Here is a 273,647-nt window from a genome sequence, read left to right on the forward strand (position 1 = left end):
CAGTGCCGATCAAAGTAAACAAAGTTTAAAAAACTGAACTCTTATTAAAATCAAATACCCGGTATCTAATTGGATTAAAATCTTGAATTGTGAAAAAATTGCAATAAGGGTACTTTTCTCATGGGCACATTCATTTCATTCAATATTATTACAATTATAACAATATTATTTCTATTAATTCTTCTCCTAAAATGAGCTCTATCAATGGCGTAATCCATCCATTTACCTCAAGTTTCCTATCCTCGTATTAAACTAACACTAGAGTGTGAACAATGTTGTAAAACTAACTTTTTTATTGAAAACATTGCCTGTTTTGCATTCACCTTGTTTTCATATCACTAAGACTTAACTCTACGTTTTAATAAAAATTCTTCAGTTCCCCAGCTTAATCGTATTATTTGTTTCGGGTTACTTCATTGAACTCTTTTATACACTCAGGCTTTCATATTGTCAAATCAACGACTCTCATTCAATGTCCACATTTTTTGGGTGTTTCTCTTTTTTTCCGTATTATAATTTTACATTTGTACTGTACTTTTTGACAATCCATTATGAAATGATCGTTTTATATAAATGATTAATTTATTTCTGGGCATGCTCACTGTTTTGTAGAATAAACACCTTTTTAAGGACATCATGTCTTAAAATACCAGTGATATATATTGGATCTCTTTACTATAACTTTTTTCAACACATACTCACTATTTTGTATAGTCAGTACCTCCAAAAGGATTTTGTTTCTAAAAATAACGATGATAAGCGACCTCTCTACGGACCCCTTTCTACTAATAGTGACGTCATCATCAATAGACCGATCTCTATAATGGCATAATATGTAGCAGTTATATATATGAAGAAAAGATGTAGAATTTAGAAAATAATCGTAGATAAATGAACTTCAAGGAAGAAAACATTACAAGACATTAGTTAGGAAATAAGGTACTGTGGTTTCATCAATATTCGTTGAATACCAATTTTCGTTGATTTCGTTGTTAAGTTTATCCTTGAAATTAAAATAAATATTCATTGAACTGCAATTTCTACTCATATTTTGTATTGATAAGGTCATTGGCCACAAATTTACCTATCCTTGAAACTGTGATTTTCACATTATCCACGAAAATTGATACCCTTGAATATTAATGAAACCACAGTATCAATTTTGGATGTATACCGGGATATAAATACAGGTTGGACACATGATCTAATCCCATAAAGCCAGGCTGATTTTATGCAGGAACAACATCGGATTACGCAAATAGTTTATAATTATATAAGGGAAAACATTTGCAAGTGTAAATATTTAGATATGACTAGTCTTGTAATTCGTATGAGCATTGCAAATATTTATGCTATTTTAATCATGCAATATATAGAACTGTTTTAGCAAGAGGTTGAGCTTTAGCCAGTATGTGTTAAATTCCGATTTGATAGAGGCAGGGTCTTACTATGATTTAACTGTTCAGTCATTGACTAAGAGTTCATTCTCAACTAAATCTGAACTTCTCGTAATGAAGGGCAACTATCGGAAACAAAGAATTCAAATTTTTTTTAAAGAGTATGGATTAGTAGTCGTCATGCATTTACATGACGTGATCATCGAAATTATAAAGGAAACTAAAAAATATCAAGGGTACATGTATATATGTACGTACTTCTTGTCAATATTAAGACCTCCGTGTATATATACTTAATAGAAAATCAGTGTGCTCAAACACAAAATAAAACATTATGTAATGGTCATTGAACCCCTTCTTTGTTTGACTAATTATGTTAATACGTAAAGCTAAGTAAACTGGTTGGTTACATTTGGTAGCCTATTGTTGGCCCAGGTGTCGAATTCACATTCACAGATGGTTATTTTAGAGAGCAATTTTGTACCTGCCAGTTAGGTGCCGAGTTAGGGTTAGGCATATACATGATATAAATGCAAAAAGGTACCCGGTATTAAGAGACGTTTCTTGTGGACTGACTGATTATACATTCAAAGCTCAAAAATGTCAAAATAAAGCATGTACTCTACATGTTGAGAAAACAATTAACTTGCACTAACTTGCACAAAATGCATTATGAAGCACACATGAATACATGTGAACCGTTATTCAAAAGCCTTCTACCGAGCCTGAATGAGACTGAATTTTTTAATCGTTTGAATCCCCCCCCTCCCCAATCATTTTCTACTTGTTAATTAACTTGCGTTCAAGGGATATAAGGAATCTTGATGTCCAATAAACTTGCAGGAGTTATCTATCTTGACGTGGAAACCTTACTTGTTCATAAAATCAATGTTAAACTCAAGCAACAAATTACGGTAAATGAAGAGAAAAGGCGATATCCTTTTTGTTATGATCGAAGCCACATTTTCTGAGATTGCACGTGTTGTCGAGTCAAACTGACAGTCAACGACATACGTATACGCCTTCGCTAGGAGAGAGAGAGAGAGAGAGAGAGAGAGAGAGAGAGAGAGAGAGAGAGAGAGAGAGAGAGAGAGTACATGATTGTTTAAGACTTATGTACCCTTGTTAGCTTTGAGCAAGAAAATGAGATAGAGAAAGGTGGGGTTGTGTTTTTTTAACTTAAGAAAGAAAGAATGAAAATAAGAAAGAAAATAAGAAAGAAAGAAAAAAGAAAGAAAGAAAAGAAAGAAAGAAAGAAAATATACATGTATATAAGTGAATTTCTTCCGCCGCATCCGCACACCTATTCTCAAATGGTTTTAATTCCAAATAAACAAATATGACATAAAAACATTTTATTTAAATAAAGACAATACAAATGTCCTTATCATTTTGATTATGCCTAGTCTATCTAAATAAAGGTTATTTGCAGGATCTTTAAAATTAGAGTGTTTATCTTCAGATAACTAGTGCGATATTAGCAGCATTTAAATCTAACGGGCCTATCGGCGCAGCCGTTGTAGTGTGTCCCCATTGTTATCATATAGAAACAACCCCCAGGAGAGCAGGATGATCCCCCTTATGAATGGAAACAGAGCAACACTCGGGGAGAAGCGTGAAAATAAGATCTGGTTGTCCCCAACACCCGTGGCGTTGTTAGGGGATCGCCATATCTGACGCGGAAATGAAACTGTGTGATCTCAAGTGGCCGATAGTGCAAAAAAAACTATGTTTTTTTAAGTGTAAACTAAATTCTACGGCCTTATTACATGCATGACTTTTGTAAGCTTTGTAATAGATCTAAATGCAGCGTCTCCTAAAGAAAAACAAGAAGAGTTTAGAAATGTTGGATACTTTCCGTTCACGCATCTCTGAAATGTCATCCATTACATGTAACATCCATTAATTGGTATTGAATTTGAATAACTATTTTGTGGGGGGGGGGGGGGCCGGGGCGGGGGGGGGGGTCCGAAGGATAATTTGTTTGCCTGGAGGAGGGGGGTCTCCAGAAAAAATTACACATAAAAAATTCATGTGTGTGAATTACCGAAAAATAGGCCTCAGCCCCCCCCCCCCCCCCCCCCCATCCCGTTAGATCCACATGTTGATATATTATTCATTTTGCAAAAATCGATGAAAGAGGGATTCTCATATGAAATTTCCAAATTGTAAATGTTTAAAATTTGTGCAAAATCGCTTGAAGGAGATCGGGTGTAAGGTGTAACAATACTTTTTATTATCAGATGCAATCCTTTTTTTTTCACTGTTCCAAATCTCAAATTTATTTTATAATGCAGAACAAATTTCACGTGTTGTGGGGTCTATTTTTCCGATATATTATGAACATTTTTCTATAAATCTTCTGTAGATTGTTTGTTATAATATACTGCGTTCACGTGCACTGAACGCTTTGCTAGAAACGTAACCTGGCCATCACTGCTAATTTGATTGTTAAAATTCAAACATGCATTGATACAGTACAAAGAAATAATTATTCAAAGGCCGCTTGACTCATGAACTGATTATTAATTAAAACAAGTTTAATTGTCTGATTTTGTAATAGTGTTTGGTTCGGCGCCATCAATGAACATGCTTAGTGAACTAGTTTCCAATGTTTTCGTATATCAATAATTTAACAATAACACATAAATGGTAAAAATGTTTTAATTATTTTTTTTTTTTTATAAAATGAACAGAACAACATTTCATATCTAGTCCTGATACGTCAAATGTGATTTCAGAATATGCTTTTACAGTTGTACATGTAGTTTACATTTAATATCAACCCATGATCACATAAATAAAAATTATTTTGGAAAATCATTCCATAAAATTCTTTGGCAGAATTTTTTTTTTAAAAATGAGTTACTTTTTGATAAATTCTTTAAAATTTTATACAGTTATCTTGGTTTGTTAATTTTATTTATTTTAATTTTTTTGGGATGGGGGTTGCTTTTTGATTGTTTGTTTTAGTTCTTGAAGATATGTTTAGAGTTAAATTTGATCATGTATCGGAAAGTAATGGTCAAAGTTGAGAAATTTTTGGCTTTGATTTTCTTTTTCACTATCTTACATTATGTAATTTTTATTCAATATTTAGATTTAGATCTTTCTTTTTTTTTTCGTTTAACAAGACTGAGTGACGTGTAGAAACAAAAGACCTGTAAAAAATGTTAATATCTGGGTGAATCATGCAAACTGAACACGTTTTTATATCCTTAACCTCTGCTATGATTTAAATTAATAATCTATTTATTTTTTTTCGCGCCATTAATTGATGTCTCCTACATCGCGCTGTATATTTTTCTTACCGGTAGCGGACAAAAAAAATCATTTAAGAGGGATTTAAATAATGCATGAAATTCTGATAAGATCTCAGACAGCGCTGCAGAAGATTGACAAACCTGCCAACGTGGTTGTTTAAATTCATCCCGAATTTCATTGTATTCATATCTTGAAAATCACCTCGGGTGATTGGAATAGGTACTTTTTTTATCTCCAAGGCGGACCTGATTTTTTAAACGTTGCCCCTCCGTGTTGTGTATTTGACAACTTAAACTTTGTTGCTTCTATAGCAGAACAAGTGTGTAAATACGTTGTTTTTCTAATTGGATTTAAGTGGTTTAACTAAGAATAATTCAAATTCTTAAGACTTGTTCATGTAAAGTCGTAGTTCAATACAAAGCGAGATATTTTTTTGTTCAGTAGGATAGTACTCAGTACTTTGCGTATTTGTATGTGGATTGAATATATAAGGTGCGAAGCATGGAGACCAATGCTGAAAAATTGGAAAACGAGGAAAGGGTTGACATGTTTACAACCCCTCATGAACATGAGCTCAAAGTGAAGGTAGGAGAGAGAGAGAGAGAGAGAGAGAGAGAGAGAGAGAGAGAGAGAGAGAGAGAGAGAGAGAGAGAGAATGTGTGTGTGTGTGTGTGTGTGTGTGTGTGTGTGTGTGTGTGTGTGTGTGTGTGTGTGTGTGTGTGTCTTTGTACCTTAAGAGAATCAGATCATTTACTGACTCCAAAATTAAAGAAACGCCACTACTAATATATCACATTATGTTATTTGAATTTATAACGACATTGGAGGTAAAATAGAATAGTTTTCTTTAATGCAAAAGATAATGTGTAAATACTGTCAAATAAGTCCACGTAAATCAACGTTTTATTTTCTTCTGGCATTTGATTTTCTTGTATGCATACAGCACTTTTTTAGAAAAAAAGGATTTTTTCTCTGTTAGTTATTTATCTATATATACATGAACATCATTTCTGCAAATCTAATTGGATGATTTTCTGCGAAAAAATGTTAAGTTATTCTATGCAAATTTGCTAAATTGGTAATTAAAAGGTCGTTTTAATGATGTGATAATACTTCAAAAAGTTTAAGAGTAAGTTCGCTGGTTGTTATACATAATGTAACCCAATGAAGAGTCAAGAAAAAAAATCAATTAATCACGTCATAAGGTATCAAAAGCCTCAATGTTTCTTCTTTTTTTTTAAATCTCAATTAAGTCTATTTACTGATAATATGGATTGAAATCATTTTGTAAATCATCTGTGCAAATAAAACTAATTTGCTTGTATTAACAAGCATTGCTACATTATCATTAAGATCTACGAGACGGCTATATTGTATAAATGTTCTACATGTACAAGTAAAATCGTTAATTTACTGTCAGTGCCAACTATGTAAACTGTTTAATTCATCTAGTAGGTTATCAAAAATAGATTAAACAACCGTGTCATCCAAACACGAAATATATCCATATCTTGATAAATTGTAACCCGAAACCAGTATTTTTTCTCAAATGATGATGGTAACAAAAGAGGTATCGTTTTGGTATACATGCATGTACTAAACAAGTTAGTCGTTTGTTCGTTGCCAATAGAAATTCTAAACCGAACTCTTGGAGTGCCAAAGGTCAAATCCATGCCAATTTCAAAGACACTGGCATATTGCTATTTGTAATAAAAAGTACAGAAGGTTATTTATACGCCAAATTGTCTGTAGATTAATGAATTGATAAAATGATACACAATTGGTTATTAGCTGTGATGTTTAAATTTTCAACTTAATCAGAGCTCGATCTATTTTTTTGTAGTAGTCTGCATAGTATAGGTTCTATCAAAATTATGTCTTTGAATTACTAAACAAGGTATACGCCAAAAATTGTGAAATACTTCTTTTAACCTGTGTAGCGACGCGAAATGTAATGACAACTTTAAATGTAATAAACTCCCACTGATACATTTTTAGTTACAACATATTGCGACGATATCAACGCAAAACGTAATAACGCAAACTGTGATAAATTAAAACTACCACTATTACATATTTTTTTCTTCTCATTTTTGTGTTGATATTGTCGCAAATGTATTGACGCAAAATGTAACCATGCTCATTTATTTCATTTTGCGCTGTTACATGTATAATTACAGTTTGCGTTGCTATAGACCTATATCATATAAATATATCTCGTACGTTGCATACGCATGAATGTAGAGGGATGTCAAGGATCTCCGGAACCCCTTTTTTTGTAAATTTTAAACTTATCCACACACTCCCCACCCTCATCCCCATCATTTGGAAATTTTCTGGATCCGCGCATATAGATATTTTATAGTAAAGACTTGTGTTAGATTTACAAGGACTCAGTATTTTTACTTCCTGGTTAAAGTTCAGATAAAAAAAGGAAACTTTTATTGAATTCTGTCGACGTGGGGAACAAAATATATTGATATTCTGTCATCTTTATCTATCTCCTGAAATACCTCTACAAATACACTAGTCCCGTGTTTGTGCTAAATGTTCAAAATTAGTGTTTTATGGCAACGGAAACCAATATAAAATAAAGCCTTGAAACTTTGGTTTACATGTATTTTCATATTTGGTCATTTTTTTTTTTGAGTTAGATCTTTGTGTAAGTATTTTTTCATAACTATGATCGGGTTTAATGTGAAGAGCTTGGTATAACGATATAGATACATATAAATATATATATATATATATATATATATATATACTCAAATCTAAACGCTTAGTTATATAATTTATATGGAATTTTACTTGGCTAAACAATAGTTTATAGCTAAACTAAAAAAAAAAAACTAAGGTAGATCTGAAATTTGCTGAATACCAGCCACCTTAAAAATGTCTGTAAAGTCATTTTGCATTTCATATTTTGTGTTTGGTTCATCTATTATATGCATTATTTGTATAATTGTCACCCATGTAAATGAATACCGCAACGGCAAATGACGTATTGAAGAATCGCATATTCATACCTTTTTAATGTTGTTCTGTCAAATAATTGATGATAAAGCATACGGTCTATAAAATGAACTACACTATATTGTCCATTATTACTGCTAGTGTAAATGACTGGAGTGGATAACCCTGATGAACTGAAAGCAAACGTTGTCAAGAGAGATCCATACAATTCCCTCCCCGCGCGCCAAACGTTCCATTAAAAGACCTTTAATTCGACAATCAGTGTCGCACCATTAGACCATAGGGTTGAATCTCAAGTTCATATAAATAAAATTCAGTCCATTTATATTTACATATTACGGCAAAAATAAGGTTTTAAAGATGTAAATACCCGCTGTAAATTTGATTTATATGTACTTAACAAAGAAAAAATATACCCCCTGGGTTAAAATGCGCTAAACGCTCCATGGCCCAATTTGTCAATTGCAGAACATTCCCGCATCTCTTATTTATGATTCCTCTGGATAGCTTGCTAGTAATCAATTTTTGATTTGTTTGTCTGTGAAAAAACATTTAAACCCAGACTTGTCGAGGAATTTTGTTTATTTCGTTGATTGTTTTGCAATTATGTACCGAACAAATAAACAAGTACTTAAATCAACGTATAGATGATGAAGGACAGCGGTACATGTAGAATCATATTCACATAACATTTGCAAGGTAAATATATCAATATTTTCAGACTGGTTTTTCAGTGTTTGATGACCAACTCATCTTAGAGATATATTATAATCCTGTTGTTGTTTTTTTTTTTAATTCTTAAGCCCCTCGTCTCAATCAAGACGAGTCGTAGATGTTTAATAAGAAAAAGTGACGTAATATTTGCATGGAAGAAATTTTTTGAATCTATAAAACTGATTTTTAAGGATTGAAGACACTTGATTGTCTCACGGACATAGTATTCTTTCCCTAAGCCTCTCGTCTCAATGCTCCCCCCCCCTACAGTTTTTTGTCGACTCTATTTATCAATATTGGGCTTTAGATTTGACAACACTGGTACTCGGGCCTAAGGTATCAACGGGTATCTACCTTATACCTCTCACCTTTACAGGTATCAGAGCATTTGTTGAAGAATCGCATCGAAATGCCTGTCTTTCTTTTTGTAACATAACTCAATCGTCAAAGTTCTGTTTTCTAGAGTCTATGAATTAAATAAAGTGAGATATTTGTTTTTTCTTAAGTGTGTATACGCCCAGCATACTTAATAAGATCCCGATTCCCTTTTATCAACGAGGATTTAACATTGATAAATTTGTCTTTGTGTAAAATTGTTTCAATTTGGTACTCAACTTGATTAATTGATGTCGCTAAAATATTTTTCTCTCTTTTTTTTGTCCGAGAGAAAGAGCAAGATTTAAAAGATATAAAAAAGTAGAGACACTATTTAGTTCTCATAAAAACCAACACAGTTTAAGTTATTGTAAATAATACAAATAAACTGTTTACTTGTAAATGAACTAAATGTTAAGAAAAATTGTTGGATACCAACACAAATTTTTTTAAACAAAAGCTTTAAATGAAAAATAAATAACGATGAGAGAGAGAGAGAGAGAGAGAGAGAGAGAGAGAGAGAGAGATCATGTAAATGAGAAAGAGATGATGTACATGTAAATGACTGACAGAACAAAAATAAAAATTTCGTTGGATAGCAACTCGGTTCACATTTCTCAATGCACACAAATACGTAACACATAACGTCACACAATGTAGAACATACTTCTGACTAAGCTAGGTCAATTGGTTGGATTTAAAAACCCCAAGTTTACTTAATTCATTGAAATACAAACAGAGCGCGATCAATACAAACACATACATAATATAGAGCATCATAATTAGGAAAAGCTTTCCCGAACATTACATTCAAGCGTCATAATGACAGCGAGTGTCGTCTGCCCAGTTCCAGAATTTGGTCAGACATCATGGAGATGAGTGGTTGGATATGATACATGTTTCATTCGTTTTGTTTGTAGGAACTTAGAAGTGTCTTTGTGGATCCACCAAAAGATATGGAGTCCTCCCAATCTAAGACAACCAAAGAGAAGATCCAGGCTGGTTTTCAAGGGGTAGGATTTATTATAATAATTGATATTGGATTTAGATGAATAGATAATTTGCTTAAATGCTTAAAAATCCCCTTTTTTAAAATTTTCAGATATCAGTTATAAATACATTTATATTTTCATTGAATTGACCAAAACAAAATTATAATTGATATTTGGGATATCAGGGGAAAAAAAGAAGATGTTAATGGAGAAATTGTAAACATATAAAAAAAAACTTGTTTGTGAAATGTTTTATTTTACGTTCTTACAAAGATCAGACTACATGTATATCAGACTATAAAGATGGATACAATTTTGGTCAGATGAGCCAGTAATCAATTTTGAAAAAAAAATTGTATATTAGTTATGAATAAAAGAAACCTTTAGTTAACATTTAAAATAAACAAAAATGAGCTCTTTTCGCACACGTTTAAAATAAAATGATTTCTTCTACAAAACATTAGATAATTTTTACTAAAATGAAAATTATATATTTGTTTCACTAACATTCAATAGGTAAAGAATAACTCCAGACGACTAGTAAAATTCGTCAAAAGTAAAATTCGAAGGAAGGAAAAAGAGACCATCGTTCAAGACATTCAGATCAAGCCGGAAGATGACGACGAGACATGGGCGAGACGATCTGTGGGCAGCGCCGCCTCCCGGTCAAGCATAGAATCAAAATTGTCGTCTGCCTCTTCCAAAAAAGAGGATGATAATATTTTGAGTGACATGGATTGTGATGACGTAGAAGAATGAAAATCGCGTGGTGCTTGATTTCTGAAAACGGGATTTTTATGCGAATTGGTGCTGCTAAGTGCAATTACGAAAAATGCAAACAATGTTTTAACTCATCAAGAAAATGGAGTTTTTAGATTAGAGATACTAAATGCGTTAGTAATTTAGAAATTGAACACCTGCCCTCTCTCTAGTCATCGAGTGAGTGCAAAAAACCCATATCCAGCTATAACTATAAAAATTGGTTCCACGTGAATATTTTTAACGTACACCTAAACTAAAATCGATTTGTGAGAGATTTTGAATCCAAAGAAATGCTAAAACATAGATAAGCTTTGGATTTGTAATTATATTACAATATGTAGGAATCCCATATCACCTTAACAAAATGATATGAATTATCCCGTGACCCCTAAACGAAATCAATATGTTACATTTACTCTGGACTCCAATTTTGAATTTTTCTGACACTGATGCTGTTAGCTGTTACAAGCCTAGTAAAGTTGATTTTTTGTTTTTGTAAAATGATAAAAAAGTGAATATGAAGACTATTGTGAAAAGGAGGTGTTTCTTTTTTTCATTTTAATTTCTTAAATTAATTAGGAGGGCTGAAAGGTGGTAGCCATTTTTAGGTTACATGTGTGAAATATGTTCATGTATATTTACTTTCTTTAGACGAAAAGCTCTATATTAAGATATAAGGAAATGTTAAAATATTTAGATTTGTTATTTACTAAATGATCATGATACTTTACGGCCAAAAACAACACAGGCGCGTCGGAACCGGGGGAGGGGGAGGGGCTCTTAGCCTCCTTCCGGTTTTTTGGTATAAGATTTAAGATTTGCATAACTGGAACTGTAACCAGAATCCCTTTTTTTGAGGGTCAAGATATTTTGAATAGTCGAGCACACCCCCACCCCCACCCCCCCCCCCCACCCCCCCAATTTAAGGAAAATCTGATGGTTAATTTAGTGACCACCCAGCCTCCTTAAGTTTACTATGAAAATAATAAATATTTTAATAACAGAATTAACAGGCTAATGAATATTCATGCCATGTTTGTAAATACTACCACTAGATCTGAGTGTTATACAATTGTCCTCGTGTACCATATGTAAAAATTTAAGGCGTTGAGAGCATAAACGAATTGAACTTAGTGTAAATCATAATTATAGGATTCAACGAAGTTGTTTGTTATTGTTGAATGTTATACATGTTGTAATTATCAATTATTAATTTAATTTGATTGATTTATGTGTGCTGTGTACATAAACAATTTGCATGCTTATATAGAATCGGGGCTGTTATAGGCTACCTTTAGATTATTCTGCTACGAAATTCATGTGTAAATATTCATGATATTTATGATTTATGTTTAATTATAGTATGTGTGTATTGTTATTCTAATATTCATTTAATAAATCAACTGCTTTGTTACATTTAAGATACACATGTTTACGTGTGAATATTCTGTATCAAGTTACGATTTGTTGTGGATTAAATTTATTTGTGGTCATTTGGAGACATACCTCAAACAATAAAGAAAATGAACGATTTTTATGTAAATATGACTTTCACCCTCTAAGATAAGAAAAAAAAAGGAAAATTATAATTATCTGTTTGGTTAATTCGACTGAGATTATTTTTAAAATCGAATGTCTGAAAAATTGTCCAGGAAACCCCAGAAATATTTCAGAACGTTTGCGGGGGGGGGGGGGATATTTTCGGCTATAATACTATATATTTGTAACTGTAAGAAATTCCAAGAAGGGGGGGGGGGGGGGGGCGGACTACCTCGATCCTCTCTAGATCTGCGCATGGATCGTGTGCTTTCGTATAGCTGTTGCCAAAAGTTACACAAGTTACCTCATGAAACATGATGTCATGCATTACTTGCATGTACCTGCAAAGTTTAGAGTAAGTTTTAAAAAAGCAGGCAGGTTTGGTTTCACACCAAAATAATAAAGAGAGAGAGAGAGAGTGTGTTTTTTTTCGGGGAGCAGCAATTGTAGCGCGCACACTGCCGCCTGGCGTCATAATGCAGCATTAAATTCATGCAACTTGTATTCGTCTTTATTCATAGTGCCTTATGGTTTGCGTGTTTGAATTCACGTTTGTAACAGATATAGAAGAAAGAATTTAAACGAATAAGAAGAGAATGTTGCAACATAGAAATAAGCAAACTGTAAAGGATCAATGAGAATCAAAGTGAAATTAGATAAGCATGAATATGAAAACAATTAAGTGACATGCAAGTGTAAATGTACTGAAGAATAAAGAAGTAAGCATAATAAGAATAAAAGCAAGATACATATAATTTTGGCGGTAATTCCCTTCCATAATTTTCTGCTTAAGTAACAAGATAGAAGGAATAATAAAATAATTTTTAACGTTTTTAAATTGTTCGAATCAGATTTTCTTATTTTAAACATGTTCCTACCATTATGCGTTTGATTTTAATGCATCCTCTCTTCTATTCAACAAGGTAAATGTTGTTGTTTCGCAATGCAGAAGAAAGTGCTGTTGCTATTAAAATAATAACTGTTGTCAGAGGTGCAGACACAATTACTATAGTCCGTAAGTCCCCACGACAGCCGTCTACTGTCCTTAGGGGAAATCGATTTGGTTTAGAACTTCATTAGCCTTCCCTGGTTTGAGGGCTCGATGGTCGTGGCCATTTTTAGACTGTATATATCTCCTTTAGAAGAAGAGCTTAATATAAACATATAGAAAATTCTTTAATTTAAAAGATTAAGTATATGGTAGTTTTCTTTACTAAATAAAATCTTAACAAATTATGTCTTAAAATTTTAGAGAGATCTAATCTTACAGTTAATTCTTTGACCATGCAGCCTCCGTAAGTCTTGCAGCACAGATGTCATCACCTTGGTTTCTATGAGGTACTAAGTTATTGTAAACGCAAAATTATGAGAAAACCAGAGCTATTAATCATACAATGTACATTTTGATTCAATGTTTTATAAATAAGATACTATATATAACAGCTCCATAAACGCCCCATCCCTCGCTCATTTTTTTGTCGATTCTCTTCTACGGCCAATTCTATTTTTGTCAGGAACATTTGAAAACCTTTTAGTAACCTGTGTCATGAGTTGGCATGTATATAGACTACCAGTCTTATAGCAAGAATGACAGTATCTCGATACTAGCGCTAGCCGTTAAATATTAAAGCACACAGTAAATTGATTTTGTACGTTATGATTATGAATGAGCAAATCAGTGCAAGGGGAGTAACTCTTAAACCTTTCTGTCCATTGTATTAGACCACCTTTCACAAAGATTCCGTAATATGTTTCCTTACATAGAACTTAAGATATGGCTAAGTTATAACTTAGGAAGTTCCTCAGACTGTCATAGCTGTTTCACAAAATTTTCTTAGCGAAACGCAGTTGACTTATCTTAAGATACATGTACACTGTGAATCACTTTCATATCATATTCAATTTGTTAATTCTAAACCAATACCGATCATATATTTTTTTTTTCAATGTAAACTTTATAATATAAATAAATGTAAAAACTCATTCCCTAATTCACCTAGTAGAATTTTAGAAAAAAAAAAGGAAAATGTGTAAATGGGATGTCAGTGGTGTAGTGTCGATGTGCATGTGCTGAAATTTTGTATAATATTTACCTGTTTTAAAGTCAAGATATAACTTAGGATATTTACAGAATAAGACTGGAATACTGGAATATAAAATCGCAAACACCGATTTTTCATCATTTTTAATAATAGTTTACATCTGTTTGAAAAAAAATCCGCGAGATGTGCTTCTTGCGATTTCATGCGGATACCAATTCCTCGCGTTTAATTAGGAATTTACAGTAGTGAAACGGGTAAGTAATGAACATAGGAAAAATTTCTCTCCTCAGATACAACTTAGTCCTAAGTATGGTTTGTGAAACTGGAATACTGCTATAACTAACCAAACATGTGTAATTTATATATTCCGATATATAAGTAAATACATGTAACGATGGGTACATAAGATAAGCTGATTTATTGTTAAAATAAATGTATATATATAGGATTATTGCCTGTTTACATTTCCCAAATTTGACAATTTGCGCAATCTCAAAATATCGTATGATTTTTTTTCGGGAGGAGGGATGGGATATTTATTTAAGCAATAGGAAATTAACTTAAAAATTCGAAGGTTTGTTGAAAAATTAAAAAGGCTAACCAAGTTATTATCATACCAGAAATTTATATGCATAAGGGCATTAAATTACATTGCTTTAGAAGGTTTTATCTAATCATTAATTGCATGTATCTTACTCTAGGGTACAATGTAATCCTCGATTTATAATTGTTTTGGCATGTTATAATTGAATCAGCGATCTGTTTTTGAATTATTTGTAGTTACTTTGTGTATACTATCAATTGAGCTGAAATTGAAAAACATGCCTTCAGGTTACCGCTTGCACTTCAAATAAATGTATTATTTCTGCTCAATTTGAAATCAATCCAACCCCTAAACAAGGTGTTTTTTTCTGATGTTTAAAATCATGCTTTCACCATCATGTGGGAAACACAGGACGTCATGGTCAGATATTTTACACCAATAAGCCCAGCTTTCAAATCAAATCAATTATGAAAATTTGATTGAGAATATATCAAGATACCGGCCGAATGAGAGAGAGAGAGAGAGAGAGAGAGAGAGAGAGAGAGAGAGAGAGATGTGGTATGCACTTTCGTATTCAAATATTGACGATGCATTCTAGATTTGATTTACAAATCAGAAAGTTAAAAAAATATTTCAAAGAACATTAAAATAATTTTTTAAATATTTTTCATGATACTAGTGGGATACGCTAAACATATGTGATGCTGATTGTTTTGCGCCCAGTGTGTTTCCTGTTTTTCTCTCATGCAAAGGTAAAGAAATAAAGATATAAGTATTTGACCGGAGTATGACCTATCCCTTACAGTCATAATTTTAATTTTATGTTCTATGCTGTAGTTAGTCTCTCTCTCTCTCTCTCTTTCTCTCTCTGTCTTATGTATTTTTTATTATTTTTTTAATAACAAAAACATGTTCCTCCAAGAAGCAAAATGAACCTTAAAATGGAAAAAAAACTTGAGGTTTTATATGTTTGTGTGTGTCTGTACATCAAGTAAATAAATAAATACTTGAAACACCCTGTATCCTCAAAATAACTTAACGCCTCATTTTACAGAATGGACATTGAAATACGTGTACATGTATAACTTTCTGGTCCGTTTCTTACCCCCAGAAAAACAAAATCATTAAAGTTTGAAAGTTAACCTCGAAACTAGCCATTGTAATATGTATTGATTCCACGTTAAAGTGCCCTGAACGGAGATTCCTTTCTCTTTTAATGGGGAAATAAGTTACAGGTGCCCTGGCTCTGTGTTAAATCAGGGAAGCGGGTATCCTTTGTCCGACTTGTAGGGGGACAATACAATCATGTTTATTGCCCAGGCATTGTTATATGTAATATCTGTTTAACGTGCCGGTTAACTTTGAGGAGTTTCTATACCCTTATTTCTGTATGTTTCTGTCTGTGTTTTATTTGTGTAAATGTACAGTCTGTTAAAAAGAACCTGTAATTTTCCAAAACAATAGATCTATACAATAGACTTTTGTAATAACATATTTTCTGCATTCGTATTCATGTGCCTATATACATGTATAAAAGCTATTGAAGCACGAAGAAGATTGTCTTACACTTTTTATGGAAGTTTATAAATAGCATTTTAAAAAGATAAATTAATTACACTTTTAGGTGTATACGAGTGTCTTATGTATTTCCGCAGAAATTAGATATAAAAATATAGAATAATATTTTGATAACAAATAAAGTTAAATATGTGAATTTTAAGTTTCATTCAAAATATTTTGAAATCAACTTTTTCAATATCACCTTAGGTAAAACTGCTTTAATCTGTTAGATCAACTCATACTCTGTAGAAATCATGTGACTCACTCAAAGTTTTACTCGATGTCATCTGTCACCTAATCTAATACTGCTACATGTAATTTTAATTGTTTCGAATTCGTTTAAATTTTATGTCATTGATTTTAAGGTCACCTGAGTACACTCAGGTGACCTATTGCTATCCGTTTTCGTCCGTCGTCGTGCGTCGTACGTCGTGCGTCGTGGGTTAACAATTTTACATTTTTTTTAACTTCTTCTAAAAAACTACAAGGCTAATTGTTACCATTTTTGGTGTGAGGCATCTCTGTGGTAAGAGGAATCTAAATTGTGAAATTCATGGCTCTACCACCCCCGTGGCACCACAGGTGGGGCCAAATATGCAAAAAGGCAAAATTTTCAAAAATCTCCTTCTCTACTCACATACATGTGAGGAAATAACTGGTTGCATGGTTATGATGTCCATGAAGCCCTCTATCAAAATTGTGAAATTCATGGCCCTGGGTCATGGGTTCTGCCTCTAGGGTGGGGCCAATATTGCCATTTAGTAAAAATGTATTAAATCTTAGAAAATCTTCCTCTCTACTCCCATATATATTTGTTAAAATCTAAATTTATGATTATGATGTTCATGAAGCCCTCTACCAAAATTGTGAAATTCATGACCCCTGTGTCAATGGTTTAGGCTGTAGGGTGGGGCCAATATGTCCATATAGTAAAAATGTATTAAATCTTAAAAAATCTTCTTCTTTACTCCCACACATGTGGGCAAAAAAAACTGAATACATTGTTATGATGTCCACCAGCTCCTCTACCTAAATTGTGAAATTCATGGCCCCTGGGTCAGAGGTTCAGGACATGGAGGGAGGGGGGGCAATATGGCAATATATTGTTAAGGCATATTCTGTTTTAAAATCTTCTTCTCTATTATCTCACATCTGTATGAAAAACTGACTTCATTATTATGATTACCAGGAAGTCCTCTACTAAAAATTTTAATATTCCATGTCCCTAGCTGGAGTATGGGTTTTGACTCTAGGGCAGGGCCAAAATTGATGTATGGGTGTTAATGCATATAATGTTTAAAAATTATCTTCTTTACTTCCACACACCTGAAAGGAAAACTGAATTCGTGATTTTGTAGACCAGATCTTTAAGTTTTTCGCCAAAATTATAGGTGTCATAGTTCTTTTGGAAGATTTCAGGCAGGGAAGTGGTCGTCATTACAAATTTATAATTGTTCTGCTCCAGAATGAAACCTACATGTAATTATATGCATATATGAGACTCCTTGACAAGTTTGTGTATGGGTTATATACTACTCAGGTGACCGTTAAGGCCTATAGGCCTCTTGTTTTTTCTCCTGTTACTCAGGCTAACGCTAATAAATAATGAATTTTGAACTCGCTTCTCGTTTCTTTTTAGAAAGTTGCCCCTGAAATCGATATCTTTCCGGTCATTAATAAATGTTCTGTTTGTCCATTTGTCTGTCTGTCCTTCTTTAAGTATAATTTCTTTATTCTTTTCCGCATTAATTTCAAAGTTGATGGACGGATACCTGTACCTAAACAAAGACCTAAACAGAGACTTGCTAACGAGTCTCATTTTCGTCGCGATTTTATCAACAGTTGCTATGGAGTCACCAGTTTTTACGTTATTTTATGTGTCGAAGGATCAGAGGTCCAGAATGGTAGGGGGGTACGACCGTATTGCTTATGTAATATCCTCAGATTTAAAGTTCTTAGATATCGTGAAATGCAGGTGTTATCTTCATTAATTTCATTTCCAGAATTTATTTACAACGTTTCTGTACAAATTGATGGTCGCCGGATTCAGCTCAAAATTTATTTTTAAAAAAAATTAAAAAAGAAAGAATTAAAGTCTACAATCTCTAATTTCTCCGGGTAATACTAGTACAGGTGTATAAGTATATTCTTCACTGAATTATTCTTCCTGGATAATATGTCAAATTTCGAAAGCACTTATAAGAGGTATTGCTTCTGTAAAAAGAGTGTGTAAAATTTGAATTTGAAAGTACTGGGCGAGTTCGATCAATAACTAGAGTTAAACCACGGTAGTAAGGAACACTTATGGTGTGCATGTCTGTGATCGAACGCACATTGGTCGATGTCTGGTTAAAAAAAAATGAGAAAGATGTTAATTCCTACTTATAATTTTACTGTTCATGAAAAAGGACGGACAATACCTTGTAAACACATTAAATCATATGTGTGCACGCTAAAATTTAACACATTGCATGTTGTGCTGATTAAAAAAAGCAATTTTTGGAGGTTTTGCTTTCCGCCGCCATCTTTAAACCACCTGACCAGAGACAGACCAGAGACTCTCCGTTGGTTGGACCACGGTTTCATTTTAGTCGGACTAAAGTGAGTTCGATCTCATTCTAGTCGGACTACGGCGACCGTGGTTTGTGATCGAACTCGCTCACTATCTTCTCTATTGACAGGAATACTGCTTTGTAAATCAAGAAATTTCGTTTTTTGAGTTATGTCAACAAAAGAGGAGAAGTTTTAGAAGAGAAATATTACGTAATCAGTCCAACTGTATTAAATTCTTAAGTTCTTTTTACGATTTTCTTAGTACCCTATCACCTCTAAAAAAGGGGCTTGTTTTTAAGTGTTAACCATAGTTTATTATTTGTTTTTCAAACACTATTGAGAATAGTGCACGCGGATTTCAAATTTGTTCGAAAGAGCCGTTGGCGATGATCAACTAGCTAAAGATGTGGACGCAATGAGAACAAAATTTAAATCTCTTTGCCTGTCGATTTGCTGAGGTAGAACGTAAAATGTCGTTTCAGTGGCCTCAATGTCCCTTATTCTCCACGGTTCACTGAATTTCAACGACGCGCGGCCTGTCGCAAATATAGAAAAACGAATAGGTAAGTGCACATGTTGTTTTTCAAAGATATTTTGATGAATTGTAATTGTCATTCATTCATTAAAAATGCTTAAGCGGAGTGCACAAAGAATGGGGGCGAGGACATGAGGAAATGGTAAGTCGCACCTGTATTTAGCTTACGTATAATTGGAGGTGTACAAACGGGCAGTGATCTAGTCAGCACTTCTTTGTTTACTAGTATTTGTTTACCTTTCTCACGATCGACAGAAGTTAATGTATTAAAATTTCTCTCTCTCTCTCTCTCTCTCTCTCTCTCTCTCTCTCTCTCTCTCTCTCTTTCTCTCTCTCTCTCCTTCAGGTAAGACAAAAGGGTGAATAGAGTAGATGTTTTTAAAAGAGTCTCAACATTTTCTGAACAAGCATTACCAGTTGTAATATATACCGGCCTGTGTGATACACTATACTATGCAGTTTGTTGTAATTCTATTCACTTGTATCTTACATAGATTTGCTTTTAAAATATAGTTTTATTGGTTTGTAAATGTCGCCTCTCCCTGTATCCCTGCAATACTAAATACAATGCCGTGTCTCTGCAAAACAAAATATGCATTTCATTTACGTTAAAACACAAAACGTACATGTATGTTGATGAATGATCAAAATGGCAAGGGAGAGTTAATTTTTAATAAAAAAAAGAGTCACGTACCTAAACCCAGGTATAGTAAGTACATGCATGTAATTGGATATCGATATACCCTTACAGATGTATTACTGAAACAGTATTACTGATTCAGGTAGATAGTAAAATTTGTCGATGTAATTACATTGTACTGCTTTATAATATCTCGTGAACGTTAGTGTGGGTATGGGCTTGCTGGGCATAGCTCTCCTTTTCTCCTGAGAAAGACAAAATGCTACCATATGTTAGAAATAGACATTTTAAATGTAGACATATTCGCGAGGAGATACATGATTGTATATTCGCGAAATCATGTAGCACTGGAGTAAGAGTTGGTTTGTTGACCGAACATACAAGATTCTGCTTTGAAATACGGGACGGATAAACAAACTCACCTGCCATTAGTATTAGAACCATTTTAACAAGAGCTTGGACTTTGGGTAGTTTTGTCAAACAGCATTGTGATGTAGGCCTGTCTATTTCATTGCTGGCCAATTAGCTATGGCTCTTTTAAATCAACAAGATTTGTCTGGCTTTTGAGCTAAGACTACACAATCGGTGCATATTTCACTTGAAACCAGCGTCATATTTAACATGTTTTGACGCAAGAAAAAGATGGTTACATCCTACCGAAAGTCCAAGGTCTTATAAAAATGGTTCTAATACATGTAGTATGAAATAAAGGGCACACGAGACGTTCCTTAATTTTAAATAACTTTGATAGATTATTTTGTCTTTTTTTTTTTTACATTAAAACCCATAAATGCCCATAACATTCAGGGTTTATCGCCAGGCTATTTTTGGATTTAAAATATTTTAAATTTTCTTTATAATAGCAGGAAAAATGCACCTGAACGCTCATTAACAAAGGCATAGTATACGATTCCATTTGAAACTATTATATCAAATAGAAAAGGTGCTATATTACATGAAAATGTAATAGTTATTATGCAATTTAGTAGTTGAAATCTTCACATTGAGGGGATGAAAAAAAAAGAATATGATGCAGGATGGGTCGCGATAAATTTACTAACCTCACAGGCCGAGTTTATAACTGTTTATCATATGATAATAAAGATTATTCTTAATCAATTCCAAGTACATAAAACCATTTTAACAACAGCTTGGACTTTGGGTAGTTGTATCAAACGACAATGTGACGTAGGCCTGTCTATTTCATTGCTGACCACTCAGTCATGGTTCTTTGAAATCAATAGGTTTTGTCTTGCCACGCAATTTGTGTACATTTCATTTGAAACCAGCCTCATCTTAGTTAACTTGTCTTGACATAAAAAATATAAAGTTACGTCGTACGAAACTCCAAGCTCTTGTTCAAATGGTTCTACATCTACAGGTAAAACTATGATTTTATGTGTTTTCTGTTGCAAAGTATATCAATTTTTCGTTACAACCACATTTACATTCAGAGTATAGCAGATTATTTTGTCAGTTTTGTTTAAAGCTGGTTTCATTTTCAAAAAAAAAATGAAAAAAAAAGAGTTTTCATTTACTGCCTTTAAAAGATTGTTACCGATGTTATAACTAGACCTATCAAGGAAGCTAAAAACTTGAACTTAAAAAAGAAACGTACATCATTTAAACGGTATATTTTTCGTTTAATTTATTTTATCGGTTTAGTCATGACCTCAACCGAATCAAGATACTGTATAATTATGTAGGATGTGGTTGAATGGAGTACACAGGTAACAATTGTAACTGTGTTTGTTTTCTTTTTTAATACCAGGCCTACATAAGAATACCATTTTAAGATAAAGAAAAACTGATCATGAATGAGGACGGAAACTCGGTACAACTACGTCAGGTTAAACTGGTCGTGGAAAACGACAGCTCCGATTCCAACTACCACAGCCAGCCCGGAAGTACTCAGACCATGGTCCCGGAACCGGATATGAAGTTTGGAAAAGACAATCCCGCATTTGTTCCGGATACCGATGCTGTAGAAAAACGAGAAAACGTGATTATTTTTGTCAAATATTTAAAATGATGTTGCAAAAAACAATATTTGAAGAGCTTGATTGCCTTTCTATATTGCTTAAGAATAATACATATCATTCTTATTAATAAAGATATATCGTCTAATGCGTTGAAGATCTTATGGTTGGAAAATAAATTGCAAGAAATATAAAACAGCATAGAATAAAACATTGTATGCCGTACGAACGAAACGATGACAATAACTATTTTTCCCCCTTTTTAACACTACAACGTTTCAAAAAAAGAGTTTGATGGAGGGGGGGGGGGGGGTATCACAAATGCATGTAAAATATAGTTTTAATTCAGTTCTAACTTTTTAGCTTTTTTTGCTCAACAGGGTAAGGTGAAGAAAGATCTCGTTGAAGAAGACGACTTTGAGTCTTCAGATGAAGAACATGAAGACGACTCCCATAAATACGGCAATGCGTGGTCACGTGGTATCAAGCGACTACAAACCGGAATATTTGGTGCCTTCAAAAAATACAATGAAATGGTCTGGACCTGCATATATGTGTGTCTCTTGACTCTGTTCATGGCTTACTTCATCGCCTCTATGCTGTATCGTTTTGGGGACGAAGGCTCGATTCGGCTCCTTGTTATGACAATATTGCTTGCAATGTTTATTACATACTTTGCGATGCATTCCTTTTTTGGCGACAGGATAACGTTTTATTATTACTGGAGCATGATTGACCGAGACACGCGCGACAAGATAGCTCGATGGTAAGCTTTCTCACACATGCAGTTAATTTTCACCTTTGAAGTACATGTACGTTGCCTGGCATATTCGTCACCAACTTTCCAAAAGCCATTACTCAGCCTCAAGTTTGAGTTTTGAACTCAAAATTTATCACTTTAATTTTACAAATTTTAGTTGAGGACTAAGTGAGGAATTCGAAAATTTTGATGACACGGCAGGCCCGAGTTCTTTTTGTGCATTTTTGTTTTGCTGTTTTTTTTATTTTTTTTTTCGGGGAAGGGGGTGATTGTGGGTCGGTGGGTTATATTTTTATGTGTACCTTCTTGTTTTGTTTTTTTAAGTTGTTTTTATAGGTCGGAGGAGGCTATTTTACGAGTAACTCTTCGAACGCACTGTAAATCATTGTTTAGGTTGACTAGTTCATGCTTAGAAAATTAAGTTAGCATAATAAATAATTGCATATCTATTCTCATCATAATTGACAATGTACAACCAAAACTCAAAACTTAAACATGCTCTAACAACGGTGTCCAAAGCGGGATGTTGGATAAATGAACATTCCTACCCGTCTGTAATCTTTTTGATGTACTAAATCTAACATACTTCGGTAATTCAAGGTCTCTTGCTAAAATCTCTCAGCAAATTTTTTCAGAAGAAAAAATGTAAATGCACTTAGATATGTGTACGTTTATGTACATGTATATATGAAACATTTGAATTTAAAAAAAATAGTTAATATACTCTTGTATTTCTTATATAATTCCACCTTCATTGGCATCTTTCGTCACTCTTGTATTTCTAAATTCTACCTTTTTGGACAACTTTTGTCACGTGATAAATGATATTTTTGTTGAATTTTATGGTTGTATTCTCTTTGCTTACTTATATAGGTTCCACATCATCTGTTGCATCCTGTTAGCCCTTGGAGCGTTCATCTACGTCATCATAGAGATAGCACTAAAAACCCCAAGTAACCTCATCTCTCTGTCTGGGATGGTGTTCTTTATTCTGTTATTTTACATCTTCTCCTACAATCCCGCCAGGGTAAGTTATCTATTCACCAAATCAAAAATACCATATACAGTAAAACACGCTTATAACGAAATGTCACGGACGACCTGTTTTGCTTCGTTATACAAACTTAAGTCGTTACATCCGCCAAGTTTACAACATTTAATTTGTTTTAGGCGTCAAATCATTTTCAGCGTGTTCGCTATATCTTTGTTTTACTGTATTCACGATTTTAAATGCATATGTGGCATTGTAATTAAAACAGAATTCCATACATGAAATACACTGTACATTATATTTTGAATGACGTCACATCAATCAATTAATAAAAGAGAAAAAAAAATTGCCAAATTTAAAAATGTGGAAGTCTGATTTTAGTCAGATCAAAACACCAGTTAACAATATTAATCTATAATTGATAATCGATAACAAGTAGAGTTTTTTTTTCATTTGTCGTTTTTTAGCTTATTAAGGTTATTACTAATTGATATGAAATCAAATAAGAAATTAAAAAAAAATATTATGTTTTTCTGTGGGCCGAAATAAATATAAAGCTTATTATACTGAGAATATTTCAGAGCTTATTGTGAAGAAATTTGTAAAAAAAAAAAAAAAAAAAAAAAAAAAAAAAATGCATTTCTTTCTTTTATTTGCTTAGGTCTTGATATCAAAGTTCAGTGGTGTCGGAAGCAAATATTGAAGGGGGGGGGGGGGGGGGGGGGCTAGACTTATCAAAACTCTTGAACAAGCAAAAAATTAAATAAAAAAGGGTTATGGTTATGTCTAGCTTTGCAAAAAAGGGGGTGGGGGAGCTACGCGTGCTCTACACTCTTGATGTGCGGGGGTGATTTTTTTTCTCAGTTAAAAGGTAAATTTGGGGACCTACGTGCCGAGGAATATTTCCAACAAATCAATTTTGCTTCAATTTTTTTTTTAATTTCATATATCAAATAACCTTTTCAACACACAACATATGGGTCTGTGCTCTGATGATGAAGAAAAAAGAAAATACCCCAAAATTCCCATTTTCTTCATTATTTTTTTTCACTTTTAAATGAATGAATTGGTTATTTATTTGGTGATTTATCAGGTGAATTGGCGGCCCGTGTTCTGGGGTCTGGCCCTACAGTTCTACTTCGCCTTGGCCATCCTCCGCTGGGACCCGGGGTACCGCGCCTTCCGGTGGCTGGGGGACAGAGTCTCCGAGTTCCTTGCCTATACGGACGAGGGGTCAAAGTTCGTGTTCGGGCCTGGGTACGAAGAGCATTTTTTTGCTTTCAAGGTAAGACACTATTGACGCCTTTTGACACTTTATTTTTTTTCTTCAGAGCATTGTTGCAACCGATAATGAAATAAAACCACCATTGGAATAAATTAGTTCAATAGTGGTTGGGTGTATTTTATTAGAAGAATCAAATTCAACCGCTATAATTGAAATACAACCGATACTGAATCAAAATTGGTTGCAACAGAGCATTCATGGCATGGAGGGATACTAGTTAAAGAAAAACTTATTCTTTATGTTCTTTTTCTTATCAAATCTTTTTTTCTTTATAGATATATATTTTTTTTTATTTGTGTAAGAAGGAAGATGCATCGGTCGGGTCGAGGAGGGTTTCGCAGGGGCGCGCTGCCAAATGAATCTTGCCCATTTGTTCGAAGAATATCGATTGAGTAACAAAACGGGACACAAGCGGAATATTTAGAAATCATAGATTAAAAGAAGTAAATCTTTGCTAGTTCATATAATGTTCACACCCCCCCCCCCCTCCCCGGCGAACCATTCATGACTAGTTGACCAAAACCCACCCACACTCCTGTGAAATGTAAACAGCGTAAATTTTACAGGGATCAACCGATTGAATCTTCGTCTTGACGACTTTTTCTATGGTAATAAAAACGATCAGAAGCAGATAGCATAGACCATTAAACTGTTAAAGGGGGTGGTATTTACCTGAGCATTCCAAGTTTTATTGTTTCTTTTGAGGTACTGTTAGTACATGTGTTACATAAGAGCCCATAAAAATGGACACGAAATTTAACACAACCTTAAGAGACAATTATGTATTGGGCAGTGTGTACTCTTTAATTATCAATATATCTATAATAATTACGTCATATATAAGACTCTTAACGCTGCCCGTGTTATCATTGCACGTTTCACTTCAGGCAAGCGTCAAATAAACTTGATTTGATATTGATATACTGTAACATGCGCAGATTCTGACTTTTTCTAAAAAGAGGGTTTTCAAGGGGGATATTTTTTTCCGGGGGGATGAGGGAGGGAGGTTCTGAGGCCTGTTTCTTTTTAAAATTACTTTGTGAATTTGATAATTGATACTCTTGTGGGGTTGAGGGTATAACATGTTACATTGTAGAAATTGCACTTTAATGAATATTCAGTTTTGTGGATCAACTTAACAACGATATCCTCGAAAATTGGTCTTCAACGAATTTTGAGAAAACCACATTACGTTATTTGAATAGCCGAAGACTGCAAGAATAACCACCACATTAGAAGAATCGTGATCATTTTAACCTTTTTGTTGTTTATTATTTTTTCTAGCTTAACATTCTGACCGTCGAAATGTTTGTCAGTTCTTCTATCACAGTGCTGTACATCCCTTGTTGTATCAAAGTGCTGTACAACTCTTGTTGTATCACAGTGTTTTACATCCCTTGTTGTATCAAAGTGCTGTACAACTCTTGTTGTATCACAGTGTTTTACATCCCTTGTTGTATCAAAGTGTTGTACATCCCTTGTTGTATCACAGTGTTGTACATCCCTTGTTGTATCAAAGTGTTGTACATCCCTTGTTGTATCAAAGTGTTGTACATCCCTTGTTGTATCAAAGTGTTGTACATCCCTTGTTGTATCAAAGTGCTGTACATCCCTTGTTGTATCAAAGTGCTGTACATCCCTTGTTGTATCAAAGTGTTGTACATCCCTTGTTGTATCAAAGTGTTGTACATCTCTTGTTGTATCAAAGTGTTGTACATCCCTTGTTGTATCAAAGTGCTGTACATCCCTTGTTGTATCACAGTGCTGTACATCCCTTGTTGTATCAAAGTGCTGTACATCCCTTGTTGTATCACAGTGCTGTACATCCCTTGTTGTATCACAGTGTTTTACATCCCTTGTTGTATCAAAGTGTTGTACATCTCTTGTTGTATCAAAGTGCTGTACAACTCTTGTTGTATCACAGTGTTGTACATCCCTTGTTGTATCACAGTGCTGTGCAACTCTTGTTGTATCACAGTGTTGTACATCCCTTGTTGTATCACAGTGTTGTACAACTCTTGTTGTATCACAGTGCTGTACATCCCTTGTTGTATCACAGTGTTGTAATCCCTTGTTGTATCACAGTGTTTTACATCCCTTGTTGTATCAGTGTTGTACATCCCTTGTTGTATTACAGTGTTGTACATCCATTGTTATATCAAAGTGCTGTACATCCCTTGTTGTATCACAGTGTTGTACAACCCTTGTTGTATGATTTATTCCAGGTTCTAACCGTCATCGTGTTCTTCAGCTCCTTCATCTCTGTGCTGTACTACCTCGGTGTCATGCAGTTCCTGATCCGTAACATCGCGCGGTTCATGGCCGCCGTGATGGGAACGTCACCAGCGGAGTCACTGAACGCCGCCGGAAATATCTTCATTGGTCAGGTATGACGTCATGTTACTGTGGTGATGAAATTGTAATATGGTGTATGTTGACATCACGTTTTATACAAATTCAGAAAACTTTTACAGAAATTCAAAGTTTTTTTATTTAATGCCATTGGAAATACAAGTACTAGTGTTAAAATAACATCAATTTTTTAAGTATTTATAGTGGTAAGTTCACATCCATTTACATAAAATATGTTTCGTTTTGTCTAAGACAAAACCTGTCATTTTTTTACTTAGTATATACAGTGAAACATTCAGCCACCAAATCTATACATTTATATGGATTTGCTGTCAGCAAAAATTAATTTGGCAAAATCTTTTAGTCACTGAATTTAGCAGATGACAAAACGCCATTTCAAAGCTCAAGTTGTTTGGATAGTGTTTGATTCATTGTGTAATAGTCATCATTCTGATTTTGTTAATTTTACCATTCCACCAAATTTTACATGGTTATACAAAAACTTAATATATAAAGTTTTGGTTACATTTTAAATGCTTTGAGAGTTTTTTTTAAGTAATTATGTGGGTATTTTTATTTGCAGAGTGAGGCGCCTCTTTTGATCCGCCCCTTCATTTCTAAGATGACGAGATCAGAACTTCACGCCATCTGTACAGGCGGGTTCGCAACCATTGCCGGAAGTGTCATGGCAGCATACATATTATACAAGGTACAGCAACACACACATCAGATCAATAATTCTCAGCAACGATGAATGCAACATACTTTTTTGAAAATAATCTATTTCATTTTGGGGGTTTTTGGCATTCACTTGGAAAACTTGTTTATAATTATAACACAAGTACCAATGGCGGCATACAATACATACACTACATGCGATTCAAAATCTTATACTTTTTTATGTTGTATTTCAAAAAATTTTATGTAGTATATGAGTAATATTTTAATAGGGAGTGTTTTCTCATTAAAATGAATGAACCGCTTAAAGATTCATTTACATTATTCATTAAATATTTTAACCCTTGACTAGGTCCCCGCTAACCATCTGTTGTCTGCTTCTGTTATGTCCGCCCCGGCCGCTCTGGCGATGTCAAAACTATTTTACCCTGAGACCCGGAAGTCGAGGACCGGAAAAGAAGTGTACAATCTGGCATCCGGGTAAGACAACTGCACATTTTTTTTTAATACAAATTCTCCTCCATTAAAAAGATGGTTTTTTTTATATTTTAATACATGTGTTTAAAAATATTCTTAAAACGAAGTTTATTGTCGACCCTTCAAACATCATCCGTTTGTAAACAGCATTTAAAAAAAAAAATATGGTCGTGGTAACAAATAAAACTGATTATAAGCCATACAGTGAGTTGAATACTTTTCTTCAGCCAAGAAAGAAATATCATCGAGGCGGCCTCCAAAGGGGCTTCCCAGTCAATATCACTTATCGCCAACATTGCTGTTAACCTCATTGCCTTCATCGCTCTCATCGAGTTCCTAAACCAGACCCTAATCTGGTTCGGAAACCGAATCGGTCTGGAAAAACCGGGCGAGGAACTTTCATTCCAGGTATGAAATGTAACCTCTATCGAATCCTTTAAGATTTTTATGTTTTATTATCACATCTTATTTACTTTCATAACTGTAGACAGGGACGTATAATTATACTAGTATATACATCACTGCTGTAGATATACAGAGCTTGTTGACTATTTTGTCAAAGTAAGATAATTAAATTTCATCTTTGTTTGTAACAAAAAAAGATCGCGGATTTTATCGACTATTTGATTAATGTTTTAAGATATTTTCCATGGAAAGTATTTTCTTCCTCTAAACAGAGAATTTTCCTGATAAAACTTAAATAAATTCATAGACATATACAGATTTTTCTATGCCTTTACGCATATATCAGTAAACATCATCCCAAAATATTTACCTTGGTTACAGTTTCTCTGTTCGTACGTGTTTTATCCCGTGGCTTTTCTGATGGGGGTAGCAGAGGAGGACTGCTTTGAGGTGGCCAAGCTGATTGGAGACAAAACGTTCATCAACGAGTTCTACGCATACACCCGGCTGTCCGTATACATCAAAAACAGAGAAAACCTCACGTGGTACGGTCATGTGTCATTTTAAAAAAAAATCTGAGGCGTGTTCAGAAGAGCGAGTGCTTGTGAGCGTTTGCCGTTGCGAGCAGCCGTTCTGATGAATACGCCATTGATCTTTTAATAATCAGTATTCCATTATGAAATTATAAATCATTAAAGCTTTTGTTTCTCTTTGTGGACTGTAGGTATGAGTTGCTCCCAACACAGAATTCATCATTTACGGGAGACTGGCATTTTTCAGGGAACGATATTATGTATGATGATTTTAACCATACCTTAGTCGGTGGAGTCCTTCAGGTAACTATTGTCCGTTCAATATGTTTTTATTATTACAATGTTGTATTATGTTATTGTATCTATATATGTCCTTCAAACTCATATCTTTCGTTTTAATATATATGATTTCCTATAATTTCTAATAAAAATTAATGTATCTTTAGCTGTAGGATTTTTAACTTAATTAAGTTTGGTATTCAATATGAAATAAACCGCTAATATTTAAAAAAGAATAACCGACACAAAACATGAAAAATGTAAACAATGCAAACAAACAAACTATTGAAGTATAATGATTACATGTTAACTTGTTTGTCGTTTATTTTCAGGTATATATATTTAGATGTAAAACGGGTCAGAAATTTTTCATTTTATTTTTTCTGTACTTAACAGGACCGATCAGTTGTGATATCCACCTATGCCCTGTGTGGTTTCTCCAACATCAGCTCCATAGGGATCATGCTGGGAGCTTTAGGCGCAATGGCGCCACGCCGCCAAACGGCGCTCGCACAGGTTGTCGTCAGAGCAATGATTGCTGGGAATGTTGCTTGTTTCATGACGGCCTGTATTGCTGGACTTCTATACGAATCCAAATAGAGACTGCCAAAAGCCTGTACAATGCGTGCATGTAGAGACTGTCAAAGGCTGCTTAAGCATGTACCACTCATGTTAATTGAAATTTTAAGACTTTCCGGAAGAGTTTGAAAAAAAAAATCATATGTAGTGTCCTCATTTATACGAAATGAAGTCACTTTCCAACGATTTAAGTATCGACAAGACATCATCGACTGTCATTTCTTTGATGTAACCAAGGGCATATTATTGAATTTGAACAATGAATTCATTTACTTGTACATGTAGGCATATTACTAACTCTTATATAGAGATGTCATTTAAATCATTGATGTTTTTTCCGCTTGTTTGAAAGGACCGAGAAGTTTCGATTGGCCATAATTTTTCAGGAAAAATCATTTTAATGACGATGGAAAGAGGGAGAGGAGTAACGAATAGACTTTTTACAACCACATGTACCTCTCCCCTATCTTTATTTCATTGTCAATGTACTTGTAAAAATATTGATAGTCCCGTCAAACAAAATCATGTCGTTATATTTTTTCTTTTATTTGTGTATTCGGAACGTAGATAGGTCTGTGTAGTTCAGGGCATCATATTTCGTTTGAGTATAATTATTTATACTTTTTTTTTATTTCTGTATTTGCAGTTTTTTTTTTATCGAAAGTATACAAATTACATTGTTTATTTTTAAATATTTTTCATAGAACGGTTTTTAATTCGGTGCTTAGCTTGGATATGGTTAATTTTTTTTAAGATCGACAGATATCTTGATTTTGTACTAACTTTTGACAGAACGTAAAATGACTTGTGAAAAATGTGTTTTTTTTAATCAAACATTGAAAACAAAGTTACGCAATTACGATTAGTTTTTATGAATTTTTTTATATGCAATAAATTGTGTTTCATTGTTAAATTTGATGAATTGAAGAGTTTATATTAGTTATTTTTAGTTGCATGTACTGTATATGTACTGTACATGTATATTTTTTATATTATACCTACAAAGAACATGTAAAATGAATATATTTTTTTAAATTTTATGAAATAAAGATAATAAAAACAGTCTTTTTGGCGATGAGGAAGGTGTCAAAGGAATAATTCTGTTTGCTGTATGGAGGATCCATGTCCTATTTTCAGTAAAAACCGAAGCCATTTATAAGAAGTTTGAATTTTTTAGACGAAGTGGGCTGATCCTTACCCCCCCCCCCCCCTTCTCCAGATCCTCACAATGGGAGCCTCACACCATCAATACAATTCCATCTTCATTAGAATGTATTATTTTAAGCAGGTGTCCACCAAATGAAAATTAAGTTTAAAACACTGTGCCGGATTAATATGCAAGTGGCATTTTTGCACCCCCCCCCCCCCCCCACACACACACACACACACGCACACACACACACTTGCAAAAACATGAAACTCATCACACTTGACTTTTCACAAGTAAGTCGCTACACTATTTTCTAAGGGTCACGAAGAAAAAATTGAGCAAACTGTCTGCTCTCATTAGACTACGGTGGATATTATTCGTAAATTTATTTTGATTAGCTATAATAAATTTCATTTTCCTTGAACTCCACTACAACAGACCACGTGACTCACAAGCTATACACACATGATTCTCACTTAATGAAATTAAATCTTTGAATAAAAGCAATTATTTGTTGACCAATTATTCATTGATGATTCGTATTTGTAAAGCTGACACCAAATTTAGTTATATGCATAAGTAATGGTCCATGGAAGTGTACTTGTTGGAAGAAAAATCACTGCCTTTCCCTTTACGTGTATGTATATTACAAGCATCCATAATGATTGTACTTCATTTTCAGCCAATGCTGTTGTTATTTGAAGATCAAATGACGAAACAACCACTGACTAGACCACAATTTTTAATTATAATATTAAAGATTTATAAATGATTTTAAAATTTTTCAAACGAAAAGGCTCCATCTCTTTGATTGTTTTTATATACAATGTAATATTGCATTGCATATACATAAAAAGATAATGCATAATTAGCAAACCTTGTTGACGCAGTGATGTTAATACTTAAAATGAAAATAAATATCTATGATTAAGAAACTATTTAAGACATTACATAAGACTCTGGCTATTTATTGAGTATTCAATGAAATATTTAAAATTTGACTATTGAAGCATCGCAAACAAAATACCTTTGGCAAAAATCGAGCCCATTTCCTTTTAAAAGAAAGCACCGCCATTGACAAGCCAAGCCCAAGCATAGATATTTTATTTAAAAATTACACTTGCACAAATTCTTGACGTAATCACGTTTGTTTTTTATTTGGAAATAACGGTCAATTTAAAATATCCATCACTTTGAAAGTACATGTATATTGATATATTCATATTTGTAAAAATCGATTACATGAAATATATATTTGAGCGTATTTTTTTTTGATTTTGTTTAACATTATAATCTGCTAACGAATATAAAAAAAATATTCTCGAGGGAATATCTTACTTAAAACTATTTATCTTTTATGTATTCAGAAACCAAAAAAAAATCACAATAAGTTTTATTTTTAATGCCTATCAGTCAACTTTGATCAAGCCTTTTGGAGGCAATTAATAAAATATACATAGTCTAGATTATTATTTGACGACACTGTTCTAAAAGTAGAGTCGACTTAACAAAATATGTGAAACACACATCAAAACTACATAGAAAACTGGATTTTAACTGTTTGTGTTCAAATAGAAACAAGCAAACAAACAAACAAATAAAAATAAAAAGTCGAGTCCTATCTTCCTGTTTCATTTCATATATATATATATATATATATATATATATATATATATATATATATATATATATATATATATATATATAATCCAAAATGAGTGAAAGATGATATCATACAGTATAAATAATCAAAAAGAAAAAGAAAACTAGACACTTGTTGCAAAAGCAACAAAAAGGTCTTCCGTTTTGATATACATGTATCAATTTAACTGTAAGACATTGCTTCTCTGACATAGAAAAAGAAGTGGATATGATAATTATTGTGAATGATATATCCAGACGTTACTTACATGTAAAACAACGAGAATGAAAAAGAAATCAATTTTTGAAGTACTTTCTGTGACGACCGGAAGCAACGCCGATCTAAACAAAAATGTTAACTTTTTGTACAATCACAAGTTAATCCTTCCTCAGAGTTTGGTTGTTCACGTCTCTGCCAAATCTAAGATCTCTTTGAAACAATAGTTTTTGTCTCGGGACCGGAAACAGACAAACGGAAGTGATTAATAAAAACAAAAACTGGTATTTCTCGTACAATTGCTTAGCGTACATCACTGTTTATCAGGCTAGATGAAACACCCAATAAAATCAGTTAAATTTGTTAAAAACAGGATTTGTTTGAACCCTTCCGGTAAGAACCGGTTCTTAAAGTTGACAGAATTAAACCCATTAAACACATCCCCAATCAAATTTCTATTAATCTAGAGAGCTTCGTGTCTGAATCACTTACAGTGACAAAAATCTCGCGGACATCAAATTTGTAAACATGAAAGTTACACAGATATATTTCAGATTTCTCACCGGAAGTAAAATTTATTTGCTAATTTAACATTATATAGATGACATATGTAAGATTATATACAGATATTTTCTTTTTATGTAAAATGAATAATATTTGAAAAAAAACCAAATTTTTGAAGTGCTTCCGGTGACGACCGGAAGTTACGCCGAACAATATAATATAGTGTAAACACATGTACATACATACTTCTATCATCCCACAAAGTTTGATTATTCAAGTCGTCACCGTTTTTAAGATCTCTAGGAATCAGGTGTTTTTTGTTTCGGGACAGGAAACGGACAAACGGAAGTGTTTGATGAAAATGAAAGTTAGTATTTCTTAACCATTACACAACAGGACTTTATTGGCTATCAATTTGTCTTACATTGTCAAACAAAAACAGTTAAACTCTTAACCAACTTGAATTGTTTGAACTCTTCGGGTGTGGACCGGAAGTGACGGTTGACAAAATAAAAACGGTTAAACACATCTTCTATCAAATGTCTATCATCCCTGTAAGTTTCGTGTCTTGATCACTTACAGTTTCTGAGATCTCGCTGTAATAATAGTTGTTTTAAAAAGAGTACCTGAGATATTTGAGATATCTCACCGGAAGTACTTTTTTTTGGTTAATTAATCATCGGATAGATGACATATGAAAGCGCTTATACTTATATTTCAATTTTGTGTTAAAGAAATAAAATGCGTAAAAACATAATTTTTGAAGTGCTTCCGGTGACGACCGGAAGTTACGACGACCAAAACAAAATAGTTTAAACACATCTACAACAATAGGTCTATCATCCCTTAAAGTTTGGAGGTTCAAGTCTTTATCGTTTCTGAGATCTCATTGTCTATAGCTTTTTGTCGCGGGACAGGAAACGGACGACAGGAAGTGAATTTTGAAAAAATGAAAAAAAAACTCCTCTAGATTTTGTCGTTCCCTATCAGTCCTAAAAATTTCAAGAAAATCCATCCATGCATCTCTGAGAAATCGGGTTAAACTTTTAAAAAACTTGATTTGTTTGAACTCTTCCTGTGTGGACCGGAAGTGACGGTCGACAAAATAAAAACGGTTAAACACATCTTCTATCAAATATCTATCATCCCTGTAAGTTTCGTGTCTTGCTCACTTACAGTTTCTGAGATCTCGGGGTTCAAACATTTATTCTAAAAAAGGCTTCATGAGATATTTGAGATATCTCACCGGAAGTAGAATTTTTATGTTTATTAATCATCGGATAGATGACATATGTAAGCATATATACTTATACTTCAATTCTCCGAGAAATACATTAAATGCGTAAAAGCATAATTTTTGAAGAGCTTCCGGTGACGACCGGAAGTTACGACGAAGAAAACAAAATAGTTTAAACACATCTACAACTATAGGTCTATCATCCCTCAAAGTTTGGAGGTTCAAGTCTTTATCGTTTCTGAGATCTCATTGTCCATAGCTTTTTGTCGCGGGACAGGAAACGGACGACAGGAAGTGAATTTTGAAAAAATGAAAAAAACACCTAGAGATATTATCATTTTCTATCATTCCTGAAATTTTCAAGAAAATCTATCAAGCCATCTCTGAGAAATCTTGTGGACAAAAAACGGACAAAAAAAAAAAATAATAATAATAATGAATATAATATATATAAGTTTTGTGTCTTGATCTATCATAGTTCTGAGATCTTATTTATTCTTTGTTTTTAAAAAAGAAGGCTATCTGAGATATATGAGATGTCTCACCGGAAGTAGAACTTTTTTTTACCATGTGTAGATGACTTTTTGTATTTCTATAGCTAAAATGTTACTTCAATGCTAAATAACCAAAATATTTTTAAAAATATCAAAATTGGGTGTACTTCCTGTGAAGACCGGAAGTTACGCCGGATGAAATAAAATAGTGTTAACCCGTGTCCATACATAGGTCTATAATGCTACAAAGTTTGGTTGTTGAAGCCGTTACCGTTTTTGAGATCTCGTCGATATAAGGTTTTTTGTCTCGGGACAGGAAACGGACAAACGGAAGTGCTTAATGAAATTTAAATTTTTTCTATCTTGTTACTTTCCTATTTTACATTATTATTCAACGAAGTAGCTAAAACTATCAAATTAAAACAGTTTAACGGATAAACAGTTTGATTTGTTTGAACTCTTCCGCTGTGGACCGGAAGTGACGGAAGACAAAATGAAACTGTTTAAACACATCTACAATCAAATGTCTATGTTTAGTAAAAGTTTCGTGTCTTGATCACGTACAGTACCTGAGAACTTGCGGGTACAAAATATGTTTTAAAAAAGCTTCCTGAGATAATCGAGATATCTCACCGGAAGTAGAATTTTTTTGTTTATTCAACATTGTATAGATGTCATATGTAAGGATCTATAGTAATATCTTTATTCTATGGAAAATAAATTAAATACGTAAAAACAAAAAAATTTGAAGAGCTTCCGGTGACGACCGGAAGTTACGCCGAACAAAACAAAAATGTTTAAACACATCTACAAGTATAGGTCTATCATCCCTCAAAGTTTGGATGTTCAAATCTTTATCGTTTCTGAGATCTCGATGTGACAAGCTTTTTGTCGCGGGACAGGAAACGGACGACAGGAAATGAATTTTCAAAAAATGAAAAAATCGCCTAGAGATATGATCATTTTCTATCAATCCTGAAAATTTCAAGTAAATCTATCCAGCCATCTTTGAGATATCTTGTGGACAAAAACTGGGAAAAAAATAATAATAATAATAATAATAATAAAAAACATTACAATCACTAGAAGGTCTTCCGTTGTAACGGAAGACCTTAATGAACAGCTCCAATGTTTCTATTCACTAGCGCTTTCTGGATTTACATCCTTCTTCAGGTGAATGTACATAAGATTTGGTTGCTTCCAAAATACAAATCTTAACAATCACAATCCAACCTGAAGTTTCTTACGCTATCGATCACATTATTGATTTAATGTATTTTTTTTACAAACTCGGTACAGAAAGATAGTGCTAAAAGGTTATCTTTAAACTTGTCACTAAAGTATTAGTGAATAGAAACTTTGAAACTGTTCATTTTCTTTTTCTTTTTTGATTATATATATATATATATATATATATATATATATATATATATATATATATATATATATATATATATATATGTGTGTGTGTGTGTGTGTGTGTGTGTGTGTGTGTGTGTGTGTGTGTGTGTGTTGAAAAGATTTACAGTATTTCACAAAATCGATAACGTCTGTATTTGTTTGTGAATGTGTTTACAAGTCTTTTTAAATGTAGTGGAAAAGGCAACCAATAAAGAGTGATAAATAAAGGAATAAGGAAAATGAAAAAATGCCCAGTGCTATTTCATAGGTACTTTTTTCTCCTATAAATAATAAAAAATTGTTGATAAAATGGAAAATAACCTTGAAAAAGTCGAGCAAAATGTCCTTGTAATAAGATTTTCGACTTTGGACTAACATTTCATCTCTTTCTCTTTCCAAACGTTGTATCATTTGTAAATGTGCTTCAAGTTTGTTACATTCATTCAGTATAAAAATGGACTCTCTAAACTCTGCTAAAGCTTTCCATAGGTTTATTATGTTTTCTATTTCATCCATTTGCCTTTTCAACATTTCGATTTTCTCTTGTTTGATTTCCTTATTGCTTTCAAATTTTTCAACTTTTTTATGCGCTTCTTTATCACTTTGTGTTGTAACATTGTTTGCATCTTTGTCATAATGAAGAGTAAATGCTCGTTGCTCAATCGACAAAACTTTATGTTCTTTGGATTCATCTGATAGATGGTCTTTAGCACAGGCCTCACATAGGTTAACATGGCAGTAAACACAATAGCTTGGAGGTACAGGTGTTCCACAGGGGTCACACCGTAAAACATCCTGGGCACTTAACCTAGGGTCCATGATCCTACAAATATTTAGAAAAAAGACACAGTAGAATACTCATTATAATTTTTTTTTTTTTTTTTGGGGGGGGGGGGGGGGAGCTAGCACCTACTTTCAATTTGCTTCCGATGCTTCTGTTTTACAGCCTTTTGTAAACTGACATTGATGCCCTATATCATTATATATAGCTCATGGGCTTTCATAAAAGGTAGGAAATTCATACAAGGAATGTTTACACATCAGAAACTTTAAAATTCCTTTAATATAAGAAATTATTAATTATCTACTTTTCAATTCTCAAGATAACATTTTTTTTTAATTCTTTAATGGATACTAGTAACTGCGTATTCTTAAATCAAAAGAGGCCAAGTTAGTCGCCCAGGGTTTAGATTAAAAAAATTTAACACACATTTGCAGAATTCATAAAATACTCATTTCAAACTCCAGCATGGTTTCCATTTAGGCTGTAGAAAATGAATTTACATGTTTATTTGAACTAGGATTTTGTATTCTAAATCTAAAACATATATAAACATACTTGCCCCGATTTATAATTTCCACAAATTTTACATCTGTTTTGGCCACATTAATAGTCCAGTCCTATTATTCTATATCTACTTCTCTTTACACAATTATTATTGAGAGGCGAAATTCCTCCAAAACTAATGCAAGATTTGGTTGCTTCCAGAATACAAATCTTAACAATTACAATCCAACCTGAAGTTTCTTACGCTATCGATCACATTATTGATTTAATGTATTTTCTTTACAAACTCGGTACAGACAGATAGTGCTTAAAGGTTATCTTAAAACTTGTCACTAAAGTACTAGTAACTTCTGCTCTCATTCGGCCCAAATGCATTTAGATATTGTGTCTGAATAGGTCCATTTGCAAATGCTGAACATTGCGTTTTAATAATAAAAGCCACCATGCTGTCACACTTTATAACCTGAACAACAGGTGTGAATTGTGTTTTATATGATTAAGGTTTACTTTTACCTCACACCCTTCCTATTTCAAAGAAAGGGGTATTTGTTATAGTGTGTTTATTAATTGATATTTTAATCATTTAATATTTATTCGTTTGATGAGATATCGGCGCTTCTGATTGGTTGAAAACTTTCTTTGATACCTGCAACCATTAAATTTTTGCCGGATCTACTTTTCTCAACTGTTCTGGTCTAACACTATTTATAGAACGGGTATTTCCAAGATAAACACTGTCAACAAAATGTAAAGTTGTGTCTGTTTTATTGTCAGCAAAGAAAATGCAACCTCTTGAATATAAAAACTTGAAAGTTTAACTTTCAAAAATGAGCAAAACACATTATTTGATTCACGAAATAGAAAATTAAGCGTCTTCTTACGATTTCGTCTGCTTGGGATCAATCAACATTTACAGCGAGGCTGGCTATATTCCTTTTCCTGGAATAATATAACGAACATATAGGCCTATAAACTTTCACGGTAACACTGTTGTTCGGTAATGATAAGTTTTAAATTTACACACGTACATGATCGGTCATCGGAAATAGCGTCGTAAAGTAAAGCTATGAGTAATGCATCAACTCCGTCTGCGCATTCCAAGCGCCAGATATACCATTTAAGTACATCACTGGCTATCTAGTTACCACAACGTTTACAAAAGTCGCTTATACATACTATTCTTTGTCGACATATCAGTTATTTTCGTCCACAATCGCCTTTCCTTGGATGGTTATGTCCAGTTGCATATTCCAGCGATCTCACATGAAAACTAGTTTTAATACGAGTTTTTCTGCACAGTGAATAATAACACAAACTATCGCATGTATTTTCCTTTCGTTTTCAATTCAGCCGGTTCAGATTTTAACTCACCATTTGTGTTTGATCCATTAAATTCAGCTCAATAGCTCTGCATCAGCTGAAGGCGCATCCGTTTTGAATATTGTTGCTGTTGTTGTTTTGTATTCATACGCGCCGCTTCATTTACATTATTTACATTTTTGATCAATGACACTTCACATTTTTTTATTTGAAAATGTTTTATTAAATGATAAGAAATGAAGATAATAATTTTTCTATTGATCGACATATCAAAGAAAAAATTGACCGGAAAACTTTTTCATCAACGCGCTACGCGCATTGATGAAGTTTTCCGGTCAATTTTTTCTTTGATACGTCGATCAATAGAAAAATCGTTATCTTCATTTCTTGAATCATAATGATTCCTTTCGGTGCTGTTGAAAGTATTGAATTGTTGGGATGTTGTTAAAATTATTTCAACATATGCTAAACATAAGCTCCTTATTTTGGATCGCGTTTCTGTTAAATATACGATCCTGAAATCAGTTTTAATGCAAAATCGCTAATGCATTGATCTGTTGAAAATTTGTTTCAGACAGTGTTTTAATTATCGACATATCTTAGTCAATTGTCAAAATCACGTGAAATTGTTCCTTACTAAAATCTCACTAAAGCAAAGAGAAATCAAAGTACTGGGGTACTGACGAGAATTTATTTTATTGATTATTATTTGTTTTTTAATCAAAGATAGGTTAATTTGCATGCAAGTAGTTCCTTAGCTGTATTTTAATAATTGCGCAACTTTTTCCTATTATGAATTCTTGGGCTTTTCCTGCAAGAATTCAAGCTATAAACGGAAAACACCATATTGATCATGTTGTATAATATTTACGGTTATTCACCCCTGAATGTTGTTTTATCAAGAATTTCTTGAAACTTGTATCATTTGAAATTTGTCAAGAAAACGTACTTTAAGAAAACAAAGAAAAAGGGGGTGGTCAGTATTCATCCCTCTGAGTTGTAGTGCATTTAATTTGACCTTTTTGAACTTAAAATGCAAATTCAGCCGATTGGCATTTGTTGCCATTATTTTTAATTAAACAAATTATTTCATCAAATATTGTTTTCAGCTATTCGCTTCGATCGTATGGATTAGAGATTCCAAAAAAAAGAAAAAAATCCGATTTCTCTCATTTAAGTCTTAAAAAAACACCTTTCACGCTAAAAAAAAAAGGTCCTACAAAACCTTCCTTGTTTTTTGAATGTGAATAGGTTTTCTTTACGAATATTTTAACCATAATATTTCTCTACTGATTAAATGAATTAAACCATACTCATTCTAATTATGATTATAACGTGCGATGTGAAAGCAAAACGTGACGAGTGAGGTACCTTAAGGAGGCTGGATGGTCAACAAATTAACCATCAGTTAAGGAAGTTGACGACAGAAAAAATGAAGTCATCACGTTTATCATAAACCCAGATTCCGTGGCATCTTTTATTTCAAGTTCACAGAGAAATATCGAGTCTACGTTAGAATGGACGAAACAATTGTAAATTGATAAAACGTCGTCGATATAGATGAATGTTTAATTAAAGGTCACAGAGAGTAATTTCTCTTCTTTTCTTTTTTCATTTACAAGTCTTGAATAAATTCTGCTTCCTATGAATATAGAAATAGGTCTGCTAACACTGGAGCGCAACTGGTACATATACCATAGAGTGTTGGGAGACCTGATTACATAGATGTTGTCAATCAAAAACACAAGCATTTTTTGTTTAATATCATCTTCAGAGAGAGTACTTTGTACGCAATAGGAATGGTTTTTTACAAAATAGTTTTGCTAAGTTATATATAATGAACGTTGACAAGGTAAGTAAATTTACGTGATTCATTTTCAATCAAAAAGCAGCTATCAATAATGTCCAAAAAGCCTTGACTTTAATTTATTGTGGGGAAACGTTGTAAAAAGTGTAGAAAAGTCGTAAGTTTTGATTTGGTAAGATTTGTGATATTAAATCATCCTTGGAATTTTTCCATGTATGCTTTATATCCCTGATTAGGAGCGTATATAATGACTTTAAAACGACGATACACAAATACTATATACAAAATAACATCAATATGATTTTGAATATAAGCAATGAATGCCTTTTTTGGATGTTGTTGGTAATGCGGGGTATTCAATTTCTCTGCATTGCCTTGGTTGTGTTAGGATCGACGAAATCCAAACAAGTATTCCTTTTAAAGGAATGATCGGATATAATGATATATTGATAGCTAGAAGCAATCAACATGATCAGTTTGATGTAAAATAATTTTTAAAAAGTACTGTATTTTTACAAAATATAGAATATTTTGATTCTGTACACCATAATTTCATCATTACAAACCGTCAACAAATTTAAATTTTTAAAAAAAAATTGGGGAAAGCCGTTCTTAAATTCGTGGTCTAGTTTTATATTTTTAACGTAATTTTTAAATGTTAATGTATCTTCTTCTTCTTCAGAATACTGAGTAGGGCTCCTCAAAGAGCATTGACACGTATACAAAGAATTAAAGAGTTGTATTAGAATAATTAAATACGACTGAAAAACATTGAATGCCATCATAATTTACAATTGAGGTCACATTGTAACGTAACCTTGTTTATAAATCAAGCCGTCCTCTTAGCTACTATTATGCAACATCAATAGATCGAGGTCAGTTCATGGAGCATCTTCTTATGATTGAGGTCAGTTCATCGAGGTCAACTGCATTACTGAATGAATCTTTCGATCGAAATTCTTACACGTGAGACAAAATGTGCATTTTTGAATTAACAGATCGAACTGTATTCTATGTACGTTTGCATCTCTTAAGGTAAATGAATTGAAATAAAACTGAGTAAAATGTTTTATAAATACTAAACCAAACTTCAAGTTTTTATAAGAACTACTTATGCAAGCGGAATGTGTGCGCACGTGGAAGCAGTTGCCGGATGCCTCATATGGACACAACAGTGATCGGCCGAAGCCGATCACAAAAAATAGGCATTCAATACTTAGATAATTATAAATACAAATAATATAAGCCATAGAGAAGATTTTTACTAAATTTGTTCTTTGCACAATTGTATTTATTGATTAAACTTCTTGGTGTATTGACAACTCCAGTTAATTCAGATAATATTCAAAGCCTTGTAAACCCCTCAGCATATTAGTATGGACTGGTGGTTTGTTCTTCCTCAAATAAGCCTTCAGTTGTACTTGGTATTCCTTCTCCATATTGTCGTTTAGCTAAACTTGCATCGGTTGTTGATGGCGGAGGAGGACGTCTATCCTGCCGTTTAGCTAAACTTGCCTCGGTTGTAGATGGCGGAGGAGGACGTCTGTCCTGCCGTTTAGCTAAACTAGCCTCGGTGGTAGATGGTGGTGGGGGACGTCTGTCCTGCCGTTTAGCTAGACTTGCCTCGGTTGTTGATGGCGGAGGAGGACGTCTGTCCTGCCGTTTAGCTAGACTTGCTTCGGTTGTTGATGGCGGTGGGGGACGTCTGTCTTGCCGTTTAGCTAGACTTGCCTCGGTTGTTGATGGTGGAGGAGGACGTCTGTCCTGCCGTTTAGCTAAACTTGCCTCGGTGGTAGATGGCGGTGGGGGACGTCTGTCTTGCCGTTTAGCTAGACTTGCCTCGGTTGTTGATGGCGGTGGGGGACGTCTGTCTTGCCGTTTAGCTAAACTTGCCTCGGTTGTTGATGGCGGAGGAGGACGTCTGTCCTGCCGTTTAGCTAGACTTGCCTCGGTTGTTGATGGCGGAGGTGGACGTCTGTTTCCCCTTTTAGCTAGACTTGCCTCGGTTGTTGATGGCGGAGGGGGACGTCTGTCTTGCCGTTTAGCTAGACTTGCCTCGGTTGTTGATGGCGGAGATGGACGTCTGTCCTGCCGTTTAGCTAGACTTGCCTCGGTTGTTGATGGCGGTGGAGGATTCCCTTCTCCTTCACCTCCTCTTTGCCGTTTAGCAAACGCTGCATCTTCAAATTCTAAAAGACAAATGATGAGATTTAATGCATAAAGTTTTACACCTGGGTGTCCGTTTTAGTTCACCTGAAGCGATGGTTCAAGTGAGATTTTTCTGTTGTCCAGCGTCCGTCTGTCCGTCTATTAACTTTTCAAATTTTTGACTTCTTCTAAAACAACTCAGCCAAATTAAACTAACTTAGTCCAAAACATCCTTGTGAGAAAAGAATTTCAAATTGTAAAAATGAAAGTCTTAAGCCTTTTAAAGGGGGGTAATTGCGAAAAAGTGAGTATAGTGTGTGTGTCTTAAATTCGTGACCTGGGATCAACGCTGGGGCCCCGGGCGGTTCAAAGTTTAACACAGAAAATGTTTAAAAATCTTCTTTTCAAGAAACTCTGCATAAGAAATAAATGCCATTATTTACACAAAAGCTTGCTTATATAGTGAAATTTCTAAATGTAAAATTCGTGAACCCTGGACTTAAACTGAGGCTCCTAATCGGGTTCAAATTTGAGATAAAATTACATATGAAAAATGTTTATAAATCAATTCTCAAGAACCACTGCACCAGAAACGTCAATACTAATACAAAAGCTTGTACGAATATATATAGGAAAGATTCTAAATTGCAAAAATCGTAACACCCAGACAAAAATTTGGGCCCCAGGCTATGTTCAAAGTTTAACATAACTAGAAAACATATCTAACAATTTTCTTCTCATAAAGTACAATGCAACAGTTTGGAATATTACTATGCCTACATCTTTGGTTATTGAAGATTCTAAATTATAAAATCGTGACCCCTGGACTAGTACTGGGGCACAAAGAGGCAAATAGAAATGTAAAGGAAACATTTTTAAAAATCTTCTTATCGAGAACTGCAATGTTACATTTTGTGAGATTACTATGCAAGTATCCTCGGATTGTGTAGATTCTAAATTATAAAAGCCGTGACCCCCAGATCAACACTGGGGACCAAGAATGGGTTCAAAGTTAAACATTCAAGCATATAGAGAAAGTGTTTAAAAATCTTCTTTACAAGAACTACAATGGTACAGTTTGTGAGATAATTATTGAAACATTCTCAAATTGTGAAGATTCTGAATTGTGAAAGCCGTTACCCCTAGACTTATACCGATGCCCCAAGCGGGGTTCAAAGTTAAACATAGAAATATATAGGGAACATGTTTGAACACCTTCTTCTTAAGAACTACAGTGCATCAGTTTGTGGGAATACTATACAAGCATCCATGGCTATTGTAGATTCTAAATCGGTAAAACTTAACAAAGAGGTAAATAGGAAAAACGATTTGAAATCTTCTTCACGAGAAATACAATGCTACAATTTGTGGGATTACAATGCATGCATCTTTGATAATGTAGATTAAATATTTTTAAAATACTGACCCCTGAAATTGTCAAAAATACACAGAACCTAAGCGATGGTTCAAATTTTAACAAAGAAGTATATATGGAAAATGTTCAAAAATTTTCTCGAGATCTACAGTGCTTCAATTTGTCACATTACCACTTAATCTTCAAATAATGTAGATTCTAAATTATGAAAGCCATGACCCTTGATCTAATACTTAAGCCCCAGAAGGGATTCCACGTTTAATATAGAAATAGCATATGCTATTGATGTTCTGGTTAACGATGTGGCCCATGGGCCTCTTGTTTTAATTTATTTGCAAATTGTTCAAAATGCTTTCAATCCCTTTTAATCCCTTTTAAGAACAGTTTCTGATAGATGTCACAGTAGTTAAGGTACATGTATTATGGGTGCTGTAGATTCCTAATTAAACGCGAGAAAGTAATATAAATTTCGCTTTTATTTTCAGTTTTAAATAATAGGAAATGATAACGAAAATATGCAGTTTTATATTCTCGCGATTTGCTACAAAACAGCGGAACGTGGAACTATGTACTCGCATAGGATATAGTTTTTACAGTATTAAATGATATAAAATAATATTTTAGTAAACAGGTCGGGGAAACCATATTCTGTGACGTCGAAATAAATTTACATACTAAATTAGGCACACACGTAATCGACAAACTGACCAATCAAGTGAATGACATTCCTATTTTGAAATGCATCATGGGTTACTACAAAAAATACTACGTTTAAAAAACGCTACTTTTTCTGATTGCTTTTGGAAAGGCATATTTAATTTCTCAAGCATTTTGTACTCTTAAAACAATATTTTCATCATCATCTACTATTTCCATGCTCACATTTACAAACACTCATTCTACAATGGTAAAAATTTGAGTTCATTAACTGCATTGTATAAGTCTATTTGTTGACAAAATCCTTACTGCCAGCCGCTGATGTTTTAGTGAGGACAGATTTCACGTGATTTCATGGCCCTAAGCATTCGACTCGGGGGTGTTCGTACATTGTCAGGCATTCAAAAGACCTCACGTGGCCATTTAAAGCTTAAGTGTAAATGGTTACGAAATGCGTGTTTGGTGCGTACTCTTGATATTAATCCATGTATTCTTTTGACAGTACTTACAGTTAGTGTATGCATCTACTCGGACTTATAGTATTCCATTAGAGCGAGTATATACAAAGATGACACATACTACTTATATATGCATATACAAATGTACAATGATCAATGTACATGAGTATTAATTAATATTAATGTGTTAAATAAATGTCATACAAAAATAAACATGTATCAAAATGAATTCAGTTTTAAGTTCTAGTCAACAAATAGCACTACAACAGCGAAAAACACAAAATTTACGAAAATCAAATACTGGAATATGATTTGTGAAGACTTTATGAGAGGTATTTCAACGTACTATTCAACATAGAAAATCAGCAATGTTTGTTAATGTGAGCATGAAGAATCTTAATGTGTACCTAATCTTTGCATTTTTTACAAAAAAAATTGAAGTTTTTTATGAATTGACTTTCCCGCAGTCATTTGAAATTAAGTCGTAAATAAGTCTAAACCACGTGTTTGTTGTAAAAACGTAAACGTGTAGTAAATCACGTGTTGCTTTTTATTCACTGATTGGACAGATGTTCGCGGTACGCATCGCTCTGCGCAAAGACAACTATATCCATATAAGGTAGTTTCCCCGACCTGAAAAGGACATAATTCTTTAAGGACACATGATGAATTTGAATAAATATATCAAGATAATGTATGAAAATTTTACCTCTTTTCAGCAATTCCCAGCTTTGTCTGTCAATCTGTTTGAGTAAAAAAGACCAAATTTTTTAATAGATTAGGTACTTTGCATTTCGAAGATAAGTTATAAAATATTTTTTGGTTGTTTGATGTGTTCTTTATGAGGGTGAAGGGGTTTTGGGGGGTTTTTTGCCGGTTTTTTTTTAGTTTTTGTTTTCTGGTTTTATAGTGCTTTTTTTTGTTTTGATATTGTTTCCAAAAGAGTAACATATTCTTAGCAATTTTGTTTAAAGACTAATTTGTTTCTTGATGCATATTGTTAAAAATTCATTTTTATGCGCAACTTCAAAAACAAAATACATCTACATTTTTTGTTCTAACAAGTTATTTTATTACATTCATGATGCTAATATTCAAATTGCCTATTGTTTTATATTAAGGTTTAAGGCAAGATTCAAAAAACAAGTTATAAGTCCAACCTAATGGAGTCGGGATCATAATATGAATACCCAATATATCAGTTTTACTTCATAACTAGAAGCCAAATGATTGCATTTTAATCTTGCAAAAGTAAATTTTCGGAAACAGGTACTGACAAACACTATAATTAAACATTACTTTCGTGACACCAAGAATGATAGTTCAAATTGAGAGGACATAATGGAGGCATGGCGAATTATTTATTTTTTAATTGTGCCTTTTACTAATTATCAATTTTATAAGTCACAGACTCATTTATAATTTAAAATAAAAAAATTAAATTAAAAATAATATTAAAAATAAAACTAAAATAAGTAATCGTTAAAACTCTAGATCTATACTAATGGAACAATTTAAGTATGCTGGATTGTCAACACATTACCAACTCAAGTCAGATTCAACCAAAAAAATTAATTTGATATTCTTTTAACCATATATGATAATTGTTTAGTAAGTAATAATCCAAATATTTTTAAAAGACTTAAAATTTGAATATTTTTTTTCCCAATACATGTATATTTATACAAAGCTCTTCATCCATAGGATATACATCTTGTCAAAAAAGTTACGTTACTTATTTAAATAGAACAAATAGTTTGACTGTTTACAAATTATCGATTCAATCTACCTAAAGTTTTTTATAGCTTGTCTATCCATAAAAACTTTCATTTAATAATGATAACTATTGAATATGCATTGAAACTTGCAGTACTATCTATATCTTTATACAAGTTTGAAAGGAGATGAAAACTTTAAAATGGCCCGACAATTTGAATCCTCTTAAGAAGGCGGGGTGGTCAATAAATTAACCATTAGATCTGTCTAAAGTTTAAACATATACATGAAATATTTTTTTTATCTCGAAAGTATCATTTATTTAAGAAAAAATCATACATTTTACCATTTAAATTCGGGTATTTTCATATAATTTGAAATAGTGCCTCTTTTCTTAGGGAGATCAATACATTATAAAAATGGACACGACCATCGAAACCACTTAAGTTCTTATTTATGAATATAATTAAAACTCACCCTGTAAGCGTTGCAAAGCAGTAATTGGGCCACCACGATTGAAACAAATAAAGTCTTCATCTTTATTTCTTGTCGTATCTAAATCTGTGCAGCAACTACGGCTAAGAGTCCCCGTTTTATACGTTTTATATGTGAGCGAAGTGGTTTCAGGCGATGGAGTGTTGTATATTTGGTCAGTGTATAATTAAAGGGATTGAGAGATATTTTAAGTAAGACTATTTTGATAATGTTCCCACATAAACAAACAAAAGTACATGAAATAATCATAGTACACTGTGTGATATAGAACAAGAAAACTTAAAAAAAAATAACTTACCCAACATAGCTCACCTGAGCGTAATATCTTTTGAATAACTGGTACTTTTATACATAAGATACGATGATATATATGAAAACAAATATTACATTTTACAATTTTTAGTGTCTCGGGGGGGGGGGGGCTTACTCTTCATTTGCCAAATATGAAATCGTTTCACTCTTTCACATATGATCTCAGTTACTTACTCTTCATTTACCAAATATGAAATCGTTTCACTCTTTCACATATGATCTCAGTTAGTAGAGCGCCAACAATTATAGTCTTCAAAACATCATCCAAAGGCCCCCCAAAATATACCCTATTTTATGCTTAAAAAGCTAGATCCGCGCATTCTTATCCTTTCGGTTGAGGTGAGTTAAAGCTATCACACAGTAAATTAAGAATATCTAAAGTTTGAGAATTTCATAATCCGATCACCATCCTTTTCTGTTTACCTCGTCTGAAAATTAAAAAAAAAACTAATACTTATCTTGCTTTGTAAACTTGTTTGCCTCTGGGTTGTACTGTATGGTTGTATGGATTAATCATTTTCACTAGGGGAAATTTGCAGGTAAATTTGTTGAAAATGTAAGAGGATTAATTAATTTTGAAAAAAGAGAGAAGAGCATCTGTTTTTAATTTAAGATTTCTCATGGATTTAATTAATTCAAAAGCAATATTTCTTACAGGGACGATCAGAATTCAAATGAGTAGGAATCAAATTCAATATACTCGAGGGTTATGATAATGGAAGTAAAGTGCATATATTAAACTCTTTAAAAGTTTAATTGTCCAATTGAATAGTGCACTTAATTTTCATTTCTTTGCGTTTAAGTTTGAGGTCCAGAGCTGCGCTATCCAGGAAACATAAAAAGAAAACACATGTCTAAAAAAACCGCTTTGTTTATATACGTTATCATACATTAAGATGAATTTATGATAACATTTATTCAGTTCTCAAAAGCATCTAATTATTCATTAATTATTATTAATAGTTAAGATTTAACTGTAGGGAATTCAGACAAAAATCTCGAACTAGGGGAAGGGGGTGGGTATTCGTTTTGCAAGATGGTTAAATGTTCGAACAAAATTCATTTTATTTCATATTAGTTTGACAATAGAATTTTTTTTAACAAAAAAATAATATGTTATAATAAAACCCAGTCGATTTTAGTCGTGAGATTATCTTAGTGGTAAAAATATTGAGTTGAATTTGAATTTTTATAATTTTTAAAATTTAAAAGTTATTATTGCAAATACCGGCCACTAATACAGGTTACTTGAGCGAAATCTTTGGATTCCGTATCACGATAGGCACTGGCCACAATGACTGTCATTTTTAAAGTCAACTAATTGCTTTTACTTGAAATTCTGTAGCGGCATCTGGTGTGGTATCAATTAAAGTAAGAATTTATTTTAAAAAAGCAAAAATATTGGGGGTTTTGCAAATTATAATGAATTAGCTAATTAATTATTGAATGAAGCGTAGCTTTTGTTCTTTCTCTTCTTTATGCACATCTTGTATTTTTCGAATGTGTTATGTTTGATTATGTTTAATTTGGGACTTTTGACCATCTTGATTGTTTGATTTTTAACTTTTGCTTGAAGTGTTTCGACATTTTTGTTTAATTTTTTAAGTATTTTAATACTCACGCTCCAAAGAAGAGATAATGTTGAGAAAATAATCGTTTATATTTCATTTGTTTGTTAATGTCTTGGTGCGTTATAGCGTTCGATGTGTAGGGAAAAAAACAAGGCAGGTTTATTTTGTATTACTAAGATTGGGTTCGTTATCGGGTTTTGGCTGTTTAACTGTTTGGGTTGATTCTGGGTACAAAGGATGTATTAAATGATAATGTGCATGACAGTGCATTGTTTTTACAAATTTTTACCGGCGACTACTTAATGGACTTGGTGAAATTAAAGGATATAAAATAAAGAGTTGGTTTTTTTAAACTCATTTTGTATTTAATTTCGATGTTAACTGTAAAATTGGAGTTTCCTCTGTTCTTTTATCTCCTGTCAAATATAACATGTCATATATTATCATTAAACTAAACAAGGGAAAATCCCGAAGAAAATATGGTACATGCATTATGAGTAAAGTTTGTATTCAATCTAGAAAAAGAATAAATACTTTGAATTTCCTATGTTCTTTTACATCTTATTAAATTAAAGCATTTCGTCTAGTTCATAGATGGATGTATGCTTCGAAGATTTCATAAAATAGTACAAACCGGTAGGGGACGTGAAATGCTTATGCAATACTCTCAGAATGCCTGATATATTTATCAACATCAGAGTTAAAGTATCACAAGAGAGCATGTGCTCACAGATACATTTAACTTGTGTGATCAAAATGATCAACATCGATGTTTAGTTTTTTTAATTGGTTTAAAATATCATATAAATATCTACCCTGTATTTCCTGATTGAATTACTAACTTACTACAAGATGTACATTTTACATGTATGAATTAAATTTTATTTCCTTGTTTTTAAACAAATTAGATTGTTATTTTTTTTATTTATTTTTTTTTTTTTTTGCTTAAAAATAAATTCTTTAGTCATTTGAATAATTACTAAGATATATAGCAACACTGCCGAAAAGTGTGTAAAAATATATGAGACAAATCGTGTATAAATGATATAACATAGCTTAATGATATAATACTGATAAACTTGTTTAAATAAATAGTTTGCTTTAGGTACCAGAGTTAAAACGCGTAGAACATACAGCTTGATGAATGTATTCTTGAAATCTTGCAAAGGTGAGAACCTATTTTCAGATTTCCCCAACAACATGAAATATCCTACTAAGTAAAACTTCAAGAAAATCTTCAACACTTATGCATGCTTATTAAGGGAAAAAAATGATTTAAAGCTTCCTACGCTACCAGTTTGGCCAGTTGAAAATCCTTTTTTCCCTAAACATCGTTATTTATTATCTTAGTTTCACAATAGCGATGAAATCTATAGCTGTTTATTTTAAAGATAAATTTTATATACTCCCCGGGGTCCTGCATAGCGCACCGTATTTACTCTATATTGGCATTAGTCCTCTGAAAGTAGGTAAGCTGATATATAAAATATACACACATGTACTTTCGGTATTGACTGCAGGCAGGGATTTTTTTCGGTGTGGTGATCTGATCGATAAAATGCGCGACTGTGTGGGAAAATAAGAAACACTAAGATTGGACCCAATTTATAAACGCATAAACATGTAGTATATCAAAAATAAGATTTTAAGATGTTAAACTTTATTTATTTATTCATTCATTCATTCTTTTTTCAGAGATTTCATGTAACATAGAATACAAATTACATTTTAATAAAAAAAAAAGAAGAAGAGATAGTCAAAGAATATAGAACTACGCACAAATGTTAGCAGGAGATATACACTAGTAGAAAAAAGGAGTTAAGTAATATACGATTTTTAGCGAGTTTGCTACTTATATATTTAAAGCCATAGCTTTATTAAAAAGGCAATGACTTCACGCTATGCACCTAAATGAAGTAATTCCTCTCGCGCTCCTCTAATATTTTTGTAGTTGGTCCTCTTTTGAATAAAATGTAATACAATGTATCGTAAATTGGCTCATTGAAATGAGTTAATTCAATTTTGCAGATATATGAACGTCAAAATTATTCATAAAGTTGTTGAGAAATGAGTCTTTTATATTCTTTTATATAACATCTAGATGTGTACCCCAGCGCAGCATGCTGAAACTGATACTAAGAATTGATTACAGAGTGCTTGCCTCGAGATCATCAAGCGTTTATAGACTTAAGTCGAAGTTTCGCTCATTCATAATACATCAATAAACAGCGCTATAGGTTTGTAACTTTCAAGGTCACCCCTGCGAATGTGTTCGGAATGTTTTCTTTATCGTTGCTAAGTAAGTAATAAATCCAGAGGTGCTCGAATGAAAGTTCACGAGACTTCACCGATATTTGTTCACTTCCTGTGAAATTTCGAGCGGAAGTATAAGTGTTCGGATAATATTCTCAAAATACGTAAGTACTGGTCGTTTTTCATATCACATCCTACTATGATTTATGTTAAAACAGGAAAAGCTTTCAAGATGTATGTCTTATTTTACCATCTAGCAGTTATTTATATTAAACGATAATATTCAGAACAGAGTTATCGTTCGTGTTCAAACACGTGTAGAGTGGTTGAAAATATAACCATTGGGTTGCTTAATAAAATCATAGCCATGTTTGATGCTTGTGGTGTGCAATACCATGTTTTAAAAAAAATAATGGGTGTCTGTTTTGCATTAAAACTTAGTATATCGAGCCATTTTCAAGGAACATTCTGCATAAAATGGTATAGTCTGTTTCACTATTGATGTTATTACTAGGTCAGGCGCGGATCGAAAATTAATCCTCAGGAGGGATCTCTTTTAAACATGTTAATTGTTGCAACAGCAAACAAAAACTAATTTTTGTATAGTCACATTTATTTCTAGAACACATTTTATTCACCAATTAATGAAGATAAAGTTTAAAATCAATAAACCTCTAGATTTTATATTTGACTACTATATCAAGAACCTAGATACATGTACTGTGAAATAGACTTTATACACGAGGTACGATTTTTACTGCGAAACTGAAAGGGTCAGTAAAACCACGTGGTCTAAAATTTGAATGACAATAACATTCGCAGGGGTGAAGGTGATATGGAGACACATTTTAATAGCATATCATTTTTTCGGTGTTTTAAATCACAAGACTTTAAGACAGTGTACAGATTTTGACATAAGTCCGAGACTGCTTCATGATCCTGGTGCCAGGTTTGCTAGAAAGCAGTAGGTGGAATAGTCCAGCGTTTGGCTAGGGATCTGATGAATGTGAATTAATCAAAAAGAATCATTAGATTCCAAAATGCTGATAAGATTAATACTTGAGTGGAGGATTCGAAAAAAATCTGAAGTCTGTGTCAGCTTGTGTTTTGATTGTCCATTCTTCAATGTGGTGTTAACGGATAACCTGTTAAACATAAGCTGTTAAAACGTTTTGATATGTAGCGTGCTTAAATTTTTAAAAAATCTGTTTTAATCCATTTTTTATTTATTACAAATATAAAAACAGAACGCTATTTGATTTTTTTTTTAAACTTTTATTATTTTTGTTTAAAGCGGAACAAACCACACAATAGAAAAAAATCAAAACCAGAATTGGAATCGATAACTTTCTTCTTTAATTAACAAATTGAAAACCGCCTGTTGACTTCAGTGCAGCATATATCATTGAATATTGCAAACAAGTTTTCAAAAAGTTTTTAAAAATCTGCAAATTTCTTAAATTATGAACCTTTTGTAATAACAGCATTGTATGGTTTGATCTAATATATCAATAATAACTACAGTAATTTAAACACTGATTAGATAATACTGTTAATCATATATTGTTGATGACAACTATGTTTAGTTAAATGCTTTTTTAAACCCTGTACTTATGATAAGATATATACACACGTAGAATGAAAATGGAAATATAAAACAAGATTTATATGAAATCTTATACATATCCCCAGGAAGTATATATGTGTTAAAGTAAAAAAAAATAGTTCAGTGGGGAATATCCTCTCTCTCTCTCTCTCTCTCTCTCTCTCTCTCTCTCTCTCTCTCTCTCTCTCTCTCTCTCTCTCTCCTTTTTACGAAAAAGGATCACATTTTAATGCAATATGGTCAAAAGTATTTTATATCACAATATGTACATCTAGTTTTATTAGCATGAAATATTGAAATCGGTTAGGGAAGAGAAATATGTCATGCAATTGAGGAAAAAATATGGTCAACAAATTAGCCAACATATCTGTCTAAAACTTTTAAAATCGGTCCCTCTTAAATTAATTAAAATATAAGACACGTACGTGTTACTGTTAACTATTTTTCTGCATTAAACAGAAATTAAACGTACTGGGGGAAAATAATAAGTTTAAAAGCAGTGTTTAATTAATGACCTAATCAAATCTTCGATATACAAACGATTTACTTGTAAGTACGTGTATCATCATGCTTATTTTTGCTCGATTAAAAATGTAAAATAAATATGTTTTAAAAACTTACATTGCATTGCAGTATACTTAAGTAATTAAAGAGTTAGTAGATTTAAATTTATGTTTTAACATGAATAACAGCCCTTGACTATAAAAATAAATTGTCCACAAAATATATGCCAAAACATAAGTTAATAATAAGTTTACGCATTTATTGATAAATATTTTGCATTGTTTGTTATCCAATTTTTTTGCTTGCGATATCACGATATTTACATTTGCAAATATGTTTCCTTGTATGAACCTATAGAATGGCGAAAACATTCAATTCTGTTTTAACTTTTTCGTGACGTCAAAATGGTCATAGCACGCGTTTATCGCTTGTCGCTTGGATTATTGTTAACATAAAATCTCAGTAATTCTAACTGTTATGAACGATTTGTCTATATCAAACGAAAATATAAGTAATAATCAGCAATGCTTAACAGTTCACAGGAATATGAATTTGGCCATTCGGACTCCACTGGATTTGATCACGAGACCAACCAACATCCCGCTGAACTATTAAAATTGCTGTTAAAATTTATTTCTTAAATGAATCAACTTTGAAACGTATAGTTCAATACATTCCATTATTGGCAGGAATGACGTACTGTTGGGGCGTAAGAGGGAAGGGGGTGAAAGTCATAATAATAGCGTAAAAATGTCAAAATTATAAGGACATAAGATCATGCCAAATGATAAGTATAAAAAAGAACACTTTTAATGTACATATTGTAAAATAACACATTAGTCAGTCCCCAGATTGTGTAATGTTTTGATCAGTGTTATTTCACCAAACGTCATCAAATTTATGCCACATTAAATAAAACCATTGGGACATTTTGACTCTGTTAAACGTAAAAAAAAAATGCCCAACTTCGATGTGCTTATTTTTGAGAACAGAGCTGATGAATATTTTTTTTTTCAAATATATTATGATTTAATTGAAGGTTATACATTTTACAGCTTAATTTCGATGAGTTTCCTGACGATATCTTGATCAAAATTCACCAATACCATATAAGTAATCATTCGCAGCTTTTCATGCCTTGTCGACAGAGCTCGGGAAAACAATTCAAATTTTTTAACATTACCTGATATTAGAACTTTATTCAAAATTGAGTTGCTTCCCAGTGGCTTTGTATCTTCTGTGATCTATTTCTTCTTATATCATTGATTTTAATAAATCGTAGTTCACATCTCAACAGATTGTAAAATAGGTTGTACGTAACTATATTGAAATTTAAAAAAAATAATAATAATAACGGTGGGGCGACGGAGTTGCCTATGAAATACATTTAATGTGTTTTTCCAAAGTTCTGTTAGAAAAGCGTAAGAAATTATGACGCATACTGATTTTATTGATTAATTGAAAGGAAAAACAGTTTGGCAAAATTGTTCTTCAAAAAAATGTGTAGTGGTCAGTAACTTAATTGTCCCCATAACATTTGCAAAACAACTATTTGCACGGTAGCAATACAGCATTTTTTATGATTTGTCTAAATATATCTTGCAAAAAAATACCTTATCATAGATATAACTTCAAGTTAAAATCTGCATTCGATCTTTTTTTTTTATCAATATGAAAAAAAATTAAGACAAAAAATATCTTATTTAGAGATTTGTTCTTAACAATTAAGATCACATTTCAACGAACAATTAGAGAAGAAATGAAACCAATAAAAACAGGATTAATTTCCCGGTAGAAATCAAACCTCATTTTCCACATAATTATTTGACGCTATTGCAAATTGGTCCAAAGATTCAAAAGATACTACGATCATTTTTTTGAACCAACTTTTCTAACCAATAAACGAACGGTTTTCAAGGAATAATAGTGCGTTAACCACGGTTGATAGGTAATTCCTTTTCCAAATATTGTTGTGTCACCAGCTAGATATAAACCGTTTGGATTTGAGCAATGACATGTTCTATGCCACCAGCCGGAGGGGTACAGAATTCCACAATTATCAGAAAAGTTCATGTCATTATCTTGATCTTTCGTTGTAAACTTCATGTTGTTGATGATCTGGGAACCGGCGGTGAAACAGTCGCCTTTAAAAAAAAAAAACAAGATATATTGCTTTAATGTTATAGGGGGCTGGGTGGTGAACAAATTGTTTATAAAATCAATCTTGATTTTTTTTTTCATTTACTTATTTAGCCGCATTAACCATCATGTAGTAAAGAACAAATCCTAATTTTAAGTTTTAAGATGAGAATGCGTTCCTATATCTTCATAACCAGCTCTCCTATTAAGGGATTTTTATTTCATAAAGAATAAAAACTGATCAAGACTACCCAGACCTTGAAAGTCCCTTGTTTATTGATAATGATTGATTTTTAGATATTGGTTCATGTATTCTGATGTTCAAACATATTGCATTACCAAAATAAAACGTATGCATACTTAGCAGGAATTTGATAAAATTTTATGACCGGCAGCATCACAATTCTTTTTTCAACTTGATAGCCTTACAGTTAAAAAACTTACCGTAATGTTGGAAGACAAAACTTTATTAATTGGATCTATATTTTAGCATTAATTTGAACAAAAAATGTATAATCAGGTAGGGAAGTATTATTTATGATATTACCAACATTTCTAAAATATCTTGATATGCCTATGGCGGATTTACTTGAAGTATTATCAAGCATATTACCAACATTTCCAGAATATCCTGATATGCTTATGGTATATTTGCTTGATTCGTCCATCACATCTACATGTGTATACTTGACAAAGCGAGTCTGGTCTGTAAAATCACTCATGTCCATCCGCAGTTCAAATGATCCTTGACTTAGAAGATGATGAAGCTTCTCATTGCCTTGTATCAAAAAGAAGAAATTATATTTTATCAACCCTATCAAATCAAGTAATAATTTGATAATTAAAGTTATTTCAGTCAAAGAGAAAAAAATCTACTCTATTATCCGAAATAAATCACAACCGTCTCTTTAAATATGTCATAAAATGGTATTTAATCTACGGGCTATGGTCTCCTTCTTCTCTAAAAAAAAAAAATGCTGTAATTGCATCAATTTATATGCTTTTTAATGCACGAGAGATATTTTGAAGATGAACTTATTGACTTACAATTAAAAAAAATATAAAAATTGAAAGTAACAAATGGTGCCAACAAGAATTGCAACATGGTGGTTCTTTAGCATATGTAAATTATTTCCGTTCCTTCAAAAGTTGCTTATCCGACTACGGTATAGAAGGTTATTCTCGTCCCATGTTATTTCGTCCCATATTATTTTGCCCTTACATACTTGCAAACGGCTTTGCATCGCCCTGAATTTGCTAAAGTACAGAAGTATGTATAAATTGAGACATCGGAATACGCCCAGTACAAAATTCACCCACTTACAACGAAGGAGAAAGAGATGAAGATAAAACGGGGCAATATTTACCTGCAAAAAGTATAACTATTGTTGTGGGTATCATTGGTTGAATTTTTTAGTTCGATTTCTATAAACCATGAATACAGCTCGACATTGTGAGGCATACAAGTTGTAATCATGTTAATAACTTGATTTGAAAAATCATTTAGCTTGAGTACTTTTTTGTAATAAAATTATATATTTTAGTTAATTTGCCAATTTAACATATCTAAGTCACGCGATCCTTTAAAAAAGGGACAAATTATAATATATTTATGACAGATAACTCAGTAAGATTTTTTCTGCCAAAAAAAATGAAAACATTTATTAAAACTGTTGTTTTATACCAAACCAAAATTCAGCCGTTAGATTCCCAAAGCCGTTTTTGTACTCCGCCCATGATCGATTAAAATCTTCTGAACCGTCAAATCTACGCTGGAAAGCCTGTTCAAAATCATCAAAGTATTTACGTTTCAAGAAACAAAGTTATATTTGGAATAAATGAGGATTTACCTACTAAATAATAATTTAAAGCTAAACAAATTATTTGTGAATATTATAGGAAATCCAGATGACTTATTTGTTAACCATCAAGCCTCCTAAAATGATGACTTTACATTAGACATCCTCCAATTACTACTTATCAATGCATCATGTACACGGTTTCTGTTTAGTTTATAATTGACATAAAAATAAGAAATAACTGTACCTAGTCTAATATAATAAACAGTTACTACTTCAGCTTGTACTTTTTTTTTTTTACATTTCTGGTGACAAATAAAAATGTGTTTGAAAATTTCAATATTTGTTATCTAATACAAAGATAAAATCTGAAAGAAGTAAACTCAGCATCTCTGCAATATTTCCATAAATGTAACATTTTTTTCAATTTTTGATAAGTTAGTTACCTTTAAAGGATTTTTTGCACTCTCTTTGGAACAATACGTTTTTGATAATATATAATATCAAAGTACCAATAATGCTCGCAACTTGAGCAAGCTTGATCATATTTATTGATTTGAAAATTAATAATTTACGTACGTAAATCATGACTTTTCAATGCATCAAAACCAGTATGCCTGCTGTATTTAATTGCTTATGAAAATTTAAAGGACGTTGTCTCATTTTCACTCCAATTAAACATGACTACAAACATGAGTTTATAGGTCTATCCTTCCAGGAAAATAGTTTTTAACTTTTCAACTCACCTGAGCTAATTGCTTTTGAAATTTTAATGGACTTTGTCTCATTTTCATTCCAATTAGACATGATTACACACATGAATTCATAGGTCTGTCTTTCTAGGAAAACAGTTTTTAACTTTTTAACTCATCTGAGCTGAAAGCTCAAGTGAGCTTTACAGATCATTTTTTGTCAGGCGTCTGTCTGTCCGACCGTCTGTAACTTTTCACATTGATGACTTTTTTCCTGAGTTCCTGGGCCTATTTTAACCAAATTTGGAACAATGCATTTCTAAGTAAACAAGTTTGTTAAGTTAAAGTACTATACCTCTTTTCAAGGAGAGATAATTCCGAATTATTCAAAACTGGTTTGCATTTTTTAAAAACATATATATATCTGTTCAAAAACCATTTGACCTAGCTAAAAGTTGTGTGGAAGCACCTCCAGGTGTAGTTGTCTCATACTTGTTTAATAATGATAAAGGTAATAGGGTAGTGTAGAGCCATATATTAAGGTAGAATCTTCACTAAACTGAAGATAGTTAGTATTTGATACAATGAATTTGATTTGATAAGAGTTATGGCTATTGTATTTTAGGTAAGCCATGTGGCTTTGGGTTTATAATCTAGGTAAGCCAAAATTCAAAAATAACCTTCAAAAAAACTGAAATGAAAATATTTGTCAAATGATTGTCGTCCAGTAAAGCATGATGTGTATGTAATTAGAAGAATTAATGAATAAACAAAGCTTAAACAATTCGTATTTAGTTAATAATTGGATGCATGTATAAACAAATCTTTAGTTTGATAAATATATAAATCAAAACAATCTTGAACAAATACTTTAATCGATGAAGTGCATGTACATGTAAATGCATTATTGTGAATAAAACAGTAAGTCTTACAGTCCAACCTCCTCCATCAATGTCCATTACGCAAAAAGCTGTCACGTGACCAACGACTGGAAGTTTGATTCTGTATAAACCATTTGGTAGAAATGGTGATATACTACGATAACTTGTGCAGTCTGTCATGTCACCATCGTCTAAATTAAAACACAAATAAAATGAATTAAAATGCCAATTGATTAACTATCATATTTTACATAATTTGATAGGCTTCTTCTGATTCATACGTCAAATATAAACGTAGAATGCATTGCTGAAAAAAACGCGTGTTGGCACAATACATAATTGATGTAAGCAAGAATGATTGTAATATTATCTTATAGCAGCCCTGCTATATATAAACAAATCACTTTTTATAAGAAATAGTCGGGAAAAACACCTATATGATATGAATATTTTTTAAAATTATAATACAAAGAAAGAAATTCAAGTTTTAGTTTCATCCTGTATAGAATTTGTTATGAGAAATATGAAATGAAATCATGCATTTAAATGTTATGACACGTGCCTTTGACGCAGTATGTACTATTGTTTTTAAGCTGCACACACTTCTGATTCGCTGTACATGCACGACAACTATTGATCACATCCATCTGAAAAAACCAACAAGAAAGAAATTGACGTAAGAATAACCGGAAATTAATAATCTTTTTAAACAAAAATATCTTTAAAATACATGGTAATGAAAAGTGAAACAAAATGAGTAAGCAATATCAGTACATGAAATATACTTTCAAAATCATATGAATCAAACTATCATAGCCTTAGAACTGTAATTTATTTACACATATGTATATTACATCTGTTTGTGTATAAATCTATACTTTTAAATAAAGACCTTTGTCAATAAACTACAAATTTGAATGCCTGCATTACAGTAACAGTTTACATCTGTGATAGTTCAACACTTGTGAGATAATGTATGTAAACTATAGTTGAATTTAACCTGATCTGTAATTACTGTAAAATTAATCCAAAATCTACTTTTATTTTCGAAAAACTGCCCTGAAGTTGCAAAAATGAGAGTAAGGTGGTGGATTAAGCGGATCAAATTCAGGGCAAGGGAGTGAGTATTAATATAATGCTAGCAATGATATAATTTAGATTAGTTACCTAAAGAATAAACATATATTTATCACATACGAGGGTCAATCAAAAAATACAAAGACAATGTGGCTGTCTATCATATTTTTTTCATGAAAGTCATACTTAACAGATTAATCTATGCATCAACACTTATTTCATTGATATGCGAAGTTTAAGTCCATTTGATGAAACGGTATTTTTGTTACCCCTTTTTGAAAACAACATGTTTTGTCACCACGGCGCACGGTAACGTTCAAAACATGACGTCAAGATTAAACACGCACAGTTTATAGATATACCCCATCTTTCTATCACGCTTAGTCTCGTGTGCCTTTCTCCTTACAATTTAAAATGGCACTGAACCACTTAACATCTTATTTTCACACATTTTTTCGAGAATCATAAGTTAGTTCTTCGAATTTTTCATTTTCTAACCGTGTATCTATTAGTTTACAGTAAGGATAACCCTGAACGTCGGTTGACGTTACTTATTTTTTTGACGAAATATTTATAGATCTTCTACTCTTTCTCGGACTGTTTTATATTCAAAATACAATTACCGCCACCCCCACAAAATTTATTATAGTTAAACACAAACTTGCAAATAATTGTTGACTTATTTTTTGCACCATTGAGCGTTTTCACAACTTGTATCGGCTTTTTCCTGGGTTAAATCCATTTTGTTTGTACTTCTCGTTGCGCCGTGACGTCCGGCGACGTCGATGTTTTAGTCAATTCTAAAGAGGACTACCTGTCTTACGTTACAAATATCTGTTCGACAAAACAATATATCCCGTCATTATTAGGAACATGGAATTCCATTACTATACTTAATGTGAGGTTTCAATATTATTTGGTTTTAAGCCCAATTTATAGAGGTATTACTTTCAACATTATATGGTTTATTGTTGACAAAACACAAATGTTGACCGTGCGCCGATTCTAAATAATTCTTAGAAATAAAAAAATAACCTTTTTTCTTGCAAATTGTTTGAAACTATTGCTAAATTATGTCTTCCAAATTTAGTAATGATATGACGTTAAGTAACATACATGTAGCTATGACAAAAGTCTTCGTATTTTTTGATTGACCCTCGTATTTATCAAAAATACACATAGAAATTAAAATTTGGCTTAAATAGATAAAAGGTGCTATTGCGTTTCTTAAATGCGCGATTTTAATTTTAATAGAAAGAACTCCCATGTGTTGCTCAAAACGACATAAACAAGAACATGAGCTAAATGAATAACATCATGGCGGAAATCGCAAGGAGAATTCATCATGCATCGGGCAGTTACTTTGGACCGGAGAACTTTCCTTTAATTAAAATATACTTGCACTGTGTTGAAAGAAAAAGAAAACAATTTTTCAACAAAAGGTAGTTGGCAGTTTAGCTTGTATATCTTTTAAAGAAAAAGGTGGCTGTGTTTTCCTTAATTCAAGTGAATTTTTTAAAGCGAAATATTGAGTATTTGGACATAAGAATAGACCATTAGGGCACAATTGTAAAACGCTTTGAGCATTTAAACAGTGATTAAGTAAAAGCAGACATTTTCTGTTTCTCAAACAACGGCAGAAATAGCAAAATGAAAAATGTTAAAATGAATGTAAAATATAAGTTTCAATCAGAATAAAATTTTAATACTTTTTTTTCCACTTTAAACATGAATTTGCTTCATTCTATAGCAGTTTGGTTGGAGTTTTTTTTCTCTTCATATTATTCCTTTATAAAAGGGTTTTCATGATGCTATAATGATTCAATAAATAACTAAAACATTTTATTTGATAAGCTGAATTATAGTTTCCATTTTGTTGGGGTAATTTTAGCACGGTGCCTATACAAGTACTAAAAACATTTCATTATTATTGTAGTTCATTAAAGTATTAACCATTTTCCAATTTACTTTGCTGACAAATATTCAAAGCAAATTTGCTATTGACTTCAGAAAAGAAACAGCCAATTGACTATTTTCGATTTTTATTTCAATAAACACTACAATGCTTTCTACGGCGATTCATGCGGAATATGAAGGTGGCGACATTGCAATAAAAATATAAATCCGTGTTAGCGGGTTATGAAAATTGTTTCTGCATTGATCTCTACCTTTATTACCCGTAAAAGAGGTGGAACATTGCAAACAGACAACATAATATTTGAAAGCGTCATTCATATATATATATATATATATATATATATATATATATATATATATATATATATATATATATATATATATATATATATATATATATATATATATGGTTTGAGCCTAAAATGGCCCCGTGAAATGAACATCATCATTAAACTGTATTTTTTTGTTTTCTTTGTACAGAAATACGTTTGAAGTTTGTTCATAATTTTCATTTTGAATGAAGTGAATTAATATTTGAATTAATATGACATCATAAAGATTACTTTTCCCGCCATTTTCGAATTTTAGCATAAAACGGCTGGTTTTCAAGCAGTATTTTTTTTTTAAAGAAACCATTGAGCGATTGCTTGAACAAACAAAATATGTTCACCAAAGATGTTTCTATTCGTACTTATAAGTGACAAAAAGTTTGTTCTTGTTCAATGCGTCGCTCTAAGTTTCCCATTCCAAAATTGACAAGAAAAATGTCAAAAAATTGAGTGATTTTTATTGATTTATAATAATAGCAACACTCCTGACGTCATATACTGCCAGTGACTACAAATAAATCAAATAGATAGGTGAAAAATATATTGTAAAGCAACTCCGTTGAAAAATAACACAACAACTTAATGTACCTGAAACAATTTTAAAATGACGAATCATGGGGGCAAAATTTGACTTAAATCAAATAAAGTTCTTTACATGTGGAAAACTGATTTCAAATGGTGTTAAAAGTTAATGCAAAATTTGATATAAAACAACATAATTTACAAAAAAGAGATACGATGCGCTATACTAACGCCCCTGTTTTGAAATAAAAATCATCATACGTGTAAAAGCAATTGAGGGTAGACAATTAATCTGACGAATGATGGAATTTTAAATCATGTTGCGACAATAAACTACATACAAATCAACTAAAAGCCGATAAAAGCTTGTAATTTGTAACGTAAAAAAAGAAAGAACTTCTTTCTTCAAAGGTTAATTCCTCTTTTGAATTATATTGGCTTTCTTTGTTAATGTTTACAACTTAAAAAATAATAATTAAAAGTGAATAATTCATTGTTGACGCAAAGCTTCATATCATAGAGTAGAGAAAGCATATGGATAAACGAGGCCTATTCATTTTAGCTACACAGAAACGCACCGCTCCTTAAAAGTGTCATGTCATATAAACCTTTGCCTTCTGACAAAACCTCACTCAATCACATCTGCAATGAAACGTCTCATACCCATAGTCAATGTTCACAACTTTAAAAAAGGGTAAGTAATTACCAAACAACTGAATAATTGAACGTGTAGATTAATTACGGTAAAACAATGTCAACCGTTGCATGCACTAATATGTATAAGTGGTGTCAATGAACACTGAATGAATGAAGCATGTTATTTGTTAAGTTTGGGTTGATGCTACATCAATAGACCGTGTGCTCTCTGCAAGAAATGCTTTTATAATCAGAGCGATGATCATTAAACCAGTGGCTGATATTAGTAGTTTATCATAAAGCGGTTGTTACAATAATAAAGCTTGTGATAGACAGGTATATGTAAGCGATTATCTACGTCCAAAGTTTTACAACCTCCTGAATTTATGAATGAACATTCAATGTGAATGGCTCTCATCAGATTTCGCACTATATGTCTACATATAAGATTCAAAAATGAAACTTCTGAATTTTAGGAACCCTTTAGAATAATGTTGTTTTTTTCTATGAATAGAAATAACATTCTGTAGTGAATCATTGTTTTAAAGGTGGTTATTACACCTGAAAGGTGTGATATGAATAACAAATTTTGAAAGAGGTTATAAGTTTTTAGGCAAATGATCTTTTACATGAAATAACTGAATTGTTTAAACCTGCACTTTATAAGTTAGACGGCTGCAAAAATGTCACCAGGGAATCAAACCCTTTATCTGCACTTAAAATCATTGTGTTTAGTTTTGATACATCAATATTTCAAACTTATGGGATTATCGTATGTTCTTACCTGCTCAATGCTTGCTTTAGCGTAATCTTGTGACGATTCTGATTTTTCTGTAGATGATACTATCTCGCACAACAAGTGGTTCCTTTGGTAATTTATTCCTTTACAAAGGTTTGGTCTAGCCAGACATTCTTTTACACACTGTTTCTGACCAACAGTTGCTACAACTGTTACCACAGGTCCAGAAAACCGTTCTCCGTGTACCATTTTGACTGTAGACCCGCTTGTATAGAATACTGTACATACTTGTAAAATGAAAAACACCCATTCTCCTTTTACATTTCGGTACATTATTTTACAAAGATTTCTTATCTTGTTGGTCAGGTTTTTGTTAGGCAGCTATCTTTCCAGATCCAACGGATAACGACATGACGCAAGCATATAAATAATCTGATCATGAAGTCATCGTTCCATAAAAATCATGATTTATTAATGAGTGAATTCAATAAACAAAGCAGTAGTAAATCGTTACGGAACGATCAACTATTAATCAACGTTATGTATCCAAATGACCTCATTAAAAAGACAATATTACACGTTATTATTGCTGCAAAGTGAAACAAAGATATGAATCAGTATGGATTGAAGTTTTTAAAAGTGCGCTTTAGCGAATGCAATGACATTATTCTTTTATGAGTAAATTGAAAACATGTTTCATGATGTATGTTTTGCATTCTTTGAATCCCAATCCATTTGAAGTGACCAGGATCGAGATTTAAATATTACTAAAATCTCCCTCTGACGATGGCGAGCTATTCAAGATTGACTTTTGCTATCACAAAAATAAATAAATTTGACAATCAAATACCATACAACTTTAATCTACTTTTTAAACAGAAAAGCTGCAACAAAACATTTTATGGAATGTCATCATCCGGTTGAAGTTGTCAAAAAAAATGAAAATAATTATCAGATGATTATATTCTAGCAGAGACATAAATAACAGAGATTGGCAACTGATCGAAATCTCGCTAAATCCCGCGGTCCTTATTGTACAGAGTTTCCAGTTTAAATCACTATATCTTTCTTATGAACAATTATATCGAAATATAAACAGATAAAATCAATTACCAAACCATTCAAAATATAATATTTTCATGTGTTTATGTCAAATAAACAATATCAAAAGAGGAGTTTTAGGAAACAGTTGGCTACCCGTCGTCCGAGATTTCGCCGATGTTTTATAGCTGGCCAATATATTCTCTATATATTACTCTATTTTCAATTTTTTATTTCAAAAATGTCTAAAACCTGTGCACACTTTTCATTAAAACAATAATACTTTTGGTTTAAGATCATTATCTCAGTTTACTAGAATGTACTTCTCAAAGTAAGGTTGGTCCCGTACCATTTTTCAACAACAGATCACGCTAATGGCGGAGTTGCCAATCTCTGTTATTTATGTCCCTGATTCTAGTAGGTGTGTCCTAATTTTTTCTATTCTGGGTACCACATTTTTCACAACCATACCTGTCAGCTTTTTTATTCTTCTTCAGTTAACACATGATTTAGGTCTGGTCTCTACAAAAAGAAAAGACCATAAGTCTCAAACGACTACATATGTACTTTGTAGCATTATATTATAGATATATAAAAGGGCTTTTTATAGTACAGGTAAATTAAAACAGTGATTTAAACTAATACATCTGCTATAAGCAACTCCATATGCATACATGTATCTTTTTCAAATATTTTAATTACATGAAAAAAATATTTGGTTAAGCTGGGAGAGAATGTTAATCTTTATTTCAGTTTACTCATAAAATTATAATACCATTTAGTACTTATAAATTTTTTAATTTCATTTCGTAAACCAAAGTGGGGTATAATGATGTATAAAAGGTCATTAGAGTTGTAGTTTTGAAAAAAATTTCCGAACTTTGCTATGAACAATTGGGCGAAAAGTTGAAAGATTCCAAGTTTCCTTTGCTGATAATCTGTTAAATTATTTGATAAACCATACTTGTAAGCTTTGGAAGTACTTGCACCTCTTGTTTAGTTTGGTTTGATAACTGAGGCGTCTATTTAAGACAGTGCCAACAGTTTTCTCCCCCAAAAATGGTATTGTAAATGGTTTACCTGCTCTGTGTGGTTTTTATAAAACTCACAAACAAATGCTTCTGTTCGGCTCTTATAATTTTGGTTTTCTTCAAATTCCATTGTATAAGAATTAATCTCTAGTTTTGGGTGTTCTTCAAATTTTGTAAACTTGTCGGAAATTGGGCTTTGACACACTTTACTTGTCTTTGTTAAATCTTTCAAAGTAAGTATAATTTCATCCTCAGTTATGTTCATTGTTTTCTTCGCAAGGGTATTAAGGAATCATATAAAAAAATTTGGAATCAAATATATATGTAAATCCGCGAAATAAGATTATAGTTAGTAAATACCTATTCAAATATTAAAACATCAAAAACGTAGAACAAAATTTATAAAAAAAAAAAAATTAAAAGAGCCATTTTTTTAGATATTAGATAGTACATGTATTACGTAAATATACACATTGATGACGTAATAACTTAAAGTGTAATGTCGTGTTAATTTGATGGGAAAGCATTGTTAACAGATTCAAAATGTAGGATTTTAAGAACTCTACTTAAGTATTTTGAATGATTTGTTGAGAGTTGAACAAGAGATTTGTACATATATTGCGTAGATATACACATTGATGAATTATATATCTTAAAGTAGAATTTCGAATAAATTTGATCAGAAAGAATTGATTCATAATAAAGGAATATTAAGAACTCTACTTTTAAGAATTAAAAGTTTAACCTTCAGATATAAACAAAAAAATTTATTAAATAGAAAATAAAGCATCTTCTCATGATTTAGTCTGCTTGAGATCAACGTTCAAAATCTACGGCAATGCTGACTGTTCCAATTACAGGAATGAATATAATGAACATATAGGCATATACACTTTCACGGGTATACTGCTGTTCAAAGTTGGTAACGATGAGTAACGATGAGTTTTAAATTAACACACGTACACGATCGGTCATCAGAAGAAGCACTGTAAAGCATTCTATGTGTAATGTATCCACTCCTTCGGCGTATCGTATTCCAAGCGGAAGATATATCATACAAGTACCTCACAGGCTATCTAGTTACCACAAAATTTACAAAAGTCGCACATACATACTATACTTTGTTGACATTTCAACAATTTTCGTCCACGATCGCGTCTCCTTGATTATGCCCAGTTACATATTCCAGCGATTTAACTCACATTAAGACCAGTTTTTACGAGCCTTGCTGCACAGTGAATAACATCACAAGCCATCGCATGTATTTCCCTTTCGTTTCCAATTCACCCAGTTCAGATTTCAACTCTCTATTTGTGTTTATTCCATTAAATTCAGCTCTGCTCAGCTGAAGGCTCATCCATTTTGAAAAGTGTTGCTGTTGTTGTTTTGTATTCATGCGCACCGCTTCGTTTGCATTATTTACATTTTTTGATCAATGAAACTTCACATATTATGATTTGAAAATGTTTGATTAAATGATAAGAAAAGAATTTAATAATATTTTTACTGATCGACGTATCAACGGAAAAATTTACCGGAAAAAACTTTCTTCAATGCGCTATGCGTATTGATGAATTTTTCCGGTCAGTTGTTCCTTTGAAACGTCGATCAGTAGAAAAATTATTAAATTCATTTCATAAATGAAAGTACCTTATTCACATCCAATATGTGCATGTATTTTGGCCTGAAAATTACTGTCATTAGCTGGCAAATGGGGCTATGATTACCTATCTTGATGCCTTTAATTTATACATGGAATGTAGATATTGCAGAATTGTAACTGGTAATTATTCTATACTGGTTTTATAACCTTTTGGATATAACTTAGCCAAAGAATCGGCTGAAAGTTTCACAGAGGTTTGAAATGGATCAAATTGTTTAGATTGCCACTAGCTAATCCGCTGTCTTCCGCAGCTGTTCTAGGCTGTCAGATTTCGTCGTCTCCAACATGCAGCCAGGAGCTCAGAAGTTTGCTTTTAATCGCATACTGCTTGTTTTCGTCACCTGAAACCTCCCAAGCAACTAGCTTCAAAGTTTGACTGTTGACTAGTGAATGATTTGTTCCCACTGATTAAAGTATCAGGTTTTTCATGAGAGGTGAAAGAATTTGGCTGTCTGTAGACAAAGTAAGAGATTATGGATAGTATGGACAAGTCTTCCGTGTAGTTATCGTGACAATTTCTGACTTCTCTCTAAGAACTTTGGAAAAAAAACACTCTAAGCTTGTTATTAGGCAAAATTGAGAGAAAGAATAGTATTACCCTCTTTTATTGTTCCGGGGTAACTGGAATGCATCTATTCCCATCGCATATGGGTCTGAGCTAAATTTTACAAAAGATCTTTACGACAAAGTCGTAAATATTTACAACCTCGTAAAATGATCTTAAATGAACAAAATTGACATTAAACCATGTTTACAAATATTTCAATTCCCATTATTATATTTTGAGCCATAAGAATAAATCATTGAATAGTTGGTGATTAATTAGCATTCATTAATTTGGTCGTAAGTCGTAAGTTCTTTTGTAAAACGCAGCCCTGGACGCCAACTCATGTAATATTCCAGTTGTGTTTTCAACCGGTCTGCAAAAAGATATATTTTTATTATCCACCACATATGATTTATCTGTTTAAATATTTCTTTGTTCAACATCCATTTCCTGATATTCCTTATCTGACGACTCTCCAAGTCAGCTTATATATCTGTATTCCGGGCAAATGCTCTGCAGTGATCACGATCTTTTAATATAGGCTGTGAATCCGAATCGGCTTTGTTGTAAAAACAATTCTGATTTAGTTCTCCCATTTTGATCAGATATGCAACAAATCTTGTGTTGTCCGATTTAATGTGAATATGAATGTTCTGTTTGATAAAATTTCAGACTGTACTGTCTTCAGTTCCCGTACATTGATATGCAATTCATTCTCTGGTGAATTCCAAGGACCTTTCTCCCCATCCTTAAGTTTGGAGTGAGACATACTGCCGCGACCCTGTTTTTGATGCATCTGTTTCAATTAAGTCCAGATTTGAAGACGTTTGAAATAGTTTTTCATCATAATGCTCTAGTTGTTTTTGTTTTGTTTTTGTTTTTTTTAGTTTTTTTTATTTGCAATTTATAAATTTTTCACATAAACATTCATACACACACTCATACAATCTCAACAAGAATATACAATAAATAGTTTGAGGAATATAGTTGATACAACGTATAGAAAAGAAAGTATACATGTACGAGTCTACTCTTGAAAAATATTTCTCCACAAAGTCCATCTTTTGTCAAATATTTTCATTTCAGAATTTTTATAAGATATACATTTTTCAATTTCAAATTCACAATGCTCTAGTTGTTGTAGCAACAAGTCTTTTTCCTCTCTGGGAGTCGTGGACAGTATTATCATTCGTTGATAATTTCTTTATACTTTTAACAGGTAAATATTTTAATTGAAGCATTGGAAGATCCTTCACATACGAAGGTGGTTCGGAAATTATTGAGTAAACCGGGATACTTTTTTTTAACTAAAGGTATCCAATCCATAATGCTCCATGTTTAATGAATCGGGGTGCATGACTGATATTTATGGGCTTAATACTCAGTATACTTGGACATACTTTTTTTTAAATATCTCTCGGTTAATTTTTTATTACACTAAAATGTTTTGAATAAATATACGAGTATTTAATACATAATTGAAATTCAAGGTTAGAATATTTAGATCCTAATATGGATCGGATACCTTAACTTGAAAATTTTGACTTTAAACAAATTATGTATTGTTTTGTAATTTATGCTCCATGATTTGTTTAGGTTTCTTTAATGTGTATACCAATTTTCACTAAAATACGTCACTTAGGACGGGAAATATTTGTGTTGTCTCAATAATTTCGAACAACCCTCGTACAGTAAAGCTGGGACGTCAGCTCCTAGCATTTAGTGCTCCTATTACAATATTGTTGTTTAATGGTAACTCATTTTGGGAAATGCATGCCTTAAATCTTGTTGGGTTTATAAAAGGTTAAAACCGAGGTACGGGTGCACGCTTTTATAATCTTTTTCACTATTTGTTCGCTTGGACAAGATGTTGACAATCTAAATTCGGGGTTATGATAAATTAAAAGTGAACAACCGAAGTTTTAAAATTCATGCATACTACTCCAAGATCAATAACTCTTCAATGCATCTCTGAAGTACTACTTCTAAGTACTCTTATGGAACTTGCAGGCAAACGTGAATTTAGATTTGGTGAACATTAAGTAGCTTCTTTAAAAAGTGAGAAATTTTTTACCTCTCGATCAAGGTTTCTGGATGTTTTTAGCAAAGCATCCTAATTCATATAGCAAATATTTTTCAATAACCACCCGCCATAGATTTGAAACGTACAGTAGTAGTTACGGGTATGAATCCAACTACCAAAATTTAATATTTATGTTAAGGTAGTATGGGAATCTACCATGTTGTGACGTATTGTTTATCGGAATAAACAAAAAGATGCAATGAAATTATATAAGTAGTTTCTTTCCAAATATTGTCACCTAACAGCAAAGTGCAGTATCTTAGAGGGCTTACTGCGAATCTATGAGTCATGAGTTCAAATCCCACTCAGTGTTTTACAATTTATGCCTCTCCAAATATTTTTAATAGCCATTTTTCGTTTTAGTATTGTAAAATTTGAAAATTCTAAATAGATAAAGGTATTTCAATTATAATGTAATTCATTTACAATAATATCGAGAGATGTCCCATACCACCTTAACTGGACAGTGATTTTGGTAGGTTATTTATCATCTATTAATTATCCTGTCTAAGCATTTCAAATATTTCATTTTTTTCTTTTTACTGTGTTTAATAATAATAAGATTATTGAAGTAAAGTATATGTTTACCGTATAATACATGCTCACATAAACTAACCACACTCCTACCTCCATCAATTAATTCAAATTTAAATTTTTTTGTTCTGTCATTCTAAAACTGTTGAATAATTAGCAATAAAAATACACAGAACTGTATTGTATGAACGTGTCTTCATGTTCAAATGACTGTCTTTATGTCAAATGTCTCCCATTACTTATTTCACCACCAGTAAGCATCCTTAGTCATAAATTTCAACTTCGAATCATTAGACTAAGTCTTTGTTTCACAGGCATAAAACATCAACAACTTCTCCTCGTTTCAGTCAATTCAAACTAACGAGCATTCTCATTTTGTGTATATCAACAAACTTAACTACTCAAGTAGTCAGTACATGTATATCCAATTAATTACGTGTACATGTAAGTGATTATGCTCCTACATGTACAAAGAATATTCAAAATATTATGAAATTATTACAAGTGTAATTTAGTAAAACTTTACATTAAAACGGCGATAGTTATCTCCCATATGACGTATTTAATTGCATTGCACGAGGTCACAATAAACGCACACCACTACGTTGCATCATCGTTAAGTCTAGAAAAAAAATTCATTTATGTCACTAAAGGGGCTGTCTCAAAAGCTTCATAATATAAATCAAATCCTATGAGAGAAGTACAACATCTATAATTGTGTGGTTTTATATTTGCTTTATCTAACTAGTTAAAATGACTATATTAACTTGAAAAACCTTCCCAATATATATATGATTTCAACCCGTTGGATAAAACAAATATAAAATCATACCATAAGGATATCCTCTATTTATTTTAAGAGATGGTTAGTTCTTTTATGAAATGTGTTTTGTAAACAGCACATGTATATGTCCTGTAATACTACAACCCATGTTGAAGTACAATATTTGAAGCAAATAGTAGTTGGAGATCTAAACTTTCAATTCTGTAAATTTCCAATAATAAAAACACATATTTTCAATGCCATTTTGTTAAAGAATTATCAATGGTGATGTCACTCAAGTATCCGTTCTTTTAATGAGAAACAAAAACAGATCGGTCAAACTAGTTTCATTTTTTATTAATAAGAACAAATTGGTAAAGAATAGTATAGAAAACAAATCTACAAAAGTTTGTGGAAAATTTAATACACCTTTATATTAATTGACAGATGCTGTTTGGATGATTTTAGTACCTTATATGTACAATGTATTTGAAAATTGCTTATAAAATGTGGCAAATATAAAAATAACAACAGACAATTCCGAATATATAAACTTGTTGATAAACCTTGGAGCAAACTTGTCAAGTATAAAATGCAATACAGTACTTTAAACATTGGTTAGATAATGCAGAACTTTATGTTTTATTTTGAACAAATATATTTTAATTAAATGCTATTTTACACCCTATACTTATGATTAGAAATGTATAAATGGGAAATAAAAAGGATTTCAAATAAAAGGTATGGTTTTTAAACTTTGCACATCTAAGAAAATCATGTGTTCAAGGAAATAATTACTCTCTCTCTCTCTCTCTCTCTCTCTCTCTCTCTCTCTCTCTCGTACAATAATGATCACATTTTACTGTTATATGGTCAAAAGTATATCACAAGCTACATGTAGATCCCCTATAAATAAAACCCCATTTTTTCGCCCTGGATATTCTTATGTTTCTATTCAAGTCCCTTTCCTAAGAGGATGATTTTATAGTCATATAACCTGTTGAGCATTGCAGTTCTCAAATAGATCCTAAACAATTGTTCATAGATGGAATATAAACTTACATCAAACTCTGAACCCCTTGAGAACGCCAAAATTTGTCCAGGGGCTAAAGTCTTAACAATTTTAAAGAATCAGCAATATGTCAAAATGCTTACATATAAGTAAAACCATATATGATAACATTTCAATTTTCGTGAATACGTAATATATTTTCCTTTGTAAAATTTGATCCCCAATGTAGCCCTACTCTACTCCTCAAGATTTTGATTCGAAAGAATGTTGAAAAATTGTTTGATCCGCGTCTCTCTACACAAACTATACGTCAAAATTTACAGCATGACGTTACATCGACAAGTCCATCGCGATCAGTCAGTTGTTTATTTTTATCGTTGGACTTATTTGACTACAAGGTTGCACACATAGGTGATTGTTGATGTAGTTTAATGTTTTTGTTCCCATACCAATTGGAAATTACTTTATTTGTTAGCATTTTTGATGACTTGTTGTTTTTTATTATGTCATAATTAACATTCCCCGTACTTTCTGGTCGGCACCACCCTAAAGTAAACCTTAACAATGCTGCGTGGCTGAGAAGTTTCTGAAGAGAATATTTTCAAAGATTTTCTCTGTATATTCTAGTGTAAAAGTTCGATACTCCCCCCTCCCCCCCCCCCCATTTTCGCCCCTTCCTACCCTCAAGGGTCATGATTTTCACACTTTAAATTTACACTACCTGAAGATGCTTTTACACAAGTTTAGCTTTCCTGGCTGATTAGTTTTTAAGAAGAAGATTTTTAAAGATTTACACTATATATTCTTATGTAAAATTTCGACCCCCATTGTGGCCCCACTCTACCCCCTCGGGTAAAAATTTTCACAACGTTGAATCTACACTACTTGTGGATGCTTCGACACAAGTTTCAGCTTTCCTGGCCAAATCAAAAAAAAATTCTTATAAAAAAAATAATTCCCAATTATCTCCCCTTAACAGACGACGTGGTCCTTAAGTTTTACAATTTTGGATTGCCGTTACCTAGGGATGCTTTATGCAAAGTTTGATTTAAATTGGCTCAGTAGTTCTGGAAAAGATACGTAGCAATGTTAAGGCGTCCCGATGATAAAATACGGCTGGAAAACGATATTATTTGATTCATCGCAAAAATACTTTGACCGGGAGTATTTCTTAAAATCTATGTTACATTTATTGACACCGATGTTAAACATTATATTTGATGCATTTTTGTGACGTCATATGTACTTTGTAATCACGTGACGGGCGAATCCTAATATTGCAAATGACCTATTTAAATCGTATCAGTGCAGGTGATTAATGACATTAATTCATAAATATTTTCAAGATAAATCCTTTGTTAAGTCACATACTTTGAAGTTATTGCTTGGGAAAGAAATAAGATATTTCGTTTATGGAAGATATTGTTGAAACATTCCACAAAATCATCAAAATAATGCACATTTTTACTATCAAAAGCGATTTCGATATTGCGGTTAATCCGTAGGTTTCCCAAGCACGATTCACATCGGTACCTATATTTTCTACTAATATTCTAAAATTGTGTTGATCTTTCACCTGCGCCAAGCTGTTTTTACATGCATTTTAAAAAAGTCTTGATTCAGTTGTTACACGTTGCAGGGAGAGACTTAATATCGATGTTTTAAATGCTTTGTCAAAATTTGAAAGTCAAATATAGAGTTACAAGCATGTTACCGAGTTAAAATTCTTTGTGAACAAAGCTCGAGTCTTTTTATTGATAACATATGGAATGTATTGGTATAGTTTCACTATAATGTTGCTTTTTTGTTGATAAAAGTATTAAGTAACAAATTAAATGCCTTTTAATATATTGTTGCCACAAGTTATTAAAAGAAAAAGAATGAATTTTTTTTACTTTACATTATTTGTAAACAAATATAAGACTGGAACTTTGCTTACATAACACTGACTTCTTTCCTCAGTATCTCGCTTATAACTTGATAAAATACAGAAATAAATCATTTGGTATATATATTTTACACTGTCATGAAATATCCCTAAGAGATATAATTACTATATTGGCGCTCCATCTGCGCGCCGGCCGGTGCTTGAACTGACAACCTCTGGAACCCACTCTCCTAGAAAGGAACGGCCACCGCGCAAACCACTCATACATCTAGGCAAAACAAATATCTTGCTTTCGATGGCGAACGGAACAAAATATACTGGTCGCTCATTACACGGTCTTTTGAAATACAGGTGAGATACAGTTAAACAACAATTCGAGAGGATCGAAACGATACACATTGCAGATATATATACATATAACAATGCAGACACTGCAATAACTCTCAAAATGACATATACTTGCTGTTACTATTAAGGATGTAGATACATATAAAGCACAGGAAAATTCACTACATTGGAACTCCATCATGTAAACTGTTTATTCAGACCAAAAATTAAAGCGACAAAAGCTTGGAACTTATTATTTGTGTTCAAAAGTATTATAAATTAGCACATATAAAAATCACTTTTTATGGGTAAGTTTAACCAATATAATCAAAAAGATGGTACGTTTACATAACAAATATTTGTGAGTTCTGTATCTTACTTAAAACTTTACGACTGTCAATCAAATGTTGGTTGATCTAAGAAGCATTATTTAAGAGTTGTAACAATAAGAATACAAAAATTGACAAATTCATGAGTATGCCCTTTGAAAAAGATGTCTGTTAAATAAAAATTCATAAATTTAAAGTAAATAAGTTTCGCCAATGTTAATAAATATAAGACATGAATAACAACTATACAAGAATAACTGTACATACAATACTGAAAAGATCTTTACAACTGCCAATGATTAATTAAAAAAAACACTAATAATGTGCATATTGTAAAATACAACAATAATCAATCATCAGTGTGATGCCTTGATCAGTGTTACCTCAAAATAGAGGACATCAAATTTATGACACATAAATTTTTACAATGTGTACACTTTAACTCTGTAAAAGGTAACAAAGAAACAATTTTGTTCTTCAATATATTGATATTATGAAAAAAGCAAATTACTGTAAATTCTTTTATACTATTATATTTTGATTGAAGACTTCTGAAGTACCAGCTGAATTTTGATGTGTTTTCACCATAAGTTTCCCGCAAATTATGCTACGCTATCATGCAGATACCTAGATTAAAATTTACTTATCTTGAACAAAAAAATGATCATGTCCATATAATTTGCAAAAACGATATTTGAACCCTACTAATGGAACATCTTTTATGTTTTGACTAAGTGTATGTGCTTTTTTTTTACCTTATTAAAGCAATAGCCAAATGTTTAACTATGAATTTTATTAATTTATTAAATTTAGAATCGCCGATCCTTAGGAATGTTCGATAACTCAAAATTATCCGTGATTTTTTATCCGTACCATAAATCTGCCTTTTATATTGACAAATTTAATTAGTCTTGAAATGTTAATATCGCACTAAGCAATTCAACGAGCTGATTTGCTTAGTGGTTCCACGGAGACCCACTACCTAGAGGTAAAGGGGTTCGATCCTCCGCTGCACCGTTACAACCATTGTTTCTGACTTAATCTCAACTTGTATACGTTATTTTTTCATAACATTTATCGTGGCAAAATTGCAATAACTGCACGGATGCCATCAAACTTTTTTTTTTTACTTCTTTTTTAAATTATAAAGTTTGAAGAAAATAGAAAATATAACATTTGTAGGATGAAAAAAATACTTTGAGGTTGAGGATTCATTTGATAACCCTTAAAATAAATATAAAAAAATACATGACTGTATATATCAGGAAAAATATCTTATTTAGACATTTGTTGTAAAATCTGATGGAAATTTGTTGTAAAAAATCATATATATATATATATATATATATATATATATATATATATATATATATATATATATATATATATATATATATATATATATATATATTTGTTTTCCCTTGGACTGAAATGTCACATTTTCATTGGTTTAAACAAAGCACGTGATTGCCTCATATATCTCTATATTTGTTCTGTGAGAAATAATATTAGGCTATATGGCCGTCATTGGTCGACGCTTCGCTTACTCATTTCGACATTTCATAGTATTTTATACATAAACTGCATGCCGTAAGTTCTTAAAGTATTTGGAGTAGTTGCCCTTTGAAAATCTTTAAAATTAGAGTAGTTGCCCTTAGAATATTGACGTCACATTGTTTTGTCTGGAGCAGAACAAAATGGCAGCGTCGAAATTTGCTCAAATCTCTGCAGAGGAAAGGCAGAAAACATTTAAAATTGAATAGCAACAAAACATTGTAAGTAAACATGGGTGAAGCAAGATTTTGAAAGAGTATTTGTAAGGTGAGATTGAAATTTTTGAAGAGTTAAAATGAGTTAAATTGGACGAGATGTACGGCATCTTGTACATGGCTTTGCGTAGATCATCGCTATTTGTGAATAAATATGTCGCTTGAAAGTCCTCGAGAAAACAAAACACTTATTAGGTTAGTTACTGACTCACTACGGAAATATATTGTGTTGACCAATCTCATAGAAGGCTCGGCTTCGCCTCGCCATCTATGAGATTGATCAACCCAATATATTTCCGTAGTGAGTCAGTAACTAACCTAATAAGTAATTATATATATATATATATATATATATATATATATATATATATATATATATATATATATATATATATATAGGATTAATTTTCTGTTAGAAATTTAAAATTGTTTCTCTACACAGTCATCTGACGCTACTGCGCATTGGTCAATGTCAAAGTCACTACTATCATATTTTTTTACCCACTTTTCTTACCATTAAACGAACGGTTCTCAGGGAATAATAGTAGCCTAACCACGGTTCATAGATAATTCCTTGCCCAAAGTCGTTTGTTCCAGCTAGATATAACCCATTTGGATTTGAGCAATGACATGCTCTATGCCACCAGCCGGACGGGAACCAAATTCCACAATTATTAGAAGCGTCCATGTCATTATCTTGATCTTTCGTTGTAAACTTCATACTGTTGATGCTATGGTTACCAGTGAAACAGTCACCTACAGAAAGAAAACCCGGGTAGATTGACCACATGTTTGGAGTTTGGGTGGTCAACGTATTGCTCTAAAGATCTATCTTGATTTTTTTTTAGCAATTTTGACCATTTCATCTATCGTGTGGTAAGAAAAAATCTTATTATTTGTAATTAATTTCAGTATTAACTGAATAAAACTGCAGATTAAAAAAAAATGAAGGATTAATAATGTTATTACCAACATTTCCAGAATATCCTGATATGCTTATGGTGTATTTGCTGGATTCGTCCATCACATCTACATGTGTATACTTGACATAGCGAGTCTGGTCTGTAAAATCACTCATGTCCATCCGCAGTTCAAATGATCCTTGACTTAGAAGATGATGGAGCTTCTCATTGCCTTGTATAAAAGAGGAAAGTATGTTGTATCAACCTTATCACACTCTGTCAAGAAATACGTTTAGGCATACATATGTTTCAGTCAAAGGGAAATAAGTCTACTCTACTAAAGAACCTCTTTGATATATGACATAATGTATTAAGTCTTTGGGCTATGGGCCTCGTCTTTTGTGAAAAAAAATAATATTTACGCGGGGATGTTAAGGAGGCTGTTCTGTCCATTTTAGAGTTAGATTTATCTTTCTTTAATTTTGATTTTTCATTTTAGAGCTCTCTTGTGTTTTTCGAAAAAATTGTTATACGAAGCCAGCCGTTTGTTTATTACTAGTATATGTAATTGAATACCACGCTCTGTATTTTTTGTCAAGTTTAGCCACAGAGTAAGTAATTATTTAAAACTTGTTTATTATTCTGTAAAAAGATGATTTCCACATGTGTATATCTTTTTCAGTAGCCATAATCAGTTTTATGTGTAATAATTGAAGCTTTCATAACAGAAGCACATGGAATCTGATTTACTTGTAATTTCGTGAAATCACAAATCTTAGGTATTATGTACTTTTTCAACCATTTAAACAACGATAAGAGGACCAAAAACTATTACAAAATACTGGAGACAATTTTTGTCACAAATTCTTGCTAATAATCTACGCAGTTATGGTGTATTGCTTGCAATCTGCATTTCCAACTTACGATTCTTACATGAAAACTAAGATTTGGTATGAATTGCTACTTAAGTAATTACACTATAGACATAAATTGAATTACTTTATTTTATCTAAGAGCATTTGACGTTAGAAAATGTGAAACGGTAAACCTTGAGATGTCTTCTTTATGACGTCATAAACAAATGTGCACAAAACAGCCAGTCGAGTTGTCTAAATCGACTACAGAATTTGATGACGAAAGCAAACCCGCGACCCACCTTAAGAACTGAAACAAAGTATTTCGGTGTGATTTTTTGAGCATTGAACAAAGAAATATATATCGTTGGAGATGTTAATTTTATCAATCATTCGCTAAAAGGTTTGTAATGTTGCTTTTAGTTTTTGACCAGGCTTTCCTCTGTCGTTGTTTACGATATAAAAATCCCACTAGAACAGTACTTCCCCGTATATATTAAACCTCAAATTTTACATGAATCGATAGTTTGATCAATGCTTAATTTAAAGGTGCTGCTAGAATCCTTTGTTTTGTTATGCTTTGATGCAACATACTGTTTTCCGTGTAAACTGTATACAAGTTATTAAGTTTTCTTTTTTTTTTTTGAGAACCAGATGAATAATTATTCAATCGAGGAGAATATAGGATTCTAGCAGCGGTTTTGATATGAGATGCTTTGCTTTATTTTGATTTGCTTTTGTTCTGTGGAAGCTGTGGCATAGTGTTGTACTATCTTAATTTATGTCAAGGAATATAGTAAGATATTTATACATGTAGTTATCATGTGATAATGTATATGTACTGGTGTGGCAATGATGCAATTGAAATCGATGAAAAGGAAAATTTCAAACATATCTTCATTAACACATTATCATTAAAAAAATTTCAGTCGAAAAAAATCATAGAAACGAAAACAGATTTCTTACGGAGATTTATAATGTTGAATGTTTGCATCTTTTCTCAATTCGGAATTACTCGGAATATATTGTGGAATTTTTCAACGTTATCATCCCGCCTTGCTGCGGTTCAAAATTCCCGTAGAAATCACATTTTTAACCGTGGATTAAAACCTGATAAGCTAACGGGATCGTGTCAACTGAGAACTCTTGGAAAATGTTCATACTTTTTAAAGAACATCGTTTGAACCCTGAGAGATTTATAAATATCGAGTTATTAAGCAAAATAGGAATTGAGGATATCATGGGACAGAGTATACCTGATTTTATTACTGTGGCATCTATTCAAAGGATAATATTACCTTTATATCCGATTCAAAACAGTTATTTAATCTTACCATTTTATTTATAACAATCAAATTAAGAATTTCAATCTAAATTGCCAGTATGCTTTCTTGACCTACCCGCGTAGTTAAAATGTTTTTAAATGGAAGGGACATAAATTGCCGAAGAACTAAATCTCAACAATATAATCATGTTTTTCAATTTTGAAAAGAGAAAATGGCGAACACTGCCAACAACACAAATTGTGACACGATTAAAAGCAGATATCATTTATCCGCATATAAATGGTTACCGCTTATTGTTGCGGATCTTATAGGTTAATATTCATATCATTATTAAATTATTCATATAATTTGTCATTATGAGTCTAAAAAATTGTTTTTCTTTAATGAAGTTATTTTTTTTTCAATACTTTTTAGTTTCTTTATAGCTAAACGTAATGATAATTTATAATGTATCTATGTCAGTCAATTTATTAAGATCGCTTCTGAAAAAAAAATAACTGAATTTAAACAGCGACATACCAAACCAAAATTCTGCTGTTATATTCCCAAAGCCGTTTTTGTACTCCGCCCATTATCGATAGAAATTTTCTGAGCCGTCAAATCGACGCTGGAAAACCTTTTTTAAAATAATGAAAGATATTTACAATCCATACGCACATTCAGAAATCTTTTTGAGAAAAGGGGGATCCGAGAGATATGTTTGTTTGCCAGGTCGGTCCGAGATATATTTTCCGGAATTCTAACTTGTACATTTAGGAAATTTAAAATTTCCAGATGAAGGACGGGTATATATATACACCAGTCCGGGGCGATGGGATAAAAGGCATACTCTCGGTAATTTTACCTTATAAATTTAAATCAAAGTACTGAAGTACTGACGGGAGTCAATTTTATCGATTATTATTGATTTTAAAATCAACTTATCTTGCATGGCAATTAGTTTCTAGTCTGTATTTGAATTACGCTTTTTTTATTATGAATTTTCAGACTTTTCCGACAAGAATGTCAAGAAACCCCATATGAATCATGTTGTGTAATATTTAAAGACAGATTTCAAACTATGTATTAGTAATTGAAACAATGCTAAGAATCGTATGGATCCAGGCACTATTGATATCGAACTCTAGTCTCGTTCAACCAGACGCTCGGCTGTTTCCGTTAATCTCCGACAAGCAAGAGAGCCAATCGCAGCTTCTCTGACCTTTCCGGCAAGCTCGAAAAAACATATTGTCTCCGAGCTTGCCGGAAAGGCCCGAGAAGTTGTGATTGGCAAGAGAGCCTCTCTCTGCTTGCGATTGGCAAGAGAGCCTCTCTCTGCTTGTCGGAGATTTGCGGAGACATCCGAGCGTCTGGTTGTTTATCAAACTCTGGCGTGGAAATACATAAGACTACAAAAATATCTAAATTGTTCGTATTATATAAAATCTGACTATTTTCAAAATGTTTATAGATACGTTTCCTTAAAAAAAAACAATGCTTCAGCATACATTACATCGAATATTTCTATTATTTTCAAGAACTAAGTCTTGTCAGCGGTGATGATTTGTGCTTAGGTCCAAACACTGTTTCACTTTCGGTTTCCCAGAGTAACTGCATAGGAGAGTTGTTTAAAATCAACTCCCAAAAAGAATTGAAATATCCAGAGGTTAGGGGCGATAATATGGACTCCTTACGTTGCCTTTTGTAGATTTGTGTGGAATGAATTTCCTTTGCAAGTAAGGTTTTATTGAGGCGTAGATTCGATTTAACATTTATTGAGTCTAGTGTCTGCAATAAATTTATGATTATCAGTCTTGTTCTCTACTCATTTATGAATTATTTAAAAAAGAAAACATAAGTGCATCAGATGCATTATAAAAAAACAGATTTGCTTTCAATTGAATATATGTAAATATACCAGCTATCAGATTTAAAGAAAAACATTAACTCTTATTTAAAAATCCCTAACATTTAACTAGTCTTCTTTCATATAAATTCTTTTTTTTTATCAGATATTGGTTTATATTCGGTTAAAATGATCACTTCTTTAATTATGACCTATCACAAGCAACGTATATTATCTAGTTGACACATAAAACAGAAACAAGTATCAATGGTCTAATACAATATACAGCTACCTGTACGTTGTTTTGCTTTTACTTTCCTGGTGACAAAAAATGTGTGACAATTTCAAAACTTGCAATCTTATAAGAAAAGAAGAAGAAATATCGAAAAAACCAACCTAATCTCAACATTTCTGATAAATTTCAAAAAAGTAACAATAAAAGTTTGCAATTTAAACAAGTTGGTTAACTTTTATGCATTCTTGCACTCATATTGGAACATTATACTTTTGATATTTTATAAGATATAAGTACCAATAAAGTTTGTAATTTCAGAAAGCTAGATAGGGTATATTGATTGAATAATGATTAATTAAGGCACTTTAAAAATCTATGTTTTCATTCTTCGGTGTATCAGAACCATTATGCCTGATGCATATTTATTGCTACTAAAATATTAATTTGATGCATTTTGTATCAAATTCACGCCAATTAAAAATGGTCACTCACATCATGTTTTTAACAATTTTACTTTCGTACAATTGATTTCAAATTAGTTTCAATATGTTAACCTTTCTATCACTTTTTGTCCGCCGTCCGTATGTCTGTTTGTGTGTCTGTCCGGCCATCCGTCTGTTATTATTCACGAATGTACATCTCCTCCTGTGCGTCTATCCGGCCAACCGACTGTTAACTTTTCACAGATTTTTAGTAACCAAACTTGAGACGAAATATCGCGAGTTTAAGGGGATGCATGTTTGTTTAATTAAAGGGCCACACCCTTTTCACAGGGACACAATTTAAAATTATTAAATATTTTTTAGCATTTTTTTTAAAAATCTTCTTTAAAGCGTTCTTGTTTGAAAAGCTTAAAGTCGTATAGAAGATTCCTCAGGTAAAATAGATATATTTTTTAAAATAATGATCACTATGGGTACTTTTCGGTCAAAAATTGGGTGGAATCTTTACAGAATTGTCAAATTAATGCATATTTGATTGGCTGTTGCCATTGGGTCTCTTATTTTTAATATTCCTTGCATACAAGTATCATTTACATTACTTATTCATGTGAGAACAATACTTATTTCTTTTCAATGAAGGTTTTTGAAAATCAAATTTTTCTGAAATGTTGTGGTAGTTGTGCTACACATCAGCTCATAATTGTTTGCAAATTAAAAACAAAGAAGCATATGCCTTATATGTACATTGTAGTCAAATTTTAAAAATTCAAAAATGACCTTTCAAAAACTCAAGATTGAATTTATTTGTCAAACAATTGCAATTTTCGTCTAATAAAGTTTTTAGAAGTTAGAGGAATCAAAAGTTAAATGGACAAATAAAAAATAAGGTGGATCTATTAAATACATGTAAATGCGTTATTGTGAATAAAACACTTACAGTCCAACCTCCTCCATCAATGTCCATTACGCAAAATGCTGTCACGTGACCAACGACTGGAAGTTTAATTCTGTATAAACCATTCGGTAGAAATGGTGATATACTACTATAACCTGCGCAGTCGGCCATGTCAACATCGTCTAAATGTAATAAAAAAAGATAAAATGTTCATAATTTACTATTAAAATATATACAATAAAATGGGTTTTATGTGATGCATACAAGAATAAACTGGAAAATGTCAAAAAAATGTTTACGCACACTAATTGATTTAAACAAGTATGATTGAGAAGTTATCTAATAGTCATATAAAACTTTCATTATGAATAGCCAGGGAAAACTGAATTTAAATATACTTTTTGGGAATCTTTGTAATATAAAGAAAAAATGAAAGTTTCACAGACTCATCCTATCTTCAATTATTAAATGAAACTATTCAAAACTGATGTCACGTACCTTTGACGCAGTATGTACTATTGTTTTTAAGCTGCACACACTTCTGATTCGCTGTACATGCACGACAACTATTGATCTCATCCATCTGAAAAATCAACAAACCCTAAGTGAATAGCGGAGTTGATCATAAAAGCTTGACTTGGGAAGATGGATTCAAAAGAATGGCCACAAACCAACTGTTCTTTTTTAACAAAAATATGTTAAAAATAAGTAGACATATCTTTTTTACATCGGAGTCAATGCTTTTCATTGAAATTATTGTACAATTACATGAACAAAACTGTGTAGGCTTTAAATATACATATGTATATGTCATCTGTTTATGTATAAATAATATAGAGTCGTATAACTTTTTAAAATCTCTCTGTACAAAGTAGTTTTTAAAAAAGAACCTCTGGTGTCTTTATTGCCTTGTGAGCAGCTTGTTTTAAAAAGAGAATGTAATAATATTATGTGTGATCATCATTCTTCTTATTAAAAAAATCTTATGTTTGTCATCAATCCATTTTGTTGTTTCATAATTTAAGAGGATTACAGATTTTGAAGAGATTTTGAAAGATTTTCTCTAACAATTCCTATGTAACAACCCCCCCCCCCTCCAATTGTGATATACCCTACCCCACCGGATCATAATTTTAACAAACTTGAATTTGCATCATCTCAGGAATCTTCAATACAAATTTCTATTATAATGCCCAAATGTGTTATAAGAAAAAAATGATTTCTTTTAAAAGCTAATAAAATTTCAAATTTTATGACTTAAAAAGGATTTGACTCTTCATTGAAACAAACATAATCCCCCCTTAACCCAAAATGCTTTGAAAAAAATGAGTTAAGGGGAAGTTTAAATTTGTAAAAAAAAAAAAAAAAAAAAGTCAGAAGGACGTCAGTCAAAGAGTGAACAGAAAAGCTCACTTTATCTCTCATATGAGATGAGCTTATTAAACAATAAAGATAAAACAACTTACTGGATAATCGATCGGCAAGATTAATTTAAATAATCAGATATGTTTGCATGCAATATCGTTGGTGTTAATGACCACTAACTGATTAAAGAGATTTGTTCATTGAAGATGGGTTTATGCTACACCAATATACTGCGTATTCTCTGATAAAATTATTATTAGTCATATACAATAGTTAATGAACCAGAGAATAATTTTGGTTATTCATTATTCATGGGATCTCTGGCCTGTAAAATTGTAAAAGCAGTTAAAAGTTTGTAATAGATCGGTTCATGATTGCAGCTGATTACATGATTATAATAAAACATAATTGTTGTTTCGGGAATAGTAGTTTTCATCAAACATTAATTCTGTTGCATCCACTCAATATATTTGTATATAAATGTACATGAAAGAATGCCCAAATCCAGTTCAATCAATGTCTTTTTAAAACATGTACAGAAAGAAGGGAATTTTAACATGCATTTTCCAGATATCTACATGAACTATGTTTTCCCTATTTTGACCAGATGCAAACACACCCAACAAATCACAAAGGATATCCTCGCTCATTATAATAATGGATTTGATAAAAGTAAGCTAGATGTAAATAGCTAGGAGTAGTAAATAATCAATAAATTTTAAGAATAAAATCGCTTATATCGACAGAGTTCCCATCTAACATTCTAGAGCCTTTTATTAGATTCATGAATTTCACATTTTAAGTAAAGGTCTTATTGCCTATCATCGGCTTTTACACGGTGTGTCTGCTTACAAAGTTTAAAGATGAAGAGCTTGAAGATACATGAAATATAATGTGAGTTCCTATGTGGGGGGTTTTCTTCCAAAAATGATACTAACCATTAAAAGCAAATCGATTTTTATACTGCATACAATTACATATTTGAATTTTCTTTTTAAAAAACTCTTTACATGATTTGCAGGGACAAAAATGCCACATGGTAACTGGCATAGTAACCCAGCTCAATATTTAAGCTATTTTTCTACATTTAATATAACGTTAAAGCTTTTTTTTCAAACTTATAAGATTATTATATGTTCTTACCTGCTCAATGCTTGCTTTAGCGTAATCTTGTGACGATTCTGATTTTTCTGTAGATGATACTACCTCGCACAACAAGTGCTTCCTTTGGTAATTTATCCCTTTACAAAGGTTTGGTCTAGCTAGACATTCTTTTACACACTGTTTCTGACCAACAGTCGCTACAACTGTCACCACAGGTCCAGAAAACCGTTCTCCGTGTAGCATTTCGACAGTGGATCCATGGACATAGAATATAGTACATACTGTTAATGTGAAAAATAACTTTCTTTTTACGTTCTGTAACATTATTTCAAGAAGGCTTAAAATAATGATTCTTGTCTTGTTTTTTTCTGTTTTATTAAGCAGCTATAGCTTTATAGATCCAATCAGATCAAATCATTTTTTTAGAAATAAGTTGACGTCATTGTTCCAGGAAAACTGTGATTTATTAATCAGTGTAAAATTAATGTAATTCCAGTTAATGAAGGCATATTTCTTTTACAAGTATTACTCGATGAAAGGACACACTATTTAAGCTACGTGGTGTAATTATTTTTAAGTACCAAGGATGGTGGAAAATCTAATACATTTTTGAGTCCCTTGACAGACACTGTTTTGATGATAACCATATGTATATCATCGAATAATGCATATACAGAGGATGGAGTGAAATACGGCTCTAGCTGCAGTAAATTAGCTTCGCCTCGTGAAATAGTTGCTCTCTTGGGGGACAGTAAACTTGATCAGTCGCTTCCTCATAGCCAGTAAATAGGTATATAATATTTGCATCCATTATGAAGGAGAATTACATCATGCAGGTTTAGGAAGCTAGGTGGTCACCAGCTTAGCCGTTAGATCTGCCTTTAAAACGAGATGATTTTGGGCAATAACTATAATTTGATAAAAATCAAAATAGTTAGGCTTCACATTTTGAACATTTGCAATATCTTATACAGAGATTTTCGTTAAAATGCAACGACAAACCAGCGGTGTGTATTTAATGGCCTAAACATGTTTTTGATTTACTAACGATAATCTAGCAAGTATCATCATGATTATTTGAGGAAGGGGCGGGGGTAAAGAAATAAATTTTTTTCACTGTTAACACTGTAATGCATTTTTTAATTCAAATATATTTATTAATAAATATCAACAGTCTCTTGACTATGAAAATGAAATTCCACACAATATATTTTAAGAAAATAAGTTAATGTATGTAATACTAAAAATTGAATATTTACATTTCCCAGTGTCTCTGTTTGCGATAACACTACGCGTATAATTTAATGTGAAACACATACTAGTTCGATACGTTTTATCAATAATGTACTGTTTAGAAGTAAGGGAGGAAGTGGAGATCATAAAAGCAACGTAAACATGTCCAAAATCAAATATTTAATGGTATATTTCCTGACTGAAAATCAAATATAAGTAATAAGATATCATTCATTGAACATTAGAGAAGATCAATGGTAAAGACATTAACCATCTAATCCGTCTAACATTTCAAGGTATGAGTTGTTTAGCATCAACGATTTTTAAGTAAAGAAAAAATTCCTACATTTACAATTTAAATTTGGGTATTTTCTATATTTTATATAAAGCTCTTTTTGAAAAGGAGATTAATACAATACAAGGCCACGACCATCGATCCCTCTTAAGGTATCATCGTGATTGAAATTATTATAAAGCCTTTCGGCCTTTATTGGATTTGATCACGCCTCGACGATAATGGTCACCCCATAAGACTCAAAGAATGATTCTTTAATTTACAACGTTGAAAAGTGAACATTGCTAATGTAAATTCTTTGAGCCTGAAAGGCTGTAATTCAATGTCTTTCTTATTTTAAACAGAATCAACAGCAAAATAGGTTTACACTAAAAGAGATTTGCGAATGAAAAGAGAGAGAGAGAGAAGAAATGAATACAAATGTTAAGATACTTATTACATCTAATGTTTAAATGACATGGTTACATGCAATTCTAAAGAAAGTATCTTCCGAGATATATATTTAAGGTAAGGTTTGCGGCTTGCATTTTTTAGAGGTTGTACCAAAGTTACATACAATTTTGTTCACTATACTAAAGTCTTTTCTCTCATGAAATTCAAATGAATTTTGCCCGTCCCGTTCATAACTACAAAAGGTCAAAGTTCATGATTTCCAATTTTAATTTTGATAAAATGTAAACAATTTCGTGAAAATATGTATATTTTATGTGTGACTTTTATGGGGGTTATTTATGCTTAAAATGTTCGAAAATAATATCGCTATTAATATCATGATTCACTTTTATTAATTTCTGATGAACTATCTAAAAATAGAATAAAATGCAACAAAAGTCTTAATTTTGGACTACTATTATGTAAACGAAAACATCTTATTTGAAACCTTTCCAAGTCCACCGATTTCAGGAAAAACACATCTTAGATTTATGTGTAATCTGATGTTTCTAAAACACTATTCAAAACCATATGATGCGGATTTCGTTTTCGTGGAAATTGATAAAATGCTTGTGTCCTCTTATTTTTTCATTGAGACAAAAAAAAAAACCGCGAAATAAAAAAAAAATGAAATCAATTATGACGTCATATAAATTTTGACGTCATAACTGAAATAAAGGGTAGTTGGTGTTACGTCACAATGAAAATGTGTGAGTTATCTCATGCTTATTGTTAAATCATCAATCAATCCCCAGATGTTGTGGTGTTTTCATTAGTGTCACTTCATCATATACATCAAATCGATTTAAGTTTTCTTGCCCCACTAATTAAACTCAATCCTGCAAATTTTGCAACGCTAACAAGACTATATATGGATTGAAAATCACATATATCTTAAGAAATCCAGTATGATACTTTTTATTTTGTTAGAGAAAGTATGAATTATATTAACCAGCAATATTTTTGTGCCCTTACAATATGCAAAAACGACAATTGCACCCTACCGGTACCATTGCAAATACTTTTTTATTTTTTGTCTAAGAGTAAATGGATTTTCGTTTACCCTATTAAAAAGATAGCCTAATGTAAAACTCTGAATTTTATTTATTTACTTAATTACAGATCAATATGAAAAAATATATCGGGAAAATCCTCTTATTTAAAAACTCGTAAACAAAATAATACCAACAATTTGGATTAATTTCCCGGTAGAAATTTAAATTGTTTTTCCACATGTTTATTTGACGCTATTGCGCCCATGTTAACATTAAACGAAAGGTTTTCAAGGAATAAGGATTTGTGCAGTGACATGTTCTGTGCCACCAACCCGAGAAGAACTGAATCCCACAATTTCCATGGTCAACGTCGTTATCTTGATCTTTTGTTGTAAACTTCAAATTGTTGATGATCTAGGTACCGGCGGTTAAACAGTCAGCTACCCACAAAAAAGATGGATTGACTTACTGTTAGGAGATTGGGTGGTCAACAAGATGCTCATAAGATCATTCTTGATTAAAAGGGGCGTCGTAACAATTTAAGTTAGTTTTTCTTTTTTTTAATTTTACAATGATTTAACAATGCATTCCAAAATAAAAACCAAAATTTGATTGTCAGTTGTAGAGTTTTTAGCAATAGACAGATCTTATAATTCTAAATACATTGGTTTAATTCACTGTTAAAAGTTTTCAAACTTATTTTTCTATCTGCTAACTCATTTTGAACAAACATAAAAAGTTCCTAGCGGTATCTCGGTTATAACTGAATAAATGAAATTGAAATGCTGGTTGACAATTAGCGGTACCTTACTGAGACAACATTTTCTTAACATTAATATAAAAAAAAATCTTGCCCAAAAGCTTGGCCATGGACCATGCCCCTTTGATTATCCGATTTTAACCATTTTTACCATCATGAAGTAAAGAATAGTTCCATATTTTCAAGCTTATTATTGGTATCTATTTTCAGTGTTAATTTTTTAAAGAAATGTTGATTCAAGATAAGGAATTTTTATAAATGATTAAACCAAAATTGTCATAGTATCCTGATTTTATCCTGATCCTGTATTTGCTTAAAGAATAAATAATCATATTATCAACATTTCCCGAATATCCTGAAATGCTTATGGTGTATTTGCTGGATTCGTCCATCACATCTACATGTGTATACTTAACGTAGCGAATCTGGTCTGTTTTATCACTCATTTCCATCCGAAGTTCATAGGTTTCCTGACTTAAAAGATGGTTGAGATTCTCATTGCCTTGAATGAAAGAGGAAATTATGGTGTACATGTATCAATCTTATCAGACTTTTTCAAGTAATAAGTTTATGCAAACAGTACTATGTTTCAGTCAAAGGAAAATAAGTCGACTATACTCTTACCGCCTATTTGATGTAGGTCACAAGATATTTTTCAGTCTTTGGGCAATGGTCCTCTTTTTTTGTGTGAAAAAAATAATTTCAATAGTTAAAAAGCTTTTAAATAGAGAAAGATAAATTGCTGGAAAACTAAATGACAAACAATTTAATCAGGATTATCAATTTTAAAAAGAGAAAATGACGAACACTGTAAACAACACAAATTGCGACACGGTTAATTTGAGCGGATATGATTCATTCAGATATGAATCGTTTATGCTTAATATTGCAGTTCTCATAGGTTAATTTTTATATCATTTCTAAATATCATAAATACAATTCGTAATTATAGGTATAAATTGTTGCGGGTTTTTTTTTATGAACTTAAATTGTGCATGATTTTATTTCAATACTACTGAATATTTCTAGTCAATTGGCAATCTTAACATATTTAAGTCACGATATCCATTTTAAAGTGATAAACTATGATGTATTTATATCAGTTAACTTATCAAGATTGCTTCTGGAAAAAAATACATGTAACTTAATTCAAACATCATATGTGTTTCATACCGAACAAAACTTCTGCTGTTACATGTATATTCCCAAAGCCGATTTTGTACTCCGCCCAATACCCTCCACCCTCGATAAAAATCTTCTGAGCCGTCAAATCTACGCTGGAAAACCTTTTTAAAATAATCAAAGTTATTTACAATTCATTCGAAATCTTTTCGAGAAAAGGGGGATCCGAGAGATATGTTTGTTTGCCATTTCGGTCCGAGATATATTTTCCGAATTCTAACTTGTAAATTTAGGATATTTGAAATTTCCCGATGAAGGACCGGTATATATATACATCAGTCCGGGGCGAAGGGATAAAAGGCATACTCTCGTTAATTTTACCTTATAGATTTAAAAAAGAATTGAATGATCCAGAGGTCAGGGGCGATAATATGGACTCCTTACGTTTCCTTTTGTAGATTTGTGTGGAATGAATTTCCTTTGCAAGTAAGGTGTTATTGAGACGTAGATTCGATTTAACATTTATTGAGTCTAGTGTCTGCAATAAACTTATGATTATCAGTCTTTTTCTCTACTCATTTATAAATTATTTTTAAAAAAAACCATAAGTGCATCAAATGCATTAAAAAAAAAGATTTCCTTTCAACTGAATATATGTTAATATACCAACTATCAGATTTAAAGAAAAACATAAACTTTTATTCAATCCGTAACATTTAACTAGTCTTCTTTTATATGAATTCTTTATTTTATCATATTTTGGTGTATATTCTTTTAAAATGATCACTTCTTTAATTATTTCTTTAATTATGACTTATCACAAGCAACGTATATCATCTGATTGACACAGAAAACAGAATCAATTATCACTGGTCTGATACATTATACAGCTGTCTGCAAGTTGTTTCATTTTTACTTTCCTGGTGACAAAAAATGTATGACAATTTCAAAACTGGCAATCTTATAAGAAAGAGGAAGAAATTCCAATAAACAATTAAAGTTTGCACTTTAAACAAGCTGGTTACCTTGTATGCATTCTCGCACTCTTATTGGAGCATTATATTTTTGATATTTTAGAAGATAAACGTACCAATAAAGTTTGTAATTTCAGCAAGCTTGATAATGTGCACTGTATTGATTGAATAATGATTAATAAAAGCACTTTTTGGTTTATGTTATGATTCTTCGGTGTATCAGAACCATTATGCCTGATGCATATTAATTGCTACTGAAATATTAATTTGATGCAGTTTGTCATATGTCATATTCACACCAATATAACATGGTCACACACATCATGTTTTTGACGATTTTATTTTCGTCCAATTGAAATAAAATTAGTTTTAAAATGTTAACTTTTTTATCACTTTTCGACCGGCGTCAATATGTCTGTCTGTGCGTCTGTCCGGCCGGCCGACTGTTAACTTTTCACATATCTACAGTATACTTATCCTCCAGAACCACTGGGCAAATTTAAACCAAACTTTGGACGAATAAGTAAAACACTTACAGTCCAACCTCCTCCATGTATGTCTATTACGCAAAAAGTTGTCACGTGACCAACGACTGGAAGTTTAATTCTGTATAACCCATTCGGTAGAAAACGTGATATACTGCTATAACCTGTGCAGTCGGCCATGTCAATTTATTAATTAAAAAACATTGATTTAAAGAAGTAAGATTGGGGAGTTATCTAATAGCTATATAAAACTTTGATTATAAATAGCCGAGAAAACTGAATTTAAACATACTTTTAGGAATCTTTGTAATATAAAGAAAAAGTGAAAGTTTCACAAATTCATCATATTTACAATTATTAAATGAAACTATCCAAAAATTATGACACGTGCCTTTGACGCAGTATGAACTATTGCTTTTAAGCTGCACACACTTCTGATTCGCTGCACATGCACGACAACTATTGATCGCATCCATCTGAAAAATCAACAAACCCTGAGTTAATAGCCGAGAGGATCATAAAACCTTGACTTGGGAAGATGGGTTCAAAAGAATGGCCGCAAAACAAGTCTTTATCTTAACAAAAATATGTCAAAATACGTGGACCTATCTTATTTAAATCGGAGTCAATGCTTTTCATTGAAAATACCGTACAATTGTATGACCAAACTGTGTTGGCCTTAACGAGACCGGGTCTAATTTGTTCTGCCCTAGATTTTTGAATGAATTTTTTAACATGAATTTCTACTGATATAATTATTATCTTAAGAAAAAAATAAGACATTTACCACACCGTTTGTTTCAGGGGTCATCTCAAAGTCTATTAAATTCTTAACATAGGACCCTATGGGATTTTGCCTGAAATGTATCAATTTTGCACGTTTTGCACTTTTTTTTTAAAACTTCTGCCCTAGGGATTTCTTTTTCTGTTCTACATATTAAAGGTAATGCTAAAAGGCATCAAATGATCAAATAAAAACCCCTTTTACCTCCTGGTTTGTTTCAGGGGTCTTGCCAAAGTTGTTTTTTGTATGCCCAATTTCCCAGATTTGTCAGATAATGGCTTTTTTTTTATTTGACAAAGGCGGAAATGGTGATCTTTATAGTATTATTATAACATTCAGACATATTTAAGCAATAAATAAATATATAACATCACATATTAAGGTTCATTAATATAAAATACATGGTTACTGTCTTGAAATATTTGAGTTAAGCTATATTTAGGTGGGATAAGAAAACGTGACAGAGGGCTAGGCTTGCTGAACCCTCTTCACGTTTTCGACCCGAGCCCAAATATAGCTTATACTTCGAGACATTTATGTTTATTCCACAATATAATATTAATTTTACGCATCAAACGAACTATTTTCAACAAATTTCGCTGATTATCTGCAGTTGAAACTATCACGCCATGGCGTCAACCAAACAAAAAGATGACGTCACAATACAAATGAAACGCTGCACGAAAGCTTGCGTACTCGATCTGTACTCGGCCTAGTTAAATATGAATATGTCATCTGTGTATGTATAAATATTATAGAGTCGTATAACTTTAAAAATTATTTCTGTTCAAAAGTGGTCTTAAAAAGAACCTCTGGTGTCTTTATTCTTGTGAGCAGCTTGTATTAAAAAGAGAAGAGAATATTATCATAAGTGATCCATATTTTTGTTAAAAAAAAAAAATCTTTTGTTAATCATCAATCCATTTTTGTTGCTTCATAATTTTGAGAAGATTGCAGATTTTGAAGAGATTTTCAAAGATTTTCACTAGTCATTCCTATACGTAGCCCCCCCCCCTCCCCCCATTGTGACCCACCCTTCCCCACAGGATCATCATAATTATAAGAAACTTACATTGGCATCATCTTAGGATGCTTCAATACAAATTTCAATTCTAATGCCCAAATGTTTTATAAGAAAAAGATTTTTTAAATGCTAATAAAATTTCAAATTTTATGACTTAAAAAGGATTTGACTCTTCATTGAAACAAACATAATCCCCCCTTAACCCAAAATGCTTTGAAAAAAAATGAGTTAAGGGGAAGTTTAAATTTGTAGAAAAAAAAGGGGGGACAGACGGGCAGTCAGAAGGACGTCAGACAAAGAGTGAACAGAAAAGCTCACTTGAGCATTCATATTAGATGAGCTAATCAATAAAAATCAAAACAACTAACTGAAGTTAGTTTTAGATTAGTTTTAATAATCAGCAATATCATATTTTTGGTGTTAATGACCACAATATAATTAAAGCATTTTGCTCATTGAAGATAAGTTTACAGACCGTGTGTTCTCTGATTAAAACGTATTATAATTAGTCATATTCAATAGTAAATGAACCATAGGATGATGCTGGTAATTCATTATTCATGGGATCCCTGGCCGGTAAGATATTAAAAGCAGTTAAAAGTTTGTAATATATTCATTTGGTATATGATTGCAGCTGAATACCTGATAATAAAACATTATTTTTGCTTCGGGAATAGTACTTTTAATCATACATAAATTCTGTTACATCCACTAATACATTTGTAAATAAAAGTAATCTCAAAAACAGTTCAATCAAGTTTTAATTTAAAAAAAACATGTACAGAGTGAAGGGAATGCAAACACTGATGTTAATTGATCTGAATCTTAAATATATATCTAAATACATGTTTCTTACATTTATTTCCTATTCACAATATGAAACATTTTAATATTTCCTTAGAAATATTTACAATTATATATTAAGCTGTATTTCATTGGCTTGTCCATCAGATTTATCTACATCTGACAATGAAAAAATACAATTTTACTTATCAGATTTATCTACATCTGATATATACCATATTTACAAAGTAATTCCTTCTAAAATCTTAATCCTGATAGTTCATGATATAAACTCCAATTTTCTATAATATTAGTGAATGGTTAAAATAGAAACTAACATTGTCTGGATATCTTCAGGTCTTCAGAATAAAAGGAATAGAATATTTGACAAATTCGTGAAAATAAACTTCGCTGTTCAAATTCTGAGAGTGGTCTACCTGAATACTGTTCACCAGACAATGAAAACGGTATTTTAAATATCTAAATGAACTATTATTTCACTATTAAGACCAAAGGCAATCACATCCAACAAAAAACCAATTACATATATATCCTCGTTCTTTATAACCATGTATTTGATATACTTTGTAAGTCAGCAACACGTAAAGGGAGAAGTAAGTAATCAATGCATTTTAAGAATAAATCAACAATATCGAGCCTTAATTTTATTAAATTCATAAGTTTCTCAATTTAATTAATTAAAGGTCTTTTTTGCCTATCAACAGCTTTTACACGGTGTGTCTACTTTTATACGATTAACATTTGTAGAACTTGAAGATACGAAAAATTCATAAACTTATGAATTTCTATAAAATTGCTTTTACCGAAAGTTGTTTTAAGCTTCTAAAGCAAATTATCTTTCAGGTGTCATACTTGAATTTTCTAAAACTGCACAGTACAAGTTAGATAGGTGTAATAATGCCACCATGACACTGACATAACGATTTAGCACAATATTCGAGCAATGTTTTTTTTTTGGGGGGGGGGGGGGTATTGTTTTTTCTTGTCTCCGTTTTAAACATTTTTAGTTTTCATACACCAAACTTATAAAAAGCAAAATGCTCTTACCAGCTCAATGCTTGCTTTAGCGTAATCTTGTGACGATTCTGATTTTTCTGTAGATGATACTACCTCGCACAACAAGTGCCTCCTTTGGTAATTTATCCCTTTACAAAGGTTTGGTCTAGCCAGACATTCTTTTACACATTGATTCTGCCCAACGGTTGCTATGGCTACAGGTCCAGAAAACCGTTCTCCGTGTACCATTTTGACTGTAGATCCACTGACAAAGAATATTGAATATACTTGTAATATGAAAAACACCAGTTCTCTTTTTACGTTTCGGTAGATTATTTTACAAAATTATTATTTTTATCTTGTTTCGTCAGTTTTAGTTTAAAAGAGTTTATTGATTTTCAAATCTAATGGATAAAGACATGCAAAAAAGAAATAATCAGAAATGGCCAGACGTCGATATCTCAAAACAGTATTAACTTTATACTATTAATTCTATTATTGGGCTTAATCCAATAGGAAAAAGTTATTAAAGTTACATGTATGTTACGCCATGCTTACAAATAATTTCATTTATCAAACATTACGTTATTGTATCTGCACAATGAAATGAATCAACAGGATTATACACATTGACCCTTGTTTCGCAAGATGTAATGGGGAAGGAAACATCGTGGTGTACAGAGGAGGAGGAAGCTGGTGAAGATCTTGGCCAGTTCATTAGGTACCGTAGGTACGAAGATATACTAATGCTAGTAACTGTGGAAACTTGGATTTATGACGTCACACAGACCCACTGTTGGAAACAATGCATTAGAACCAGTGTAATTTTACTGCAGTTTATTAAGATAATTAATTTTAGCTATTTCTTGCATATATGAACGTGCCTTCATTTTCAGATGAATAGTGTCTGATTTCGTAGTATAGACGACTTAGTTTAACAAGTCGTTAAGGAATAAAATTATCAGCTTTTCACCAAAGTGAAATCAAGATGAATATCTTACGTTCTGCAGTGAAAATTTAACGAATGAAAATGTTACATTATTAATAAATAATCCTAAAACTTTTTGAAACAGAAACATCCTTTTCTTTTTCGATACGTATAATGATTGAGCAACATTAAAGAGAATATAATTATGCATTTTTGCAATTTTTTTTACGTGTAGCTCTTCCTATATTCTCTGTTTTAACTGAAAAATAAATTGTTGGAAAGGCAAGCACTAGGTCTACAAAGGTCAGTAGGGAATATCAAACATAACATTTACTTTGTGCTACCAAAAACGTGCGCGTCTTTTGATGGGGCCTCTTTGAAATATATGATTTAAACATAATTAATTCATCCAATGTATAAGTTGCCTCATACTGGGGACAATTTTATCAAATACACGAGGGGAACGGGTTTTTGATGTCAAATGAGTGAAATGACAATGTTGCGAACCTTTGAACTACAATATTAATGCTACTGTAAGAAATCTATGATTAATTTCCACACAAAACCTCGCAACGTAACTTTACCTAATGACGTTGCCACTTTGTCCTATACATGCAAAAATTAAAACTATGCAAAATAAGAGTAACTTAGTCTAAGCAAAATAAGCATTTCTAAGAGCAGAGTGTAATTAAATGGACAAAAAAGACATAATATATCATTTCGGCTCTTTGAAGTATGATTTAAATTTAATTAATTCATTCGATGTGTAAGTTGCCTCACACTGGGGGCTATCAAATACACGAGGGAAATGTTTCCATGAATCAATGGTAAATAATTCAGTTTGTTCTAGCTATATATTTAATTACAATATTTATGAAAACAACTCTAAAATAGCAGTTTATCAAAGGATAAGTTGAAATTCACTGTCTCTAGTATTCCTACAGTTGTATAATTTTCCTAATTTATTTGAATTTTCTAAACGGTGAATAAGGTCCACAAATGGTTGAATGTGCTTGCCTTATCGCCAATTTTTATTTCATTTCAAACAGAGAAATATAGGATAAGCTAGTCGTCACAAAAATCGCATTTATTTTCCATTCATCATGTATTTGCCATATTCGTTTAATAAAATCGATATGAAAATTCGAGTTACTAAAATATAACGGTAATATCAATACTTGTTTTGACCTTTATTTGATTTTTAAAAAAATTACCTTAATATAATTAATTATTTGGTATCACTTGTGTATAATCATGTACTGAGGGCCATTTTCTTATACACGTGGAGGTAATTATTCCTAAAAGAAATAAAAATACATAAAAATGTTAAAAAAATATATATAAATAATCACCAAAATGCAGTTAAACGGTTTTATTCGTTTATCTATATCAATTTGCCCTAAACTTACAAAAATTATAATGCAGAACTAATGCAAAACTAGCATAACTAATTAAAATAAGCATTTCTAAGAGCAGAATGTAATTTAATGGACAAAAAGAAATTATATATAATTTCGTCACTTCTGTATCAAAGTATGCAATATGTGATAAATAAAATATTAAATTATGATCCAATCAAATGACAATGGTGTCCAGGTAAAGTTGATTATGTGTCCATATCACTGACCATACGACTGGAAAATCCCGTATGCTTACACAGACTACTCCCTCCATGATTGACCTTTCGAACCCAAAGCTGATCCCCTCTTTGGGCTCTGATTATTTGCGATGACGTACCGCGATAATTTTCCTCGATTGACGTCACAACGTCTCCATTATGCATGAGTTCCAACTTCATGGTCGTGCGGCGCTTGACTGTCATAGTAACAGTCACGTGGTAGATTCCAGGAAAAGGAAATGTATACATTCCGGATTCTGTATCGTATGATTTCGAGTTGTCGTGAAGAACATTGTCAAATATCAACGCTTGTCCTGGTCTCGGAGAAAACTCATCGCGGCTGAACTCGGCAAAGAAACTTGGCGCTTCTAAGTTTTCTTCCTTGTGTTCCATTATCAAATGTCTTCGACTGTTTCAAATAATATAAGATGTATTTCGTCTTTAAGACAGAAGGAAAAAAAAAACCCCAACCCACTCAAGTGTTATATGCGTCCTTCCAGCTCAATGCTTAATAAACACACTCCAATCCAATCAATCCAAATAGCACAGATATATGTCCAATAAATCTTACATATACCGAATACATTTACCTATGTCCACACCATTTCATAAAATGAATCATGATTTAAGTCTTCGGAAAGAAAAATGTCGGTAAACAAAGTGTTCTACCCCTATTTTCTTATCAGGTTGGAATTTTTATAATAATAGGCCAGGGTATATTGAACTGATTGACAAGACTGAATTATATATCATGACAAGGGGGTCTGTTTAATGGGTAAACCATGACAGTACTGCCATCTAAACACCATTGTAAGTTTTGTTACAGATTTAGGCCCCCTCAAGTTTATTTCTGTCAACACCGCTAGCTCGTAGTCCGGAAACATCGCCCTGATTTTTAACAACAGTGTTTGATCTATTGTTGAGTCCTTTATTGACATTAGGGGTATTTACGTAAAATCAACAATGGAAAGCGTTTGTTCGTCTTAGGTCGATTAAGTTAACTAAGTACACGAATTTTGCCGTTACCCGCCCAAGTGATCAATTTTTAAGCTCATTTTTTCACACTTTTCATTTGGGTAATTTTTGTTGGAATATATAGGTACTTATCATTATAATTTTCTTCAAGAGCAGTGCATATGGACGCAATTAAATATGTTACGAGATGAGGGCCTATTCAAATGAGACCGTGGACTCTATTCTAAGCATGTAGTCTATCAATCTCTTTTGCTGATAATCAATTAAAGAGGAGGAATATATTTATTTTCGTAGATTTCATGTGGACAAGAAATATAATACTAGGCAGTTTAATTTATCTAGCACTGTACACAAATAAGTTAAACAACTCAATCCGCATCGCATGCTACATGTATTTACGCCATCACTCCTTCTCTTTTATGTATTTATAACATTTTAAATAAAGAAATTGGAGTAACACGAGATTGAGTTGTTAAATAATTGAAATGTACCATGAAACTCAGGAAACTGTCGCCGTACGGAAAACTGCATGATGTTTATTTTTGTACAATGTGTACGGTAACTATGTTATTTCGAACAGTTTCGGATAGCAATCTTTTTTTTTCTTTTCTTTTTTTATTGTAAACCAAGGTTGAATATATAAATCATTTTATGAAATATTCACTCTCTCACTTCTCACACTTTCATCCCATATTGTAATATAAAATAAAGAGTAGGGTAGTTGCTTGTGATAGTTATGCCTAAGCAGTAAAACTTCAATCCATGGAAAAAAATCCCAAACAAACAAACAAACCAAAGAAAAAAAAACCAAAAACCAAAAATCGAAAAACGAAAAACATAAGAAATATTAAATTGATGTATTATTGTACACACGTTAGTTCTAAGCTGCCAAATGCTTAATAAAATCATTCCATGGAGACCATGCTTTTTCAAATTCATCAATTTCTGATTTCTGAATATACTTTTCAGTCTTGTATCTTTGATTTAAATAGTGTAAAAGCCCCCAAAAATTTGGCGTCTTATTTTGTTTTAAACATGAAAATATATATTGCTTTGTATATAGGATAACAAAGTTTAGAATTTTGTTCTCCCAATCAAGGGGATAAGCACCAAATAATACATTACAGACATCAAAACTAACATTTTTGTAGCATTTAAATAATTGTAATGTGCCATGAAGCTCAGAAACTGTCGACGTACGGTAAACTGATTTTTATTGTTGTACAATGAGTACGGTATGTTATTTCGAACAGTTTCGGATAGCAATCTTTATATTATCATGCATTTATCAATTCACATGAATCTGAAGTTTGATCAATCAAATAATGAAATAAAATATAGTATATAACTCACTTAATTACACTTAATTTCAAACATTTGTGATCTAGCTGAAATATATATCAATTGTTAATCAATCCATATACAATACAAGATATTTTATACCTGATATATACATGTATCTAAAAGGAATAAAAGCTTTAATTTACTACTACCGTTTGATGCAAATGTATTAAATATCAACTGTTTTTAAATTTCAATTTAAAGAACTGTGTAGATTTACTTTCCCCTTTACCCAAACTGTGCTCTGAAAAGGCAGTGTCGCTTTTTTCATTCTGAAACTATTGAAGCGTTGGGGCGATTGCTATTAGTTGCATATTTATTGATTTGTATTATACGGATATAAATCTCGAGCTTTTGACTCGTTCAATATTTCGAAAAAAAATGATTTACTAGTACAAATTTATCGGGATTTGCAACGATAAAATTATAATGTTTTAAAAAATTGAGGTTCAGAAAAAAATTGTAAGCACGTGCTTACAGTGCTCCAGTGTAAATGTAGCTTCTTCACTTAATTGGCATTGCTGCATTCTCTATCCAATTCAATTTAGTTTTATTAAAACAAACATCCAAACGTGCAGTAGAAACGTTTAGTTTTAGGAACGAGCTAACAAAAGTTGTATATTTTCCGAATTGCTCCCCTTTGTGAGCTCTTTTATCAAAGAAGAAAAAATATGATATTGACCAATCAGGAAATAGGGTTGAAGGTCCGCGGCATGACGATTTCGCGCGAAATGCTGATTAAGAAAAAATACTAAGAAAAGAAAACAATGAAGAAATAATTTAAATGTAATTACCATGAGCCAAATTACAAAGTGTTCGCAGTGATTTAATTTGGTAAGTTTTTATTTACTTCAAGTTGTGTGCCATTATCAATGTTCCATTGTGGTGCATGGTGTTAATGTCCACAGCATGAACGAAATGTGCTGATCAACACAAAGTTCTCTGTCCTTGTTGTATATTTTATTTCATTTGTACTGGGAATACTTACAATAAATCATTCTTTTGTAGTGATAGTTGAAGTTATACACAATTAAAATGAGTGAGGATATCAACATATCCACTCTTTTACAAACTTTGGACTCGAAAGTAACCTCACAGGAAGAAAAGGATGCCGCTTATTTACAGCTAGCCAAGTAAGATGTGTTGTTAATACAAGAGTAATTCAGCAGGATGTTCTATATTTGCCCTCATAATTAATGCACATACATATTGAGATATTTATTCAATTAATTTCAATTAATGTTGATTTGTCAGCATTTAGAGTATTCACATTCCCCCAATAAAGTTCAAAATGGTACAAAATAAATTTATGTATGTGTATCTAGAAGTATTCAAAATATTTCTTTTTGGAATTTGCTTAAAAATTTAAAACGACTTTATATTTTAAATCAAGAGAAATAAAAAATAAATATTTTTTGTGTGCTACATATTTTTTTAATACTTAAAACAGTCAGTTGAAAGAAGACAGTTTGAGCTTAGTCAGTCTGGATGTTGGTAAAAACTCTCAGAAGTTCTGTGATTTCATCAAGATAGACCTGGAGAAGAACCGGGCTGATTCCAATGGACTTCAGATCCTTGGCTTTTGTCTGCATGACACAGATGCTGTGGGGTAGGGAAATTGAAGAAGTCTGTCATTACGAAGAATTATTTCATAGTCTAATAGATTTTGTTTGGTTTTGATTCCTAAAATTATTTTTTTTTCCGTTGTCTATCATGTCTATTACTAGTATAATATTTAACACGGTGACTGACATACAACAATTCTATGTTCATGAGTACCAAAGAAGTTTTTGTACTTGGTGAAGAATAACATATAAATATATTGCATTTAACCACTATTTTTTGTCACAAATTCATCTAGTCAACCACATAAGACTGTCAGATGCTTTGTTATAAATCATGCATTGAATGATAAACTTGTTAATATCTTTATACATGCATTGAAACTAATTTAGATACATTTTTTGCAACAGAACTTAACACTAAGCTCTCCCTTGATAGTTCATACATGTGAATACAATTTAAAAGTTATTTTTACCGATGCAAGCATACATTTATGAATTTTAAATGCTGTTTGTTTTGTGTTTCAGCAACCTGTCTAAGGAGTTTTGTTCCCAGATTTTATCCTCTCTCTGCCAATGCATTGAAAAATCAGAGGACAAAAATGTTTGTGCGAAATCACTATGGTGTCTTCACCAACAAAACATTGGGAAAGATGTAGTTGGTCAAAAGGTGGGTGGATCATTCATTGTGTTTTTGTCATTTTCTCGCTGACCTCATCCGCACCCTTTTCTGGTATCAAACTCGCAAAACTTGTCGGCCATAATGAATTCAGGTACATATACACCATATAAAATGATGGGTTATTTTTGGGGATAGGTGGTTTAATCATGTAAGAAAAATTATAGAAATAAAGGAATTATTTGAAGCACCAATATTTGCAAGAACTTGTGAAAGCAGAAGTAAAAGTGAATTTAGTGATGTATGAAAATAATGAAACATGGATTAATGATAAAAATGTATGAATTATATTATTGGCTGAAAACTTGACAATTTGATATTTCACTAAGACGTGTATGGAGGAGATAGAGTACTGTATATTAAGGTTTGGTTTGTAGGTGGAAATTATGCTGTCTGCTGTGGAACATGCACTGCTCAAGTGGAAGATGCAGTCCTCTGTAGTGGAGCATGAGGCTTCCCAGGTCATTTACAGGTATGGTTTTATGTTCTCATGAGTTGATGCAAAAATGGCGGAATGGCTGAATTCGCATTTTGTTTTCTCATGATTTGTTGCAAAAACATTAGCATTGTTGAATTGAGTATTAGCTTTAAAAAAAAGAAATCCACAGTAGCAAAATTGTGGATGATGAGTGTTCTTTTTCGTACATTGACACTGAATGCTCATAAAAGTGTGAAACTGTGTGAATTTTGGACTTTTTATTAGCTCACCTGAACCGAAGGTTCAAGTGAGCTTTTCTGATCACCTGTTGTCCGTCGTCCGTCCGTCCGTCTGTCTGTCCGTCCGTCTGTAAACTTTTCACATTTTTGACTTCTTCTCTAGAACCACTGAGCCAAATTTAACCAAACTTGAGACAAAGCATCCTTATGAGAAGGGGATTCTAAATTGTTAAAATAAAGGTCACAACCCTTTTTAAAAGGGAGATAATTGCGAAACTGCGAAAATTGGGTGGGTGTCTTAAAAAATCTTCTTCTTAAGAAACACTACACCAGATATGCCAATATTTACACCAAAGCTTGTAAATATAGTGAAGATTCTAAATTGTAAAAATCGCGATCCCCGGGTCAATACTGGGGTCCCAAGAGGGGTTCAAAGTTGATTAAAAAAGACAAATTTAACATAGAAATATATGGGGGGAAACGTTTTTAAAAATGTATTCTCAAGGACAACAGTTCTAAAATTAGTGAGATTAATATACAAGTACCCTAAAAGTGTAGATTCTAAATTGTGAAAACCGTGATCCCCGGACTAATACTAGATACGGCTCCAAAATATGTTCAAAGTTTAACATAGACTTATATAATGGGAAAATGTTTTAAACTCTTCTTTTTAAGAATTACAATGCTACAGTTTGTGAGATTACTGTGCAATCATTCTGAGATAGTGCAGATTCTAAATTGTTTAAATCATGTTTTATTAAAAGAAGTATTAAAAAAAAAAAAAAAAATTCCATGATAAGATTATCAGCGTTAAATTATCTGGTTACACATGTGTATGTTTATCGACTAGTTTTTTGTTTTTTTGGAATTTCAATCCCGACATCAATTACTCACATATCGGGATACAAGTGATCGGGATCAAAGATCATAAATTCAAACAACTTCAAAAAGGTGTGGATTTTAGTTTTTTCGAAGTTTTGATTCACAAACACACAGTTAGGAAAGTTAAAGGAACAAAAGATATGGAAAAAAAGTAGGAATCATTGATAGACTTTATCAACTATATATAGACTTTCCATGTTTTTTGAGTTTAGTCTATAAGACAGATGATCGATGAAAATGCAAAATCTAACATGCCTAATGTCCTCATCACACCTGCAATATTTTTATTTGATGAATCGATAAAGAAGCTTTTAATGATTGAAATACAAAACAGATGTTAATATCATCTTTTAATTATTTAATGAATATAATTCAATTTTTTCAGTGAAATTGGATTTTTTTTTTTTTACTGCAAATGGGTATTTTAGAGCTTAAAATTCAGTCTCAGTTGATGTGTAAAATAACTATGAATAAAAACATGCCAAAGATAAAATTGTTTCTTCTTTTTATGTATTGTTTAATATATGGCAAAATCTTGAAATATATGAGTTTTACAATATTTATTCAAAGTTCACTTCATAATAAACCCTTTCGAAATAAAATGATACAAGGACTATTGTTCAGGTGAGCGATTTGGGGCCCATGGGCCTCTTGTTGGTATCTGTGTGACTTAGTGTTTACATGCGCTTGTTTCATCAGCAATCAAAATGCTCACTCGGTTGATACTCTGACAAATTTCTCAAATTTTGCAATATATGAAATGTTACCAAATGATATCATGAGTAAGTAAATATTAAGTACTATGTTTGTTTTTAAAGGTTATTAAAAGACTACAGGAAGGAGATGGACAGCCTCACTCTGAGATGGGGGAAGCTGTTACTTCCCTTGATGGCTCACAGGGCCACCAAGATCCATGAAAAAGCTCTGGAGGTGGTCAAGTCAGAGTTACCTTCCCTGCTTCAGCACCAGAGGGAGCTTGTACAGGCTCTTATTCCAGAGTTCAAACTTGTAGGATTTTTTCCTATTTGTTCTTTCGAATACTGTGCATATTTTCCTCTTTTCTTTGTTGTTGAACACTTAAAGAAAGAATTTATGCAGTCTGCTAGTTAAGTTGTATAAAATGGATTGATAGAGTACATTTCAGTTTTGGGTTGGTACATCATATAATGTATTGCTATGAAACAAAGCCTGTGTACAGAATAACATCAAATTTAGGAGAAAAGGAGATTTTGATGAATGTGTTTCATGTTTTCAGAGGATAAGTTCCGAAATGAAATGGTTTTTCACCAGCCAAAGGGAAATGCATGCTCTGGAATGCTGGGAAATCTATGTTCAGATATGTGGGAAGGTACGTTGATCATTAGAATTATACTGAGAAAATTGTTTTTACAAAAGAAGTTTTTTTTTAAACAAATGACCAACTGATTCTGTGTACTTATTATTTGCTATGTAACTGCAATTTTTGTTGAGCGTCCAAAATGTTTGGGTCTTTTTGGTGAGAAATTGTTTTAACTCCTAAGTTTGAACAAAGAGAACTCTTCATTTCGTTTTGCAGAATATCTTTTATGTGGACTCAGTAAGACCATTCACTCTTTGTTTTTGTGTCATTTACATTCCTTTGTAATTTGAATGCAGTGTTAATTCTCACTGAAATGAGTCATATTATACAATTGGCCTTTGAGTCACTGAGGCCTTTACCATTTGATACTTTACATGATAAAAATCTAGGCACAATGAGGTGATACAAAAAAGTACTACATGCTTGAATCAAAATCATATTTCCTGTTGAGGACTTCTTTTCTTTCATGTTTTCAAGATTTCTGGATATTTTGGTTACTTTTGAGGAATTATTTTATAATGAATTTGCATGTTTTGAGCAAGCATGGCATATATATTTGAATTGACATTAGCTGAAAGATTTTTTTGGGGTAATCGTGTAAAACGAAAACTTTCATTGTTTCTTACAATACTTTGTTTATTAGAACTTGGTTTGAAAAAATGTTGCATTTTTAGGAACTGCATCATGGGAGTTTTATCAACATGCTGCTACCAATCATGGAGTTGGCTTTTAAGGGTTCAAATGAGGTCAAAATCCATGCTTTCCAAGCATGGCAAGTTTTGATTGACAACTTTGCCACAAACTATGGTGAGAGAATTATTAGATAATGTTAAAGAAACTTAAAGCTCATATCAGTTCTGGTGATGAAGTGCATGTTTTTATCTTGATAGTTCTTTAAGTTAAAGAGATGAGGGTCATATTCTGTACATGTTCGAGATTTAAATTTTGCTTCAGTAGAGAATACTTTCTATGTATCCCTCAAAAGATTCATTTTCTATGCACTGAACTTATATTTCTATTCCAGAAATTCTGACCTGTCCCAAGAGATGTAAACTGATTATGCAGGTTTTGAAAATAACCAATGCCAAGACAGAAGCAGTTGCCATGGCCAAATTGCAGGTGTGGTGGCATTTTGTCTGGCTGCTAGGACCAAAGGCCTCTGCTAATTTTGAGCAGGTAAGTTTTCATACAACTTTTGAATACTCAGTGACAGAAGAATTTTTGTCCTGGTTCAATTTAATTGAATTTCAGGAACTTTTTGTTTCATATATTCTCTAGAATTTCATAGTTTAATAGTTTTTAACCGGGTTTTCCGAAGGAAAAATCCGGTTATTAAAATGGTGAAAATGGCGGGCGGGTGGGCGGGCGGCTGCCAAAAGGGTACCCTCATTGTACGGATAACTCCTCCTACAGTTTTCAAGATAGGAAGTTGTTGTTTTGCAGATCAATTGTACATATATCAGAGGTGTGCATATTGCTAGGATTTTGATTTCTGATAATTTATGAAAAAATTACCAGCTTTTGAACTTAGTCATTTTTTGGCAAAATATTGCATATAGGGTACCCTCATTGTACGGATAACTCCTCCTACAGTTTTCAAGATAGGATGTTGTTGTTTTACAGATCAATTGTACATATATCAGAGGTGTGCATATTGCTAGGATTTTGATTTCCGATAATTTATGAAAAAAATACTAGCTTTTGAACTTAGTCATTTTTTTGCAAAATATTGCATATAGGGTACCCTCATTGTACGGATAACTCCTCCTACAGTTTTCAAGATAGGATGTTGTTGTTTTGCAGATCAATTGTACCTATATCAGAGGTGTGCATATTGCTAGGATTTTGATTTCTGATAATTTATGAAAAAAATACTAGCTTTTGAACTTAGTCATTTTTTTGCAAAACATTGCATATAGGGTACCCTCATTGTACAGATAACTCCTCCTACAGATTTCAAGATAGGAAGTTGTTCTTTTGCAGATCAATTGTACATATATCAGAGGTGTGCATATTGCTAGGATTTTGATTTCTAATAATTTATGAAAAAAATACCTGCTTTTGAACTTAGTCACTTTTTGGCAAAATATTGCATATAGGGTACCCTCATTGTACGGATAACTCCTCCTAAAGTTTTCAAGATAGGAAGTAATTGTTTTGCAGATCAATTGTACATATATCAGAGGTGTGCATATTGCTAGGATTTTGATTTCCGATAATTTATGAAAAAAATACTAGCATTTGACCTTAGTCACTTTTGGCAAAATATTGCATATAGGGTACCCTCATTAAGGTCTTCCGTTTCCAACGGAAGACCTTATTGTTATTGCTTTGTTTCTTTTTCCCTTTTATTTTTTTTTTTTTCTTACGCTTTTTTGTACAAGCGATTTCTTGAAAACGACTTGACCGATTTTCGTGAAAATTTCAGATCTTGTAGATATTGATAAAAACCTTATATATAATTTTTTATTTTAATGACGTCATTTCCGTTCGGGAGATATCGACGTTTAAGTGACTTTTAGAGGGTCATTTTGTCCGGCTATCTCCTCCTAAACGCAAAAAGATATTGAATCTAAATTTTCAGGGATTGTAGACAAAAGATTGTAGATGTGTTTAAAGACATTTATGGTTGTCTGACTTCAAAGGCGTCGAAGCTCGCCTAGACCCGAAAATCGAGTTTGAAAAAACAACATAATTTTTAAGTGTTTTCGTTCTTTATCTCCTTTCCTGAAAATATTTTACCATAACATGTAGAGCAAATAAAATTAATATTTACAAGAGCTTTCGTTTGATAACAAGAAAAAGGGGCTGGTCCCTCAAATTAAGGGCCAAAAGGGCTCTAAAGTCTTTTTTCCATAGCACTTTACTGAGAAATATTTTGTAATATGTTTAAGAAGCAAACATGTTCATCTTTCACTAATAAAACTATACATTATAAAATTTTTATTATGCGTTACGTAATTAGGGGTTTTAAGGGGCCAGAAGTCCAAAACTTCGATCGAATATATCTCAAAAAGGACAAATATTTTGAAAAGCAATATAGAGTAAAATATGCTTAGAATGATGTTTTAAACAATATTCAATCATAAAAATTTCATTTTCTGGCCCCAATAAGGAGATTAGGGGTCGGCCCCTAAAATGTCATATCCCAGATAGCCCTAAAACGGCAAAGAATTTCTAAACACTTGATGAACAAAATATGTTTGATATCAAAAGAACTTTCGTATGATGCCAAGAAAAAGGGGCTGGGCCTTCAATTTAGGGGCTAAAAGGGCTCTAAAGTCTTTCTTCTATAGCACTTTACTGAGAAATATTTTGTAATAAGTTTAAGAAGCAAACATGTTCATCTTTCACTAATAAAACTATACATTATAAAATTTTTATAATGCGTTACGTAATAAGGGGTTTCAAGGGGCCAGAGGTCCAAAACTTCGATCGAATATATCTCAAAAAGGACAAATATTTTGAAAAGCAATATAGAGTAAAATATGCTTAGAATGATGTTTTAAACAATATTCAATCATAAAAGATTTGTTATCTGGCCCCAATAAGGAGATTAGGGGTCAGCCCCTAAAACGTTCTATCCCAGATAGCTCAAAAACGGCAAAGAATTTCTAAACACTTGTTGAACAAAATATGTTTAATATCAAAAGAACTTTCGTATGATGCCAAGAAAAAGGGGCTGGCCCTTCAATTTAGGGACCAAAAGGGCTCTAAAGTCTTTCTTCCATAGCACTTTACTGAAAATTATTTTGTAATATGTTTAGGAAGCAATAATGTTCATCTCACATTTATTTAACAATATATTATAATTATTTTATCATGTGTTCCGTATTAAGGGGTTTTTAATGGGTTCTAAGGGGCCAGAAGTACAAAACGTTGATAACATACCTCAAACAGAACAAATATTTTAAAAAGTATGAAAATCAATATAGAATAAAATGCTAAGAATGATGTTCCTAACAAAATTCAACCATAATTTTTTGTTGTTGTTGCCCCGATAAGGAGATAAAGGGTCAAATGTCAAAGTCAAGGTCATATAACCTTCAAAAAATCGCACGGAAGACCTCCTCGTTGCTCGCAACGAGATCATGTCTAGTTGTATGTATAACTCCTCCTACAAATTTCAAGATAGGAAGTTGTTCTTTTGCAGATCAATTGTACATAGGGTATATCAGAGGTGTGCATATTGCTAGGATTTTGATTTCTGATAATTTATGAAAAAAATACCAGCTTTTGAACTTCGTCACTTTTTGGCAAAATATTGCATATAGGGGTACACCATTTCACTGGATATGGGTTGACATGGATTATGGATAAAGTTCACATAAAAGAAAACCCGGTTTGCTGTCACATTGACAGCTTTTCACTTGTATATTTCTGTAACATTTTTTTTCACTGGCAAATTCAAATGATAGTTAATGTTAAGCTGCTGGGAATGTGCATACATTTCATTGTCTGATTACTCAGTGCTGATTTTATTCTTGCTCTGTTAGGTGTGCTTGCCATTGCTGCAATTCTGTGTGGGAGGATTGAAGAATTGTAATGGATTTGGTACTCCAAGTAAGTTAGAGAGCTAAGGATTTCTACATGAATATTTATGAATAATTAAAATGCACAATGCATTTATGAGAATTAAAAAAAAAAAACCCCAGAATTTTAGTTCTATTAATTACGGTATATATTCGCTTTCTGTATACTAGTATTTATTCGCTAACAGGATTTTACAATGCTATCAAACCAATTTTTAAAAAATAGGAGAAGAAACACAAATACATCTTAAACTGTAGGATTTGGCTCGTTTTTTAATCTAGATAAATGTTGGTAGATAGGAATGTACACATAAATCCATTTCAATGGATTGCCATTCAAAAAATTGCTTATTAAAGTCTGCATAATCATTCACTAGGAACTCATACTAATGGCCCTAGTCCCAAAACCCCCAGGATGAACCTGAGTGGGAGTGGAGTGGGGTCATCGTATCCCAGAATTCCAAGCCTGCAGCTTAAGGGATGTGAGGTGCTGGCTCATTTTCTTGGCAGTGTGCCAGAGGACTTGGATGTCCCCAGGTTCTCCTTCTCTCTGGGTAAGCTGTCTTCATTCACTTTTCTTTTCTTTAGGTATAGATTTAGGGAGATAGATTTTGCGCTATAAAGTCATATTTTTTACAGAGTAAAGAATAATGTCCAAATAATGATTACAGAGACTTTTTTAGACTTGAAATGCTTGCATAGAAATGGAAATAAAGATTTTGCCATTGCTGCTAGATATGGATAAATTTTGAACAACAGAAGCATTGATTTTACACCATCCACATTAAAATTTACTATGAGTACCATCTGACAGAGGTGTATAAATTGAATGCCATCTGACATAAATATATATGCTTAAATGTTCGTTACAGATCGGCTGACCCATGACCTGATTTCAGGACCAGGGTTCTTTGTCAAACAGGCCCCCGTCTTTATCCAGTGTACGGCTGATCTCATCTGTGAACTTGGCTCTCAGATTCCAGGTTTGAATTTTGTGTTACTGCACTTTATAGTGGTTAACATTGACAGGGTTTATAACTTTGTTAATATAAGGCAGTGGGCCACTCTTTTGTTTTGGTCTATTGTTCTGTCAAAAAAAGTCCTCAGGAATGGAAATGTAAAAGTACATGTTAATCATAAATTATTGTAAATTCTATTTACATGTATGTGGTTGTTAACATTGCCCTAAAAGCACATTATTTGTATTACAAATTAAATAACAGACATCCAACAAATATTTAGATATTTAGACTAGTGAATTAGAAATAATGTATTTGGAAGTATATCATAACCCTCTCTGTCACAGACGAACTCCTACTGCACATCTGGTATTCTTTGATTGCTCACATGAGGAATGGCCTTGACAGTGGGTCAAGGTCGGAGATGAAGGACGCCTTCACCCTGTTCCTGACCCAGTTCCAAGTGATAGTGCTGAGCCAGGCTCTCCCGGTCAAGATCATTCTGGTAGGTCTCAATCACGGGGAATCCCCTGGACTTGTAGATAAATGATAGATCACATTTCAATTTTATTCATGTACTTGTGCCAAGGCTTTTTAAGATTTTGAAGTCAAGAGGCAAAGTACTCATTCAAAGCTGCAATTTGAAATTTATTTTCAAGATTATTTTGCCAACTTTGAAGTTTGTAGTATGTTATTCTGATTATTTAAGTGGTGATCAATATTCTCTCATGCTTTCCCCATTCATTGAATGCTCTTTATAATGTTTTATTTTAGCAATTGATTTATTGATTGTTGTTGATTTGTTGTAATTTATAATTAGCTGCACATCATACAACTGTGAATAGTATAATGGTGAATTTGCATGTTGTTTATTTGCATACATGTAAATGTACAATCACTTTGTTACCCCTTCAAGACCCTTAATTGATTTTTAAATTGAACTGAATTGTCTTACGTAATATTTCTCTGTACCTCATGGACTTGTGCATTTCAGAAACTGTTTAATGCTGTTGGCTGCCTCCCAAGTAAGGCGCTGATATCTACAGCCTATAATGTGAACTGTGGAGAAAAACTACATGTAAGTTAGGGAATGTTCAAGTAAGTTGGTGAATGTTCATGTAAGTGAGTTTTAGAAATGTAAGTCAGTGCTGTTGCAAGCTAGTACATTTTCTGTTTGTTAAAGACATCAAGGTGTCGGTACTTTTACAGAGTTGTGAAATTTTTTGATTGATGACATGTGTAGAAATGTTTTATATGGAAAATGTATAAAGTTTGGGAAAACTGCACATAAAAGAATCACAATGCTTCAAAATAAGAGTTTAAGAGAATTTATTGTCAACACTTAAAAAAAAAACGTTTTGAAGCATAATCAACTATCTTTGTGATTGGAACAACAAGTTTATAAATGTCCTGTATCCTGATTATTCTCTTTATGACAGGGGACCCCAGCTCTCTTCCTAGTCCAGTTATTACTAACTCCAAACCTGATCAAAGACTGTGCTTCCATGGAAAGGTAAAATAAGCTTTGTTCTGAAATGGACTTAAATCTGTATATACAGTTAATCTTCGCTATCTCGAACTAGATTTGACTGTTTAAAAACTTCAAGATATCCAATATTTGAGATACTGAGGGTAAAATACTTTAAAATAAGTGGTTGGGACTTACAAATCACTCAGACATATCCATTGTATTTGAGATATCAGTGTTCGAGATATCATAGTTCAACTGTACATGTAGATTTTGTTTAAAAAGGTAACACAAAATCTGTGACATGTTTAAGAAAGCATGTGTGTGGACATTTAAATGTGAAAATTTATGTGAACCATATTTGGTAACTTTCTTTGTACTGTTAATACAGCACTTGTACTTTGGTTTCAAAGCTTGTGGCAAGCCTTAAAACTGTTCTTGAAGATAACCCAAAAGATATATCTATGAAAATGAAAAATACTTGTATTGTACTATTCCATTATTTTCTATATTCCACCTACAGTGTCCTTTATGCTGTATACAGGGTTAATTTTGCCCAGTGTAATTTTTGGTCTTCTATAATTGCAAACAGTTTCGCCCAGTCTTGAATTTGCCAAGACACAGTTGTGTTAAAAGAAAGATAATATGAGACATTTTAATTTGCCCAGTCTTAAAAGTTTGCCCACTGATAACGAGGGCAAAAGGGGCGAAAATAAAATAAGGGCCAATGGGTAGTAATCTAGTGAACATTTGCATTGATGCTTCTGTTATTTCCATTATTTCCTTCATTTCAGCTACAGTGCCCTGTATGGTAAGCTAGTCAACATAGGTATCGGTGGGCCTGGGTCACTCGAGTTTGCCCAGGCGGTGCTACATCTACTGGACGTCAGTGAGGTGTTCGTGGACAGCCCAGACTGGCTCTGGAGACTGTGGAGTACTGTTGTCAACCCACTACATGAGTTTATTCTTAAGGTATTTGATCATGGTATCAGGCAGATCATAGTTTATATTTATGAGATTCATCTTGATTTCGTAATGGGAAATTGTAAATGTGTGGAGGAAGATTGCTTTGCTTAGGAAGAATTTATTTAACTGTTCTAGACAAATGAAGTGAATCAGGGCGATGCATTGGAGCACGACTTCAGCTGTCTGTATGCTGCTCTTTTATTTCCAATCAAACACCAACTACCAGAGAAATTAGCTCAGGTGAGTTTACAAAATCGTAGCTTATTTTTGTTATAGAGTAAGATAAGCAGCTACATCGCTAGAAAAAAGATAAATTAAACATGTTAAGTTTATATCATTTATAGTTCACATATACATGGAGATCTTAGTGATACTTTGTAATTGTAAGCCCAAGTCATGATTTTATGAGGGGGGGGGAGTGCAATTCCACTTGTTATCTTATCAACTGAAGGTAATGGGAGACAGGGTCTGATATTGAGATGTATCAATGCACAACATATCAAGTTGTTTAGCATACAGTGATTAATCAGTACAAGATAAAATTAAACTAAGAATTTTTTTTAAAAACTATGTATAATGATTTAAAATGAAATCTGATGATATAAATATTTTTTGATTTTTAGATGTCAGTGAAGACCTTGCAGAAGACATGGTCAGAGATTTACCAGACATTTGCCCGATTGTCTGCCCTTGTCACTAATGCCCAGGCCAACATTTGCTGTGAGGATCTGTGTCATCAGATCCACAAGCATCTAAAGGAGCTAGATTTACCTGTAAGTTTTTACAGTAAAAGCTTAGCACTAAAGACAAATGATTTCTGCATTGATATAGCCATAGTTTGCCACATAATTTACACACCTTTTTGTTTATACAGATATTATAAATGCAATGTAAAAATAAGGAGATTGAATCTGATTTTGTTGTTATTGTGAATTCATTAAATTTATCCCAGTGTCTCATTCAACAACTGAGTCTTTAGGTAATCATATGGTGTACATGACGTATGGCATTTATTTTTAAATTAGGCTGAAATTTGTAGATGCATGCTTTGACTTCCATCATTTACATTCTTTGATTTTAATTTTCTTACTTGTGTAATTATGGGGAAATCAGAACAAACCTGTACACAAGGTTATTCTAGTCATTATATAAGTTTAAATTGAGCACAAGACTAAAAATGACTCTGATTTGAAGTCTGTAAATTGTTATGAAGTGTGTTTTGATATTAATGTTAACTGTGGAATGATAAATTTGAAAGGATTCATTATATGAACATTTATTTGTTTTATTTTTCTAGAGCTTTTCCATGATCGATTTCCTAATCCAGGCATCACAAGCGGTGATCAGTTCCTTTGATTTTTCATCGCTTTGTTCAGTCGGTGTCTTTGGCATCAGTAAGTACTTGCACTATAGAATCAGAATTTGGTAGATTAAACTTCTTACTAATATTTAGAAATTCAAACATGACGGTTTACTAGGGCTGCATTTTATTAAATGAGAATATTTTACTGCACAAATTCATCAAAAGAAGTATCACAGCCTGATATCAAATTAAGCAGAGCCAGTGCATATGATATAGATAAACAACAGAGTTGCCCATTATTAAATACCTGAATCAGTTATTGCCCTAACATTGTTTTATTTTTTTGCGAGAGATGCTGGAGCTTAAGATTTTATGAATATTAACATGACAATACAAATATTTTTACTTTTGTTGATTCTTTTTACAGACAGTATTAGTGTAAGTCCAGCAAAATGGACCAAAAAGAAGCACAAACCGATGGAGAACCTGCAGTCCTATGTAGTACTGCTGAGACAACTGATGGAAGCCCTAAACACTTACATCAAACAGGCAGATAAGGTGATTTAGATATAAACCTTGATTTATATGTATGTTTGTATATATGTTAGATTTTTGTAGGTACTGAAATGTAGGTGTATAGCAGATCTATCATAGCTAGTGAACGGGCTGTGCAAAACTTTGTTCTTTATGATGAATGTGTAAAAAAAAAAACTAGATGGAAGTTCATTAAATCATTCATTAATAACATATATGTCATTAAGCAGTAAATCTGTGTTACATGTTTTTTTACACCTTTATTTTAGAAATTGAACGAATAGAGACATTTCTGTGTCCATTAAACCTGAATATTTAAGATTTTCTACATTGATGTGTTATTTCAGTTGTGTTAATTGTATATTTTGCAGGAAGCTTCAAACTCTGTTTCTCCTCAGGGACCAGCTAATGGAATAATAGAGTGTCTGAGTACTCTCTTCACACACATTTCATCGTCTGGTGTGTTGAGTGCTGTGATTGGTCACTTGTCCCAGCCAATCGGGGACCTGTATCAGGAATCTATCAAAAAGACCTGTGCCAAACTTTTCAACAATAACTTTATGCAAAAGGTATCAACATTTACATGTAAATGTATATTCAGTTCTGTTAACCATTATGCCTTATAAGTTGACCGAAGTTTGTCCCTATTATTTGTTTGGAGGGTGGTACATAAATTTTATTAACTTTATTAAAATATTGAATGCCTTTATGTTGTACAAATACATTTTTATCCTGTCTCAGTGCTTTCATTAAAGAAGGGGGAGGGGCAAGTGGTAATTTCTCGCCTCTTCAACGATCAAAATGAGTCACTTTGAACTTCAAAATAAATTATTAAGAATATTCTTACAAAAAAGCCACTTCAAATAAGTGATAAACCTTTCATCTTAAAAATTGAAAAAGCCCTGCAAATGGTACATTAGTTTGGTCCTTCTTGTTTCGATAAACAGTTGGAAAACCTCTGGAATGAAATTTGAACAGATATTAATCTTATTTATTTTGAATACCAATAGGTGAATAAGTTGTCTTTTGGAAAAAAAATAACGAGGAAACTGTCTAGTAGTGCTAACGCACCATTTTGCAGTGCATTTAGTTGACATAATTTTTTGATTTACAGTTGGAGAAGCTTTGGAATGAAATCTGTTCAGCTCTCCAGACAAGATACTCGGGGACATACGACTCCGACTTCTTGTCCAAGTTGTCTCCCCTGTTAGAGGCAACGTTCCTGCATCCACGGCGAGCCATCAAGAACCAGACGGCCTTACTGTGGAGTGCCACATTCAGCAAAACGTCCCACCTCATCTACCCAGAGACGCTCAGGTAAGTGTACATGTGTTAGGAAATCGTCCTGATATTGGAAAGAGAAAGTTAACTCTTATCCTATTTCGAGGGGATAAAAAATCATTCATTGCTTGCAAGGGTGCCTGTCTGCTGTTGGTAACATTTTGTTAGAGACAATGGGTCATAATTCGGTTTGCTTGATCTTCTTGTATTGTATGTATCTACATGTATTTTGATATGAATGAAAGGTTTAAAGATGTATTATTTTCATGTCATTCCTCAACAAAAATGTACTTACATGTATGTTTGCACAGATGTTATTTGTATTTTGCTTATGTTTGATAATGAAGAATATATTGTTCTCAACATAATTTTGTTATAGTAATGTTGTCTTTTATTGCATTAATTTTTATCTTCACCCTTTGAACAGACCAGTGTTGAGCAAGGTGAGGGAGAAGTCATCAGTCCTCCTGCCAGGCTGGGTGTCTGTACCTGTCACTGTGGTGGAGGAGACCCCGGTCAGTCAGATGAGTCAGGTAAATATATAGTCGGGTAAATATAGTCAGTGTACAGTATAAGTACATGTTACAGTTGTGAAGAGATGCCGGTCAGTCAGATGATACAGGTAAATATATAGGCAGGTAAATATAGTCAGTTCTAACATCTAAATAGATGAGCACAAGAAAACTCTTGTCAGTCAGACAGTGTACATGTTTATGAAAAGTTAGTCATAATATATGTTGGCTAACACGTAATTGTGTTGGCTTAAGAAATAATTTCTCTTCTCAATGACCACGAATGATATTCTTACGAACTATTTTTGAAAGATATTTATAAGTGTTGTTAAAATGGAAGGTACGATTAGGAAATATTGTTTAGTTAATCAAAGCAAACGCTTAGATCAAAAAATTCCATTGTGCTTTGCATTTATCTCACTATTTCGTTGTTTTGTTGTTGTCAAAGAGACAACCTCCTTTCTCACCACTTTCTCCCCTCTTCCTTAAAAAAAAAGAAAACAGCAAGCATTATCACACGATCAGTTGTAAGACATCTACATGTATGTGTTACTGATTTCAGGCTGATTCTCAGGCCCCTGAGCCCCACCTTCCTGGAATGCCTTCTCCAAGAAAAATCCATGGCAGCTTTCTCAATAAGGCAGTCTCTCCCAACGTCAAAAAATCCCCATCGCGCCCCACCGAAAAAGTCACTCGATCTCCTGGGGCCACCAGAAAAAACTTGACTATCAACGAATTACAGAAAGAGGTAAAGGAAATTTGGGCAGAAAAATACACTGTACATTTGTTTTATTTTTGTGTGCACATTAATAAGTTCATATTTCTTACATCAAACAGGCAATGAGACATTTAATATCTTTTACATACATGTACATGAATATGTAGTAATTTGTAATTGGTAGGTTTCATTATGACTATGTATATTTTGTTTAATATAAGTACTTTTTGGTGCTTGTAGGATTTTGTAGTGATCAAATCACCACCAAAAAAGAAAAGAATTTTAACAGAGCACCAGAAAGAGGTTCTCAAAGAGAAAAGGTAAGGATGGTTTTTTTTTATCAATAAATTGAATAGCATGTTGTACATGTATATGTATGTGCTGCTGTAACTAAATCTTGTAGTGACAGGCAATGAAATGATGCCTGAGTAAATCATTTCACAACTGAAAAGCCAAGCAGGGGTTTGAAATGGACTGACTTGATGGATGCTTGTATACCAATTATTAAAGAACATGTACAAAAGGACATGTAATATTTTATTGAAGTATATTTTTAACACTACTCAGCTATACAGAATTCACACTTACCAAATACGAGTTTTAAAAACCTTATACAGATATAGTTTACATGTATTTATAGAATACATATATGTACGTACATATCTAACCAGTTGCATTTGATTTTAATGTAATCCTTACCATGCATACTGTGATTTCGTTGTAATCCTAACCATGCACAACATACTAGGAAAACCTGCTGATGATATGATGTAAAATTATATCAACATGTAAGTCACTATAGAATACATAGATGTGTATGTACAGTAACCAGTGGTCTGTGATTTCAGAGTCACTATAGAACACACAGCTGTATATGTAAGGCCACATAAAATTAATTCTCTGGTTCTCAGGCCAAATTTTCCAAAATTAGATGAGGGAGGGAGGCTTTTTTTTTTCTTTTTTATTGTTAAAAAAACAGATGAGGGAGGCTTTTTTTTATTTGGGAAAGAAATTAACTACCTACAATTTAAAAAAAAAACCAAGATTTTCTTTATTCAAGCAGCTGTTTTATTATTTAATAAGGATAGCTATTAAATATTTTAACAGATAAAAACACCCCAAAGTATGTTTGAAAATACAGTCCAACTTTCAAAGTACAACAATAATATTTAATATTTAGATCAAATGAAAAAAACATTTATTTTTTTTATAAGTGAACTATTTGTTTTCATTTTGTCTGCTTCTTTGCTCTGGAGCTTTGAACATCCTTCCGTTTTTACAAAGCTGTCGTTGTGAAACAACACAATCATGACATATAGGGTATTGTCCATCTTCTGTATCTGTGTCTTGTGTCCAACAGTGATAGCATATTGGGGGAAATACATCAGAACTGTACATGTAGTAGGGGGTCTCAATTGGAGATGCACAGGCTAAATTTGATCTCATATAAACTTTCTACAATGGGGCGCATATTGAGGGTGCTTTCTCAGGATTATTAGGTTCTAATTCCTGAAGTTCAGATCAACATGAAAACTGAGAAAGTCCAATGATTTTTGAAAGCAAGGTACTTTCTTGGGCACCAAGTTTAGTAGCACTATATAACTTATAAGACTCTGGGTTTCGGGCAATCTATGCAGGTTCCCATATGTTTCACTGTTTTGGCAGTCTGAGCAGATAGACTAAATTGAATTCCATGTCTGCTTGCAGTTGATTGTGCTCATTTTGATGATAAAGAAGGACAGTGTTCCTCTGTAGTTTTGGTTCAAAAACCTCACTGAACTCCTTGTAGTGTCCTTCTTCTCCTTTAATAAATGACAGTCATTTAAAAATAAAGAAAAATATCAATCCACTTTACAAAACGTAAAATGACATATATGATGTTTACTCTAAAATACCTGGCACTGGATCAGGAAAGTTGTGTAACTGGCTAGAGATATCATTATGCAATCTCGGGGCCAATCATATCCAACAGTTACTGGGACCACATTTCTTCACAGTTAACTTGAGTTAAGAAGTAAGTCCTGAATACACAGTAGATACCGTTAAACCCCGCAAGTTTATAATGGTTAAAATCACGGCGTCCAAACTGTTCTTGTGTTTGCCAACTGACAAAGAAACGAAGGCACCAAGTAATTTTTCTGGGGACGTCCAACTTTTCCAATCGAATTTTATCGATTTCACGCCCTCGTACAGGTTTAACAGACAACATCCATCGGAAAAACTCTCAATTATATTCCTCGGTAGAATTAACAGGGTTCCATGGCGGATACAAATCGAAACAGCAGACATTTTGATTCGTTTTAAGTCCAAAATTTCCATCGACCCCATTTTTACTAGTATCGTCTATATCATCGGGAGGTTTGGATCATAAAGTTTTTACTTACAAAAATAAGCGACTTAATGATTAAGACTACACCGGAAGCTGCGTATTAGAAACGAAAGTAGAACTAAATGCAAACCGAAAGCGGAAACTTTTTTTTTCCGGATAGGTCTCCGCATTATCAACTTTTTATTTTATTGAAAATGCAATAAAATTTGCAATGCGGCACCCTCAAAACGGATGCGCGCGGGCCTGAGAACTGTAATTTCAATTTTATTTAGCCTAACTAACCAGTGGTCTGTGATTTCAGAGTCACTATAGAATACATAGATGTATATGTACAGTAACCAGTGGTCTGTGATTTCAGAGTCACTATAGAATACATAGATGTGTATGTACAGTAACCAGTGGTCTGTGATTTCAGAGTCACTATAGAATACATAGATGTGTATGTACAGTAACCAGTGGTCTGTGATTTCAGAGTCACTATAGAATACACAGCTGTATATGTACAGTAACCAGTGGTCTGTGATTTCAGAGTCACTATAGAATACACAGCTGTGTATGTAACTAACAAGTGGTCTGTGATTTCAGAGTCACTATAGAACACACAGCTGTATATGTACAGTAACCAGTGGTCTGTGATTTCAGAGTCACTATAGAATACACAGCTGTATATGTACAGTAACCAGTGGTCTGTGATTTCAGAGTCACTATAGAATACACAGCTGTATATGTACAGTAACCAGTGGTCTGTGATTTCAGAGTCACTATAGAATTCACAGCTGTATATGTACAGTAACCAGTGGTCTGTGATTTCAGAGTCACTATAGAATACACAGCTGTATATGTAACTAACCAGTGGTCTGTGATTTCAGAGTCACTATAGAATACACAGCTGTATATGTACAGTAACCAGTGGTCTGTGATTTCAGAGTCACTATAGAATACACAGCTGTATATGTACAGTAACCAGTGGTCTGTGATTTCAGAGTGATCCCCACCATGTACAACACACTGGACAACTCTCAGGACGTCTCCATCATGTTTAGCTCTGATTCCCACTTTGGTTCTGATACACAGTCACAGTAAGTGTGCGCATGCACCAATAGTCAACAAACATTTTAGATTACTGTCGAATCACAATTGTTCGTGGGGGACTAATGTTTGTGGCTTTCGTGGCTAACCCTTGCCCACAAATTTACATCCTCACAAATATATACAGCTTTTGTTAAATAATTATTGAAATCATCACTTTTACACTACCAACGAAATTTAATCCCCACGAATTGGAAAAATTTTTGGCTACCCACGAACATTGATCCCCATAAATAAAAGTGATTCCACAGTAGTCAAAATTTCTGTGGAACTGTGTAATTATTGGGGCTTTGATAGGATACGATGGCATGGGCAGCTTCTTGGTTTTAATTTTCATAAACGAATACATTTTGGTAGATAAGCAATCACCCATTTGAAAGGTTAGGTGATGTTTCATTAATTTAAAGAGTTTGATGTACAATTTTTGTGTATTATTTCAGACCACCTACTCCTGCTGCTGACTCTCTCATCATCATCAATTCTAGTTTCTCTCAGAATTTGTCACAGGTTTGATGAACTTTCCACACATTCATGGAAATTTGTATCCCAAAACATTTTACATTTTGGCTACAAGAATTATAATTGAAGCATACCTCAATTTAATTAATACAGTCAAAACTGCCGTAGCGGTCACCCTTATTAAGCAGTCACCTTTCGTATGCGGTCATTTTATTTCCTCCCGATGAAAAATCCTATATAATTGCCCTCTAAAGAGCGGTCACCTGTCTAACGCGGTCAGCGGTCATCGTATTTTGATCCGAAACCGTACAGTCGACATGCATTAGGCGGCCATCTTGGCCGGTCACATGATTTACACCCGGGGATTTTAAACATGGCTTCCGAATGTCGGGTATAAATGTAAACAATAATTATACGCTTGAGGCGTATTAATCGATGTATTAATAATACATAATTGGCAGATCAGATACGAATGGGAATCAAGTGAATTGTTTAAACAAGTATTAACAATATGTTTGTTTTATAAACATGAATGAGATACAGGTGTCAAAAATGTCCGCGGCGAGGCAAGAGGAAATTTAATAATATGATTTTGAGTTCAGATACGGTCAGTTAAAATCGTAATTGTTGATTTGTATTAAAAGTGTTTGTTTTCTATATATACGGTACTCATGAAAATAGTTAGTGTTATACTTGTGAAACTGTCGGCGACAATGTTTTACCACGTAATGACTTTTTTGAATAATTTAAAGAAATATACGCACAATGCATTGTAATGTATTTCTACTTATTTGTAAATATAATAGATACTATAAAAACATCAAATCAATTACTTTATCTATCATTTTGATACATTATGCTAAATATCAAGTATATAATTGAAATAAAATTGAATAATTGTTCTAAAAAGGATTTGATGTTGGCAAATTCACAAGTCTCTATTCAAAGGTCACCTCTGTTAAGAGGTCACTTTGGGTGCCTCCCGCAGGTGACTGCTTAATACAAGTTTGACTATAATTTTTTTTTGCAAATTTTAGAACGAATGCAATTTCTTAAATACATTAAATATGAATTTAATCAGTATATGTAATTTAGTAAATACCAGTTATGTATGATATGCGTTTAATCACTATTAATACCTATTTCATATCTGTAATTATATTTGTTTGGCATGCAGAAAAAAGATAAACCTGCCACAGTCAGAGCAAGTAGAAGATCGTCATCAGAGGCAAGTGACAGGGAAGACTCCCAGAATGCAAAGCGAGAACCAGGAACAGGAAGGAGGCGGAGGTCAGTCAGGTTCAAGGACACACAGGAGGAGGAGCCACAGAAGTCAGATGAGGCCAATCAGGGGGAAAACAAGTTGATAAAGGCCCAGGAAGAGGAGAGTAGATTGACAGGGGCTCAAGAAGGGGAAAATAAGTTGACACCTTGGGACAAGTCTGAGGGGGCTGGAGATGAGATATCAGGGCATGATGAATTTGAAGCAGTCTGGGACCAAGCCTTGTCCAAGATGGTGGATGAAGGCAAGTAGTCGGAGAGTCTTTTTTAGTTCGTATCAATGAATTCCCAATCTTAAGTACAATAAATTTAAAATTCATCATACACCTAATTGTTTGTAAATTGGAGTTAAAAACTATGCAGTGATCATTATCTCATTATGCAGATGGCACAAAGTTTAAAAATGAACAGAGAAGCCATGTTCATGCTTCTACAATTAATTTGTTTAATTGAAAGAAAACAGACTTTCTTTATTTGATGATTGTTTATGTTTTTATTGCAGTGGAGAAGAACAGTATTGAGCATTTTGTTGTTATAAAGGACACCATCAGCAGTTCACAGGAGCAGAGACAGTCCTCAGGTGAAAGTATGCCCAACTCTACCGAGTCGGAAAGGTCCACCCCTAGTAGTGGCTCCAAGTCTTCTGGTTCAATAGACAGTACTCCCTCTGAAGAAGCAGAAGTGGACTCTCTGAAGAATCCCAGCAGTGAGGAGAAAGAAACGGAAACCTCGAAAAAGTCATCTAGTTCATCTGGTGAGGTGTTTGTAGCTCCAGCAAATGTGATGGAGGCAGTGGATATGGATTTTCTGACGTACAAGTCGACATCTTCTTCCAATAAGTCGGCAGGCGATGATGGAAGCAAGAATGAGGAGAAGGGTGACTCGCAGTCATTGTTGACATGGACGAGTCAGTTGAAAAGTACGAAGCAGCTTTCTCCAGGAAAGGTGAAATCACCACTGAAAAAAATAAGTATTGAGAGCTCTCCAGCTAGATCATCTAGACGTTTTGCCTCTCCTGCTAAAAGGGGTAGGAGTAAAGCGTTGGAGAATTCCAGTAAGGGGTCTCAGAAACTTGATGAATGGTTGATAAAATCTCCAGAAAAATTGTCTCAGGAGAGTGGAATATCCTCACAGGGTTCAATGAAATCATCTGGATCGTCATCCAATGCAAGCCAACCTGCTGAAGTGACGGTAGTAGAAGAAACACAGTCTCCTAAATCTCTGAAGTCTAGAGTATCTCCTAATTCTGAACCTATTCAAGAAACCCCTCCTCCACCCACCAGTAAAGATCCTGTAAAGTTCGGCAATACAAGAGGCAGCACTAGAAAGCTTTTCACCAAAGGAACAGAGGTGGACTCTAATTTAGATATTTCTGAAGATTCCAACATTATCCCAGCTTCACCAGAATCCAAAACTGGTTCCTTGCCTCTCCGAGTGGGTACACCAGTATTGAAGCTGAAGAGGCTTACAGAAGATGAAATCAAGCACTTCAGTCCTAGAAAAGGAGATGTTGGGTTTGGTACTCAAAAAGGAGACAGAGTGTCTCAGGGAAGTAGTTCGCTTGAAAAGAGTTCACAGGATGTAAATCACGAGCATGATGACTTTTCAGATGTGTTGCCTTTAGAAGAGGTACCATTGTCTTCATCACAGGGATTTGAAACCCAGGGGAATGCAAAAAGCATTGACGGTCAAGCTGAAGTTAAAATGACAAGTACTGAAAACTTGTTCACGCAGAAAGAAGATACACAAGAGAGCTCCTGCTATAATCCTCAATCACAGTCCACCTGTAAATCAAACTGTGAAGGAAAGGATGTCCTGGGAACAGAGAATTTAAAACTTAGTCAGCAGTCAAACCAAGCAGAAACATCAGTTGAAGGACAGTCACAAGAGGCTGAAGCAATGGAATCTGGGCAAGTGTATGATCCCAAGCTTGAATCAACACTGGCTCAAGATACACCCAGGAGAGGAAGAAAGAGAAAGCAAGACACTCCCAAGAAACTGTCACCTGAGAGCAGTCGACCAAAGCGAACCAGACAGAGCAAAGGAGAGGATGTTAAAACTCCCAAAGGGAAAAGTGAGACAGGCAGCAAGAGAGGAAGGCCAAAAGAAGGGAAAGTTGAAGAAAAGAAAGGGAAAAATAACACAAGTGCTGTTGCTAAATCAAATGGGAAACAAATGACTTCATCTCAACAGAATACTGAGGAAGACTCATTGGTGAAGGAGGCATCACAGTTGTCTAGTCAAGAGCTGGGAAATGAAAACATGATAGCTAATGATGAAAGAGTAGTGGACAATAAAGAAGACACTGAAAGAGAAAATTCAGCTGTTGGGTATGAGAGGCAGTTTGATTCTGAGGGATTCTTTTTGGAGGATACCCAGAGAAAAGATGTGGAAAAGCAAGCTCCAAAAAAGGAAGAAGAGAAAAGGACTGAAATTTCAGAGGTAATAACTGCTGAAGAAAAGGGGGAGAAGACACCAACAAGTAGGAACTCTGCGGAAATCCCTGTAAGAAAAAGTACGACTAAAAAGAAGATTGAAGTTGCAAAAAAGAGATCGCAGAAGAAAGGAAAGAGTAAAACTGAAGATAAATCAATCTCAGATAGTTCTGAAGATGATGTGCCTCTGTCACAGACTGCAAAGAAAGCTGTTAAGTCTAAAGGTAACCTGGAGAACAAGATGAATGAAGTGACAGAGAAAAAAGAGAGTGAGGAGAAATTGGATGAAAAATCTGAAGAAAGTTCTGATGATAATGTTCCTCTGAATGAGATCTGTAGTAGTAATGCTGAAGAGATGGAGGTGGATGCATCAGAAGATGTGTTGACAGACAGCAAGAAAGACATCTCAGGTGGAAATGTGGAAAAAGAGGAGAAAGATATTGAAAGTGATCAAAAAGGAAAGGAAAGCATCTCAGAAGGAAAAGATGAAAGCAAGTCCAAAAGGATAGGAAAAAAAAAGTTTGCTCCAGCAAAAACTTCACCCCTCTCCAATAGATTGAGATCTTCTCATGGAACACTGAGGAGTGGTAAGCCAACTAGGAGGTCCCTCTCACCTAGACAGAGCCCAAAGTCACTGTCTATGAAGAAGACTGTCAAACGGAAGAGTCTGGACCCAAGTTTGCTCACCACTGTTATTGAGGATTCTGAAGAACCTGTAGGGAAGTCAGTGAAAGAGGTGGACAGAAATGAAAATTCTCTGCTGCTGGGAGATGAAGAGTCATTGAAGGAAAAAGGAAACACGGGAGGTGAACAGAAAGAAACATCTCAAGAGAAACTAAATGAGACATCCCAAGACAAACAGAACGAGGCTTCCAAAGACAATGTGGATATTCAGAGCGAGTCCAAAAAAGTCACATTTGATGAAACTCCCACCAAGGTGCCTGAAAATGGAACAGAGGATGGTGGGTTTGCCATGTTTGAGAGAAATACCGACAGCAAACTGGTAGTGGTGCCCAGAAAGTTTGAGAAGAGAGCTGTGGCCAGAAGGAGCATCCTCAAGCCCCCAAGTCCTGGCTCCCACTTATCAAAAGGTTCACCTCTGAGAAAGGCAGCTCCTTTCCATCCCATCAAGCTGGGACAGATTTTCGCCCCCTCTGCTTCACCTAGTGCTAGCATTCTGAAGCGAAGACGACTGAGTGGAGATTTCCCAGCTAATTCACCTTCCCCTCCTTGCAAGGTAGGAACCATATTATTTCACATTTAGGTTTATCAGTATTAAAGTTCCCCTTACCTTTTAGCTAGAGATCATACCTTGAGAAAATAGGTTTGCTGTCAAATGTTTTTGCTGGAAAGAAATTGAATATTTCCTTCAGTCTATATCTTTCTATATTTTGTAAAATGTTCCTTTATCTACTTCTGTATGTTATATGAATGGCCTATGATAAACACAGTGCTTGTAGATTTCTGCTAAATTCTTTGATTTCTCAATCAGAAGAAGCAGAGGTGTATGTTCTTTGCGAAAATGATCCTTGTAGTTTTACTTTCCGTTTAAAATAAGTGGCCTATGATTTTTTTCTACAGAAGAAACAGAGACGAGTGTCCTTCGCTGACCCCGTGACCTGTACTGGTACCCCTCTGTCTGAGGCGGCTGCTTCTCCCACCCCCAGCACAGTGTCCATTTGCTCCAACCCAGACCTCAGCAGTAAGAGCTGTGTAAGTACCGGACAGTGTATGTGTACTGGGATGTTGTATCGGATGTTGTCATACATATACTTTTACCTCATCACAGTGAATTTTGGCTGGTTTTCTACAATATTCAATGACCTGATATCATGGATGTAGTGAAAAAAAAGCAAATTAAATAGTTTAAATTATTATATTTAAGGGAAAAAAAACAACTGTTAAGAATAAAAAAAGCAATTTGCAGGGGTAAGAGCTATTTTCTAAAAGCAAATGGTTGAAGTTTCATTTTTAGAAAACTGTCATCAATTCAATTAAATTGCCATTTCAGCTGTTTTCCAACACATCTTCAGCAGCACAGGCCAATGAAGAAGGAAGCCAGGTATGTGTTCAATTTAATGTATTGAACTCTTTTAATTGTGGTTGTTGGTTGTAAGTTGGCCAAGTAGGCAAAATACATGTACATTGTATACATCACATCACGTGCAGTTTATAGGAGCCCGTCCTATGATATCGTGGTAGTTAAATCATTTTGTCGAAAAATCTATCAATACGAAAATATTTCCAGAAACTTATAAATGTTATTGTTAGATTCCTCTATGATATACCTCAGTGATGTTCAGCATGTCTCTGTTTACTATGTCTAAAAATATCCCGATGTCAAATGTCAAATTCAGCGCGTGCTACTATTCGTACACAGAAATACTGCGATACCATAGAACCCGCGATATGATAGGAAACGAGTATAAATTCACTAAGTGGCAGATATTGAATTGCAAAAATATAATGATACTTCACCTTAAAAAACATGTAATTTGAACAAAACCCAGAGAACTAAATGAATTGCCATCAACATCACAGCCAAAATGCATTTCTCTACATTCCTGATGCATTAAAACTGCTATTGTTCTTTCCTTCATTGACTTTAAACACAACATTATGTACATGTGTTAGCTTTATTCAAATGATCAGCTTTTTCAAATTGTTTGTTTCTACATTTTTTCTAGACCCAGGAATCACAGGTGCCCTCCACCCTGGGTAGTTACGCCAGCGTGACTGAGTCTCAGCTCACCATGGAGCCTGTCTACCCCGAGCTGGTGGACTGCTCACAGACCGTGGACAGGGTGCTGCCCCAGCTGACCACCTCTATGTGGTGAGTGCTCTCACTTCATAAAACAGGGATGGAATTTTTCTGCGAAAAAAACCTCAAAGTTTAGATCAATATTTATACACTCCTGCATCAAATTGATGCAAATAAGTACTTGTATTTGTAAATAATGAACAGCAGTTTTTCATGTTAAAAACCTTCATTTCTGCAGATTTGAAAGTCATAATGGTGCAGACTTTCTAAACTGATTTTATTTTCTTCCTCCTCCTCCTTTACCTATCGCATATCAGTCAGTATCTCATAGTTCTTCAGGTTACATGTAGTTTTGATCACATGATTAACACACCTGGACCAATCTCAATTTCAATGGAAAATTCAAATTAAGATTTAACTAAAGGAATTTGATACACAGTTCAATAAACTTTCAAAATGGAATTTCATAGCATAAATAGGATATCTTGTCATATTTTACTTTTAAATGTTGATATTGAAACATTGAACCATATATTGATGTTTATGCAGGTCGCGTGGTCTAGGACAACTTGTGAAGGCTCGTAATATCCACACGATAGGTGACTTATCTCGTCTCTCAGAAAAGGAAATAGACAACTTGCCAATCAAATCCCCAAAAGTTCCAACAGTCAGAAAAGTGCTCAGGACATTTGTATCTCATCAGGAAAGTCGAAAACCTACAATTAAACCCACAAAGGCTGATGACTCGAATGAGAAAACTGGTGAGTAATCGGGATCACAGCTTGAAATCTTTCAAACCTCATGTGTTATATTATCACTTCTCTCTCTCAAAAAATTTTTTTTTGCACTTCTGAATTATTATATTTAAAGCATCATAATCATGCATTGTATGTCTGCAGAATGTGAAATTAAATTAAAAAAAAATATCACTTAAACATGTTTGGCTGTGCTGTGAATTTGTAAATTTTTCATGCTTTTCAAAGTAGTATTTAAATCAAATATTCTTTTACTCATTTTACTTTAATGTTAAAAAAATAAGGTTTTGGTTTGTTATTACACGTACATATGTTCTTTTCTGTAGGTGATAGATCTTCTGCGATTGTAGCGGAAAATAATCCTGGAAGAGGAGATGAAATGGAGGTGCTGCCCTCTATGGAAGAAGATCTAGGCAGATTATCTCCCATTAAGAGTAAGTCTGCTTTTATCTGCATGTACATTGAAGGTTTTTTTTTGTGAATCATGTATGGTATTTTGAAAGACAAGTTTGATGTAACTTGTATTACTTTACATTTTATACCTTAGGCATTTCTATTCTTAAGATAAACGATAATGATTTGCATTTATTAAGTTTGATTTTTTTAAATTTAAATTTTTCTGTTATTCAAATTAGAAAGTGCAAATGAAGACCTGAACAGGAGTATAGCGGATGAGATGGGTAGCACTGAAGATCTGTTGGAAAAAGAGAACCAATGGGGAACAGAGGAAGGGGAGAGTTCCATAGGATTTATTCCAAGCTCATCCATCACTTCGGAACCAGTAGAGGAGCAGGCATTATCCGAGACCAAGGGATCCGTCACGGAAGATCTGGACAAGATGTCCGGATTGTTATCCATGGAGTCTCTGTCCTCACTAAGAACCAACGAACTGTTTGAGGCGCATCAGAAACTGCTTAGCATGGCCAACACTGTTGCCACTGCCATGAAAAGACGGTGCTGTTCTCCCGATAAAAGTTGACATGTCTTTTACTATTGACAGTAATGTTAAATTCCATTGTGTAATATATACAGTCATGTATGTACCGTATGTGTTCTGGATTTATAATTTTTTTATGCAGACTTATAAATATTTACATGTAAATGTATTATTATATTCTATTGCTTGTAAACTGTAGTAACGGTAGTTAACGCTTTTGTGACTATTCAGAAAGTTTCTTTCAAACTAGAAAGAATGGAGCATTTCTTCTTAGGGGCACATGTGCTGATGTCAAAGTGAATAAATTCCATTCCACATGGAGATGTGTTCACTCCATTGTCTTTGGACTCCATGTATAGTTTTTGACATCTATTAGCGTATTTAAAACACAGAGAAGCTAAAACCATGTTTTATATTTGAATGTAATAATGTTGTAAATCAATGGAGCATTGAATTAAAATTGATTCTCTAATTCTTTATTTGAAATCAATATTCAAATGCATGAATATATTTATTTCAATATAAGATTAAATTGCAATTTTATTTGCAACTGGACATAAATATAAGATACATGTAATTTATTTTTTGGAAGTTAAAGAACTTTGCATGTGTATATCCACTGGTTTTGGGATTGTATGTAGAAAATCAAGTAATCACCCCTTGCAGTGAATGGCAGCAAAATGGTTTTATATTGCCCCAAAAAACCCCAAAAAACGAAAGAGTGAAAGGTTGAATAAAAGTGAGGAAATACAGTCTGGTGACATGTCTGATTAAAAAGGGTGTAAATTTATGTCTAATCTAATTTATACATACATTTTTTTTGTTTTAGAATGTCATGTTTCAGAGATGTGATGAAATTAAATCTACTTGCATCTGATATTTTTCTGTTTTTGTTGTTCTTCTAACATTGAGCTGAATAGAATGTATAAGTTGGGCATTTCAATTGACTTGTTGTTTTATTATTGTGATGAAGATTTAAATATTGAAAGTTTTTGAAGGAACAAATTAAGTTTGTAGAGATTTCCTTGCATATTTGATACATGAGACAGGTACTGTTTAGTGCTGAAATTCTGTTTAATTCTGAAATATCGAGTAAAGGTGGGTTTTTTTTACTTCGTTGTTGATGAATTTTAATTCACGCGTAAGTGAATATTAGTTATGACCAAATTATTCGAATAGTATTAGAACGAGTTACTTAAAACTTCGACTTCCGGAATGGCAGACGACAATCAACAACATGATTTTGAGGGAAGTAAGAGACTATTGGAGTCTGAACACCCGTCACTTGTGGATCGGTATTATCAATCTAGATATCTAATAGGTAAGTATTTTTATTTTCATGATTATACCGCAGATACGCATCGCGATTAAAACTGCAGAACTTGAAAAATGAAAAGGGATAGAGTAAATTCGAAATGATATCATTTCCATAGAAAAAATAATTTCGGTAAGATTGTTTCGACGAATTTCGGTGACATTTAAGAAAAAAGGCTGAACTTCATTTGAAATTTAAAGTTTATCTCAGACATAATCATCAACAAAATAGTGCAATCATGGTAATGTTGTGAAACATTGCCAAGCGAAAACATTTTTAAAAGAATTCATAGAAATGTCATCTCTTTAGATTCACAGTCCAAGAAAAATGAAGACATTTGTATTTTGACACATTCTAACAGGTTAGTATTATAGTACTGGTTTTATTTATGGGGCTATGGGTTTTGTTTTAAATAGCAAAAAAAAAAAAAAACCTCTTGTGATATATTTTGATTTTGTTTTGCTTGTATATGGGCTTACGCCTTTACTGATTCTCTATAGTCTGTCCCAAGTTATTGCTTCCATCACTTTTTGAGGATTTTTAATAAAAATACACACACCTGTAAAAGAAGTACAGTTGAAATCGATGAAATTGAAAATATCCAAGATATCTTCATTGACAAATCGACTCTTTTCACTCATAAAAGTTTACAGGAACAAAAACAAATATCTTACGGAGATTTATAATGGGAAATGTTTACATCTTTTCTCCATTCGGTGGTACTCGGCACATCTCGCGCAATTTTTCAATGTTATCATCAGGACCTATTAATGGCTGATGCAATTCAAAATCCCCGTAGACTTTTTATTTTGGGATGTTTTTGAAACATGAAGCAGTAAAGGGGGCGATTCAAAACAGATAATCTGGACATTTTTCATATTAGTGGATGAAAGAAGTTTTAGCACAAAGGTATTTATTATTATCGAAATATCAAGCAAAAGTGGTGGAAACAAAAACTCGTGACAGTTAGAGTATAGACTGTCCCCAATATGCAGAGGTTGACTTTAGCCCATCATTGGTGAATTTGACCCCCCCCCCCCCCATTTGTTGGTAAAACACCTTTATGGTACCCTAATTATACGAATAACATTTTTCTAAAAACTGGCAACATGCTTACCACCTTGAATAATTATATATCGCATGTTTAAACTTCATAATGAGCCGATTTACACGTTTGGGCATTTTCAAGGGTCAAAATCACATGTATCCCAGAAGTTGCACGTAATCAATGTGTTTCTTTTTAGAAATAAAACAATTTTATTCTAAGTGAAATTGCTTGATTCATTTCTCAGACTCTCTACTTTTAATACTTATCCATGAAAATAAAAAACAATTACAGCTTATGAAAACAATTAATGATCTCCTATAGGCCTCCATAAAATGTATGTTTTTCAAGGTCGTCATTTAATAATATCAATATCTGTTATCTGCAATTTTTTTCCCCCACTTTCCTATCAATTTGCTAGACATATTTTCATTCATAATATTTATTGAAAATTACAGTAAATAATGTGAACAGATATAGAAATCATATATTTATCATACTGCTTTTAGTTTTGTCTTTTCTCTGAATGGCCTACATCTCAAGCCATGGTCTGAAGTCCACATAGCTCTCTCCTACATGTACCAATTATGGCTGTTTGAACACAGAGTGTTGTAAAGCTTAATATTCATGTGTCAATCATCTGTCTAATTGTTACATCATGTTTTAACCTGTTAAATATCTACTTGCACTGTGAATTTGTTACCACATCAGCAGTTACATAATCTTTTATGTAAACTGCTACCAGAGGGGCTTGTGTAGAAAGAAAAAGCATTGTTGAAAAAGTTTTTTAATTAGTTTTATAAAATTTTAAAAATATTTTAAATTATTTTTTTCTACAAAAGCCCCTGTGCTGCGTTTGGATGATAAAAGGTCATATCAAATTAAATTAAGAACAAAAAGGCATTATTCACCTTTTTTCTTAACAGTGAAAGTCTTACAACCACCATGACCGAAGATGGTCTTTCACAATTTATGGTTCAAATAAGTTTAATACTGTGGAATCATCAAATTTCATGGGGGCCAATTTTCGTGGATGGCTTAAATTTTACAGGTTTGTGGGGACGTAATTTCGTGCATTCTTAAGCCCCTTTCACAATTGGCGCACGAGCACTTTACAACACTTTGCGACCGGAATTTTTTAGATTCGCACAAGCTCTCTCATACGTTGCACGAGCTCTCGCATTCGTTGCATGCGTTTTAGTGCTCGCATCAAGTCTCCTCAAAATAGTGGACATGCACACTATTCAGACGCAACCAAATGCAGTCCAAATCACCGCAGTGCAATGCACGAACATTATCACTAACGTTTTTACAAAGTTTTGTTAACTTGCAAGAGTGATGCATGATTTTTAAAGGTCGTAAGATGAATCGCAGTTGTTAATGCGTTTATTGTGCGACCATGAGACTGTTGCTCAACATGCTCGTGTTGTCTTGCAATGTTTTACTATCATTGCACGACTTATCAGTAATATGCCATGCTTTGCCACTAGTATATATATCCTATATAAGCATCTCTTTTTCAGACCACAATTCAACAATATACATTTATTGCATGATGATGAGGGAAATAGGAAGATTTATTTCTCCAAGAAAAGTCATATTTTCCCAGGGCATCGCCCGCGGGAAATAAGTTTTTCTGGGGGAATAAATCTTCATATTCCCTGAACATTAATGCAATAAACGGACAACATATGATTATACAAAATACCTTAATCTCTAAAAATTGTTTGATTTCCTCTGTTACTCTCATTTTTCTTTCATAATTTCGAATCATAGATAGTTAAGTTGGTTTTGTGATATATAGAGAATCAGAATGATTTAAATATTTTTGATTTAATCATACTTGTCTACATCATGTGCTCATATCGGCTCTTTCATTCCTATGAAATCGCCCTGTCACGTGACTTTCTAGACCAATCAAATATAACAGAATAATCATATTGAGGTATAATAATAAATGCTTCTGCATCTCTGTTTCTTCTTGTGCCGCATGTTCTCTCGCTTTCAACTATGTCTATTGAAGAGTGTCGGAAATGGGCGGTATATATACCCCCTCTGACTCACACGAGCCTTCTTACCATGGAACGCATGATCGCACGTCCAATCGCATTGGCGCGCGTTCAATCGTCTGATCACCTGGTCTCTCGCGTGATCCTATCGCATTATCTTTCAACAGTCGCTTTCATTGTAAAACAGTAGCATATAATAGATGCAAGATATATCGCAAGATTTAATGCGTTTACATCGCACAACGCTCACTTATATCGTGTGAATTTCGTACGAATACTTTTTTCAAATGCGATTATTTCGGCAACAGTTTAGGATTCATATCTAATTTTATCGGTCGCACGAATATTCAGTCGCTTCTGCTCGTGCGCCAATTGTGAAAGAGGCTTTATATATCTACAAATCTACAAATTTAAAGGAAAAATGACTTTATTACCCTAATTTATCAATTCCCGGAGGATGTTATGCCACCACGAAATCTAATGATTCCACAGTATATATTTTTGAGATTTTGTTTTGTAATTTATATTGTATTGGGACTTTGCTGCTTTGAATTTGTCAAGTTTGTTTGAACTCAGTTAATTAAAGGACATATTTTATATGATAAAGGTAGTAATTATTTCTGTGAACTACCTTTTTTCTGACTTAACAATCCATTTCAACTATATATGCAATGAATCATCCATTTTAATTCATTAATGATCAATATTTGATGAATTCATTTTACGTTAAATTGTTAATGACTCAAACAGTATGAACTTTACTGTTGTCTATTATGAAGTTACATCGATTTTATATACAAGTACCAATACTTGTAAATTACTTTGTTTCGTGAAGTCATATGTATATATACAAAAATTTCAGTGAACAACTGCAGACACAAAAATCTAATATTAGTATAAAAAAAATAATTTATGTATACTGATTATGACTTAAATTTCATTGTTGAACATACACTTTGACATGTTTGATTACAGAATATGTATAGTAACAGTGGCTGAATGGCATCCTTTATTGAGGGAAAAGAAGACAATATCTCAGATCAGTTATGATGTGGAGGGGGTAAACAGAATGGACAATAAGATATCTGGAAAAGGAAAGAGGGTATGATAGAAGTATCGTTTTTATTATGAATATAGCAAGTTGTTAAGTACTACTGCAGGGGAAAGTCAGACAGCAACAGTTGGCAATCAGTTGAAGTATGGAAAAGGCCAGACAAAATCAGTATGTTGTCTGTAATAATAAAGATCTGGTAAGGCAACAACAGTTAGATAATTATCAGTAGAAAATTAGGAGAGAGTGAAAACAACAGCAGTAAGTTATCATTAGAGATCCATAAATATATCAAAATTTATATAATTATAAACAAGGAAAAGAGTAAAACAGCAGCAGTTATGGGTAAAATTAAAAAAGGTACATGTATGTCTGCTGCAGAAAGTTATCAGTTACTTTTCAATGAAAAAAGGTTTATACCACGGAAGTTATCTATTAATGAAAGCGAGAAAACATTAGACAACATTAGTACGTAGTACTACGCTATCAGGAAAATCAGAAAATGGTAATTAAGACATCTGTAGCTTAAAAAAAAAGAAATAAAGAAAAAACTAGTGTTTAAATTTCTCTTAATTGAAAAGCAAAAAACAGTAAAACAGCAGTATTAAGTGTTTTGGGAAAAGAGAAATTGATAGGAGAACAGCATTATTTTATTATGATCAGTATGAATAAATTAGAGGAAACCTGGCTGAAGTAAAAAAAAAAACATGGAAGAAAAGAGCAACAGGCTATCAGTAAACATCTTTAAAAAATTAAGTTATTGAAATTTTCATTCCATGATGAAAAAAGAATTCTTTTCCAATTTAAACCATTATGCTAAATGAAAAAAATGGATTGAAAGCAACTTATTTTGATAAACTATATGAACGAAGTAAAGAAATTTACAAATCAAGGGCAAATTATAAACTGCCATTGACTTCACTTTGGTCATTTTCTTTAGAAATAAGATTTGGAGACATCTCAAGGCCATATGTCAGGCCCATTTAAAAATTGTTTTGGTCAGGTGTTGGTGGTGTCAAATTTTGAAGAAAAAAAGTTAAAATAAATCCCATTCTTCTAACTGACCATAAGCCTATATGTATCAGTGACAATGACTTGGCAATATTTCTCAATTTAGTACATGTACATTTAACAGCTATGTGACGTGGCAGTCACATGTACTAGTATGAAAAAAGAAAACATTTCTAAATCAACTTTAATTATTAGATTTCATCATTGTAATCTGTGTAAATAACTTGAGTGTATAATTTAATTCATGTCACAGTATGAAGGGTGCCAAATAATTGTTTAAAGCATACAATTTGTTCTAATAATTGACCTCTGAAAGTACTCTTAAAGTACATGTACATATTGAACATAATTTACCATTATTCCAATGTGGTAATATTTTCATAAATCTTACAGACAGAGTAATTGTTAAGAGAGTTTACTGATTTTTACACACTATGATAAATTTTGCAAAATATCTTTTTGACATACAAGTTCAGTTTTTTATGAACCTGCTCTGGATGAAGAAATGAGATGGGTGTTGGTTTTCAATTTTTTTTTCAAATAACTTTAATGTAATTGTAAATTTAGCAGTAAAACTTAAAATTCTGACATTAAGAGTAAATAAGTTTTTCTAAAATGTGAATATAATAGTATAGTAGTGTCATCCTGAGACAAACTGGGTTTTTTCTTTTCTAGAATGTCTGCTTTGACAGGTTAAAAGTTCAACCTGACACGTGGATTCCAAATGTAACAGACAAGTGAACTTTGTCTTTTTTTAACCAAACTTTAAACTTTTGCTGATAGTAAATCATACAATCTTCAATAGAGACAATGTGCTACACTTTTAGTAAAAGCAGTCTGGATCTGGTTGCATTTTCTAGATGAAGAATTATGCTGAGTTATTTCTCTGGTTGAAGGGGGGTTGGGGCATTTTGGTAAAAAGTTACCAGCGATTCATTTATTTGATGTGAAGCCCAAAGATTTATTTGAATTAGATTTTCTTGAGTGCTTAAAAAAACCTCAATTTTGTATATAAGAAATCAACGTGAATATAGAATTCTTGAAAATAATACAGTCAAACCATGATATCTTGAATGTTGATGTCTTGTTACATGTAATATGAATATGAAAAGTTTGCTACATTGATAATAGTTATACCGTATCATTTATATAAAATGAGTCATTTTTAAAAGTTTTTTTCTGGTCCCAATTAGTTTGAGATGATGACGTCTAGCTGTTATATTTTCTTTCAAAGACTCTGCTAAATTAATTACATGGTTGAACGAGATTGATTATACATATTCTTAAAGCTTCACAAGATACAACAGGAGGATTAACATTTTGGTTTCTGTATTTCAGGGAGCACAACTCTTGACTCCTTCATCTCCGTTATGTGAGGTCACTTGTACTGACGGTTCTAAGTACATCATAACCTGTGGAGTACGAGGTCAGCTTATTGAAGTGAATGAAACTCTTCTTAAATCTCCAGATCTCTTGTCACTAAAGGTAAACTGGGATTAGTTCAATGTTTACTCATATAAAGTAACATTTATAGAAAAATCAGTTCACAATTTGCTATATAAAGTAATGATGAAAAGAAAATCTTTTCATAATTTGATCATATAAAGTAATGATAAAATAAAAATCATTTCATAATTTAATCTGACATGAAAAGTAATGATGAAAAGAAAATTATTTCATAATTTGATCATATAAAGTAATGATAAAAAAAAAATCATTTCATAATTTCATTATAAAAAGTAATGATGAAAATAAAGTCATTTCATAATTTGATCATATAAAGTAATGATAAAATATAAATCATTTCATAGTTTTATCTGACATGTAAAGTAATGATTAAAAGAAAATCATTTCATAATTTGATCATATAAAGTAATGATGAAAAGAAAATCATTTCATAATTTAATCATGTAAAGTAATGATAAAATGAAAATCATTCCATAATTTGATCAATGACATATAAAGTCATAACTAGATAACATTTAGGTACCTCACTACACCTAGAGACTTATACTCTATAGGATACTCTGTCACAAGATGGTGTTTTAAGTGATCTGTTAAATTGTTGATACCAATTGGTTTGTTGAATATCGCCATAGATCAGTGGTCAAAGTATAGGGCTTGTGAACCACAGATCATGAGTTCGAATCTGCCTGAATGTTTTGTTTATATTTACCGCGTTAAATTTTTGAAAACAAAATAAGACATATTTTGCCTATCTGACATACATACTTCTTATCCATCATGCTATCTATCATAATCAAGTACTTTTTTGCTGATTTGAGAAACCACTACAAAGTGTAGTGAGCCACCTTAACAATATTACTTATTGGGTTTGTTACTGACTGTTTACAGAAATTTGTGGGGTTGGTAAAGTCCATTACCGGCACCACAAATTTCTGTAAACAGTCAGTAACAAACGTAGTAAGTGTTTCGTTTTGTTGAGGACCTAAAGTTTGATATGTAAACAAACAAGGGATAATATATATTAATTAAATTCATAGCTAATTCTCAAATTTTTTACCTTCCTCGTCAGTCGTCTGTGCAAACCTGGATGCCATTGTAGGATCGTAATATTACGTCAAGGGCAAAGGGGGGGTGGGGTGGGGGGGGGGGGGGTCACTCTAAATATTTTAGGGCTTAAAAATTAAAGGTATGGTTGAACGTTTGTGTAAAAAAAATCAGCTCAAATTACGTTACATCCGCCATGTTGCCGTATAAATTTTGACGCCTGCCGTGTTAAGAAATTTATAAGGCAATCACGCTACATGATTCATCCAATGACGTCGGGACATTCTAGTCCGAGGCAAAACAATAAAGTATACATTACATAAATATGGTTGATATTTAACTTCCAAATTTTAACGGCATTTGTTGGGATTTATTAAAAAAAAATTCTTAATTTTTTTTTTGGGGGGGGGGGGGTCATTTTGTTAAAAGTTATGAACCAAATAGTATACATTTTAGCTTATATCTGAAGTCCTTTTAAAGGTATTAAATGCAAAAACAGTATCTCAATTTTAAATTTGGCAATGAATGTATTGGTCTTGTGGTGAGATGTATGAAAACCAAACTGTAGAAATCTAAGTTGAATTCTGTTCATAATATCCATTATTTCATGTTTTTGATATAAATTTTTTGAATTAAATTCATTGAAATATTTAGAATGATTCTTTAAGAGAAAATTTTCCCATACATTAGATTTCTACATCAAATGAATTTGCATTACATATACATTTTTGATATTTGTCCTTGGCACCATGATATAGTACACTTTCACCAGGAAAGTAAAACGTCCCAGTTTTTATTTTCTTTAAGATTATGCATTTATAAATTAAATATTAATTGTTTACAAAAACTAGAATGATTTGAGTTCTGCATATTTTCCACCACCGTTGGCAAAGATTAAAAAAAAATTAGATTGAAGATGAACATTTTCATTCTAAACACGACAAACAAGATTTTAAATTTTATTCAGAGGAAGAAAAAAAAAATGAAAATTGTGTCAATGTTTTTTTCCAAAGTCGCCACAAAGACCCAAGTTTTTTACAAACTGTATGTGACAAGAGTCACGAAGCTTGTGTCTTAGAAGGATTTATAACGTTAGCTTGACCACAAAGGTTACACCTTTCTGTATGATTATGTGATAACAATCCAACAATCTGATTAATATCAGATCCTCGATGCTCCCGTTTAAATGATGTGTCGTAGCGACACATCATTAAAACGGGAGCATCGAGGATCTGATTTTAATCAGATTGACAATCCAAATGCTCATATGCTTCTACAAAGCATGCCTATCAAAATGTAGGCACCATTTGATATGCTAAATTTCTTGATTTCCTACATGAAATACGCATTACCTTTAATTTGAATCAATTTGGATTTTTTTTTAATATAAGAACATTTACTGTTATGATGGATGCAAAAGTTTTGTATCTTCAGTCTTACTAAAGTAATTAAATAAATGCAACATACTGTATCAACTCAACATTCTCAAAATGCCTTAATCATTTATTGTATTTCTAATTCCCCTGTCCTATCAGTATATTTAGACCATGATATGATTTTGGCATTTCTTCATATTATTTTGAAAAGATTTTCAGAAAGCATTTTGGAAATAATCTAGGTTTCCAAAAGAAAGTGAATATATTTGTTTTGATTTAAAAAGTTTGTTAACTAAATTGATTTAAAAAAACAATGTACAACATTATTATTGTTAAGTGAATGAGAATTTTGACGGATCGAAAAAGAAATTGGGTCATTGGAAACGTTAGAAATAATTTAAAGCTATGGATCTTTCAACTCGCTGCATTCATTATTCAAATTAAATTAGGACTCCTATGGACCAATGTTTAAAAAAAAAATAATTATGGTTGTTTCAGAGTACAAATGAAATCGTGCGTAAATTGAATAGATAAAATTAGAAGTCCTATTTAATTAACGCTAATCGTCCATGTTAAGTTCTTTTTACTGCCAGTGGCGGAATTTTTTGTTATCAGCAAATATACTGGAACCTATTTCTGACAACAACGATGTCATTATGTTATTATTAGGAAGAAATTAAAACATCTTTGGCATAACAGCTATATACATTCGGGCTCAAGTAGCGTTTCGCACATTACTGTAGTGGCGATAAGTGGCACTTGTGTCAAATGCCTTGGATATATTTCTGACAAGACAGTAGGAGAAACCATGAGTGTCAAGATCGCTTAGCATTCACCACTTGTCTTGTTGCGGTTTCTGTAATTAATTATAGCATGTGAACAAGTGAGAACGGTCGTTAAATAAATATTTTAATCCGTCTTTGCTCCACTTGGAATGTACGTGTGCCAGAGATGTTATAATATGACATTTAAAGTCGCAGACCTTATTTCATATGAATAAAAAACTAAATATAACATATATCAGAGGTGTGCATATTGCTAGGATTTTGATTTCCAATAATTTATGAAAAAAAATACCAGCTTTTGAACTTAGTCATTTTTTGGCAAAATATTGCATATAGGGTACTCCATTTCACTGGATACGGCTTGACATGGATTATGGATACAGTTCACATAAATGAAAACCCGGTTTGTTGTCACATTGACAGCTTTTCACTTGTTAATTTTTTATTTTTTTAGTTTTTACTTACATTGTTTAAAAGGATGAAGCTTAAAGAGCTTCTAGCCAGTTTTGATGTATCTGAGCGGCATGGTTTGTGTAAAGATGTATTACATTTTTTAATGGGGTCACGGACAAAAGGCATTTTTTCCGTAGTATGTTTGCTGAACCTAGATAAAAGATGTAGGTGGAAAGAATTTGTTAATGACATCTAGGCTTTTTATTTAAAGAAAATTCTCCATACGGTTAGTTAAACTTTGGAAAATCTTCAAACGAATTCAAGGGAAAACTTCAATGTATGAAATCTAATAAGTGTCAAAATCTTATATAACAGATGCTAAGCTATTTCTGCCGATCTAGTTTTACCATCCATTGTTTAATGACTTCTGTATTTTGGTAATTGCTCATGACGTAAAGGTTTTTTGGATTTTGTTTGTTTCTTCGAATTTGTTTAATCTCTCTTTTAAAAAACCCAGATGCTGCAGATGAAGTCAAACAGTACTCGGATTTGGTGTCAAACATTCGATTAAATTGAGAAATCGCGTTGGAATTCGTGTAACGGTCTTTTTGCACTTTACAGAAAAGCATGCGGTATTTTTATACAGGTCGACCTTCAGTCTTTCATCAGTGTTATCATTATAGACAAGGGTAACACGAGGAAGCACCTGCTTTCTATTGATCGAGGCACACGACTTGTTAAACTTGGCGTTCATATAATAACAGATTGTTCATTAAATCTAGCAAATGACGAGAGAGATTCGACAGACCCATCTAACAAAACGCAGAGTATGTTTAACGCAAAAAACATCCGTAAATCTAGTAAAAGGATTATTTCGAATTTATTTCTTTTTTCTAGCCTCAAACAGAGGGATACATAGCAATTGTTCTTCCAAAGCTTGGGGATTTTGAAGGAACAACGAAAAATTTGTTGTCTAAGGATGAATATATCAAAATCCGTTCCTCAGGAACATGACGCATACATGGTGCTTACAAATATTTCTTTTATTCATTTATCATTGTTTCTATACACCACACAATAAAAGCATTGTATAAATATTCCAGATTTTATTTGTCTTTTATTTTTGAGTACTTCACAATAAAAACCTAATCAAATTAAAGTGAAGTACTTATTTTTCTTTTGAGGCAATTTATTGTAATTCGTAGCTTTTCAACTTTACTTTGCCCTTGGGTATAACTAGGTCACAGTTTAATTACCTGATAGAAATTACGATATTTCATATAGTTTTGTAAAATATCATAATGACTAATGTAGATATAAGAATGGTATTCCATCGGTGAAGATTTAAGTGAAAAAATACAATTGTACGTAATATATTTCAATTGTGAATACTTTGATTCCGCCCAAAGAAGAATGAAATAGAAATAACATTTAGCTTTTCTTTTGTAAATAGTAGAACTAATGTCAATATACATGTATGTGTTGTGTATGATATTCCCATTTGGTTGAAATTAAATGTTACATTTGTAAGTTTTTTTACTAAAACTTATTTGATCCACACCACAGAAAAGCATATGGTATAATATAATGCACTATATTTCAAGGAATGTTGATAAAAGAATACATAGAATATGCACATTTATACTTGTCTTCAAAATGAAGACATAATGCTTATAAAATACAAAATGCCTGTATTAGGATAACTGCTTCCTTTTGGTATTTTAACACGTGTAAGATGATATCCATACAATATAATTGAATTTTACATGATAAGTAATTATTGTGAAATGAATTGAAAACCTACTCATTTTCGATAAACCAGCCCGAAATCGCAAAAATGAGAGTAAGATGGTAAACACCATTTGTCAGTGGGAGATTGCATCAAAATACATATACTTGCAATAAAATAATATTGAATGGTTACGAAAAGAGTGAACATCTTAACTGGGAACTTATTTAGAGTATACATAGAAATTAAGATTTGACAAATGTTGTGTAAAGGAACCAATTCGTTTCTTAAATGTTAATGAATATAACTTTCCAGAGCGGGGTAACATAGAGCGCTGGCTGACTAATTAACATCATAGCGGAAATGTTGGACTAATCCATCGAATATAAGGCAGATATATTGGATCAGTCAACGTTAATTAATGACAAACGTTTTAGATGAATTTTTCTTGATAAATTATTTCTTCTTTATTTGCATTTAAACCTGTTAATGCCTAAAAATTCAGGATGCATTAACAGAGTATTTTCGGAGTAAAAATATATTTTTTGAAATATTCTTTTAATATCATGCAAAATACAATTGAATGCTTATTAATGATTATTAATAGTCATAGCATATATTTTTAATTTAAACTATGTATCCAAATAGAAAAATATTATATAAAATGAAGATATAGTTATGGAATGACGTAGTGGAAATCTTCACATTGCGGAGATAGGAAAAAATAAAAAGTAATGGAAGATAAAATGGGCCAATTTGACGCAATTTTAGTTTCAATGGAAAGAACTTTTGAAAACGGGGTGCACGGAAACCCGGGTTGACCAATTAACATCACGTCGTAAAATGTAGGGCGAGTTAATCATCGAGCAGATACATTGGATCTGACAACTTTGTTTTAAAGTTTACAAAAAAAAAATATGCACGCACTTGCGTTTTTATATTACATACATTTTATATACTATTACAGATTGGTTGTAAACCTCTATAGATATATTAATTTGTGAACTGTGAACATATTGTGTTAACAACCGTACGTCTTTATGTCTTCTAAAAAGTCTTCTATCTGATATTCTTATTTGGGATAATGATAAAAATATCGTTATATTTGACCATAGAACAAAATTAAAAAAAAAAAAAAAAAAGGATTACCAAACATTGTAAACCTACTCCCTTGTTTGAAGTAAAAAAAAATAATAAATTTGGTTTAACCTATTAATATGCATTTTTCATATTAATGCGGAAAGTGTTTTTTAGCGCGCTAGCGCAGAATATCATCTAGTAACAATCATTTTTACCATGTTTTACCATTTCTGACTGCAAATAGGGAAAACTTTTTTTGTCAAGCTTAAATTTTCAAATATAGCTTGCTTTTCCGTTCAAAAGAAGACTTCCAGCATTTATACCTAGGTAAAAAGGAAAAAGAAACCTGACATACCTGGTCTTGTACTGTATGCAGGGTTATTTCGCCCCGTGTTATTTTTGCCCTTTTACTTTAAATTTGCAAACGGCTTCGCCCAGATACAGTAGTATTAAAAAAGATATAGTTTGAGACAATGGAATTCGCCTAGTGTTCAATTCGCAAACCGACAACGAGGACAGAAAGGGGCGAAAATAAACCGGGGCGAATATTTCCCTGCATACAAAATTACTTGTTCACAATTACATGTATAAGTATACCGTTCGAAAAATATTCTTCAAACCATTTGTAAAAGTGTGAAATTTGCGGATTTTAGTTTTAGGTAAACGAACGATTGTTGTACGTTTTTTTTTTTCATTCAAACCCGAAACTACCAGTTGAGACAAAACGAATTTCCCCCAAAAGAATGACCGTTTTTTGTTTGTATTTTGTTTTGTTTTGCTTTTTGTTTTTTCATCTGTAAGACGCACTATAACGTTATTCGGCAACGTATGCTATTGGTTGAATTAACGCCAACTTGTTTGGAATGGTACAAATTAGTTCACAAGGATTTGTTTATTTTAATCTGGAGATTTTAATCGAAATTTAAATTTCAGACAACAACAGCATTTTAATAAATTCCTAATATTATAAACATTGATTAACGTTATAGAGGCGGAAGATACTTTTATTCTATTAATATGTACAATGATAGCATCTTACCACATGAAAATGATTCGGTATATATATTTATAAATATCATTGGTTTTTATACCCCCCGCAAACAAAGTTTGGGGGGGGGGGTATATAGGAGTCACCTTGTCCGTCTGTCCGTCTGTCTGTGCAATCGTGTCCGGTCCATATCTCTCTTATGCAGAAACATTGGAAGTTCTTACTTCACACAAATATTGCTTATGACCTAAGGGTGTCTCATGACCTTGACCCAAGGTCATTCGGGCAAGGTCAAGGTCACTGGCAGAATGAATACAAAATTCTTGTCCGGTCTATATCTTTCTTATGTAGAATTATTGGAAGTTTTTACTTTACACAAAGATTGCTTATGACCTTAGGGTGTGTCATGACCTTGACCCAAGGTCATTTGGGCAAGGTCGATGTCACTGGCAGAAAAAAGTACATAATTTGTGTCCGGTCCATATCTTTCTTATGAAGAAACATTGGAAGTTCTTACTTCACACAAATATTGCTTAAATCCAAAGGGTGTGTCATGACCTTGAACCAAGGTCATTTGGGCAAGGTCAAGGTCACTGGCAGAAAAAATACAAAAATTCGTGTCCGGTCCTTATCTTTCTTATGGAGACACATTGTATGTTCTAACTTCACACAAATATTGCTTAGGACCAAAGGGTGTGTCATGACCTTGACCCAAGGTCATTTTGGCAAGGTCAAGGTCACTGGCAGAAAAAGTGCAAAATTCGTGTCTGGTCATTATCTCATGGAGAAGCATTGAATGTTCTTACTTCACACAAATATTGCTTTTGACCAACAGTTTAAAAAAATAGAAGAGTTGTTATTTATAGAAAATGGACGATGAAATAGATTCATCCAAAATTTTCTATAATTGGAAAAATACACGCATTATGATTTTTGTCTTAGCGGGGGGTATCAATTGTGAGCTTGCTCACAGCACCTCTAGTTTTCTCTTGTAAACCATTTTCAAAAGAAAATCTATAAAATTTTGGAAATTTAAATATACATTCAGGAGCAAGTACAAAAACGTTCGAAAAAGTTTTTACGAGAAATTGAAAACGTTGCTAAATTTTGATTTATGTATTTCTATTGGTTTTCTGACCCAGTTTTATAAGTGTTAAATCTTTTGATATCAAGTAAGGCTGCTGTCTGGTGCACTTTTGAACCTTCCTTTCATTGGTCCAAATGTCAGTGCTAAGATTCAGATATCATTTTATTAATGCGATGACCTTGCAGAATATAATCCGTCTGTAGGTTATTATGTTAATGTCTGGCATTAAGAATAAGATGCACATCTTTAAAGTATCTCGTTCAATCAGTTTGTTGATTTTTAAAGGAAACCTGTTGTCGTTAAAACAGGTTTCAATGGTTTTTCATTTTTTCCTTTTTTTGCGAAATCTGAAACCTCTTTACAGTGTTAAAGACGATGGTTGTATTGTTCTTCTTCATTTCAAAATGATAATTGCATTTCAGTCTTGATTTTAGTGGAGTAGCTGTTGTACAAGGTATCAAAAATAAACTCGTGATATTCTTTATTTTTTAGGGAGGGAACAATCCAGAATGTTCGTGCTAACATTTTTTTTTAAACGTTAAAATTCGTTTAATTTTTACAATACCCTATTTCATCTTCGTAAATTTGAAAAACGACAAAGAATTTAAAACAATTTTTACTTGGTCCTTTTTATATTTCTAATATTGAATATGTGATTATTGCTGTATAAAATAATAATTATCTAACCAATTTTATCAAGATATTAGGTATATTTTCGAAATTTTTGACATTTTACTACAGAAATAAGAAGTCTTTGTAGCAACAATTTTATAGGCTTTATAAAGTCTAAAATATAGGCGTTATAAATCATTCGCCGCTCAATGTTTATCAGAAAGAACAAATAAAGACCCCCTGGATTAGCAAATACAAATCCTGTTCAATGTGAATGCATTGAAAACTCTTACATTTGAAGGACACGTGCCATAAACCCCCAACTTTGTACCTCCGAGAAGAAAATTACCGGAAAAATGAGGTTGAATGAGTACAACATTAAACAAATATATAGTGCAACGCGTCAAAAGAATGAAATCAGCCGCTTACGTTGTAAAATATATGTACTCAAATGACAAGGGTTGGTGCGTCGTTTTCTAGTACAATAATCTTCATTTTCGCTAGGGAATTTCTCCTATATTTTATCGTTTTATTTTCATTCTGTCTGTCTGTCTGCATCCCTCTCTCTCTCTCTCTCTCCCTCTCTCTCTCTCTCTCTCTCTCAATGTTTTCCAATTTTGATTGATATTTTTAACTTTAACGATGATTTTCCACACAAAATAGGAATAACGAAGAAACGTAAAGAACAAAAGCCATTTTATTTTCATAACGATTATCACAGTAGAACTTCTTTTAGGCACATACATTTTGTGCATGAATTTAAATGACATTTTTCATCAAGCATCAGTAAATGATTTGTCAGTCTTTTACTTGTTAAGATGGCGGTTTTTGTAGAATATATGGAATGCAATGGTTTTAGAGAAAAATAAACATGTATGTGAATCGATACTACTCAAATGCAAAATATACATATATTAAGTAGTCTTATGGGCACGCAGTTAACACCTTTCAAAATAACAATAGCTTACATTACATATACGAATTAATAACACGGTAAATACAACGAAAAACATACATAAGTAAGGAAAATCATATGATTTGTCTCAATATTCTGCAGACAGTAGCGTCTGGCAAGACAAATTTTCACAAACACTACAAATCTAAAATCGAGATCATTCAATGGAGTTTCGTGTATATTCAAAACCGCTCAAAAATGCCCTATTCAACAAACTATTGGTGGAACGAAAGAAGAGCAAACAAGATAAATATTTTACTCTTCAAATGAAAGCACTACGTATTTCACCAACAGAAATCTGTATTATCAAAAATCACACATGAATGAACTTAGGCGCACCCGCAGCGTTCAACTTTCATTTTTGGCAGTGTCGTTAATTGTACCCTAAGATTGTGATCAAAGTAAAGCATCGTGAGACTTGACATCCGAACAGGTGTACAACATGGTCCAGCGTTACTGCCTCCAATGATGCTCGATTCGGGAACCTGCTGAACAACAGCAGCATGGCCAGATTGGCTCAAACCTTCATTTCTGCATTCTCCCGCGCAGTAATAGGCGTCGTAATGCAGCGGTGCGATAACAAAATCCCATTTGAACTCTTCGAAATCCACTGTTAAAGGATAGCGACAACACGTTTCAAATTGGTTTTGCTCGTTGCAGTCAATACCTGTATCTCTCTTCCTTCTGTTCTCATGAAGGGCTGTTGTTGTCCTGAAGTCAAGGTTTGGTTCCTACAAAAACCCATGATTTATGAAATTTAAAACAATGCATTGACTTCTTAAATCGAAATAAATTTTCTGTTTGAAAACGTATTTTTTGATAAATACTATGAAAAAAGGTAAACGATGAAACCTAAATTTCACAAAAAAATTGAGCTATTAGCAAAAAGAAATATTCGATTTATATAAATACATAAGATATTGGAAAAATCTGATAAAATAACATTTATCAACAATCGAGTCTAAAATTATCAGAATTTTGGGCTCAACAAATGTCAGAGATACAAAATATGATACGACAATGCATGACATGAAACAATTAATCAAGAAACTGGTATAACAGTCGAATAATTCTAGATCAATACAAAACGCATATCCCAACTGTAATCAAATTACCAATGCGTTTTATTATTATATATTGTATATTATTCTATTAATTTACATGTCAATGATAAATTTCTTATTTTTAAATTTTTTCTAAATTAATTTAAACCTTATATTTCTTTGCATTTAGACGTATTATAGTTATAGTATTTCCTAAGCAATGAAATTTAAAAACTGGTGATTTTGCATATATGTGAGCCAAATGTTTTTTCTTTCTTTTTCTTTTTTATGATACTTTTAACTAGTATATATATATATTATCCCTTCTTATTATGAATAAAGGGCGGTTAAAATCTTACTATTGCTAAGGCGGGTGTTGTTGTTTTTTTTTTATCTTAAGATAACATGGATACAAAACATAATAGGTGGATAGATGTTATGATTTCATGTCCAAGTTCTGCTATTAACTGCTTTTAATAGAAACTAATTACATGCACTTTAGTTATCAAAACTTTAATAAATTTATTCAATATTATTTTTGACAAATCAACACTTTGTAATTTTTGGGCGTTTCGTGTAATCTTTGCTATATATAACCATTGTGTGTGTTTTGTATTTAGAACTAATCCATGCACCTGTACTAATAAATCTTTCATAAGATTCAATTAAAATTGACCTTAGACATACGATTTCTCTGAAACAATAGCAATTGTATTGGTTCATTATACGGGTACAAAAATACTTATTTTTACATGTTTTGCCAGGTGTAATGTAACTTGAGTTTCATGAAGTTAACCATTAACTTAACAGTTAAGGCATAATAGATTGTCTTGCGCCCATATACTTCAGTTTAAATGTCTATACATATGTCAACATTTTGTTTCTTCATATAAATATTTGAATACTTAATCAGATAATTAAACGATCACTACCAAGCTTTCCTAAATATAAGTCTTGATATCATTTGGTTGAGTCACTGATTTTTACGGAAAATGAGTTTAAAAGCTTTTTAGATACATTTTCTGTTTGGTACTCTTCTTTAGTTTATGTTTCATTGAATAAATCTAGTAATATACTAAACAGTATTTTGCATTTATGCAGTTTTTGATTTGTGTCAATATGAGACCAACAGATTCAATTCATATTATTATGCAATGCTACCATGCCTGTCTGCATGAATTACAGCATTGGAATGTTAAAACTAAGCCAACCTTAAAAAAACTATCAAATCTGATTAAATATAAGATTGCTCTGTCCAATTTAATGCATAGTATCGGTAGCAACTTACATATCCACTGCTGCTTGCAGATCCATTAGGAAGGACAATGAGGTTTTCATTATTTGCATCGAAGGCTTCTACAACTACCCCTAGGTTTGAAGAAGGATCGGTTACCCAAGAATGGGCCAATTCAGTGATATCAAATTGATGCCATCCAGCAGTTTCTGCAATGGATTTTTTCCTCTTTTTTATGAACCTTTTGACTGGTGGTCCTAGACGTTTTCCAGGAGAAACCAATTTGTATAGAAACATTTCCGTTACATTGTGTGGTAAGTCATATTGTCTTCGTTGTTCGATGTATACCCATAAGTGGGCCTGGTACACACGTCTGTTTTCCATATGAGATATATTGAAGTATATTGCGTTTGGGGCTTCTACTCCCAATGATGTTGGTGCTGAAATGAAATAAATTGTAGCCGTCAAAGTACCCCCTTTTTACAATAAAATTGGTTAATAAATTCATCGTCTTTCCTCGGTGGTAAAATATAAAAACATTTATTGTACAACCTGCGACAACTTTTTCATATCAGTTTTTTGGTACTGTAAGGCGCAAGAAAAATGAAAGTTTTTCATGGTCATGTTGCACAATATTGTAATTGCAGTATACTTAATACTTACGATCTTCAGAAAATATAAAGGTTCTTTCCATTCTACCAAATTCATCTTCTTCATCTTCTAGCTGTTCTGCATATGAATATGCTTGATCGTTTTGCATTTCATTCAAATTTAATTCGTTTTCATATTGTTGCTGTAATCTTTCATAGGATGGAACTCTTGGTAATCGTGTTCGTGTAACATTTGGTATACCTAAAACGTCCAATCTTAAAGCGTGAGACAGTTTTGCTCTAATGGAATCCAATCTTAATTTCTTTTGGCTCTCACGAATACGACAGGGTCGACACTGGTTTTCTGTATTATTTAAACCATCAAATCCGTTCAACAACTCTGGGGTTTGATCCAAAATGTTAGCGATTTGCTCCGATTCCTCTTCGGTAACACCATATTGTTCCATTATATCCAGGTTCCTTCGAGGTATCACCGTGCAGAATGCTAGCATTGTAAAATATGTGTACGTATAAATTAATGAGAGCAGGTTTGAATACATCGTTCACTTTGAATCAGCTGATGGTTTTCGGTGTCTGTCTCGAGAAAGAACACGCTCTATGTCTTTTATACCAGCGGTCAAGATACACAGAGGCCCAAAGTCTACAACAAAAAATCACTTTTGTCGATCATAAATGATAAAAACCTTTAAAAACTCGGCACTAAATAACAATAAATCCATTGACGCCTTCAGTCTCTTTTGTTGCTAACTCACATTCATTTTCTTCGAAGGATTTTGAAAAATGACAAAAGAAACGAGCAGTGATTTCAACAATGAAAGAAATGAACACTTTTGCGCATATTTTGAAAGAGTATACATGCGAAAAAATGATTCATGCAGTGTGCATTGATAGACAGCCGTAATTAAGATACTTGGTGTCTGACGTAATATAGAGCTTATCGATTGAAACATGCATCTCGTCTTTTTCAACTGAAACCTTACTCTGTTATCGTTAATTAACAGGTAATAAAGTTTTAGTGGTTCAGAGAAGGTCGATAGGATTGAATGAAGGTATAAGCTGATAAAACAGGTTTATGTTCAAAAGATTTTTTGGCAAAGTATTTTGAAATAACGTTTGAAATCGAGTTCTCTTAAAAATTTTCAAACAAAATATTCATTTTTTACAAATATGCAATTGCTTTTTTTTTTCTTTTGCAAAATAATAACTTTTATTATGAATCAGGCAAGGGAAAATCAATTTTATTAAAACTATTTAATGATGCTCATTTTTTTCTTTCAAGGTATATCATAATAATGACGTTTGACGCTATACATGTCCGGTAGTTTTTTCCTTGCTGTTCAGAAATATGTTTGCCTCTCGCGTTACTCCGCCCATTTTACGTTATTCTTTTTGACACCGTACGTAAATGTAGTTCTGAATATTTCTTTTAGAAAATTACCAACACTGATGTATTTTTACAACAAAAACTTCATTTTTCCAGCTGCGTTTTAATTATAAGCCATCTTTTTCATTATTTTCGTGCTAGTAAGGCTTTGAATATGTTGTTAAAGATAGAAAACCTCTTTTTTCTTCTTTTGCCTCATTTATTTTTAACTTTTGAAGTAATATAAAGAATCATTAGATACATAAATCTATTTTAAAATTATGACAAGTAGAAAAATATGCACGTACATCATTTATGTCCTCAGTTAGGAAAATGAGATCGCGTTTTACCTACATAGTATATATAGTTTTGACCTTCAGGTCTTCACGTTTCTATCAACGCCACTATATGAAAAATGTCACCTATATGGACATTTCGTATGCATTTTTTATATATCATGAATGTTGAATTGATAAAATGACATGATGGTTTTGGCCGCGTCAGAGCAGTGGTTATATGGAGGCTATAATATATTATTAGCTGCTAATGTAAAGCAGTTTCTGCATGTAAGAAATGTCACTATAACACTTCAGCTTGACGGTCGACTGTCAGTAAGTTTGTCATTCTGTTCAAATAAATTGTATTTATTGCAGCAATTCGTAGTGATTGACAATAGCAAACCACCAACCTATATATTTCCCGATTGAGATTCGACATGAAATATTAGTATTTTAAAATTCTATTTCAAACATGTTGTGCCTGGTTGATGTCAGAAAACAGAACCAGGCGTACAAAGTGTTAGATTTTTCCGCTTTAACTTGTATGTCAGCATGAGACTAAAACCATCATAAAATGTAGAAAAAAATGTGAATATGTTTCCATTATTTGTCGATTTTTAAGTCTTATGCCATTGTTTTTCTAACCACTGAAAAGGGTTTACACAATTTTAAGAACGCGTTATTAGAGCTTCATAATGTTGCACTTTTACGAAGTAAAGAAAGACAAAATCGGCAGAAAATACATATCTACTGTATTATTCGAACATATCTGCTTTTATAATTCCCCATTCTAATAGGTGTATTTTTTAAAGTTTATTTTCATGCTTGTCTTTTATCTATTATTGTTTTGATTAAAAAAAAATAGATTTTTTGCTTATACGTTGTTTTTATTTGATAGCGAAATGTTTTAAATGATCTTTAAAATTTAAATTTAAAAATTAAATCTTTAAAATGATCTTTCAAATGTCTTTCAATTGTATAATTACCGACATGTTTCAGTCGGTAAAAAAAAAATATATTTTTTTTTATAACAGTGGGTTTCAAGGTCATGATCTTCAGATCAGTAACTGATGCTTAGACCTATTGCACTACGTTGTGAGTTTTCGAATTGGAAGCCCTCATAAATTTACTGTTCTGTTTTATTTTTTTTTTAAGTTATCAAGTTGTTTCATAATGCTGGTCTGCACCTTTCCTCTCCAATTTCTGTCTTATGAAAATTAATCATAGTAACATATGTATCTCTTAGTTCCTGGTACAACCTTAGAGCATGTCGGTATCAAACACTCGTTTAGAACGTTTTAATTAAAAGATATCAGATTGTGTTCTGTCCATGGATGTCATTGACAGTGGAGGTATAGGCGATGCCAAGCCGTTTTTGACGAAGGTTATTTTAGATATTGCAAGAGAAGCTAGATTACACAGCTAAATGAATTTCTTAATCTTAAATTTTATCTTTTTAAAACTATAAACTATAATTCAAAGACGTTCATTATTTTTCATTTAATGTTTTTATTTCTCCCTTTAGCCTATTTTTGCAACAACAATCTTTTATAAACTTCAATCAATTCTTTATTACCTGAATATCAACCTACTAATCCAAATTGTTCTGATAATTATCACCTGGCAATATCGTCATGAATTGTTTGAATCTTTACAAAATAAGCTTGTCATATGTAATTAAAATATGAAAAAAAGTATTTATAACACAAGTTTATTTATAAAGGAAGGTCACAACAAAAATATATACATACGCATTTCTTTATTTTGAATATCACAGTTTCTCATAATGTTTAGGCACATCAAAAATGTGCAGTTTTATTTTGCAACAATTACAAAATTTGCCATTCATACATAAAAATGTTCCGCTTTTCTATTCAGAATAGACGTCGTACCATCTAACTCTATATATTGCACATCATTCAAACATTTTGAAGGAGATAAAATGTAATCACATTTTCTTGGAATGCAAAACAGTAACAAACAATTTAAGAGACTTTCTTATATTCTAGATTGCACCAAAAGCCATGTTAATAAAAACATTTAAAACTCCAAAATTTGGCGCGTCAATTAAAATCAACATATTTAAAAAGCTGTTCGCACAAACATTCAAATGTATTTCTCACAGTGCTTTACAATTTAACAGCTGTACATTAACAATAACATTGAATGGAATCAAAACACAACACAAAAAGCACAATTACGAAAAAGCACCACAACACATCGTATAAAACTTCAAATCTACCTTGTTTAAAAAAACACACCAAAGAATACTCTCCACAAGAGATCATGTAACGGATTTCAATACTGAACAACATGCCTTTAAGATATGTTCATATCTATATCCTTTGCCCTATTCTTAAATACGCACCAACGTTGAAGGTGAAAGACGAAAGAGAATGATTTTAGTCAAAACCTTAACTGTCTTATTTCATATTTTCATTCTCAAAAAGGTCATCTTCAAGAAGTTGTTCATGTTAAAAATATTTTAACGTGTCGATATGTAGAAAAAGGCTGGATACCTCGATATTTCTACGAAAACTTAGAATAAACTGCACGCTGAAAGACTTTCAGTCTTGTGGATCTTAGATCCATAAATTCAACACATACAAAAACAGTTCAATTGGACAATATCTCTTTTAAGAGCAACCACACCTAACTACCTTCATACGCGGAAGAGTTGTGAGCTGTAATCTAGAGGTATGATCAAAATACAGCATTCTAAGATTAGACATTCGGACGGGTGAACAACACGGACCCGGATTATTTCCGATCATTCTTGACTCTGGTACTTGTTGAACAACTGATGAGTGACCGTGATTGCTCATTCCTTCGTTCCTGCACTCTCCAGCGCAATAATAGGCGTCATACCATTTGGGAGCAATGACAAAGTCCCAACCAAATTCTAAAAAACTGACGGTCAAAGGATAACGACAACACGCTTCAAACTGATTTTGCTCATCGCAGGTTAGTCCAGTGGATCTTTTTCTCCGACTGTGTGTTGCTGTTGTTGTTGTCCGCAAATCTAGGTTGGGTTCCTGCAAAAAAAAATTCAATTTTTAAAATAATTTTTCTTTGATAAATCGAGTTATTATGCGGATTATTTCCCCCTTTTTTTTTAACTTAAGTAGGTACTTTTTTTATTGTGAATTAAGGAACAAGTGTTTTAATTGGGTTTGTTGATAAAATCGGATAAGCAAATATCATTTTCTTTAAATAGACCTTTGATAAAAAGAAAATGATAAACATTTGTGTAGGATATATCATGGATTCAATCAAATAGAAAATAAGCCACAGCTGTTCCTATTATAGCTCACTAAAGTACACCAAAAGTAGAAATGTACATAAATATCCACATGTCAACTTTCGGTTCTTATAGGTCGACTGCCACCTGGTCACAATGCACTTGGGATTTATTAGCAAAAAAGTGCAGACCAAGCAATTTTCTTTTGCTTTCACCGACAAGAATTTCTAATGATGTTAATAATTCCCCCTTTTATCAACAAAAGATAGACTTTTGACCTAATGACACACTTATTGCCAAGATTTGGATTTTAAAAGAAATTAAACATGTTTCTAAATAGCAGCCTGAAGGAGAAAAGAAAAAGAATGTGAATACAAAGGGCGATCTTCACCACGAGTCATCGAAAATTACTTACATATCCTTCATCTATTCCAGAGGTAGGTGGCATGACAATCAAATTTTCATTCTCAGCATCAAAAGCTTCTACTACCAGTCCAAGATTTGAGGAAGGATTTGAAGCCCAGCGATGTGCAATGTCTGACACGTCAAAGTGGTGCCAACCACTGGTGCTAGAAATCGGTCTTTTCCTCTTCTTGAGAAATCTTTTGACAGGGGGGCCGCCGTGTTTTCCTGGTGGAACCAGCCTGTACAGGAATATCTCGGATACGTTGTTGGGTAAGTCGTAATGACTGCGGGGGGTTATGTAAACCCATAACAGTGCTTTATACACGTCTCTGTTCTCCATTGAAGGCATGTTGAAGTATATTGCGTTAGGAGTTACGATGTCGAGAGATACTGGGGCTGTAACAACAAATATATACATTTAATTAATAATGATAATATTACATCTACGAAAAATGAAGGTTGAAGGTGAGCGATTAAAAGTGTATTTGTATATTAAACTCCTTAATATTTGTGATATGATTTTTTGTTATTAAACTACAAAAACAATAGACGAAGTATATTTGTCTGATAGCCTGCAAATAAATCCTATTTTTTTTTATTACAGTTGTATTCTTTTAATTTGCAAACTATTATATATTTTTTAAACATTTCTATATATTTTCATATGGATATGGGTGTTGTCATTTTATTATTACAAATAGCATTTTATTTTTATTTTTTTTATTTAATATTTAAAATTAAAACAATTTAGTATGGTTGCCATGAAAAATTGCACGTGGTTTAATAAAAAGAAATTGTATTACAGAAATATGAACGCAATGCTATAATTTTAGGGTTCAAATTATCCCTTCCCATACAAAAATAAAAAGATAAATAAACAAATAAAAGACTAGGATACTTTACACAATATTTATCAATGCTGAAAAACGAAGTAAGGTTAAAAAAAATCGTTAATTGTGTATAAAAAAAAAATATGATATTGTTGCGAAAACAAATGATGCAACTTTAATTTATTTGAGTTGTTGGTATCATTATGGAGGATGATTCTCATCAATATTTGAATATAGCTTGATTAAACCTTAATTTAAACCAAATCAAAAGGCAAAATATTGACAAAACTTACGTTCTTCGGAAAATATGTACGTCCTCTCTGATCTTCCGAACTCATCTTCCTCGTCTTCGATCTGATCAGCGTACGTGTATGGCTCATCACTTTGCATTTCACTCACTCTGTCTTGAATTGCATATCTCTCTTGTAACCTCTGATATGATGGAACTTTTGGTATCCGTATTTCTGTTATGTTGGGGATACCCAGAACGTCCAGTTTTAATGCATGTGCAATTCTGTTCTTGATTGATTCAATTCGTATTCTCTTCTGATCCTCTCTTATCCTGCAAGTCTGACACCGACTCTGATTTGAATTTAATCCATCTGAATCGCCTGGTGAATTGCTGTTTTGAGATAAGATACTCAAAATCTGTTCTTGTGTAATGTTGCCGGTCTCAATGTGTTCCAAATCCTCCATTGAATCTATTGTCTGAGGTAGAACGGTGCAAAAAACTGCAACCACTATACAAGCTATGATATAAAAAACGGAATTAACATTCGCCGGCATCTTGAACATTAAAATCAGCTGATCCGTGTTTGAGCGTCGTGTTCCAGATGAGTAGGTTCTCCCAAAGAGAGCAAGCTTTTATAGCAGCGGTCAAGCTATTCTCCTCGGCCAAATGGTTTGACAGCCGGGATTCTATGATGTATACAAACGGACGGTCAAGATCTCTCTTTTTTCATATACGCTTTTGTTACTTTTTTTATTTCAGGTTTTAGGCATTTAGTTTAAAGAGTTTTTTTTTCTTTTCTAAATCCTCCGAAAATTAGGTCATAATTTTGAAGACCGGATTCTCCTTTTGGTTTACGTCACTTCTCTTTTTTTTTTTTTTACTTTTTATTTGATCACTGAAAGTAGAATAAATTCATGTTCCATTATCAGAATAACAACATCCTAGAAAAAAAAATACCGCAAAGCAGTTCTCCGTGTCTATTGATCTGCTGATGTTAACATCTTTCTATGCAATGCTATGGTATATCCCGTTTTTATGGTTTTAGTGCGACGAAAGGGCAAGGTCTTTAACTAATTATTTTTACACACCACCAAATCATCCTTGCTTTGAAAGTCGATGTCATATGTTTGCAATTAAAAGCAAATAGTAATATACTTAAGAAAACGGAGCCTGTCATTAAGGATAACTGAAATGTATATTTAAAGAAGAAATGCCGACACGGATTATTTCGTCTCTTATTAACAACAATAAATTTGATGTTTCTCTCTTTAAGCTTAGAGAAATATAATGAGTACATTTCAAAGACTTTTTCGGGTTTTACCTGCTACAAATCTGGCTTTAAGTTCAAAATCCTGAGTTGTCTCTGAATTGTTTCATCCAAATGATATATACGTTAGGTATATGTAAGCGGTATTGAAAAAAAATGAAAAGGTTTTATCTGCTCGTTATATAGCCCTTAGATCAAAAGAGGATGTTAACTAAAATATAACGGGAGTTACCTGAGGACCGAAGCATACACGTTGTCTTATCTAAGTTTGAATAACACTCTTAAAAAAGAAAAATCTACATTTTGTTACAAATGTTATTTCGTAAGTTTGCTCAATTTGTTTAAAATGTTCCCCGTATTTCTTTTAATGTTTGTAACCGCAGTTTTAGTCCATTTTCATTTTATTATTCTTAAAAAGAACATGAATTTTGTTTGGCACTACATGTCACATGTAGTTGGTGAATATATTAACTCATTTTTTTTTCGTTTGGAGAAATTAGATCAGAAATGACAAGTCCTAAAGGGGAGAAGAAAAAATCCTAAAAGAATACGAATATTTCCAGAGTTTCTTCTACTGGGAATATATACATTACGTATGCTCTCATATTTCATTTTGTTGACGGTTTTATGTTTCACGAATTATGACACGATCGCTTTTTAGTAACCTATTCTGACATTTATTAGCACAAAATAGGCACATAGAAGTAGAGTTAAAGATTTATTCTAGATTTGAATAACAAAAAGTTATTCGATACAGGGATCATATACCCACGTCAAGTTTGTCACTTATAGTGAATAATTTGGACATTTATTGTGGCTACTTAAATGTAAAAGATGGCATCAGACATTTAATATCAATCAAACATTTTTTGGGCGAACAGCTTTAACATATTCAGAACATACGGGTTACATACATTTGAGAAATTTGTGTAGTTTATCTTTTCATGACAGGATTCCTCGCTCAACATAATATGAGCTTATGATTTGAAACATGATGTGATGACACCTCGGTAAAGGCGCACAATGCGCACCCCTAGGGCGCATATGTTAATTACGTCAGCATTTGTGTTTTTGCACATATTGGACAAAAATTTCATTGTAACCCTTGTTATGTAAATACGTGTAAAATGACGTGAGTCGATCTATTTTTTAGATGCATAAATTGCTTGTCCAAAACTCAGTTTATTATTGTAATTAAACCACCATGAAGGATCCGCTGTTTATTGATTAATCATTTCGCATTTGTACTAGATATATGCCGTTCAACTATTTGTACTGTATGCATATTGTGCATATACTTGCATTATTTTTTAATAATACTTGTATATTAAGTTTAAAATTGCATACATATTTGGCTTTCTGATCCAATATTAAGGAAAGTGATGGAGAAAGAATATTAATTAAAGAAAAACATTGTTTTTATATTCATCCTGTCAAAAAATTGAAATTAATTTTTTTTAACAAGCTCGTAGTCAAATTACCTTACTGTGCAAACGCTTCAATATCATTATCTTGAACTAACCTCAGTGTTTAGGTGAAAAAAAATGACAATAACAAACCATGAACCATCTCGAAATTCCATAAAACGGAATATAAATTCAAAGCAGAGCAACACTTGGTAGCAGTCTATTCGTGTTTTATTCAAAAGATATTGAGGATTTATTTGAAACTTTCCTTGCAAAACTCAATTTTAAAAGCACTATCTAAAATAGTTAGCATCCATCTGTGAAACACAGAGGTTTCCTCTTAATTCGATCAAGATAGAGGAACAGTTTGTAAGTTAATAAAACAGATAATTTAAGGTACAAGTATTCATTCCTGGGTTTTTTATAATTAAAAGGAAACTCGCAATCTGATACCATGAAAACACCGAGCAAGCCCAGTGATCATGATTGCTGGCTTTTTGTTAAATTCTAAAGTAGACAGTTAATGAAACTGCTGAAACCTCTTGATACATGTAATTGCTCGTGACTACATCTGTTCTTAACTGATCTATAACTATGTTGCGCACACATATCAATGCTATTTTATATTACCACTCCTTATACCTTTGACAACAAATCTTTTCAACAAGCAACTAATCGGATGCTCTCGACTTTATCGATCGAACAGCGATAACAACTGTACAAGATTATGGAGATGTACTGCAAGTATCATCGAAAACATCAAAGCCACTTTAAGTATTTTGATAAATTATGGCGAGGTGCACGACGTGTAATGCTCTATCCTAATCAAGTATTGTTTCTCTGCATGATACATGGACGATTATGTCAGTTCTATGGCACCGTCTGTTTTATTTTTTCGCTTGTTTGTTCCTTCTTGGAAGTGTTATGCTCATCTTCGACCACAACTTGCAAAAACACTTTTCACTTGTGGAATCTATTAACCGAATGACCGTCTTTTGAATTACTTCATAGAAAAAATGGTTTCTTCCAATTGCAAACATCAGTGCAAGAGCTTTTAATAAGAGTGCAAACCGTCAAAGGATTTTTCTTTTTATTTATTGAACAACGAACATTTAAGGAGACCGGATGCTCAACAACTTCACCATCAGATCTGCCTAAAATTTTCAGATATGATTTGTTGAGCTAAAAAGTATTATTTAATAAAGGAACAATTCATTTATATCACCTTTTGAATTTGGGTATTTTCCTATATTTTTATATAGAGTTCTCCTTCTAAAGGAAATCAATAGAGTCTGAAAATGGCCACGACTTTTGAGTCCTCTTAAGACATACAAGCAGCACTTTTATTCCCAAGTGCTTTATTCAACCTTTTTACTTTCAAATTGTGTGCTATACAGTCAGCTTATTTTCGATCGTGCGTACTTAAATGGTCAAGCATGTTGCACCCGGGTTTCGAATTAATAAACATTCTATTTTACGAAATTAAAACAATTAAGATAATCGGTTGATATATGTAATGATTATGTACTTTCCTACTTTAATCAAAATGATGCGCAGTTGTATTTTTTCGCTTTTAGTTAAACAATTAATTAATGCTAAAAATGTGGAGCAAAGTTTAAAGACCCGTGACTGGGTCTTCAGATGTTGTAATCGGCTTCTCTGAAATAAGTGTTCTAAATCTTAACTACATGTACTTGTAAGCCACTTTATTAGAAAATTGTCGAATCAGCCTATTTAACTTTGAAATAAATACAAAAGAACTTCTTGATTTATTTTTCCATTCATATACCAGTTGCGATCAAGAATGTGTTGACAATTTTGATAAAAATAAAAGTGTCGGCAAAACTTTGCATAATATGCTACATCGGTATCTTCAGAGACGGTGTGAAAATTCAGTGGGGGGGGGGGGGGGGGTGGTAGTCGTGGCAATTTTGTTTAATTATATAGAATATGATCATACATGTATTTTGAAGCTGTTATGTTTGGATTTTTTCTTTACAAAATTATACCGTACCGGTAGTTTATGGCTAAATATACCATCTCTAAAATAATACGTTAAATCTGATGGGTAACTTATTTACAACTCATCCTTCCTTATCTTTGCTTTTAAATGATATATTTCCTTAACAAAACTTGTCAATTGATTTTACATCTAACAGTATTTAAGATAATATCTTTAGAACCAATTCATGCCGATATTTTGATAAGGCGTTTGATAGGGAACCGAAATGCTTTTTCTAAAATCGGATTTAGCAGTTATTGAAATATAAAAAAAAAAAAAATATTTCGTTTGGATGATTATCTGCTTCTATGTACAGTTTTATGTAGCTTGTTGGCAAATTAATTTCAACTATGCTATCAGATATTGAAAATATCATTTTACATAAAATCCCATGCCACAGTACAATTCGAAAAATACGCAAAAAACCCTGAAATACTAGAATAAATATACGTGCTAAATGTATAAATGTGGAATATGTATTCAAGCCAATTTTATTATTTTTTAAATATTACACAAAATATAAAAAAAAACATTCGGGAAAGATGCTTGGTTTTAAAAGATTTATTTTTACCCCAATAATAAATAATTACAATAAAAAAGGGTACCACAAAAATTAAAGAAATCATTTTTAGATTTGAGAATCATAAAAAAAAAATTCATTTTACTGATAGATATAGAACATATATACTATATTGGAGTTAAATGGACTTAAGTTATTATATTAGAAGGTTAAATTACTGCGTCAAATCTCCCACCCCATAGTTAATGTCCATAAATCGGCTTGAAATCTCTTCGAATCATAGGATGACTTCATTTGAGTACAATGTGGGCGCAATGTAGGAATGTACAATAAATAGTTGGCACACTTCTAATCTATTAAAATTCTTGGCTATTCGCAGAGTTCAATAAATATAAATTGATGATGAAACGGTGGATGTTTTTATGCCTCGCGAGATGCTGGTTTCTCCCTATTTGTTTCTCCCATTCCAGATCTTGTCATTCACCCACACTTCTGTTCTATCTTATATTACTTCCGACAGATGTCTTTCTCCTGAAATTCCAACATCCCGTTTGGTATGTGTATTTGATAAATTATTTTTCGGTCCAAAACTTTATATTCACAACTTTTTTTCATATTGAGACTTCTTGAAAAACCGGCATTGTGAAAAGTACCTTTTTAAGAACTTGTTCTTGTTGCATGAATTAAAGAGTACAAACATGAAACCGGGGACTCGAGTGATGATGTCATCTAAACTTCAATAAAAATGGACAACGACATAACTAAAGCAAAATCAATATACATTTACAAATATTAGATTAGCTCATCTTACGATGAAGCATTATGATAAAGCATTTAAGCTTAAAAATGTTAAGTTGCAAATATATCATTATTACATCGTTTTTAATTTGCAACAAGAAGGTTGCGTTAACAAAAATTCGAACACCCCGTCTGGTATATGTATAGGCCAAAACCTTTTTCTTGCAGCCCGCGGACTAAAAGTTGGCGGCGATATACTGGTAATATGTAGCGCAATAGTGTTTTCAATTTTTGTAAACATATAATTTTACATAAATCCTAATGATATAGAATTACAAGAAATTTTTTCACTTTTTACGTTCTTTATTAAATAAATATTTCATTATTTTGTGATATGGAATTTCATTTTTTTTTTTACCGTGGTAAAGCACTTGTCACTAGCTTATGCCAAATGTCTTCATACGCCATAATCGCATTATACTATATATAACAACGTGTACAGATAAACAGATAAACTTTCATCAACACTTCTTGAAGCATATATATTGCCGAGTTTCACCTATCTGGCTTTCAGCAAGCGCCCATATCAACTTGACAAGAGAATGATTCGGATCATGTGCCAGCTTATTTATATACATCACTTCTTTGTTTACTGAATGCTCAGAATCCAGAAAATTCTAATTATTTTCCTTGAACAGGTGGCATTTTCAGATTTTGTCATATCCATCTTATTGTGACATGAAACAGTTCAAGGTGAAACAGACGCTTGGAGATTTTTAGATTATATATTTTCAGTGAATTTAGGTTTGTGTTTTATATTAAAAAAAAAACAACAACACTTAAAGGACGCAATATTTCCATTGATTATTTTGGTAATTTCCGCGGGGTTTTTTCACAGGATTATATCAACTAATTCTCGGCATGCACGAGTGAAAGAGCAATTTACGATCCTTGCCTCTAGAAAATTTTCAGTTATAATGTTCAAGGTCTCCTGGCATCAGCTTACGGAAACTTGATGCAAGTAAACTGCTTTTTAAAAATTTTGCAACGATTTCTGAGGTTTATTTCATTGTTTAGCTGTAGAATTTTATTTTTTCCCCTCGTCTATGTAATATTCAACGGATGCACGAGGGTTTTTGAAATTACTAACATTATTGCAACCATCTATCATTTATCGCTCAAAACGCTATTAAAATCTCCTATTCGGATGCTATCAAGCCCTCTTGAGAATTTCGACTAGCTATCGCGCGTATTAAAGGGGTTTCGCATTTCAATACTACATCAATATTTAAACGTTCGGTAATTTGCTTTGTCAGCATAAAGTTGCGATATCATTTTTCATTTCTCTCCTTGGGTTTTTAGATAATTACAATGCTTGATGAAGACCCATAGAGTGGTTAGGCATTGACACGCGTATTTATCGCCGTCCTGCAATGTTTAAATACCGACCTAGGTCAGAATTAATTGGAGATTTCGTCCAGTTTCAAATCTCCAATCGCTGAAAACTACAGAGAGATGTCTTATTAGTGAGTCAAGGTTAACCTAAATAAGCCGGCTTAACATACAAACGTCAGTTTAGAATGTGGGTTTCTGGGTTTTACACTCTCTTTATCTCGCACCGCTTGTGATTATAATAAGTTGTTGAGATGTCAAAAGCAAGCAGAGAGGAATTGGACGTGTGTTTGTATGTATTCATATTATGATAAGAAAAGGAGGCGATAAAAAAAAAATCCAAGTCACGCTTATGACAGCTAGGTGACCAATTCAAAGTTGAATTTGAATGACAGAAAGTGGAAAAAAAAAGTATATTAATTCGGTGAAGATGCTTAGAGTTGTAATTAAGAGTTTAATTATGTCAGCGGCTTATTACCAATATCTACCGACGGCCCCGGTTTGGTATAAGTATATATGTAATAAATTGGTTAAAGGGAAAAACTAATTGATTATAATGTAAATCAAAATTTCATTAACCACGAGTATGTTGAGATCTAAACCGGTATATCAAAACGACTCGTGGTTTGGAAGATAATTAATTTACTTTAAACAGGTAAATCAAAATTTAATTAACCCAGGACATATTGAGAATTAAATGGGTACATCAAAATGTCTCGTGGTTTGGGAGATATAATTAACTTAAGCAAAATGATATCAGTATAATATGAATATGGTATGAATTACTTATCAATAAATATTCCGTGACCATTACGGATTTACAGTGGATGAGCTGAAATAGTCACTGATAAATCGGCGGTATATACATGTATATCGCTTATATGATATATCTGTAGGTGATGAATGATCGAATTACATGCACAAATCGTATTCTAGTAAATAAATTAAAAATTCATACGTTATTGGCATAGTCACATGCCTAAATTGTATTTTTAAAGTAAAATTGAAAAAAGTAGACTTGCACTTATTTATGATAAAAAAGCCTTGTGTTTATATTAAGGGATCTCGAAGCAGGGACTCTATATATGAAGTTTTAACTTGCTAAATATCTAGGAACAAATTAAATACAACTTAACGATGGGAAAATAAGCAAAAAACAAAAAGTCAACAAAACAAAATAGATAATAAACAAGCCATAGATAGATAAGAAGAAAAATGACCTACACAAGAGTCGATTTTTTTCTTCATAATTTGATAATTAATACTTGCACTGGGTGTAAGGGGGGGGGGGGGTTGAATTTGAATTTAGTTTTGGTCGTGTTTTGAGGAATTAAATATATTGAAATAGATTGAAACATTCATCATGACTTTGCAAAAAATTAAAGTATGCGGATTGTATGAATATAAACATAAAAGGTTGTTAAAATTTCACCTGGGGTTGTAAGTAAAGAAAAGCAAATTGTTGTTTACAACAACAATGGACAGATAGATTAAGGTGTCACATTTTTTTTTATCTTATTCTTAAGGAAAAATGAGAAAAATGCTTGAAATATAAATACCATGGTTGAAGGCCATCTACTTTTTCATATTAAAGGAAAGCACATGCAGTTCAACGAAACCTATGCGGAAGTGAAACTTCATTATATCTGCATGCGATTTTAAAGTTTCTAGGAATCATTTCTGCCACATGTTGCAAATTTGCCTTAAATCTAATGAAGTGTTCAGTTTCTTTTCCTATTTCCTAACCCCCGTCCCCCCACCCACCCTTCCGGTTTTTTTAAAGACATTTTTGGACCAAAGAAGGAAGTATATATATACATGTATATGTGCTGCAAATAAAAACAACACGTCAGAAATGCATTAGGAATGACTGTTACGTCACTTCCTGGTATCAATATCCTAAACATTTCATAAAAATATGGCAAATTGTTGGGAGTGAAAAATGCGTTATGTCAGCTAGCAAAACGGCTTCATTATTTGTTTTTTCTACTCCGACGAATTATTTTGTTTTTCAACCGATTTGTTGTATATAATTTGTAGCCCCAGGCCTAAAATTGATGTTTTAACATCAAATGCTTGAGAGCTTTCTGAAGTAGTTTGTTTGTAATGTTCTCAACAATTTACAACCAGTGTTATTTGATACGTGGTATTTATCACTTGCCTGGCTATGCCAATTATATGCGAAATGTCAGAGCAAGAAAGAAGGATGTAATATGTATGTACTAACTATTATGACCCATCATTTCAAGCTACGTTCGGTTAGAAGAACGCCAAAAAGGAGCAAGGAAAAGATTATTGCATTATGTACATTAAAAGGAACCATCTTTTTACTGGGGTGGGGTAAGGTGGGGTTAATTTTTTTCCTTCTTTCCTTGCCATATTTTAATATTTATTCAAATGTTCATGCAGCTACCATTCCCGCCCCCCCCCCCCCAAATCACTGTCCTTTTAAGATCACCCCTTTATGTGTTCACATCAAGCCAGGCACGTAGCATCGTTTTTGAAAGTTGGGGGGGGGGGGGGGCAGGCTCATCCAAAAATTCTTGACAAGCCCAAAAAAAGGGGGTGGGGGGCAACTCCTTGATAAATCAATTTTTTGTATGTAAATGTGAGAAAAATCTTTACTGTGCAAAACAGATGTTGTGGATCTTGTTCTTCGGTCACGATATTGATATCAATAATGCTATATAATTAATAAATTTTTAAGATCGTATGGATCATGAAAAAATTCAATGTGCATGAGGTTACATCATATTTGAATTTTTTAAAATAATTATGATATCCCAAGCAAGTTTCAAAGTCATGAAAAACACAACCAAACGCTTCAACCAACTGCCAGGGTAGGTACTATATTTTCCAAATCATATTACATAAGGAAAATAATGAAAAAGTTATTTTAATACATGTAGCTTATATAATCACAATGTGTGTACATTTCATTTTTCTGTTTCGCACTTGTTTAAGCACATTGAATGCAACGATTTAGTTGATAGGCATTCGTAAGAATGATATCAAATTATTAAGCAACCTTTTGATAATAATCATTCAAAAAAATGAATAAATGTTGCAAAGTATAAAAGTTTGTGTCCAATCTATACAAATCTAAGCTATAAACCTCAAAGTATTTTTCCGTTCCGTTTTCCGTTCCGCGTTTTAGCAACACCCTTTTTTATTAAGCATGTGTTACAATATCGATATTATATTATAAAATGTAGATTAGGCAGAGGAATTCAAAATCAAGGACTGGAATCAAAAGTTTTTTTTCTTATAAAGAATGAAGAACTGTAGGCTAGATTGTCTTCAAATTAGTCATCAAACCTATGAACTATAATTTTCAATTTAATTTTTAGAGTAAATTTTGAATATATTCCTTTTTTTTAATTTAGCTCTTCTACTTTAGGAAAATCAATGTAGTCTGAAAATGGCCACAACTTCCAACCATCTTTAATGAAGACAAAATTTATAATGTTTGTTGTAACATGTATATCCCTCTACGATATTAAGCATCGGTGGTTCAGTGGTAGAATGCTCGCCTGCCACGCGGGCGGCCCGGGTTCGATTCCCGGCCGATGCAATTTTTTTCTTAAAGCAGTATGAGACACTTCCGTGTTGTGGTGTATTGTTTATCGATATCAACAATAAATGAAGAGCAATTATATAAGTAGTTTCTTCCCGACATTGTCACTTACATTTACATGTAACAGCGTAGCGCAGTGGGTTAGAGCGTTTACAACGAATCTGTAAGTCATGAGTACGAATCCCGCTTGGGGTTTTACAACTCTATCTTTCCAAATATCTTAAAAGATATTTTTGGTAAATTTGAAAATTCTAAACCGGTGAAAATATTTCAATTATAATGAACTTTAATCCACATATTTCACAGATGCCCCATATTACCTTAATTTTTGTCATCGATTAAATGTGTTATCGGATATATTAACTCTCTCTATCTCTTTTTGTCTCTCTTTCTCTTTAATTGAATTTATTTAGAGCACGGATAGCACCTGCATATCAAATTTTTTTTCTGACATGTTTTGTTTAAAGATTATATTCCCCAGTATGTCAGAAAAATATTTCGTACTATGCGTTTTTATCAATTTAGATTGCTCTAATTTTTAGTGAAAATCTAATGCTTGCTCCGGATTGATATAAAGTGGGTGGAGCTTTACACACTTATATCTTGGTCAAAACAGCTGGCACTAGTAAAAAGACAGAAACTCTTTCATGGACACGAGATATAAAATAACACTCTAGGAAGCTTTATCTGTCTAAAAACTGGTTGAGTGATTTCATATCAACGCCCCGTGATCAGATAAGCTCAAGAAATGAGGGTATATCTCATGAACTTCATGCGGGAAAAATTCATATTTTCAAGGTCTTTATTTCCACGAGTACATGTCTTTCTGCTCTGATTATGGATCTCAAAAACCTCTAAAAATTAAAGGTCTCTCTCTCTCTCTCTCTCTCTCTCTCTCTCTCTCTCTCTCTCTCTCTCTCTCTCTCTCTCTCTCTCTCTCTCTCTCTCTCTCTCTCTGCCTTCCCGTACCCAGTCTCAACCGTCTTAGGCTAGTTTAGGCGCTAGGAACCTTGCTATATGAGACCCTAACAATCTTTATCGGGTTCCACGCAGTGTTTAAAAAATGGTATTAAATTATATTTGAAGTGTGTAAAGGAGTCTTTGGACAACATAAGAAACGTTTACAGGTATATAACAAGCCTCCCACACAAACATTGTTCTCTGCACATATATCGTATAGATTTGTTGCTTCCTTTTGATAAGCTTTTGTAATGCTGTACATTTTTCATTCAATAATATTCTTATATTTACTGATAATATGTACATTGTATGGATGCTTTGTCCCATCAACTGACTGTGATACAAAGCTGCAAACATGTGTTTATATTTACATCTACCGAGAATGATTCCACCATTTCTTACGGAAACTTACTGTTAATTCATAGCTTTATAGAAACCGACAGACCTGAAATCTACACATCCCATTCATCGATTGGTCTACAGCGATCTACGAAAAGTCATGGACATGATTATGTCAAACTCAAATTCCCATAGGAGAAGATTTGGCTGCTTCTTATACTAACGTACTGATGCACATTAACAGTAGTTTAGTGAATTTGACTTACTGTTTACAATCAGTTAATTAATTTATTAAAAGAACGATATAAATATAAACAATAAACGCGGGTTATTAATTATTTTTTTCTGCAATGTCGCCTACTTCATATATCGCATGTATTTCATTGTTTAAATGAACTCATGTTCAAGGCACATACTGAATTGAAAAGGTGTGTATTTTGAACCTCAATGTAATGCATACTGTGTTTGTTCTCCGGGTTAATATCTAGTATATATAAATGTATATTTTCTTACAATGACAGGTATATTATCAATTTAATTTCTTTACCTGGTATTTGAGAACAAGAGATGCATATGCATTTACTCATTTATTTGGTATAGGTTTACATGTTGCTAAACTAGATTATCTCTTAATTAAATTGATCAAACATAGTTTTTGATTAGCAAAGAATGAAACAACAAACGAGAGAGAGAGAGAGAGAGAGAGAGAGAGAGAGAGAGAGAGAGAGAGAGAGAGAGAGAGAGAGAGAGAGAGAGAGAGAGAGCATAAAGCCCTAAACGAAAGAAACACAACTCTTGATTCATTCTAAACGTAGCTCAAAAATTTTAGTTACTGCTCGTTTACTGTTACAATATTTCTGTTATAAGTAAACAATTCTGATTTTTAAAAGGGCTCGATGGTTGTGGCATTTTTTTTAGACTGTATTGATCTCCTTTAGAAGAAGAGCTATACCTAAAAATATAGAAAAGAACACCTAAATTCAAAAAGTTATCTATATTGATTTTTATTCTGTACTAATGAATAGTTTACAGCGATACAAATCATAATTATCTGTTGGTTAATTTGTTGACCAGCCAGTCTCCATAAAGAAAAGATCGGATTTTCAACAGCAAACCAGTATTACAATGTATAAATGTTTTTAGTAAACTATGCTGAACTTTTTAGGATAATTTGGACCGCTTATTTGAATTCGTTTTGATTTTTTAAGTGGGTTGCATGGCGCGGAAAGTGATAAACAATCAATTAAGGCCGCAATCTGCATTGATATGTCATGAACTAAATTAGGGATGGGGGGGGGGGGGGTGAGTTAAGTCCCATTGAACCGAAATTAAAGGGGTACAAGTATCCTCCCCATCATGGCCAAAATAAACCTGCAAGTGCCTACTCCACGAACTTCGTTTACATTATTGTCAAATGGTACATTTCGGTCAGTAATATGATCTTGACTTAATAAAGAAAAGTTTTAGAAAACAAATTTTAAAACGTTGAATATTGTAGTTTACATTTAAAAAAAAAATCTAGATATGTCACTTCTATTTTGTGACGAGGTTATGTATAATTGGCCATAGGAAAATTCAGAAAATGAGCAATATTTGTCGGTTAATTCCGGTCAGTTAATCATCTGATGCAATTGTTGGTTTTTGCTTTGACCTGGATTCACAAAATGTATATATAGCCTACAAAATTTTAAAAATTAAGCTAAAGAAATATGATTGTAAATAAACAATAAGCTTTGCATCATCTTAAAAAAACACACACAGAGTTCAATGGTTTTATATAAATTATTTTATGCGTTAATCGATATCGAGGTGGGTTTTCTTAAAATTGTTCTTTCACAACCCCCCCCCCCCCCCCCCCCCCCCAATCAAACAAACCCAAAACAGCCATGGCCCATGATTCTATGATATGAATTTCTGAAATATCACGAACGTCGCAGAACGGTTGTAAAATCGATTCATTTACTACATCGTTCAATTCAACGAACACTGCAAAATGAATGCGGCAAGAAAACAAATTCTAGTTTCACAATTCCAACTTATGATTTTACGGAGGCCCGTTGATGTCACGTAAGAAGAATACTTTTTCTGACAGCCATATAATATCTGGCGACCGGATAGAATTGATATATTAGATTTATGTGCGCATGTGCTTGATGTAAACCTAATCACTAATCCATACGGAGCAATGTTAAGGCGTCCCGGAGCTAAAATACGACTGGAAAATTATATTATTTGAATCATCGCTAATAGACTTTGACCGGGAGTATATCTTAAAATCTGTATTATGTTTTTTGACGATGATGTTAAACATTATATTTGATGCATTTTTGTGACGTCATATGTACTTCATAATCACGTGACGGGCAAATCCTAACATTGCAAATAAAATTGAAGTTCTTGCTTGGGCTTGAACTAGATATTTTGTTTATTATAGATATTACAAAAACATTCCACTAAATCATCAAAATAAAGCAGTTTTTTACTAATCAAAAGCGATTTACAAAACAGTGGACTAAATCCGTTGGTTTCCCGAGCACACTTCATATGGGTACTTATATTCTCCACCAATTTTTCGTAAAATATTCTTAAATTGTATTGATCTTTCACACGCGCAAAGCTGGTTTTTACATGCATTTAACATATGATTTCTTCATAGACCAATCCACACTTTACAAAAGCTATGTCCCTTGACCGCCATCTATGGGGAAAAACCCATAGGTTTCTCACAGTAGCCTTTAAGTTTGTAGTTTAGAGGTTTGTAACTTTGTTATTTGGCAATAAAATTATGTTTCCGTTGTGTGTTTTGATTGCCCCAAGATGGTGCAACCCACACATCGAAAAAAGAGTTTATCACAGGACGCCCAAATATGTGGTAGCATAAAATAGGAAATAGGTTTGGTTTTTCCCTTTTGACCTTTGGGTTGACCCCGCAAAGGGAAACATCTTTTGTAAAATGTGGATTGGACTAGTCAGTTGTTTATATGCAGTAGGAAAAGTGTTTATAAATTGTCTTTTACTTTAAACGAAGCTTTAAAGCTGCCGATGTTTCGATATTCGTTAATAATATAAATGAATTTTGTACGTCTAGCATTAACGACAGCATATATGTAAAGAAAACATGCGGTTTTATTACTGTTTTGATATAATTCACTTTTAGCCTTACGATACATTCATTCCCTGAGAACTATCGACAGGAATGCAGATCGTGACGTCAGATCGTATGAAGTACACATCGCTGTAAAATTAATCGAGAAGCCTTAACATGCCAGCGAAAGTGCCATCCACATTAGAATCGGACATTAGAGTCGGACAATATCAAGAAAATATGATATACAACCTAGCACAAAATTTTCTTTTCATTATTGGGTTATAAAGATCTTGTTAAAATTATCACAATTTGAAATATTATACTTTGATTTGCATTTGCTCACTAGAAACAACATCACTACTATAAAGCATTTTGAATATTGCCCAATGTACCGAAAGATTCCGAAGAGAACAGTGTTTGAATTCTTGAACTATCTTAGGAAATACCGAGTTGCATCAAGGAGATCAGTTTGTTTTAATTTTGTCGATAAAAAAGTATTTATCATATGTTTTCTTATTTATTCACATCTTACATGGAATTTTGTTGTGTGAAAATTGAGAGGTATTAAAGTAAATATATACATGTATTTACAGTTTGATAACCTCCAATAGGATAAGGAGAATTCTTCGGTAAAGGAAATTAATTTTGGTGTATTCGGTAAACAATAGGAACAGACAACCCTTTTCATACAGATCATACAGTTATTTTCTCTATTTTACAGCCATGTATGTGCACTTCCTAATTTTTTTTTTTACATCAGAGTACAATCTTGTTTTTATTTCTTATTGCTAAAAGATATATATAAATTCTATTGAGCCATTTGAACTTTAGTAACCCCGTATTCCAACTGAGGGGCATTTGTTTTGTTTCCAAGTGGACATATTTTCTCGCAAGACAGATATGGGTATCTAATTCACACGGGATAGGCAAAACCAGAGTGACCGACCTCTCCTGCTATGTCGGTCTACAAAAGGTGACCTCGTACCGGTTGGATTCGGCAAGTAACTTATTAATTCTAATTTCAACAGTTATAATTTTAAATGTTTGGTGACCACCTTAAACTTCTTAAACTTAAATATTGCTACATTAAATAGATCTATATCTTACTTAATACAATTCACAGGAGGATGTAAGACTATTTATATGTAGAAAAATCTGTTGAAGGTTAATTTTGTACAGATATATTTTTCTTGCATGTGGAATATCATTGTTATCATTGTAGATCTAATGAATTATTGTACCGCAGGGGCCAAGCCCGTTTTAACATTAATTTCAATGTAACCATAAATAAAGAAAGGGGTCGAACTCTGACCCAGATAAAAAACTATCAGCTCGCTTCAAAAGCCTAATAAATCAATTATTTTTTTACAACACTTGCAATATGCGTGTATTTTTCAGAAAAATAATGTCTAAGATACACTCATGCCGAATTTCAAATTGATGGGTCTTAAAATAGCGGAGATATACGTCATTATTCTTTCGAATTCGCCAGTTTATTTTTACTCGGACATTTACCGGTCCAGGGCTCACGATGGGATTTTGCCTCTGACAACAGCAGTATTGCAACAAGTCGAGAAACATTCGCACTAATCTTTTAAAATCTCACATCAAACGCACGCTATTACATCCTTAAATTCCGATAAAATTCCGTAAATACTCTCCAAACTGAACTTTTATTCTGCAGCCACATCAACTTCTGACCAGACCGGCCATTGTGATAGAAAATGTTTAACTCAATTTCATTGGTTAATATTCCTGATGGTCCAATCAGAATCAGTATTTCTCGAAGACGTCAAAATGGCTGGCCCTGTCAGAAGTCAATGTGGCTGCAGAATAAAAGTTCAGTTTGGAGAGTATTTACGGAATTTTATCGGAATTTAAGGGTGTAAGTAGCGTGTGTTTGATGTGAGATTTTAAAAGATTAGTGCGAATGTTTCTCGACTTGTTGCAATACTGCTGTTGTCAGAGGCAAAATCCCATCGTGAGCCCTGGACCGGTAAATGTCCGAGTAAAAATAAACTGGCGAATTCGAGAGAATAATGACGTATATCTCCGCTATTTTAAGACCCATCAACTTGAAATTCGGCATGAGTGTATCTTAGACATTATTTTTCTGAAAAATACACGCATATTGCAAGTGTTGTAAAAAATAATTGATTTATTAGGCTTTTGAAGCGAGCTGGTAGTTTTTTATCTGGGTCAGAGTTCGACCCCTTTCTTTATTTATGGTTACATTGAAATTAATGTTAAAACGGGCTTGGCCCCTGTGTATTGTACCAAAGATAAACCCTCACTAGTGAATTTGGTTTCTCTTAAAATAGAAGTGTATACAGATACGACTTGTATGCATTAATTAATTGATTGTTTAACCAATTCAAATGGTTTTGTTCTTTCATTTAACATGGCTTGCAGATCAAAGGTATTGCAGGGGATATATGTACAAGACAAGAAAGGTGTCTTAATATCTTTTGCACAGTTAGAGTTACTATAGTAACTAATGGCTACAACAAGTAAAGAATATATATTTTTGTATAATGATTATAACATGTAGAGGCGATAACATACAGAGATTTAATTGATTCTATTTAATGCATTGCTTTTGTCGTTTCCATATCATTATGCAATTTTGATTGAAAATATCATTGCATTTACACATTAAAAATTAAAGATTATAAATTTTCATTTCTTTTTGCTACAATGATAAAGTTTCATTTTTCACCTTAAAATGCTGAAGTGAAACATGATTCTCCTAATCTGGTAAATTCTATTAGTTTAAATTAATTAATAAACAGTTAATACAATAATCTTTTGTCTTTTTTTTTATTTCAGAGATGCAATTTAGTTTGGTCATTAAGGTTCAGGCAAATTTGTTAATGATTCATGGGCAAATTTGTTAATGATTCATGGGCAAATTTGTTAATGATTCATGGGCAAATTTGTTAATGATTCATGGGCAAATTTGTTAATGATTCATGGGCAAATTTGTTAATGATTCATGGGCGGTCAAGAACATGCAGTATAAACCTCAAGGTAACCAACTCCAAAGATTTTTTAGGGAATGTTCAGAGACAGGCACTCTTTTGAATTCTGAATAAGATATTAAAAAAGCATATAGTTACCTTTAACATTAACAGTATTTTAACATCTATGGTTACTGTTAAAAGATTAACAAGTAAAATTAAGAATCTAAACTGAACATTCAATTTATTTACAAAGACATTTAGCTACAGGTAATGTAAAATAAAAATGCAAAATGTTCACTTTTTTCTTTTTAAAAAAGAAGAACATGTAGGAGTATTCAGAAGAAGATTCTATAACATCATATTAATGTAGCACTGGTGATACCAAACACTTAATTATATTTGATTAATATTGATACACTAAATTAAACAATAATACATGCAAGTATGTTTATGTTTTACAGTGTTAGTGTGGAAACACTTGGCATAATTAGAAGACAAAAAAAAAGAAGATATATTCCAGTGTTAATAATTCTCTAGTTTTAACCAAAGAATAGAACAATTTGCACTAACCATGTGGTGCAATTCATACAATAATAATAGTAACAATAATAATGATTATAATAATAATGAAAATCATAATAATTATAGTCTAATCTATCACAGGAAATTTGTTCTCAGCCTCTGTCACAAGTTTCATCATAGAGTGAAGAAAATTAGAAACTTAACTTGATAGCAATGAGCTCACTAAATTAGACAATGTTGAATTTTCTTCATTTCTTAAAAAGATATTCAGCAATTCCGACTTTTTTTGTTTTAATAATAACAATGGCAACCACTGATGCAACGAATAAAGGTACTCCCACGCAACAAACAACAATCACAGGGATTTTCCAGTCAGATGAGTCGTTGTCTGAAGCTGCTCCTGACTCTGATGAATTGGAATTTGTGGCTGTAAAAAGAAAGAAAATATTTTACGAAATGGTTTACAAACATAATGGTTGATCTAAAGTGGTTTAAGATAAAATAACTATCGTAATATTGTAGGGCAGAGAATGTTGATAATATCAAATTTGATAATTGTGGTTGTTTATTTTCCATTTGATTATTTTGAAGTTGCTTTTAAAATTTCAATCAGGAATTTGAATTCAAGCATGCATCTGAACTTTTGTAGTTCTTAATTTGCATATGAAAAATACATTATACTAGAAGAGGCATGTGCATTAAAATATCTTACAAATCAATTTGACATAATATTTTTTTTTATATGATATTGTTTTACTTTAAAAATAAGTTAAGTGTATGTAAATGCAACGGCTTCATTGTACATGCATAAAATGTTCTCTATTAGGCGAAATATTTTTTTTATGAAGACACTCGCTGTTGAAAAAAAAACCACCCCCGAATAATTTGATGTTTTTAATGTTTAATGCAAATTGGTTTCCTCTATATACGCCTTGTTAACGTTTTAAGGTAAGTGAAGTGTTTGATTCGATGACCAAAGTACATTAGAAGGTGGCATGAATCAACTTACATTTCGTAAAAAAAATTCTCTGGTGTGACTCATCGGTGTCAAAGAAACATTGACTTATAGGCACCAAAGAATAAAATTTTCTCTGTTTATAGATAAATACGTTAAGGTACCAACGATTCTTTGATAAATTGAAAAAAAATTCCCGGGAAAGTAACAACTGATGGTGTAGGTAATCATTATATCTCTACTTTAATAAAAGAAAAACAGATTAATTAGAAAGATATGAAATGTTTCGTACATAATTTAATTTGTTTAACTTTGTATGATTGTAAATTACGCAAGTCGAATGGAAAATACCAATATTAAATATAAAATCTAGAAATCATGGCAAGCAATTAGAATATGCAGATGTTAATTAATATTTCAAATGCAACTGTTATCTTTTTTTTCTATAAAAGGTCTAAACAGTAACATTTAAATTATTATATTGATTTAATATATTATTTAGAATTAATATTCAAAATACCATTCAATGCATTTTGTTAATAATTATACAAAATAGAAACAGAGTGCATTATGTGTCCAATTCCTTTAGCTTAGACCAACAGCTTCAAACTGAACTCACCACTCAATGAGCTACTCTCAGATGTAGCAGCAAGTGAATGTGTTGTAGTTGATTCATCTTGATTCATTCATTCAAACAAAACCACTTTCAAATTAGTTTTTTTAATCAATTTTCCCTGTTTAACTTTCTTTCAACAAGTTCAACATCTAGCATTATAAAAATACTTCTGAATCAGTGAATCATTAAAATGGTTCAATACTAAAAAAAAAGAGTTGTCAAAATTTATTGTGACTCAGTTTTCAGGGGTTTTGCTGTTTTTATTAATTTTTTTTTTGTATTTCTCGGTTCCAAGTGATTCATGAAACATATTCCTTTTTCATTACACTTACAAGAGAATCCACAAAACTACGATCTCTTTCCTCCCCACGAGCTTATAAAATTAGACAATCCAAAGAATTTCACGGTTGTTATATTTCTTCGTTTAAATACTTACATGATCCAGCGGGAGAAACGGTGGCCAAATACCCCACCTGGGGAGATCTATCGTCACTAAGGAATAAAATGGTCATAGATGATCCCGTTGACGTGTAAGTTTCTGTGGGGGGAGTTGTTCCACATAATGTTTTGATAACACTTGAACTAGTGCTATTTCCTATTGAACAGAATTTAGATTTATGTAGAATGAGTATAAAAAACTGATAAAAACGATGCAAGAGGCTTTTACTCTTGAACACAAAAAACACAAAAGCTTAGCTTTTTATTTATGTAAAGTATTTCTTAAACCAAATATCATAATGGCGATACAGATACGTTTACGACAAGTTTTTAAAATTCATTTGAATTAGATCTATTTGAATCTAAGGATATCAATGTAGAAGATAGTGTTTAAAACCTGAAGGAAATTACGGATCAATATAACTGACATTCATTTGTCTTTACCATCATATATTTCAAGATAATCGTAGCAACCACCAGCGGTGTTGGGTTCCACGTCTAAAAATAGAACTTCTAACTTCACCTGTCCACTGGGGTTTGTGTATATGTATGAACACATATAGTTTCTGAGAGGAGATAAAAAAAAATCTGTGTATAAAAATGTGTTGACTGTTCACCCTTTTATTTTCCATTTGTAAAAAATGTCAATGTTTGACTGATTCTGATTGAATTATAAAAATGGTGTCACTTCTGACGTCATATACTGCCAGTAAGTGTAAATAAATCAAGTGAATAGGTAAAAAATATATCTTATTACAACTCTTCTAAAAATAACATAACAATTTATTGTACCCGAAAAACTTTTAAAAAAGGCGAATTATGGTGTTAAAGGGGCATGGTCACGATTTTGGTCAAATTCTGTTTATCTGTTATTAATGCTTACAATGCTTTCGGAATGTATTTTCTAAATGATCAAATGAAATTCTTATTCATTTTAAGCAGAACTCGTTTAACACGTTCGTTTTAGGTCTTTAACTGGAGTTTTCACTTTAACTTTCAAAATATAAACAAAGACTTTGTTTCGATAGCAAGGGATTGTAAGCTCTGTAAATCACTTATAACTCAACAAAAGACACTCAAATCTTGGTTGCCAATTTGAAATGCATTACTGAAGCATTGTAGATATTAAAATTAGAAAAATAATTTTTGACCAAAATTGTTACTATGCCTTTTAAATTGCAACAAAATTGTTTGATCTAAAACCTCAAGACTGCAATCTGCTAAGCAGAATTGGTAAACGAACCTGTCCACTTCCTATGCTAAAATTTATTTTGATATCACGATTTTAAAAAATGTATCTAAAAAAAATTGTGATTTGTAAATTATTGTGATTAATCTATGATGAAAAGTCTTACATTGGATACGTATTTGGAAACAGCGGGGAAGATAATGTCACAGAACTGGCAAGGGTGACAACTTTGGAAGTACCATTGGAAGGACAGTTTGCTGAAAGATAAGTATATTTTTTTATTCGATTTATTTCAAATATGAAGAGTTTTTCATGTATATAAAATAAATCAAAGTACTGTTAGACGGTGGCGTCGTTTGAATATGGCATATTACATGTATGATAATTATTGTCGTCAAAAACCTGCGGCCAGTATCGCATACATGTGCTAATACTTAACGCTTACATACACACATGGTCGTGAGTTTCTTACATGAATAAATATGTGGAAATTGGAGTTGTAATCTCAATCCACACCTTACAAAAGCTACGTCTCTTGGCCATCTTTGGGAGAAAACCCGTAGATTTATCACAGTAGCCTTTTTAGTATAGAAGTTTGTAACTATATATATGTTTATATCAATATCATTTGACATTAAAATCCGTTTTCGGTGTGTATTTTGTTTTCCCCGAATGCCTCATTTGTGACGATAAATTGTATGATAAAAATACTTATCACGATTTTACTAACTATTTGGTCATACACATAGTATGTTTATTGTCCCTCTCGACAACATTTTCCCTCAATTTCTTCACGGTGAAAAAGTTGCAGTGTCGTGGGCCAAGACATATGCTTTTGTCCTCATAGCCAGTTAATACATGTAGGTGAAAACAGAATGAGTTTACAAGACCCTGTTTGATAAAAACTGGAAAATACTTTTGGAATACATGTCATCATGAAACCGTAGAGTCAATCAATATTTTATATTCGATTTCGAGTGGTTTATTTCCATTTGCTCACAAAGGACGTGAATGAAAATCATACAATATTCAGTCGCCGCAGTTTCATTAATCAACGTTTTAAAGTACATTTGTTCTATTGTATTTAGCTGTAAATTTATTCAAATCAATTGAATAAATTTGGGAAAGTCACATGTATATTTTATCGCTTCTCTATACATTTTAAAACGCATAATTTATATGCTACATTTAACTTTTCTAGTAAACATAAAATAAATATCTATTAAAAGGGCATGGTTACGATTTTGGTCAAAACAAATTTTTCCGATTTTAATAATTATAATGCTTTGGAAAGGCATCTTTAATAGGCAACCGAAATTTGAGTGTCATTTGTTGAGTTATAAGCGAGTTATAGAGCTTGAAATTCTTCGCGATGTACACAAAGAGTTGGTTTACATTTTGAACGTTGAAGTAAAAATTTCAGTTTTAAACCTAAAACGAATGTGTTAAACGCTAGGAACTGTTAATTTAATGCTTAAAATAAATAAAAAGATAGACAAATAAGCAGGAAAAAGATTTTTTACTGGTATATTGAACCTATGTAAACAAAAACAGGACACGAGCCTTGTTTACATGACAAAGAATTGTGAGCCCTGTATCTTGCTAACAACTCTACGAATGACTCTCAGATTTAATTTGAGCATTAGAAATGCAATTCTAAAGCATTGTAAATAATAAAAACATAAAAATAAAATTTGACCAAAATCGTAATTATTTACAAAAACATTTGCTTTACATAATCAAAAGTCATAATCAGTTCCTTTGTTTGGAAAACCCATATTTTTTTTTCTTGCATTTAATTTCTTTTTTTTTCATTTAAAAACTGTGCGTTGTGTCAGGAGTTTTCCACTAATGTTTATGATTTTTACAAGGTCTTCAAATTTGGATCCAGTTTGATTTTTGCTGTAAAATAATACTGTTTATGGGACATGTCCTTAATGTAACAAGAGCTTACAAGCAAGGGAGTTTTCGTAATAAAGTTTTACCCATAATCTCACGATCATTTGTGTACAAAGGTACATGTATGTTTACTTTATCAATAAAGGACTCAAAAGAGATGGACCCAGAATAAAACTGTACATAACATGTTGATTTCTAAAACCGTTTGATCATTGACCTTTTCCCCATCCCAAAAAACTAATGGCAATATTGGTAAACTGTTCAGCACTAGATTTAGGCAGAATGAGGAAAGAAATCAATAATGTTTTCAGGAATCTTTTCAACTTTGCCAAGTCACAAATAAAACAGAAGTGGTAAAATGAAATCTAATGTTTCAACAGGATAATTTGAAAAATAAGTTTTTAAAAACAAAAATCAAACATAATCCAAGTTGAACACAACTTTTGACCACTACAGCTATGTATATAAAGGACTATATATGGTATGGGCCTACATGTAAATGGCCCCCTAAAATGAATATCATTATTTTACTGTAATTCTTTGTTTTCTTTGTACAGATATATATGTGATGTTTTTAATTGATGTTCATTTTGATTCAAGTGCCCACAATTTAGAAATATGGCATGGTAAAGTCAACCTTTTCCCGCTATTTTTGCATTTTTACCATAAATCAAAGTACTGAAAGTACTGTTAGACGGTGGCGTCGTTTGAAAGTAGCATATTAGATGTATTATAATTATTGTCGTCGAAAACCGCGGCCAGCATCGCATACATGTACTAAAACTTTACGCTTACTCGCACAACTGATCGTGAGTTTCCTACATGGATAATTCTGTGGAAATCGTAGCTGTGATCTAAATCCACACTTTACAAATGCTGTGTCTCTTGGTCGTCATCTTTTGGGAAAAACCCATAGATTTATCACTGTAGCCTTTGTAGTATAGAAGTTTGTATCTATATTTTGTATCTATGTTTGTATCTATATCAGTTGACATTAAAAACCCGTTTTCGGTAATAATATGTATTTTGATTGCCCAAGAATGACTCATTAAATATGTGGGTTGCCACCACATATTGAATGAGTATATCAAATCCAAAGCGATTTCATCACAATACGCCCAAATATTTGATTGTGGGAATTTTGGTTTTTGCCCGTTTGATTTTTGGGTTGACCCCGCAAAGGGGAACAACTTTTGAATAGTGTGGATTGGACTATTGTGCTTAAATATATTGTAGATTTCTCAAAGTAACGAGAACAAATAAAGCTTTAGTATGATAAAATACTTATCAGGTTTTTACTAACTATTTGGGCATACATGTAGTATGTTTATTGTCCCTCTCGACAGCATTTTCCCTCAATTTCTTCACGAGAAAAAAAGTTGCAGTCTTGTGGACCATCACACTTGCTTTTTTCCTCATAGTCAGTTAATACATTTAGGTGTAACGAAAACGGAATGGGTTTACAATAACCTGTTTGATAAAACTCGTATTGCTTTTGGAATGCACGTCATCATGAAACAGAAGAGTTAAACACTATTTTATCTCCGACTTTAGTGGATTATTTCCATTTGCTCACAACGAAAGTGAATGAAATCCTTTGAAAAAAAATATCATACAATATTCAGTCGCGGCAGTTTCATTAATCAACGTTTTAAAGAACATTTATTCTATTGTATTTAGCTATAGATTTATTCAAATCATTTGAATGAATTCGGGAAAGTCACATATATATTTTATCGCTTCTCAGTACACTTCAACACGCATAAATTACTTGCTACATTAAACTTTTCTAGTAAACTTACAACAAATATTGATTAATTATTCAAAATAAGTTTTTAAAAACATCAAACAAACAAAATCCAAGTTGAACGCACGTTTTTCTGACCTTACAGCTGTGTACATTTTGATTTTATTCTTCGCATGTACTAGACAATAGATCTAGGGTTCGCAAATCCCGGCAATATTTCCGGAAAGCTATAGTTCTGTAGCTCAGCAGAATACTACAGTCATCTATGAAGCACATTTTGTTGCCTTAATGTTTTATGATTTATCGCAAATATAGCCTGGATGTATACGCTACGGTCGATGTAGCATTGCGTTGGTTGACACTTTCTAACCGGTGTTTATTTTAATTGCTAGTCGCAACAAACTGGCACATTTATATAGTCCTGCCTATTTGTAAATGCATGTTGACAAAATGATGCGAACACTTCGAAATAAATGTCGAAGAAAGCTCCTAATAGAGTTGTACTCGCGAGTTAAAAATTATTTGAGAACAAACGGGGCGATGTTTACGTACATATGTAAATAATGTTATCAAAAAAAAAATTCCCCCAAAACCAAAGAAAAGATTCTCTAATACATTTAGCAGGGACAGGCGCATATGGATTTGTACTTCGCTCATCGAATTGCGTTATTTAGTTCATTGTGAAAAAATTCGACAGAAACTGTTTAGTTAAAATTATTATATCTTACATTACTGTTCACAATGTACCATGAATGCATATGGAATATCGCATGAGTTGAACCGATTGTTTTTTCTCACAAAAAAAGCTAACGTTTGCTGCAAATTAAAGATAAACGAGCTGACGCGCCGTGAAATCCACAAGACGTTTTACAGCATATGTCTTCAATCCCTTATTTGCTTACAAAATATCTGAACTGAAAATCTTTGAAACATCGTAAAATTTGGTTTCTTTATATACATGTAAAATTGTAAAATGGCGACTCGATTTGCACGTGAATTTTACAATCCGACGTCGAATAGCGTGTTTGAGAGAAAGTCAGTATCAAGTAAAGCGTCAACATCGGTAGTAAATATTGTCTGATGAATATTGAGGTGCCTGTAATAAAATTAATGTTTCTATAGACTGAGTGAGTTACAACTAAAGTACATTGTAAATCACAGGTCAGTCCAAAATTATTAAACACATTTGTATCGTAAATTGAATGTTTATTGAATGTTTGAAAACACATGCACACTTGTAGAAGAAAGTGTGCCATTGATCGGTTGAAGTTCGATAAAATGTAATTAATGTAATATTCATTGTCAGTATCTGTTGTGAATGCTTTGGAATAAGCTACAACAAAATAAATATACTGCCTCAACTAAAACTAATCCGTTGAAAATGAGTTAATTTATCGATGAAGCATAATTGCTCAAATATGAAAAGGCGAATTAGTTTAAATAATGTGTTTCTGACAATTGTTTGCATCATAAAAAAAACCAAAAAGCGATTATTGTGAGATATCTTGGCCAATTATCGCAGTGATATAGTTTATGTAGTCCTGATACAGAGTTAACGTTACAACTGGCAGTTGGTGCATAAATTATCAATACCGCATAAGCAGACAGGGTAACTGCTCATTTAAAATAAAACACAATTTCATACATTATTTAAATGAATGTACAAAATAATTAACAGCTATAATGCTTAAAATATCTGATAAGATTAAAATTAGTTCTCATACTGAAATCGACACATAGATAAAACATTGCCTGTAACACTGCATAGTTAACAGAGTTATCGTTCCTTATCCGCTAGGTTCCCCGTGGGAAATACTCTTCCGGTCAGGACCGTAGCAATAGACCGTGGCTATTTATAGCCACCGTCTAAAAAGCTTGTTTTCAATCAGTTTTTTCTTTCAGGAAACATAGAACACATGCTTGAACCAACAAAATAGTTTAATCAGAGATGTATCTAGTCTAATAAGTGACAAAAAAGGTGTCCCTGTTCAAGCATGCGCTCTTTTTTTCCCACTCGTAAAAAGATGATTCCACTCTTATCATATATAACGTTAGTTCTTTCATTTTATTCTTAGCATGTTTTAAATAATGGTTTACGGATTCACAAGTCCCGGCATTATCTCCGGAAATCTACAGTTCCACATGTGTACTGTAGCTCAGCAGAATGCTACAGTCATCTATGAAGCACATTCTAGCATTCCGTTGAGTGATGACGCTATCTAACCATGGTGTGTATATCAATTGCGATTTTCAACAAAGATTCTGATTAGAATTTATATAGACCCACCCATTTATAAATGCATGTTGAGAACATGATGCTAACACATGGAAACAAACGATGAAGAAAGCTCATAATAAAGTTGTACTCGCCAGTTAAATATTACAGAGTTTATCTGAGAACAAACGGGGTGATGTTTACATTTATGTAACATTAAAAACACAAAAAACAAAGGAAAAAAAACAAGGACGGGCGCACATGGATAAAACTCACAGATTACGTTATAGCTTATTGTGAAGAAATTCGTCAAGCACTATTTAGTGAACAAATATATTCTAAGTTACAATGTACCATACATGTATGTGGAATAAAATGGCAAACCTGTTTAAATAGTGGGTTTCTGACAATTGTTAACACCATAAAAAAACAAGAAACGATTATTGTAAGAACTCTTGGTCAATTATTGCAGTAAAATAGTTTTTGCAGCCCTGGTACAGTTTTAAAAACGTCAAAGGTGGCAGTTATTACAAATGTATCAATACCGCATAAGCAGACAGGGTAACGGCTCATTAAGAATAAAACACAATTTCATACATTATTAGATGTATTTACAAAATAATTAGCAGCTATAATGCTTAAGATATCTGATAAGGTGTAAAATAGTTCTCAAATTGAAATCGATACATAGGTAAAGCATTGCCTGTAGCACTGCATACCTAACAGAGTTATCGTTCCTTAACCTCTAGGGTTTCTAGGGAGAAATACTCTTCCGATCAGGACGATAGCAATAGACCGTGGCTATTTATTGCCACCGTCTAAAAACAAACTTACTTATATTTAGGATGTATGTTGTAAAAATCATTTGAGGTAATTAAATCTAAATCAAATCACATTTGTACACTAATTGGACGATTATTCATGGGAAATTTCATATCTGTTGCTATGCAAAATCCCTGTATACCTTCATTTATCTGTATAAAGAAACATGAAAATCTAAAGGGGCGTACTGAAGGGAGAAATATCCTATTGTGTATACAACGTTTGAACTTCAAGGTACATATATTTATAATTTTTGAGTAACTGAGTAAACTGTGTTGCTATAATATCTTGGGACAGATTGTAGATGACACTTATAATTATGTTCTTACATTCATCCTTTCCGTAAACAATGGATACTTTGAAGCCATTTTCAGTTCCTGTAGTAGTGCTGTCAGTAGTTAGTTTTGCGTAAAGGTTACTTCCGGTCGTAAATGCCGCAGGCGACGATGCACCGCAAGTGGAGCTACATACTGGGTTACCAATAGCTGATGCACTGGCAGAAGTACCTTAAATATATGAAAAATGAATTTATAGTGAAAAAAATGTTATATTCAGCATTTTTCTTTTTCGGGTATAATTCAAACGATAATATGTTTTGTAAGTAGCGTTTTCAAGTATCATATTGAATTGATTCTTTGCCTATTTTATTAGATCAGCTATTTATTTGTTAAGATATCTTATTATTGATCAATATGCTTTATAGACCGGAGAGATCCAGCCATCTACAAGAAAGGCAGAATGTTAGTTCGAATTTGTATGGAAATAAATAACTTTACCGTCATAAAATCTAAGAACATCTCCACAATTAACACAAAGCTCGGACACAACGTATGATATCTTCGTACTCGAGTCAGGTGACTGAAAGAGCCACTCGCAAGTCGTTGTTCTGAAACAGAGCATATTGATCTTAAATACTCAAGTGGTTTTAATTCCACGGTATTAAAATTTCACGATTTCGCAAAAAGAACCAATATGCTTAAAGAGTTAATGAACTTTGTTTCTACATGAAAGTAATACGTTTTGAATACTTATGAAAGGGATTAAGTTGGTTTTAGTCTTGCTGGAAAATTAGCTATCGCGAACATGGACAAATTAAAACAATCTATAGAGCCATGACTAATTTACATGCTTCAAAAATACATGCATAAGAAACAAAGTGTTAAAGATGTACAAAATCTTTGGATATCAATAAAGTTTGCACAGACCTGATATGAAATATCGATTTAAAAATCATGAACTGATTAAAGAGTTTTTTATATTTATTGTATTGTTTAAGGAATATGGAATCATTCTTTGAGTATTACTAGTATTAGGTGATCATTTTGGTCGGGGCGTGATCAAATCCAGTAAAGCACGATAGATTTTATGATAGATTTGAGCACGCCCGACCGAAATCATCACCTCATAATATGCAAAGAATGATTCCTTATTACTTATATTTATTTCATTTTAAGCCATTGTACGATTAAATATTTAAATTTAGATAGGCAAACCCCACTGGCGCCTCAACTATGCGTCATTTGAAAGTTATGGGTTATATAGTACAAAATCGAGACGTAGGCAAAGACACTGGAAAATGTAAATATTTTGTTTTATATTTCAAGCAAGGCATGAATAAAATATTTGTTATGATGTGTTCCCATAAACCAGTCAACACGTTACATGTTTCTAATGAAAGAAACCAACACAACATACATGTAACAAAGACAATAATTTACTTTGTAGTATAATTTTGTACCGTAGAATCGTGTTTGTTAACTGATGATAAAATGCCGGATGCTGTTAATTTATTTTAAACATATTCTACTGAAATCCCAATGGATTAGGTTACAGACATGGCCTATGTAAACCATCGTCAATGATATTGTCAGTGAAATTTTGCAAATCATCAAACATTTGTTAAATATTGAAAAAATGATTTGCTGGGAAAAAAAAGAAAATTTAGTTGTCTGAGGTACAACTGGCTGTACCAATTTACTCGTTCCTTCAAAGCCTTTGTTAAATCTAAGTGAAAAAAGCAAGTTCAAGTACTAACGTTGGATATGTGCCAGACGCAGGGTATCTGTAGCTTTCGTAAGCACTGGCAAGATTGATGATAGAGGGAGATCCACAGGTAAGGCTGGTTACTGAAATGATAATGATATTATAAGATAATCCTATAGTTATTTATTATTGTGAACACTTAGACCATTAGTAGTCCTTGTAGGAAAATGGTGATTGTAAAAAAATAATAATTATAAAAAAATAAATTGAGTTTAAAGTGAACTCAAATCGACTTGTTGCTTGAGACTTAAAATATGAGAAACTAACTAATTTATTATTTTCATGTAAATATAAATCAATTGAAAACTTTGAAAATACATGGTTTTATCTTGAATTGTAAAAAAGAGTTTTGATTAAGGAAGGAGTCTTCTCGTTATCAAACATACCTCTTTTAATAAGAAATTCATAAAATTTTGACACAGTAAAACAAATCATATAACCAAAATGATTCTATTAGTTTAATCAAATTTGACCTCCTTGTTTTTACATAAAGATCATGTCAAGGTCAATACCTTTTTCCTCAACTTAACGGATGATAAAAATACATGAAGATCTTTGCAATTATGTAGACATCTGTTTAAGATATGAAGATTCTATTCTTCAATGAAATGATCAGAAGGTCTATCAGCTTATATTACTAAATTGGAATAAATATTGAAACTAAAATTGATATTGCTTAGCCCGCATTTCCTCTAATTTTCTTAAATTTTGAATATCTTTTTTTTATTTTTTTATGCTTCCAATATTAAAATATTTATAGTTTTTATGTATTATGAAGACTTTATATAGAGAAATAAATTGACAGCAAATCTCATATATTGACCATTTAATAAAGGAGAAAAATCGATTTTCGTGAATTTTTAAGACAAATCAATATATAGAATGGGTGCTTTAAAAAGCTTATAGAAATGTAATTTGATAAGCAAATCTTAATTCAAAAATAAATTCTAAAACTCAAGTATCATATCATTAGTTCACATTAGTTAAAAAATCCAAAATTAATGTTATTGTTTTAATAATGCTAAAACAGACTGATTCATTCTCCTTATTCTGTGGACAAAGTAAGTAATGGAAATAAAGATAACAGTGAATTGATCTACATCAATTCTGAATTGCGAAATGTGTGATATTTTCCTACGCCAATATACCGCCAAAAATATAGTCCTTGTTAGATTCTTGATATTGATTACTATTTCTATGCCAAGTAGTATGATAGTAAAAAAGAAAGATAACTATAATATTTTAATTTCCTTTCATCTTGATTTAATGACAATCAAATTTACATTTGACAAGTCTAAAACTAGAAATGACACCTTCTTTAATGGGGTTACCTTTTGATTGTTGATTCACAGACAGTGTTAATAGCTAATAAATGCCAGTCAATGTTGAATGGCCCGTTTAATTAACTGTTTGAATTACAGTTATTGAACGATATCGTTTTCACAACCTTTTAAGTATATTTTTTTTTAAACACAGTAAAATAAAAACAAAGCAAAACACCCCCCCCCCCAAAAAAAAAATAAAAATAAAAATAACCAACCAAAAAAGGTTAATAAAGGTTAGTTAATAGTTTTCATTTTGAAAAACAACAAAAAATCTAGTTATGATTTCTTACCACATACTGCAGGACTAAAGAAGGATAGAAGCACAACTACAACAGTGGCGATCTCATTTATACATATGGTTGCCATGTGCCAGTGTCCATAGTCCATTGAATCAGAATATATATTGAAATATATTCTTGATTACAAAAATCTGTGACAAGAAATGAAGTCATTTAGTTTTCTCAGCTTCACATTTCTCTTGCTGAAGACATCATAATATACTTATTTGCATACACTCGACTGTCCTTGAAATTTTATAATCAATATAATGATGATTATTTAATTAATTTAATAATTAATTTATTATCTTGATAAGAATGAACATGTAGTGGAATCTGATGTTCAGTTTTTTGCAGAAAACGAGGTCATCCGAATTCAATTTCATCACTGATCAATAGATTATTGCACTGCAGTTGAAAGGAGATATATTGCGACCGCACATCTCTGTTGACAATAACGTCTGCACAAAAATACACAACTAACGGTTAAGTTCATTCCATTGATTTATTGTTGGCAACAAAGTTGATCTGAAAAATCCGGTTTACTCATAGTCAACCCAATCTTCCTGATTTTAAACACCGGTGTTATTTCTATCGATCGATTTTAAATCGATATCTCGTTGCTATAAAATGCACAGTTATATGAACCATTTTGTAAATCTCGTATACAATATTTAATATGTTCATGTAACACATCTTTTTTTAAGCGGATACTCGAATAAAATATTATGTTTTATACTCTTTCTTGATACAGATTGTAGACTATCTCTTTTAAAATTCCAATCTGATCACAATGATATTGATCTCTTTTATTTAAAGGATTTTCATGCGGAAGTAATTTATTAGACCTGCTCTAATCATACATACACACCGGGCAATATTTACCTTTAAAAATGACAACTTAGGATTGCATGGCTATTGAACCTGTTATTTACCTTACAAAATGAATGCTTTCTAACAGGTGATCATTACTACATTGCATTAACAAAATCCTAACAAACGTTGGGACTCCATTTGAGCTAAAACAAGTTTTTAAAAGGTTTTTAATTTGTACATGTATATTTTAATTAATAATATTCGAAGAAAACAAGATTTAATTAGTCTTATAACATAAATATTGTTTTTTTTAAAATTGATGAAAATTGTTGGTGAATTTTAACCATGATACAAACAAACACCGACTCATATTTACTATCTGAGATACAATAATACTTCATCGTTTTAAACAATTCAAAATATCAATTAACAATCATTCATATGAACCATGACACATATTAAAATCAAAAAAGCTAACCGATATTAAACAGTTTTATTACCTACCGTTTTATCCAGTCCCTGTTATGCATAACAAACCGTGAACCATCTAAAAAATCCATAAAACGAAATACAATTCAAAGCAGAGCACCACGGACTCCTAAATAGATAGGGGTAAGACCAGTCTTTCGATCTTGTTGATTGAAATATATGTGCATTAAGGTGCATTCATATGCATGCTTAATGAAGTAGAACACCTGTCTGGCCTTAGAAAGAAAAATAAATCACCGATCACGCAATGTTTGTGAATATGAACTAAACTAGATATACGCTGGGATTTAAAGAAGAACCAGTGCTCCGTGATGGCGTACTCTATTGGGAAAACTTTGAATTCTTTAAAATCCCAAATAGGAAATAACTATTTCTGACCTTTCTCTTAGTTGTATGTCTAAACGCTATAATTTTTCTTATCCTAACAAATAATCTTAAAATATGTCTATATATAAAAGTTTCTATTGTAATCTTTTCTGATACAGTTGTCAATAAAATGAAACAAGATAAGCAAATTTACTTTTAACAAAAAGGTACGGTGTCTGATGCTTTGATGTGCTTCCGTTTATGGTTATCAGACATCTCGAAAAGTGTGATGACATGTATACTTTTTCTAATACTTGATGAGATTCATGTCTACTAAGTTGAAATCAGTTCTGTTTTCCAACTTTCTCTAGAGAATTTACGAGTAAAGATTTACCTTAAATGTGTGACAGTCAGACCGGTTCGAAAACTGGCGCCAGATAGCTCAATTGGTAGAGCACCTGACTAGAGATTCAGGGGGCCCGGGTTCGAATCCCGGTCTGGTCCGTCAGAAATTCAACTTCAGAATTTGTGATTTATACTTTTTTTTCAAAGTTCGTAAAGAGTGTCGATACTAAAAAATTTTGATGTACCATCTAAACGCACTTTGAAACAAAATTTCAAAGTGGGTTAACTTGGTCAAAAATTTAACGAACTTTGAATTTTTTTTTTCAAAGTGCGTTGATTTGGTCCCAAATTTGACGCACTTTGAAAAAATTTTCCAAAGTGCGTAATTTTTTTCAAAGTGCGTTGCCACAGACCTCCCTGACACATTTTCACACTGCATGTTTTTACCTAAAATATATAAAGTGTAGTAGTTATAATCGCATATAAGGAATATGATTCAAAGATATTTCATAAATAATTGAAGAGTATTAAAAATCCAAAGAAAAATTCTGTCGTCTGCATGTGATTTCTTTGATCGATACACATGCAAACATTACTAACAAAATCAATGGAGTTACACGGAACAGCCGTCAAACTGACCCATATCGTCTTTTTATAGGAGAAACAGTATGTAAAATATTGGGCTGTTAGTAGAATAGAAATAAAGTTCTTGCTATCGTGCATGTTGCAGTATAACCTCCTCGGTCTCAAAATGTTGTTTGAAATATAAAAGCCTCGGCTAACAACTAGGCTTTTATATTTCAAAACAACATTTCTCGACCTCGGAGGTTATTCTGCAACATTCACGAAAACTTGTACTTTTTTCTTAAATTACAATACCAGCACCAATTTTCCAGCCGTCATTGGATGAATCATTTAAAGTTTTTTGCAATTGAAATGAAAAAAATGATATACATTAGCTCAAATGTACATTGTAGGTACTTAATTTAGCTATACGCTCCATTTCTTAATATGTGTTATCATCTTCACAAATCAAGAGTTCCTGACCCACTCAGCTCTACATAAACACTTGACCGAACTGACGTAATATTGACAAATTGTTTAAAAAGGTGAGATATCCTCGCTAGAACATGAGTACATTCATACAATTTTCTCATCAAATTAATGTTTAACGGACTATTTCATGTGCATTATGTATTTCAGTCTCAAAGTTTGACCCTAGAAGTTTATAAAAAAAAAATGTTTACATGATTTTTACGATGCAAATTAATGATAAAGAAAAAAAATATCAGCATTTGGACAGGTTTTTTTGCATTGTATATAACATAGTTTGCAATGCGTGTTAAATAAATCTACAAATAAGTCTACAAAAATTAGTTAAACTTACTTCGATATTCTGTTCCACTGAACGCTACGCGTTCGGAATGTTTACTCGCGTTGATAAACAGTGCTACCTATATCTGTTTTCTTCCGTGTCTTCACTGTGATCGGGTTGCTTGGTAAAATCATAGATATGTTCATTGCTTTTGGTGTGCAATGCCATCTTTTAAATAAAAATAAATTGATGTTTGTATTGTGTAAATGCTTGTAATATTGTGCCAAGCGTTTATGTTTAAGAGGTTATCTTAAGTTATTCAAATGGACATGTTTTGTTCTTAGTTTTGCTTTCAAAATCTCTGAATGATTAATCATTATTGTTCCAAGTAAGACATCAATTGTTGTAAAAATTAAAAAAAATAATTGATATTCTTAGGGACAACCATTGTTCCTTGCCAATAACAGCTTTATTTGCATTACAATTGGTGAATTTCAAATAATCTGAATGATTACGAAACAAACAAAACATAAAAAAATGATTAATTTTAATGATTTCAAAACAGCACATTTACTACATTTACAAACAAGACAATGATAATGCTCCAAATTTCTTTCTATAAAGCCTTATTTCATTTCAAGATTTTAATATGGCTGGCTAATTTGATGGTTTGCATAAACCCACTGTTCAGATCTTTTGGTAAAAAGTATTCATTGTTTTTTACACTTGTTACTCAGTAAGATGTTAAGAAAATGAATATTTTATAACAGTTTGTTTTCTTTTCTTAGCTATGAAGTACAGTGGTGTATATTCATTTTTGTTGATCATTGGAGTGTATTTGTTTATATTTTTGCGCATACTGTATACATTTTTTCAATAATGCGTCTTATTGTAAAGTAATTCAACATTGCAAACAACTAAGGTCATTTAAATGTATGTTTTCAGAAAATTGTGATACTGAAATATTAAATTGTATTCCAGATTTTATTCAGATTCAACGAGTTCCTCTTATATTGTTGCGTCATTCTTTAAATAGTTATTGCAGTGCGTATTATCATATTAGCCGAAGTTATGTAAACAATCCTGAATCTCAAAATCACTGATAATTTGAAAATTTGTTTATTTTCGTTTAACGTTGGTGATTCAATGCATAAAACTGTTTTTATGTGGCTGCTGTTTTTTGCACAAAATATATGCTCTGTATTTTGTTTTGACAAGTACCCAGATTCTTTTTTAGAAAATAGACAATTTTACTGCAAAACTAAAAGGGTCTAATTAAATCATGTGGTCTACATTTGAATGACAATAACATTTGCAGGGGTGTCTTAGAGACTTCTAGACAATGATGGCTTTTATTTTTAAGAATTGTTTGGAACATCTTCAGTAGGTCCAACATTTCTATGTTTTTTCTTAACATAAACAATGACAACAATGGATATACAAAGTACTCCAACGCAAAAAACAACAATAACAAAGGTCTTCCAGTTAAATGAATCATTGTCGGAAACTGACCCTTGCCTTGTTGAATTAATAACTGTAAAAAGAAGAATAAGAACATACTAAGAAATGTTTTTCAAACAGTATGGTCGATATAAAAAAAGTTTTGGAAGAAATATATTACCTTGATAGTGTAGAGCACAACTTTGATAACAGTTGATATCAGTTTTTTGCATTTTTCGATGAATCATGGAACATTCTTTGTTCATGATAAAAAAACAAAATCTACAAAAAATCTACAAAACTACACCCCCTTTAATACCCTCATGAGCTAATAAAAATGGACAATCCAAGGACATTGATCCCTGGCATTTTAACAATTCACCAGATGTTACCTCTTTCTTTAAACACTCAACAGCTGGAGAAACGCTGGCTTAATACCCAACCTTGGGAGTTAAGCGAGGGGATTATACACTTTCCACATTAATGTTATACAATGCTGAATATGTTAAAACACGTAGGCCTACTTTGTTCCTTTTTGTATATTCTGTGTCCAAAATTATTCGTAATTGCTTTCGTAACCAACTTTTTAAAATGTACATAAAGACAAAACTGCATGGCTTGACATTTAGAAGAGCGGGCAGAATTGAAAAATTGATGATATAAACATGAACGTGGCCTCAATTCTTTTTACTGCAACTGACTAAAACAAGTTAACTATTAAACTTTTCATTTCAAACAATTGAGTAGGTATTTAGTGCGCCGTATCCATGGATTTTGTTCTTTAGGTCAAATTATACTCTAATTCTATCACTGTTCCAAATTAGATTTTTAGATAAAAGAATGTTTAATAAAAGCAATCGGGAAGGGAGGGAGTCAGCCCCAATCTTCTTCCCGTTTTATGTATGCATACATTTATACATCATTTATTCATATAGACGCAGGTCACAATCTGTTCAGTGTTTATAAATAAATGTATACGGTTTAGTACCAATCCGTCGGAGTAGAAAACTGTATGAAATTTTTATAAAAAATGCTTGTGTTTTCATATTTATTTAAATATTTTAAACAGTTTAAACAAAAGCTGTCAGAGCCAAAGTATCTCGCCATGACATTAATTAGTCAAACCGCGTTCCTTGACATCCCGTTCTGGAAAGTTATTTCCATCAAGACCACAATCGCATCAAATTGTTCCATTTTATCTATTAAATTTTATTGTATAAAGTAGGTTGGCACCTGATATATCAATGATGTCAATCATCCAAAAACGTATTGGATATAAAGATGGGGACTTATGATGTTCATCTATCTTATTTGTGACTTATGTCACATGCAATTTTTTGAAATATAAGGTCCCAAACACAAATGATAATTTTCCTTAAATTATTTCTACAATTTTGCACGGTAATTGATATTTAAAGAAAGGTACTGATAGTGCCATTTTGTACTGATATTTACAGATATAGTACAGTAACTGTAAGTGTTGATAGTTGTTTATATTTATTGATAATTTTACTGTTGTTACTGATAATTGTTATGGGTCCCGATATTTATTGATATTTACTGATGTTTTTGCTGTGAGTTCTGATAATTACTGATATTTACTGAGATTAACTGTTCGTACTGAGAATTGCTGGTATTCACTGATATTATTTTTAAAGCCCAAAACATTGTCTTTTAATTATTAAAATCACATACTTCATATTTAACAATCTTAACAAATACCGAAAATTTTCCTAAAAGCAAAAAAAGAAAGATTTAAGTTTTATCAACAGTACTTCTAATATACAACCACAGAAAATTAGATGTGATTTTTTTAATATTATCTGCTCTTTTATTTTAATGTTAATTTTTTTCTTTTTGTTCAGAGACTGTTCCAAGTTTTATTTTAGCTGATTAACACAATTCAGTACATAAATAAATGGATGAAAAAATTATATAATAGCTATATATATCTCATCCCTGTGCGGAAATTAACTCGATACTACAGTGTCACAATGTATGTCTATAACAATCCATCCTAAAACATCTTTGATAAAAATTTTAGCCACTTTATATAATTGATGGATACATCTAATGATTCCCAATTTTGAGCAATCAATTCATTTAATGAACCATTTTAAATAACTATTAACTTGAATTGTTTTATCCCGGCCATAATCACTAATTTTGTTTCCAAAAAAAAAATCAAACACTTTTGTTTCACGGTGTATTTCCCGGCCATTTACATCTGTCTGTCTGCACGCTGTCTGTTAGTTCAAAAACAATTTATTCTGCATGGACTTTATCTATATAATCGTTGATTTATCAAGAAAAATCAGATAAATTGTGTGTCCTTTTTTCAAAATTAGAACCGAATGTACATTTAGCCGCTGGTCATATTACTGCATACTAGTGCATGAATGATAAAGTATTTGAGAGAGAGAGAGAGAGAGAGAGAGAGAGAGAGAGAGAGAGAGAGAGAAAGTTTACAATCAAGTCTCTGTTAGAACCGGCGGTTGTGATGCTTTAATGGGACTTAATCGGGCATACGCCTTTCTGTCTTGATGTTTCAAAATACCTTTTAGTAGATAATGAAAAAATGACAATAACAAACTGTAAACCATCTCAAAAATACAAATTCAAAGCAGAGCAACACGGACCCCCAAATAGATAGAGGTAGTATCAGGTGCCTAGGAGGAGTGAGCATCCTCTATCTATGAGAGAGATAGAGGGGAGAGAGAGAGTATATGTTTGTGTGTTTGTGAGAGAGAGAGCGAGAGAGAGAGAGAGGGAGAGAGAGAGAAAGATCGTAAACATGATAAGCGGTAACACTTTTTCACTATACATTATTGGTTTCTTTTGTAGTATAAGAAAAGTTTCACTTTGAATTAACATTCTTAGGATCATGGATACCTCTATACGTATATTAGATAACGTCATACACAAGGTGGCAGACTGACAATTTACAAGATTAAATTGCGACAATCAAATCTCTTTGATCCGCTGAAAGTATGTATACTGTACACAAATACTGCCTCGCTAATCTTTCTGTGAAGTAAATCTTCAAAGACATTTTGAACACCTGACCTGAAGAATATGGAGGTTGATAAAAACAATTGTCAACCGCATTTAGAAATTAAATATTCACGTAGATTTTGCCTTTAGTTTTCAATTTTTGACCGGCTTTCTAACAAAAGTTAAGAGTGTGATATGTGTGATTCAAAAGTTCAAAAGAAGCTATTAAATAGATTAAAAGAATATATTATATATAAACAATTTCAATACATGGTTTGTGCATTATAGTTAGTCCAGGTTTTAAAACTTTTTCCCATATGATATGCTTGTTTTACAAACTTGATTTTTTTTATCTAAATAATCGAAAGTATATACATACTGGCATTTTATTCCACAGATAATTCGAATTTTACTATCTATTTAAAAGAATCATTTCTTGATACCATAATTGATTTATATACGTGCTCATGAATTTTGTGGATAAAGTGAAAATCATAGTTTCAATTTTTCGTAAATTCGTAGCTAATGGTCATATCAACACAAAATATTAATAGAAATTGCACTTCAACAAATATTAAATTTCGTCGACAAACATAACGAAAATCCACGAAAATTGATATTCAACAAATATTGATATTGATATAAAGATAAGGAAAGATATGGTTATGTTTTCCCTGTAGATGACTTTTATATCCAGTAAACATAAAACAAATGTAAAAACTGTTCTTCTGTATTGCTTTTCTAATCTGCTACTTTATTAATTTTAACATTTAAAACTTTCTTGCGTTCATATCTTTTCAAATCAAAATATGTTATATTTTATGAATAACTTACATGTACCGGTATTACAATGTATTACAAAGGAGAAAAATTCGGTTTGTATAATATCAGGACATGTGATGTTTCTAGCATATTTAATTATTGTTGCATTAGTCACGATATCAAGTTTTGTGACTTTACTGAGCCATGCTCTATTTATATGCATACATGAGGGCTCACCGCTTGACGAGCAACTCGTATGTAGTGTTGTGGATGTTTCTACTGAATAACAATCATTTAAATGTTATGAGCGCAAGTGCAGCATCATGACTACGACTTGAAACTTTGAATTGCTGTGTGATAAGTGTTTGGTGACTGCAAAATTCTACCTTACTATGAGTGCATTATGAGCTAATTTGTTTATTACCTGTATTCATTTCTAAAAAAAAATGAAAACCATCATAAAATTTGACTTTTCGTGACTTTGTTTTTACTTTAAGGTATTGCGTTTTAGTGACAAACTCACCTAGTTCATTGTGTTTATGCAACAGGACTTAGACCTTTATGTACCATATGTCCTAATAAGTAGGAGAGAGTAACCAAAAATGGTCGATAGGCAGCAAAGCCAAATAGCAATATAATAGCCAGCATAAAAAAGATATTCTTTCAGAATTCAAAGGGTTAAGCGTAAAATCGTGATTATTTACAACTAATATACTAAATGCGCACCAAAGATGAATGATAATTACCTGCCAAATCTTGGTTTTATCGGAAACTTGTTCTGGCTGTTTCTCTCTGTTCCGAAAGAATACAAGGGATGTATATCAATTTCATCAGTTTTGTGAACTCCTACTGTTAAATATCGCAAACATTGATGGGAAAGAATACCGTCAGAAATATGTGATTTTCGGATAATGCGTGCTTTTTAACAAAACTGAAAAGCTGAGGTAAGTTTGGATCACATCAGGTACATGCATTTAATACGGTAAACACAATTTTAATATCGTTTAATGGCGATTTACCGATGTTTAATCATTGCAATGATTCGGCACGTTTTTATGTCAAAGTATGATGAGGGCCTAAAGGATAAACGTGACGATTATCAATTTTGTCTGAAGCAGCATTAATAAAACATTAATCCTTATGAAAAAGTGAAAAGAAATTCAAAATGAATATATGAAATAATTAACACTTACAGGTTTATGAGTCCCCTACCGGTTTTCACCGGAGGGGACTATAGCTTTCCTCTAGCTGCGTCCGTCAGTCTGTCTGTCTGTCCGTCCGTCTGTCTGTCCCACTTCAGTTCTCCACACTTTTTTTCTTTATGCGTTTGAAGAATAATATGATATTTGCTGAACAGCTTCAAAATGTCAAACTACAGATCAGGTTTACACTTTTGTAGCGTCTGGTTGACATATTTTCGAGAAAATTGATTTTTTATATTCAATTTTTTTTAATGTTCGGGTTCGATATTCTGCATAACAGTGCATTGTTTTCACAATTTCCACAAACCGGTAGGGGACGTGTATTGCTTATGCAATACTCTTAAAATGCTTGGTTATATTGAAAACTTTAGAGAAAATTGTGAAATGTAAATAAAAACATGTTTTTATTGATTGTATACTCATCTAAGGGCAAAATAAAAATATAGAAGATCAAAGATGCAATTTCCTCTTGCTTTAAACACTTTTCATCTTATTGATGGTTAAATTCCAAATTGTTGAGAAATTGTTGAGAACCCTGCATCATTTTTCTTTCACATTTAGTAAAATATCTATGTCAAAAAATATCCTTCTTTATCATAACTACGTATGGATATTGTAACACAGTTGATTGTGTTTGGAGGTGATCAAAATAATGAATTTTTTAACAGTATAATTTAGAGCATTCTATATAACTGACAGTTTGCAACGTTATTTTGCACTATGAAAGTAATATATTGAAATGAACGGCGCAATATTGATAAAAAAAGAAAAAAAAGGAACATTAATTCTGTCCCTCAAATGAGTATTGAGATACAAATTACGTAGGTATTTCATCAGATTAATAAATCAGGGTTGGGGTCGATTACTTTAAAATGTAATTATTACTTTTAAATGCATCAATAATTTTGTCAATTACTTGCAATTACAATTACATTGGGTTTTTTTCAAATGTAATCAAAAACTTTTAATTATTTTGACAAACATAATTAAATACATTTCAATTACTTTTAATATCTTAAGAATATATACATGTAGAAACAGCACTGAGACACAGAGAACTTTTTTATGGTAATGTATTTAAAGGTTTGCATTCATTTTAATCATTACTTATAGATTTTGCTTTAAAATAATATATAATAACAAGTTGCTGTCCTTTAAAAATGACTTCAATACGTGGACCATTTGCATGTGTTTCCAACGAAAACGTGAAAGCCTTAAGATTATCAGAGATTCAACCCACTCTAGCCCCCTGCTTTTGACCACCAAATTTGTACGTTGTATTACGTATATGTATACCCCTGACATTTTATCTCAGAATTTTAAGGGTTCATGCCTCTAAGATAATTATGATATATCTAATGAAGTTTGCATGTATAGTATCAGGCATTCGGTGAATTCTACTACTGTTAACCAACTTTTATTCGCTTGCGAAAAATTTCCGCGAGTTTCGCGAGGGCCTCGTTGTCGCGAATATTTCCCGCAGCGAACCATTCGTTGTCGTATTGTTTTTATAGTAAGACTGGTATGGAGAAGGCTTGGCCGCGAACATTAGTCGTAGCGAACTAATTTATCAGAAGTAAATCGCAAAATAAAGTCATTGCGAATAATAGTAGGTTTACAGTATTTGCGCACACATTACGATTTGCACTTCTTTGTTAAATATGCAGTGACAGCTTTCATATTTTGATGAATTTTTCTTGAGATTTAAACTTTTATACAGTGACATAATTATTCAATCATACTTAAATGCTTCAAAAATTTTAATCGGGAAGTACTCTAGCCTCGCCTACTAAAAGTAAAGTTAAGTTACATGTGTATTCGGAAAACAACAAAACATTGCAAATATGCTATTTGATGCATGTTGTAGTTTCAGCATAACATCAACTAATTTCAAAATACTGACAGTCCATATCACATGCCGATCATTCTTTGAAGGAATACTTTGTTTTTAGACTGTTTACCGACAACTTTACAATTACAGCGCCTTTGAACTTATGTGTGCATATGGCATATAATCCCGATTCAGATAAACGTGTGCTTGCCTGGTTCCCTGGGCTACCCATTACGCACTCATGCGCAGGTTGAATTTTCCCCATAGCATCCGGTTTAACCTCGCTTATATATTTTCTGCGTGGACCTTAGGGTCCACGCAATTATAATGTGTACTAAATTCAGTATCATTGGGTTCATGTTTGGTTCTGAACAAAATTTTTCATACTAAAGTTTTAGTCCATACTACATATGTTCTTGGGTATGAGAGGGCTTCAGGCCTAAACAAATTAGACCTTTTCTAGAGTGTCATGTTGTATAAACACATCAAACATAATTGCACACTTTATTAGTGTATAAACACAATCCCACTTAAAACAGGTATGCAACCTAAACATAATTATTTAAATGCTGTCTGTCATTCACCTCTTATCCTTATATATCTGTACATGCATATAATTGTTTACATTTATTTGTACTGATAAAATGTACTGCTTAAAGCTAAAAGTTAATGAAGAACTGAACTGAACATGACACCTTTTAAAACTTTAAACTTGTAAAAAGTAATTGAAATGTAATTAAAAAGTTATTGAAAACACATGACATTACTTGGAATGTATTTAAAAACATTCAATTACTTGTAATTGAAGGGAGACTCAATTACAAATTACTTCCAAATACTTTGAAAAATGTAATTGATTACACTCAACTACAAATACTTCTTTCAATTACCCCATCCCTGTAATGAATGTCAGCAATTCTCATAATTGTTACTTAATAAGTTTGTTTATCATTTCATTTTATCAAATTCTTGTTATTTAAGCATTGAATGCTTGTTTTTTGATGTCGTTGGTCCTATAACGCACCAGCTCGTTCAGAAAAAATGAATACTGCACTTTAGCGTGGTGACGTTTATACTTGTGCTCATGTGCCGTCACAAGGCAAAGAGTGTTAAAGTTAAAAATTGATTATCACAAATTTTGAATGCAAACATAAGGAGAAATACAAACTGATTTTAAAAGTTTATAGATATAGATTCTGTCCAAATCATATGTGCACTTACTTTCAGGATAAATGTTCGCTAAATATCCGACTTTCGGAGTGAAACCATCACTAAAGAACAAAATGGTCAATGAGGAGCCGGTTGATGTAATTATGCCAGGAATAGTAGTTCCACACAACTCCTGGATTAGCGTTGAGTTAGTTGTATCTCCTAGCAAACAAAAAAAAAACCCCGTTTAAATCAAGAAAAAAAGATCCAATGATGGAGAACTCGGTTTCTTTGAGTGACTTAAAGACAGAGCGATTGAATATTTATGTATAAAAACATTTTTTTAAATCCTTGACATCATAAATATTCATATAATCATAACACTTGCTGGCGCCGTTGGATTCGAGGTCTAGAAATAGAAACTCCATCTTCACTTTCCCATTGGGGTTTGTATAAGTGTAAGAACACACGCGGTTTCTGAAATGAGAGATGTCAAAAACTCAAGAAAATCGGTATTATATACCTAAAACCAACTTACTCCGTTCTTAAAACAACTGAGTTTCATGATTTATAAAATATGTGACAAGAACATTTATATACAATAAACGAAAAAAAGCTAGGGGTTTTGATTTTAAAAGTGGTTAAAAACAAACTCCATGGTATCTTGAAAAATTATCGTTTTAGATAATTAAATATGTTCATGCCTTCTGAAATTTTCGTTTATTTTTTAAACAATATCTAAAAATAAATGAAATAAGGATTGGTTGAAAAATAATCAGATACCAGTCCTGTAGAATGAAATTTCTGTGCTAAAATCCCAGTAAGTACATGTGTTTCTCAAAGATAACATTGCAACAAATATTAACGATAAAATACTTTGCATAGCATATTCAGTAAAAAAACAAAATTGTGGAAATCTTACATTGGGTACGTAGCAGGAAACAGCGGCGAAGAGAGAGTCACAGAACCTGATAGATCAACATTATTTGACGTTCCATTGGAAGCACAGTTTGCTAAAGGAAGCAACGTTAAGATTAATCATCAACGGTACATAAATAATTGTGTCAATACTGTCAACAGAAACAATATAAATATGTTAAAACCAATCTTATCTCTAACCCCCCCCCCCCTCCACTCCAAAAAAAAAATGAAAAGAAAAACAAGGAAAGGAATTAATGGTGTAACAAAAAAAAATTATAAATCTAAAAATGTGTGTGTTTACTTCAAAAAATTACGCTGCTGTTTTTTTGTCTGCTGCTCTCTTTACACAATTATTGATTGTATAATATGTCCTTTTTATTTATAACTTCTTAATGTATGGAAATTGACCTGAATGTATATCTTTGATATTTCGCATTTATCATATATATATATATATATATATATATATATATATATATATATATATATATATATATATATATATATATATATATATATATATATATATATATATATATACTTTTTGTATCAAAGTATTTGGTTTGAGCGGATGAACTGAACTAGACTGGAAAAATACAGGTTTTGGCATAATTATACTTTATAGTGACGTCACTATAGCCACTTAAGCGCCTATTAATCCTGAACCACACATTTTACTGTTATAATCAAGGGAAGTATTGGTATAAACTAAAGTTTATCAGTTATATCAGTCGCTATCAGTTTAAAAAATAAAACAATTCTAGCCTTTTGATATCGATTACAACAAGTTTTTCAATAGACCCAACGAAACTACATCAACCTCGGAATTCGTCCTCGGTCGATAAATTCTCATCAACTCTATAAGACATATTTTGACCGTATCAAAAGGCTATAATTGTAAAGTGTAAAACTCACTAAAAGAGAATCATATTATGGAACCTAAACTTGACAAAAATTCCTTACATTCATCCTTTCCATAAACAATGGATACTTTGAAGCCATTTTCCCTTCCCGGATTAGTGGTTAACTTTGCATATATTTTACTTCCGGTTGATGTCTTCGCAGGCAGTGTTGTCCCACAAGTAGAACAACAAATAGAGGGAACAATAGTCGGGGCGCTGTCTGAATCACCTGCAATACATTAATTCGTTAGTTTATGACGCAAGACTGGGCTTGTGCCACATGAACAAGTGAAATATTTTATACGCATATGTGCAAAACCAGTATTCTTCTCCTTATTTATAAATTCTCACGAATACCAACACTGAATCACTTTATTCCGTCCATTTACAAAATAAAACTTACAGAGACCCAATCAATTTATACTGAAGTTTGTTTTACGTACACATTCTATTGTAAGATAAATTGTGTTGTGTGCATAATGTTTTAACATTTGATTAGCTTTTTAAAATAATATTTTGCTAAGCTAAAGAAATGGGATCTTTGTTCCAAATACACAGGCTTTTGAACTTTATTATTTGCAAGTGTAGGCAAGCTTATAAGTTTCTTTCATTTTGTATCTTTTTTTTAGGAGATCTCATTGGCATATCTATCAATATTTGCAAGACATTTACTTTTTTGGCAAATGGGGCACACAAACTAGTATGCTGGAAATTTTAAGTTTGCAATTCAATTCCAAAAGAAGACATAATGTAAATAAGCAAGGCATAATACACTAGAACTTGTATCAAAATATCACTAAACAACTAAGTCTTATAAGATTTTAGTATAAAAATAGCACCAGTCTTATCTTATTGTTTCCTATACTCATCTTCCCTTTAAGTTTGGCTAACACTTTTACTCGAAGGCGGATTCAAGGGTTTTCAGACATAATGATTTAAATCTTAATCTAAATGTATCCATATTTCCTTTAATATGACCAAAATTGTTTAAAAGTACTGTTCTTACCGTCATAGACATTGAAAATATCTCCACAGTCGACATATATATCAGATACAACAAAGGAAAATTTTGAAGTTGGATCAAGTGATTGAAACAACCATTCAAATGTATTTAGTCTGAAAATAAAGTTTCCTTATTTTTAGATGATATTATATCACTAGACTATAATAAAAGAAACTTAAAGAAAGAATGACCTATACAACAAGTACCATTCTTTTTCAATCGCATTTGATATAGAAATATGAAAGATTATTCTGAAAGTATTTTAATACTTTGTCTTTGCGTAGTACAAGTAAGTTGACATAATTTTCCAATTATCTTTGTCAAATAGAACACAATGGCTCATTCGACTTATAAAAAAAATGTGTTCTTTGACATTCATCAATATATTTTTATTTGAGAAAATATTATAAATCACTGCAAATTTATCGAGTTTTGATTGAGGAAAATATTTTTCTGATGTATTGAACACAACAAAAAAATAAACTTTGGGTAAAAAAGTAGTTGAGACTGTTTTCCATACTAACTGTTTCAAGAAATAGATATTCGATAATCTGATAACACTTCAAATTAATTTTGTGATGTATAGTCCATTACGTTTTATCTATGACTTGTTTAATTGTAAAATTGCTGTAAATTATATAAAATAATAAGGAATCATTCTTTAAATATTATGAGGTGACCAAATACAGTGTGATCAAATCCATCAAAAAATCCGTCATGATATTATTGGATTTGATACCCCCCCCCCAAAAAAAAATAAAAAAAATTGACCATATTTAATGACCCCAAAATACTCAAATAATGAGTCCTTATTCCTTAAATGATTTAGTTTCTACATAACGAACTGTCTTCTATACTCACGTTGGGTATGTTCCTGATGCAGGATACCTGTAGCTTTCATACGCACTGGTTAGTGTAATAATAGAAGGGGTTCCGCAACTAAGGTATACATCTGAAACACGACCAATATCAGCGTATTTAGAAAAAACTAAATGAATTACCTTACTGAGTAATGCAATAAAGTTAAGTACAGGCATGTGGCATCGATTTTGAAAGTTTCTGTTTTGGGGGGGGGGGGGGGGGTAATCATCGAAAAATCTTGACAAGCGAAATAAAAAGAAACTTCTTAAAATTATGAAAACCCTAATTCGTACCCATAACTTCATAAAACATGACCATTAATTTCACAGTTAATTTCCCCCTTTCTATTCCATTTTTACATGTTCCAAATAGGATGGGGCAACTCCATGTTAATTTACTTTTTGCAGTATTACTCATACAGCTTAAAATACCAACAGTTGAAATTTCAATGGATATATGCCGCAATATTTTGTATACCCTGTTTGAGTTCCAGTGTTTTTCTAATCTGAAAAAAAAATTAATATTATTGTATTTCATCTTATCTACTCATAACAAGATATCAGTGCGTTCTTTTCTTTATCGCTCGACTGCGTAGTACTACGTAACTCGCCATGAATTCTCCCGTCATAAATATCAAACACATTCTACGCATGTTTTAAAAGATTTGAAAAAAAACCACTGTTTGAGCTTTATCGCATGTTTGCATTGCAAGAATGTCTACTTTAAACTTTCATTATTCGAAATTGTAAAAATGGTTGTGTAAATCGGGACGATGTGACAGGGCCCAAGAACAATCTGCAGTACGAGTGCTAGTAAAGGTTTTCGTAAAAGCAACAATTTATTTAAAGCATTGTAAGAGTGTTTGCAAATATACACGTTTATTTTTTATATGCGTGATTTGTACCATTTTAAAAAACAATAATCGGCAAATGACGAAGAAAGACGTCGATTTAGAGTGTTATAAAGTTATCTCAAAGAAATTATATTTGCCTTAGAGATTTTAAGTTAATGTGATATTTATACCTCACGTGCGGTAAACAGCTCATCTAAATTAAGCGCTAAAACGTTAAACTGTCATGATATTTTAATTTCTTTTAAGTCACAAAGTTCTAGTCGGTCAAAATCTATGGTCAGTCATGGTGTGTTACAGGTAATTTCAGTTTTACATTGAGAACTTTGTACCCCGTGCTTCTTTTAAGGGGCTTGTCTCCTTTGAATATAATTCAAGATGAAGCACCTTTGATGAATACAAATACAGTATATCCATTCCAAAAGTAGGATTAACCACATATGCACAGACAGTTTAACATCAAAGAGTATAGATTTAATTCGGGGTTTTACATCTTGATTGTAAAACATGTAAAAATCAAAGTACTGAAGTACTGACGGGAGTTGATTTTATTGATTATCATTTATTTTAAAATCAACTTATCTTGCGTGGCAATGAGTTTCTAGTATGTATTTAAATTACGCACTTTTTCATAATATGAATTTTGATTAGACTTTTCAGACAACAATTTAGAGAAACCCTATATAAATCATGTTGTGTAATATTACAAGATAGATTTTAAACTATGAATTAGTTTTCAAAACAATTCTAAAAATTGTATGGATCCAAGCACTATCGATATTGAACTCCAGTCTCGTTCAACCAGACGCTCAGCTGTCTCAGTTATTCTTCTACAAGCAAGAGAGCCTCTCTGTTTATCGGAGATTTACAGAGAGAGCCAAGCGTTTGGTTGAACGAGACTATATATTAAACTCTGGTGTAGGAATACATGAGGCTACAAAAATATCTAAATTGTTCGTATTAAATAAAATCTGACTATTTTCAAAGTGTTTATAGATAAGATTCCATGAAAAACAATGCTTCAGCATACATTACATCGAATTTTTTTTATTATATATTCAAGAACTATGACATGTCAGCGGTGATGATTTGTGCTAAGGTCCAAACACTGTTTCACTTTCGGTTTGCCAGAGTAACTGCATTGCAGAGTTGATTAAAATCAACTCCCCAAAAAACAGCCATGTTGGTATCAGAAAGAAGATCTCTGTCACAAATCTCTGGCAGGCGTTCTTATGTTACCACAAAGTGTATTGCGAGTTCTTTTCGGGTAATTCAAATCGTTAGCTTAAAAATACAAAACGTCCCGACAAAAATAATATTGCTGACTATTCATGTGGTTCATATCACTTTACTATTAATTTAGTCAATGATTTTGATCATTTTGATTAATTGACACTCAGGCCGCATCGCATCAACAGGACACCGGTAGAAGAGGCGAGGTCAGTTACAAGTAATTAAGATATTCCATGATATAATTTCTACAATTTAGTTGTAAAATAAAAAGTTTTTGACATCGTTAATATGATGGGATTTTGGAAACATAGAATCAAGATTATGTCGCTCGGAAAACAAACTGTATCACTAAATATTTCTATCTTAAGCATTACAATTGAGGGAGGTTTGCACAACCACTTTCAGTAGCTTATTTACATGTAGAAAAATCGTAGGAAAAACAATTAATAAATTTTCAACGAAATACTGTATATTCTCCTAACACCCCATTAAAAATTCTAATCCGTATATACAGGTATAGAGATATCTGGTTAGTTTTTTTTTTTTTGGGGGGGGGGGATAAATTTTCTACCCTGATGAGTTATTTAAATTCTTTTTTACGTTTTTGTGTTTTGCAGAAAAAAGCGTAAAATATCTTGATTTGCTTATATTTTTGCGTTGAATGATGAAAAACGTTCTAAATACAAACAATTATGTTTTGATTTTGGAACGCGTAAAAGGTAAGGGATCTTAAAGAAATTAAAAACAAATTCTTACCGCATTCTGCTGAACAAAGGAAGGTCAACAGTATCACCACTACTGAAACGGCAGTCCCACACCTAGTTGCCATGTGTTTCATGTATCCATTGAAATCACAAGATAGGACTATGCCTTTCTTATTTATATCATTCTGTGTAGAAAAAAATAGTTCTTTAATTACAGTTTGTATTCTTGCTTCGATACGGAATGATCATAAAATTTCATTCAAATATGGCCAGATTTTTTACTTTTTGTTTTAATGTTATGTTTTGTACGTGCTCTTAGTTTTATTTTTTTTTCGTTTATGAAAATTAAAAGAATTTTCTTTTTAAACACTAAATAAATGCGAGCAGCACAATGCCTCTTGTTGAAAATCCTCCGAGAACTGAAAAATCATTAGACGTTTTTAACTGGAGTTTGTATCATAGTCGACGAATTTTGAAATGAAGACATACCTGATTAAAATCTGATTCCTTCTGATGCATGTCAACACAACATAATAATGTCTTCACCAAAACATTTCTAATGATCAATGTGTCTTCAGACGAACTGTCGTATCTTAACCAAAGATTGATTTTCTAGTGGGGATGACAACATGCATGTTGTTTAAAAAAAGAAACGTCATTGTTATCTCTACCCACTGTGCACAACGTGTTAGCATGCTCCAGAAAAAAAAAATAAAAACCTTTATCTACCTTTTAGGTTATCTATGATGACGTGGTTTTACAATTATCAAACGATGGCTTCTTGGAATTTGTATCTCTTCAATGTCTCCTAGGTTTGGTAATTTTAGAGTGAATTATTAAGCATATACATGTATTTTGCTATCATTTACATTAGATATTTAGTGTGTCATCGTTATCTCTTTTATATTGTTAAAAAAAACTAAACACGTAGATCTATAAAACTCTTTTACACTGTTTAGATTGTTGCTTAGTTTTTTTCCCACAACTTCAAAAGTAAACATTGGCACATGGTTTATTCTGTTTGTAATGAGACATTCTTAAATTAAGCTAGGTTTATATAAAGGGTACATAATAAAACAAGAAGTCTTTGCAATGAATCTTTAGACCAACGAAAATGCGAATCCTATCTAACATATATGACCAATATGATTAGACTAATGTTCCTATGATTTCTGAAATGTTGTTACTTATTAAAGAGAGAGAGAGAGAGAGAGAGAGAGAGAGAGAGAGAGAGAGAGAGAGAGAGAGAGAGAGAGAGAGGACCCAAACAAACTACCTGAAAAGAATTTCTTTAGTTCATTTGCCTAATCATTAGGATGAATCAGTATTTTACCAGCAAGTAATATGAAAGAGGGTGTGGGCGGATTATGTAACTTTAACCTTGCAATAGCTTTTGCTATGCGCCACCACTTTCCAGGTGAAATGGAGTTACCAAACAGCTATTAAACCAGTTTGGCTTTTAAATCTCTCCGAATAATTTGCACCAGATCTGTTACTTCATTACGTAATTTAAGCTCACCTGAACCGAAAGTTTCAGAATGTGTAAGCGTGTAAGCTTCTAAAGTTCTAAAACATCGCTATGAAATATTGTTGATTAAAACGCAGTTTTATCCACATAAATATCAACATGTGTCAGATACAACCTTAAATCAGTATTCATATCTTCTATACTGTCAGTTCTGCATTGAAAATTTTTGCACAATAAAATTATGTCATTTATTTTGCAATGTTTACAATCTTCTTTAAAGCAACTTCATGTACAGGCTTTCGTTGTAATCCAAATGGTCTGATGTTAATTTATCCATGAGGAATTTAATGGGAAAGGAGGAAAAAGTAATTCATGCACACGATAATGTTGGCACACAGAAGCAAATCTAAAGGCAGCAACCGCCGAGGGGAGGGGGAATGATTTAATTTTGTTTGTAATAATTTGTATAACATGAAATGTTAAGATTATTGATTAGCTTTAAATTCACATGCAAACTGTTTAACCCCAAATTGTACATAAAGGGCCGCTCATGTGTATTATGGGATGATATCGTACCTTTTTTTTTTTTTTTTTTTATAATTTTCAAATATTACCGGAAATTGCGTGTGGCCTTATTTCTTACTAAAACTGGTACACCACAGTGTTATTTAAGGGCAAACACTTGGTACGGGTATTGCTGTCTAGCTATTATCTTGTTTGGAGTTGGTGGCTAGATAGGATTAAGATACATTGTGACAATTTTCTATTAGTTTTTTTTTTTTTTTTTTTTTTTTGAAAACTTAAAACATTCTTCAGATGTTTGCAAGTAGAAAAAGACAACTTTGCTTTACAAAAAAAATATCAAAATAGTTTTTTTTTTTGTGAAATGTGTTTTATTATTAAAATACGTGTACAAAAACATGTTCACATTCAAATAATAGGAAGAAGTTAAAACATTATTTTAGGGAATAGACGCCTTTAGATTAAAACATATACCCAGCGCATAAATAATGAATAACAGGTAAAACTTTATGTTAAACATAATAATATAGAAACTTCAATGTAAACAACATTCATCATAATAACTCTTGAATTGAAATTTGGTCAAGCTTTTGTAACTGTTTAAATCCTGAAATTGAATTACTTCGTAATAAAATAAAAGTAATGAAATGTACCATCAAATATGCACATTTTTTTTTAGACTTTTCCTTTAACAACATTTATATTTACATTTTCCAGTGTCCCTGTCTATGATAACACTACGAACTGATTTCGTAACGTATAGTCAAATGCATTTCAAAAATAATCAAGTTGATATTCTAAAAATTTTATAAGTAGTAAGTAATCATTGTTTACACATTATGAGGTAATCAAATATAGTCGGCATGATTAAATATATCATAAAGCCCTCTGATCGATACATTTTGCCAATCTTAATATCATTTAATTAAACTATTTAATATTTTTTTCTCAAGGCATTTTGATTAAATCATGTAGTTTAAAACGCAATCTCGTTTTTTTAGACTTCATTAAACAGAATCTATTTTTTTCTGAACGTTTTGATTTTTTTCATCCATTTGAATCTCCTGTTGATTATTAGGAAGCTCTTTGTCTAAACCCCTCTTTTCTGATGTCGGCGTTATTTCATGTTGTTCTTGCTTTTTATGATAAAGAACGACAAACACTATTCCAATAGCTATAACTGCTAGTGGGATAACCACACCAACACCGATTTTCCAGCCGTCATTGGATGAACCATCTAAAGTTGTTTGAGCTGAAAAAAAAAATGAAAAATGATATGTATTACAACTCAAAGGTACATTGCAAATATTTTCCTTACTTATCGGTTTTCAATTTCTCCTTACGTGACACTGAAAATTAATTGTTTGTAAGAAAACTATTTGGATTTTTTACAAGCGTTTTTAAATCTTTTAACGAGAGGTTTTGAATGTTCAATTTAGCATATTTGAACGCCAGTGAATACTTCCAGCATAACATGACACTGATCATGAGCTTTTGCTGAAAATAAATTTTCACTTACATCATAAAAATTGCCAGAAAAAAAAACAAGTTGTCATAAACATTTTCAGCAAAAAGGACCAAATAGCAATTATTAGAAACAATCACTGACAATTATGATAATTGATAAATAGATACGAAAAAAATGGTAAAAAATCAAGTTTAACTGTTGATGCTTGTTGTTTTTCCAACTGAAATGAAAAAGATGCTGAACCCGATTATATATATTCGAATTTACAATCATGATTGAAAAAAAAAAAACAACCAGATTGAAATCAAAGTGAACCAGTTGTGTTAATAATTTGAGCTAATCAAGTCTGCTGTTTCTTGAATAAATGAATTTATCCTTAGAGAAAAATTCCACTTAATTAGTAATTTTTACCAGAAATATCTCCGATATATTTCTAAAAATAATTAGAATTAAACGTGCATTTCATGCAGGATGATTATTGATTTCTCACCAAAGACTGCTGGTTTCCGTTTTGCCGTAGCTGTAGTTATGGATTTCATGACTAACAGACAAAAATCATATGAAGTTCAAGTTAGAAATAATCATTGGTATATATTTTATAAAGAGAGGAAAATGGATATTTTGGAGTTGCAATAAAAATATAATATTAATTGTATATCCATGTTTATGAATTTAACCACTTTTATGAAGTATTTATCTCTTATTTTAATAAAACCATCCGGAATAAAAGTTAAGTAAAATATTTTGACGCGTGGGCATAAATGATAATTCGTTAAGACTTACTTTCAAAAATAGAAAATGTTGTTAAAAGTAAGTACTGCATGCAATACAAGTTAGGATTTTAAGGACACGCATTATATTATTTGTATCAAGTGTACACTGCACGCATGTTATAAATTTAACGATGAATTTATCTTAGATATGAACTTTCAGATTTTAAGATTCCGTTCAATATCTATATACAAGCATATGTCAAGGGAAATCATGCTAGGCTAGATTCCTTTGTAACTTAAAGTACATAACTCTAGATTAAGAAAAGAAATGGCCATTGTTGAAGAAAAAAAAATCTTATTTCTAAAAAAAATTCTGATGAAATATTGATGAAAGAGAAAAATAAACAATCAGCTTGATAATGTAGGTTTTTTTAAAATTAAAAATCGCTAACAACTATTAGCAATTTTTAATAAAATAAAAGCTACATTATCAAGCTGATTTAAATCAGCATGAATATTTATCTTTTGGAGTTACTTAGGGTGCATATATTTGCAGCTTATCTATATTCTATGTTGTATAAAAAAACACTGAACCTTTATCAAAAGTAGAAAGTAATATTGATGTTTTTTCAGCCTAAGCAAAGTTTAATAAACATTTTATGTTTTCCTTAAAAGAAAATAAGTCTCACAAAAACTAATCAACTGTTGCAAAATATTCAAATGCCTTCTTTTAATATTAGCCAAAAACCTTCAGTTGTTGGATTTTTATATTTTGTTGAAATATGAGTTCCCTTACCATTTGGTGTTAATCATAGTTGACGAAAACTTGATAGATGCAACTAATCGTAATAACTGATTTCAATGGAAATACATATACAAATTCTGAAGGTTTGATAACAAATTGATAAAGTAAAGATGATAACTTTATACCTCAATATCTTATTTTTTTCATCTTATAATGTTCTCAATATTTACATACATGTATTTTCATGAACAATTTTTTTGCGTTACTTTTATTCATGTCTGACTTTAAATGTATAGAATAAAGAAATAACATTTGATAATAAACACAAAATTATTTAAAAATTCTAGCTCCTGGAAATTATCGGAATAAGCAATGAAAATAAATGATTTTGATATTGATAAACAATTAAGAATAGTTTTAAAATGCTTAAACAGTCCTTTCCCTTCATTACTATGGCCATGGTTGCCCTATTTTCATGTAATGCAAATAATCGTTCTTATTTAAAATCGCATATGCAAAATACAAAATGCAGTAAACTCTTTATTTTGAAGATAAGAATTCTTAGATGAGATCATGTCCTTATAGACAACGTAAGCTGAATATTCATTGAGAATTTTAGACTATATTACTCTTTTTTAAAAGGAAAATGTTGTTTAAATATACAGAAAGTATTCAAATTTCAAAGCTAAATTATAGAATTTATTACTTAAATAATATATTATGATTTTATTATCATTGATATTTGCTGACCATTCAGCCTTTTTTTGTTTCTGTTGGTGACATGATGAAGCATTCATTTGACCGTATTCAAGTTATTTTTTATCTAATGAAGGTATACAATGCTTGTCTGTATTCTTTTTGTTTTGTTTTCGTCAACTACAAATGTTAATGAACCATGTGCATGGTCTTTAAAAGCAACCTTTACAAATCAAACAAACTCTTTACACTGCTTTTAAATAAAAAATTCAATGCTGATGTTTCATTTGCATTAATTGCCGAGAATCTATAACGAATTACTTCCCAATTCAAGCTACAACCTGCTTGGTTGTCAAGCACAAAGAAGGAAAATAGCTACATACGACAACTTTTACATCGGGTGATCCCGCAATGTGACAAGGGGTTGAGTAAGCGCAGCCAAAACATAGAAAGACACAACTATGCAGTTGATAGGACAACAAGCAATATCTGTTTAATGAAAAGACGGGAAAGGTGGACATGCAGCCGACCTGTCCAAAAATCAATGAAACTCACCTATTTTTTTAATCATATATGTAGTATTTATTTCGGGTGATGTTGATAAATCTACATCAAATAGCAAATTTAATAAAAGAGGGACCGTTCAAAAAGCAATATTCAAGATAATAATAAACCTCAATACATGTAAACTATTAAAGGAAACCATAAACATTCATGATGGTTCACGCAAATTTTAGATAGACCGTATTTTAAAGTTCACAAACACTGTTGACATTAAATGCTACTAACCATGCAAAAATACACATTTGAAAACAGATTTAAGATTTCCAAAAATTATTATCATTATCTGCGGAAAACATTTTCACCCTTTAAAACTGAACTTGAATTTGTCTCAGGTAAAATAAATTCAGTTCATTTTAAAAACAGGTTTTTTTAACAATAAAACACTCATTGGATGTAATTTTTATTAAGTATATTTTTTTTTCCAAGACAATGAATTTCTTTTATTATTTTGAAATAGACATGTTTAAGATAATGTTCCATACTGTTCTAATATACTATGGGTCTGAGGAAGGCGTAATGTAGCCACAACCAAAACACAGTTAAATTCTAGCAATAAATGAACAACATGGATATATATGTGCATTGTACACAATGAATAAGTAACTATATACCCAGTTTAAATTCGTATAATGCGAAACTCAATAAATTTACCTGTTGATGAGCTTATCATAGATGTTGTCAAGATGTGTGATGTAGATGATTCCACTTAAAATCAAATAGATTGGATAGGTTATTGAAAAAGAAAGTGTGTAATACATTTTCTTCGTTTCATATATAGTTTTAATATGGAAGTGAAAAACCTATTAGAAATACTCTGCATGTTCTTGTCATTGGCGTTTCAAATGTTGTGTAATTATTCGATTACCTACGCTATTCAGGAGTTAAAAAAATAATCTAAAGTCATGTGTTCAACGTGCTGAATAGGAAAATGATAGTAACACACTATTTCGATCTAAGTTATATAATAACATTTTGTTTTTGTTATAAATGACAGCAATGCATTTTATTTTAAAAAAAGATGTTTTCGTAATGCTCATAATAAATATATGGTAACACTTTAAAAATAGTATGCTAGAAAGGTGGTGGTGGGAACAAAATGAAGCCAAAAGGTAGTGAGAGATATTTTTGCAAATGGTTAGGAACCATTAAATATTCGTGTTAATCACATGCATTGGATAAGAAAAGTACTTGGTCTTCAGTCGTACAATTCATAATTATCAAAGAAATCTACCTGTTGATGTGCTGGTTACAGATGAACTAGTAGCTTGTGGTGAAGGTGATGATTTTACTTGAAATTGATAAATATGGAAAGTAAATATAAATGCCTATTAGACCCAGTCTAAAAAAAGCTGCATTGTCAAAAACCTATCATCAGATTTGCCTTAAACTTTGAGAAAGGAAGTTTTTGCCTTTAACTAACATTCAGAGGATGTGGTTATGTCATCCAGTCAACTATAAAGGTACAAACTTAATAAAAGGTTAAGAAAGGTGACTAAAATTGGCATAGCCCAGCCTTTTCAAAAGTAGCCAACTTTCTTCAAAATTTGTTTTCAGTGTTAGCTTGCTATTTTGTATGCAATCTTCACATAAGTTATTTAATAAAGTATAATTTTTTTTCTCAAGATGATATATTTTTAATCAGATTAAAGAAACTTAGAACATATCTAATATATTGATGTATAGGATGAAATAGTCGAATAAAAGTTAATGAAGCAAACTCACTGATTAAGAGGGTTATACACCTTATAAAGAATTATTTTTGATATTGCATGAATAAACAAAATGTAAAAATAGACATGTTAAAAATAAATATATCATGTGTCTAGGGAAGGCAAAATGTAACCATAACCGATACACAGTGACATCCTTGCCTGTTACAGAACAACATGCAATATCTGTGTAATGTCCACAATGAATAAGTACTGTATATACCCTGGAAATCAATGAACTTATCTGTTGATGAGCTAATCATAGATGTAGTTAATTTGTGTGATGTTGGTGATTCTAGTTGAAATCAAATAGAATGGATAGTTAATTAAAGAGACCAGTAATTGCGACAATTTCTTTCGTGTCTTATATATATTCTAACACGGAAGTGACAAACCTATTAGAAATACAATGCCTTTTTTGGTCAATGGCGTTTCAAATGTTGTTTAACTGTTAAATTGTTTACGTTATAATTATTTATAAGTGCATTTGGACCTGAAGTAAATGAAGTATTTTTCATTTCGATAACTTAATGTATTAATACCACATTTCATGCTAAAACCATAAATCCAAAATAAAACGCTCAACGTACTAAATTTGATAACGATAGTTGAACAATATTTGGATCCAAGTTATATAATAACATTATGTTTATGTTAAAATTGACAACACTACATTTTCAAATTAAAGATATTTCGTAATGCATAAAATAAATATATGTTAACACTTTTTAAATATTATGATCGAAAGGTGGTTGGGGAACTTAATTAAGCGAACACGTAGTACCATACAGTACCGATCAGATCAAACTTAATACCAGAGTAAACACCAACTATACCCTGGGTTTACTTTCTGGGTTTACTTTGGGTTTACTTTTTGAAAATTTGGGTCCATTCGGAGTTTGCTCAGGGTTTACTTTGGGTTTACTTGAGAATTGATTTGATTGTCAACTGTACGCCATGAAGTGTGAAGCAGGACTGTATTTAATCTTACCATCTTACTGCCTGTAATTCCTGTCCCATTTATATTCCGAATACACATTAGCGTCTGCTTTCAGGGGTATGCTTCTGATTGGGGTTTACTCTCTATGTTCATTCTGAGTTTACTATGGGTTTACTCTGGCTTTACATATAACCCAGAGGAAACCCAAAGTAAACCCAGCAAGCAAACCCAGGGTTTAGTTGTGGTTTACTTTCTGTTAGGTTGGGTCGGATCGATACTGTATTTTCGAAAATTGTTGAGTACCATGCAATATTCGTGTTAATCGCATGCATTAGATAAGTAAGATACTTAGTCTTCAGTCGTACAATTTTAAAATCAATGAAATCTACCTGTTGATGTGCTAGTCACAGGTGGACTAGTCGCTTGGGGTGAAGTTGTTGATTCTACTTAAAGTCAATGAATATAGAAAATAAATATCAATGCTGCTTGTAAGACTAATTCTTAAAACAAACTGAATGGTAAAACAATCATCATAAGATTTGCCTTAAACATTCAAAAAAGGATGTTTTTTTTGTCCTATACCAGTATTCACAGTATGCAGTTCTGTCATCTAGTCAACTTAAAGGTACTAAGCACCTGATATGTTTAGACAGGTGACTTATTGGCAATTCAGCCTTTTCAAACGTAGCCAACTTTATTGAAAAATTGAATTGTTTTCTGTGTTAGGTTGCAATTTTATATGCAATGTTTACATATGTAATTTTGATGAAGTATAATTTTTTAATGTTTTATGTTTTTCTCAAGACAATGGAATTTTTTAAATTTTAAAATCGCACCATGAATAAATATATATCCAGTTTGCATTTATATAATCCGAAAATCAGCGAACTTACCTGATGGTGAGCTAATCTTAGATTTAGTAAATTAGTGTGATGTTGATGACTCTACTTAAAATACAATGCCTTTTCTCATCATCGATGTTACAAATGTTGTTTCTATTACTATTATTTGTAATAGTTAACGTAAACATTAATTGCTTTTGATCCTAAAGTGAATGATGTATATGTTATTTTTATAGCTTAATGTATTCATGCTATTATCCACTGCTTATATAAAAGATCTTAAGTGATACGTTCAACGTGCTTAATACAAAAAATAACAGTTAATACAATTATCATATGTTTAAATATAGTTATGTTACAAAGGACATCACTGCATTTTCAAATTAAAGATAGTCTTTCAATGGACATAAAAACGATACTGTAACGGTTACACTTTTCTAAATGAAATATGCCGAAAGGTGGTGGTGGAAAAGAATATCCATCCGAAACGTAGTGAGGCCATTTTTTTACAAACGGGTAGGCACCGTGCAATATTCATATTAATTGCATGCACTGAATAAGTATAGCAGTTCGTCCTTCTTCGTACAATTCGAAAATCAATGAAACCTACCTGTTGTGCTAGTCACAGGTGGACTAGTAGCTTGGAATGAAGTTGATGATTCTACTTAAAATCAAATATGGAAAGTATATGCAAATTATAAGATCAATTCTTATAAAAAACCTCAATATCATTCATTGCTAAAAAAAATCAAAGTCAATCATTCAACGTTCTAAATAGCAAAATAATAGTTATAACACGAATTAATGTAAGTTTAACGATATTTTTACAATGAACAAAATTACGATACAGTAACACTTGGAAACGTTAGGAAAGGTGGCGAGGGAATAAATGCAGCAAAAATGATGTACGCTATATGCGATTTTTATGTTAATTGCATGCTTTGGATAAGTATACTTATTCTGAAGCCGTCCAAATTCGAAAAGCAATGAAACCCAATGTTGTAAATGCAACCAAAATGAAGTGAGACATGCTTTTGTAAATGGTTGGGCACCATGCATCATTCATGTTATTTGCATGTATTGGATAAGACATCCAAGTCTGCAGCCTTACCTGCTGAAGTGCTAGTCACAGTTGTACTAGCAACTTGTGGTGAAGTTGATGATTCAACTTAAAATCAAAACGAATGGTAAAAGGATAATAAAAAATACCAGTTATTATGACATTTTCTTTCGTTTCTTATTCATTCTTATATGTAAGAAACATATTAGAAATACAATGCCATTTATTGTCATAAGTGTTTCAAATGTTGTTGAACTATTAAGTAGTTTACGTAAACATTTATTGCTTTTAAAGCTTAAATGAATGATTTATATGGTTTGTTTTATACATTCATGTATTAATACTATCATTCCTTGCTAAAATAAGAAATCCGTAATACGTAATACGTTCAACGTGCTTAAAAGCAAAACTTACAACTATTATATAACAGGATTTTGATATAAGTTTAAATATTGCAGTATTGTTTCACAGGACATTAATGCAGTTTCAAATTAAAAATATTCTTGCAATAGACATACATATGAAATAACGATGCGGTAACACTTTTTAAATAGAATGTGTCGAGGGGTGATCAGGGATTAAATATGAAGCCAAAACATAGAGAGACATTGCTTGCAAATGGTTTGACACCGTGCAATACTCATGTCAGTTGGCTAAGTATACCTCATTTTTAGCACTGCAATTCGATTTACAATGAAATTTAAGGTTACCTGTTAATAATTCAGTTAAAAGGTAGTGAGACATATTTTTTTGTAAATGGTAGGGCACCATGCAACATTTATGTTAATTACATGCATTGGATAAAACTTCTTAGTCTGCAGCTTTACCTGTTGATGTGCTAGTCACAGGTGGACTAGTAACTTTTGGTGAAGTTGATGATTCCACTTTAAATCAAACAGAATGAATAGATTAATGAAAAAGAGTATCTATTACGAGATTTTCTTTCGTTTTTTACACGTGTCTATTATAAATGGAAATGACAAAACTTATTATTAAAAATGCAATGCCTTTTCTTGTCAATAACATAGTTTACGTAAATATTAATTGCTTTTGAACCTCAGGTATTAGATGTATATGTCAGTTATATTGATAGTTTTATGTATTAATACTTTAATATTAGTACTATCATTCATTGCTAAAATAAATAATCCTTAAAAATTATTTTCAACCCACTTATAAGCAAAACATAGTCACATGATTATAAAAAAAGTTGAAACTTGGTTATGTTATAAAGGACGTTATTGAATTTCCACTTTAAATATATTCTTGCTATATACATAATAACGATACAGCAACACTTTAAAACATAATATGTCAAATGGTGGTTGGGGAATGAATGAAGCAATAATTGTGTCATATTTCTTCAAATGGTTGGGCACCGTGCTATATTCATGTTAATTGCATGCACTGGATAAGTATACGTTTTCTGCAGCCGTCCAAATTCAAAAGCAATGAAACCTTGTAAATGCAACACAAATGTAATGAGACATATTTTTGTAAATGGTCGGGCACCATGCAACACTTATGTTTATTACCTAATCAAAGGGATATTTTTGTTTTATTACAAATTTAATATTTTCGTCTATTTTGTATGTGTATTCAGGTTTGAAAGTGATCTATTTAACTACCGGTCAATAGACTGCGATCTATCAGACCGCCGGTCAATAGACTGCGATCTATTGGACCGGCAACGTATTTTAGAAGAAGTGAAATTGCTACAAGATTAAAAGATAACTTTATTATGATTTTCTTTACTATTGCTCGTAAATTTTATCTTTTAGGTCATCTTGCTACTGATTAACAATGGCCTGAATGCGTAATGGTATGAAAACCTTCTGTAACTTATAATTGTGAACACAAATTACTAAAAATAGAATTAGGTAATAAAACAATTATTTAATGCCTGAAGAGTCAATAGACCCGATATTTTTCCCTTTGTGCAGGGAACAGCTCAGCATGATCTATTGCCCTTGACCATTGGCCTCGGGCAATAGATCATACTGAGCTGTTCCCTGCACCTCGGGTAAAAAAATACGGGTCTATTGGCTGCTCAAGCATTAAATAATTGTATAAAATTCCATGCGTTGGATAAGACTTCTTAGTCTGCTGAAGTTCTAGTCTCAGATGTACTAGTAACTTGTGGTGAAGTTGATGATTCAACTTAAAATCAAAACGAATGATAAAGGATAATAAAAAATACCGGTTTTTATGACATTTTCTTTCGTTTCTTATATAATATATTCTAATATGAAAGTGACAGACCTTTTTAAAAATGCATTGCCTGTTCTTGTCATCGGTGTTTTAAAGTTGTTAAACTATCAAATAGTATACCTAAACATTATTATTTGTAACCTTAATGATATTGTTATTTTGATTGTTTCATGTATTAACACAACTATTTATTGCTAAAATAAAAATACGTTCGACATAGCAAAATGATAGTAACACGATTTTAATACTTGTTTAGATATATGGTGGTTAGGTTAAAAAGGACAAGAATGCATTTTCAAATAAACGATATTCCTGCAACGGGCATAATAACGATACAATAACACCTTTTGAATATAATGTGTCAAAAGGTGGTGGGGGGATAAATATGAAGCCAAAAGGTAGTGGGGCATATTTTTTTTGCAACTAATTGGGCACCATGCAATACTCATGTTAATTGCATGCATTGGCTAAATTAACTTCGTCTTTAGCAATACAGCTAGATATTCAATGACACTTATCTATTGTAAATGCAGTCAAAACGTAATAAGACATGTATATTTGTTATCAATTGTTATTAATTGGCACCATGCAATATTCATGTTCAATGTATTATATTGGCTAAGTGTACTTTATGTATATTTCGTCTCTAGTCGTGCAATTCGATATACAATAAAACCTACCTATTGTTAATGCAGTTAAAACGTTAGGGGGACATAGTTTTTTTTTTCAAATGGTTCGGCACCATGCAATATTCATGCCAATTACAGGTATTGGATAGGACTTTTTAATCTGCAGCTTTACCATCCGAAAATCAATGAAACCCACCTGTTAATGTACTAGTCACAGAAGTACTTGTAACTAGTGATGAAGTTGATGATTCTCCTTAAAATTAAATAAAACTAGAGACGTTAATGAAGAAGACTAGTTATTACATTTAATGAAATGATTTTTTAGAAAATAATTTTTACAGGGAACTTAAATATTTTAAACAAAATCATTTGGCGCAAGGACGATGCCGTACTGACAAATAAGCCTAACAAACATGTTTAAACCCCATCTTAACTCAAGAGTGAAACTAGAAACAGAATAGAGACAAGTCAAAAATTCTAATAATACTTTTTATAATTGACAGAGCGTAATGGTTAATAAAACACGAACAGAAGAAAATATTAAAATTACTGCATGTATGTACATTCATGTATCACTTTTCAAATACATGCAAAATTCCTGAAATGGAATCGTGTTTTGTGGTACTGTTACGGGAAAAATTGCGAGGAAAATATGAAAAAAAAAAATCCTATCTTAGGATTGAAAGTTATTGCTGAAGATAGAGATGGCATGCGTGTGATAATATGCTATTGTTTAAAACTTTTGTGTGCCACTTGATAAAAAGATTGACGTCAGAATTTTTTAGACACTAGAAACACCATTTTAAGAAAACGCATGCTTTGCAACATGTGAATTTTACGTTTACTTAGCATAATTAAAAAAGATACAAGCATTCACAGGCGAGTTCAAATCCATGCACCCATGCATCAGATACATATGCAGGATTTAGAAATGTGTACATTTTCACTTAAAATGACAAGCTAATTTCATGATCTTTAACTTACTACTTGATGTAGCGGAAACTTCAAATGAGGTCGATGTTTCAACTTAAGTGAAAAACAAATAAAAGGCCCTTTTAAAACAAGAATGTATATTTTTCATTATAGTTGACACCTTCAAATTCTGGGTTTTTATCCTTCTTTAACATAATCCGTTTATAGCTTACATGTATTAGTAGAGTTATCATGAAAGAAACCTTTGTATAGGATTTTATTATGAATTTCATTCAAATTGGTGTTTATTACATAAAGTATAACAAATATACCTAAATCGATTCAACACCATAAAAAAGTCATTGTGAATCCAAGACAAAGCTAGATGATGACTTATATCGAAAAAAAATTTAATAGCTGTTCGAACTTACCATGTGACAAGCTACTTTTAGAAGGAACGGTAATTAATGATGTCGATTCAATTTTAACAAAAGAAAAATATCACTGACAGTTCTAACAAATCATGAAATCTATGTTCATATTGCCGGTTGAAACATCTGCATAATATTTATTGTGAAGTATCATTATGAAATCCAACGACCCAAAAACCGAGTAAGTTACATTTAGACCACAAAACAAAAGAAAACACTTTGGTACATCAAAAACATAATGGCATTGTGTATGATTAATACCTGCAATAGGCGCTAAAAGACGGTCAATTTTATAATATGAGAGTAAGTAGCTTTGCGTTTCTGCCGAGCTATTATAAATGCTTGGTTCAACCTGACGTTTTGTTGCTTAGACAGATTGTGTGGTAAAAACGAGGCAAATCATAAAAGATAGATACATGTATTATATTTAATATTTATACGATGACACAATGCTTAAAAATATTTATTCAAATAATATTCATGAAAGTGAAGTTGCTTTTTCTCATTTGTAGTTAATATATCTATGCACTCCATGCATTGTAAGAAGTATACAAAATTGAACTCACCACTTGACAAACTACTCACATATGTGAATATAGAGATTTTTGTAGATTCTTCAACTTAAATTTGATTAATACTGATTATTAAATCAGCCAATCAAAATCACTGTTTATCCGCTCAATTCATATTTGAGCGTATTATAGCATAGAGCTTTTATTCGAGAATAACTTTTGCATAGAATATCAATAACCAGACGAATTTAACCGGAAGGTTTTAAACCATTGATTATTATAACAACGTGGTGTTTGACAATCATGATAAATGTTAACACAATAAGAGTCCTTTTAATGAGAGTCATACGAGCTTCTGTTACTGTTTTTTGATAAAAGTAGAGTCTTTAAATTTGTTAAAAGTAAAGCCACATGTATGCATTTGTATTAACCAAAGGTACACAAAACAATCATAATACATTGTTCCTCCATTGCAGTTGCACGTTTGTCAAGGTCTTAAAACCCTTGGCAAACATGATTTTTTTAATTTCAATAATTGAATGTATAAACATAGTGGCATTTTATTCCACAGGTTATTTGAATTTGACTATGTGTTTTAAAATAATTATTTCTTGATATTGTGGTTTCATCGATATTTGTGGTCACTAATTTGTGGATAAAGTGAAAATCACAGTTTAGGGGATTCGTAAATTCGTAGCTAAGGGTCAAAGGGACAAAATGTTAATAGAAATTGCACTTCAACGAATATTAAACTTTGTGGCCAAATATAACAACGAAATCCACGACAACGGAAATTGATGAAACCACAGTAATACTGATTAGGAAATATATGGTTATGTGTTCTTGCAGATGAATTTCATATACTGCTACTTTACTAATTTTAACCTTTCAAACTTTCTTGCATTCATATTTTTTCTTTCAAATCAAGTATATTATATATCATGATAAACTTACATATATAACAATGTATTACAAAGGAGAAAAATCATGTATGTATAATATCAGGCCATGCCATGTTTCTAGCATACATAATTATTGTTGCAATAGTCATGATATCACATGATTAAACCAGTTGTATCATGCTCCATTATATATGTGAGGTCTGTTTATTAAGTTCTACTCACCGCTCGACGAGTTACTCATATACAGTGTTGTGGATTCTCCTACTGAATAACAATCATTTAAATGTTATGATTGCAAGCACATCATCATGACTACGACGTGAAACATAGGATTGCTGTGTGCTAAGTATTTGGTGTCTGCAAAGTCCTACCTTACTTTGAGTGCATTATGAGCTAATTTGTGTATTATCTATACTTGGTTTTGAATCCACTCGTGGAAAAAACTGATTTTTTAAAATCATAACTACAATCATTTCCATTTTTTTTTTTTTTTACAAAAAAGCTACCCTGTGGTAGTATTGACTGTGATTTTTTATGCAATGCTTTCAGTTTGAAAATCTTTGATATCAGAAATTCGAATGAACTGTTTAATGGATGGTATGGTAGTTTGATATTCATAAGCTTTTGCACAAATACATTTTCTTGTAAAATAAGAACGGTTAATTATTCATTGAAAATTTTAGATATGATTTAGCTAGACATTTGAACTTAAGCTATATAGCAATTAATAGTGAATGTATTAAGGAAAACCATTGAATGACGAATGATATGTTATGTTAACTTATATGGAATGCATTATCAAATGCAATCATGTGAAATTGTAATGTAACACTAGTTTTTCTCAGTATAATGTAGTAAGAGTAAAATAATTTTACAGTTGATCTGCTAAATGTCTGAAATGTGCATTGTATATACTAAAATATGTTATACATGTATGTACTTACAACTTGTGGTTTGAGCTGGAGATGTAGTTGTAGCAGAGACTAAATCTGACAAAAAGATGATCAGCTTGAATTATCCATCAATTAGATTTATATCACACATATCAAATTTGTATAATAATGTTTAGATTACACCACCCAGCAATATCACTGATGATATGAAATTTTAGTTGATGATATTGTTTAACTCTTTCATTCTATAAGCTGAAAAAATGGTAATTAAATTGGGTTCTTACTCAGATATCTTTTAAATTTGAATGAAGATTTTTCTCTTCAATTTTATAGTACGGGATTAGTGTAATTAAAAAACATAATAAAATCTTAATTTTTTGTTATTTTCCAAATCCGGAATCTCCAAAACCTTTAAACCCTTGTTTGCATTAAACGATTTCAAACAAATTTTATGATTTGAGTTTGTACATGTTATGCATTTTTCAGGCAAAGCAAGGTTTGAAATCTATGGCTTAAAATGACGCATTATACGCAAACAAAGTTACAGCTGAAATATACTATTTTTATTTATAACCTGATAAACAAGACATTTTTCTGAAGAAATAATATAAAAAAATGAAAACTATCATAAAATTTGATATTTACTGACTTTAATTTGATTTAAAAATGCTGTGTTCTAGTGACAACTTACGTAATTACATGTACATTGTAATTGTGTTTACACAACAGGACTTGCACCTTTATATACCATTTGTGCTTAATAATGAGGACAGGGTAACCGAAAATGGTCGTTGGACAGTAAAGCCAATCAGCTATACAACAGCCAGTATAAAACAGATATTCTTTCAGAATTCAAAGGGTCAAGCGTAAATCATGATCATTTACAATTAATATTCTAAATGTATTCAGGTGAATATATAATTACCCGCAAAATTTTGATTTTATAGTACACTTGATCTAGCTGTTAAATGTCGTTAACAATGAAGGGAAAAAATGCCGTCGGAAATTTGTGAAGTTCAGATAATGCGTGATTTTTTAAACATAGATGAAAAGCTGAGGTAAGTTTCATTTATATCAGGTATTTAATACGGTAAATAATATTTTAATATCGTTTTATGGCGAGTTAATGGTGTTTGATCTTTGCAATGATTTGACACGATTACATGTGAAACTATGATGAGGGTCTTAAGAAGAAACGTGATGATAATCAATGTTGTCTGAAAACGCATTAAAAAAACATAAATGCTTATAAAAAAATCTGAAATAATGATTTTAATGAACAGATGAAATAAATAACACTGACAAATTTATTTATATTGAGAGTATTTTTAAAAGAAAATTGTGGAATGCAATCAAAAACATGCTGATATTGATTTTAAACTCATCTAAGGGCAAATGAAAATATAAATGATCAAAGATGCAATTTTGTCTTGCTTTGAACACTCTCAATCTCCTTGACGGTTAAATTCCAAGATGTGGAGAACCCTGCATATTCTTCTTTCAAATTAAATTAAATAATATATCAATGTTACTGAATATCCATCTTTATCATAACTACTGTATGCATATCGTAACAAAGTTTAACTGTGTTTTGAGGTGATATAAGAAATCAATTTTTATAACAGCATATTTTCTGAGCATAATGTATAACTGACGTTATTTTGCTCTATGCACATGTCATTCAACTTTTACCATTACAATTCAATTGTGATATCTATGTAATATATTGAAATGAACGACAATATATTGTTAAAAAAATCAAATGGGACCATTATTTCTATTTCTCATAGGAATAAAGAGATCAAAATTATCTAGGTATTTTCATGAGATAAAAATTTTCAGTGACTCTTTAAATCTTGATTGTTATTCAATTTTAATCAAAGTGTTGTTATTTAAGCACGGGACTCTTGTTCTTGGATGTAATTGGTCTTATAGCATTGGACAACCCTTTGAAAACATCCGAAAAAAGGTACGTGCAGTTGAATTTAAATTCAGCATCGACTTCTATTAAAAATTCAGTGGTATCAGATAAACAACCTCAAAAAAAGCAACGATCAAGTAGTTCAGACATAGATACCCTTAATGGGACCCCAGATTTGACCAGTGACTTGAACAATATTCAACAAAGCCTGCTCGAAATTCGTCAAACAATGGTAAACAAATCTGAGTTAAAAGATATTGTGAAATCTGTTATTGCCGAAGTGAAAAGTGAGTTAAAGGATGAAATAAAAAAAGAAATTTTGGCAGAAGCTAGTGGAGATTTAAAAAACAACTTGAAATCAGAAATAACGGATTCGGTCAGGGAAAATTTCGATCTAAAAATAGACAAAAAAACCAAAGAATTTGAATGTCAAGTAAAAGAAGTGTCAGATGGTTTCAATCTGGATTTCGACACTTTACGCGAAAAATTACATGAACAGAATAAGGAACTCAGATCTTTGAAAGAAACTATTAAAGAGTGCGAAGAAATTTCAGTAGACGCCTTAAAACTGGCGAACCAAAACCTCCAATATTCCCAGAAAAATAACATAAAGTTCATGGGTTGGAAAGAACAAAAAGACGAAAATCTTAGGATGGATCTATGTACCATTCTGAAAGAAAAGGCCGGTGTAGCTCTAGACCCCAACGATGTGCTGGAGATACACAGATTGCCTCAAGGGAATCGCGGTGGAATAGGACCGGTGATTGCAAAATTTAAGTCCACAGAAGTTAAGGTCAAAGTCATCAAAAACCGATCAAAAGAAGAAATCAAAAAATGTTTCACCATGTACGACCACATAACCCCAATGAACGCAAAACTAATTCACGATTTGAACAAGAACCCACAAATTCAATCCGCATGGTTGTACAATGGAAAAGTTTTCGCTCTTGATAAAGACAATAAAAGGCATAGATTTGACATACTTGACAATGTGAACATGAAGGTGAAGCATTAAATATCAGCGATGTGCCAGCGGAGCCTTGTGTGAAGACATTTCGATCGGGATCGATTTTGGGTGACCGGGATCGGAATGCACATAAAATCTTGTAACTTTCGTTTTTGCGTGTGTAACTTTCGTTTTTGTGTATGGAAGTGTGTGAAATGGCGATGTGTGAGTTTGGGTGAAAGAATAATTTTTGAAAAGGTACTTAGGATATGTTGTTGTTTACATAAGTTATCTTATTACTTTTTATTTCTTTTTGATGTAACAATAAATGGCTGATTTGATAAAAATAGCATCAGTGAATTGTCAAGGTTTACATACATCTTCTAAAAGGCAAGACGTACTAAATTTTTACAAGAAACAAGGGTATTCAATATTATGCTTACAGGATACACACTTTACATCTGAAATTGAACCATTTATTGAAACGCAGTGGGGATATAAATGTATATTCAATTCATTTCGGTCGAACTCAAGAGGTGTCTGTCTTCTTTTTAACAATAATTTTGAATTTAAAATACACAATGAAATTAAAGATAATGAAGGAAATCTTTTAGCGATTGATATAACCATCGAGGAGAATCGTGTTACTATTATTAACATATATGGTCCAAATTATGACAGTCCATGTTTTTACGAAGAAGTCCGTGATATTTTTTGAACCTAGATACAGTCATTTCATGCATATCTTTTACAATTTTATGCTATGCTATGGTATGCGATTTTAATGATATGCTATGAGATTTGTATGCTATGCTATGAGATTTGTATGCTATGCTATGAGAAATTGAAATAAAGGGGTTAATGATATGGTATGCTATGCTATGCTATGGTATGCTATGAGATTTAAATAAAAACGCCTCCATACACAGAAGAGTTCCACACATTTCAAAGTAAAATAATAAGAAGCCAAAGTTTACCACAAATCTATTATGTAAACATTTATTTTTTCAAATTAAAACAATTAAAACCGAGTTAAAGGAATGTTGTATGCTATGCTATGGTATGATATGACGAATGCGATTCTATGAGATTGTATGCTATGGTATGAGATTCCAATGCTATGCTATGAGATTTCAATGCTATGCTATGGGATTTCAATGCTATGCTATGCTATCGTGTATGTTGTAAAAGATATGCTTGAACCAACTGTAATGACTATTTTATACTTTGTGGAGATTTTAACCTTGCTTTAAATCCTGTGTTGGATACAGAAAACTATATCAATGTTAATAACCCAAAAGCAAGGGACAAGGTTCTTGAACTGATGAAGGATTTACAATTAGTTGATTACCACAGGATTCTAAATCCAAGCAAAAAAATATTTACTTGGAGAAAAAGAAATCCTCTAAAACAAGGCCGACTTGATTATATACTAATATCTGAAAGCCTGTCAAACATGGTAGAAACAATTTCTATTAAACCTGGTTATAGATCAGATCACTCTGCAGTACTTTTAGAGTTAAAATTCAATAAATTTGTAAGAGGCCGTGGGCTATGGAAGTTTAATAACAGTCTTCTGACAGATAAAACTTACATTGAAAAGGTTAAACAAACTATTCATAAAGTCCAAGATCAATATCTACATGATGATGATATAAATCACAGTATTTTTCTGGAAGTTTTACTTATGGAGATCCGTAGTATTACAATTTCATATTCTTCATTTAAGAAGAAAGAAAGAGATAAAATTGAAATTACCTTACTGAAAGATATTGAGAATATTGAGTCACAGTCTGATATTGATTTTGAGCTTTTGCATGAAAAAAAGTCTGAACTTGAAAAAGTTCGAAAAGAAAAGTTACAAGGTCATATTATAAGATCCCGGGCTAAGTGGGTAGAAGAAGGAGAGAAACCAAGCAAATATTTTTGCTCACTAGAGTCTCGAAACTTTCTAAATAAAACTATTAAAAAAGTTGAAACACACAACAATAACACTATATATGATCAAAGCAGTATCCTTCATCAGGTCAAAACTTTTTATGAATCTCTTTTTTCTTGTAAAGACTCAGATCTTCTAGATATTAATCTTGAAGATATAATAAAAACTGACATTCCAAGGTTAGATACATCCACTTCAATATCCCTTGAAGGCGATATATCGGAAAGTGAGATTTATAATGTGTTGAAAAATATGAAAAATAACAAATCTCCAGGGAGTGATGGTTTTACTGTTGAATTTTTTAAGTTTTTCTGGAAGGATTTCAAACATTACATTGTGTCTGCGGTTAACCATATTTTTGTTAAAAAGAGCTCCCTATATCTCAAAGGCTAGGAATTATTACATGTCTACCAAATGGGGACAAACCCAGACAATATTTGAAAAACTGGCGTCCAATTACCTTGTTGAATGTACTATACAAATTAATATCAGGATGTCTCAGTTATAGAATTAAATCTGTTTTAAATTATTTGATATCAGAAACTCAATCTGGTTTCATAAAAGGTCGTTACATAGGAGAAAATACCAGATTTGTTTATGATCTACTGTCTTTTACTGAAACAAAAAATTTACCTGGTTTACTTGTGCTTATAGACTTTGAGAAAGCTTTTGATTCCATATCTTGGAAGTTTATTTATAAAGTTTTAGAATATTTGGGTTTTAGGGAAAATATGATTACATGGATTAAAATTTTAAATACACGGATCAAAGCATCAATCTTGCAGTGTGGTTTCCTTTCAGAACAAATTGATATATATAGAGGATGTAGACAGGGGGATCCTATTGCTCCATATTTATTTATTCTATGTGCAGAAATTTTAGCAATTCTAATAAAACAAAATACAAATATCAAAGGTATTGTGGTTAATAGTTAGGAACATAAGATTATCCAATATGCAGATGACACAACTTTAGTATTTGATGGTTCACCAAATTCACTTTTTGCTGCACTTGACACTGTAGATTTTTTTTCTACTTTCTCAGGACTAAATATCAACAGCTTGAAAACAAAAATTGTTTGGATTGGTGCTAAAAAAATTTCTAAGCAAGTATATCACCATACTAGATGGAAACTAGTGTGGGGATGTACAACATTTAGTTTATTGGGAATAGAATTTTCTGTAGATTTGGAAAAAATAGTTAACTTAAATTATGATATCCAAATACCAAAAATTAAAGCTATGATACAACAGTGGAACAGGAGAATACTCACTCCCATTGGTCGAGTCACTGTAGCCAAAACATTACTTTATCCAAAGCTTAATCATCTTTTTATATCTCTCCCAAACCCGGATAAAGAAACATTATCTTTTTTAAGTAATCTTTTCTATGAATTTGTATGGAATTCAAAGATTGACAAAGTGAAGAGACAAATTATCACCCAAGATTATTTAAAAGGGGGATTTAAAATGCTAGAAATTAACAATTTTTTAAAGTCATTAAAATGCTCCTGGATTAGGAGACTTTTTAAAGATAAGAAACCATGGATGGACATCTTTTTTGAAATCCATGGCAATGAGGTTACAGAAAATATGCTTGATTTTGGTGACAAATATATGCATAATATTGTGAAACATAGTAATGTTTTCTGGAAAGATGTATTTCAGTCATACTTAACAATATTTCAAGCTTCGGATAACATGATATTTAAGCAAAAATTCTTTTCTATGCCAGTTTGGTACAATACAAATATATGTGTTGGTAATAAAACAATTTATGTCAAATTGTGATATGAACATGGTGTAAAAATAGTTAGTGACTTTTTGAATAATGATGGAACTTTTTTATCACAACATGATTTTGAAAAGCAATTTAGCTTGACAAATATTTGTACCATGCAATTTAATAGTGTTATCAGTGCAATATCTAAGTTTCTCAAGACCATGTCAGTTAATAGATCTGATGTGAGTAAAGATTTTTAACCATTTATTCTTTTTTATTTTGAATATATACTGTTGAATGAAAAATGTTCCAAAGTTTTGTATCAACTCATTAATAGTAAAGATATTGTTCCAAAGGCAATTCAAAAATGGAACACTGAACTATCACTTCACTAAGATATAAATGATTCTGTGAAAGATTTTTTAAAATTTGTTTTAAGACAACAACTGATACTTCAATACAGTGGCTACAATACAGAATTCTTCACAGAATTCTTCCAACAAACTATTATTTAAAAAAGATTAATGTTATTTCATATGATGTATGTACTTTTTGTAAGGAAAATGTGGAAACAATTCAGCACGTATTTATGACATGTTCAGAAATACTTCCTATATGGAATAATCTTAGTATGTACATTTATAGGAAAACTTCAAATAGAATTGGCTTTAATGTTAAAAATGTACTATTTGGTGAACTTCCTTTCAGTGGTTACAACAAAGTAGTTAATTTTATAATTCTGTACTCCAAGCAATACATTTTTAATTGTTCAAAACAAGACAAAAAACCTGACATTGTTGGAATGTTACATCATCTGTCATTCAAATATTAAGTTGAAAGATATATAGCTATCAAATCATGTGAGATTACAAAATTTAATAAACTCTGGGTAAATTGGGAAAACATATTTGAGATATAATTTTTAAACATGGTAAACAACCGTACTATTTATATTTGTATATGTGCGTTTATATATATATATATATATATATATATATATATATATATATATATATATATATATATATATATCCTTTATGTTTGCTCTTGAAGAGAAGGTAGTATGTAAGAGAGAGAAAGAGTGTGAAAGTGAGAATGCCAAAAAAATTCTTATATATATTACCTTCTTTATGAAATCATATATGATTGTGAAAATGAAAACAAAAAAATAAATTATTAAAAAAAAAAAAAAAAATGGTCTTATAGCACACCAGCTCGTTCAGACAAAATAAATACTGCACTTTAGCGTGATGACGTTAAGACGTGTGCTCGTGCGCCGTAACAAGGTTGAGTGTGTTAACGAAAATTGAACGTCGCATATTTGTTATACAAACATACGGGGAAATATTCACTAAATATAGGTATTTATGGATATTGATTCTGTCCTTATCATATGTGCACTTACTTTCAGGGTAAATGTTGGCTAAATATCCTACTTTTGGACTGAAACCGTCACTATAAAACAATATGGTCAATGAGGATCCAGTTGATGTAATTATGCCAGGAATAGTGGTTCCACACACCTGCTGTATTCGCGTTGAGCTAGTTGTATCTCCTAACAAAACAAAAAACGGTCAAATAAAGAAATGGAGATTCATTTATGGAAAACTCGGTTTCTTTAAGCTGAGCAATTGAATTTTTATGTATATAAAAAGTCGTTTTATACCCTACCGTCATATATATTAATATAATCATAACAATCGCTGGGGCCGTTTGATTCGACGTCTAAAAATAGGAACTCCATCTTAACTATTCCATTGGGGTTTGTATAAGTGTAAGAACACACGCGATTTCTATGAAAAAGAGAACAAAAAATTAAAATATGTAATGGATATCTAAATTCAATCAACTCTTTTAAAACTCTTTTTTATTAAATATGTCACAAGGACATTAATATACAATAAACATAAAAGGCTAGGGATTTAAGTTTGAGAAATAGTTAGATTCCCATTCAATAGTATCTAACAAAATTTACGTTTTAGATAAATAAAACTGTTCATGCTATTCACATTATTTGAAACTGCCATTAACGTTTTAAAACAATATCTAAAAATACATGAAATAAGGTTCTGACACAAAAGAAATACTTGTAAAGTGAATTTTCTTTGCTGGTATCTCAATAAGTATTCTTTTAAAGTTAACATCACATCAAATATTAACAATTAAAAAGAACTCTTGCATAGCATATTCAGTAAAAAAACAAAAAACCTAAAATGTGGAGGTCTTACATTGGGTACGTAGCAGGAAACTGCGGCGAAGAGAGAGTCACAGAACCTGATAGATCAACATTATTTGATGTTCCATTTGAAGCACAGTTTGCTAAAAGAAGCAACGTTAAGATTAATCATCAACGGTACATGAACAATAGTGTAGCGGATAGTGGATGGAATATTTCACTTGTGGATACAAGCACCAAATTTTGCATGAAGGTTCCTTGAATATTACTTGATCAAAAAATATCGTTGGCCATTCAAGTTTTGGTCATTTTCAAGATGGCCGCCTCTTATTTCAAAACGGCGTCTTTTTTCAAAATGTTTTCATGATATTTTAAATATTTCTGGGTAATGTTTTTATTTTCTGTGAAATTATGAAGAAGAATTTGTTGTATGATATAATTTGATGTTCATTTCATTTATGAACACTCTGCGCATGCGTTTAAAAAGATGCTGCAGCTCATTTTTGAATGTACATGATCTAATCGTCTAAGCAGTTGCACTGCAAAGAGCAGTGCAAAATAATTCGGACTTGAAACATTTGCATTCCCCAGAACAACTAATATTACATCAACATTTCAGTAGTTCTTAACATGAAGCTGCCATTGGTGGTAAGGATGTCCAGTGTGAAATCTGAATGCCGTAATCTTTATCCCAACCCTATCTGAAAAGGGATGGTGAGTTTTGTTACTTACATACTAACTGACCCAATGTATGTTTAGCTTGCAATACAGATCTCTTAATATGCTCTACAAGAACAGCTTCTGAGGAATCGAGGGATGCTATTGTACGGACGCTGCTTACGAGCAAAGAGGGCAAGGTGCGTGTCATTTACTCTATTGGCAGTGCTGGTAAAATATTGGTAAAAACTAAAGTTTATTAGTTTTATATTTATATATATTCTCTAACCTTTTGATATCAATTGCTACAGGTTTTTATAGACCCGACGATACTATATCAACCTCGGAATTTGTCCTCGGTCGATTAACTCTTATCAACTAAATAAAATAATAAAATAAGACAAAAACTTCCTTACATTCATCTTTTTCATAAACAATTGATAAATTGATACTTTGGGGTCTATAAGACAAAATTTGACTGCATCAATAGTTTATAATTGTATAATGTCAAACACACTAAAAGAAGATTATATAATGAAACCCAAACTTGAATAAACTTCCTTACATTCATCCTTTCCATAAACAATGGATACTTTGAAGCCATTTTCCCTTCCCGGATTAGTGGTGCTGTCAGTGGTTAACTTTGCATATATTTTACTTCCGGTTGATGTCTTCGCAGGCAGTGTTGTCCCACAAGTAGAACAACAGATAGAGGTAGCAATAGTCGGGGCGCTGTCTGAATCACCTGCAATATAATCATATAAAATTCGTTAATTTATTACGCAAGACATGACTTGTGCCAGATGAACAACTAGTATTGCTCTCCTTTTTTGATAGATAGTTCTTATGAATATAAACACTGAATCAGTTCATTTTGTCCATTTACAAAAGGAAATTCTTAAAAAGACCCAACAAATTTTATTGACGATTTCAACAATGCATGTAACACCAACCTTACCACTATACATTTAATGGTAAGATAAATTGTGTTAGGTACATAATGTCATAACACTTGATAGCTTTTGTAAAAATTATTTCGCTAAGATAAAGAAAGGGGTCTTTGTTCCAAATACACAAGCTTTTGAACTTTATTATTAACAAGTGTATGCAAGCTTTGAATTTCTTTTATTTTTATCTTTCCTTTGAGGAGGTCCTATTGGCATATCTATCAACATTCGCACTATCAACATTTGTAATACATTTACTTGTTTGACATAGTTTGACACAAATAAAACAGAGCTGGAAATAATGTTGCAATTCATTTTTTAAAAAAAATACATACTGGAGGATGAACAACGCGTAATATATTAGAACTTGATTGACAGTATTAAAATATCATTCAACAACAGGTTTTTTGATGCCTTTAATATAAAAACAGCACCCATGCAGTCTTATTTCAGTGTTTCCTAATCATGTTCCCTTTTAATTTGAGCTAAGACTTTTACTTGAAGGTGGAATCATTGGTTTTTAGACATAATAATTCATATATTAAATTAATGTGGAATCATCATTGTTAGTGGAAAACCAATGTTTTTGGCTTTTGTTGGTAACCCTTGCCCACGAATTTACAACCAGACGAACCTATAGCTATATACAAGGATTTGTTTAGTTTTCAATAAAATTGTCCCGAACTTGCTAAATGTACCAACTAAATTACGCCTCAACGAAACAGGAAATTTTTGCTACCCACGAACATTTACACTCTTGAATAAAAATGATTCCATATTTACTTTAAATTATGACCAAAATTGTTGAAAATTACTGTCCTCACCATCATAGAAATTGAAAACATCTCCACAGTCGACGTATATATCAGACACAACGAAGGAAAATTTTGAACTTGAATCAGGTGATTGAAACAGCCATTCGCATGTTGTTAGTCTAAAAAAGAGCATCATTACATGTACTCTGCTAATTATATCACTAGTAATAATAATTAAAGAAACATACAGAAAGGTGGATATACATATACATTTTTTTCTCTCGAATCCAGTCTAAAAATACGAAAATCATTTTAAATAAAATGTTAATTTGAATAATACAAGTAAGTCAAATAAAAACCTAAAGGCTCATTCAACTTATTATAAAGAGAACATTATTATATGTTCATTGATATTCATCAATATTTTTTTTTTGAGAATATATCGTAGATCAATGCCAATTTTATCTTTTTTTAATTGAAAAAAAAAACAAAACATTTTTCTTATCAATTGAACACAACAAAGAAACAAACTGTGGATGAAAAGTTGTTGAGGCTGTTTTCCAAAAGAAATGTTTCAAGAAATAGATTTTTTGATGCACGAACGATCAGCCCTACATAAAATAAAACCAACGAGCACTTAAGACTACTACTGGTACATGAAAATCTGCAGATCAATAAACTGAAGATTAACTGAAAGATCTGGAAAGGTGACTAAATGTCAGTCTGATTAAATCAGATTCTAGGTCCGCTCTTTTTTTTTGTCGCTACACGAGGCTCGTTTAGCGACAGCTGAAAAACAAGGAGCGGATCAAGAATCTGATTTTAATCATATTGACTAAAATGTCAGAGAAAAGCCATTACGTCATCTTTAGTTATTTTTCAGTCACATTTCAGTTGACCTAATGGCAGAGGGATTTTGTAAACGATTTCTGTTTCAGAAACTCTTATATTTACATTTTGCAGTATATATCTTTGTCTGTGATAACACTTCAAATCGGTTTTGTAATGTATAGTCTAATAAGTTTCATCCATGAATATAACAATATCTAAAATTGTTAAAAATTCTATAATAGATACATAAGTAATAAGGAACATTTTTTCTTAATATTTTGAGGTGACCAAATACAGTTGGGCGTGATCAAATCTTTTAAAACATCTGTCATGCTTTTATTAGATTTGCTAACCTCCGACTGTAATTAATCACCCTGATGAGTCCTAATTCCTTTTGATAATTAAGTTGTTACCAACGAACTGGCTTCTATACTCACGTTGGATATGTTCCGGATGCAGGATACCTGTAGCTTTCATACGCACTGTTAAGTGTAATTGTAGAGGGGGATCCGCAACTTAGGTCTACAACTGAAACACGACCAATATCAACGCATTTTTTAAAAAAAATGAAGAATTACCGTACTGAGTAATGCAATTAAATAAAGTCTGTCAGTACAGGTAGGTAGCATCGATTTTGAAAGTGGGGGATAGGGGCCAAAAAATCTTGACAAGAAAAAAAAAACAACTTTTCATGAAAATCCTAATCGCTTGGGGCTGGGGAAGGGCGGGGGGGGGGGGGGTTGAGGGGCAGAACATATCGTACCTATTACTTCATATAACATCAAAATTAATTTGACTGTTAATTTCCCCCTTTCAATTTTATTTTAACATGCCCTTAAAAAAGTGTAAGAAAGGGGGCTGCTCTTCCCTCCCTGATGCTACGTGCCTGCAGTATGACTCGAACAGCATAAAAGATAAACAGTTGAAATTTCAATGGAGATATTCATATCATTGTCTGTAAAGCAAGGGTAAAGAATCTTTAAGAAATCAGAAATTTAAAAAAAATCAAAATTCTTACCACATTCTGCTGGACAAAGGAAGACAAAGAGTATTAACACTACTGAAATGACAGTCCCATACCAAGTTGCCATGTGTTTCATGTATCCATTGAAATCACAAGATAGAACTATGCGTTTCTTGTTTATATCATTCTGTGAAGAAAAAGCAATAGTTAGTTAATCACAGAAGCAATTCTTTCTCCGATACGGAATGTTCATACAATTTCACTTAAATATGGTCAGTTTGTTAGTTTTTTTACACTCATCTATGCTAAAGTGCATTCTACTGATTGCTTAGTGTAAGTTTTTGTCCTTGTACGGGCGCTTAGATTGATTTCATTTTCATTTATGAAAGTTTAAATGAAGTTTCTTTTAAAACAAGAAACAACTGCTGGCCATTTGCGTTTAATTTGACCTTTCTACCTTTCAATTGGGCAGCACAATGTCTCTTGATGTAAATCCTTCGAGAACTGAGAAATCATCAGACGATTTTAACAGGAGTTCGTACTATAGTCGACAAAATTGCATTTCGAAATAAAAGACATACCTGATTAAAATATGATTCCTTCTGATGCATGTCGACACTACATTATCAATGTTTCTTCAGTCGAACTGTCGTATCTTAATCAAAGATTGAATTTCTAGTGGGGGTGACAACATGCATGTTGTTTAAATAAAGAAACTCAATTGTAATCTTTATCCACTGTGCACAACGTGTAAGCGTGCTCCAGAAAAAATAAACACCTTTATCTACCCTCGATGTTATCTATGATGACGTGTTTTTATAATTATCCAACGACGGTTTCTTGGAATTTGTATCTTTCCAATGTCTCCTTATAGTTTGGTATTTTTAAAATGAAATTCTAAGCATATATGTTGCTAGCCTTTACAATAGGTATAAAATGTGTCACCGTTATCTCTTTCATATTGTATAAAAAACTAAACATTTAGATCTCTAGAACTTTTTTCACACTGTTAAGATTGTTGCTTAGTTTTTTCACAATTTCAAATTAAAGTAAATATTAGGACATAGATTATTCTGTTTGTAATGAGAAATTCTTAAATTGGGGCTAGGTTTTTTTTAAATGGTACTTGGTAAAACAAGAAGTGTTTGCAATTAATCTTTAGACCAATAAAACTTCGAATCCTATCTATCGTACGGCGATTTTCATTGTATTTAGTATATTGTGGAATCTGGAGAGAGAGAGAGAGAGAGAGAGAGAGAGAGAGAGAGAGAGAGAGAGAGAGAGAGAGAGAGAAACTTAGCTGGCTAAGCGAGATAGGGCCTCCAGGGCCCGCCATCACCAACTTTTCTGAAGTCAATAGTATACTCAGTTTCAAGTCTTAGTATTGATATCATATTTATGATTTTTTATAAAGGGATTCATGTTGAGGAATGAATAGAGTAATTCTAAGATTTTGGTGACGGTGGAGCCAGATTTTCAAAAAAAGTTCTCGTTAATTTTTTCCTTTTCTTAGACCGCTGTATAATTTATGTCGTTATTTATAGTTGCAGCCGATTGAGCTCATTAGAATACATTAATAAGTATTGACATCACTGGGTTTACTCCTGAACCCCATACAGGTTAGTGAACTACGTGCTTGCATGTAAGGTTTGCTGTAGCATCTTCGCTGATTACATTTAAAAATGTTGATCATTATCCAATCGGACCGTCTGAATATAGCGAGCTGCTGACGAAAACGATACTGTCACCAAGTGGGAAAATCGATGGTAGTTTGAAACGACCTCTAACAAGGGCAAAATTTGTCCCCAAATGTCAGACAGAGTTCGTGTGTACCAAAAAAAACAACAACAACAAATGTGTACGCAGACGCTGACAAATATGCTGTATGGTTCCCCTCAGGCTATAGACGTTTCAGCATGAGTAACTATTAAGAAAGGTTTTATACATGTATAAAACAGTCCCACCCCGTACGTTTCTACCAGGAAAATTACAACTAATAAATGTTTAAAAATATCCAATCCGCAGCAATGTTCGATAACTCTTAACAATCCAGAATTTGCTTATTCGTACCACAAATCTGCCTTTTATATAGACACATTTAATTATTCTTGAAGTGTTAATATTACGATAAGCCATTCAACGAACTGATTGGGTTAGCAGCTCCACGGAGGCCTACTAATCAGAGGTAAAGTGGTTAGAGCAACTGATGCACCTGTACAACATTTTTTTCTAATTTGAGTACGGTTAGGTCATTGTCTCAGTTGAGAACATACAATTGTATAGGCATATTGCTTGTTTTTTTTTTTAATTATTCAATATATTTATTATTGAATAAACGCTTCTTAAATTCTTCTTTAAATTTAAACTTAAGTTTTTAATTTCAATGTTAACAAATTCTCGGCCAATATCTTACTGGCATTTTTCAAGTTATAAGAGACATACAGCTCAAGTGCTCACATTTCATTGCTGAAAAAGCCAAAGGCTATGATGGATGGCTGTCCGAAAATAATTGGATTAAAGAACGATTAGATTAGAAACAACTTCTAAATTTTTACTTGTCTACTAAACAAAAAAGATGTTATTTTCCATGCAATTTCGTGATATAAGTATCAATTTTCAGTCAAAAATTTCGACAATGAAAGACTCTGCTTTATATGACGAGTTAATTTAACAGGTGAATAAGATCCACGCCCGCTGAAATAGGGGATTGTGTGTTTTATAACACGCTTGTATATACATATGATACGTCGTATAAAAAGCTATTGGAAATGTTAGAAATGCCGATATACAAGTAAAATATTAATTCAATAAACCAAAAAAAGCACAATGCCATTACAATGACAAAGCAACATTTAAGTCATCAAGTACGATGACCTCCATTAAATCCTCGACCTTTCAAATGCTTTGATCGAATGCTTGACGAAATGAAAGAGACGACAGTGTTCAAAAGCTACATGTAAGAAAGCCCGTTGGATATGCCAATAAATTTTCAATGAGATGTGCAGAACGATTTTAAACTTTCATTTCATAGTTCTGTGTCTGAATTGTTTCAAGGTATTTGAATGTCATTCTTTGTGCTGTTTTTGCTATGTAGGAAACCCAACCCTAAATTTGTCAGTATGATGATCTTTATTGAACAAAAAACACTACGACGAATGCACGCAGTTATTTATAGGTATTGATTGCATAGTATTCTGATTACTTTATGTAAGGAGAAATGAAAATGTTCTTATTCATATTCATTAAAGTGTAAATTTGCAATTGCATGAAAAGTACTGGGGTGGGGGTGGGGGGGGGGGGAGTAGTATACAGCAAATTTATTTCAAAATAATTATTTGACGTTGAAAATATTATATTCTTTCAGAACTTAAGCTACGAAAGAATAACTATTATCCATAAACCCAAAGACCTCCATTTAAATTCATACATGATCAGTGAATAAAGGGGCATGGTCACGATTTTGAGTAAATTTTAGTTTTCTTTTATGTTACTTTATAAGTTGTTAGAAATACATTTCTAATAATCAACCTAAATCTAAGTGTCAGTCGTAGAGTAACTATGCATAAGAAACATAAAGAGCTCACAATTCTTTAACATGTAAACAAAGATCGTGCCTTGTATTTGTCAAGTGACCTTTGAGTTTATTTGTTTACATTGGTTCAATATACCGGTAAAGGTTCTTTTTCAAGATGATTTCTCTGTGTTCCCTCTGTTCTAATTTTTAACATAAATACAATTGTAAATAGTTCCTAACGATTAACACACTTATCTTAGGTCCAAAAATGGAATTTTCACTCCAAAATGCAAAACGTAGACCAAAAAATGACGTAAGCTTTGTTTTCATGACATTTATAACATAACGACTGAAATTAAAATTTTGGGTGACTGTTGAAAATGTCTTACTGAAGCATTGTAAACATTGAAAACGGAATAATAACTTTGACCAAAATTGTGAATATTTCCCTTTAAAACAGGTTCTGTCTAAAGAAAAAGGAAAACATAAAAATAAAAGTAAAAATGTATTGGATTTTTCTTTAATGAATGATAGTTTATAGTTAAACAAACCTATTATTTTTTTAGGTGGACCCGATGGTTAACTAGTTGACCACCCAGCCCACACATTAAACGAAACGTAATCTAAATGTTTACCGATATTTTCTGCAAATAGAGGTAGGTGTAATCGAAACAATACGACTCAAAAATATCCGTTGCTACATGTATTCTAGAATGGATTTATTTAAATTTATATTGGTCGCTGAATCGTCGCTCAATCATGTAACGTTTTGGGAAATATGAATGAGACTGAGGTTTAAAACATCCCTCCGGACCCTCTCCCTACCCCCCCCCCCCCCCCTCTCCCCATTCATTACCCACCCACCCAAATGTAAGCAGGTTTACTTAAAGCAATCGATTATATCAAATTTAGAAAATTGTATGCATTTTTTCTCGTTCTGTTACATTCAGAGATGACTGTTTATGCCTATAACCATGTAATTTCGTTTTTTTTTTGTCGCAATTTTGTATTTGAGATTTTGATTTGTTCTTATCTAAATGTTTGCATATACTTCAGACGACATGAGGTTTACGCCAAAGACTCCAATTAGCGCCGAATAGTGGCTTATAATGACATCTGAGCTCTTTCAAAAGGGCAGGAGGTATTTATCTAGAAATAATTGACTAAAAATATTCCACGGTTTCGAATGCTAATCTGAAGTTCAATAAGCTAAACATATGTACAAACCTATTACCCTCGAATGACCAAAACTACTTCAAACAAACAAAAACCCGAAAATAATATACTTTTTAGGAACACCCACTCGATTAAGATGTGCAAGGCCATTTTCAATGGAAAATTCAGTAACACAACAGATAGCCTCCTTATCAACACTCATATACTCGACACCGCTTCTTGTTTAACTTCAAACTTTGACACCTCGTTGAGAGACCTCTTATATTCCATTCCATGTTTAATTAAATGACCAATTTGTTTGGAATTCATTTTTTTTAAATGTAGCACATCATGAATTGAGGTTTTTGCAGCAAAATGAGATTCAAAAAATACAGCTCATTTGCTTTAAGTGTTTCTGCGTGAACATCTTGTAGTAATTTACACGTTATATAAAACATGAAAATTATTCTTACAAAATTCATTCATTTGATATAAATATCATGACTATTGACACTTCCACAAACTAGTGAAAATTATCGTGTGCCACTTGAACCACATTAACACATTCTGACAACTTATAAACCTTGTGAATGAATCAAATCTCCATCTTCTATTGATCCGTGTACGTGTAAAAAAAAAGGTCCATTTACACCATTTATTTATTTTTAGATCATTAGAAATTTGATAATATGTTGGGACCCATTATAACTCGGATTATTGTGCCAGTGCCAAGGTGACATTTTTGTACCCGTCTAAGCTGCATGTATAAAAAATTCATTTATACTTTATGATAGACCATTGTTTAAAAAATGTATAACTACCATTGTTAATAATGTATCTAACCTGTCAGTAACAGGAAAATAATTTTCCCATAGGAAAATGGATATTTGGAGTTTCGTACCGAAATAAAAGAACCTCCGATAAGAATTTAAATTCCGATAGGATTTGAACAAAATTCCTTAAAGGATTTTAAAATCCGATCGAAAATCCTTATTTGCTATAGGATAACTACCTATCTGAATCAAATTCTTACAGGAAATACATTTCTCTTATAGAAAATATAAATCTTATAGGGTAAGTAGAAAATCCAAAAGGATTTTTGAAATTTCCTGTAGGAAGATTATTTCTCCGATGGGAATTTTTTTTTCCTATAGGATATTATTTTTTTAAGGTAAATATCTCACCTTTAAGGTAAGACACACTGAAAAAAATGATTATACACTTTATATACAATGATCTATCATTTGGAATTAATGTATGGATTTTTACGAAACTGCATCTTATGATGCAAAAAAATCACATGATTGAAATTAGGAAATTTATCCGGCACAGGGTTTTTATAAACACTTAGACAGGTAAAACTTAATAAATGTTAGTAATCAATAAAAGACAAAAGTATTAAAACTCTTTTAGACATCCATCATTCACCTTTAAGTCACCTATCAGGTATCTGTCGATCGATCATCTTTTTGACATCTTTCATTTATCTTTCAGTCACATTTCAGTCACTTTTCAGTCACCCATCAGTTATCTTTCTATTACTTTTCTGACATCTTTCAGTCATCTTTCAATCATCTTTCAGTCATTTTTCAGTCACCCATCAGTTATCTTTCTATCACTTTTCTTAAATCTTTCAGTCATATTTTAGTCATCTTTACGTAATTTCTAATCCAATTTCACGTTATCTTCAATTCATCATTTAGTCATCTTTCAAATACATTTTAGTCATCAGAGGCACATTTCTGTCACATTAAGTATCATGCAGTAGAATTTTACGGGCCACTCTTATAACTTAAACACTAGAATGACTTATTCATATTTGTTTTTCCGCCTTTCTTTTATACACGGTGGCCATTTTTCAATACTGGGAGAGTTCTTGCCTAACGTTTTGGATGAATAATCACCAATGTCTAGTAGTCTAAAATTCCAATAAAAGCGTGTCAAAGTCTCGTATATGAAATCACGTTTCTTTAGAACTTAACGCATCTATAAAATTTTCATAGATATTTTTTTGGAGCAAGATAATTGTTTACTGGGTGAAATTCCAACTTTAAAAGCTTAACATCTCGTGAAAACTTTCTGCAATGGTAAATTAACTTTCGACAGTTGTAATTATCCGTGAAAAATATGTTGCTGTTTGTATAAGCTGGAAATTGATTTAAATGTTTCCTCTCTCTCTCTTTACGTTTGACATTTTCAACAGTGTGCGCGTAGCAAAGGTCTTTGATTTAATATGTGACACTTAATAAAATCTGTGCATGTATTTCTTTGATTCAATCAATTCTATTACTATCGGAACTGCTACAACGTACTGTAAACTAGCATTTACATTGTAAACATATGCAATTATACTATATACATATTGGCCGCGTATTCTATTAAGCATTTTTTGGCGGAATTCAGCTTCCACTAAATCACGTTCATTATTAAATGCCACGCATACGTGTCTATAAGAATAGGAACATTTTATGTCCGGAAAATGCTAATAAAATCCCTCGCTAAACAATTTTGAGCCAAATACCGTATCAACACAATATACTTCACATAACGTTAGCAGTATACAACTTAAATCATGAATAAAAATAGCCTTTATTTACGTTACACAATGTAAACATGCAAGCTCACTGCATGTAAGTGGCAATGCGCAATTGTGATATCAGTTTAATATTTCAGAAGATTGTACAGACGAAAAATACATTTGTCCCTCCTAATTATTTGCACATCATCATATGCCGAATTCCGAGAGTGGGATTCGTTTAAGGATTAAGGACAGGACACCCCCATTCCCCCGACAATTTTAACCCCGGGGTAATCAGATTTTCCTTTATAGAAACACCTTTAAGCTCGTGTGAACAACATGTTCTATTTCAAATATCTAAAAATCAACGGAAAATAATGATTATTGTAAATCACCCCCTCCCTGGATTATTCCTGTTTGTATGCAGGTTGGGGTGTTGTGTTTGAATAATTGCTTATTTTCAGTTAGTTATCAGATATTCAACATGAAACATTTTGTGTACATAACTTTAAAGGAATTTCCATCAACAAGGGTCAACTACCCGGGGGATGTAAATCCGGTAAGGGGGCCCTGTCTTCAAACACCTGTGGTAGTGTAGTTAACTGTTACCAATAGACATTCTACATGTATAAACTGGACTGTAGATATTTTGAGAAAGAAAGAAAGAAAGAAAGAAAGAAAGAAAGAAAGAAAGATAGAAAGAAAGAAAGATAGAAAGAAAGACGAAGTTTAAACTAATACAATATTTGAATTAAAATTGGGGCTAGGAAAGGGAGGGGGGGGGGGTCAAAATGTCGAATTTTTTTTTACTCTGGCTTACGGCACCATTAAAAATAGCAAATCGGGACACATAGATACGCTCTTATCACGCTTGTTCCGACGAATTTTACGCGGAAGTAAATTCGTGGTACTCGTATCTAATCTTCTTTATACCGAGCGATATCGAACTCTGTTTTAAATGACAGTATTGGAATGGGTATTGAACTTATATGTATGTATCGGGGAATTTGTTTTAATGTATATCTGCATGACAGAGTATTATGAATGGTATTCAAAAGGCGCACTCCATAAAATTATACGGTCCTGTCAGACATGGGACTATGTGTCTTCGTTTGCCGTCTCTTAAAGGTTTTCATTTTTAAAAGTTTAGTTTGAGAATAACTTCGATTAATATTTTTCTGCGCGGAAATAGGGGGGGGGGTGGGGGGTTGGAGGGGGGGGGGGGGTTATGTTCATGCAGAATATATAAAGCAACAACAATTTTTAAAAAATGGGGAATCGGTGGTATATAATCCATGCAGAAATTACAGAGTCAACCAACCCAACAATCAACAGTAAAAATTGAAAGAAAGATAATTCTAACCCAGAAAAAAATATGATCGAAAGTAGCATAAGGCTTATACTTTTGCATGGCTGATCATGACTACGGAAAAAAGCCCCCCAAAAATTGATGATTAACATGTTTCCTTACCTGAACTTGCGTTAAAGCTCATATGAACATTCACGTTTTAAATTAAAACTGATATGTACATGCATTTGCAGGGATATGAGTAATAACGGCCTCTTATGTGGGCTTTAAATGGAAGGAAAAATATATCAAACACTTCACCGCTAATCAGTTTACATGAGCAGACACAGGAGCGAAGAAAAAAAATGTTTCCCCCACTTGTATTATTTTGAGGATGACGGCAGATAAGAGTTAATGACCATGCACATGTACAGAAAAGGTAAAGATTCCGAGGATTGGGGTTATATATATATATATATATATATATATATATATATATATATATATATATATATATATATATATATATATATATATATATATATATATATATATATATATATTTACATTTTCAAGTGTCTTTGCCTGTGATAACACTTCGTATCGGTTTTGTACTATATAACTCATAAAGCCAAATTGAGGCGCCAACGGGGTTTGCTTATTTATATTTAAATATTCAATCGCACGATGGTTTTAAATTATATAAATATAAGTAATAAGGAATCATTCTTTGAATATTATGAGGTGATAATTTCGGTCGGGGCGTGATCAAATCTATCATAAAGCCCTTCGGGCTTTATTGGATTTGATCACGCCCCGACCGAAATTATCACCTCATAATACTCAAAGAATGATTCCTTATTCCTTATTTATAAACACTCATCTTTTGAAATCGCATTGGCATGTTGTTGAAGAAATATGCGCAGATCTAGAAGGAGTGGGAGGGTGGGGTTGCCTTATGGAAAAATCGATTTTTTTCAAATGTAAATTTGCCTAGGAGCCCACCCCCTGGGAAACGTACATATCTTTTGGACCCCCCCCTTTCCCCCCGGAACATTGTTCTGGATCTGTGTATGGGACTTCTTTTTTTTTGTCATACATGTATAATAGGTATAAAAAGGTGTGTAAATTAACTGTAGCCATACAGGGAATAGATTGTATGTTCTTACTGCGAATCTACAAGCGTTGTTATCATATATTAACAAGAGCTTGGACTTTGAGTAGCTGTGTTAAGCAGCAATGTGAAGTAGGCCTGTCTATTTCATCGTTGGCCACTCAGGTATGGCTCTTTAAAATCAACTAGATTTATCTGACTTTTGAGCTAAGACAACGCAATCGGTGTAAATTTTGCTTGAACCAGAAAAAAAAACCCAAATAGCGCGACTAAACGATGATATTTACATGTATGAGCTCATGACGAAAATGATGGCATATATATCAAATACAATACTAATCAAAGTAGTGAGAGTACCGAAAGACGGGTTCTTGAAAGTTTGAATTTGTAATTGTTCTGGATATCCTCGAATATGCTTCCAAAATTTATGAGTTTGAATTAGTTGTTACAATCTATGTTAATTCGGCTTTTTTTACTTTGTCTAAATTTACTCAACCCCGGCCTTCATAAATTGTAGAAAATTGACACAACGGTATATTATGTAAAATAAGACCCCAAGGAAATTTTTTAAAAACTATACTAACCGGGAAAATCAAACAACTATATCAAAGTAGATAATTTTAATCATTAGATTTATTCAATTTTGTGATCCAAGGGAAAATCCACAAGTCGGACGGTAGCCGTAATAAAAGTTTTATGAAAACCCCGAAAACTCTAAAACTGCTGAATTAACAAACAAAGTGAACATTTGTATACCGATAACAAACACAGGCACCTGACGTTAGAAATTTTTTTTTACAATAAGATTCCAAGAACTTTGACAATAAAAAGATTTGTCACGGTCGCCATTTTGATTTTTTAGACCGACTTATCTGTCACGATTTTCTTGCAGCGATTCATGCAAAATAAATAGGTAAAAATAAATCCGTTCGCCACTTACTACTTTTTTTGTGTAAACTCGTGCATCACCTACACGAATTGCGATACAACCGTTCCTTTCATTAAAAATCATACTCCGAAAATCAGAGACATAAATAACAGAGATTGTCAACTCCGCCATTAGCATGTAAATGTTAAGGACCAACATTACTTTGAGAACTACAAGTGCAACAGCAATCTTGTATAAGTCATTAAATTTGAACCTGATGGTGAACATGAACATGAACCTGTAAATATTTTAAGCATGTTTTGTTTATTTAATATTTACAAAAACTCTTTATTTAGTTTTTAAATTACTTTTTTTTAAACTTATTGACTTTTCACAAAGTAATGGTAATGCATTACTTTACTCATGTTATGGTAATGTAATGCATTACTTCAAGAAAATTAAGTAATGGTAATTTAATGCCCTAATTTATGAAATAATGGTAATGTAATGCATTATTTTACAATGTAATTCACCCCAAGCCTGATTCCAACTAAACCGGACAACATGAACATTAACATTTAACTTGGTTCTTCAATCGATAAGATTGTATATATTATATGATGTATAAGTCTTTCAAAATGTATTAGATTTTGCTTACAATGCATTGTTTAAAATTTAAATTTAGTTTAATCAACTAAAGAGCCAACGAACGAGAAGGCAAATTCAGACTTGTTTTTATTTTCTTTGTACAAAATGCCTTTAGAGACGAACAGCAGTCATACCGCAAGTAGACTGGAAGCCAGTGAAACACCTATTTAATTTGTAAAACATCTGTGTATAACCCGTCCCGATTTTAACTTCGGCTTGCGTATGAAGTTTGGTAGTATTAAGGTGAAAGATTGTCAAAATAAAATTCACAACTTTTCAAAAATGGCACATTGCGTTTGGGAACTTTAATTTCGATTCCACCATCAACCTCTTCGATTGATTAATGAGCTCGTACACCAACTGAATCGTCAACGGCGCTGTGCATTCAGTTACGTAACTCGTTCCACATTTGAACCTGAGCAAGAATAATTGATCAATAAAACTATTTGTTTATTTTATAAATAGAATTTTGTTTATACACAGAGGACTAAAAAAGATTTAATGCGTGTTTTTATAATACATATATACTGAAATTCATGAAAACTTTCTGCACTATTTTCTTACGCGTAGACTCAATTCATGTGTTCTACGCGTGCCTTCCGGTTTGAGACTTCGGCTGACAGTAAACCAATAGACGAAGTCACGTGAAACCGTCTAAAAATCAGAGAGAGAGAGAGAGAGAGAGAGGAAAGAGAGAGAGAGAGAAATGAATGGTTAGTTAACGTCTGTATATGTGACTATGTTATATTGTATAACAAATTTATTCATGTAATTGGCTTGAATTTGAGATGTGGATTTATGCTTAGAGACCTTCAGATACGTGTATAAAAGTTTATGAAATTGATATAATGTTTGGGAAGGATATATGCGGGTGTATTCTTAAAATAATTAATATTGATGATATAATGAATACTGTAGGTGTACCTATGGTTGTCACGTCCATGTTCCCAGTGATGCTTGACCATACTAAATAGAGATTACAAAGAAATATCATATACCTTCTTACTGGCTATGAGGAGGAGAGCGAGTTTATTGTCCATAGACACATCAAGTATATAACGAGGACGATAGCAAGTTTATTGCCCCCCGAGACAGCAACTATTTCACGAGGCGAATATTAGTAGTCATCTGCCCATGACTATTCACTATGGGCAGATAGCATGGAAACTTTTCACGGTTAGATAAAGTAGCATGTTTATTCTTGTAATTTTACAAAGAAAATATGCACATGGGTATAATAAGTACAATCAATCTGACTAAAATCAAATGAAATAAATATTGGGGTTTATACATATTCTTTTCAAGGTGAGGCAAAGGTCTTGATCATGAATAATGTTGATGTACACTGAAAAAGCATTTTGAGAAAATATTCGAATTGGTTGACTTGGCCCGAAATTAATGCATTCTGGAAAATTTTTGCGTTATGTTTTTTTTTTCAAATTGCATTGTCACAGACCTAGATCCAAATCGGATTAAAACACTTAATTCCTTATCATATCATATAGCGTTTGGTGACGGAGTTTTGTTCATCAGATATTGTTAGAATGTGTGATAAGCATTATGATAAGCGTGGATGTTTGTTTAACTTAATGTTCTTTTATTTAAAATATAATGTTTTAGGTAATATTTAAGGATTTCAAATGAAATAAAATGCATCCTACATACTTTTTAAGCTTCAAAGTATATCCTATAAAATTATGTAAATTTGAAGTGTTTTGAAATTTCTTTCATCGGGGACAACGATCTCTATAAATTTTATAGATAGATAGATAGATAGATAGATAGATAGATAGATAGATAGATAGATAGATAGATAGATAGATAGATAGATAGATAGATAGATAGATAGATAGATAGATAGATAGATAGATAGATAGATAGATAGATAGATAGATAGATAGATAGATAGATAGATAGATAGATAGATAGATAGATAGATAGATAGATAGATTAGAAGTGGTCGCGCAATTAGTCCCCGAAACAAAATTATGGAGATAAAAAGTAATCTGTTTAAATCAATTGATTTTCTTTGATATTTTTCATTAATCGGTACTTGTATATGTTTAATTATACATGCATGTCATTTGATTGTTGTATGTAAAAACCCCACGTTCTACAAGTCCATTCTCAGTGTTCTACATAGAAAATACATTTTAGCTCCGCGTTCAGAAAATTTAACTTTCATAGACCCTGTTCCCTTCAAACGCTCATCATTCAATATTAAGTTAAGATAATGACAGGAAAATTGGAGATATTGTCGAGATATGAATTTGACAGATTTGTATTTGGCTACGGCCTATCACATTTGTGTCCATATGAGGCATCTTGCTTACTTTACTATTTGCGCACGCATTGTGCATTGCACTACTTTATTTACTATGAAAAGACAACCTCATTTAAATAGATAACTAAAAAAATCGTTACTCTTATCTGTTTACCTTGAAAGTAAAACATTTATACAGTTACATACATAATGACTCATATCACGATTTTCTTTACATCGTAAGAATATTTATAGGAAATAAAATTCGCCTTCTAAAGGTAAACTTTATTCATACCTTGCTATTTGGGAAATCAACAAAACAGTGTTATATAATAATCTTATTTATTAGGTTTATTGCATGTAGCGTAATGCTTTCGTATTTAATACGACTTGTAATATCATTGGTCAGCTCTATTCATGTAATTTACATGAACAGAGCTCACCAATAATATCACATGCCGAACATTCATTAAAACGAATACTTGTTTTTAAATTGCGTTGAAATGAGGATGTACGGTCACATTTGTTCCTTAATTATTTTGTGTACAAAAACATATAGACGAATTTGATGTTTAAACACCAGCAGCGGGGAAAAACATTTACCAAACGTTTGAACTGACGTAACATTTTATCGGCGAGCTTAAAGAAATTTTAAAAGACCTTCCCCTTTGTCATTGCAACTTACGACTACTCTACTATGTGTGTGTATAGATGTGTTGTATTTAAAACAAAAAGCATATTCAAATCAGAGAGAGAGAGAGAGAGAGAGAGAGAAAGAAACGAAAACTCTGAGAAATGAAGACAGGACCATGATAATCAATATGTACGTCATAACATAGAGGCGTCCCATACAACCTTAATGTGCATATAATCCTCACGTCTGCTCAAAAGCCAGACATATCTATAATAACCATGACCTGTGTGGTCAGCAATGAAATAGACAGGCCTACGTCACATTGCTGTTTGACACCAACTACCCAAACTCCAAGCTCTGGTTAAAATGGTTCTATGTCTACATTAACCAGTTCATCATTGAACTTATAACAGTTTGAGGTAAATAAATAGCTGGATTTTGTGGCCATTGGGTGAATATTGGGCACTATGGCAAATCCCATAACAATTATATAATGTCATCGCCACTTTATCAAGACCATTTCGCCACACCTTACAAATATTATAAAATGTTATAGCTATAGGAGATTAGAATGATACCCTATTTAACAGTTTATCTCATCGGGGAAGAGTTTAAAGAAAACGGGTGTCAGAATTTATGGATCATCCTGTAATTTATTATAACAAATAAAATATTCAGCATGGCTATGGCTTCTTTCATTAACGTAGGATTACCCAAGCTTCTCGGGCCTCTCCGGCGCATCTCAGAAAACACCTCGAATGTATTACAAAACCCTTTTTATAAAACTTATATATTTATATATATATAAACAACACATTTTACGATCTGTTGAAGTGTGGGCCAGACCTTGTTAAAGTCAATGATATCAAATATACCACAGAAGAGACGTACATGTACTAGGCAGTCTAGCAGGTATTTATTGTAATAGGAAGAGACTCTATTTTGTATAGAATTTTAACATTCGGACAGGTAATGTTAATATATTCGAGGTGTTTTTCCGAGCTCTGCCTGAAAGGCCCGAGAGGTTGCAATTGTAGAATTCCATCAATATCAGAATAAAGGATATAAAGATCCGCTTACAGGTTTTTTTTTCACACTCATAAGAAATTTTCTTTGTTACTTAAGGAATAAGGAATCATTTTTTGAGTATTATGAAGTCATGATTTTGGTCGGGCTTGATCAAATCTAATAAATCCCGACCGAAATAATCACCTCATAATATTCAAATAATGATTCCATATTACTTGTATTTATATAATTTTCAGCCATTGTACGATTAAATATTTGAACACAAATAAGCAAACCCGGCTTGCGCCCCAAGTATACGTCAATTGAATTTATTGGACTGTACAGTCAAAACAAAATCGATACGTATTGTATTTACAGTCAGAAGCAATGAATTATTTTTTAAAAAATTCTTATAATAGTCGTGTTTTATATTTTTATTAGTTATATTAAATTATACCAGGAAGAACATTGTACACGTAAGCATCGCTTTATTGGGAAGGGGCATGGAAGGGGGATGGGTTAATTTAAGATTGCTTGTGAAAATAATATTGTATAGTACATATGTATGAATCTCTTATATTTAGAAAGATCACATACTTGTATCTTTTGATAATGATAATCGGGGTAAGCTTCTTTGTGTTATCATGTTTAGCATACTGTGAAGTCTTACATCACTATCTACTTTGGAATTTTGTTCCTGCTAGGCGTTTAAATTCGGAATTTTATCAGACGAAAACAAAAAATATTTGGCAATGTGAGGAGCTAACCAAATACATAATTCTAAGCATTACAAATACAAGAAATGGAGGAAATATTTCAAAGACCCCCATCTCCTTCAAAACCCGCTGTTTCGATCCATTTTATGTGTCATTCGGATATTAAATGACAAATTGCGTTGTATAGTAATGAAGGGCAAAGAAGGGCAAATCACCCTTTGTACTAAGTAAGCCACTCGGCCATTGCTCTTTGAAATCAACAAGATTTGTCTGACTTTTGAGCTAAGACCACGCAATCGGTGTATATTTCACCCAAAACTAGCATACGAATTAGTAGTGTCATTTTTAACTTGGTTTGACGCAAGAAATAGATAGTGGATACTACAGTCAATGAGCAATTTATTATTAAAGCCCTTAAAATATGAGATATTTCAGCTTTTATTTGAAAGAAATGTGAAGAGGAACCAAACAGAGGTGTAAATTAGGGTGCAATGATAATTTGTCTTGTATTTATACTTGTATGTGGAATTGACAGGATTTTAATGAATATATTAAAAATACATGTGACATTCTGCTAAATCTTTATGTGGAGTTATTTAACAAGATTTTTGAAACTGGAATTATACCTACACAGTGGATACATGGAAACGTTATCCAAATTTATAGAAATAAATGTAACAATGCTGATCCATCAAACTAAAGACCAATTACACTTATAAGCTGCCTTTGAAAATTATTTACTTCTATCCTTAGTGAAAGATTGACTGAGTAAGCAAGTAGAGTAGAACTTATTTTAGAAAATCAAGCTGGGTTTCGTAAAGATTATTCGACTATTGATCACATTTTTTCTTCATATTCTTTGATAGAATTATCCAAGACATTTAAAATAAAATTATTTTATGCTTTTATAGATTTTGAAAAGGCGTTTGATTCAGTTTGGCGTGTTGGTCTATGGAACAAAATTTTGTTGAACAATATTGATGGCTAGTGTTTTAACGTTATTACAAATATGTATATTCATTTAAGTACGGAGACATTAGTTTTGAAATTGTAGATAATATTAAATACCTTGGAGTACACATTTGGAGTAAATTCAGGTGACCTATTGCTATCTGTTTTCGTCCGTCGTCGTGCGTTGTGCGTCGTGCGTTGTCCGTTAACAATTATTTTACATTTTTAACTTCTTCTTAAAAACTACAAGGCTAAGTGTTACCATTTTTGGTGTGAAACATCTCTATAGTATATAAGAGGAATCTGAATTGTAAAATTTATTGCTCTACCACCCCCGGGGCGCCAAAGGTGGGGCCAAATATGCAAAAAAAACCCAAAATTTTCAAAAACCTTCTTCTTTACTCCTACACTTTTGAGGAAAAAACTGGTTGCATGGTTATGATGTCCATGAAGCCCTCTACCAAAATTGTGAAATTCATGGACCCTGTGTCAGGGGCTCAGGCTCTTGGGTGGGGTCAATATGGCCATATAGTAAAAATGTATTAAATCTTAAAAAAAATTTCTTTACTCCCACACATGTGGGCAAAAAACTGAATACTTGGTTATGATGTCCACTATTTCCTCTACTTAAATTGTGAAATTCATGGCCCCTGGGTCATATTTTATATTATATAATATTTCCTATATTTTGATATTAAGCTCTTCTTTTAAAGGAGACCAATACTGTCTCAAAAGGGCCACGACCATCGGGCCCTCTTAAAAGGCCCATGATCTCGGTTTTAAGTCAAAAAAATAATAATAATAAATTCCACCTGTTCGGTGCGATTTATTGGCTTTTACAATATCAGATAATCTTCCATACAAATCAACTATCCTGAAATGTTATAGACTTGCACTTTATAATCATATTAACCAGAAAAATCGGTCTATTAGAGTAAAACAGTAAGTGATCATTAATATATAGATCTTTTACTGATATTGTACTGAAATATAAAATACTCGTATGAGAATTGAGCATTCCAGGCGTTTACTGTTGAAAGGCGGGGGGGGGGGGGGGGGGGGTATTGAGCGTAAGGCACTACCATACGAACTTGTTATAATAACGTCTTTTTTTGCAATTTGAAAGGGTGTTATATAATATAACGCCCTTTTCGCATCAAAACACATTTTGGAAAGCGTTATAACGCCTTTAGAAAAGGCGTCATAATGCCTCTACAAAATGTTTATACACATTAAGCAAAGGTCTAATAACGTATTATAACGTCCTCATTTTTTTTCGCGGGGAGTGGGGGGGGGGGGGGGGTCAGTAGTGGTACGACTGCACTTAAAAAGGTGCAAGCGTACGAATTTTTACTTGAAAAACTGGCAGAGTGTTTTTATATTGATTTTTTAAGTAACAAGAGTCAACATAACAATGTTGTATAAAAAGTATATATAAATTACTCTGTATTTTCGCTTAAAATGTAGAGTCATTCTTGGACTTTTGACTTTTAAATTTAGAACATACTGCAAACCTAACAATTTACATAAAGCACATTTCATAAAGAACCACCTTATATAACAAGGCCTTGGACTTGCAGTAACTATCCATTTCGTGAAAAAACTCTGTGAAAAAACTACTAGGGCTATGTATAGTGTAATAGGTAAATGTAAAAAACACAATATGTCAATTGATTGTTAATTAGATATGTTTGACAAAATTGTGAAACCTGTTTAATTATATGGATTTGAAGTTTGGGGTTTTGGTACAGTGTACATGTAAGATAGCACTGGTTGAAAAGTTACATCTGAGATTTTGTAAACATATCTTAAACCTAAAGTCTTCAACACCAAATTATATGGTTTATGGGGGAACTTAGACGATACCCACTAATAAAGTACGCATGATAGCATTTTGGAGTAAACTTGTCTTTTAACAAAATAATAAAGTTTCGTCAAAACTACAATATGTAATGGGTAAAATGAACAATCCGTGGTTTAAATTTATTGTTAAAGTATTGAATGATTGTGGTCTAGATCCATCTTTAATTTTGTACCAACAAAATGTAAATATCCAGTGGCTTAAGAAAACTGTTTTTTATATACTTCTTGACCAATTCAAACAGTCATGGAATAGTAAAATGTATAATTCATTAAAAAGGTATTAACTATAGAATTTTTAATACCACAATATCCTTGGATAAATACTTATTAGATCTGCCCTTCAAATATCAGATTTTTTTTTGTACTTTTAGAACAAGTAATTCTAAATTCCCTACACTACGAGGTAGATGGTAGGATATACCTCGTGAAAACCGTATATGTACCATGTGTAACTGTATTGAGATAGAGATGAATTTCATTATTTATTTCATTGTACAGATATAACATTTAACGTCCTTGTTAAAATGGTTCTATACCTTTACAAGTCAGGTTGGAAAGAGGTAATGTATTCATTGGTTATACTTTGAAATATTATAGGCAAAAGATGCAATATAAAAATAAATGCAAAAAACAATTGAGGTATGTACGTTATAACTTTTTTTTTTTAATCAAGTTTAATTTTGATTATTTTTAGTTGTTCGAAAAATCATACCAAATTGTCAATCGATGCACGAAAATACCTGCATTTTGCGCTAGAAAGCCTTAAATCAGCATATACGAATTGCCCCTTCTGAAGATATTTTGCTGACACGAGAACAATAAACCCGCCACTAGGGAATCCACTGTACAGAATACATGTATTAGATTTCAATGAAAACATTCATCCTCATTCCTTTGCGATGGTTGAACCTTCGACAACGACAACTAAGGCATACGAACTTTGTGTATGTAAATTTGACCAGGACGACGATCTAACGGTCAGCTACAATTACTTTGGTTATCTACATCATGTACTGATACTGAGTTCAATATGACGCTACCCAAGTCCGTCAGGAAGAGCATTCAACTCCCATACGCGGATTTAGTAGACGGAAGAATTATTTTGGGACCCCCTCCGTCCCCTTCACCCTTTAAAAATTCATATTCTTATATTCACATAGTATCTCTACCTAAAATAGGCAAACTTACAAATAAAATTATTTTAATCCCCCCCCCCCCTCCTTTTCTCGCCTCCACCCCATCCCACCCCACCTCCCTCTCAGATTTTTTTTAATGCACGCATGAATCTGGGATACATTAAATAATATTGTTATTACAGCAGTGTAGTCATTCACTTCACGGTGGGAGGGGGGGGGGGGGGTTGGGGGTGGGGTGGGGCATTAGTCTGCTCAGTTGCGCAGTCAATCATCTAAAACGTATCTGGCATAGTAATATAGAAGTATATGGGACAAACACGCTTCATATTTTGGTTGTGGTGAAAGAAAGTCAATGGAAGTTAACACATGTAAAGTGAATGACTAAAGTTCATGTATCAGTCAAAACGAAAATGAGAAAAGAAAGTAAAAAATTAAATATTTAATTGTAGTTCAAACTTCCGTCTTTCTCTTATCTGAAAGTTGGTGTAGGGGTAGGGGTGAAGTTTTTCGTTGCGTGTTTTTGTAGCTCCATCGATTAGCTAAACATACGGATTATTACGTTGATTATCTATTTTTTTCTGCATCATTCGATACTTTTGGAATCCATCGTATTACATTGCTAGTTCACTTGTTTTACTGATGTATAAGGAAATGGAATGTATATCTAACTGCACTGACAACGGCTATCAACGACAGCCATGTATTAAATGCCCTACTTGTAATAATCAGAACTGATATGATAAAACAAAAAATGAACCCACCTTTGTCATGCTGTGAAACTTCACAACTTCAGCACTTATTAAGAAAAGTTCTCAGATATCCAGTACTCTGTGGTGAGTTCGACACCAGCTGGTCATTGCTTGGTCAAAGAAGTGCGCTCGGTTCGTGTATACTGAATTCTTCAATACGTAGGGTTTTCTTTTGTACGCTGTCTAGACCGCTTTACTCAATATCCGCCCTACGGAAGCATATGCCATCCGGAAATTGTAAAACATAACATGCTTTGCATCACCGACACAACATATTTTCACACCGCCCTTGTTTATTAATACACAAAACGCGACATTTTTTTTAACAGGGCGTACCCACACACACACACACACACACACACTCTCTCTCTCTCTCTCTCTCTCTCTCTCTCTCTCTCTCTCCTTTTTCCCTTTCGCTTTCCATGCAGTGCAACATAATGAACTTGTGCTCTCTCTCTCTCTCTCTCTCTCTCTCTCTCTCTCTCTCTCTCTCTCTCTCTCTCTCTCTCTCCTTTTTGCCCTTTCGCTTTCCAGTGCAACATAATGATCCTCTCTCTCTCTCTCTCTCTCTCTCTCTCTCTCTCTCTCTCTCTCTCTCTCTCTCTCTCTCATTTCAGTCATTTGTCAGCCAACTCTTTTGCATAAGCATTCCAAACAAATTGCATCGTAAAGGAAATTGCCGTTTTCCGATATGAAATCCAAAGTGTTTATAATTTGAACAACACTCTTTATGCAGTAAGCTGCTTCAAATGATGATGAATAAGGTTTCTATAAGAATACGCCCATCTGTTGGTTTAACGCGCCATGGAATTACCAGTAGCTGTACCCTACAGGAAAGAATTCTATTAATGAGTAATCTAAATCAAAAAAGCCGGAAAACTTCCAAGGACATTCACATTTTTTGTTGCACATTTTACATAGCATTAAACAAATAGCAAATTTTATTTGATATAAGTAAATTATCATTGTATAAGCTATACATGTATACTATCTAGTCAGCATATATATATATATATATATATATATATATATATATATATATATATATATATATATATATATATAAAAGGTGGGTTGAACTTCACAATAAATAAAGTTAAAGTACATTTTTTGGTCAGTTTTTTACATGATACAAATTCATTTTAGATAATCGGATAAGAAAAACATTTCATTTTGAAATGCGGTGTATTAGGGTTTGCACACTTGCAGGGCATTGTACGCAAGCGCATGTGGGCGGCAGCCCGTGTATACATGTACATGTAGCAGGCGATGAAATACACAGTGGAAAAATCGCAACGGTCATCTGGAAACTGTCTATCTGTCTCCTCTTTATACCGATTAGGAACAGGACCCCCCCCCCCCCCTTCATGAAGGAAGTAACACATTTGGAGGGTCAACGCCAGGCATAACGTTAATAATTTAAAAATGACGATCCAAGGTTTAAACTACAAACATATAAGTCAGTTTGATGGTATTTACAAAAAGGACTTTTAAAGGACTTTTAAAAATATAGGCTTTGTACCTTTAAAATCATTTATGTATAAAACCTTTAGTTATAATTATAATAATATATACCGATGTAAAATAATTAAACACTAAAGGTGGGGGTGGGTTAATGAAAATGATATAAGCAAGTTTATGAATCCTTCATTTTGAACTTTGTATCAAGGATACACACACACACACACATTCACACACACACACACACACAGATATATATATATATATATATATATATATATATATATATATATATATATATATATATATATATATATATATATATATATATAAACCAATTATACAAAACTTGTTATATGCTTTGCGCAATCTAGGACTTGATTTCTTGGCCAATGGAATGTTTTATTTCTTTGTTTAGGAGAGCCAACTTTAGGTATTAAAATGACTTTGACTTCGTAAAAGGCATTTTCAGAACTTTAAATTCGATGGCACCTGCATCGTGCTAACACGCATATGGCACCAAAAGTCTTAATTACTCTAAAGCACGATATATAATTGTTGCAGAACTTTTCATTTTAACGATATTTGTATTTCCTAAGTGGGATAACGCCCAAACGTTTACAATGGCAAAGCGTTGCCTCATTGAAATGTGTTGCAAGAAAAGAAAAAAAAACGAAAACCAATCATGATAACATTTTGAAAAAATAAAGGTTTATCTACCATGGCCGATTTATAAAGAAAGACTTTTGACATGTTGTAATTATTTTTTTTTTTAAATCATATTCAGAACATCGGTGTTAAAACCAGCACGAGTTTTAAAGTTGACAATTGCACAATGTAAACATGTAAATGAAAACACACCCACGTTTTGTTATGGGGGGGGGATATAGTTGACTCGAAAAAAAACCCCCAACATTCAGCAACTTTAAATATCTGTCGAGAGATCCAATTTGTTAATCACGCAAACAATAAAAATCAAACATGATTTCAGTGATGATTTGTGAACTGCTTATTATGAATCATACTAGCTATAGTGTAACCTATCTTTAAAAATGTCAATTTTTAATTGACCTATAAACCTTAGAACAATTAAAGCTTAAATTTCATCACAAAAACAGAAACAAATATTTTTCATTTCAATAGCATTCTTAAAGCAGTATAAGCTATATGTTCCTTAGAAGAGAAATCTTTCCTCTGACAAAAATTAATGATATTTCTAACTTTATTTATCATAAAAGTTTAGTTATATCCAGACTTATCATACTTCAAGGTTTTTGCAGCAAGATAAAATTCTAAAAAAAATACAGCTCATTTTGCTTTAAGTTAATTGGAAAACGAGATTGGCATTGCTTTTGATTAACTTTTATAATTAAACGCCCATTCATAAGATTTATCATATAATCAGAGTGGAGATTGGTTTTATTAGAAGCGTGACGCACAGTGTAACAATTAAACATTGATATTAAGGTTCTACGCGCCTTCAGGTGTAAAATAGATATCGGCAACTTCGAAAATTGTTTGCATATTCAAGACAGCCAAAAATTACTTATCGTTTGTGTAAACATATCGTTATGCAGTTATTGAAAAATGGTGCAAGTTATTAAAAATAATGTTAAGGACATCAAATCAAAAGTGACAGAATGACTAGAAAGCACTCGACTATAAAAATATGATTAAATTTTGACACCACAATTCATGTTGCACACTTGCTTTCACGCAAGGTTCAGTAACCATACTCACCCCAACCCTCTCCCCACACCTTTTACACATCGTAAATCGTGTCTCGTATGAATTACTATTTGTATGCGTAAAATCATGATTTACTCAGTACATGCATAGTCATCGAAATCACAGGGGCTCGGTTGTCAGACACTGAAATTTATAACAATTTATTCCCGAATAAAAAAAAATACATATTGAATGACCATTTACGTATATTTTTTTTATTCGGGAATAAATTGTTATGAAGTTCGGTGTCTGACAACCGAGCCCCTGTGATCGAAATGTTTATTGATGTCACCGCCCAGTTTCCTCGCTCTTGTTTCATCACCAATGAGAATTTATTTGTTATTTCTAAAGTAGGTATCAGCGTCCGAGTGGATATTCTGGTGGGAAAAAGGGGACGGCAGAAAATGTAATGACGTTTTAAACTCCTATATCTTTCGGCGTCAACTAAAGCAACATCCAGAAGTGCAGAAGTCAGCAGACGGTACAGATTTTTTGCTATTATTGTAAAAAAAATAATACAACCCCCCAAAAAGATGCTGAGGCGTCCTATACTTTGCTGCTTGCTCGTTAACGCAGCCATGCTATGTTATGCGCAACTTCGTCGAGACAACCTGCGGCCATCAAAGAAAGATAACTACACTTTTGATTTGCCATCACATTTGATGCAGTCGGGGAAACACGAATGCATTCTGACGATTTATCAAGACCTTCTAAACGGGGTTCCGTCAACAGGGGGATCCCCTCACCTCAATCTGTTCTCTACGCATGCGCAGATGTTTAACACAGTACGATGTCTCAAAGGAATTCAAACTGGTAAGTCTTTGGAAAAAAAAAATTAACGTTAACCATTTTGTTTTGGTTTAGTTTTCATTTGCTTAACATACATTCTTTCGACACATTAACACTCGTCATCAAAAGTAGAACTTAAAGAGAATGCATCGTTTTTTGACAGGTTCCAGTTTTATTTGAGAATGTTACGAAATCAAAACCTTTTTCATTTATCCCGTGTATAAATACAACGTATATTTTAAACTCTTAATATATTTTGTTTCGTGTACTTTAAAAACAAAAATCGTGAAACAAAAGACGTAATAACGTCTTCTCAACATACGTTACACAATGCCTAAAAAACGTTTATAAAAAAAATAATTTAACTTTTTAATTTTTTTTTTTTTACAGCTGGCAAGAATTCTCGTACTTTCTTTATCGAACAGCCTTGGGATGAGAAGTTTCATCATTTTGAATTTCAAGCAAAGGTCGCTTCTACTCCGAATTTGAATTTATTTATGTCGTGTCCAAACACCAACGAACGCATGTTTATTGACCAAGTTCGAACACCGCTTCACCAGACGTTTAGCAAAGACATAACTGCACAGATCAAACTTCTCAATATCCCCGATAAAGCCAAATGCAACATTACAATAAGTTCTCCGAACGCTTTTTCTGCGTTGCATAAGAAACAGAGCGCAGCCGATGATTTCAGATTAATAATTCTGTCTAAAAAAGAAAACGCTCAAACATCGCTCCGAGAAATCGCAGCGTTGAGCGCTGCAGCAAATGGCCGCCATCTTGACAAATCGCCTTCCAAACGAAGTAGTTCAAATGGATGCAAGAGAAAACAGATGAAGATAGAACTTTGGAGAATTGGATTTATGAACAAGTATGTCATCCATCCATCCACCGTCGATGTTGGGTCCTGTAGCGGGGAATGTCGTGCGAAAAATGTGATTGAAAAGAACACGTCGAACAGAGGGGTCTTCCTCAGCCTGTACCAAATGACCCTTGGCACGAAGAAAGCAATGACAAGATGCATACCGGAAAAGATGATGAAACTGAGCGTTCTTCATGAGGACGAAACTGGGGTATACGTCAGCTATGTCGGTGACATAATCATTGATAGTTGTGCTTGTCAGTAGAATCCCCCAAAACCGATGACGTTGATCCTATGAACAGCTTCATGTAATTCAAAGTGCCTTAAGGTGGAATAACACATCATCACAAAATGGCTGACCGCTGATCGAAAAGACATTTCGTTTTATTAAAACGATTTTATGGAACATGTAACTTACTCCATAGCCGAGTGATTAGAATGTCGGACTTGTGATCATCCCTTCATCCTGAGTTCGAATCCCTTAGGGGCTTTTGTTGTTAGTTACTGGAATAATTATTTTAGATAATTCATTTTTTATCCCCAAACGTAAAACTTTTCACTTATTTGACATTTTTACAGTTCTTTTATTATTATATCTTCATTATAAAAAAAAATTCTGTTAATTTGAGTTACTTTTTCCAGGTGTGTTATTCCACCATAAGGTTGTATGGGACACACCCTTATTGTAAGGTACTATTTTATCGAAATAAATGGAAGTGCACTTGAAAAAATGTTGTTGTTTAATTAATTTTAAAAGACTTTTAAAACTTAATGATGAATTAAGCCTGTTACCTTTTTGTTTATTTCTTTCAGGAGAGTTCCGGTGAAAGTTTTATATAGGTATGTTACAACCCACTTTGAAAAATTACGCACTTTGAAATTTTTTTTTCAAAGTGTGTTAAATTTTGGACCATTTTAACGCATTTAGAATTTTATTTCAGTACAGTATAGTATGCTTACGCAAGATAAACCCTTTCACTAGTATGCGAAAATAGATGAGTATTAATTGTATAGACACACACTTTCAGGAGGTATCGATGGTTGTGCTTGTCAGCAGAATCCCGAAAACAGATGATATTGATCAAATGAACAGCTTCATGTACATGTAATTCAAAGTGCCTTAAGGTGGTATGGGACACATCCCTACTGTGAGGTACTATTTATCGAAATTAAAGGAAGTCTGCATGAAAAAAAAAATTAAAGTTGCCTTATCAATTTCAAATGTCTTTTGAAACTTCTGTAATTATTAAATTTTCAAGTGTACTAATGCTCAATTTTGGAACAACATTGTATCTAATGTTATGGTAATAGTATCTGAGAAGTCATCTGTAGGATCAGTGTCAAGCTTTTGCTACCAAAAATGCAATTGATGATTTAGCTAAAGAGGATCGATTATCCCTTTTGAAATACAAACCTAAAAACGACGACAACAAAGTCCCATGTGTCACTACTTACCACCCTGTCCTTAGGGGTCTTAATGCAGTTCTAAAGAAGAACCTGCCAATCCTTTAAAGCATTGATGAAATGGTTGAGGTTTTCAAAATCCCCCCGATGGCAGCTTTCAAGCGCCCTTGAAACCTTAAGTACATGGTGGTAAGAACGAAACTAAAGAACCTTCTAGCTACCTAATGGTGGCTTTAAAACTTGTTCTGACACCAGATGTCTGTTGTGCAAACAGAGCTCTGATGCAGACGACCTATCTAGCCTTATAACTGGCCGTACTTACAAAATTTTCGCAAATACTTCTCGTCGTACTGCCAATTGCATATACCTCATCAATTGTAAATTTTGTCATAAACAATACGTAGGGGAAACAGGAGAACAACGCAGGCGCATCAATAATCATCGTTCCACCATAAAAACTAAGAAAATTAAAGAACCCATCGGTCACAAATGGGAGGACATGATGGTTTTGGTTATTGATCACAACCAAGACTTGACAGATGCGGAGAGAAAAACTAAAGAAAATTTTTGGATGCATAGACTGAAGTCATTCCGCCCTGACGGCATGAACAAATTAAGTGACTTCACCAAAATGAACATCAACTAAATCCTGATTTTTTTCTTATCCATGTATAAACTATCATTCAGGTGGCAGGGGATAGTTTTTTTGGTCGAGGAAATGTGAGGCAGATAGTGCTCATATATGTGATTTAATTTTTCAGTGGATTTTTAAATTTGCTAAAATTGGTTTGCATGCAGGGGACACATGGTCCCGATTCTTGAGAATTTTTAAACATTTCAGAATAAAACAAGTACAACTTACATATAGCACTATAAAGAATAGCCAGGGACGGTCTCAAAATTTTCTGAAAAATTGCTCTTTTTTCACATTTTCACGGGTCCAGAACCACGCTCCAGTCCCGAGCAACTGCCATAAACTACCGTAGGATTGGTAGCTTAATGTATACCCATGCAAATAATCACCAATTGATGGGGGGTCAATCACCTTCTTTTCGAGTGACATTTCGTGTTCTGAACCCACCCTACTTTTCAAGCACAAAACCGAAAGTGAAAATTTTGGCCACAGTTTCGCATTTTCATTCCATATCTGATGAAAAGTGCTACCAGTATTAAAGTGTCATATATCAATGAAATTGACATGAGCTCTTCTATCCACAAAATGAATGCAATAAATATTCTACCAATTTATACCCCTCAAATAACCAGCCAAACCCCAGGTTCTCCCTTTATTTCAAAATTTTGACCGGGTCTTTCCTTCGAAACTATCCCCTGCCACCTCACGTTAATTTTTCAACTTATTAGCTCATTCCTTAATCGGTTTAATCTGTATAGGCTCTTTTTGTTTTCTTTTTCTTTTTTTGTTATTTTTAATTGTTTTTTATCCATTTTATTTCTTTATTTAGCTCCTATTTGTTTTTACACTCTTATGTATATTTATGTGGTCATTTACAGAGCTTGTCTTCCCTACAAACCTTCATTACAAATTATCTTACTAGTACAACTTAATTAACAGCAACCCCTATAAGTAAATTAAATCGTTCGCATTATCTTTCAGCACTTCTACACGGCGTCGACGGTATTCTTCTTTACGGGCTTGAAGTCTTTAATACAAAGATGTAGTTCCACGGTCCGATCTGGTGTTTTATATATTATTTAGTTTTTATATATTATTTTGTTTTTAGTTTAGTGCTAGTTTTGTAGATGTTTTTGTTCTTTCATATGCAGTTTTTATTTTGTTATCCTGAAGAAGGGACGGGTTGACCCGAAAATTTGACAATATTTTACTTTATTGTTCGTGTCGTTGGTTATTTTCAGTGCTTTGTTATATCGCATCTTATAACCGTGTATCTTTTGATCCGACACTATAGATAACGAGTGCTGAAAAGCAATTATCTGACCAGGGTAGAAAGGCAATGTTTGCGTTTAGGAAAAATATTAGAGGCATGATACTTAATCATGAAACATTATTATCGCTTTTTGATTGTTATGTTGGTGGCATTATTAATTATGCTTCAGAAATTTGGGGCTCTCATAAAGGTAACAATGTTGAAAAACTGCACCTTGATTTTTGTAAGCAAACCCTGAGTGTGAAAAGGTCTTCATTTAATGCTGCTGTGTATGCAGAGTTAGGTAGAATACCTCTTATTACAAAAAAGTTTTATTCAATTTTGTTCAATTTTAAAATTTTGGAAGGATGTGTTGTGTAGTTGTGATAGGGTGATATTTCATATTAATTAAGTCATAATTTCATTATCATGAAATTATTAATTAATAGTTCTATAAATTATAAGTTTATAGTATTTTCTATAAAAGTTGTCAATATAAACAACTTTATGTACAACCTAACAGAATGTAAATAGCTACATAGTTATTTATATAGTATGACATCACAATGGTCATTATGGTCAGTGTAAACCTGTTTTAGTTAATTATATATATCACATGGTCAATTCTATTTTTGAATTCTTAATTTCATTGGTCCTTTAAATTCCCTCTCTTTGCTTTGTCCTTTTTAATCTGACCAGATGTATTTATGGGCTCACAAGTTTTGCTTCAAGAAACTCAATTTATTTTGAAACAGGTTGGGAACCTTTGGAACACAGAAGAAATAGAGCTAAATTAATAACTATGTACAAAATGCACAATAACTTAGTACCTACTTACATACAAAACATTGTACCATATACAAGAGGCAGTGTTTCAAGGTACACAACTAGAAACTCTCTTGATTATTCTGTTCCAAAATTTAGATTAGAACTATTTAATAAATCATTTATTCCTGATACTGTCAGAAGATGGAATGCCCTAAGTCTTAATACAAAGGAGGCAACCTCTATTAAAATATTCAAAAAATGTTTATACAATGATACGGTAAAGCCAGAGAAACATCTTTCATTTGGAAAAAGATTTTTAAACATAACACATACACGTTTGAGACACAACTGTATTTTAAATTCTGACTTATTCCGCTGTAACTTAATAGCCAGTCCAAACTGTTCGTGTGGTTTATCAGAAGATGCATACCATTTGTTTTTTGTCTGTAAAAAGTATACAAGAGCTCGGAATTCTCTAATGAATAAGCTATTGACATTAAGTTACGTACACATTATAGATGCACATTTATTATTATGGGGGGATGATTCGTTGACAAATATACAAAACACTGAAATTTTCAAGACAGTACAAATTTTTTTGAGTGAATGTGGTCGTTTTTCAAAAAATGTTTGAATTTATAAGGTGACATTATATATGCAGTAGATTGTTTATTCATGTATATTATGTTTATCCATGTATATTTATGTGTATTCAATATTTCAATATATTTAATGTATGGCAATATTTATAAAATTTCATTACTAGGAGAGGACTATCTAAGTTTTAGAACTTGTGTCTTATCCTTTTGATTTATTCAATAAAATATGTTCAATTCAGATGTATTTATCTTAAGACCAAGAAGAAATCTATAGACTGTAAGTAATTGTTTTATATTTTATGCTATTAAGATTACTGCTTATTAATAAAGTATGTTATATTTGCTAGATAAGTAAATGATATATAGTGAAATGTAAATCTATTTAAATGTAAATTATCATGAGTGAAAACTTAGTGTTTGAGCAACACTCATTATAGTTATTTTAACTATCTTAAGCTAGATAACCTAAATGTAGTTTTAAGAGTATTGCTATATGTATATAGATTCCATACCTGAAGAATATAGAAGGATCATGCAGATGCAGATCAATTAGGCTTTGTGTCACACATAGGTATGCATATATATAAATATTAGATTTGATACTTATTGCCTAAGTTAAGTTTAATATGTTTTATTTATCAAACATTTATAACTATCTGAATTATTAATTACACAGGATAAATATTATTGAACTCTTTATATATCAGTTAGCACTGTGATAAGGGGAATAACTCTTGCTTGTAAACTGTGCTTGGCAAAATCATGAAATGGATGTTTTGATTCTTATACAATGCAATGATATATTATGTGTGATCTATTTTATTTTTTATGATGATACATGTATGATATTGATAAATTACTTATTGTGATACATGTATTGTTAAATATTTCAGAGCTTATGATATAATATAAAGTCATAATAGAGAACCCTACGTTGGAGTTGTTGTCTTTATCTACAATAACACCATCATTACATAGTAATAATTGTATTATACAAAAGTGTTACGAAGATATGTACATTAACTGCGAATTACATGGACACAAAAATTGGGCTTCTGATGTAAAGAAAATTTTAAATGAAATTGGGTTCAATGAAGTTTGGAATAAACAAACAATTGAATCACTAACTCTAAAAGTCATAAATCAACGAATCGTAGTCCTGGCTAAACAAGATATTTTTGGTAAAATAGAAAATTCGCAGAAATGTCATTTTTATAAATATTTAGTGGATGGATTTTATCTTCAATATTACCTTAGAAAGTCAATTCCTGTAAAATTTCAACAGTGTATATCAAAATTAAGATTGTCCTCTCATCGTTTAGCTATCGAAACTGGAAGGTACAATAATACACAAAGAGCCCAAAGGAACTGCTTTTCATGTAAAAATTATGTTGAAGATGAATTCCATTTTATTTTAGTGTGTCCAGTATATATTGAATACCGTCAAAAATACATTAAAAAGTATTTTTATGAGAAACCATCGATGTTCAAGCTGTTGCAATTGTTTAATAACGAAAATTTTAAAGATATGTGTAACCTCGGCAAATACATTTATTATAGAATGAAATTAAGAAACGATATATGTAATTAAGGGTAGATGTTGTTCTTTTTTATTTTTTTCGCCTTTACTTATGTCAATTTTTCATATTTATGTATGTACAATGTAATAGGATCTCCTGTAAAATACCCACTTCTGTACTTTAATATGTTTAATTTGTAAAATCTGATGAGCTGCAAAGCTTAAAGAAATAAAGAAAGATAGTGCTTCTTATATATATATATATATATATATATATATATATATATATATATATATATATATATATATATATATATATATATATATATATATCTATCTATATATATATATATATATGGCAGAATCAAAGGATGATTTTGTCACTGCAATTCTACCGATTGGGGTTACCACTGAAATTCTACCGATTGGGGTAAGTGTCCTAATTTCTATTGGTTTAAAATCCTTTAAATATCTTACTCTTAAGGTTCATAGTCAAGGGAAGACATCTCATCTAGCGATTGCAACTGAAGTTTGTCGATATTTATTCACCTGCAATTAATTTCTGTAAAACTCGTATTCTATTTTTAAAAGTATACTGCCGACTAATTAAGCGATGGTAGCGAATTACAGTAAATAAATAGAAGAAAAACAGCATTTTCAACTTCCTGGCGAGATTGAAATTGAGATATTTCATAACACGTAAATAGTTGTCATCGGAACGATCGTTGCCCGGTATAAAAACACCATCTGTATGGCGCATCTAGCTGTTCAAGGAGGGTGGATGGTCTAAAAATCATCTATCATATTTATCTTGAATTCTAAGGTACATGTACCAATTACAATTTAGTAAAGAAAATACTTTCTTAATTTTCAGCTTTGAAATGTGAACATTTTCCTATACACTGTGGTATTATACGAAGCTCTTGTTTTAAAGGAGATCAAATAGTCCGCTTAGGTACACTGCAAGCTTCTGATCAGTTTATGTGTCCATAGGTGCGTCCCCTTACTCAATTTTTTGCCTTCCGATCCAATGGCGCTCAATGTTTTTAATATCAATTCAAATCAATCAAGCTTATCTTCTTTCTTTATTCCTAAATTTGCTTTTAACATTGAAACCTTCTATTAAGGTGGTCTGTAACCCTACATGTATGTACATTATCTGTTTTTTGATGTTTTGTAACGTACATGTATACATACCTATTAGATATTAATTCTAAGAATGAAAACGATAAGATTGTTGAATCATTTCAGTTGTCAAGTTGTCACCTTTTCTCTGTTACATCGATCCACAAAATCAATAAATTTGGTGACAAAATAGTCCTTGTTTATCCAGGTGAAAATTTGAGGTTTAAATGGTTTATTAAGAGGACCCGATGCTCTCTGGACCATATGGCTCTCCTTAATAAGAAGAGCTCCTATAAGATATAGGAAAGTATTTAACACTTTAAGATTAAATGTATGTAATTCTTTTTTACTGAATACAAGTTTATTGTTTAAAACATAGTTTAAAAATTTAAATTAGATCCGATGGTTAAAATCTTTTGACCACCCAGCCTCCTTCAGGAATATTTATCGCTAAAGTATTTATTAAGGTCTTCCGTTTCCAACGGAAGACCTTGTACTGATTCTGTTGGAAATTCTTCATTATTATTTTTAGGGTCTTCCGTTTCCAACGGAAGACCCTATTGTTTTTCTTCGGATTCTTTTTCATTAGGGTCTTCCGTTTCTGACGGAAGACCCTCTTGTTAGTCTATTGTTTCTTTTCCTTATTAAGGTCTTCCGTTTTCCAACGGAAGACCTTATTGTTTTCGTTCGGTTTCTTTTTCCCTATTATTATTAGGGTTTTCCGTTTTTCAACGGAAAACCCTTCTGTTATTCTACTGTTTCTTATTATTATTTTTTTTTCCCGCAAATTTTGTGCACGAGATTTCTCGAACATTTTTTGTCTGATTGCTATAAAACTTTCAGGGTATGTAGATGATATTAATATCTCTAGACGTTTTTTTCAAATTTTTAAAATTCACTTCCGGTTATGAGTTATTGCCCTTTAATTGAAAATTGGGGGGTCTTTTGTCCAGAGTTGATCTCGGGGACTACAGATGATAGATGCATGAAATTTGGCGAAATTGTCGGTAACATTTTATAGTTTTGCTGGCATGAAAATTTTGATAATTTCTTTGTCAGTTTTTGAGCTATTTGTCGCCAAAGTTTAAGATTTTTTCGGGGCTGAAATTTTGTTGCTTTTTGTATTATAACCTTTAAACTAAAAATATTTTGTTAATACATATAGAACAAAAGTTGTTTAGAATAACGAGAGCTTTCATTTAAAA

General features: G+C 32.3%; 11 protein-coding genes, 1 non-coding gene and 2 pseudogenes across 65 annotated transcripts; 6 read left to right on the forward strand and 8 right to left on the reverse strand.

The window, feature by feature from the left end:
* The first annotated feature begins 4,823 nt into the window (after nucleotides 1-4,823).
* Nucleotides 4,824-10,629, forward strand: LOC128163983 (uncharacterized). The gene is made up of 3 exons (XM_052827691.1): nucleotides 4,824-5,246; nucleotides 9,644-9,736; nucleotides 10,232-10,629. Exons 1-3 carry the CDS (start codon nucleotides 5,163-5,165, stop codon nucleotides 10,472-10,474), a joined length of 420 nt encoding a protein of 139 aa, XP_052683651.1. The 5' UTR covers nucleotides 4,824-5,162; the 3' UTR covers nucleotides 10,475-10,629.
* Nucleotides 10,630-19,154: 8,525 nt separating this feature from the next.
* Nucleotides 19,155-31,270, forward strand: LOC128163898 (solute carrier family 28 member 3-like). Of its 3 annotated transcripts, none has more exons than XM_052827580.1 (12): nucleotides 19,155-19,278; nucleotides 21,662-21,892; nucleotides 22,250-22,635; nucleotides 23,503-23,656; nucleotides 24,714-24,905; nucleotides 27,131-27,292; nucleotides 27,841-27,966; nucleotides 28,288-28,415; nucleotides 28,640-28,820; nucleotides 29,199-29,362; nucleotides 29,542-29,653; nucleotides 30,026-31,270. In XM_052827580.1, the coding sequence occupies exons 2-12, from the start codon at nucleotides 21,704-21,706 to the stop codon at nucleotides 30,227-30,229; spliced, it is 1,998 nt and encodes a 665-aa protein (XP_052683540.1). In that variant the 5' UTR covers nucleotides 19,155-19,278; nucleotides 21,662-21,703; the 3' UTR covers nucleotides 30,230-31,270. The 3 variants fall into 3 exon arrangements, with proteins under 3 accessions (XP_052683540.1, XP_052683539.1, XP_052683541.1); XM_052827579.1 differs by having other exon boundaries at nucleotides 19,241-19,392; XM_052827581.1 differs by having other exon boundaries at nucleotides 19,241-19,392; nucleotides 22,256-22,635.
* Nucleotides 31,271-42,536: 11,266 nt separating this feature from the next.
* Nucleotides 42,537-48,209, reverse strand: LOC128163668 (uncharacterized). The gene is made up of 3 exons (XM_052827297.1): nucleotides 48,099-48,209; nucleotides 46,615-46,648; nucleotides 42,537-43,456 (listed from the first exon to the last, which is right to left on the reverse strand). The coding sequence occupies exons 1-3, from the start codon at nucleotides 48,156-48,158 to the stop codon at nucleotides 42,639-42,641; spliced, it is 912 nt and encodes a 303-aa protein (XP_052683257.1). The 5' UTR covers nucleotides 48,159-48,209; the 3' UTR covers nucleotides 42,537-42,638.
* Nucleotides 48,210-56,231: 8,022 nt separating this feature from the next.
* LOC128164365 (ficolin-2-like) lies at nucleotides 56,232-60,053 on the reverse strand. Its single transcript, XM_052828160.1, has 4 exons — nucleotides 59,925-60,053; nucleotides 58,186-58,282; nucleotides 57,115-57,279; nucleotides 56,232-56,506 (listed from the first exon to the last, which is right to left on the reverse strand). The coding sequence occupies exons 1-4, from the start codon at nucleotides 60,051-60,053 to the stop codon at nucleotides 56,232-56,234; spliced, it is 666 nt and encodes a 221-aa protein (XP_052684120.1).
* Nucleotides 60,054-78,536: 18,483 nt separating this feature from the next.
* Nucleotides 78,537-87,305, reverse strand: LOC128164249 (ficolin-2-like; annotated as a pseudogene).
* A 3,635-nt stretch (nucleotides 87,306-90,940) lies between these two features.
* LOC128163363 (fibrinogen-like protein A) lies at nucleotides 90,941-97,142 on the reverse strand (annotated as a pseudogene).
* Nucleotides 97,143-99,272: 2,130 nt separating this feature from the next.
* LOC128163809 (complement C1q tumor necrosis factor-related protein 5-like) lies at nucleotides 99,273-100,167 on the reverse strand. Its single transcript, XM_052827478.1, has one exon. The coding sequence runs from the start codon at nucleotides 99,830-99,832 to the stop codon at nucleotides 99,428-99,430; it is 405 nt and encodes a 134-aa protein (XP_052683438.1). The 5' UTR covers nucleotides 99,833-100,167; the 3' UTR covers nucleotides 99,273-99,427.
* Nucleotides 100,168-102,448: 2,281 nt separating this feature from the next.
* LOC128162923 (telomere-associated protein RIF1-like) lies at nucleotides 102,449-131,888 on the forward strand. 2 transcript variants are annotated; one of them, XM_052826341.1, is made up of 35 exons: nucleotides 102,449-102,589; nucleotides 102,764-102,888; nucleotides 103,206-103,364; nucleotides 103,846-103,987; nucleotides 104,374-104,468; nucleotides 106,354-106,543; nucleotides 106,791-106,883; nucleotides 107,549-107,681; nucleotides 107,899-108,050; nucleotides 111,371-111,437; nucleotides 111,784-111,960; nucleotides 112,279-112,389; nucleotides 112,713-112,870; nucleotides 113,360-113,443; nucleotides 113,805-113,878; nucleotides 114,628-114,805; nucleotides 114,935-115,039; nucleotides 115,423-115,572; nucleotides 116,097-116,193; nucleotides 116,530-116,660; nucleotides 117,008-117,205; nucleotides 117,751-117,953; nucleotides 118,345-118,450; nucleotides 118,992-119,177; nucleotides 119,388-119,467; nucleotides 122,460-122,555; nucleotides 123,006-123,072; nucleotides 124,202-124,550; nucleotides 124,808-127,977; nucleotides 128,322-128,453; nucleotides 128,752-128,802; nucleotides 129,428-129,573; nucleotides 130,051-130,262; nucleotides 130,583-130,690; nucleotides 130,892-131,888. In XM_052826341.1, exons 2-35 carry the CDS (start codon nucleotides 102,791-102,793, stop codon nucleotides 131,233-131,235), a joined length of 7,842 nt encoding a protein of 2,613 aa, XP_052682301.1. In that variant the 5' UTR covers nucleotides 102,449-102,589; nucleotides 102,764-102,790; the 3' UTR covers nucleotides 131,236-131,888. The 2 variants fall into 2 exon arrangements, with proteins under 2 accessions (XP_052682301.1, XP_052682303.1); XM_052826343.1 differs by having other exon boundaries at nucleotides 128,752-128,793.
* A 504-nt stretch (nucleotides 131,889-132,392) lies between these two features.
* On the forward strand, nucleotides 132,393-143,788 carry LOC128162924 (protein Abitram-like). Its single transcript, XM_052826344.1, has 5 exons — nucleotides 132,393-132,514; nucleotides 132,818-132,869; nucleotides 136,538-136,664; nucleotides 138,963-139,109; nucleotides 143,587-143,788. Exons 1-5 carry the CDS (start codon nucleotides 132,409-132,411, stop codon nucleotides 143,701-143,703), a joined length of 549 nt encoding a protein of 182 aa, XP_052682304.1. The 5' UTR covers nucleotides 132,393-132,408; the 3' UTR covers nucleotides 143,704-143,788.
* A 5,076-nt stretch (nucleotides 143,789-148,864) lies between these two features.
* Nucleotides 148,865-159,376, reverse strand: LOC128163365 (uncharacterized). The gene is made up of 7 exons (XM_052826943.1): nucleotides 158,439-159,376; nucleotides 157,326-157,711; nucleotides 156,314-156,704; nucleotides 152,654-152,668; nucleotides 152,081-152,569; nucleotides 151,472-151,857; nucleotides 148,865-149,871 (listed from the first exon to the last, which is right to left on the reverse strand). Exons 1-7 carry the CDS (start codon nucleotides 158,938-158,940, stop codon nucleotides 149,470-149,472), a joined length of 2,571 nt encoding a protein of 856 aa, XP_052682903.1. The 5' UTR covers nucleotides 158,941-159,376; the 3' UTR covers nucleotides 148,865-149,469.
* A 9,829-nt stretch (nucleotides 159,377-169,205) lies between these two features.
* On the forward strand, nucleotides 169,206-169,276 carry Trnag-gcc (transfer RNA glycine (anticodon GCC)). The gene has a single exon. It is a non-coding gene; the product is annotated as a tRNA-Gly (tRNA).
* A 7,459-nt stretch (nucleotides 169,277-176,735) lies between these two features.
* On the reverse strand, nucleotides 176,736-192,293 carry LOC128162904 (deleted in malignant brain tumors 1 protein-like). Of its 2 annotated transcripts, XM_052826323.1 has the most exons (10): nucleotides 191,999-192,293; nucleotides 190,691-190,830; nucleotides 189,068-189,158; nucleotides 187,809-187,918; nucleotides 187,362-187,538; nucleotides 180,516-180,606; nucleotides 179,605-179,726; nucleotides 179,159-179,317; nucleotides 178,726-178,782; nucleotides 176,736-177,578 (listed from the first exon to the last, which is right to left on the reverse strand). In XM_052826323.1, the coding sequence occupies exons 2-10, from the start codon at nucleotides 190,785-190,787 to the stop codon at nucleotides 177,400-177,402; spliced, it is 1,083 nt and encodes a 360-aa protein (XP_052682283.1). In that variant the 5' UTR covers nucleotides 190,788-190,830; nucleotides 191,999-192,293; the 3' UTR covers nucleotides 176,736-177,399. The 2 variants fall into 2 exon arrangements, with proteins under 2 accessions (XP_052682283.1, XP_052682284.1); XM_052826324.1 differs by lacking the exon at nucleotides 178,726-178,782 and having other exon boundaries at nucleotides 176,740-177,578; nucleotides 191,999-192,274.
* Nucleotides 192,294-212,139: 19,846 nt separating this feature from the next.
* LOC128162725 (uncharacterized) lies at nucleotides 212,140-260,598 on the reverse strand. Of its 50 annotated transcripts, none has more exons than XM_052826019.1 (21): nucleotides 260,314-260,598; nucleotides 239,931-240,063; nucleotides 239,350-239,440; nucleotides 238,151-238,260; nucleotides 236,945-237,124; nucleotides 235,775-235,865; nucleotides 235,218-235,339; nucleotides 234,952-235,101; nucleotides 227,070-227,114; nucleotides 226,348-226,389; nucleotides 224,353-224,394; nucleotides 223,565-223,621; nucleotides 221,356-221,412; nucleotides 220,580-220,636; nucleotides 220,079-220,132; nucleotides 219,016-219,072; nucleotides 217,209-217,265; nucleotides 216,629-216,682; nucleotides 215,969-216,019; nucleotides 213,750-213,800; nucleotides 212,140-213,043 (listed from the first exon to the last, which is right to left on the reverse strand). In XM_052826019.1, exons 1-21 carry the CDS (start codon nucleotides 260,320-260,322, stop codon nucleotides 212,799-212,801), a joined length of 1,755 nt encoding a protein of 584 aa, XP_052681979.1. In that variant the 5' UTR covers nucleotides 260,323-260,598; the 3' UTR covers nucleotides 212,140-212,798. The 50 variants fall into 50 exon arrangements, with proteins under 50 accessions (XP_052681979.1, XP_052681996.1, XP_052681976.1 ...); XM_052826036.1 differs by lacking the exon at nucleotides 260,314-260,598 and adding an exon at nucleotides 248,535-248,692; XM_052826016.1 differs by lacking the exon at nucleotides 260,314-260,598 and adding an exon at nucleotides 240,458-240,893 and having other exon boundaries at nucleotides 223,565-223,618.
* Nucleotides 260,599-263,845: 3,247 nt separating this feature from the next.
* Nucleotides 263,846-265,859, forward strand: LOC128163748 (growth/differentiation factor 2-like). Its single transcript, XM_052827401.1, has 2 exons — nucleotides 263,846-264,303; nucleotides 264,670-265,859. Exons 1-2 carry the CDS (start codon nucleotides 264,024-264,026, stop codon nucleotides 265,404-265,406), a joined length of 1,017 nt encoding a protein of 338 aa, XP_052683361.1. The 5' UTR covers nucleotides 263,846-264,023; the 3' UTR covers nucleotides 265,407-265,859.
* Nucleotides 265,860-273,647: the final 7,788 nt, after the last annotated feature.

The sequence above is a fragment of the Crassostrea angulata genome, chromosome 9, assembly GCF_025612915.1.
Source record: "Crassostrea angulata isolate pt1a10 chromosome 9, ASM2561291v2, whole genome shotgun sequence".
Classification (NCBI taxonomy): Eukaryota; Metazoa; Mollusca; class Bivalvia; order Ostreida; family Ostreidae; genus Magallana; species Magallana angulata.

Excerpts from the sequence above, each read along its gene's own strand:
- LOC128162923 (XM_052826341.1), top strand. The coding sequence starts at position 102,791 with ATGAGTGAGGATATCAACATATCCACTCTTTTACAAACTTTGGACTCG. Across the intron at positions 108,051-111,370 it reads CCTCTGCTAATTTTGAGCAG|GTGTGCTTGCCATTGCTGCA; the intron begins GTAAGTTTTCAT and ends TTGCTCTGTTAG. Across the intron at positions 116,661-117,007 it reads ACATCAAACAGGCAGATAAG|GAAGCTTCAAACTCTGTTTC; the intron begins GTGATTTAGATA and ends TATATTTTGCAG.
- LOC128163668 (XM_052827297.1), bottom strand. The coding sequence starts at position 48,158 with ATGAAGACTTTATTTGTTTCAATCGTGGTGGCCCAATTACTGCTTTGC. Across the intron at positions 46,649-48,098 it reads TGCTTTGCAACGCTTACAGG|ATTGACAGACAAAGCTGGGA; the intron begins GTGAGTTTTAAT and ends TTACTCAAACAG. Across the intron at positions 43,457-46,614 it reads CTGGGAATTGCTGAAAAGAG|AATTTGAAGATGCAGCGTTT; the intron begins GTAAAATTTTCA and ends TTTGTCTTTTAG.
- LOC128164365 (XM_052828160.1), bottom strand. The coding sequence starts at position 60,053 with ATGACAGACTGCACAAGTTATCGTAGTATATCACCATTTCTACCAAAT. Across the intron at positions 58,283-59,924 it reads TTGATGGAGGAGGTTGGACT|GCTTTCCAGCGTAGATTTGA; the intron begins GTAAGACTTACT and ends GATTTTGAACAG. Across the intron at positions 56,507-57,114 it reads AGGATATTCTGGAAATGTTG|GCGACTGTTTCACCGCCGGT; the intron begins GTAATATGCTTG and ends TTTTTTTTAAAG.
- LOC128163809 (XM_052827478.1), bottom strand. The coding sequence starts at position 99,832 with ATGGAACACAAGGAAGAAAACTTAGAAGCGCCAAGTTTCTTTGCCGAG.
- LOC128163748 (XM_052827401.1), top strand. The coding sequence starts at position 264,024 with ATGCTGAGGCGTCCTATACTTTGCTGCTTGCTCGTTAACGCAGCCATG. Across the intron at positions 264,304-264,669 it reads TCTCAAAGGAATTCAAACTG|CTGGCAAGAATTCTCGTACT; the intron begins GTAAGTCTTTGG and ends TTTTTTTTACAG.
- LOC128163983 (XM_052827691.1), top strand. The coding sequence starts at position 5,163 with ATGGAGACCAATGCTGAAAAATTGGAAAACGAGGAAAGGGTTGACATG. Across the intron at positions 5,247-9,643 it reads AACATGAGCTCAAAGTGAAG|GAACTTAGAAGTGTCTTTGT; the intron begins GTAGGAGAGAGA and ends TTTTGTTTGTAG. Across the intron at positions 9,737-10,231 it reads TCCAGGCTGGTTTTCAAGGG|GTAAAGAATAACTCCAGACG; the intron begins GTAGGATTTATT and ends AACATTCAATAG.
- LOC128163365 (XM_052826943.1), bottom strand. The coding sequence starts at position 158,940 with ATGTTCAAGATGCCGGCGAATGTTAATTCCGTTTTTTATATCATAGCT. Across the intron at positions 157,712-158,438 it reads GTACATATTTTCCGAAGAAC|CCCCAGTATCTCTCGACATC; the intron begins GTAAGTTTTGTC and ends TTGTTGTTACAG. Across the intron at positions 156,705-157,325 it reads CTGGAATAGATGAAGGATAT|GAACCCAACCTAGATTTGCG; the intron begins GTAAGTAATTTT and ends TTTTTTTTGCAG.
- LOC128162924 (XM_052826344.1), top strand. The coding sequence starts at position 132,409 with ATGGCAGACGACAATCAACAACATGATTTTGAGGGAAGTAAGAGACTA. Across the intron at positions 132,870-136,537 it reads ATTTTGACACATTCTAACAG|AATATGTATAGTAACAGTGG; the intron begins GTTAGTATTATA and ends GTTTGATTACAG. Across the intron at positions 139,110-143,586 it reads CAGATCTCTTGTCACTAAAG|CCTCAAACAGAGGGATACAT; the intron begins GTAAACTGGGAT and ends TCTTTTTTCTAG.
- LOC128162725 (XM_052826013.1), bottom strand. The coding sequence starts at position 240,487 with ATGCATCAGAAGGAATCATATTTTAATCAG. Across the intron at positions 235,340-235,774 it reads TTTCCTGCTACGTACCCAAT|AAATCGCGTGTGTTCTTACA; the intron begins GTAAGACCTCCA and ends TCTTTTTCATAG. Across the intron at positions 224,395-226,347 it reads TATGAGTAACTCGTCGAGCG|TTGAAACATCGACCTCATTT; the intron begins GTGAGTAGAACT and ends TTTTCACTTAAG.
- LOC128163898 (XM_052827580.1), top strand. The coding sequence starts at position 21,704 with ATGAATGAGGACGGAAACTCGGTACAACTACGTCAGGTTAAACTGGTC. Across the intron at positions 22,636-23,502 it reads CGCGACAAGATAGCTCGATG|GTTCCACATCATCTGTTGCA; the intron begins GTAAGCTTTCTC and ends TTACTTATATAG. Across the intron at positions 27,967-28,287 it reads CAGCATACATATTATACAAG|GTCCCCGCTAACCATCTGTT; the intron begins GTACAGCAACAC and ends ACCCTTGACTAG.
- LOC128162904 (XM_052826323.1), bottom strand. The coding sequence starts at position 190,787 with ATGGACTATGGACACTGGCACATGGCAACCATATGTATAAATGAGATC. Across the intron at positions 179,727-180,515 it reads TTTCCAAATACGTATCCAAT|AAACTATATGTGTTCATACA; the intron begins GTAAGACTTTTC and ends ATCTCCTCTCAG. Across the intron at positions 177,579-178,725 it reads TGAGAGTAGCTCATTGAGTG|CCACAAATTCCAATTCATCA; the intron begins GTGAGTTCAGTT and ends TTCTTTTTACAG.